The sequence below is a fragment of the Elgaria multicarinata genome, chromosome 2, assembly GCF_023053635.1.
Source record: "Elgaria multicarinata webbii isolate HBS135686 ecotype San Diego chromosome 2, rElgMul1.1.pri, whole genome shotgun sequence".
NCBI lineage: Eukaryota > Metazoa > Chordata > Lepidosauria > Squamata > Anguidae > Elgaria > Elgaria multicarinata.
In genome coordinates this window covers 14,341,596-14,629,953 of record NC_086172.1, presented here as the reverse complement: position 1 = coordinate 14,629,953, position 288,358 = coordinate 14,341,596, and the positions used below count along the sequence as shown (strand labels likewise).

General features: G+C 42.4%; 2 protein-coding genes and 1 pseudogene across 2 annotated transcripts; 1 reads left to right on the top strand and 2 right to left on the bottom strand.

Annotated features, from left to right (window-relative positions):
• Nucleotides 1–39,921: 39,921 nt before the first annotated feature.
• ACKR3 (atypical chemokine receptor 3) lies at nucleotides 39,922–51,117 on the bottom strand. The gene is made up of 2 exons (XM_063118536.1): nucleotides 50,979–51,117; nucleotides 39,922–41,741 (listed from the first exon to the last, which is right to left on the bottom strand). Exon 2 carries the CDS (start codon nucleotides 41,713–41,715, stop codon nucleotides 40,621–40,623), a length of 1,095 nt encoding a protein of 364 aa, XP_062974606.1. The 5' UTR covers nucleotides 41,716–41,741; nucleotides 50,979–51,117; the 3' UTR covers nucleotides 39,922–40,620.
• Nucleotides 51,118–89,639: 38,522 nt separating this feature from the next.
• Nucleotides 89,640–258,175, top strand: IQCA1 (IQ motif containing with AAA domain 1). Its single transcript, XM_063115867.1, has 21 exons — nucleotides 89,640–89,738; nucleotides 91,075–91,339; nucleotides 98,410–98,473; nucleotides 153,759–154,086; nucleotides 156,502–156,621; nucleotides 160,408–160,599; nucleotides 170,921–170,992; nucleotides 185,699–185,904; nucleotides 199,157–199,241; nucleotides 207,137–207,265; nucleotides 209,976–210,051; nucleotides 214,020–214,126; nucleotides 216,541–216,624; nucleotides 222,300–222,370; nucleotides 224,916–224,998; nucleotides 229,591–229,698; nucleotides 231,875–232,074; nucleotides 249,873–249,959; nucleotides 253,059–253,236; nucleotides 256,728–256,966; nucleotides 258,020–258,175. Exons 1-21 carry the CDS (start codon nucleotides 89,640–89,642, stop codon nucleotides 258,173–258,175), a joined length of 2,949 nt encoding a protein of 982 aa, XP_062971937.1.
• LOC134413639 (polypeptide N-acetylgalactosaminyltransferase 6-like) lies at nucleotides 121,485–122,927 on the bottom strand (annotated as a pseudogene).
• Nucleotides 258,176–288,358: the final 30,183 nt, after the last annotated feature.

Genomic DNA, 288,358 nt, shown 5'->3' with positions numbered 1-288,358 from the left:
CTCTGGAACCCAAAGAGAGAGAAAGAACTGAAGCTTGGGTGTCAGCAGGGACAACTGATCCAAGTGAAAACAGGTATTCCTGAGGGGTTTGCGTCTCAGTTTCTGAGGTAGAAAACTGGAGAAGGGTGGAACCTGGGAAGGAACATCATTATTATTATTATTATTATTATTATTATTATTATTTATTTATTTATATAGCACCATCAATGTACATGGTGCTGTACAGAGTAAAACAGTAAATAGCGAGACAGACCCTGCCGCATAGGCTTACATTCTAATAAAACCATGATAAAACAATAAGGAGGGGAAGAGAAAGCAAACAGGCACAGAGTAGGGTAAACAGGCACAGGGTAGGGTAAAACTAACAGTATAAAGTCAGAACAAAATCAAGTTTTAAAAGCTTTAGGAAAAAGAAAAGTTTTTAGCTGAGCTTTAAAAGCTGCGGTTGAACTTGTAGTTCTCAAATGTTCTGGAAGAGCGTTCCAGGCATAAGGGGCAGCAGAAGAAAATGGACGAAGCCGAGCAAGGGAAGTAGAGAAAGGGAAGTATAGCATAGCATAGCTTATGCTATGGTTGTTTAACCCTCTCATGACCCGCACCACTGGTTCATGCGACATGACACCCCCAAGTGAGGTTTCATATTCAAAATGGGGCTGCTCACACCCTACACATGCCACAGCCTCCCTATGAATAACCCATGGTGGGCTGTCATGTCATGCAGTCCCATTTATTCCTTTCTTTTCTGCCATCTATCCTTCATTTCCTAACCGTGAGTAGAATCCAACTCAAATCCTACTTAGAGTAGACCCATTGAAATGAATAGGATTTAAGTTAGTCATGACTAATATAGTCTCAACCATTTCAGAAGGTCTATTCTAAGTACGACTTCAGGTGGATTCTACCCTTGGTTACCCACAACCAAGAATATTGCTGTTACAAGGTTTCTTTCCTGGTGGAATCTATTTTAATTTAGCTTGACCATATTTTATTATTTATTTATTTATTTATTTATTACATTTCTATACCGCCCAATAGCCAGAGCTCTCTGGGCGGTTCATTTTAGAACCAAAAAGGAGGACAACATGGTCAGCCCCCAATGGGGTGTGTCCACCAACATGTCCAGCACCAGGGGGGGCACCCAAACATAGTCTTGGTTGCATGTCTGATTTTACAGCACACAATTAAGTCAAATCTGTTCTACATAACATCTTAATGTTAAAATCACTGAAATAAAGAACCAGTGAGACATTCAAAGTATCTGAAATAAACTTTACTCATTCCTACTTTTGTAGCTTTACTCATTCCTACTTTTGTACTTTGAAGCTTTTGCTATACTCTGTGTGATACAGTCTCCTCCTCCCTCAAATATCTTTTCTGACTGAATCCTCACTGCACTGCAAGCTGCTGCTATTTGTTGGCTGCCAGCTGGCTTTTTTATTTTCAAATTTAATTTTTTAAAAAAACTTGTGTATGATTGTCACAAGTTTCTCTACTCTAACATTAGGGTGGGTGTTGTGGGTGGCGGACACTACTTCGCCCATTCACATTTCTCACTCATATATATTAGGTTCTCACCTCCACTTCTCCCGCACAACCACTCGACTCTGGTGCACTCTTAAAACACTCTGGGGGCAAGCCAGCCTCTCAGGGCCAAACTACAGGTGCATCTCGGTTGCCTTCAGCCTCTCTCTGCCTTATGCCAGCCAGCCGTCCACTGCCTCCAGCCTCAAACAATCCACCCGCTCTCTCTCTGCCAAAGTCTCCCAACGGTCCAGCCAGGCTGTGCACTTGTACCCTGTGGCCTGGGGTAGGGTGCCAGCTCATCATTTGGTCACATCCAGTGACTCTTGGTTTTAAAAAAAACTCCGCAGCCAGCCGCATCTGCCTTCACCAACACTGGACTCTGAGACACTCTTAAAAGTCTCTGTGTGGCACGCCAGCCTATCAGGGCTCAGCTACAGCCATCTCTGAGTTGTGTCTTCAGTCTAACTGTCTCTCTAAGAAATATGCCAGCCAGCTTATGATGCAAATCTATATATTTTTCTCTGACACGCACTTCAAACGTTCTGCATTGCCTGCCAGCAGTGCAGACAGAGCCTAGCTCACAAGTGAACAAAGTGAAGTGGAAGGCAAGGGGTAGCGAAGCAAAGCAATGGCATGCGAGGTTCCAACATCTGCAGCAACAGGACATCTGCAAAGATGAGAGCCTCTCTCTCGACTGGCACCTCACTGTTGGTTGTGGGAGTTTTTCTCTAAGGATGACCCATCATCATCCATGATGTGGAACTATGAGAAAAGGGCCTCTGGCCTGTTCTGTTTTGTCTGTGGGCTGCTTTGACTGACCTCTCCTTCCTAGTTTTTGATCTGTGGATGTCTTGCCTATGCTGAGCTCCAGGTGCCCGACTGGCCACCAAATCTGCACAAGGAAAGGAGCCCTGCTCTCTCAGCAGTTCTTAGCTAACAACTGGAGATCCCCTTGATGCCAAGGGCTGAAACTTCTCAAGGTGCAAGACTCCAAAGAGGAGGTTTGACAACATGAGCTTGAAGGATATAGCTCCAGCGGTTTTTAAAAAAATTTTTTTTTAAACCACAAACTTAAAAAAATTCCTAAAAACTCAGCGGATGAACAGATATACTTTAAATTTGGCATGGTTAAGGCCCTACTTAAGAGATATCATAGTGCCAAGTTTCATCTCTTTACCTTTAAATATGATGGCTTTTTAAAAAATAATTTTAAAAACTCAAACTTTTTTAAAAAAATTCTTAAAATCTGCAGATGAACGGATCTCCTTCACCTTGGCATGTCTAAGAGCTATCATGGTGCCAAGTTTCATCTCTTTACCTTTAAAAATGATGGAGCTGTAAGCATTTTAGTTAATTCCCATTAAAGTAGAGCTGTCCTTTGGGTGGGGAGGATGGGAAAAATCTGGATTTTTCTTCAAATTTCATAATTCCCCCCACCTTTCCAGATTTGTTACCAAAAATCCTGACAAATCCAGGTTTTTCATAGAAGGTAGCCTACAGTTATAATAAACTTAACTGAAACAATATTAAAACAAATGAATTAAAACACAATTGAAAATACAGCAATAACAGAATCAAAGCAACATCCAACCCAACAGACCTGCTTACATGCCAAAGGCCTACTTGAATAAAAAGGTCTTTGCCTGCAAGGAGAAGAACAGCAGAGAGGGAGCAAATCTAGGCTCTGTTAGCAGGGGCTTCCACAGCCTGGGAGCAGCTACCAAGAAGGGCCTCCTTTGCATTGCCAGCAAATGCATTTCTGAAGGTAGTGGTCTCAAAAGGAGGGCCTCTCCTGAAGATCTTAAGGCCCAGGCAGGCTCAAATGGGGAAAGACCATATTTTAGGTAGTCTTCTGCCCTCCCTTAACTCATCTGTGATAGAAGTCATACACTAACACTAGAAAAATGAAGATTGGTAGTAAGGTGGGGGAAGGGAGGCAAAAGAAAGAGCTCCTCCAGCCTGATCTACCACTCACAACCCTGTTTGCTACTTGGCCAGGTTTAAGGTTTTGGTACTAGTGTACAAAGCCCTACACAACTTGGGACCTGAAAGAAAGCCTTCTTCCTTACCTACCTGTCTGGTCACTGAAGTCATTACAGGACATGCTCCTAGTGGTTCCACATGGACCTATGCCCAACTGGAGTCCACCAGGAGAAGAGCCTTAAGTGTGGTGGCCCCCTTTCTGTGGAACTCCCTGACCCTGGAGGTCATGTACATGCCAACATTGTGTTGCTTCTGGTCCCTCCTGAAAATAGCTTTATTCCAGGAAGCATTCCTTGACGGACAGCCACAGTTTTTATTCTCTCTCTCTCTCTGCGTGTGTGTGTGTGTGTGTGTGTGTGTTTAAAGGTATAATTTTAATAGTGTTTTAATTTTTGTATCCTTTACTGTTTTAATTCTTATATTCACTGCTCCGTAATCTGTTTTAGATATGCAGCGGTATACAAATTCCGCAAATAAATAAATAAAATCACGGAATCTGTCAACACCATGTTTCCTTTAATTGCTATAAGACTTCCTTTATGACTGTATTGGGGGCAGGGGAGGCCTAATATGTTACTTCCTGATTTACTACTTTCTGCTCAAAAGTGTAGCCATCACAGAATAAAAGGTCTTAAATGGCTTTAGTGAATGGCATTACCAATACCAGGAAATTATTTACGCAAATACAATTCTAATATTTGTTTGGAAGGATGAAAAATCCAAACAGAAAATACAATCCAACATTGGACATTTTCCAAATACCACTCAACAAAATTGCTGTTTATTCCCAGATGTAATCAGCCACCGTAAACTCCCTGTATAGTGTTTCACTTGTTGTGTTTCACATGCAAGGACCACACATATTAAAGATGAGGAGAAAACACATGTAGAGATCATGAAAGTCTTGGGGCAAGTAAATTACTGTTAACTGCAGTTCCTTTGATTCTAAGATAGCCAGATGGAGAGCCATGTGTTTCCAATTATAACATTAAACAGGAATCATAAAATCAGATTTCCATAGAATTCCTTTCTCATTGGCTCTACTCCCAACAGCTCACTAATTCAGATTTGGTACTTGTATGAATCTCTCCTTTAGAAATATTTAGAAAGCACCTACAATCCCTTCCCACCCTGGCAAACAATACAGAATGATCCTTCAAATCTGGGGGCGGGGGGACAACCAGCAAAAGTGGTTAGAAACCACGGGCGAACTGGAGAACGTCGTCATCGAAAGCACCATGAACAATCACAAGTGAGGAACGGCGAGTATATAATAAAAGCCTCACCTAGAAAAGCCCTCAGAAGAGATATATATCCACAAGAAAATAGCAACAAAAGTATGGTTTGATTCGATAGTACTGCTGCTGATGTCTTGTGGGAATGCAGAATGATGAAACTAATTGCTTTCCCATCAATAATTATTCTAGGTTTGTTAAAAGGGTTATAGCTTGTTTACTGTTGTTTTTAAAGGCCACCATTTCAAACCAGAGCTACTATTGTACCAAATTTCAGGGTCATTCCTAGGTGTAACAATCAAATTGTTACGGGCACCACTTTTATCCCGACTTTTCCCACGGTCTCGGGATGATCCCGAGACTGCGGGAGGTGTGGGCTGCCATCCCGGCTCCTTGTGAGTAACCACGAGGAGCCGGGAAGCAGGCACGGGACACGGAGCTCCTCAGGAGCAACGTGCCCATCGAGGGGGGGGGGGGGTGAGGGGAGCAGGAGGGTTTGTTTTTTAAAAAAACACACACACAACCATAACTTTTTTCACTCGAGAGCTCCTGTGCTCACATTCATTAAAAAAAACATGGCAGTTGCAACGTTCTCTTACTCCCGGGACGTCACGCCCAGCATGTAGATTGAGGGTGAGGATCTCGTGATCAGCATATCTTGAGATCCTCCCCGCCCAACCCCCTGGTCTAGCCATGCGCGTTGTTTCCGGACATGTTTCCTGATAGAGGGCTCCTACAGCTACCAATTCTCCCAGCATTTTAACAGTCTATAAATAAATTTTAACTTGATGTTTTAAATTTGTAATTTTGCATTGCTGCTGTTTTTATTTGGTTGAGCTTTTATATTGCATTTTATAGTATGGTTTTATACTGTTGTTTTATACTTTGAATGGTTTTAACTTTTGTGAACCGCCCAGAGAGCTCCGGCTATTGGGCGGTATAGAAATGTAATTAATAAAATAAATAAATAAATAAATAAAATAGACATAGTGCACCTACTCCATCTTTAACACATTAAACTGTGGTAAAACATCGGAAGGTTACAAATGCAAGATCTGGACACCTCATAAAATTCTGTGAACCGTTGCACAATAAAAGCTTCACCTCACAATAAAGGCACCAACAGACAGAAGGGTCCCAGTTCCTGTATTCCGCCACAGTCCAGCTAGAGACCAGCAAATGGTATCTGTGTAAACCCCTATGCAGGAGTTTGCCTGCCACACAAGCAAGACTTAACCAAAGAGGAAATGTGGATGTGTCCACAAGCCCCACCCCAAATCTCCCCGTGTGCCCACCTGCTTTGAATATTTAATGTAAAGGTCTGAAAAGGGTTTGTTAGCACGTTATGAAGCCCTGCCTAATTAGCTACTCAAAACCCTCAGGTTTTCCCTGTACTGAAGGGGCATGTGCAAGTAATCTAATGGGACATCCTTCAGTCTTCTCATATGTCACATAGACATTGCCTACCTTCAGCTTATTTATTATGCATTAATTCATTCACCTTGTGAGTCACCCTACAGCTGGAACTCTCAGGGTGACATACATAAATACAAAATAAAACACAATAAAAATCTGATATTGAAGTACAAGTTCAATCGCAGCTTTTAAAGCTCAGCTAAAAACTTTTCGTTTTCCTAAAGCTTTTAAAACTTGAATTGTTCTGACTTTTATACTGCCTGTTTGGTGCATTCTCTTACCCTCCTTATTGCTTTATTATGATTTTATTAGAATGTAAGCCTATGCGGCAGGGTCTTGCTATTTATTGTTTTACTCTGTACAGCACCATGTACATTAATGGTGCTATATAAATAAATTAATAATAATAATAATAATAATAATAATAATAATTAGTAGGGCTTATTTTTGAGTAGGCATGCTTCCATGGACTACTAGCCCTAAAAAAACAAAACAAATGAGAATGTGGCAAAAGTAGAGAAAACCCCTATTACAAATTCCTACAACTCTCATTAGACCTAACCGGCTTAGCCAATAGTGATGCATGCTGGGAGTTGTAGTCCAAGACCACAACTTGCCCACCCCTGAAATAAATGAATGAATGCAGCCAGACACACAAAGATAGCTGTCCACACTAAAGCTATTCATTGTCTGCAGTTCTGCATAGTCGGAAGAATTCTCTGGGGATTCCGTATCTGGCATGGAATTTGAATTACTAAGAAGCTTGCACATTTCCCCTCTTCTAAAACAGGTTTGTAATGCTTCTGATTAAAGATTTTAAAATGTCCTTATAACATTTGTAAAAAGCAAAGATTGTGTAATGACATTTGGAACTTTACAGCAAGGGCCTTTCTAGACCTACCAGTTAATGCGGAGAGGAGAAGGAGCGAGGCCGCACTGCAGCTAGCGCGGGCCGTCACCCTTTTCTACACGTAAGATGCAATGAGGAAAGGAAAGCCCCGTCGCATCCTGCATTTTAAAAAAAACTTAAAGGGCCATGTGCACAGGAGCGCACCAACGAAAAGGTAAGTCTTTGTTTTTTAAAAAAAGGGTTCCCCGCCACCCCTGCCCCCGATTTCCCCCCCACAATGTATGATGCCCCCCGCTCGCACCCCCTCGCACCCCTTGCTCGCCCGTCCGTCTGCTCACCCCCCACTCACCCCTTCGCTCACTCGCCCATTCGCTCACTCGCCCCCTCGCCATGTCCACCCCCCCCGCTCGCTCGCCCACTCACCATGTCCGATGCCCCCTCTGCCCCCCCATCCGTGATTTCCCCCCAGCCCGATGGGCACCTTTGCGCAGCTTCTCCTGGCTACTCGCAAACTAACTAGACCTTCTGCAGCCCCGGGCTCAGAAGGTCTGGAAAAAACGGGCCATAAGTGGATCCAGTTATCCTGGGTCAAGGGAGGGTTTAGCCCGACCTGACCCCAGGATCCCCTGTGCGTCGTCTGCATGCACAGCAGGGAGCCCAGGCCTCGCACCGGGCTAAACCCTCGTCTAGCAATGGCCCAAGTCTTTCAGGTAAGGATTGATGCATTGAGCAGGGGGTTGGACTTGATGGCCTTATAGGCCCCTTCCAACTCTACTATTCTATGATTCTAAGTTCAGCTCTTGAGCAACAGCCTATCTCTCTCCCAAAAAGAGGCTCCAGCTGTTCATATCCTAAACAGTTAGAACTTTCACTTCATATGTCAAAGTGACAAATAGATTGATTTTTTTTAAGGTGGCAGCCAAAATGCTTGCTCTGTGGAATGTTATGGGGTAAGGGATATTGTAAAATAAAGAACATCTGTTACATTCTATGTCACTCGGAGTTATGTGAAAAGGGAATATCCTGGCTGAGTGTTTAAAATTTGTTTTAAATGTTAAATGTTTTTTATGTTTTTATGTTTTTAAATTTTGTATATTGATTTTTAATGTTCAGTCTTTTTAATCCAATCTTTTTAATCTTTTTAAACCGCCCAGAGAGCTTCAGCTATGGGGTGGTATATAAATGTAAATAATCATTAGAATAATAATCATAATTAATAATAAAGTAACATTTATCTGGAAACCCTGCATAAGAGGGGATGTTAAAGCTTTAACATGGAGCGTGTGGTTTCTATGCATTCTGAATCAATGCAATCATAAAATATAAAATTTGATTTGATTTGAGTCAATGCAATCATCTACTAGGGTAGGATATATTTGCAAAGCCCTCATTTAAACTGGAAAAGATTCAAGGCTTCCATTGTTTCATACTGGCACACAACAGCCCCATTAAGTCAGAATGCAAGCAGCAACCACTGAAGAGAAGGCAGCAAAACCCAGTCCATTTTGTTTCCCCTCCACTTCTCCACTCATGTTCCCCACAAGACAAAGGATGATTCCTACAGTGAGAGCAATGGGAAGAACATAAGAAGAGCCCACGTTGGCCACAGCTAGACCTAAAGTCTATCCTGGGATCATCCAGGGTTCGCCCCTGCCTGAGCACTGGATCCCCTGTGTGTCACCTAGATGAACAGGTTTAACCCCTGGACGATCCAGGGATAAACCTTAGGTCTAGCTATGGCCTTAGTTGAGGACTCTGTTTCTGTCCATGGCCAGCCAGAGGCTTCCAAGAAGATGACAGCTCTCCTCACATATGCCATGAGTCCCAGTCATGAGTCTTTTTTTAAAAAAATGCCCCTAAACCTGGAGTTCCAGTTAGCTATTGTAGCTAACAGCCTCCCTTGAAAAAGCAAAGGACCAATGTCTACACACTCTGCAATTCCGTCAGGATTCTGATTGCTTATCTCTCTCCCAAAAAGGGTATTTTCCCATACCTGGGGTGCTGTGGTTACTTGCAAGTCATCACACAGAATGATGACATTCCACATGGGTGGAGTCTTGAAAGGACTTTGCAAGAGAGAAAAACTGCCCAGAGCGCTTCAGCTATTGGGCAGTATAATAATGTAATAAATAAATAAATAAATAAATAAAGTACTACCAAGATAGATAGATATATATATTTGTTCTTGTGCTATTTCAACCCCAAGTTTAGATTTCTGAGATTTTTAAACTCTCTTCCTGGGGAAGCTAGGCTGGCTCCCTCCTTGATGGGCTTTCGGAAGCAGGCTAAAACTTTTTTGTTCAAGCAGGCCTTTGGAGAATAATCCAGCCCTCCATCTATGTTAATGTTTTATAATTTTGTTGTGTATTTTTTAATTGTTTATGGTTTTGTTTCCCACCCACCCCCCATGTATATTTTAAACTTTGTAAGGCCGCCTTGAGGCACAGCATTGGGCAAAAGGCGGGATACAAATAAATATAATAATAATAATAATAATAATAATAATAATAATAATAAAAAGATTCAAGGAGTAAAGATGACCACCATGTTCTGGAGTCTTTTCGTGCAATTAATATGTGCAGCAACATTCTGAGATATAGATGATCAATTTTTGTATGTACTATCAGACTGTAGAACTCTGGCATAAGGGATGCCACTTAAAATAAGGGCATCTCAAAATACAGTAAAATATGCTTATTTGTTTTATTAAACATAATTTCCTACAACAGCATGGATTATCTTACAGGGACTCATAAAAATGACACTGTTTATATTGTTCTAGTTGAAGAATTCACTCTGATTGATTTCATTAGGAGACAAAGTTCAGATATACCAGGAAGTTTTAATTACTGCACAGGAAAAGAAATATTAGCTTAAATGTATTAGGTAAGAGGATGTGTACCAGGTTGGACAAGCTTATAATATTACGACATCAGGTAATTTAAGCTTAACTGGGTTAATTCAAATACATCCAAACATTTAGTCATATAATAGCCCCCAGACTATTCACTTATATCCCATAAATGTTCCCTCTGGTACCCAAATCAAATTCTTCCAAAGTGGAATAGACGTAAAATCAACACAGCACACACGTCTGACCTATCAAATATAAAAAGCTGGTGGGATTTAGCTAAGCACAGAACCTGTTTCAGTGAAAGAAGCATCTGGGTGGAAATATGACCACAGTAAATATGTCTAAAAACTGCAGTGAATCTTTGAACAAAACTTTCTGTGAGGTCTGCATTCATCCTGCATTAACTTTACTTTTCGCTAATTTTTGCTTCTGGATCTCAGCCACAATGAAAGTGAGAAACAGCATGAACTTCCATGGGTTCTCAGCTTAATTTTGCACCCATTAGAACATAGATCCTGTCTAACTGTTACATGCACCATGCAGTCAAGGGAGGATCCCAGAGACGTGGTTGCTGCTGGCCAATGTCCCACTATTCCTTTCCCACCATGGATTATTCTCTACTTATTTTTTTCTAAAATATTTGTACTGTCCTTTTGATCAGCAAATCCACAGCTAACAAGAAATATTGAAACTACAAGACATAATCAGTACAAAATAAGTGAACACCAGTAAAGCTGTAGAGCCAATAAAATGTCAGCAGCAGTCAATGTTGCCCTGGGGCAGTGGAGCTGAAGGGGAGCACACTCTGGTCTCTGCCGTTGGCCAAGGAACGGAGTCTGCCGCCCCAGCCTCCCAGGAAGGGCATCATGGCAAAGGGCAGACGAGCCTGGCCATCCATTGGCCAAAGAGCAGCAGCTGCGGAGAGCTTGCTAAAACCCCTCCCTGCCAGAAGGAACAGAATTCATTAAAATCCATATCTAGCAATACATCTTTTTTCTTTTCAGTTTTCCTCTAGATTAGGGGATGGGGTGGGGGGCAATCCAGATCAGGAGCCTAGTGTGGATGGCAGATAGGGGACTTCAACAATCTTGGGTGGGTGGGTGTGCACCTACTCTAGAGCGAAAAGAAATATGCAGATTTAAGGAATAGATACAGATTTAAAGGAATGTCTGTTTTGGCCCTCAGGCTGCAGAGCTGATTGTGAGCACACTGGGGCCGGGCCCCATCCATCATCCGGGAAACTAAGGGTGCTAGGGTTTGTGTTTTGTGTATATCATTACATTCTATTGCAAACCAGTTTGAGAATCACTTGATTGAAAAGGAGGACATAAATCTTATAAAAAAAATATAACTGAATAACAACTTCAGCAGAGCTTGGTGCTGAAAGACTAATAATGCCAGATAATGTACTCTCTGGAGAGTTCCACAGTCAAAAAAGAGAAAAAGAACGAAAAACCTGCCCCATGTAATCATCTAACCCTAACCCAACTACTTGCATTAGACAACAGAGGCATAAAGCGCAGGGCCTCCAAGGGAGCTCTCAACGAGCACATTATGAACTCAGCAGTTGTGAGGAATCAATCCCCACCCACCCCACTTTCTGGAAAGATCACTGATAGGGTGACCATATGAAAAGGAGAACAGGGCTCCTGTATCTTTAACAGCTGTACTGAAAAGGGAATTTCAGCAGGTGTCATTTGTATATATGGGGAACCTGGGGAAATTTCTTCATCACAACAGTTAAAGCTGCAGGTGCCCTGCCCTCTTTTAAATCTGGTCACTCTAGTATAGCTCCTGCGCTTTAACTGTTGTGATGAAGAGGGAATTTCACCAGGTTCTCCATATATACAAATGACACCTGCTGAAATTCACTTTTCTATGCAACTGTTAAAGATACAGGAGACCTGTCTTCCTTTTCATAGGGTCACCCTAATCACTGAACAAGCAATACGGCCATGCAGCATAGACAGCAAAATGTGCATCACTTCACGTCCAAGGCTGATTCTTCCACTTCGCCTCCCCTTTGCCCATGACTCAGCATATACTAAATAGGTACTGCAGAAGCCACCTGGCAGGTGCATCATCAGGTCCTCCCAGATGGTTGATTGGGAAATTTGAAATTCTCTCTCTCGGAGCTGCCCAGACCCCATGGAAATACTTTAAGTCCTTGAGAGCTTAAACTATCCAGGGAATCCCAGCTGAAAGCTGTTTTGGTAGATTAGTCTAAATTCTTATTAGCAAATCAATGCTAATAAGCTAGTTTGATATTCCATTTCATTTTAAAAGCAACTGACTCTTTTTTGGTCAGCAACTTCTCTCTGCTTGGTTCTTATAGAAATACATTGAATTGGAAACTGGGTTTGATTTGATTGCTTTGCATAGCCTGAAGTGGGCTTCACCCATGCAGAGCACTGCTTGGCCAACATGTGAGCCTGGTTGTTAAGGTGTTAAAGGAAGCTCTGAAAAGCGGCCCCATGCTTTCCCATAAGCCTGGGTTCTCACATCCATGGTATGATTTATTAAATATTAATATTCCATAGAAGTTATTAATACATGGGTGGTGGCAGCCTACCCCTGAGCAATATATAAAGAAATGGTGTCTTACAGACTGTCCTGCCTTACAGGGTTGGGGGTTCAGACATACGCATTGTTCACAGTGGTTAATTTTGCTCAATGATGAACTTGGACGGAAAGCCACGGGGGAAACTAGCAGAGAGGGAACTGCTGCTTCTGCTTATCTTCGTGTAGCTCATAATCTCCTCCAGCTTTCTCTGCCTGTCTGCAGGGCAGCCTTCAGCATTCACAGCTTGGCTGGCCACTTACACATCCCCAAGAGAGAGGTCAAAAGAGGATGCAGGTTTGCATAAAATGGGCATGTGCTGATTTATGTTTAGCTGCAAATTTTAAAATAAATACTATAATTTAAATACATCTCACCTTAGTGAGGAAGACTGTGTCCAGATGACCTGTGTGCCTGGTGTTCAGTCTGCTATTCAGGAGCTAATTCTGCATTGGCACTTCAAGGGTCTCATTCTATGTTCTTACAATTCATCTTTAAACTGGACTACAGGACGCCTTTAAATAGAGGACTGTCCTCTGTAAAGTAAGATAACTGGTCACCCTATCTCAATCTGGTTTACATGTGGCTAGACTGTAATATGTAGCCAGGTTTCTATCAAAAACAGTTTCTACGGTATAATCCTATTCATGTTTAGGAAGAAAAAAGTCCCAGGCTGGGGCATGCTGGAAGTTGTAGGGCTTTTTCCTGTCTAAACGTGTATAGGATTGTCCCCTTAAGGAGCTTAAACTGTCAGCACTAGCTTTCAAAATTAATAGTGGGTTTACCTCTGTAACATGAGTTTTAGTTATAACATTTTTTCCAGGGCAGATGGGGATAAATCTCAGCTGAGTGTAAGGAAATAAGACAAAGTTACCAAATGTCATGGTCCTTGGTTGCCCCATGAACATGTGCAAATGGGCCAACGCAGCAGGTAAAGCCAGAAACAACTAGACACAGTTTTTTACGGGAAACAAGATCCATGGCAGAGTCACAGATTACACTTCCTGTCATCAGAAAGTGGCTCCACCACCACTATTGTCACTGTGATGTCCTGCCTACCTGCAACATCTTGGCTTCACCTGAGATGCCCACAAGCTATCTGACAGGACTATCCACTCCACTAGCACTCAGGACCTCTCAATACCCCCTGTGCAGGATGACGTGTGTGAGGGTTTTGGCCAACTGCTGCTGCCTTGCCTTTATTCTTTAGGCCCCACAGTTCCACAGCCCAGCAACCGGGCCCTCAGTTTCCCATTCTGCTGCCACCATTAATTGTTCTCTCGTCAGTCACTCCTCCACAGACCACACCAGTTGTTTGAAAGTAATTAGAATTTGTTAATGTAAGTAAGTGCGTGTACATAAGCTTATTGGTTTCCTTAGTTCAAATGGGAATAGTTACAAGGTTCCTAAGCGTAATGGTTTCTGTCAGTCCTTTCTTAAAAGGTTCCACTACAAAATACTACTAACTATTCTAAAGCACAATAACACACACCAAACCTTCCTGTTCAGTATCTGCCTCTCACAACATCATACACTTTAACCCTGTTATATTCATCCAGTTCTCTCATATATTCATGCACCTTAACTCCACTTCTACCCTTCCCTTCACAGAACCAAACCGCCAGCCACAGACCCAGATGCTGTCAGCCCAGACTATATATAGTGCCATTTCTCTAGCTCCTCCCACTTTCACACAGCCAATCCAAGCACTCCCCCTCCACCATCCAATCACCACTCAGGCATTCAAACCCCCTTATGTACTCAACCTGTGCATAGAAATTGTATGTACATTTAGGCTTACTTACTTCTTGGAACTTTATGCATAATATAAACAATAACTTGACAAATATTTGCATAATAGGCAGCTGAACATCGCAGTCACCACCACCTTGACAGTTCATCCATGGCCTCCAGACAGGCCTTTGAACCATATGTTCAGCAAGTGACACTTCCCACACTACTACATCTCCACGACAGGAAAAACCTTTATGCTACCACATTTCTGCTTCTTGTGCAGATATTAAAGGCACCAGAGGATCCCTGCTAGAAATGCTAAGCAGCTGCTAAAAGGCATCACAGATGAACAGTGGCTGCTTGAGTTATCGTGTGGGGTTGGATAAACAATGGATTAAAGTTGCTGAGTTCAGAGATCTGGTGAGAAGGTGCTAAGTGAGAAGCAGCAGAGCTGGAGTGCATCTGTGGCTTCCATGAGAAGTGTAGGGGAAGATTAGTTGGTATCCAAAATATAAAATATCTTAAGTCTGCAGGAGGGTTAAGGGAGTTTGGGGGCAGTGGATTAAGGAGGCAGGCATTCCATGGAGGGTGGTGGAGTATACCTTTCAAATGTAAACTACCCTTAGCTTATGGAATAGAACGAGATGTAAACAAGAAAGAAGGAAGCAGCAGACAAACATTTACATTGTAGCTCCATACTTTGTAAACTCAAATAGCCTGCACTTTTCCTGGCAAGCAGTTCCTTTTGCATTAAATAAGCAAATGTGTAATTTTCTTTTTTTTTTTTAGATGGTCTGTCATTGATATTATGGCATTCCTACAAACATATCCCCATCAAAAGGGCAAGATCTGCCTTATTATCTCTTAATCCTGACAAGGAATTCAGCAAGGGTTCCTTCTTAATTCCTTTCTCTGAGTAGGACTCAGTGGAGAAGGGAATCCACACATGAAGGCCGGCTTCCTTGCTTGGAGTGTTTCTACTAGATCGGTGTTTCCCAGGAAGCGGCCTTATACCAGTTCAGACCATCTAACTTAGTATTGTCTAGTGCACAGATTGGCAATGAGGCTGTTCACATGACAGCCTACTGAGGCTGTGGTGAATACAAGGGGGGCGCCATTTTGAATAATATGCAATGCCCACTTGAGGGTTGTTGTATTGTGCGAACCTGGCCAGCGTGCATTATGCAAGGGTTGCTGTGGAGCCCAAGGGCATCAAGTTGCATGTCCAACCCCCACTCAGAGAGTTGGCATATCATGCAAACCTGGAAGGTTGTTTAACCCTTGCATAACCCAAGCTTGCCAAGTTTGCATGACATGACAACCCATGAGTGGGGGTTGGATATGCAACCTGGCACCCATGGGAGCTGCAGCTCATCAAGGGTTAAATAACAAGCAGGAGTGTATTCTCCAGCCCAGTCAAAAGCTGTCCAGGGTTTCAAACAAGAGACTTGCCAAGATCAACATGGAGATTGCAGCAATTGACCCTCAGGCCTTCTGCATTCACATCAGGTGTTCTGCCACTGAGCTATGGCTTCTGGAAAAGGAATGGGATCTCTGAGATTGGATGTCAGCACATATATTGATTACTTTCTTCCAATAACTTAGATCTGTTCAAGTTAACTTAGATAAGTATGATTCTTTCATTTACAAAATAACAGCTCCTTCATCTGCACATGGCGTGGTTGAAAAAATTGCTTCAAAGCAATTTCAAGAATGCAGGCAGGCATTGATGACACATAAAGTAAACAACAACAATGTAGCAAAGCAATGTGTTAAGTAAAGGAAAGCAGTCACATAAAATGAAAAAATGCATAAACTAGGTAAGGAATAAGATGCAAAGATTCCAAATTATTATTTTTATTACCCTAATGTACAATGAATAGAGGGTGTTCTCTTCCGGAACAAAGAAAAGGAAGCAGTGACTTTTAAACAATTCACAAAAGAAGAAAAAAGTATAAATCCTAATGTTCCAACCAACCAACCTATTGAAGCAAAAACTTCAGACTCTTGATGTAGTGAAGCTTAAAAGGAAACAGTACTCAGTGATCCTGAAAGTTTGCAGACTTGATGTTTCCAAATGACTGCCTTCCCACGTCCTTACAACTCTGCTGCTGAAAAAAGGTGTCTTATTCACAGCAGCCTGAAATGTGGGACTATAAGCAGAATCTGCATACCCTTGTCATTAGGCAGGCATATTCAATATTCTTAACTCTGATTAAAAGGCTGAAAAAAACAACATTTCATAGGCTTCACGTTCTGACATGAAACGTCAACAAACCTCTACAGTTTAACACATGGCGTCTGTTTGGAATACCAGGGCTCACCTTTAAATATGTGAAGTAGTAATAACGGAATTCTGAGTATGGGCAGATACATTTCTATCCCCATTTTTAACATGTCCATCTGCAGCATACTTAACTGTATATTTAGTTAGAGTTTCATCAAACAAGGGAAATCACATTTCCCTGTCATCGCTTCTCTGTCCCTGCTTCTGTCGCACAATACTTCCTCATTCTCAACTGAGGCCGTTGCTAGACCAGGCGTTAGCGTGGTGTGAGGCCCGGTTTCCCTCCTGTGCATCCAAATGATGCACAGGGGAATCCGAGGTCAGGCCACGTAAAACCTGCCTTAACCCGGCATAAGCCCCGCTTATTCGTCTAGCAGGGTCCGTGGCTTTTTCCGGCTGCTCGCTTACTCGCGAGTAGCCGGGAGAAGCCACGGACTGGACACAGCGCTCATAGGAGTGCTGTGCCCATCAAGCTGGGGGGGGATCACAGGGGGGATAGGGGCGGGGGGGAAGGCCGGACCCGGCAGGAGAGACGGGGGGAGAAGAGCGGGCATGGGCATCGGGGATGGCAAGCAGGGGGAGAAGGCACGGGGACAAGGCATCGGGAACGGGGGGAGGACGGGCAAGCGAGCGGGCAGGGGGGCAACAGGAATTGTGGGGGGATCAGGGGCAGGGGGAGCGGGGGTCCTTTATTTTTTTAAAAAAAAATCACTTACCTTCTCCGGTGGTGCTGCAGCGCACATGGCCCTTTAACTGATGAACAAAATGGCCGACGCGACAGGGCTTCCCCTTGCCCGTTCGCATGTTACATCTGGAAGAGGACGACGGCACGCGCTAGCTGTAGCGCGCCGTCACCCTGACTCCCAGACGGATTATAAGGTAGGTCTAGCAAGGCCCTCAGAAGAAAATGAAAATAAACAACAACCACGTGGACATTTTATCGTGCCACTTCTCCTGCACACTACAGGAGATTGTGGCAAGTTCCATTATTTTTTTAAAAATCAGACGCTCTTTTTGTCACGGGAAGGCCAGAAAGAGCTGGAGGGGTGTGGGAGGTGGACAGCGTCATGAATAGGACCCGCAAAAAACACTGAGTGCCCAGTAACGAGCGTGCTGTAAAACACTCGCCTGATGATCCCCTTAATCAATTTCATAGGCACCTTTCAGTACTGTAGTCCTCTAAAGGCAGCTCACATCACAAAAGCAACACATACCTATTGATCAAATAATATCAAATAGAAATGAGTTTAATACAACCATTTCAATAAATTACAATTTTAGAATATCCATCAGCAGTGAATGCCATAAACAGTTTCAATTAAAAGCCCTCTCACTGATGCCGACCAGCCTTGCTGATCTTGGTGATGCACCAGCAGGCAGGGCCTTGAAGAGGGTCTTAAAATATGGCAGGTACACGTGGCTGTAGGCAGTCCTTCAAATAACCTGAACCCAAGCTATATGGTCAAAACCAGCACTTCTGCTCCCAAACATTCTTTGTTTTCTAAATCACTCAGTTGAGCTCCAAGCATGCTTCCATTCAAGGCAGCACAACAAGCAGAATGTTATGACGTGAACATTATTATTATTTACTTATTTATTGCATTTATATACTGCCCCATAGCTGAAGCTCTCTGGGCGGATTGCAAAAATTAAAAACAGTGGACATTAAAAACAAATATACAAAATTTAAAACCATAAAAACAGACAATATCCATTTAAAACAACTATTCTGGGGTCAGTTAAGAAAAAAATCAGCATATGTTGTTAAATGCCTGGGAGAAGAGAAAAGTCTTGACCTGGTGCTGAAAAGATAACAATGACCAGGCAAGCCTCGTCAGGGAGATCATTCCATAATTGGGGGGCCACCACTGAGAAGGCCCTCTCCCTTGTTGCCATCCTCTGAGCTTCCCTTGGAGTAGGCACCTGGAGGAGGACCTTAGATGTTGAGCATAGTGTACAGGTAGATTCATGTTGGGAGAGGCGTTCCATCAGGTATTGTGGACCCAAGCCATGTAAGACTTTATAGGTTAAAACCAACACCTTGAATCGGGTTCAGAAACGCACAGGCAGCCAATGCAAGCAGGCCAGACAGTCTTATATGATCGAACCTTCTGGTTCCGGTTATTTATCTGGCCACTGCATTTTGCACAAGTGCAGCTTCCAAACCATCTTCAAAGGCAGTCCCACATAAAATGCATTGCAGTAATCAAATTTGGAGGTTACCAGAATGTAGACAACTAAAGCCAGGTTATCGCTGTCCAGATAGGGGTGTAGCTGAGCCACCAATCAAAGTTGGTAGAAAGCACTCCCTGCCACCGAGGCCACCTGAGCCTCAAGTGACAGAGATAGTTCTAGGAGAACCCCAAGCTACAAACCTGCTCCTTCAGAGGGAGTGCAACCTCATCCAAAACAGGTTGAACACCCTCCATCTGGTCAGAAGAACAACCCACTAACAGCATCTCAGTCTTGTCTGGATTGAGTTTCAGTTTATTAGCCCTCATCCAGTCCATTGTCACAGCCAGGCACAGGTTCAGCACATCCACAGCCTCACCTGATGAAGATGAAAAAGAGAATAAGAGCTGCATGTCATCAGTGTACTGATGACAACACACTCCAAAACTCCAGATGACCGTAACCAATGGCTTCATGTAAATGTTAAACAGCATGGGGGACAAGACTGACCCCTGCGGAACCCCATACTGGAGAATCCACGGGGCCGAGCAATGTCCCCCAAGCACCACCTTCTGGAACCGACCAGCCAAGTAGGAGTGGATCCACTGCAATGCAGTACCTCTCACTCCCAACTCAGCCACACGTTCCAGAAGGATACCATGGCTGATGGTATCGAAAGCTGCTGAGAGATCAAGGTGAATCAACAGAGTCACACTCCCTCTGTCTCCGTGCCAAAACCAGGCCTGAAACCCAACTGAAAACAAAAGCCCAGACTAGCCATCTCACTGGGGATTTAAATTAGTGCTATGCCAAAAACGTCTTCCACATTTTTTCCAACCCTTCTTATTCCATTTGATAGGAAAGACATTGCTTTTGGAAAGAAATTCAAAGGAGAAGAAAATTTTGGAGAAATTATCATGGGGTAGATTCAGTGTTTTTGTGTTTACCTTCCTTTTGAGGTGGCCAAGGAGTGTGTACAATCACATCTCTGGCAGCCTGTAGCCTCCTTGGCTTCCTGCACTTCAATTAAAGCCCAGGGAAAGACATCCTAAGATAATGCCCCCCACAGGGCTTTTTCAGAACAGGAAGTGTAGGCAGCCTGGGAGACTGCAGAACAATGGAAAGATTCTAATAGAAAGAAAACCCATAAATACTGTACCCTTGGTCACCTTGTAGTGGTTAGGTAAGTTCAAAAACAACACCAAAATAAATTCAACTAAATTATAAAATGCCCTGAGAATGAGCCAGGAAATAGAAGACTCCGTCATGGAAGAAGAAAATCTTCAGGAAATTGGAGGGCAGATTTTGGCATAGCAGTATTTCCACCTGTTCGGTGGAGCTGGAGACCACACTGCCACTTCACACCTGCACTGTGGCATTATTAAAAATGAGGGCTACATTGCCAACACTGCTGATGCTGTTGCCAGGGGAAAAAACTCTTTCAAGAAAAAAAGAAATAGCCTGTGGTAAAACCCCTGCCAATCATGAGTCAGCTGAGAAACGGTTGGAGAATCAATCCTCCCCCTGGAGAAATTCGGTGAGGCCATTTGTGGACAGCTCTAATTTAGAAGTCTGTTTATTGTTCACTTGTATTGTAGCCTAAAACACTTACCATGGAATCATTTACGTCTGAGGCCCACACATGGGCCACCATGAGTATCAAGAAAAAATGCAATTTTAGTTTGCACAGTTGCCATTCCATGGGTCACCCTTAAGCATAGCATCGCCACCTCACCCAGGGCTCGCACCGGGCTAAAGCCCCATCTAGGAAGGCCCATGGTCACCCTAACGTAAGCAGGAAAACAGTGAATACCCCCTTTTAATTTGTTAAACCAATGAAAACATGCCATACAAGAAGTCTTAAAATATGAATGGTTTATAAAGAAAAGTAAACCAAATACAGATCCTATCTTTCCTCTCTCATCTCACACTATTGCCCCGCTCGTGCTCTTCACTCCTCTGATGCCATGTTTCTCACCTGCCCAAGGGTCTCTACTTCCCTTGCTCGGCTTCGTCCATTTTCTTCTGCTGCCCCTTACACCTGGAATGCTCTTCCAGAACATTTGAGAACTACAAGTTCAATCGCAGTTTTTAAAGCTCAGCTAAAAACTTTTCTTTTTTCTAAAGCTTTTAAAACTTGATTTTGATCTGACTTTTATACTGTTAGTTTTACTCTACCCTGTGCCTGTTTGGTGCATTCTATTCCCCTTCTTATTGTTTTATTATGATTTTATTAGAATGTAAACCTATGCGGCAGGGTTTTGCTATTTTATTGTTTTACTCTGTACAGCATCATGTACACTGATGGTGCTATATAAATAAATAAATAAATAAATAAATAAATAAATAAATAAATAAGGAGAAGAAGAAGAGGTGAAATGTGAAACATTACTGTTGTTGTTATATTATTAGTAGTAGCGTGACCATATGAAAAGGAGGACAGGGCACCTGTATCTTTAACAGTTGCACAGAAAGGGGAATTTCAGCATGTGTCATTTGTATATATGGAGAACCTAGTGAAATTCCCTCTTCATTACAACAGTTAAAGCTGCAGGAGCTATACTAGAGTGACCAGATTTAAAAGAGGGCAGGGCACCTGCAGCTTTAACGGTTGTGATGAATAGGAAATTTCACCAGGTTCTCCATATATACAAATGACACCTGCTGAACTTCCCTTTTCAATACAGCTGTTAAAGATACAGGAGCCCTATCCTCCTTTTCATATTGTCACCCTAATTAGTAGTATTACATTTATTTGTATCCTGCCTTTTGCGAAATGCTGGGCCTCAAGGCAGCCTTACAAAATGAAAACATATACAGCTAAAGCCTATAAACAGAAATATACAAAAGTTAAAAACATAAATACATTTCAATATTAAAGCATTTAAAAGTGGAATGAGCTCCCTAAGGAGGTTCGCTTGGCACCTACATTATATGCCTTTAGACGCCAGGTGAGGACCTTTTTTATTCTCCCAGCATTTTAACAGTCTATAAATAAATTTTAACTTGGTGTTTTAAATTTGTAATTTTGCGTTGCTGCTGTTTTTATCTGGTTGAGCTTTAATATTGTATTTTATATTATGGTTTTATACTGTTATTTTATACTTTGAATGTTTTTAATTTTTGTGAACTGCCCAGAGAGCTCTGGCTATTGGGCGGTATAGAAATGTAATAAATAAATAAATAAATTTTAAAATATATAACAATTTAAAAGTCCATGGTACAGACAGAGGTCCAGATTATTTGCCAAAGGCCTGCCAGAACAAAAAAGGTTCTGTCTGCCTCCAAAAATACATCAAGAGCTAGTCTAGACTGAAATGATTAGAAAGAAAATACATGTGTACACTATGCAAAATACACTACAGTTTGTTTCTAAAACTTATTAGAAAAACAGTGTGACTAGATTGAAGCCAATGTTGTAGGCCCAGAAGTAGGGTGACCAACTGTCAGGATTTCCCCGGATTTGTCCTGGTTTTTGTTCTTTCCATGGTGTCAGGGGGGATTTTCTATAATTTTCAATAATGTCCTGGAATGACACACCTTCCTCTTTAAGGCTGGCATTAGCATGGCAGGAGGGAATGACATGCTTTCTTGAGGCACGTCATTCCCCCACCCCGAGCTCCAATTGAGGTCTTAAAGGGGAAAGTGGGTCATTCGTGGACATTATAGAAAAGGCCCCAATTGGAGTGGATGGTGGTGGTGCAGAATGAAATCCTTTCCCCTCCTCCACTCCAATCGGGTTCTTTAAGCTGGCGGGGGAATTACGTACTTTCTGCAGGACTCAGAAAGCTGCTTCCCCCACACACACACTAGGTGTCCTCTTTTTTGGTTTCCCAAATATGGTCACCCTACCAGAAGTGCTTTGAAAGGTTTCAAAATTGTACTTAAAAACCTTCACCGGCCCACTCTAATTAAATGAAGCGTTTTAAGCTTTCAACTTTATAGCAGTATGGACCAAACTCTTAGAAAAAAGGACAGGAGCACTGTGTGTGTATTGGGGGGCAGGGGGATTAAAAGGAACGTATAGCTACCTATTGCAAGGAGAGATTCTGAAGACCAGGTGATCATGGATCCAGAGGAAGGCTGAAAGAGATTGCTGCTGAGTTCTACACCTTGCTTCACCAGTGAACAAAAAAACAAACTGACCTTGGAAAAAGATAGCCCAAAATACTCTCAAAGCCAAAGGAAAACATGTTCCAGAAGAGAAAGGAGAACTCTTCTTCTCTCAGAAGGGAGGCAAGAACCAGGCTGACTGTTTCTCAGAAAGCCGGGGCTGCTTATGAAGTAAAGTTTCAATCCCATTCAATTCCATAGCTTCCTTATGGTAGGATCTGAAACCAGGCTTTTTGTTGTTTATTCGTTCAGTCGCTTCCGACTCTTCGTGACTTCATGGACCAGCCCACGCCAGAGCTTTCTGTCGGCTGTCGCCACCCCTAGCTCCCCCAAGGTCAAGTCTGTCACCTCCAGAATATCCTCCATCCATCTTGCCCTTGGTTGGCCCCTCTTCCTTTTGCCTCCACTTTCCCTAGCATCAGCCTCTTCTCCAGGGTATCCTGTCTTCTCATTATGTGGCCAAAGTACTTCAGTTTTGCCTTTAATACCATTCCCTCAGGTGAGAAGTCTGGCTTTATTTCCTGGAGTACTAATTAGTGGTTAAACCAAAAGCCAACAATCATAAGGAATAACTAAAAAAATTCCTTTGAATAAAAAGGTAAAGGAAGCATGAGCAAAAGTGTAGTACTTATTTAAATATTTTTGCCCTACTTTTTGCAGGAAAAAGTTACAATTATTCCATAAGTCACATCAGTCACCAGCATCACATCATTTTTATTGTAACTGCGCGTTTGGTTTCTATTTCCTAGATGTAGAACTTGGCATTTATCCCTATTAAATTTCATTCTGTTGTTTTCAGCCCAGCACTCCAGCCTATCAAGATCACTTTGAAGTTTGGAGAAGAGGAGGACCATGCACACCTCCTTAGCCTCTTTGGAAGAACATGTGGGGTATAAAAGTAACAAATAATAAATCAGCTGTGACTTCAGATCACCCCAGTTTCTGACTGCCAGAGCAGTAAGAATATTGCATCCAGCAACAATGGGCTTTGAGGTTCACTGAGGACGTGGTCAGGTGTCCATAGGCAATGGAAGTGTTTCTGAGGAAGTGGCCCAAACTAAGACAAATTGATGGCAGTCAAAGTTTGTGATGATCTGGGCCAAAATCTGAAGCTAACAAGATTTGAAGCAAGCCCATTGTTGCTGAAATTATTTTGCCCAAGAAAACAGAAAAAGAAATATAACAGCAGATGCATAATAACAATATTTTCCACTATTGGAAATATTTGGGGTAGTTGGGAGGGTCTTAAAAATAGTATTCATTACAATATGCTGTCCAGATGGTGGGTCATATAAATCAAAAGCTGACTTCATATATAAGATTTACACAACAGCATTGCTATTTCTAAGGCTTAGTGGTCTAGCAAAGCTGATGCACTCAGCTCCAAGATAGCCGCAGTATTTACATTTGGAATGAATGTTGTGCTTGTAACTATTCCCATGCAGTGAGCAAGAGTGAGGTTCAAGGGCGGATGGAGTGCCTGGGCTGTTTGTGGGTTAGCATGCTTCAGGCTTGCTAATTTGAAGAGCTCCTTTGTCGGTGCAAATTACAGAACAACAGGGGAAATGAGAAATGCGTTGCCTCCCTTTCCTCTTTTTATGTGTACTGCATGCATACCTGGAACACGTGCGTCACTTTTGGGGGGTGATATACAAGTTCCAGCTTCATAGTTACACTGAAAGCATGCATTGAAAAAGTGAGTGATCCTGACTAGGGGTGTGCACTCCACCCAGGAATTAGCTGGTGACTGCGAACATCCGCAGAGCATTCAATCTTCCAGAGTGGAGATCGGTCGCTTCTAAACCCATCAAATAATATCAGAGTGGAGGCGCATCCAATTGGTACTTCTAACATCTCTGAAATTATTCAACCATTTTATGTGTGTGGTGTGTGTCTAATTGAAAACATCCCTATAAGGAACATGGGGTGATGGGATGGGGTAGTTTTGATCATTGATATTATTGACATCTGTGGCTAACCAATTAGGAAGTGCCACAGCACTGTCTGTGACCATGTTCTGTTTTCCTCCAATCGCAGTGTTTGGGGAGGGAATTTTTTCATGGTCCTTGATTCCACACACTCGTTGCTGTTCTTGGTCTTGCGGCATTCGTTTTGGTCAGAGAGAGAGAGATTCTTTTATCTTTGCACACACAGGGCAAAGTGAGATTTATATGAGGAGAGGGGGGAGAGAGAGAGATCTACGAGATCTTGAGACGACTCCGTTTCTTTGCAGAGAGAGAAGGAGAGAGGGGACCTGTTTCATCTGTTCCACCCCCAGTGTGTGTGCATGTGCGTGTGCCTGCCTGTTCTGTTAAAGACTTTTCCTCCAATGTGCCTGCTCATTCCGCCTTTCAGGGCTGGGTTGCACGATAGATGATGATGATGATGATGATGTTCCCTTTAATGGTTTGACGTATTGTAGCTCTCCTTCTTCAAAGCTGAGCCTTCCCAGCAGCACCTGACTTCAAAGTTACAAGTATCTTCTTCTTGTACTTGTATGTTTGTGTGTTTTGGGGTTGTGCAGTGCACACAAGCAGTACACAATAAAGCTCACTTGGATAACATTCCATCATGAGGCATAGGAAATACTGACTGCTGCTGCTGTGCTGGTTCTGGCCATAGTGAGGGGCAGAGGGGGAGTGCAGGGCTGGTTGGTTGCGCCTTTCTGCTTGGACTCATAGAAATCAGCCACAGTGTGAAGGTGCTGAAAACAACAGAATAAAATTTAATCAGCATAAAGGCCAAGTTCTACATCTAGGAAATAGAAACCAACTGCACAGTTACAAGATGGGGGATACTTGGCTCAGGAATACTACGAACGAGAAGGATCTTGGAATTGTTGTAGATCACAAGTTGAATATGAGCCAATAGTGCGATATGGTTGCAAAAAAAGCAAATGCTATTTTGGGCTGCATTAATAGAAGTATAGCTTCCAAATCGTGTGAGGTACTGGTTCCAATCTATTGAGCCCTGGTTAGGCCTCATCTTGAGTATTGCGTCCAGTTCTGGGCTTCACACTTGAAGAAGAATGCAGACAAGCTGGAGCGTGTTCAGAGGAGGGCAATGAGGATGATCAAGGGTCTGAAATGTATTCTTATACATTTTAATCAATAAATAAAATGAACCTAAGTCTGGGCTGCACCACCTCAGACTGCTCGCATAGTTAAATCAGAGGAGGGCAACCAGGATGATCAGGGGTCTGGAAACAAAGCCCTATGAAGAGAGACTGAAAGAACTGGGCATGTTTAGCCTAGTGAAGAGAAGATTGAGGGGAGACATGATAGCACCCTTCAAGTACTTGAAAGGTTGACACACAGAGGAGGGCCAGGATTTCTTCTCGATCCTCCCAGAGTGCAGGACACGAAATATTGGGCTCAAGTTACAGGAAGCCAGATTCCAGCTGGACATCAGAAAAAACTTCCTCACTGTTAGAGTAGTATGGAAATGGAACCAGTTACCTAGGGAGGTCGTGGGCTCTCCCACACTAGAGGCATTCAAGAGGCAGCTGGACAACTAGCTGCCAGGTATGCTTTAGGGTGGATTCCTTATAGGCCCCTTCCAACTCTTCTGTTCTATGATTCTACGCTGCTGGGCTGGCATCGTCAGTGAGTAAGCTTCTACATCTGAGTCTAGCAGGCTGTTTATGTCTCAGTTAAACTATTACTCCTATTGGCTGGCTGGGTTTTCAGTGCAGAGGGGGTTGTCGTCATCCTCCTCCTCCCCCGTGTAGGGAAGGTGTTGTTGCCTTGACTCAACTCACTCCAATGTGCCCGACCAACAGTGGGGGAGGGGTGCCTCCTCGTCCTGCAAGCCTCCTGTCCTCTCTGAGGTTGGGCAAGCTGTGTGCTGCTAAGCACTTTCTTGCTGCTTTGTTTCCCTCTCCCCTGCCAGAGGGGCCTGAGAGAGGACATTTGCCTTCGAACTTTTAAAGAATCCCTATAAATCACTGCACACAGGGATCTGCTCCAAAATTGGCATGCCTAAAGCCCTCTTTAAAAGTTGTCACAGTTTTTCATGTGTTTATCTTTGAAACTGAGGGAGCTGTAAGCATTTCTGTTCATTCCCATTGACGAGAATGTACCGGTTACCCAGAAATGGAATGGTTCTTCGACGGGTTCTTCGACGAGGTACAGAGAAGGATCCGCTCTGGAAATCGAGGCAGAGAAACACCTCTATGGACCTCTGGATTGATTTTCGAGGTGGAGGAGACCCACTTTGCACAGCCTCAATCCCAACTTTCTCTCTCTCCTGCCAATGTATTTATAACATGTGAAAATACAATTTAGCATTAAACTTATTTAAGCATTATGTAAGTTATCATATCCCATGGATGGATCAAATAGGATATTTGCTCTGAATGCCAGCTCTTCAGAGAGTTTCTATAAGGATGTCTGTTGGGTGCTGTGCCTGGCCCATCCCCAGAGGTGGTTGAACACTAATAGCTCAATCCTGATGTATAAGAATATCAAACACAATTCTCTGAGTGCCAGTCCTTATGTAGTCAAAACAGCACCATCCACACCCAAGAGGGATATATCAATAGGCTTGGAGCTACCCAGCATTTTGCAGAAGTATAAAAATCATTAGGAAACAAAGCAAGTACCCAAAATGGAGTTTAGGCACTGTAAACAGCAGCTAATCATATCAAGCTGGGGGTAATATCCAGATACCCCAGGCCAGCCCAGACACATGTACACACCATTTGTATTTTATGTCTGTCTGTTTCGGATTGTTTTTACTGTCATTTGTTTGTCAGCTAGCCATTCAAAATGCTTGTCAATCAAGTCCAACTCATGCATAGCAAGACTATTGAATGAGTGGAGAATAAAACAAAAATAGAGTTTCTGCCAAACTGTGACTTGCATACCTGGATCATCGCAATCGAGATATTCTCTTCTGGAGAAGAAGATAAACAGATAAACTGTTGTCACCCTTGTTCATGGAACTTAATTGATTAAGGTCATTTCCTAGGTAGGCATGAACTGTTCTTTAACAATTTAAGAAAGGGAAAGGAACAAAGGAGGGGGGGAGAGAGAGAGAAAGAAAGAGAGAGAAAGAGAGAGAGAGAGAGAGATGTCATTATTGCACAAACATTAAATCTGCTTGGATAGCTAAGAATATAAGTTGGCAAGGCAACATATCTTGGCTTGAACAATAAACCTGTTATGTCAGTAGCTCTGCTATGTATGAAAGAAACAGGTTTCAATATATCATGCTGAATTTACTTCCTTTCAGCCTTTCATGGCCAAGTATTTGATGTTAATCCTTTCACTGCTGCAATCGATACTGTGACCTTACTTAAAGGTTTCCTGACCTTTGGTGTTAACAGTGTTGTGCTGTTAAAGTATAATTTAATTCTTTTTCTTTATTCCGAAAATAGTACAGTAGCGAGCATCAATGTGTTTTTGTGGTGTGCAAAGTAAAAGAAAACTTATCAGCCATCAAGTTCTTTTTTAAAACTACTGGATGGAAGGTTGGGTGGGGAGAATAGACATTTACACATCATCGGCAAATTCTTTGAATCATCATTGTTCTATTGATTGGCTATTTTCTACTGGTGATTATGCAACCTGCTCAGGATCCACCCTACCTGAATATGTAAAATATCTCTTAACTAGAACATGTTCACACATACATAACTCAATCAGTGCAATATTACACAATAATAATAATAATAATAATAATAATAATAATAATATATTTCTTACCCGCCTCTCCGATTGGATACTTGTTTGTGTGAAATAGCCTTCACTACAGATCAAATATTACAGATACTCAGACAGGGCATTTATATCAGCTGAAATTACTGCAACACAATACTTTTCAATGGAATCAGTTCGCATATTTGGTCACCATGTGACAACTCATAAAGAGATGAAATATGGAATGATGTCCATGCATGTGTGAACCAGTCTTAAGATACAATACATCACAGAATCACAAGTCCCATTCAAACAATTGCATGTAGACTGAATGCATGGAGGAGCAAATAGGATTGCCCCCACAGTCGCCAACCTCAGCTGAAGATCTGGATGTGTCCAGAAAACTGAGGTTGTTGATCAGTTTGTACAACAACCTTTGTACATACAATTTTCATGAGTGTAGCTCAGGAATGGGCAACTTGTGGCCTCCAGATGCTTTGGCCTACAACTCCCATCAGCCTGAGCCAGAATATTCATTGGTGATGGATGATGATCGGAGTTGTAGACCAAAACCCCTGGAGTAGCCTACACTTGGTGCAACTGAACACAGAGGTGTTGGGACCAGGCATAATGACATTCCCTTCCTCTATGCAATCACCACATGTAAAAAGGGATACAGAGTTAAAAGAAACCAATCGCTAGCACTACCCCACACACAAAGCATGTCAAGTTGGCTGGTTCACACATCCATGATGAACTTCATTCATGGTGAACATCACACTTCATTTCTCTATTCCTGATGACAGGTATATATCATCATGGCTACAGTCTATGTCTGAACAGAATCTACTAAAAAGTTTTTGCTTGTAATAATATGAAAATTCTGTCTGTGATGTCAGGTCTATGATGGCATGTCCTCCATCAATGTTACCATGTTAGTTTTAAACATGGCCATCACTTCTATTAATGTCAGTTCTCAAAATCCTCCGTCACTCACACATCATTTGTCAAATATGAACAGCAAAGTCATGCAGGGAATTGTTTTCAACCCTCTGGAACCCTGGCTTGTGGTTTACAAGTTCATAAATGTTGCCCAATTGATTCTGCTGCAAGAGAGAATGACTAAAAATGGCCTCATTGCAGCAGGCAGGAGCAGCGGCCCAATTGCAGCTTGCAACAAGAGCTGCTAAACAACCACGGACCTTTGATTAATGGTTTGTTTGGCATGATTATTTCCCAACAAACCAGAGAAATAACCCAACAAGAAACCATGGTTGGTTTTTTTTTTTCTTTGGTGGGAGAGACACAAGGCCATGTTCACACATCGCACTAAACATACCACAGACCAAAGCTCTATAAATTTTGAGCTTGTACACTGTTTTGCATTTGGTCTGATTTTGTCACCCAGGCTGGATTTAAGATTAGAAATCTAATGACTAAATATACAGCAGTTTTACTCTTAATTCACTGAAGCTATGGCCATAGCTAGACCTAAGGTTTATCCCTGGATCATCCAGGGGTCAAACCTGTTCATCTAGGTGACACACAGGGGATCCAGTGCTCAGGCAGGGGCGAACCCTGGATGATCCCAGGATAGACTTTAGGTCTAGCTGTGGCCTATGTTACCTTTGATGTTATCAGTTTTTGTAAGACTTGGAACCCCGTGACCAGTGTTTCTGCACAGAAATCAGTCATTTGTAAAACACCCAAAGTTCATATTAGGAACAGATGGATAATATGGGCAGGACAGGAAATTCAGCTTATGGAGATGAGCACCAAAACTCCACTCCCTGACCACTGAAACTGCTTTGGTTTCTGAGACTTTAACAAATGCTGACCACTAGGTTGAGGGCTAGAGTTTTTTTCTTTCTTTCTTTCTTTCTTTTCCTTCCTTCCGTCCTTTTTTTAAAAAAGCTGATTGGTCCTGTGAAGTTAGTTGCTTCATTATGTTTCATTGCCAAAAGGACCCTTTTTATGCTGGGGTCTTACTATAATGGGGAAGAAGTTGGGGTTAGCCCCTTAACTGCCTCCCACTTCCCCCGCTCTTAGCTTAGACTGCTCTGAAACGTGGTGTATGGTCCAAAATGTTAAATTGAGCCTGTTCAGAATCTAAGAAGGATGACAGCTAGCTGCGATGGCAAAAATGTGATATGCACATGTGTTTCATTAGCAATGTCTTCTGCCTAACGTATTGTTCGCAGCTGATTTATTTCTTACTTCTGAGTAAATTAAAATGGTTTTTATGCCCAGTGAACTCATCACAGGCTGGTATCTAAAGTCAGCAATATTCAATCCAGGAATTAGTTAAAAGAGTAACAAGCCTGTGAATCTCTGGCACCTTTCACAATAGGTTACCTAGGTGATTGCCAGGAGGATCTGATTAATAACCACTCTGCTACGTCTGAAAATAATTTATGGTTGATAAAAATAGTGGATCTATATTTTTAAAATAATAAAATAGGACAGTAGTGCACACTATAAAACGTCAGATGGAGTTTCAATTATCGCTTCTATATCTAGAGTACATAGAATTTTAATGTTTTACAATTCATCTGCAATATAAAATGTTTAAACAAAAAAGAATGCTCGCTTTGATTTTCAAATGCTTGCAGTTTTTACTGACATTTTTATTTGGACTAGTGTGTATATCCTGAATATTTTCCATTTTTATTTCAACTTTTGGTTATATTTAGATTCTCAAATAAAGGACTTTAATTTCTACTAGGCTCCCATCCACTTAAAATCTCTGTTTGGATAATCAGATGTGTCTGCACAGAACTTATTGCAGTTTTTGTATTTTCTTTCTTTTTTTAATAACATGTCAAAATAAAGGTGATAGTTAAAGCTGCAATCCTGCTTGCAAATAAACCATTTAATTCCATTGCAACCTAACTGTGTGCAGAATTACAGCCGAACATAATTACCATTAGTTTGATTGAGACAGATAAATCCAGTTCTTCCTAAATTTCACAGAGGAACCAAAAATTCTACTATGATCTGAGATTGCATTTATGTCCAGGAATGGATTGCATTTTTACATCTTGTTCCAAATCTAACGTTTTGATGACTTTCTACGAATTAGTACCACATGGTGGGGTAATGCCTAAAAAAAAATGGCATGCCCCCAAGAGGGGAAGTGAGCGGGCTTTCAGGATGATCCCAGCCCCTTTATCAGTGGGAGCTGGGCCCCAGAAGCCTGCTTGTTCCTGCATTTTCAAGCAGACAGCTCCTTTTTCTTTCTCAGGCTTTCTGAGAATCCATGATGACCTGAAATTTTCTTCCAGGAAGAAAAAAAGGACAAAAGAGAAAAAGACGAGGGGATTTTACTGGTTCATTTATTTTCTGCTCTCTTGATATCAAGCACCATGTTGTTTTTTGTATGCTCATCCGCATACATAGAAATAAATGTACAGTTACACATTAAATGCTAGTGTTTTACTTGTTCACTATAAGTATGCCCTTTGCACTCACACCCAAACCCACCAATCTCGTGTGAAAAATTGTGGTGTGTACATACCCAAAGCCAAATTTCCAGATTATGGTAAAGATATCAAATTATGCACAATTGCAGTCATGCCATACAGATTTCTTGTTCCTTCAATATTTGCAAATGAAACTAAATCCCTCATTCATTACTCTTTGTTAAATCTACTACTAGTGATCATTTCCTAAAAGACTGAAAAGATTTCTCGCATTTTTGCTCTCTGGACATGGAGGAAAATCCAAGATTAGCAGTCACCAGATGGCACTACTACACTGCATGTTGACTCACAGAATGTTGATTACACTGGAGTAGAAACACTGGAATCAATGGGACTGTAGTATAAGTAGCCCTTCAGCAATCTAGATAGGCTTAAAATAGCTTTATTATTAATGTCTGAATGTATGACTGAGATCTTTGCAGTTAGTAAAATAATCTACTCCCTTTGTTAATCCTTGATCACCGTTTGTGGAGCAGAATGTTTCAGACACTCCTGAGGGAATCCAATAGGAGAACATAAGGACATAAGAAGAAGCTCCAAGGCTGATCATATAGGCCACCGTCCTATTTCCCCTGTAACTCCACAAGCAGGACATGACGCAATGACCCTTCCCCCACTATATTCCAGAGCCATCCTTCCCTGACTCCGGAGGTAATGTATAGCAAACATGACTGGCACCCATGGATTGCCTAATCCCCCATAAAGCTGCCTAACTCACCTTTCAAAGCCATCTAAACTGGTGGCCATCACCACATCATCTTCTATAGTTTAACTATGTCTGTGTGAAGAAGTAGTTCCTTTTATCTCTCCTGAAACTCCTACCACACAGCTTTGCTGGTTGACCCCAGGTTCAACTTCTCCCTGTCCACTTTCTACATACCATACCTCTATCATGTCCCTCACCCATCTTACTCTCACAGTTTTTTTATAGCAGCATTATAACATTGGCAGTTTTGTTTTCAATCCCTTACCTAATGATCCCAAACATGAAATTTGCTTTTTTCCCCACAAATGCTGCAGATTGGATAAACATTTTCATCAAGCAAATCAATACAACCCTGAGATCCTTCTCCTGATCAGACACCACCAAATCAAATCCCATCAGTATATATGTAAAGTTAAGATATACCCAATCGGCATCATTTTACACTTGCTTACTTGACAGTTCATTTTCCAGTTTGATACCCCTCCCCCGAGTTTGTAGGTTCCCTTTTGGAGTTCTTTGCAATACCTTTTTTGTTTTTACCATCATGTGTAATTTGTTGATCGACAAACTTGGCCAGCTCACTTTACACCCCTAACTTCAGATCATTGATGAACAAGTCATAAAACACTGGTCCCAATACAGATACTTGGGGGACCCCACTGTTTACATACACCAATTGTGAGAACTGTCCTACTCTCTGATTCCTGTTCTTTAACCAGATACTGATCTAGAAGACCTTTCCCAAGTTTGCCGAGGAGTCTTTAGTGAGGGGCTTCATTGAAAGCTTTTTGAAAGTACAAGTGCACGGTCTCCCCTATCCACATACTTGATGGAATACTCTAAAAACTCTGTAAAGACAGAACTTACCTTTGCAGAAGCCATGTTGATTCCTCTTCAGCAAGACTTGTCCTCATTATTAAATAATGTTTTATTTAATAACGACCTCCATCAATTTACCTGGAACAAATGTTAAGTGGTCTGTAATTTCATGGATCTCCCCTAGATATGATTAGAAGGAGGGAGGGAGGGAAGGAGGGAGGGAGGGAAATGATAGGCAACCTTCCAGTCATTTGGTAGGGGACCCAGTCTTAGGGAGCACTTCAGTCAAGTAATTGCTGCATGTAGCACTTGCTGGTGTAAAAGGGGACAAACACTGTTAAATGGAAAGTGGATTTTGAGATGGAAGAAATATTAGTGCTTTACATTCTTGCTGATCTTGGACATATGGATGACAAGATGTGGCAGCTTCCCTTCTGCTTTACACATTTCAATTTACACAGCTGCAATGTCCCTTTGCTTGTATGTGCGTGGCCACCTCAACTGCAAGGAGAGGTTTGCGACAGTGATCCCCTCCACACATACACATGCACTTAAAGAGTACACTTACAAGTTAAACTACACTTATTCCAAAAGAAACACTATAGTGCCTCAATAATGCCCTTGATGTTAACCCTGTAGTAACCCAAAACATGTCTGAAGCAGGTTTCACTGAGGCCGTAGCTAGACCTAAGGTTTATCCCAGGATTGTCCTGGGGTCAAACCTGTTCATCTAAGTGCCACACAGGGCATCCAGCGTTCAGGCAGGGATGAACCCGGGATGATCCTGGGATAAACCTTAGGTCTAGCTACGGCCTTAATTGGACTAGCATGGCTAAAGCCTCGAAGGGGTGATGGGGCCCAGGCCAGTTGTCTTCTCCATCCCAGTGGGTCGGTTCCCCCACTTGAAAGCTAACGAGACTGGACCTGGCCAGTCCATGTGTAGGCAAGGATGGCTGCAAGGAATCCATTTAAGCAAGGAACCTAACCTCTTGGTTACCTTATTTATATGGTACATTTACTTTATGTGCTTGCCTGATTATAACCATTCAGTGCAGAGAAACCATTGTCTTTTGCAGTATATAAATTCTTTGGCTTAGTGGATACCACAGTGGATACCTAACTACAATGCAAAGCATAACGTGCCAAGCGTAATGTGTTTGGCCCATCCCCATGTGGACTTAAAAACACACACCACCCAGTTTGAGCTTCAGAATGCACTCCGTTAGCCCAAGGGCTGTATTAGGCCAGCTATCTACATTACTTTCCATATACAGAAGTGCACACATCAGTGGTTTTGATGGGTGTAATGTAATGGCAGCTTTCCCCAATTTGGTACCCTCCAGATGGGTTGGATTACAATTCTCGCTGGGGATTATGACAGTTGTAATCCAATGCATTTGTGGAGTACCACATTAGGGTAGGCTGTGTTATGGGATGGGTTATTATTTTTGTGAATTGTTGTGAACTGCCCAGAGAGCCTTGGCTATTGAGCAGTATAGAAATGAAAATAATAAAATAGACTAAAAAAATAAACAAACCTAAACAGGACAGATAATTCAGAGTTTACAAATTACAGGAAGTTAGACCCTGTTAGTCTGTTGCAGCAAAAATGGCAAAAATGTTGCAACCTTAAAGGGTAATTGCACATGTTAATGGAAGATCAAAGGAAGTGGGAAATGCCAGAGACCTGCAGACTTCTAGAATGCACTGAAATCATGACAGGAGAAGCAGTGTTGGCCCAAGGCATCTTGTGACCCTAAAATAGAGCCTGAATGGGGTGTGTGGGTATGGGGGGGGTGCACACACGCGTGCACACACACACACACACACACACACACACCAGCTAGGGACAACACTTTGAAAAGTCTTGTGGCAGTAGACAACTTCTGTTTTCATCTCTCCACATTAGGGCCAGCCCTGCAAAGCAAGCAAGGAATCTCCCCACTGATTTTCAGCACTGTCACTTGCACAACAGTCATTTTAAGGAAGTTACTATGAGGCACTAATTGTGTGCAGGTGTCCAGTATTCCAATTTTTCTAGGTTGGGTTCAGGAGGTCAGCATCCAAAGATGGAATTGGGTTAGGGCTCCAAGGTCAGCAGGAAGCCAGGAAGCAATTGGGGGCAGAGGCAGACAAGCAGTGGATTCTAAAGCAATCCGGTGGTCATGCTCCGGGGCGGAGTGTGAGAAAGGTCTGAGATGAGAAAGCTCGATACAGCACCATCATTTCTCTGGGAGACAAAGGCCATAGCTAGACCTAAGGTTTATCCCTGGATCGTCCAGGGGTCAAACCTGTTCACCTAGGTGACACACAGGGGATCCAGTGCTCAGGCAGGGGCGAACCCTGGATGATACCAGGATAAACCTTAGGTCTAGCTGTGGCCAAAGTGTGCCAAACGAGAAGCAGGCAGAGGCTTTATAGGGCCTGGTGAAGCTGCATTGGTTTCCTTCCCTGGGTCATCTGACTGGTCACCTAGTGAGGCCTATAATGTTGACCAGCTCAGTGGATTTGATGGGCACAAGATGTAAGATGCTGCAGTGTGGTTCCCCATAGTGCTGGATTGTGACCGTTGCTGTTTTAAAGAATTCCTGGTCTAGTCAAGATGCATGCAAAAAGTGGTCTGAGAGGTCTCTCTCACACTTCTTCCCTAGCCAGCGTTACCTCTTTTCAGAGCTGGGCTTTTAAATGTCAGCAAATGTAACTTTTCCAGACGCATAGCATTGCGGAGCTAAAAATACTGTCCAAGTGCTCCACCCTGTCAAAAAGACAAAACAAAAAACATCATTCCAAAAATTCCTAGTCAGATGAATCCAAATCTGGTCACATGATAACCCACAGCTGACGTTGCCATTAGCAAACTACAGCTACTGTACATCTATTAGAGTTCAAGTTGTTTGATGTTCATGTTTAAGAACATAACAAGAGAAATGCCATATTGCATAACCTCGGGGTACATCCAGATGGAGGGCCTTAATGGTACAAGTCCAAAGGTATTGTGCAGATACTCCATCTTTCCCTCCTTAATGATATTTTGTGGTTAAATAAGAGGATGATAGATGCAGTGGGAAAACATGGGAAGGCTAACGAGTGGAAGGTGCCATCGCCTTGTCTGTCTGTCTGTCTCTCTCTCTCACACACACACACACACACACGAATGAAGTAGGGCAATTGCATGGTAAAAAGCTCATCTGGAGGCACCCAAACATCATCTAAACCCAGTAGGCATGTGCTCCGCTCCGATTAGGAGCGGAGAAGCAGTAGTGGATTGGCCTGCTCCGCCTTACCCAGAGGCGGAGTAGAAGCGGACCGCGGACCCCTAGAAGCAAGGCGAAGAGAAGCGGCCATTTTTCGGAAATCCTAGTTCAGGCGGAGCGCTCCGATCGCCATCTTGAAACATTTCGCCCATAGGATTGCATTGCGGAAAACAATCGGGGATAACTGGGTCGATTTTTAAGCTATCGTTCTGAAAATTCTTGTGCACAGAGAGTCGTAGATGGGGGTCATTTTGAGACTACTCTCACCTTTCTGCGTAGTGCGGGTCGCGCGCTAGAATTTTTTTAAAAATCGGCGGGAAAAATACCTTTTTCAAAGGGCTGAGGGGCAGAGTCAGCTCCTGGTCATGATCACATGATCCCAAAGTTAGAGGTGGGCATAGGCAAAACAGGTAACTTGGGATTCTGGGAAACTTCTCTTTCTTCATCTGAACGGACTTTTCCCAGTGTTTTTTAACACAGTAGCCCCACCAAATGCACAAACACAACCTGAAATCATGTACTAAGCCAAGAATAAGAGATAGAAACAAAGCACTGCTACCCACCCTAACTTTGGGGAACAACTGAATACATGTGGTGCAAGGGGATTAGCTCCCCTAGGGCATCTCATTGTGGACGTGCCCCCACTCTCTCCTGTACTTGGAAGGCCATCAGAGCCTTCCAAAGAGAGTAAAACGGTGGAGCGATGCCTGTTATGAGTTGAAGTGAGCGTTTACTTCTCAAACTCAGAGCTGTTGGTGAAGCAATGGCTTTCTTGAGCTGAACTGGCAGCTGCTTCCCTCTCCCCCGGGCACGTCCCCCTATTGCTGGTAAAAGACAGATATAGCCTTTTTTAAAAGTTCTTCTTGTTGTTTATTCAGCAACACTGCTGCTTTTAATTCCACCCCTCCTTCGTTTATTTATTCCATTTTATATGCATTACTGGCTTATCCTTGGCTCACTTCCTTATGCCCCCAGAAATGCCAGCTGCATGCCTGCCTGCCTTCCCTCCCTCCTCCCCTGCCCACCTCGCAGGGATGTTGTGTGTGTGTGGCTTTGACTCAGGGGAGAAGTCCTTCCTGCGCTCACTTGGAGTTTTGGAAGTTCCAAATTTTGCAGGTTTAAGCCCCGCCAAAAAACAGGGGATGATGGGACTGCCTTGAGTCTTGGCGTGCGTATGTATCCCTGGATAAGCTTTCATGGTGGTGAGTTTGAGGTTTTTTTTAACGTGCAAAATTGGTGGAACTATGGAAAGGGGTGTGAATGGGGTGCCCGATTTTCAAAAATTCCCCAAAAATCAGGGGATGATGGGATTGCCTTGAAACTTGGCGTCCGTGTGGACACATGGATAAGCTATCATGGTGCCGAGTTTGAGGTTTCTAACATGCAAATTGACGGAGCTATGGAAAGGGGTGTGAATGGGGTGCCCGATTTTCAAAAATTCCCCAAAAATCAGGGGATGATGGGATTACCTTGAAACTTGGCGTCCATGGGGACACATGGATAAGCTATCATGCTGCCGAGTTTGAGGTTTCTAACGTGCAAATTGACGGAGCTATGGAAAGGGGTGTGAATGGGGTGCCCGATTTTCAAAAATTCCCCAAAAATCAGGGGATGATGGGATTCCCTTGAAACTTGGCGTGCATGTGTATACCCCCATGAGGTGTCATGGTGCCAAACGTGAGGTTTCTAACTTGAACAGAAAAAAAGTTGTTTACTTTTTAAGCTTTCAATGCAAGCCTATGGGGGGGAAACGGAGCTCGGATCCGGAGCTCCGAGCGGAGCGGAGCGGAAGTGGGTGGAGCGGGGGAGGGGCGAAGCGGCCTGCTCCGAAAATCGCAGATCTGCAAGTGAAGCGGAGCGGGGGGTCCGTGCACACCCCTAAAACCCAGTATTTTGTTTCCAATGCTGGATAGCCAGATACTACTGGAAACTCACAAACATGACAGGAAGGCCTTCCTCTGAGATTAGGTTCCTAGTTTCCGGTATTCAGAGGTGGCATGTGCTTTTGTATTTATTTACTTTATTTTATTACATTTATAAACTGCCCCATAGCCGAAGCTCTCTGGGCGGTTTACAAAAGTTAAAAAACAGATATACAAAAATTTAAAACCATCAAAAGCATAAAAACAATATCAATTTAAAAACTATCAATTTAAAACAACTATTCTGGGGTCAATTAAAAATTCAGCATACATTGTTAACTGCCTGAGAGAAAAGTGTTAACCTGGCACTGAAAAGATAACAATGTTGGCGCCAGGCGAGCCTCTTTGGCGAGATCATTCCATAATTGGGGGGTCACCACTGAGAAGGCCCTCTCCCTCGGAGGAAGACCTTAGATGTTGAGCGTAGTGTATGGGCAGGTTCATGTCGGAAGAGGTGTTCCATCAGGTATTGTGGTCCCAAGTGGTGTAAGTCTTTATAGGTTAAAACCAGCACCTTGAATTGGGCTCAGAAATGTATAGGCAGCCAATGCAAATGGGACAGAATGGGTCTTACATGCTCAAACCTTCTGGTTCCAGTTATCAATCTGGCTGCTGCATTTTGCACAAGCTGCAGCTTCTGAACCATCTTCAAAGGCAGCCCCATGTAGAGCGCATTGCAGTAATCTAGTTTGGAGGTTACCAGAGCATGGACAACTGAAGCTAGGTTATCCCTGTCCAGATAGGGGCATAGCTGGGCCACCAACCAAAGTTGGTAGAAGGCATTCCGTGCCACCGAGGCCACCTGAGACTCAAGGGACAGAGATGGTTTGTAGAAGTGTTTCACATCTAAACATGCATAGGATTGCCCCTTAGGGCACAATCCTATGTTGACAGCCAGCAGCATCCACTTTTGGAGACTGCCAAGTATCTGGAGTGCAGAAGCAATCTTTGCCTCCGTGCTCCAGCTGCATGGATGATTTCACCCATCGAGCCGTGGCACCTCAGAGGGGGAGGAACGAAGGCTGGCATGGCCTTAGGATTCAGCATAAGACAGCTGCCCCCGCCTCTTCCTCTCCCGACCCCTGGGAAGACCTCCTTTATTAGGGCTTGAGAGGTGGCTGGCAAGGTTCTCTTTGCACCCGCTACAAGGGAGTGGGGTCTCCTGGCTATGAGGTCTGAACCAGTGCTCTGACCTCACAGCCAGGGAAAGGAACTATCCTATGCCACCGCCCCACCCCCACTCCCACCCTGATGCTGTATAGGGGCAATACGGTTGCTCTCTTAGTATTCTTTAACAGAAAAAAAAGTATAAACCATAGAGAGACTTTTTTAAAAAAAAAGTGAACATCCCACTCCTGGTTTGTTCTCAAAGATATTTATTTTAAAAATAATAATTTACAAATAAGGAGATGGGACACTGAATGATGTAAGTGTGTCAGGGTTGTGAAACATACTTGAACAGGATATTGGCATTGACATGATACATTGAGCATTATTATAAAGAAAACCCAAAATCATTTATTACAACTATATTGCCACAAAATTTTAGCCAAGGCCAACTCAAAAGTACATACCATTTTCATTTAACAATTGTTATATGTTCTACTTTTACAATACCAAACAGAATAGAAATCTAATATTAAAACTACAGCATTCTATACATAAACAATATACTTCAAATACCTGATTAAATATATTTAATTTTCCATACAATTTAAAAGCAAGAAAATAGAGTTCTAGTTTCTTTAAATACACACTGTAAAATGTTTACAGTGAAGTCAAGCTAGCTAAGGGAAGGGGCTCTCTGCAGGAGATAACAAAATAAGCAACATCTTATTTTACAAGATCACTTGGTTTACTGCACATTCTGTCTACTAGCATAACTGAAAACAGTGTAAGCTAGCTGACAGTGGATAACACACAAGAAAACATTTAAAATGCAGCATTTTGGTAGCAGTATTTTTGCTCTGAAAATGTAGAATTTTTTTTCCATTTGTTTTGTATTAGGTCTAATGTATTGTCCAGTTAAAGACCAAGTATGGAAGAAAGTCTTTTGAGAATCTGTGATCATTTAGCATTTTGCTCCAAAGCAGAGTACTCCGTCTCTGAAACCCTGGATGTATCAATCAGTTTAGTAAGGCCAGTTTTAGCCGAGTACTTAAAGATAAATGCCTTCATGAGTTCATACTTGTAGTTTCGGTTGATGAAGCTATAGAGTATGGGGTTGATGCAGCAATGAACCAGAGAGAGACACTGAGTAATATTCAGGGCAGCATAAAGGAAGTTCTCTATTGGGCAGTTGAAAGGTATGAAATGGAAGGCCAAGAAAAAATCAAGCAAGACAGTGATGTGGTATGGCAACCAGCAGACAAGAAACACAATTACATAGGAGAAAATTATTTTCCCATTGCTCTTCCTCTCTTGGTCATTAGAGGCAGATATAGCTCTTGCTAGAAGACAATAGAAAATAGCAATGACAGGGAAAGGAATGATAAAACCTAGAACAACAGAGCTCAGTTCCATGCCAGCCAGCCATTCCTTGGTATTCTCCTCTGGATAGACCGGGCGGCAGTAGGTTTCATTGTTGGAGGAAACTGTTTTAAGGTAATAGGTATCAGGAAGAGACACAAAGAAAGCAAAAAGCCACACAAAGACGCAAATGAAACGGCGGATTCTCTTCTTTTTAACACTGCTGGAGGTTGTGAAGTAGGCAACAGAGAGATACCGATCCACACTCATGCAAGCCAAGAAGAAGATGCTCCCATACAAATTGATGGAAAACACAAGGTGAGTAATTTTGCACATGATTTCCCCCATATGCCACTGGTTATGCTGAACAAGGGAGACCACCCAGACTGGAAGAGTGATGATCACACACAGGTCAGCAATGGCTAGGTTGAAGATATAGAGATGAGTTTCATAGCCAGTTGTTTTGGCTTGAAAATTCATCCAAACAACCACAAAATTGGCCACGAGGCCTATCATAAATATGAAGATATAAAAAACTGAGAGTGTGTAGAGCAAGGCACTTCTGTTGAGTAGACTTGGACATGATAAGGAGTCCACGGTGATGCAGTCTCCATTGTTGCAAGTCAAGTTGGTTTCAGTGAGGTTCTCCACTTCTACAAGTTCAAATATAGGAGGCAAATCAATGGTACTCATAGCTGCTGATTTGGAATGAAAAGAATCTGCAAAAAAAGAAGAGCAAGGATAAACATTTTAATTAAAGGATATCTATTGTTTGCAACTACCTTTGTTCTGAATAACCTTGCAAACTTCAAGAATACTTTGTACACTACATGCTTCGGATAGGTGGCATTTTACACAATATCCTTCTAAAATAATTCAAAATTTAACAAATTGCAATTCTAAACGAAGAGAACGCCATAGTCATAAAATTAATCTAGTATATAACTGAGAGACAAAACTTGCTTTTGTTTGCTTTTTTAAAAAGTTACAAATTTGTAGAACATCTTGTTGGCTGTAGTTTCTATCTGTGAAATCCAAAACAACTCTTAGCAAATAGCTAAATAACTGACGGGTAACTCTTCTACAGATCAAATGATAATCAAGGGAAACTGCTCCTCCTTCAAGCACTTTTCAAAATTACACTCCTAGGCTAAAGGCTTAGCCTGCCACTTCCTTACACTCAGGCTCCCCGCTAGAATAAATCCTTCAAAGTGCCAGGAAATTGCTGGAAACTATTGTCACTCCCTGGGTCAAATTATTGGTGGATAATTTTAGCATTTCTGGTGAGTGTGCGTAAAATTGGGAACTCCTTGTCCAGTTAAGGTTCTGATTACTTTATCCCGAATAACCTTCCAGTAGGCAGTTCAAAGGTGGCCCCATGGTGACATAGAGTTATGTGGCCATTTTGGATGTCATTAAAAGTGGCAGAATTGGTGGCAGACATTTTGTTTTGTTGGTGCAAATGGAATGGCTTGGTCAAATGCTTTTTCAGGGAAAGGGTGAACTTTTAAACATTTTTTATTTATTTATTTAATCAATTTTTATTGTGAATTTTTAACAAAATAAAAACCATAAAAGGAAATAATAATAATAATAATAATAATAGGACATATTCAACTACATACATTGTTTTAACTGTTTTAATTGTTTTTACTACTTTTAAATTACATATCGTTTTAACTTGGTTCATGGTTTAATTTGTTTTTGATTTTATTTATTTATTTATTACATTTATATACCACCCCATAACCGAAGCTCTCTGGGCAGTGTACAAAAGTTAAAAACAGTGAACATTAAAAAGTATACAAAATTTAAAACCATCAAAAACATAAAAACAACAGTATAAAAACGTGTATATTTATTGTTTTATACTGTATATATTTATACTGTGTATATTTATTGTTTTATACTGTATGCTTTTATCTGTACGCCGCCCTGAGATCTTAATGATATATAGGGCGGGATATAAATGTTTTAAATAAATACTTCAAAAGCCTCAGTTTCTGTCACACAGTTCTGACAGTGGCCACCATTACACAGAGTGAGACAGTTGCTTGAGGCAGCAGAGGCTGGGGGCAAGGTGTTGGAGGAGAGGGTGTGCCAGGTGGGCAGTTTGGCCCCTGCTAAGCTCACCTGCTGCCCTCAGGTGTGGTGGAAGATGGTGTCCCACCCCCATTGTTGAACTAAGATTCAAGGCCTAGTCCAGTCGGCTTCTGTATGTGGAAAGCGGGCATCTCATCCTTTGCCTCAGGTAGCAAAATGTCTTGGCCTGATCTTGGCCAGATGCCCATCGGAGAAGCTCATAGGTAGGGTAAGAGAATGATTACCTATTCCTCAGTTTGTTCTTAGCAATCCCTCTGAACTGGAAAATTCCATTCCTGGAGATCATGACTAAAAACCATTCATGATGAATTTATCTTTTCCATGATGGATGCATCTAATCCTCCCTCTAATTAACTATACACAGTGAATTTATCTAACCCTTTAAAAGAACTATATGTGTGCCAGTGACAATCACAACATTCTGTAGCAATTATTTTTATAGATAAACTACACATCATGTGGAGAAATATTTCCTTCTGCTTCTCCCAAACCTACCAGCAATCAGTTTCACCAGATGATTTATACACCTTCATAATGATTGATTTTCTTACATTTTTATCCTGGCTTTCCTTCTTCATGGAATTCTATAGGGATTCCTAGGAGCTCTCCCATGGAAGCATTGACCCCTTGGGAAATTAAGTCTTACATCTGTCTTCATAAGAAAGAAAGACTTTCCCCACACACCACAGTTATTTTAACTGTCTCCCTTTGTACTCCTTCCTTACTGTGATGTAGGCACAAGAATTGCAAATAGTGTTTTAAATGTCAGTACCCCATAAACTTTCAAAATGCAGTTATACTGGCTTGCTCTGGTCTATTACTAGGATTGAAGGAGGGCTTGTACATTCAAGGAGTATCTCGTGAACCTTTATGGGAACTTGCCAGTGGAGTCCAGGTCGCCCAGTGCCAAGGCAAGGGCCAGATATATTCCACTGCAACAGGGCCAGGAAGAAATTCCGCAGGTGAAGCATTTCCCAGAAGAAAGATTCAATGACAATCATGTAACTAGAGGGGGAAAGGGAGCAACCTTACCATGACAACTGAATTTATATGAGAAAATGAGGAACAGTACTAGGAAGTACCATAGAGTGCATATATATATATATATATATATATATATATATATATATATGACTTCCAATCGAGACTTCTTTCAGCTTTTTAAGCTTTTAAAATTAAACTAACTGATTCTAGTTGCTATAAATATTATATAGGAATTGAAAGATCAGAAGCAGCAGTTATTACAGGAATCAGCCAGGAGGAGAAATATCCCAAAGCCTTCAGAAACAGCTCTTTTCTGACTTAACAATGGCTTTATCTTTGAGTAACTCCAGCAGGTTGTCTTATTCCCTTGTAATCATTTATATTGGTTCAGAGGAGTTCTGAAAATTTAAACTCACACCATTGAAACCAGAATCCAGCCCTTCTGCTTCATTCACCTCTGATCTCATTTTGTGTCCATTCATTGTGCTATCAAATGGTAGCAGCAGACCTACCTAAATCTAAAGGAATGGCTCTGATTCAGGCTAGTGACACGATGCACCCTGGACATTTTTTAGGGTTAAAACATCATAACCCCTGAGAAAAGCACTAAGGCATTATAAGGATGCTGTGACTCCAAATCAGGTCTTACTGTAATCCAGGTACCCAAATGCATCTCCTGTAGATGGCAGCATTCCCAAATCTGTACAGAAAGCGGTGTGGTTGTTGGACTGTGGGACAAGACAATGGACCAGCAGAATGTCTTTTGATCTTGTGGCACAATCTGAAGTTATTTTGAGCTGAGTTGGTTGCTGTTGTCAACCCCCTTCACTGAATCTGTGCTTTTAAGCTCCTCCGTCAGACATGTTTGCACACTCTCTCTCTCTTTTTTTCTTAGTGAGGTTTCTCATTGACAGCTTTTGCATCAAACAAGTTGCTCTTTGTATTCAGGAAAGTTTAAAATGCATTTGGGAAAGCACCAAGGTGGATGAGTGAAGAGCAGGAAAATGTCTGGAAAGAAGTATGAGGTTACACACACACACACACAAACACACACACACACACACACACACACACACGTATTTCTGGACTGTGATCCTTACAGCTCTTCAAAAGAACAGTGGTCACTTTTAAAGCAGAAAGCAGAAGCCCTTAGTAATGTTGCTGGGACAATAATGTTGCCTGAGCAAATGGAGCCTCACATGATTGATTTGGAAGATAGCACTTATTTCTCCCCTTGAGACACACACACACACACACACACCATCATCATCATACATACATACATACACACTCCATCATCATGTTTCTGGCTTTGATTTTGGTGTTTTCAATTCTAACATTTTCCTTTTTGGAGCATACAATCTTTCTGAAATCTTGGACTGTTACCGAGCATGCATTTTACAGAACTTGCTTATTAAACTAATAAACACTTCACTGTTTATTCCTGCCTTTGGGGCGGTATTAATTTGATTTAGTAAACCCTTATATTTCCAAGCCTAGAAAGTATTGATCAGGCAACCTGTATTTATGAATATTCCTGATTCCCTCCCACTCTATCACAGTGGAAGGCACAATTGCTCCACCCAATCTGTTCAGGTAAGCTTTTGGCTGCTGAGCTAAAGTTGGTTTTATTAATGCATTGTTTGTACATTTCTATGAATATATGTCATTTACAAGTTTTGTTCATTTCTTGCCATTTAAAAAATGTTAGTACATATTTTGAAATTTTTGTTATAACCTTGCAGATAAGCCAATGGGTATTAAATTTTGAAATAAATCATTTATCCCTGACTAGAATCATAGAATAGTAGAGTTGGAAGGTCCATCGAGTCCAACCCCCTGCTCAATGCAGGAATCCACCCTAAACCATCCCTGACAGATGGTTGTCCAGCTGCCTCTTGAAGGCCTCTAGGGTGGGAGAGCCCACAACCTCCCTAGGTAACAGGTTCCATTGTCGTACTGCTGTAACAGTCAGGAAGGTTTTCCTGATGTCCAGCCGGAATCTGGCTTCCTTTAACTTGAGCCCGTTATTCCGTGTCCTGCACTCTGGGAGGATCAAGAAGAGATCCTGGCCCTCCTCTGTGTGACAACCTTTTAAGCATTTGAAGAGTGCTATCATGTCTCCCCTCAATCTTCTCTTCTCCAGGCTAAACATGCCCAGTTCTTTCAGTCTCTCTTCATAGGGCTTTGTTTCCAGACCCCTGATCAGTTTAGTAAAGACTATGCACTTTACTAATTCTGGGGAGTGACAGAGGTAGCACTGGGCAGTTTCCAAAACAGCACCAAAATTGCCAGGTTCTCTCCCTCCCCTCGTCCCTCTGCTTCACAAACAACTGAAGAATCAGCAGGGGAGGAGACAGAACAGAGAACTGTGTACAGATTTGCTGCCTTTAGCTTATTTTTATGGATTATTTATGGTGTATTCAATATGGGCTTGCAAGACCACTGGATAGTATATTTGAAGGGCAAGCTATACATAATAGATAGATAGGTGGCTGTGACCTTACCAATGCTCTTCCAAAACACAAAACCAGACATGACTGCAGCAAGTCCCTGTATTCATACCCAGATCTGTCATAAGCAAGTAGAAGCTGCATTTTAACAGGGTTAGGGTTGCAATGGTGAAGAGGCTCCCCACATGTGGCTGAGCCAACACCTGTCTCCCGATAACACTTTGCCCTCAGTTGGGATCAGTGGGGAAATGGAGGGGAGCACAGCTTTGGGACTATTTCAGTGCAGGAGTGGTGACCTCATCTGTCAGAGCGCCAGGATCATTAACACATTGTCCTTGCTTTGCCAAGTGAATGGGGTGATAATGACACTTTCAGGTTTTGTTTGTGACACAACTGCATAGAGGAAGTCAGATAATGAGGAAAATAATCAAGCAGAAGCTGGATTTCTTTGATGGAGTTCCTACTTCACACCAGCAGTTTAAATGCTTAACACTTCTTTACCAAATTTTGCATTTCTAATTAAATGCTAAAGGTCACATTCTATCTGGCTGATGATCCTCTGTTAAAGTGCTGTGTGTCAAACATATGCGTGTGACAGATAAGTCCAAGGGGAATTTACCTCCAAGTAACTATGCATAGGACATCAGTCATGCCCTATAAACCTAATTATGAGTTTAAATTAATGGTTGCTTGAATTTGTTGTTGTGGGTGCCTGTGTTTTGTTTTTACCACATTGTTACCTCCTTTCAGCCTAAATAACAGAAAAGCAGGATATAAAGAGAGAGACCTTGGAGGCATGACCACAGCTTCCCCTGGGGGCATGGTTCTTATTATGATGAGCTCCAGTACAAGAGAACTGACCACTACATCACTGAATGGGATCAAGCCCCAGAAGTGTGCTCCATTAGGAGAAAATGCTTGACGATAGAGGCTGCGAAGAGGAAAGCCAGAGGTCAGGAGGAGATTCTACACTCTCTCCCCCTGGGCTCCTATTGCTATCATTTAAAGACAAAACAAAAAAAAACTACTTACACCCACACCTGTTCTATGTGATTGAAACAGATCTGCCACATCCTATCTAGATTGACCCAAACACAATCAAACGCATCTTCCTTTACTCTGGCCTTTAGCAAGAGGCAGGGCCTCCAGACACAACGTCGAGGCTCAGGACCCTGGACAGAGGCCGCAGAGACCCAACATGAACGACAATATTCCAGTTCCCGTTGATATGATGTAATTCCATGGGTTGTTGTTTTTGCCCCCTTGCCACCCTTCTTTTTGACAAGTGCTGTTTTCCAAGCTGTTAAAGAGTGTGTGTGTGTGTGTGTGTGTGTGTGTGTGTGTGTGTAATGCTGGATTCTTTGAAGGAAGAAACATTCTCTGCATTGGCTGCTTTTCGTAATACGCCATTAAGCGTTCTGCTGGACTTCGAGCACAATCTGCCCAAGTTTTGCAGGCTTTTAAAAATAACGTATTTCTTCGATTCTAAGATGCCATCGATTCTAAGACGCACACTAATTTCAGTACCACTAACAGAAAAAAAAAAAGCTTTGATTTTAAGAATAATAATCGCACCGCGATTCTAAGACGCACCCCGGTTTTAGAGATGTTTATATGGGGAAAAGTGTGTCTTAGAATCGAAGAAATGCAACAGTTTGTCTGTTGTTGGTAACAAATCAGGGGCTATCAGGGAGTCAACATCTTCTCTCCCTTAAGACCAAATTTACTTTTGGTGTAATATCCCAGTTTTGATGAAGTCTGACTATACAGTTTGTAAGACTCAATTATTGGCCATTCTCTAACACCTTTTGTTGCCACCGCCTGGGGCATCTAATGTTATTTCATGACTCTGTGGGGCACAGATTGTGCCAGTTCTATTCTTTCGACAGGAATTAGTGTTAGCACTAAATAATACTAAGCCGTATGGACAAGAAGGTCATACTAGGATATTTTAGGATGTTTTTAAACAGTGTATACCATGTTTTTAATCAGTATTTTATGCTTGCTGTTGTTCCCTGCCTCGATCCAATCGGAGAGGCGGGTAAGAAATTATTATTATTATTATTATTATTATTATTATTATTATTATTATTACATGGCTTGGGACCCCAATACCTACTGCAACACCTCTCTCGACCTGAACATACCTGGACACTATAGTCTGGGCTCCTACTCCAAGTGTCATTTCTAAGGAAGGCTGAGAATGTGGGCAACAAGGGAGGAGGCCTTCTCGTTGCTGGCCCCCCAACTGTGTAATGAGCTCCCCACTGAGCTCCCCACTGAGCTCCCCACTCAGCACCAGGTAAAGACCATCCTCTACTCCCAGGTATTTAATGGTATATAATAAAACATCTATGTCTGCTGTTTTAGAACTGGTCTTATAGGGAAAACATTGTTTACGTTTTAGTAATTTACATTGTTTTAATTTTTCTATGTTAAATATTTTAGACTGTTTTTATTATGTTCTATTTTGTATTTTTATGAATTGTTGTAAACTGTCCAGAAAGCTTCAGCTATGGGGCAGTATAGAAATGAAATTAATAATAGTAATAATAATAAGCAGAAAATACATGCAAATCACAACCACAATGACCAAGGTGGCTGGAAACCATAAATAAATACAGTAAATGAATAATCAGGTTTCTAGTCCCCATTATTGTGATGAAAAGCTTTAAAGGAAAAAGATCCTTTATTTATACCCTGATCCCCACACACACGTTGCTCAGGGTGGAGTGCCTGTGGTTCCCAGGCAGCACTGACCAGATTCAAACCTGCTTAACTTCAGCAAGGTTGCTGCATCATGTATCTTCAAGACTATAGCTGTGGGACTTCAATGCTATTGGTGTGACTTCCAGCGGTTCACTTCTTTCTCTCATCCCAGGGACCCCCAACGCCAAATAAATTTGCAGTAATTTATACAATATTTTTAAAATATAGAAAAATGCAAGCAACTTTGAAACTGGGATACAGTATTCAAATTATGTAGATTAATTTAAAGAAATTTCCTAAATTCCTTATCCTGTTCATCAAATGGGGAGGGGGATATTGGGAGTTCTTTCATCTAGATTTTTTTTTTTACCTTCCACTTTCACCAATAAAAGCAGTAAATAGAACTGAACATTTGCTTAATTTATTTATTTCATTTATATCCCACCTTTTTTCCTCCAAGGAACCCAAGGTGGCATACATAATCCTCCGCCTCCTCTCCATTTTTATCCTCACAACAACCACCCTGTGAGGTAGGCTGGGCTGAGAGTCTGTGACTGGCCCAAAGTCACCCAGTGGGTTTCCATGGCTGAGTGGGGAGTCTAGAACCCGGATCTCCTGACTCCAAGCCAGACACCTTAGCTTACAGAATTAAGTTAGCACTAACACTCCAAACATTTAGGGATAAATGTTTTTATCTGATAATTTTATTTTATTTGATAAATGTTTTTATCAAACATCTACTTCCCTTGCTCGGCTCCGTCCATTTTCTTCTGCTGCCCCTTACGCCTGGAACGCTCTTCCAGAACATTTGAGAACTACAAGTTCAATCGCAGCTTTTAAAGCTCAACTAAAAACTTTTCTTTTTCCTAAAGCTTTTAAAACTTGATGTTGTGCAGACTTTATACTGTTAGTTTTACCCTACCCTGTGCCTGCTTACCCTACCCTGTGCCTGTTTGCCTTCTCTTACCCTCCTTATTGTTTTACTATGATTTTATTAGATTGTAAGCCTATGCGGCAGAGTCTTGCTATTTACTGTTTTACTCTGTACAGCACCATGTACATTGATGGTGCTATATAAATAAATAATAATAATAATAATAAGGGAGAGTGGGAAGAGAAGTGTCAATTATGCTCAATACTAGAAAATGGATTATTTCCCATGTAAGAGTAGACCCAATGAAATGAATGAGATTTAAGTTAGTCATGTGCCATTCATTTCAGTGGGTCTACTCTACATAGGGTTAACATTGGATGCAGCCCAATGTATACTGGCCTATGTTTTTTCCAATGTTTTTCTTTGATTTGTGTTGATCAATTTAGTGTGGCTGATGGCATTGGCGTGTTTCCACAAAAGAAGCAGAGACTGAAAAGGAATCGCCTAACTCAGTCAAGCACATTAACCTTAATTTGGTTTAATGTTTTGGAATCAACAGCTCATTATACTTTAATGGCCCCACTAAAAGCAGGACATCCCTACTGAGGTGTGATGAGAACTTCAGCAGGACTATTAAGCAAATGTATTCAGTAGAGAACTCAGCCTGGTCAATGGTGATGCTAGATCAACACTCACTGAAATCAACAGTCAAGCAAGTTACTGTACCCTGGCAAGCACATACCTTCCCTCCCTCCTACAGGATAGAATAACAGCCCATGAAAGACAAGGATTTAAGTGGATTGTGGGCTTTGTGGCCCCCTGCCAGTGCTCACCCCAGAATAGCAAGGGAGTGTAGTCCAGCGTGCCAGCTAAACCAAGCACAATGCAATCTTGCTGGTTTGTTAATGAATGACTCCGGGGCTCTTGCTGCAGGCCAGACAGCGTTCTCCCAGGATAGACTTTCACCGCCCAGCTGGCTTCTATTCTGCAGCTACCTGCAAATACACCAAAGAGACTATTTAGACACTTGCATGCCAGCAATGTAGAGCCACAGGCAGAAAAGTGATATGCTCAAATCACCATGGGGATTAGCTGTTGATATGCAAGATCAGGGATAGCCATATCCAGAGATTATGGCATGAAAAAGCCAGCCTGGGATTGCTTAAGTAGCCAGAGCTGAGAGTTTCCCACCTAGATTGCTTGGTGCAAAGGGGTATCAGTTCTTCAGCCAGAGAGACTGAAGCTATTTCGCCCTTTGTGTGTTCAAGTACTCTTTTTAGACAGAAAGGCAATGAGAGTTTCAGGCTGGGGAACTGGTGTAAGATCATATTTAAATAAACATCCCAGTGTGCTGGATGGTTGCCAGAACAGTCATATCAGGATCCACCATGGAATATAGATAGATAGATAGATATCTGATCTTTCTAGTTATTAATTCATAGACTCTTCATACATAAAAACAAGTCCTTCCAGACCCAAGGAGCATTATGACCTTTCCCGTTTCACTGTTTTGTAACTCCCCTCACTTTCCTTTGGACAACAAAGGATTCAATGCCATGTGAGGTTTGCTATCCTAACCAAATCATACAGCAAAATAACTCATCTTGTCCAACGTCACATGATATAATGTAAATAAGCCAAACACAATGGAATTGAAACACTCTCATCTTTTACTCCATATCTTCAAATGTATCTTAAATATGTCGTTTGGAATTTTGTTCTGAGTTTTAAAATAAAAAATGAGTTTAAGATCCTGATGTTGCAAACTTCTTTTTATTCACATAACTTCTGTTGATATGAGAACAGGCAAACTTTCAAGTTATACAGAATAATTTAATTGATGAAAGGGAAAATAAGATACAAAGAGAGAGCAGGAAAAAGTTCGTCACTTTGAGATATTCACTTATTTACAAATGATACAATCCTGCCAAAGGTAAACATTTTTAAGTGCCCCTGATTTTAATGGCCAAGTATTATGTATGTTCTTAAATGTACACACATGCATTCAAATCAACATGGTCTAAATGCATTCAATTTTGACTGGATTGTGCTCCAAATGTTTAGCATTTGAAATGTATGCAATATCTTGATCAGCAGGATTATAGATACAGCAGCCGACCTCTCTGTTCAATTCATGGTTGAACTAAAGAATATCTTCAGAATGACTTGTCTGTTCCTTGTCTACATTTGTTAAAAGCAAAGCCATGGTAATATTACAGGGAACAAATGAGGAAATGATTACACTCAACTACAGCCCCAAATAGTGCTCTTTCCACTCCTGTGCAGGTTCTGATTGATGGCCAGCAGGGGAGGGGGAGAGAAACGCAATGCCCCCCATATAATTCCTTTCTGCACTCACAGGCTGTTGAACTGAGCACAACTTAATAGCACTAGCCGAATGCACTAATGAACCAACTAGATCAAGGCCCTTTCTACACCTAAGGGTTATCCCAGGAAAACGGAGGGACCGTCCCTGCCTGCTCCCGGAATCCCGTGTGGCATTTGGATGTGCAGGGATGATCCTGGGACACTCCCAGGATATAGGCCTGGTGTAGACATGCCCTAAGACTTTTGGTAAAGGATGTGTTATAAAAGTGTTCAAATTATCCTTCATCAGATGTAGTTTGATTTGGGTTTTTAATGTGCTGTATGTAAACACAAGCAGTTTATCTGAATATGACACAAATGTTGCTCAGCACACACACACACGGTCTTCGCTAAGAACCCTGAAGCTGCTGTTCCCTTTAGCTATTCTTGCTCAGGCTCACAAAACTGCCTTGGCAATGGCTTCCTGACTTTGACTGAGCACAGACATACCAAAAGGTGTTGTGCACAACTTAACACCATTTCACACCTAAAAAATGAAAGCAGACAGACAATATTAGAATATATTTATAGGCAGTGCTGCTGGCTATGAATAAATGGCATTAGGTGGATTAAAATAATGGTGCTGGTACTTTTTTTTATGATGTGACACAGTCTCAACGGTTTACTTGCCCTTGGTTTTAAACTATATATTGGCTTGTACCAGAAAAAGGATTCCTTGTGGAAAGTATAATTATAAAGTACTGTGCTTCTTCTCCTTGTTAAACCATGTGATACTATCTTCTAATGCCTGATCTATTTAGACAAATTTCTAAAGAAATTTCCTTCTTGTAGCTCATTTAGCAAGCAAACAGAAGCATTTGTAATATGCAAGGTAAGAGTCCCTTTCTGCTCCCATAGAAAAGCTGTTCCTGGAATCATCTGGCAATAAATCAGCCCTTCTGCTGGTGGCAAATACAGCGGAGAGAAACGCAGCCCTTTGCGGCCTTCTCCTTGCACAACTGTTGATCCCTTTTCCTGTACCAAGTCAGAGACTCGTTGGCAACAAAATGAAGGAACAAAAAGTTGCCATAGCTGGCCTTGAAACTTTGTACAATGAAACGTCTCGGGAATGTCCCCAAATACTTTCAAAGGATCATAAACCTTTTAATGAGCCACTCTGACTTTTAAAATAACCCTCATTATTCTGCTTTTAGCAACTAAACAGAAAAACTTTACAACTTCTCGTTACTCCTACAGACTACAGGGCAACTGTTTATTACCCACCTACCCACCCCTGACGTGACTGAACGCTTGTCAGCTCTGCAAGACTGGCTGAGCCCGACAAATGACAATGACACAACCAGGTCTTCTTTCTCTATGGATGCTTAGCTTAACATAACAGGGATACTGCAAGGCATACAAAAGAGCGGGTGAGCGAGCTCGTTCCCTTTCCAAAGTGTGGCTGGATGAAACTGCTGCACTGCCCTGTTTAATCTAAAATCAGTCGTATGTTGTTCCAGAGGACTTGTTCTCTACCGAGTGGTTTAGGATTGCAGTTCTGGTGCGGTTTCTTGTGATGTGACCAAACTGTTCACTACTGACAGAAATTTCCTGTGTTAACAAATAGCTCATAACTGCCTAGACTGGCATAGAGTTTTAAAGGAAACAATTGCTTTGGTCTCCACTAGCTTTTTCTGCTGGCATCCCTTGGTGTTGAGTGGATGTGCAACACCACCCCAAGAAGGTTCACTCAAAAGTCACAGCAGGATCTACTCCCTAGTGTTGTGAGTGCTGAGCACTGGAGCCATGTACCCTGATCCCAGGCATGCTTACTTGGAAGCAAAGCCTCTCGCAACAGTGCATAATCTTGCCACTCCATACACCCTCGCCTAGTAGTCTGACCGCACTCCTCCGAAAGCACATCTAGCTGCACAACAAATTCTGAACCAAATACACGCGCTGTGACTTATTTGGAGATCAGTCTGGTGTAAAGAAGAAACTTTTCAAAATGCATGTATATGCTGTAACCCACTTTGAGAGCTTTGTGGATGAATAAACACCAGCATGCCATAAAGAAAGAAATAGTAAATAAATGAATAGAGTCTGGTGAGGAAAAGGACTCTTTTAACAAGCCTGGCGTAGTTCCTTAACTGTTTGTGGCATAAGCGCTGTGAAAGGCACAACAATGTCGTCCTCTATGCCATGCTGGTTTACCGCATCAGTTGAGACACAACTTTCCGCTCGCAAGAGGCTCTCGGCTGCCTGCAGGATCAAGGGCTGCCAGACGGGGCCGAGGGTGTCCCCCTCTGCAAGAGGGACTTTCTTTTCCTCAACAAAGAAACGCCGAGGCTGCAGTCGTAAAAGGGAAAATGTCCAAAGCAGAACAAAGAAACTTCGGGAGCCCAGGGAGCCAGCCTGAACAGCCAGGCAGCCTCGCCTCGCCTCGCCTCGCCAGTGCCCCCCCTTTCTGCCGCCTTCTTGCGGGGTGCGCTTTATTTTAAGCCTCGCAACCGCGGCGTGTGCATTCAGCGCAGCGAGGCTCGACCTGTGCGGCGCCGGCGCGCGCGCTTCGCCCCGGATCCTGACCTGCTGTTTTGCTTCCCCGCGCTGCGCTGCCTTGCCCTGGAGACCCGGGACTTGCCGGGCCGTCGCCTTACCTCGAGGTCGCTCGCCGGAGCCCGTCCGCCCGCCCGCCTCCTCGCCTGCGCGCAGAGCGCCGCTCCTCTCGCCGGGCCGTTCGCCGGGGACTGGCTGCGCGCTCCGGCTGCCTGGGCGGTTATATAGCCTCGCTGCGCCGAAGCGCCTCTAGATGGCAGCTCGGCCCGTCGGCGGCTCCCGCTGCCCAGAGCCCGGCTGGGGCCGCGAGGGCCGCCCCGGAGCCCAGCGCCACTGCCTCGCCTGCCGCCGTCACGCCGGACAGTCACGTCCCTCGGAAGCCCCAGCGCTTCCCTTTCGCAGCGGACCGACGCAAGCGGCGGCCGGCAGGTGCGCCCTGCGGGGGGGGGGACGGGGAGAGAGGGACGAGGAGGGGGGGTGAGGCCACCTGCATCCTGCCCGAGGGAAGCCAGCCGGGAGACCCGCCCGGGACGTCCGCTCGCCCTCGGCTCCTGCTGCAGCCCCAGCGGGCGCGCGGGCGGGCGGGCTGGCTGGCTGGCGCTGGCCCCGGCTGCCCCGCTCCCTCGAATGCCTCCGGCCCTGCAAAGCGGCCGGCTCCCCGCCACAGAGCTGCAGCCCAAGGGAAGCGGGAGGGAGCCGGCTGGGCAGCGGGCTGGGGAGTGGGCCCGGCCAGGGCCGGTGCCAGACTATTTTGCACCCTAGGCAAGGTGAGCTACTTTCAACACCCACCACCACCACCACCAATGCCAACTTTGATTTTTAAGAACCTAAGTTTCCTGGAAAAAAAAATAAGAAGCACAAAACTTGAAACTGCTAAATTTATTTTAAAGTGCAAGAAATTTTACGTCATGCCAATTATAGCAAACAAATTGGAAAGGAACGTCTATGCATAGGCGTGCGCAGCACATTTCATTAGGTGGTTCGGCCAGGGATTTTTTTAAAAAAGGGTTTCACAGCACATATCTAAGACAAACCTGTTCTACATAACTTCTCAATGTTAAAATCACTGAAATAAAGAACGGGAGACATTCAGTGTATCTGAAATTAACACCACTGGCTATGGAAGTTAAAGAACTATGGCAATAGGGGAAAGTTACATGTATTCCATTAGTCACATTAGTCACCAGCAACACATCATACATATTTTTATTCTTTTACAGAAAACATTCAGAAATTAGGCCTACTAATTGGTTGCATGAAGGAAGGACTTCTTCACACAGCACATAGTTAAGTTATGTAACTCACTACCACAGGATGTGGTGATGACCACCAATCTGGATGGCTTTAAAAGGGGGTTGGATAAGTTCCTGGAGGGGCAAAGGCTATCAATGGCTACTAGTCCTGATGGTTGTGTGCTATCTCCAGTATTTGAGGCAATAAGCCTGCGTGCACCAGTTGCTGGGGAACATGGGTGGGAGGGTGCTGTTGCACCATGTCCTGCTTTGTTGGTCCCTGGCCGATGGCTGGTCGGCCACTGTGTGAACAGAGCGCTGGACTAGATGGACCCTTGGTCTGATCCAGCATCAGGGCACTTCTTATGTTCTTAAAATACATCCACACCAATATCAGGAAAGCTGCCACACACATGTTCAATAGTCAGGAAATCTCTGAATCAGTAAAAGACAGCATGAGTTGGTAAAGCCCATCATGTTCACCTAGAAAGACCACCACTCATAAGAAAAGAGATGATGATAAATTGTAAAGGCAACCCTGTTAATTTTTTTAAATGATTTTTTTAATAAGGATGAACAGTTATTAGCAATTGTTTCAAAATATACAACATCCCAATTATATCAAACAAATTGGAGAGGAAGGTCTATGGGTCAAAATGCATTATTTAAAAATGAATTACTGTTTTCTAGCACCAACTAGAGTTCCACTTCTTCCTTTGCACTACTCAAGCAAGCGAGCCAAACCACATACCACAGAGGATGACTAAAAACAACTATCTATATCTATGTTGGGAAAGAATTTCCTTCATGACTCAAAATTCCTGATCCCACCCAGCAAAGGTTTTGGGAAATCTCGCTCATATTGGCATAGGTTCAGATATTTTGCTGGTCAAAATTACCATCATTAGAACTCCAATGGAAATACCTTAATGGAAATGTCGTTGACTTTTAACAATTTTACTTTGGGCTTTCAGTCTAGAGAAACTGCAGGTGGGTGATATGAAATAACTAACAATTACAGGAGAAGTGAAAAACCCTTCTCCATCCCACACCCCACCATTAGGCTGACCATATGAAAAGGAGGACAGGGCTCCTGTATCTTTAACAGTTGTATTGAAAAGGGAATTTCAGCAAGTGTCATTTGTATATATGGAGAACCTGGTGAAATTTCCTCTTCATCACAACAGTTAAAGCTGCAGGTGCCCTGCCCTCTTTTAAATCTGGTCACTCTAGTATAGTTCCTGCACTTTAACTGTTGTGATGAAGAGGGAATTTCACCAGGTTCTCCATATATACAAATGACACCTGCTGAAATTCCCTTTTCTATGCAGCTGTTAAAGATACAGGAACCTTGTCCTCCTTTTCATATGGTCACCCTACCCACCATGCCTATTGGCACAAGAGCTAATAGTTAAATCCCCCAAAAAATCAGTGAATTTGTTGGAAAACCTTAGGAAAATTTAAAGCAGTTCTGTGATTTGTATCACTGCTTCAGTGTGTTGAACTATCCTTGTAATTTTATGAAAGGGGTATGAATTTATTTATTTATTTATTTTTAGTTTCTTCTATTTTATTTCTATGGGGGAAATAAATGTAACGAAGTCCAGAATTCAGATGCAAGGAATGGAAAGGGGGAAATCAAGTCAGGGATTTGGCTTTTTAAATTGTTGAGGGGGGAATTTACAGACCTGATAGTCCCCAAACTTTTTAGCACCAGGGACAGGTTTCGTGGAAGACAAGGGGGTGGGGTTTGAGTGGATGGTTTGGGGATGATTCATGCACATTACATTTATTGTGCACTTTATTTCTATTATTATTACATTGTAATATATAATGAAATAATTATACAACTCACCATAATGCAGAATCAGTGGGAGCCCTGAGCTTGTTTTCCTGCAACTAGGTGGGTTAGGCTGAGAGTCTGTGACTGGCCCAAAGTCACCCGGTGGGTTTCAATGGCCAAGTGGGGACTAGAACCTGGATCTGGCAAGTCCCAGTCCAACACTCAAACCACTATGCCACACTGGATTAGACAATGGCAGGGCCTGTCCTCATAGAAAATGAATGGAGAACCTCCAGCCCACAGGCTGGATGCAGCCCCTGGGGGTTTCCATCCCTGTGCAAGCAAGCTTCTTTTGCTGTTAACTCTGATCACTGATTGAGGATAAGAGGATATGTAAAAGCATTTAACCTTTAAATATCCTGCAAAGAATGGGATAGTTGCAAAGATTTTGAGCAGTGCCTTTTGCAGGCAAGAGAGCTGCTGCACAGAATTAAGATGTGCATTTTACAGACCAGAGACCTGCTTACTTGTGAGTAGACATGCAGAGACTTTGAATTTGGGATGCTCTTTAAAAGTGTTGCAGAGTAATTCATTCAGAAGTCTTGTCCTGCTTGCTTCTGAGTAGGGCTAGACACAGAGAGAGACGCGCGGGCAGGCAGCGCTGCTTGCACCTGCCCAGCGGCCAGGTAGAGCGTGCTCGCCCAGAGCCCCCTTCCTCCTCCCTCAGCAGCAGGAAAGGAGGCGCCGCCCCGCCCGCTACACTTGCGCACACAAGGAGGAGCGAGCAGGAGACGGAGCAGGAGAAAGAAGGCAGGGGCAGCCGCGGCTCAGTTTCCTCGCAGTCGAGCTCTGCGCAGCCACCTTTGGCCCGCGTTTTACACACACACACACACTGCAGAGGGAAATATCCCCGGGCTTGAGATTCAGCGGTTACCTCATTCCTCCTCAGTTGATGGCCCTGGAAGAGAGGCTTGCCCAAACACGTTTGAAAAGTGGGCGGGGCTTAGCAGCAGATTAGGGGGTTCAGTTGAACCTGTTGAACCTGTTGTCTGCACGCCAATGCGTCTATGGGTCTAAAATGCATTATTTAATAGGAATATCACTTCCAAATCACCCCCCAAACTCACATGCTCGTGCACACACACACACACACACACACTCAGCATCACTCACTCCAAACACACGCATGAACACATGCATTCACTCAAAGATCCCATGCATCCCATTCACCCATACATTCTCTCTCTCTCTCTCTCTCTCTCTCTCTCTTCTGGGCGCGTTCCGGAAGTCCGAAAGTGGAGCCGCCCCACCCCCAGCCCAGTGTCCCTGGCTTCGCTTTGGCTGGGCGGGCATGGGGCGCCATCTCACCCACCCAGGCCCAGCTGAATCCTCGGGCTGGCTCACAGCCAACACGCGTGAGTGCTGCACTATGCCCAGCGCCCCTCTTAGCTTGGTGCTCTAGGCAGCCGCCTGAGTGGCCTCTATGGTAGCACCGGCCCTGCCCCCTCGGCCTCCTCCCAACCCTCTTCCATCGCTCCGCAGAAAGAAACTTCAGCGAAAAGTCTAAACTCATTTGCTAGGCAGCAAGGCCCATTTGACTTCATGGACTCACTCCTGGGAAAAGAAACCTGCTAAGGACCCTGGCGTTCAATCGCAACCCTGAATATACTTACCTGGAAATACGTCCTTTTAAATTATATGTGGCCAGCTTAGGTAAGCCGGGTTAGAGGCTGACTATCCCAATACCATGTTCCCAAGATATAGAAATAATAATAGCTATCTAGCATTTCACAGTGAACAAATCATTTCACACTTCAGCAATCTTTACAATACCCTGGGTCAAGATCAGTATTATTGTTCCCACATTATTTATTATTTGCTATCATTGCTGTGTTTACATCCCACCTTTTATTTATTTATTTATATTTATTTATTTATTACATTTATATACCGCCCCACAGCTGAAGCTCTCTGGGCGGTTTACAACAGTTTAAAATGGTAAACATTAAAAAGTATACAAAATTTAAAAAACCATCAGAAACATAAAAACAACCGTATAAAAACAACACCTTGTGAGGAACCCAAGATAGCTTTTATGGTCCTCCTCTCTTTTTTATCCTCACAACAACCTTGAGATTAGGCTGAACCTGAGAGACAGCAGCAGGCTAAAGGGAGTTTGCGGTAGAAGTACCATTTTAGCAGCTCAGTATCTCAGGCCTGTACTAAACATGATGGCAAAAGATCCATGAGCAGATCCCCTGTGTTTTCTCAAAAGATCATGGCAGCCAAGACAGGAAGGGACAAAGTCATGGGACCATGGCATTAGGAGAGGGGGTATTAACCCTTTCCACCGTGCCATTTTCCTGGAGTAAATTCTCCCTCCCTTCCCTTTCCCCCCACCACAATTCCTATTTGCTGCATGGAGGGAAACTTATGAGCCCCTGTAAATTTCCCCCCAATTGGGCAAATAGCTTTGGGTGGGTGGGTAAAAAAATGCATGTGTGAAAGCATTATTCTCCCCCCCCCATTCATTACTATGGCACTGATCCATGGCTGCTTTGATCTTCTGAAACAAAATCAATACAGGAGATCCACCAACCTGTCTAGTTTAGCATTTAGCCGCTACACCACACTAGTGCTCAAGATCTGTCAAAAGCATGTGACAGGAAAAAAGCTCCTTCTAACATCAAAGAAATTTGTTAAGAACTATTTCTTTAGCCATACAAATAGATAAACTGACAAATGGGACCAGCAACAAAGAACTTTTCTACAACTTTTCTGTTACTTGGCTGTTAATCCGCTGTATCTACTTTTGTTTTCATCACAGAAGTGAGATTCAAGCACTACATAAAGAGCATTTCCTTTCCTGCTTTTCCATTTCAAAACCTCTAGATGGTGCTGTGGTATAGTGGAATAGCACAAATACATAATAAGATGTTACACTTTCTTTCACTTTCACTATTAAATGGCACATTTCCCTTGCTCTAAAAAAAATCACCAAAAGCCCTGGTTAAGCACAGAAGTGAAACTGGAAAGTCACAACTTCATCTAAAGAATCGATAAACAACTGTGAATACAGAATGACAAGAGCACAATAAATGTGTCATGTAGAAAAGCCTAAATGTTGCAGTGTGGAATTCGTGATACTCCTTTCCGTTCTCCCACCAAGTTTTCTGTCTCTCCTCCAACTGCCAATCAGCATTCCATAATCACTGAGTTTGGATTAGACTATTTTGGAAGAATGTCCCCCTTGTTTTTGTTTTGTTTTTCCTAAAGAATTTTTGCTCCCCTAAAACTCTACTTTGTGAATGGTGCCATTTTACCTAACATAAAGACTAGCACTTGAAGAATTGCAATTTAAAACCTATGCCAAATAGATGTGACAAAGGATAAAGCCGTAGCTGTGTTCAGGATGAATTAATAGCAAGTATGTAAAAGCTTCATACATATAGCAGAGCAAGACTTGTCATTGAAGAGTCAACGTGGCTTCTGTAAATACAAGTCTTTCCTCACCACTCTTTTAGAAGTATTTGAGTATGACAACAGACATAAGTGTGATCTAGCAGGTACTATATACTTAGGTACCTGCTAGATTACCTGCTTACTCTAGCAGGTAAATTAATATTAATTTTGAAACTAAACCAAACCAAACATCAGATGGCAAAACATAAATCTATGCTGATACGATTATAAAAGAGCATGAAGCAGGTCACTTCAGACAGCGGACTCCTGAGGGGGGGCACCAGTTTTCTGCCTTCGGCCTCTGTCTCTCTGTGAGCCTGTTCAGATGACACTTCAGGGACTGTGGTTAGTGAACCTGTGGTTTTCTGGGGTTAGTACTAACCACAAGCCGTGCTTTCATATGCAATACTTTAAGCCATGGTTAGAGCCGCTAACCCTGCTGTAGATGGTCCAATTGTGGTTAGTGCATGAGCAGGCTTAATGCACTACACAAGACACTTTAAAGCCTGCTGCTTAACCAAAAGCTTTAACCAGCAGGGTTTAAGGTGTCTTCTGAACAGGACCCCTACCATTAAAAACAAACCAATTAACAAAATTATCTCCAGTCCAGAATAGGGGTGACTCTCATTTTAACACTTCGATTTGGGTATGGAAATCACTCAAGATGTCACTAGAATAAATTGACATTTTGTTTCACAGTGGAGGAAACTAAATAGCAGGGGTTCCCCAAGATCTGTATTACATCTGGTACTATTCTAATTTAATGAATTTAACACCATAAGTTGTCAAAGATCACTATCTGGAGACTTTCAGCAGATCGTATAAAGGAACAACTGGGAGGGGGGGCATAAATAAGATAACATTCATAACTTCAATCAAAAATCAAAACACAGAGAGAAGTGAACGAGATTAAACAGGATATGATTCTGTATACAGAACTACCCAAACATCCAAACTTTCTCTAAAACAGATGGTCAGCATGGTTAGGAATAGAAATAGACTGTATATATTTTCTCCCAATCTAGGGAGCAGTTAATGAGAAAGTACAGTTTATATGTGACATGCTTATCCTGACTAAGAAGGAGGTAAAAAAAATCTTTTTACAAACAGGCATACCATAAAACCAGCATAGACACCTCAAATAAAACCCTTCTCTGGGGCATCATACTAATGCTGTTTTTAGTTAGTCATATTTCAGAAGCCTTTAACCTCGAACCAAAAGGTGTTCATTTACTTATGATTGGTATATCTGCCATTGAGGCAGGCTGTCAGCATAGTTTAAAATCAGAGCTGTGTAGGCTACGGGTGCTGCAAGACATTGAGTAGGGGTGCTTGCATAAGGTGAACACCCTGTGCCCTTAACGGTGGCAAATCATGGAGATACCAGGTAGCATGCCATGCAGGAGCCGCTTCTGCTTTATATAATCAATCTCCAATCATCCCAACCACAGGTTGTTGCATGACATGTGAACCCAGAGACATTGAGTTGTACTAATTGTAGGTTAAATTTGGGTTGTTTAACCCACAAACAATCCAAAGGGTTTGCATGTCACACAAAAACCTATTTTGGGGCCAATTGCAGACTGATTATGCAAAGTGGAAGTGCCTCATGCACAGAACACAACACAGCAAATTCTACATTAATTAGCCTATGATTCCCCACAATTGCATGGATTTGATTTCTGTGAGCAGAACAAATGCAGGCAGCACAGCCTACCTCAGATAGGCAACCCACCCTTTCTCTGCTTATATTGCACAGAATTGGCCCTACCATTAGATAGAGTGATGTGGTCAGTTCAGGCAACTGATTCTGAAACAGCAAACTGTTAGTTATTAATTTATTGTTACTGTATTTTTTCTGCCAAGGATGGAGAAAGGTGCTTGGAAGATTTTGCTGCTTAAGATACTAAAATAACTTCAACAGCCTTGCAATGTGGGTTTCACTTAAAATATATAGGCAGTGGTCTATTGGGATTCCATTCCTCTGACCAGGTGCCCTATCCCACAGTCTGCGGGGTTCGAATGTGTGTATCTGAAGGTGGGTGCCCAGGACATAACAGGGATTCTGTTGGTGTACCGTCCACCCCGCTGCTCAACATTCTTCCTGCCTGAGCTAGTCTCAGGATTGGTGCTGGAGGCCCCCCCCCCTTGGCTTGTTGTTCTGGGGGATTTCAATATCCATGCTGAGGCTGCCCTGTTGGGAGCGGCTCAGGACTTCATGTCCGCCATGACAACTATGGGTCTGTCCCAAGTAGTGTCTGGCCCCACCCATGTTGCTGGGCTCACTTTGGACCTTGTTTTCTGTGCTGGATGGGGTGACAGGGATCTGAGAGTGGAGGAACTTTCTATAGTTCCGTTGTCATGGACAGATCACTACCTGGTGGGGTTTAGACTTGCTGGCACTCAGAACCTCTGCAGGGGCGGAGGACCGATTAAGATGGTCCGCCCCAGGAGGCTGATGGATCCAAATGGTTTCCTGACAGCTCTTGGGGATTTTCCTGTTGCCTTGGCAGGTGATTCTGCCGAAGCCCTGGTCGATCTCTGGGATGGAGAAATGACCAGGGCGGTGGATGTGATTGCTCCTGAGCACCGTCTCTCACAAAGTGGAGCTACACCAGCCCCCTGGCTCTCCGGGGAGCTGGTGGCAATCAAACAAGTGAGACGGGGACTACAGCGACATTGGTGGAAAACTCGGAGTGAATCCGATTGAACACGGGCTAGAACCTGTTTGAAGGCATACTCTATGGCAACATGGGAAGCAAAAAACTTTCTTTCTCTGCCACTATTGCGTCTGCAAAGAGCTGTCCAGCGGAGCTGTTCGGGTGGTCAGGGGCCTTTTACACACTGGCCCCCAAGAGGAGAATTCAGACCTTTCGACAGCCTGCTGTGACCAATTTGCACTTTGCAGACAAAATGCTATAGTTGATACAGACCCAATGGATGTAACTCTGGCACCTGCTTGTCCAGTATTATTGGATACCCTTCAATTTGTACAGCCCGATGATGTGGACAGGATCCTTGGAGCAGTAAGAGCCACCACATGTGTATTAGATCCTTACCCTTCCTTGTTTACAAAAGCAGCCAGGGGGGACTGGCTGAGTGGGGAAGGGGAGTGATCAATGCCTCCCTTTGCCAAGGCAGGGTGCAAGCCTGCTTGAACGAGGCAGTGGTAAGACCCATATTGAAAAAGCCCTCCTTGGCCCCCACTGTATTGGATAATTACCGGCCAGTCCCCAATATTCCATTTTTGGGCAAGGAACTGGAGCGTGTGGTGGCCTCCCAACTCCAGGGATTCCTGAATGAGATGGATTATCTAGATCCATTTCAGTCTGGCTTCAGACCTGGTTATGGGACAGAAACAGCTTTGGTCGCCTTGGTGGATGACCTATGCCAGGAACTGGACAGGGGGAGTGTGTCCCTGTTGGTTCTGCTAGACATCTCAGCAGTGTTCGATACCATCCACCATGGTATCCTTCTTGGCCACCTTGCTGGGATGGGGATGGGGGACTCCTGTTATACTCCTGTTATACTCCTTGGCCATTGGCCTGTGGAGTCCCTCAGGGTTCCATTTTATCCCCCATGCTATTTAACATATACATGAAACCTTTGGGAGAGGTTTTCTGGAGTTTTTGAGTACGGTGCCACCAGTACACTCATGACACCCAACTCTGCTACTCCTTTCTACCCAATTCCAAGGAAGCTGTTTTGGTGCTAAACTGGTGTTTGTTGCCAGTAATGGACTGGATGAGGGCAAACAAATTGAAGTTTAATCCAGGCAAGACAGAGGTGCTCCTGGTCAGTCGAAAGGCAGATCAGGGAATAGGGTTTCAGCTTGTACTGGATGGGGTTACACTCCCCCTGAAGACACAAGTTTGCAGCTTGGGTGTACTCCTGGATTCAGCCCTGAGCCTGGACACCCAGGTATCAGCGGTAGCCAGGAGTGCATTTGCACAGTTAAAGCTAGTGTGCCAGCTGCGCCCATTCCTAGAGATGTTGGACCTGGCCACGGTGGCACTGCCTTAGTTACTTCCAGATTGGATTACTGTAACAAGTTCTACCTGGGGCTGCCTTTAAGGAGTGTTCAGAAACTTCAGCAGGTTCAAAGAGCTGTAGCCAGAGTGTTGACCGGGGCTGGTTACAAGGAGCATACAACTCCCCTGTTACTAAGGCTGCACTGGCTTTTGGTATGTTTCCGGGCACAATTCAAAGTAACGATTATGGAAGTGCAGATTATAAAGCCCTATACAGCTCACGTCCAGGTGATCTGAAAGACCATATTCTCCTTACAAGCCTGCCCGTGCTTTGAGATCTTCAGGGGAGGTCCTTCTCTTGGTCCCACTGACGTCACAAACACGCCTGGTAGGAATGAGGGAGAGGGCCTTCTCGGTGGCTGCCCCAGGACTATGGAACTCTCTTCCCAGGGAAGCTAGACTGGCTCCCTCCATGATCTGCTTTCGGAGGCAGACAAAAAAATTTTTTTTTCCAGCAGGCCTTTGGCGAATAGTCTGGACCTCCATCTATGCATAGGACTCTTAAAATTGTTGTGTATTTTAAATGATTTAATATTGAAGTGTATTTAATTATATTTTTAACTTTTGTATATTTCTATTTATAGGTTTTAACTGTATATGTTTTAATTTTGTAAAACCTCCTTGAGGCCCAGCATTGGCCAAAAGGCAGGATACTACAACTATAACAACTACAACACAATTCTGGAGTCCTCTAGCCTATCACTAGTAACCAATGCAGTTAAGTGGAACCTGCCTGCCCAGGGACAGTGGAGATGTGTGCAGTGCACTGTTTCTGTAGCATCTTCTTCTGTCTGCCTGCATTCTTGGGATGAAGTAAAATTCCCATCAGCCCCAGCAGAAATGTCACTGGCATTTTCTTCCTTGGTAGGCAGCAGGTGGGGGTGGGAGGTGAGGGGGGGAATTGGGTTGCTTCAAGCATTCTTTTGAATAAGTTTTCCATGGATCATACCTAGTGTACCCTGGGATAATGAGCTGACTCTTCAACCACAGCATATTCTGTTTTATCTAGCATGGCAATCCTTCTGTATGTCACATTAACCACAGAGTGGAAGTTGAAATTGGGCAATGCAAACCTTATTTTTTAGTTACAATAAACAGCACAAGGAGTCAGATAGCCAAACAAGTGCGTCCTCTGCCACCTCCACCGGAACCGGAAGTTGAGGCAGAGGAAAGAGTATACAACAATCATCATAGAATCAAGCAAACCTTATTTACAAAAGACAACAACAACCTCAAACCATATTGCAGGGCTGCTGTAAACTACTCTCTCTCTCTCTCTCTCTCTCAGCAGAGTCCCTGTGCCTGCAGTAAGGGGTGTTGATGACACAAAATTGGGTGGGATAGCTAATACCCTGGAAGACAGAAACAAACTTCAAAGTGATTATTATTATTATTATTTATTTATATAGCACCATCAATGTACATGGTGCTGTACAGATTATACACAGTAAATAGCAAGACCCTGCCGCATAGGCTTACAATCTAATCTTGATAGGCTGGAGTGCTGGGCTGAAAACAACAGAATGAAATTTAATAGGGATAAATGCCAAGTTCGACATTTAGGAAATAGAAACCAAATGTACAGTTACAAGATGGGGGATACTTGGCTCAGCAATACTACAAACGAGAAGGATCTTGGAATTGTTGTAGATTGCAAGCTGAATATGAGCCAACAGTGCGATATGGTTATAAGAAAGGCCAATGCTATTTTGGGCTGCATTAATAGAAGTAAAGCTTCCAAATCACGTGAGGTACTGGTTTCTCTCTATTTGGCCCTGGTTAGGCCTCATCTAGAGTATTGTGTCCAGTTCTGGGCTCCACAATTCAAGAAGGATGCAGACAAGCTGGAGCGTGTTCAGAGGAGGGCAACTAGGATGATCAGGAGTCTGGAAACAAAGCCCTATGAAGAGAGACTGAAAGAACTGGGCATGTTTAGCCTGGAGAAGAGAAGATTGAGGGGAGACATGATAGCACTGTTCAATACTTAAAAGGTTGTCACACAGAGGAGGTCCAGGATCTCTTCTCGATCCTCCCAGAGTGAAGGACACGGAATAATGGGCTCAAGTTAAAGGAAGCCAGATTCCAGCTGGACATCAGGAAAAACTTCCTGACTGTTAGAGCAGTACAACAATGGAATCAGTTACCTAGGGAGGTTGTAGGCTCTCCCACACTAGAGGCCTTCAATAGGCAGCTGGACAACCATCTGTCAGGGATGCTTTAGGGTGCATTCCTGCATCGAGCGGGGGTTGGACTCGATGGCCTTGTAGGCCCCTTCCAGCTCTGCTATTCTATGATTCTATGAACAATAATTGGCACAACATTCTTTAAGCCCAATTTGCAATGTAGGGATGAAAGCAACAAATAGTATGGCAAACTTATTGTAAGCTCTTCTCTCAGCTTCACTCCAGCATGCAATAGGGGTTCTAAAAGCTTTGGACAATACTGTAGCGTTCTCATAAACCACTCAGAAACTGACATGCCATATTCAGGGACAAGGCTCCCATCTTGACAGTGCCATGAGGCCCCTTGCTCCTGCACTTGCGTTCCTTCCGGCATCTGCAGAGGAAGAAATGCAAGTGCAAACTTTCCCGCTTCGTAAAAGTAAAAGAAAAAAAAACCTGAGGGTTTATTGTCTGTATCTGTGCAGCTGCGCAGATATAGAGAATAACAATTTTTTTAAAAAAATGGTTGGGGGGAAGGACTGAGGCAGCCAGATGTGGATGCGAGGAGCAGGACTCTGAGCGAATCACTTCTTCTCCCTCTGGCTGCCCGTCCTGTCCCCCCTCCCCGCAATCTCTTTTTATTTTTATTATTTGTACCTGTGCAGATACAGATAATTAAAGAAAATTAAAGGGGGAGAGGAACTGCCTCGTTCCTCTCCTCCCATTTTTTTTTTTTTTTTTTTTTTACATTTACAGAGGCGTGGTGCCACCCCCTTCCCTGTCCAGCCCTTGGCGGCCAATTGGGGTGCCATGGGCTGTGACAAGCCTTCACTGCCAAAAAAGTCAGATTAAGTGCCCAACTTTTTTTGGAGCGGAGTTTCCAGGGTTTGCCCCTGGATGGCTTCACAATGGTGGCTGTGTCATGTAGATGATGTGCCGCTACTGTGAAGCCACCCCGGGGCAAACCCTTCATGTAGACAAGCCCCTGGTTGACACAATCATCGCAGCTAATACAAGCAATGGGGGCTTTTTAAAACCATGGCGTATGTCAGGCGCCATTTGCTAATCACCTGACTGGGTGCAGCTTGTTATGACATCCAGACCCAGGCAGCATGGCCTGTTGGAGGGGAAAACACCCCTCAAATAACCCAGCAACAGCCCATAGATTATTTGAAGGTTGTTCCCCCCAACAACAAGCCATACCACCCAGGTTAGGATGACACGACAGTCCGCACCCAGGCAGGTGTTTAAAGCAAATGGTGCCAGGTGTGCACTGGTAGCGCCACTTGCTGGTGAAGGGAGATTTGAATCAGCAAGCATATATGATTTGAAAATGCAATGATATGGCGATGGCAGGAACACAAAAGACTGACCAGTTTTAAAATTATGGTGAAAGAAACAATATAATAATGCAACATTTACACTGAAAATGCTACTGATTATAGACCCCCTTTCTCCTGTTATGCTTTGCGTGGCATTTCAGAGCAATCTCACAAGAAAAAACAGACATTACGGCTGCCATTCAATGTACAGCAAGATCTGTGATGATATTTACTTACAATGAGATTTACCTCCAAGTAAACATGTGGACGTAAGCGAAAGCTGGCTTGAACAAGAGGTTCCTCTGCTTGCACGAGAGGTTCCCTTCCTTTCAAACATGTGGACAGTCAAACTACAAGGTTGAAATCCTATTGACACTTATCTGACAGGCCGCCCTGTTGGATTTAGAGACACTTACTAAAGATCAAACACATGATTGGGCTCATAAAACACATGAAAAATGAATATCCAGCTCCTCTTCCAAGCAAGAAAAGCCAAATGCATTGCTTCTTCCTTGTCATTTTGTTAGAATGTTTTTACTAACAATCACTAGTATTCTTTGATTCTTAAACCATTTAGATTTCTCTTGTGCTTTTGCAAAGGAGAGAGAAGGAAAAAAAGAAGAAGAAAAAAGAAAGAAATTATGGAGGAAAAACAACAGATTAGGAGTTTATTGGCAGCCTAGTGAAGATTATGGGGGTGGGGTGGGGTGGGGGAAGCTTCAGATAATAATGACTACTGTGTTGCTGTTCTGTTCTGCACGGCTCTACAATGCAAAATGGCCAAAGGAATTTAACTCTTACTCCAGGTCTAAGTCAAGTTAAGCACCCATCCACAAAAGTCAGGAAATCCTAAGTGAGTGCTCTTATTCTGTGTCATTCAGGCTAGTCTGAATTTCTTGAAGGGGCGGTGGGGAGGAAGGAGGCAGTGGAGATGAAAGAAGGGTGGGGAGTCTGCAGTTAGCAGTACATTTCCTGCCTTTTGTTGGATTGTTCCAAACCCTTATAGATTTGCTTTAAGTGGCTTTTATTCAAACATTGTTTCCATTAGATTCTCTCCAATCTCCTACATTGACACAGACCAATTTCCTTGAACAATGATGGTGGCAGGATTGCAGGACTTTTCAGCATCATTTAAACTGGCCCACAGACCTCTAGTGTTTGCTTCCTTTTCTCTTTATTAAAGTAATCACAGTAACACGGCTAAGACTGAAGAACTCTTGTCGAATAAAATGTGCTTAACATGTGACCTTAAGCCAAAGCGTGATGATGTCTTTATAGTCTTACTGCGGATAGCAGTGGGTGAAAGGGTCGACTTCATCAGCAGAGGAGTCCAAACTTCTATGGGAATGGGATTAACACCAATGTGCATATAGCACTGGTGCAGAATCAAGGCTAAGACTAGTGCGTAGCAGAGCTGAGAGTCCTGCTGTCATCTGTAGCCTAGAATTACATAGACTAGAGCGTGGGATAAAATAAGACCAACATGTCGTTACTTGCTTGGCCAGTTATCTTGAGTGCTCTGGAAAGAGATGAAGCCGTCCTCCATTACTGTGGGCCAAACTGGGCATGACACCAGTCACACAATTAGCACTTGTGTAAATGGCAGAGCAGGGGTAAGTAAATATTATTTATTATTCATTTAAAATATTTCTAGGTTGTCTTCCCAGGACAGTGAAAAGGCAAAAAAAAAAAAGGCCCAATCTGGAACAGGACATTGTTGGGAGGGGACTTTAACTCTTTATCCCTGCTGTGGCCCAATCTGGAGCAAGGCCTGCATGCCTGCAACTTCCATTAGAAAGAAAGTTTTCATTATTATCCCCCTTTAGAACGTTCCTTCTAATGCAAACAGCAAATGCCAGCCCCTGATCCAGACCAGGCCTCTTGCACCTAGTATTAACTTAAAAGAAAAAAAATCATGCAATTAGCAATAGTAAGACGAAATGTTGTGTCATGTCTAATGATTGGAGAAGACTTTCTCCAAGGTTTTAAAAGAACAGAACTCTATCCATTTTGACATACGTTCACAGTCTATAAACTAATCACTAAGTAATTGCAGGTTAATTGTGGGCTGTTTAACCCACAAGTAACCTATAGTGTTCAGGTTTGAGCATCATGTAGCAAGCCTGAATCAGCCCAATTGGGGGCTGAATGTTAAAAATAACTGGAAAATCATAGGTAACCAATTTCTTGCGAACTGGGTCACAGTGTGCATCCTGAGCATTTGGGAAGTTTTTGTTCCTCAAACATAGAGCACATCTTTCCCAAGTAAAAGCTATCAGGTTCAGCCGAAGATATTTATGCTTTTAAAAGGGTCACAAGTAGAACTCTGGAAAGGAAGCCTGACGGAGACCCTGGGGCCATAGAGTCCATTCTGAACTAGATGGACCAATTCTGAAATAAGGCAGCTCTTTATATATCTTCCTCATATCCATTTTCCATGGGACAGGGGCCAGCTCAGATGATATTTTAGTCCTATGAATTCCACTAATGTATCTTAAGGCCAGGCAAGCACCAGGAACCACGGCCATCTCAGTCCTCTGCATTTCTCTCTGGAAGGGCAAAAAGGAGAGAAATTGACAAACCATTTCCCTAAATTGCTGAAGTCTAATGCCTTTAGCATAATTAGAAATCTTTCCCATGTAACTAATTATTCCAGATGACCCCACTTGGTAATACATTTCCCCCATCTAAGCCTTTGCCCTCTAAATAAAAGTGTAACCTATGGATGTCATTGGGACTTTCATAATCTTCTGTCACTGACATAATTTACTTGAAAAGGCAGTGGACTGTGACAGCACAGGATAAAGGAGGATACTGAGTGAGCATGAAATTCTGTTATCAGCAGTTATTGCACTTAGCTAAGAAAATCTTTAGAGTAACCAGTTTATAATATAATCATTATTTCTAAAAGGTTTCACTGCCATTCAAAATTACCTTGGAAAGAGGCCCCAATTAGCAAACTGTTGTATTGTGTAGTACCAGAAACTATTATGACTAGAATGGCCCACTGGATTATCAGGTCCAAAACCCCAATTATAGATTCTGTCAAAATCATGCCTATGCAAGGTGTTTGATGGAACACCCTATGGCACAAAACAGCTCCAACAGTGCAAGGCATTGTTACCCATCGGTGGAGTTAGCGTATTGTTTAGGAAGAGATCAACACTGATAAAAGTATGGAAATGGGCAGTTCACAGTGTCTAGAGCCAACAGAAAGCTCTGGCGTGGGCTGGTCCATGAAGTCACGAAGAGTCGGAAGCGACTGAATGAATAAACAACAAGAACCAACACTGTCAGTATTGCCTAAAGCGCCTGTGTGTTTTAGTCATATGAACCCAAACTTTTTAATGTGCTCATTTAATCACAAAAAAATGAATAATTTCATACTCTTTTTCTTTAAATTTCAGGATAGAACAGTTTTGTGAAAAGGAGCACTTGGGCATCTGGGATTCAAAGAGAACTGGGGTTACAGCCCATATTATGGCTTTGCAAAACTCTGGGAAGTGGTGTGGTCACCTGGCAAAGCAGTCAGAAACCCGCAACATCAGTGCTTATAATGAGTACATTGTGATGTACTTTGGGATGCTCTAGAAAGGCTGTGGGAATTGGCTCTTACCATTGTTGAGGCAAGGCTGTCACCAAGAGTCACAGTTTTACAAATGCCTTCTCATGCACCATTCATAAACAGAGTGTTACCACCTCGCCTCCATTTTGTCCTCCCCCTATCCCACCATTCCTCCCTTGGTTCTCAGTCAAAAGGTTGGCTATCAAAGATATATATATATATATATATTACAGGAACAGTCATCACCCTCTATTGACATGAAAAAAGAGAGTCCTAGCCCATTAGAGAACTCTTGGACACAAAAGTCAAAGTCTCCTTGCAACCTAATGCAATCAAGACAACATGTTGCCACTCATTAACTGACGATACTAATAGCCCTGAATTCTGCGGCAGCTTTCCAACTATGCCCACAAGCATGTATTCAGGACAAGTGCAAACAAATTGGCCATCTCTTTTGCATTCCCAGAAAATCCCTTTTAGTTTATATACTCGGGATGGGTGGGTTGTTTGTTGTTACATTTCTAAGACTATAACTTTATAAATAAAATAAATAAAACTGGTCTTGGATCTCTGATCTTGGAGTTCTTCCCCCTCCCATCTGGGACAGCTTTCCTTCAAAAACTGACCTATTTATTTTGACGTGTACTGTCATTAAAAACAACAACACCTTTTCTAGAGGAGCACCAATTTCATCTGGTTCTCTCCATCCATTTTGCAAATACTACAAATTGTGGCTTATCTAAGGCCATCTAGTGAGATCAAGGCAGCATTGAAACCAGAAACTTATTGATCCATGCCTCTGATCCTTAGCCATTACTCTAGGTCTCAAATCATACATATTGCCTGACACTATGTCCATATTTCAGTAAAATACTAAACCATATAGTAGTAGATATTGTCCACTTTTAAATTTAACTTAATACAAATAAATTAAGAAACTGAACTATTTCTTATATATGTATAATATATATATATTATAGTCTATGTTGGCTTCAAGAATATCTGCTATACGGGGAGATAATGTGGGCAGGGGTGTCAATATTTTAATGGTGAAGCAAGCTTGCAATGAAACACAAAGAATAGCTCTTCTGTCTGGTTTCATACAGGAGAAAAGTCTTACTTTGTCTTTTATTTTTTCTTAATAGAGTAAATTATTTCATTGCTTTGTCTCCACTTCTCAGGAGTTGGTATGGTTCAGAATTAGGTTAGAGACTTGAGATAACTTTAAAACAAATCCAGGTGAGCTCAGTCAATGACCCCTTTGACTACTGTCTGAAACATGATAAAGCCAAAGATCAAGGCTGGTTAAGCTTATCACTAATAAAAATCTAATGAGAGCAAAAGAACAACATTCATGTATTACAAAGAAAAAAGAACCTTATTCTTCTGAGCAAAATTTTGCACAATTTCAAGAGTTTTAAATTGTGTGTGTGGTTTGGCTTTTTTTAAATCTTAGCAAGTGTTAAACATCAGTGATGCATCATACAGTGAAGGCAGAAGGCAGAGATCCACTTGCTTTATTCCCAAAATAGTTGTGCTGTAGACATAATTTTACACGGAACTGAGAAAGCAGGCTCTAAGCAGAACTGGTTGCAATTTAAGATTTAAATAATCAGTTGTCATTTTGAAACTGTAGTCCAAGGAAATGCAAGGCCAGTTTTTGTGAACCGCCCAGAAAGCTTCAGCTATTGGGCAGTATAAAAATGTAATTAATAAATAAATAAGCCTGAAATATTTAGAAAACAGATATTAGAGAACCTGCTAGTAGATCATCCAACAACTAATTATCCTGACCACCAGCATTGCCTGCTACCCCTGGTTATTTTAATGAGATTTTATTTATTTATTACCTTTATTTATTTATTTGTGATACGTCTATACTGCTTAATATAATAAAATCCCTAAGAAGTTTATTAGTTTTATTTTTTGATTCATTGGTCTTCTGATATTTTATCATTTTTTAAATTTTGTGAACCAATTTGGGGGGGGGGTTAAAAATGAAAAGCGATGTAAAAATCTTCTGAAATAAATAAATAAATAATAGAGTTCTGTTTTCCAAAAGCAGTGCATGATATTTGGTTCAATTATCTTAGGCAGGCAAATTAAGAAGCTGATTTACTGCTGTTTCACAAAACATTGAAGGTCACACTTCACTTTGTTAATTAAAGTACTTAGTATTCATATTCATTTCAAGTAGCACAACTTCAAAGGCCAAAATGTCACTGTAATGCTCAGCTCCCATTGAAAAGCAACAGGAGTGAAGAATTTGAATGCCAACATTCCCTCTTAAAAATAAGCACGACCACTTTGATCCAGCTTCTGCACGCTGACATCCGCATGCTAATCAATTACAGGCATAATAAAATGCTCATTGGAATACACATCTGCGTGGCAATGCTGTCCTTCGACACTGCATTGTTTTCAATGGGATATGCACCCCAATGCACATCTTCATTGACATGCTGGTGATGGACTGGAGCATTGGTCTTACGAAACTAGATGACATGGCACCTCCAAAAACCTTGAATGGTTATTTAAAGCATTTCTATCCTACCTTAGTTTGTCAAGAGACAACCCCAGGTGACATAAAAAACAACAGCATAAACATCAGTTGAGTGCCAAAGCCTTTTGAAATAGCCAGGATTTGGCCCTACCACTTCAACCTGCCAGGTATTCCATACTATTGGCACCATGCTTCTGTTGGGCATCTGTCAAACCTCCTTTGGTGGTGGTAAGCAGAACAAAACCTCTCAGCACATATGGGAGAAGGTAGACACTCAAGCCCCACTGAATTCAATGGGAATTACTTCTGAGTAGAAAGGTATGGGATTGCACTCTCATATACTTAAGTCTCTAGCTCTTAGCAGTTTAAAGATTGAAACCAGCACCTTGAATTAAGTTTGGAAACAAACAGATAATGTAGGTTGAATTAGGGGTGTGCACGGACCCCCCGCTCCGCTTCACTTGCAGATCCGCCATTTTTCGGAGCGGGTCGCTCCGCCCCGCCCCCGCTCCGCCCACTTCCGCTCCGCTCCGCCCGGAGCTCCGGATCGGATCCGGAGCTCCGTTTTTGCCCCCCCATAGGCTTGCATTGAAAGCTAAAAAAGTAAACAACTTTTTTTCCGTTGAAGTTAGAAACCTCACGTTTGGCACCATGACACCTCATGGGCGTATACACACACACGCCAAGTTTCAAGGCAATCCCATCATCCCCTGATTTTTGGCGAATTTTTGAAAATCGGGCACCCCATTCACACCCCTTGGGATAGCTCCGTCAATTTGCATGTTACAAACCTCAAACTCGGCACCAGGGCAGCTTATCCATGTGTCCACATGCACGCCAAGTTGCAAGCAAATCCCATCATCCCCTGATTTTTGGCGCGGCTCTACCCTCTAACGCACCTCCCATAACCCTAATTCACACCCCTTTAGATAGCTCCGTCAATTTGCACGTTAGAAACCTCAAACTCAGCACCATGATAGCTTATCCACGTGTCCACATGCACGCCAAGTTTCAAGGCAATCCCATCATCCCCTGATTTTTGGGGAATTTATGAAAATCGGGCACCCCATTCACACCCCTTGGGATAGCTCCGTCAATTTGCATGTTAGAAACCTCAAACTCGGCACCAGGAGAGCTTATCCATGTGTCCACATGCACGCCAAGTTGCAAGCAAATCCCATCATCCCCTGATTTTTGGCATGGCTTAACTCACCCCAAATTGTCCCATTCTACAACTACGTCAATTTGCACGTTAGAAACCTCAAACTCAGCACCATGATAGCTTATCCACGTGTCCACATGCACGCCAAGTTTCAAGGCAATCCCATCATCCCCTGATTTTTGGGGAATTTATGAAAATCGGGCACCCCATTCACACCCCTTGGGATAGCTCCGTCAATTTGCATGTTAGAAACCTCAAACTCGGCACCAGGAGAGCTTATCCATGTGTCCACATGCACGCCAAGTTGCAAGCAAATCCCATCATCCCCTGATTTTTGGCGCGGCTTAAACTTTTTAACTCACCCCAAATCAAGTCCCATTCTACAACTACGTCAATTTGCACGTTAGAAACCTATCCTTTGGTCCCATGACAGCTTACCCATGTGTCCCCATGGACACCAAGTTTCAAGGCAATCCCATCATCCCCTGATGTTAGGGGAACTTTTGAAATTTGAACACTCCAGTATGTCAGGGATTTAAAGTTGCAATTGCAGACAGCTCAATGGGGCCAGTTCCAAGGCAATCCCAACATGCCACGAGATAACCCTAAATCTTCTGGCACATTTGAAAAAGGGATTATTGAATTTGATAAAGTCTAAGTGAGCGCAGGAAGGACTTCTCCCCTTAGTCAAAGCAAGACACATACACCATCGCTGCAAGGCGGGAAGGGGAGAATTATTATTATTATTATTATTTATTTATATAGCACCATCAATGGAAAGCAGGCAGGCAGCATGCATTGTAGTGCCGCAAGGATGGCTTGAGCACTAACGCATAGCAAACCAACCCATAAGTGGGCGCAAAGTGAGGCAAAGATGGCTGGTTGTTTCTTTCTAAGCCAGCAGTTACGCCTTGAGGGGCACAGAGGAGGACGATTGGGAGCAAACCAGGCACCAGGCGGGCAGAGAGGCAGGCAGAGTAGGCGAGGAGTCAGTCCTGGCAGATGCCCCACCACAGCAGCACCCCGGGGGAGGCGGGCAGGCAGGCAGGCAGGCTGCGGGCATTTCTGGGGGCACAAGGAAGTGATGGCTGGTTTCTAAGCCAGCATTGCAGTTAGTCACGCATTGCAAACGCAAACCATCCCAGCGAGTCGGTCACCGAGGAGGACAGGCTAGCAGAGGGGCAGGCAGAGTGACATGTCATAGATCTAGTATTGGGGAGGAGTCAGTCCCGGCAGATGCCCCAACACAGTAGCACCCTGGGTGGGCATTGGAAAACGCCATCTTGTGGGTCAATACTTCCCCCACCCCATGTCCTGCAGGGTTGCCTGCCTAACCCTTGTGGGGATGGGAGATGGAGAGCTTAGAGTGGCAGTGCCAGCAGCAGCCTTCGGCTTTCCCCTGGAACCAGTCGCCTTGCCCGCCTCTTTCCCCAGCAAGATCGCCTGGTGCTGCCTATGAAGATGCATCTTCATGCTGCTGGTTCCATAATGCCCTGTCGATGAACCCCTGCTTAGGCTGAGTTTGCAGTGGCGACAGACAGCAAAGCGGGGATCCGCTCCCAACTCAAAGTGGTCCCACACGATGCTTGTCTTTCGTTTCTGTGGTGACACCACCAATTGCCCGCCTGAGCTCTCTGGTGTTGCCACAGAAACAGGGGTGTGGGATGAGACTGGGGAGAGAGCCTCGGCCTGCTGCTGCTCCTCCTCAGCCCCCACATCCTGGAGGCCCACCGCCTCCTCCTCCTCCCCCCCCTCCACTGTGCTGAGGACCTCGTCTAGGTCCATCAGCGGGCTCGTGGGCTGAAAGGAGAATGAAGGAGTTGGGGATACTCCTCCTCCTCTAATGGCACTGCTGCCACGTGCCTCTTGCAAACGGGCACTTTTCCCATTCCCACCCTCAAAAAGAGAACGCCGGGCACAAGTTGCAGAAGAGAGTGGCTCTGCCTGCTGCTTGTCCTGCTTCTGTTTTGGAGCAGTCAGCCAAGGAGTTGCCCGTTTGAGTTTCACAGGAGGAGAGGAAGCCCTGCTGGCAGACTGAGCCTTGCTGCTTTCAGCACGCCTGCTTTCTCTTTTCATGATGACTAACAAAATATTAATACTACTAATACTATGTATAAGGTACTACTAAGAATATGTATAAGAAGAATATAATATGTTTAAATGTAGGGAAATGGGACAAGAACAATAAAATATACTACTACTAATATGTATGAGAATATACTACTAAGAATATCTACAAGAATATAATAATATGTTTTAGAATATTACTAATAAATGTAGGGAAATGGGACAAGAAATGGGACAACCACTACTATAAGAAGAACAAAATATGAATACTACTACTAATATGTATGAGAATGTATACTAATAGACTACTAAGACTATGTCAAAGAATATAATAATAATATGTTTAAGAATAGGGAAATGGTGTGCGTATGCTTTCCCCAAAATGCTCAATCTGTGGCTGCCTGTTGAACTTGACAAAAGCAGCCCACTCCGTCGAAGTTACACAGAGAAGAAAAAGAGAATCCAATTTTTTTGGTATATTTGGTATATAGAAGATAGAAGGAAACACAATCAGGATTTAAGAGAGGGGAGGGGGAAAAAGAACCAACCACTACTATAAGAAGAACAAAATATGAATACTAATATAATATGTATGAGAATATATACTAATGGACTATGTGAAAGAATATAATAAAATATGTTTAAGAATATAAATGTAGGGAAATGGGACAAAAAGTGTGTGTATGCTTTCAAAAGAAAGCTTTCACAAAAGCAGAACAGTCAGGCTTTAATACAGGGAAGGGGGGGGGGCAACCAACCCAACCACACACTCCAAAATTCAAAAATAAAGTTTATATTAAATCAAAGTAAGGGGAAAACACAGGGCAAACTAAGCTACAAGTCAGAAAGAAGCAAACAAACACACACACGCGCCAAACTAAACCTATATTAAATTAATCTATCTCCAAAGCAGGAGCACTAGCTAAGTAAGTGTTCCCTCCACGAACGCCAACCCACAAAGAGACACAAAACAGAAAGTTCTCAGGGTGGGTCTGCCTTAGTCCCCCCTCCAACGCTGGGATTGGAGGAGGATGCTTTCTGAGGAGATGAATTCTCATCAGGATTGGGAGTTGAATGTGCCTGTCATCGCTTCCAAAAAAATAATAATAATAAAAAAAAAAAACCCAAACCCCGATTTTTAAAAAAATATTGCACGTGAACCACAGCACGCAGAAAGTTGAGAGTGGTCTCAAAATGACCCCCATCCACGACTCTCTGTGCACAAGAATTTTCAGAACGATAGCTTAAACCCCCCCCCAGTTATCCCCGATTCTTTCCCTCAATGCAATCCTATGGGCGAAAAGCCGAAACGGAGCCCCGCGGTTGACCCTATTTTTAAAAAACTTCTAGCCCGCGACCCGTACGATGCAGAAAGTTGAGAGTGGTCTCAAAATGACCCCCATCCACGACTCTCTGTGCACAAGAATTTTCAGAACGATAGCTTAAACCCCCCCCCAGTTATCCCCGATTCTTTCCCTCAATGCAATCCTATGGGCGAAAAGCCGAAACGCAGTTTGAGCCCCGCGGTTGACCCGATTTTTAAAAAAATATTGCACGTGAACCACAGCACGCAGAGAGGTGAGAGTGGTCTCAAAATGACCCCCATCCACGACTCTCTGTGCACAAGAATTTCCAGAACGATAGCTTCAAAAACAACGTAGTTATGCGCGATTATTTGCCGCAATGCAATCCTATGGCGAAATGTTTTCAAGATGGCGACCGGAGCGCTCCGACTGAACTCGGAGCTCCGAAAAATGGTCGCTTCTCTTCGCCTTGCTTCTAGGGGGTCCGCGGTCCGCTCCTACTCCGCCTCTGGGTAAGGCGGAGCAGGCCAATCCGCTACTGCTTCTACGCTCCTAATCGGAGCGGAGCACATCCCTAGGTTGAATTAACATTGGTATAATATGCATCGGCATGACTATTCCAGCCTGCAGCCTGGAAGAAGAGCTCTGTAGCAGTTGAACTTTATGTTTCAAGGACAAACCTATTCAGAATCATGCCTGATTACCCAAGGATGAGTATAGCCTGCAATCTAACCATTGGCTTGCGGACAACGGGTTCAAAGGGTTCAGTTGAACACCCTAATCTGTTGCCATGTTGCAGTAGCAGGGCTGGTGCTAGCTGTAGGAAAGAGCAACAAACTCAGCTGCTCCCCACCCCGCTCCTCCTCCAAAAGGCTTTTTTCACCAGTGCAGCCGCTGCCCCACCTCCAGCTCGCTTGCTCTTTCACTCACTCAGCCACTCCCTGCTCCCAGCTGCTCTGCCTGACCTCTCGCGACAGTTGCTAAACAAGGTGGGAGCAGCAGCCATGCTGGGGCCAGGAAGCATCACGTGGTGGAGCCGAGGAGGGGGCTGTTTCTGTAAGTAGTAAGATTGCCCGGAGCTGCGGATTGGGGCCCTCCCCCCTTCGTTGCTGCTGCCCTCCTCTCGGTACTGTAATGGAGAAAGGGGGGGGATCCGCACGTCGCTCCCAGAGCGCTTCTATGCGACTCCAGTGCACCCCGAAAACGATAGTCTGACTTCCCTGTAAAAGAAACGACGAAGAGCCGTCCATGCCACCGCCACCACCGACGACGAGGAGGAGAGCTCGGCAAAAGAAGGCAGGTTGACGAGCGGAAGAAGCTCTCTACCCCGCCTTCTTTTGCCGAGCTCTCCTCGCCAGCGGAGAGCTCTCCTCGGCGGTGGCAGCATGGACGGCTCTTCATCGTTTCTTTTACAGGGAAGTCAGACTATCGTTTTCAGGGTGCACTGGAGTCGCATAGAAGCGCTCTGGGAGCGACGTGCGGATCCCCTCAGAGAGAGAGAAGCTGTATGTTTACGTGCCTTCTCTCCTCATCGCTGCCCCACCGCCCACCCCAGTCTGGACTCCAGCAAGAGAAAAGAAAGGGGGAAGGGGGGAGAACTGCAATGCCCTCCAAGACCTCTTGGCTAAGGAGGGTTCATTCAGCATCACCTTTTTCAGAATGCTTGCTAAAACAATTCCTATCTGCCCTTGCTTATTTTAGGGTGTCCAACCCCCTTTTTTCAAGCCGTTCTTTGGTAAACATGGTATGTGTGCATCTTGTGTCACTTTAAAACAGAGCTGCAGCACAATCCTATGTACGTCTACTCAGAAGTAAGCCCCACTGAGATCAATCAAACTTACTCTGAGGTAAATGTGCACTGGATGCAGCCTGAAAATGAAGAGAGGATGAAGAAAGGACAGGAGAAAAAGAATTGTAGAAATAGAATAGCAAGGTAACTGTGGGATATTTAACCATATTTAAAGACAATAAGTACAGTCCTGATCAAATAATTACAACAGTGCAGTACAGATTATTTGTTAAAAAAATACAGTTTACTTCAGTTTTCATTTATTTCATTTGATGAATGAAAAAAAAGTCCTTTATTACTGTTTATTCAATCAATGTTTACCTAAAAAAATATATCCCTGGCTGAATCACCTAATGAAATGTGTTGTGCACGCCTATGAATCTAACTGAAGCTGGTAAGGCACTCCTTGCCACCACCACTACTATCAGCACTGGATCAAGGAATGCAAAATTCAGATGTTGTATGAAATGAACATTCAGAATGTTTCAAATGCCACTTTAAAAGCACCTCTAAAGAAATGTCTGTGAAAAGATGAACTCTTCTTCATTCTTTAGATAGCTCCTGTCTCCTTTGATTTGCAAGTATTTGGCGTCTAGCTTTTGTGAACCGCCCAGAGAGCTTCGGCTATGTGATAAATAAAAATAATGGCTACAAACAAGTATCTATTCAGTTTCTCATATAACATATTGTAACCTCATTGGTTTCAATAGAACTGCCTTACTGTGAGGATGGCTTAATTTGTACTCTCAATCATCCCACTAAATGTGATGTGGGGTTTTAGTATGTGCCACACATGATTCACACAAAATCCAAAAGATGGTCAGTGTTGCCCTGAGTAAGTTCAACATTAAGTCTCAATGTGGTCCTTCTTGGGGAAAAGGTATGGTATAATCCCGCCTTTGATAGATGCTCAATGGAGATCCCTCTTAAACAATTCATTTTCCTCTTTCCCCCAACCCTCCCCTCTCCCATATGATCCGTTTTGTCCAGTAGCAGTAATGCTGCAAATCATTAGAGCTAGTCATCAGCAGAGTAAGTCAGATTGGTAGAACCTTCTAGCCTAAGGATAACATTGCTGGTATGGATAATATGTAAAAAAATATGGGTAGGAGTCATGTGGATGTAAAAGATAAAAGTGAGAGGGGGGAAGGAGAGGGTAAACATGGGGGAATTAAAACAGAGCGGGGAAGGAGTTGTGGTACTTCCCATCACATTCACTGGGTACTAATAGATGCTTGCGACACTAATGAATACTTGTCCAAACTGGAGGAACTGCTGTTTAAGAACATCAGAAGTGCCCTGATGCTGGATCAGACCAAGGGTCCATCTAGTCCAGCACTCTGTTCACACAGTAACCAGCCATCGGCCAGGGATGAACAAGCAGGACATGGTGCAACAGCAGCCTCCCACCCATGTTCCCCAGCAACTGGTGCACACAGGCTTACTGCCTCAAATACTGGAGATAGCACACAACCATCAGGGCTAGTAGCCATTGATAGCCTTTGCCTCCAGGAATTTATCCAACCCCCTTTTGAAGCCATCCAGATTGGTGGTCATCACTACATCTTGTTTGTTGGGGATGGGCACACTGCTTTCCAGGAGCTGCTTTTGGAGATTTCACTACTGATTAAGAGTGATTCTCCTTCAGCCAGGAATTCCTGCTGGGGAGGCGTCATCTGACTATTCAACTTTGGCCCCAATGGTCTCTTATAGCAACTTCCAGTGAGTAGAAGAGCCTCTTGGCTCCATCCAACATCATGGAACAAGAGCTTCCACTCACGCAACAAGGGCTTTTACCTGCTCTCTTCTCCCAGCCCCTTCTATCTGGAGGGTCCCATATCCCTCCAGAGTAGATTTGAGGGGTCTACAAGAGGATGGACAACCAATTCTGCCAGCAGCTTCACCCCCCTGGCAGATAGACAGAACTGGATACAGACCCCAGTGAATATCCTGTCATTATGCAATGCTAGATTCACTGCCTAAGATAGGAAGATTTATTTTCATTTAGTGTGCTTCCAGACAATACTTTTGTTGTATCATTGCCGTGCCTCAAACATGGAATTTTACAGTGGATCCAGACAACGTTGTTTGCCTTCCATGTGAAACCGCCTGAGTTTTCCCATCACTTTTTCCAAGTAGGCGTAGCTGTACAATGCCTTCTGATTGGTAGAAACAGGTAGGGGTGTGCACGGACCCCCCGATCCGCCCCGCGGGCCGATCCGAAAATTTCAGATCAGCCCGCTCCGCTCTGCTCCGCCCATAGTCCGCTCCTCTTCGCCGCGGAGCTCTGGCTCTGAATCTGAGCTCTGCAGTGGAGGGGAGTGGCGCCAGGTAAGGCCCCCCCTCCCTCCTCTCCCTTACCTGCAGAGCCCGGGAAGGGACCAAGGGGGAAGGGGGCCTTACCTGCGTCCATCCACGGTCCCTCGGCTTCTTCAATTGAGCCCGTGACTCAACCAGGAAGTCTGGGCCGCAAGTGCGGACAGACACAGGTAAGGGAGAGGAGGGAGGGGGGGTTACCGGGCCCTGCTGCTGTCACCGCATGGGCGACAGCGACAGTGGCAGGGCCCGGTAAACCCCACTTACCTTTCTTGCGGAGCTCCGGATCAAGGCTAAGGATCTGCCTTCACCTCGATCCTCTTCGCAACGCTCCGCCAGCCCCCCAATCCTCTTCGCCTCCGTTTTAAGGGGAGGCGAAGCACCCCACTCCGCTTCTAATTCGCCGGTCCAATTAGAAGCGGAGCACATCCCTAGAAACAGGAGTTGTCTGTCTGTAGCTGAAGCACCCACAGTCCTACAATGGTTGGGGGAAGAGAGAAAGTAGCCAAGTTGTTTTTGCGTTTTCCTAGAAAACAGGCTCAATCCTCTGGATACCTACCTGAAACTAAGCCTTTAGCTTAAAATCCTGTGCACACTAACCTAGAAATTAGTTCCATTATACTCAGTGGGGCTTATTTCTCAGTAAACATGCATAGCATGAACATTGGGCAAGTATATATAGGCAGAACGTTTGATATTAGGAATTCGGAAAGAAATACAAGCAAGCTCTAACTGATGGATAGGGATGCAGAGCAAGGAATATCAAAGCAAGAATCATTTTCAAAAAGGTGAATCTCCCCTGCCCCAACATCAAGAACCATTGACAAGTAATCAACTGCTAATTAGCAGATGGGGAACAAGAAGATTTCATTCAAGATACTCATATTTACTGGTTGAAATCTTTACAGAAGATAGACTCAAGAACATTGAAGGAAGAACCTTTTCAATTGACAACCCACCCACCCCAACCCAACCCACACATTCATAAACATCAAAGATTACTAGTAGAAATTTGCATTACCCTAACTGACAGGTGGAACAAGAGGTTGTCATTCAAAATACTCATATAAATTATTATTAAAGTGAGGACATCACCAAGTAGCTCATATTTCCCCTTAGACTTATGTATCTTTTAGGCTCTTGAGAGATCTAGTGCAAGAAAGTTGGGTCATACAGGTCAAAAGAGAAATGGAAAGAAACTGAAAGAACTCCATAGTTAGGGCGAGTACATACCATATAAACGCAATCAACACCCACTATTGCAGCTGTTGTGAAACAAACATTGATTTAAAATGAAGACTCATTTCCTACAAGAGTAATCTCTTTCTTAAAGGGTTAGAGATAATTTTCATGGGCATCAATGTGTATTTGACTTGCAGTGATAGTCTTTCACTGATGAGTGTTGTTAAGCGTCAGCTAAGCATCTGGAGCAAATGACTAGTTAGGTCCATTTCAAACACTGTACATGTGGGGCCCAGCTCTATCAAAAACTGTACCAGAGGGAATTTAGAACAGCAACCAGGAGGCAGGGTTGTAACTGTTACAGAAAGTGTTGTGCAGTCTGTTTATATAGAGGAGAACATACCACTTAACATGTTTATGCTGTATCTTGGAAATGAGATGTACTATCAATAATGCATTTTGATTTACTGCAAGTTCAAGACAGGTCAATGTGCCATGAACAATAACCTCAGGATGGAGATTAATGTTCCACTGGAGCTAGTATTTACCTTATGCCATCTGCAATGTAACTTCTGCCAGTGCTACACAAAGTAATATGAGCAGACTGCAGAATGCTGATAATACTGAGACCTGTAAGAACTGTTTTGTCTAAAGACCATCAGGCTACCCTTTGTTACACTTAAAAACAACAACAAGTAGCTGTGATTCAAAATGCCTTTTCAGATTCTTTTTATTATTGCATTTATATCCTGCCTTTTTTCCTCTAAGGAACCCAAGGCGGTGTACATAATCCTCCTCCTCTCCATATTATCCTCACAATAACCTGTTAGGTAGGTTAGGCTAAGAGTCTGTGACTGGCCCAAAGTCACCCAGTGGGTTTCCATGGCCGAGTGGGGAGACTAGAACCCGGATCTTCTGACTCCCAGTTTGACACTTTAGCCACTTCGCCACACTGGCTCTTTGGATGAAAAGTTGCAGGATGGGACAGTGCTCTCTCTCTCTCCCCTAAGGTTATCAACTATGCAGGCTTGCTCTAGAGGCAGGAGTGGGCAACTTGCAACTCCCATCATCCCTCACAAATTGCTATGCTGGCTAAGGGCTGATGAGAATTGCAGGCCCAACAACATCTGAAAGGCCACAAGTTGCCCAATCCTAACTAGAGTAAATGTTCAGGAAATGTTGCTGGGACCAGTGGAGGCTGGTGGCTCTTATCTGAATGGTTTTGTGAATCCATTCTGGGTTTCATTCAGAACCATCCAGAACTCTAAAAAAAAGCTGTCCAAGGTGCTGAATCTATTTTGGGACTAGGTTTCAGCGCCTTAGATAGCTCCTTTAGAGTTCTGGATGGTTCTGACTGAAACCCAGAATGGATTCATAGACCATCAAAATCGGAGCCACCAGCTTCCACTCACTGGGACATATTTCTACCATAACAGGTCTACAAACAAGGTCTAGAAACAATTTGTGCCATACACAAATCCATAACAAAAAAGAGGTGGAAAATATACACTAGTGCTTGAAGAGAGACTGATATTATTTTTACAAAATGGCCTGAGGCATTTTAAACTTTGCAACTTTTCCTTTTTGAAATTCTGTCCGGAGAGAACAAACACTCTTTCTTCAGTTACTACCCATTGTCAGAAAAAGAGCCAGTTCCCTCCTGGGAAAAGTAGCAAAAAGGTGTGGGGACGACGGGACACCTGTAAAGCTTGGGATGTATTGAGCCATTTTATAAAACTAAAGCCATCTTTTGGGGTACTATTGGAGACCTTTCTCTTGCTTTTATCTTAATAGAGGAACAAATCATAAGTACATATACTACACAACTGGCATCACCACAAGATGTAGGCCCAGAACTGACTGGGCCTAAGGATCATGCAAAGGCTTTGCGGTAATATGGAGAAATTCCCTCATCCATTTGGTGAACTGCAGTACACAATAATGCTTGCCTTATGGATGCTGTCACCAGGCAGAAGAATGTGGGCTGGAGACCGATAATGACTTTTGAATGAGTTGACAACTGTTTTTCTTCTCATAGTGTAGGGAAAAAACTTGTTTCATTGTTTCCTCTAGTTATACAGTTTTTAATGTTTTAATGTACTACAAAACCCTGCAAAACCTGCTTACTGCAGGAAAAGTGGGATGAGTATACATACAAATGAGAACAAAAATGCTTTTAAACTGCCCTCAACTCCCTAAAAAATTGACAACTTGAATCACCTCCCTAACAAACATTTATCCAACTCCTTTTTTAAAATCTTCAGAGAGAAACCCCATAGCTTCAGAATGTAAATTGTTCTGTTTCAGAAATGTTCTTCTTACAGATTAAACAAAAAGTCCTAGGTCTTCAACTTAAATCTTTGTTTTTGTTCTTCTGCTAATGGCCACCTTTCTCTGCTTCCACTGCATTTTGAAGCATGGCCAGATGCTCAGACAAATGGAAAAGGGAAACTTTAGGTGATGTGCAGCTGGCGATGACATTGGGGGAACTAGAGGGAGTGGGAGGACTTTAGCCTGTGTTGTATGTATGTGGTTTGCGCTGAGTGCTGTGGTGTAATTATTTATTTATTTTTATTTTATTTATCATACTTATACCCCGCTCCTCAGCCAAAAAAGGCTCTCGGAGCGGCTTACACTTAGGAAAAAAGACAGTCCCTGCCCTCAGGCTTATAATCTAATAAAGACATGACACACAAGGAAAAGGAGTCAAGGAGGGAGGGAGGGAGGAGAGAGAAAGAGAGAGAGAGAGTCCAGCAGGAGCAGGCCCCGATGTTACTTCTGCCTGCTCCTGTCCCCTCGGTCCTTCTTCTTCCCCACAGGGCCAAGATGGCAGTTTGCCCTGTGGGGGGGGGAAGAGTCCAGCAGGAGCAGGCCCCGATGTTACTTCTGCCTGCTCCTGTCCCCTCGGTCCTTCTTCTTCCCCACAGGGCCAAGATGGCAGTTTGCCCTGTGGGGGTGGGGGAAGAGTCCAGCAGGAGCAGGCCCCGATGTTACTTCTGCCTGCTCCTGTCCCCTCGGTCCTTCTTCTTCCCCACAGGGCCAAGATGTTAGCTGGCTTGTTTGCTTGCTTTAGTGTGATGTATGGTGTGTGTGTGTGTGTGTGTGTGTGTGTGTGTGTGTGTGTGTGTGTGAGAGAGAGAGAGAGAGAGAGAGAGAGAGAGAGAGAGAGAGAGAGAGCACCACCTTCTGTGAAATGAATCTTTTGTTGTGCTTTGGGATTTGGCATTTGAGATTTGGCCCCCACCACTGCCTTGCACTCCATTTCTTGCACTCCATTTCTTGCACTCCATTTCTTGGCCAGGTTACTTTTCCCTGAGCCTCATCAGTTGCGTTCTGTGCGGAGTGGTAAAGTGCAGGTTGAGAAGTATGGTTTTGTGTTTTGGAAGTTAGCCCACACTTTGTACTTTGAATCTAGGGCACGTCCTCCTGAAGGAAAATTTCTGCCTAATTTCCTCTCTGTAGTGGTTGGAGGCTTTAAAATATGTACAACAATGTTACCATTTTGTAAACTGTACTGGAATTGTTGTTGTATATCTTTCAATTTGCCACAACTTATTCATTTAATTTCATTTTTATCCCACCTTTCCCCCAAGGAGCTCCCCCAGCATTTTATCCTCAACAACCCTGTGAAGAAGCCAGATTGAGGAACAGTAACTGCTCCAAGTCACCCAATGGGCAGGGCAGTGATTTTGAAACCAAGCCTCCAGCACTCTATTCACTATACCATACTGGCTCACATTGTCAGGTGCACAACTTTATAAAAAAATGAGGACTAGTACATTTAAGTAGACTTTGTGAAGGGTGCACTACTTCTAGATCCTGTTTTCCCCATTACAGCTTCTCATTGATTTTATGGCTCTGCCTGACATACAATCTTCACTCCACTGGGACAAGAGAAGTTGCTTCACCCAATGGCTTTTCTATGGTGCTGTCGTGGAGAAGTGGAAGCCAGGCTTTGTTTTCTTTTTAAAAAATCCAGAACCCATCCTGTGGATATTGACAGTGTTGGGATACACCTGGCTGGATATCCGCAAATGTTTTTGAAAACACTTGTAGTAAAGTGGTTCTATTTCACCATAATGCACCTGAAAAGTTTTACAATTGTAATCTAGAGCTACTTTAATAAATCTCCAGTACCTTTAAAGAAAACACTTCTTTTGGGAGCAAATGTAAATTAGTTCAAGAGAGTTGTTACATGCAGCAATAGGTGCCCTGAGAACAGAAACTTATGAACCTCATCTTTATCCATTTAAATGCAATCTTAACTCTAGTTGTTACCAGCAAAAGCAGAGAGCAGCACACACAAGTATAGGCAGAGATACGATCATATAACATTGTCTTACTTCTGAGCATCGCCATTCACCCATCAACTTCAAAACAAAAAGGAGACTTTGCAGGCTATAATTTTTGCTGCTTTTAGTGACAGAAAGGCACTAGAAGTAGGAAACTATTATATTTTCAAAGTTTCATACATGAGCACTTTACTTGTTATTCTTAAATGCCACCATCAATTAATGAAGGGGAAAATGAAATGTGAAGCAGATAGTCGTCATCTGTTCTGCTTACTACCTGAGTAAAATTTCAGGGCTGTCAAATTAAAAAAACTCTCTCTCTCTCTCTCTCTCTCTCTCTCTCTCTCTCTCTCTCTCTCACACACACACACACACACACACACACACACACACTGCCAATTCTACATGTAGGAAAAAGACTGGATTCTGTAGCCATTTCTTCTTTCACTCGCTAAATCCATGAAGAGGGTCAGCCTGTACTGCTCAGAGATAGCCAGTTCCTCCGTGAGCTGCAGCCACCAGGATCCTCCTCCCAGCCCCATTTGCAAAGTGTCCTTGGTAAGAATGCTCCCTTCTACGCCCCAAAAACCACACATGGGGAATATCCAAAAGCCATTTCCCATAGTGCTGCTGGCAGAATTTCAAACACAGAATGATCTTAGCCCCCCAATTGCTCCATTAAGAACAGTAATGTATGACATTAATTTCAAGAAGTAGAGGAATTTAGTCAACATCATATTACTGGAAAAGAAGAGTTGTTCTAGAACACAGGATGGGAGATGTATATCAGCTTATAATGAGATGAAAATGAGTCAGACCCTTTCAGTAGTTATAAATGATCTCCCCACCCCAAATAATAGGGAACACATGCTAATATAATGAGAAACATTATGATGTTTGAACTGTTATGTGTGTGAGGGTTCTGTGTTGTTTGAAGGCTTCTGAAGCACTGTGTACTTTTAGTTAATAGCCATGACATCACCCAAGCAGGAACTAATTAAACTAACAGAAAAATTGTGATGAAAATAAGGGGTGCTTTCTGTCGCTGTTGGTACCCAAAGCAACTAGCAACATTATCAAAGAACTTCATCATATACAACGGATGGACCCAGTTACATTTATTTATTTCAAGCATTTCCATACTGCTTTTCAGATATACAACCTCCCAAAGCGATTTACAGTGTTGTGAGGGGATAGGCAAGAATTTAATAATCGTTTGTACAACATAACAGAATAAGATTGGAGCAAACTAAACCTGAAAGGCCTAGATGAAAAACTGTTCATTTACCACTCTGGTTGCAAATACTAAAAGTGGCTAAAAGCACACACTATCTCACTTACGCTGTCCACTTTTCTAGTCAGACAGTCTCATGCCTGCCATAAAATATATATGTTTAGGGACAAACCCTATCATTAAGTATGTTTTGGTAACCCAGGTGGTCTTCCTCAACGAAGTCAGGGGGAGACAGAAACTGGGAAGAAGAAAGATGATGGGAAAGGGAGGGAGATACATTTAAAAAAGAGAGAGAGAGAGTGAAATTTTTTTAAAAAAAAGATAGCAGGGCCCTTGTCTACATGAGGGGAAAGCCCCCGGGGCAGCTCCACACTAGCGGCACATCGTTTATATGACGCTTCAGCCATCACGGAACCACCCCTGGGCTTTCCTTCAACGACCCGAAATTAAAAGGTCGGGGGCTTACCCCAACTTTTTCTTCTTCCAGCGAGGTGACGGCGCATCCCCAGTCTGTCAGCATCTTCCAAATTTGCGTTGGAGGCGTTTCCCAGCCAATAGCGACCCCTGATTGGTCGTCGGAAAGCCTCCGGCACAGCTGACGGCTCCCTCTCGCTGCCCCCGCCTTGCCTTGTATTGTGGATCTTGCCCCTCGTTCACCAGTGCCTCCCTGTAAGTGCTGGCAAGTGCCCCGGCAAGGTGAGGGCAGCAGCGCCACACTGGGGGCCACGGAGGGGAGAGGTGGGGTTACCACTTCCCCAGCTGCCCAGAGCCAAGGAGAGCAACACCTTGGCTCTGCTGCTGATCTGCCTGGTGAAGAGCCTTGCGGTGCCCAGCGGTCTGGAGCAGACGACAGTCCACCCCATCCTCTGCCACACTTATGCTCCTTGCCATGGGGACTACCTGGCAGAAGCGCAAGTGCGGGATAGTAGGGGCTCAAGGCACCCTCGTATAGACACACCCCAAGGCCAAATAGGGTCCCACATAATGACCTGGTTCACATGATCATAATGAGCTTGGGCTATTATGTGGTGTGATTTCTATAATCATCACCCGGGTGCAGTTTGTCATGTCATCTGAATCTGGGCAATATGGCTTGTTGGAGAGGGATGCCTAGAGAAGGCAGTAGTTGATACAAAAAGAATGCAGGTTTTCTTTTCATTTTGATAAGAATGAGGTCTCTTTCCTGGATACAATGGTCTATCACCACTCTAATCATTTCTATTTGAAAACATACATAAATCCTACTGATAAAAATTCTCTTTTGCGTTATTATTATTATTATTATTATTATTATTATTATTTTATTATTATTTATTTATATAGCACCATCAATGTACATGGTCCTTTCATCCTCCACATGTACGCAGTAACTTACCTGTTGGGCAACTTTTTCATTTTAAAAGGGACTCCTCAGAACATTCTAATTTTCTTTGACAAAAAAACAGATTCCGCCACCAATTATTGGACAGGGGATATCCACTTTCTGTTATTACGAAAGCTGAAAGACGGGTGGATGCTACTCCTAGATCAGATTTATTATCTGGATCTTCAAGGCCCTCGGTTAATAGAATTACCTGCTTCTTTGATCATTCGCCACTAGCCTACGCTATCCTAAGATCAATCCGGAAGGATTGGCATACATATAGCGAGCTACCTTCCAGGACCACCACACCTCAAAGAAGAAGCCTTCGGGATCAACTTATACACTCAGATATTGACCCTCCTAAGAAAATCACCTTTCAATAGGTGATTTCAGATGTGGGGGATTACTGTCTGTTCTTTAACCTTTCAAACAAGGGAATTCCAACATCCCTTAGATAACCGGATTTTTCGGCTACGTCATTTTTCAAACTGTTCTACAAAACATGTCATTTATGTTATCATTTGCCTATGTAACTTAATTTACATTGGCAAAACGATATGCAGTATTCGGACAAGGATCGTCAAACACCCCTCCAAACTGAAATATAATATTTTGGAAGCACCATTGGTTGGTTCAGCACTTCATTGACTATTCACATAAATATGATTATTTCAAATTTTTGGTGATCGACAGGATTTACACTCACCAACATAACTGGTGTGATTATAATAATCTACTTCTCAAAAAAGAGGCAGAAAGGAATTTCCGTTTAAATCCAACACAGCCTAATGGATTCAATATCAATATAGACTATTCTATTTATTTGGGTTAACCACGGCTGGTTGCCAATTAGTTATCAGCTTTTCACTGATAAAAAAGCCTTTGAATGAACTAACAGCTACCAGCTGCTCATTAAGAATCTGTTTGAGGCTTTTGCCTGGGTTTTCAAGATTGGAGTTTCTCCATTCCTCTATTGATAATAAATACTATTGTTTAAGGTTGACTTCATATATACTTCTTTACAGAGATTACACATGGAATGGAGGTTTGAATGCCCCACTTTCCCCCACAGTGTTATCCCTATAGATGTTGGTGAGTTAAAAACTTCTTACACCAAACTGAATACTTCTCGCACCAACAATATTATGATTGGAATTTCAATTTGTTCATGGGGGATAATAAAACTTTTATCTATTATTATTTCTTTTCAGTGTCTCTGAGGAAGTAACTCGCAAAAACAGGATTTATAAACCGGTAGCCTGTTTAAAAGGTCCATAAACACTGAAGAGACTTATTTGTGATTTTACATGTAGATTCCTAGTGTAACTACATTATATTGTATTGTTCATTAGGTTTTGAAATATTGAAGAGACCTATACATGTCTCAATACTATTGATTATTATTACAATTATTACAATTATTACAATTGTACAACATTTATAACTTATAAATTATCTGCTAAAGATTGTTTTTGTTAAAATAACGCTGAATTTTTGTTCTTGTTGTAAAACCTTTGGTTCGTTATAACTGTTCACCCTGTCTTTGACTTTAACATTTATACTATAGTAGTTGTGTGCCTTGTGCACTATTTTGTCTGCATTTTGTTGGAGAGGGAAACAACCCTCCAATAATCCATGGGCTGTTTTAGGGTTATGGGAGGGTTGTTTCTCCTGCTAACAAGCCATCCCACCTGGGTTCCATTGATACAACAAGTCGCCGTGATTATGGAAATTGCACCATGCGTACACTTGACATGCACAATTTAAATAAGCCACTGTGGCTTATTTTGATCATGCGAACTGGGCCAATATGTGCAAGGGGCTTCACCACAAAACTACTGTCAATGCTCAGTCCTGGAACATGAAAAATAATTAGAAAGATAACAATGATCTTTAGCAATATGTATGGAATAACTTTCTCTCACCACTTGCACACACCTTGAATTAGAGGATACAAGTGTAGATCTGTGGCATTTCCTTTAAGAACATAAGAGCCATGCTGGATCAGACCAAGGGTCCATCTCGTCCAGCACTCTGTTCACACAGTGGCCGACCAGCTGTTGACCACAGACCTACAAGCAGGACATGGATGCAACAGCACCCTCCCACCAATGTTCCCCAACAATTGGCGTATGCTTACTGCCTCAGCTAAGGTTGCACTTAGACATCAGGGCTAGTAGCTACTGATACCCTTCTCCTACAGGAATTTATCCAACTCCCTTTTAAAGCCATCCAAATTGGTGGCCATCATGACATATTGCGGTAGTGGATTCCATAGTTTAACTATGCACTGTGTGAAGAAGTACTTCCTTTTATTCATCCTGAATCTCCTACCAATCTCCTTCATTGGATGATCCCAGGTTCTAGTATTACAGGAGAGGGAGAAAAATGTCTCCCTATTCACATTCTCCACACCACGCATAATTTTGTACACCTCTACCAGGTCTCCCCCTAGCATCCTTTTCTCCAAGCTGAACAATTCCAGCTGTTGTAACCCTCCCTAATAGAGGAGATACTCCAGTCTCTTGATCATTTCAGTTGCTCTTTTCTGCACTTTCTCCAGCTCTACAGTATCTTTTTCAGTGTGGTGACCAGAACGGTACACTATATTCTAAATGTGATCACACCATAGATTTGTATAAAGGCAGTATGATATTGGCAGTTTTGTTCTTGATTCCTTTTGTAATAATACTTAACATGGAGCTTGCCTCCTTTACAGTGGCTGCACACTAGGTTGACATTGTCATTGAGCTGTCCATCACAACTCCAAGATCTCTTTCTTGGTCAGTAATTGCCAGCTGAGATCCCATCAGGTTATACGTGAAGTCGGGATTTTTTATCCCAATGTGCATCACCTTAACACTTGCTTACACTGAACTGCATCTGCCATTTGGATGCCCACTCTCCCAGCTTGGAGAGAACTTTTTGGAGTGCCTCACAATCCCTTTTTGTTTTAACCACCTGAAATAACTTGGTGTCATTGTCAAATGTGGGCACTTCACTGATCACTCCTAATTCCAGATCATTTATGAATAAGCTTAAAAGAATTGGTCCCACTATCGATCCCTGTGGGACCCCACTATTTACTTCCCTCCATCGGGAGAATTGACCATTTATTCCTACTCTCTGCTTTCTGTTCTTTAACCAGTTACTGATCCATAAGAGGATGTCTCCTCTTATTCCATGTCTACTAAGTTTATTCATGAGTCTTTGGTGAGGGTCTTTATCAAAAGCCTTTTGAAAGTCCAAGTAAACAATGTCCACCACATCACCCCTGTCTATATGTCTATTGACATTTTCAAAGAACTCTAAAAGATTAGTGAGACAGGACTTACCCATGTTGATTCCCCACACCCCAGAAGAACTTGTCCTTTTTATGCTTACTATTTTTTTTCTTTAATAACGCTTTCAACCAATGCCTGGAACAGACATTAAACTAACCAGCCTGTAATTTCCTGGGTCTCCTCTGGATCCCATTTTTAAAAAATGGTGTTACATTGGTCATTCTTTACTTAGTAGCCACAATGATAATATATGTGTTAAACTTCATATACTTTAGAACATTTTAAATAATCAGTTTGGTTCCTAAGTAAAAGAAAATGTTGTATACATGCCCAGAGCAGCTTTTTTGCTTCTTCACAGGTTCCAGATTATAATAATATCAATAACTAAGTGGTGAAAGATAATCAGGTACCAAGATGTGAAGAAAATGTAAAGTGCATCTTCTGGGGAAAGATATCTAGGGATGTCTTTCAAAACAGTGATCCCTGCACCCGCAATCAAAAGCCACAAGCATGCACAAATGCTCTTTATAGCAGGGTAATATATTTGAAGATGTGGATGTGGCAATCCTAAAATGCCTTTGCAATTTGTGGGTCTTTCAGTGAGGCAATCACATCTCATATGCATAAAAGGTTTTGCATATGTTTGCGATGATGGAGACATTTAATTCCACATTTATTTTCATTGTGACGAGGAAATAACTTTGTAGCTAAAAGGCACCTAATAATGAGAGACTGCCTCTGTTAGGCCGGGTCACAGGTTCAAATCCAGATGACATCAGAGAGGACAAATGCTGGAAGTTCACAGAAACTGATTTATGCACTAATGCAATCAGGATGGTTACCATGGAAACAGACTGGTGGGACAACTAAGGGATTCCAGCCCCACTGTTAGATTTTTAGGCTAATTCTCGCAATGGAGCATATGTTTCTAACGTTATTATTATCAACCAAAGTAACGGTAATTAAGAAGGAAGTATGTTGAAACAATATATTAGAAATTAGTATATCAAGAAAGAGTAGTCTAAATGGAGTGGAAAATAAGCTGGCAGCAACATTCAAGGCTGCTGCAAACTTCTGTTTCTTGTGGCAGCCCTGCTCCATTATTTAAGCCCTCTCCTTTTACTCTTCCATTATATTGTATAACACACAATGCAGTACCTGGACTCACATAACTACAAGCTGGAGAATGGATGACCTAACTGTGCTCCCAGCCATTCTCCCAGAGCCAGTCTCTGCAGCAGCGAGATCAAAGGGTAGCTATTAACTTCCTTCATAGGGACCTCAGATGTGATACATAATGTTCCACGGTAAAACTCAACCACATTTGGAAATATCTGTGATTTACAAGCTTTAGAGCAAAATGTGGATGTGTAATGCCCAGCCCCTACTCACCTGTTTCTTATCAAAACAAATACTGTTAAGCCTTATAGTGGTAGAATGCTAAAAAAATCCATTCGTTATGTTTCTATAATAATATAGACACATGGCTATTCTCATTGGAAATCCAAGTATTTTATCCTGACTGGAAGGGGTTGGAGTGGGAGGGGAGATAACGAGTTATCCAATTGGTACACCACCACAGATGGAAGGCTCCTTGATCCAGTAGAAGCCTCCCTGAATGGAATGGGAAGAGAGATGGTTTCTGGTAATTCTACTTTTGCCCTGGAATCCCCCTCTCCACATCCACCAAAATCTACTCCAGAGAGTCGGGAGAACCTTTAGAACACTATAGGAACTGGCACAAAGGGAGGAGAAATTGTTTGAAATTGCTTCCTTCCCTGTTCCACTGACATTGCGGGTTGAAAGAGCCATCCATCAGTGGAGGGATGCCAATTGGATTCAGCCATTTGTTTCCTTTTCCTTGACCCAATCCCTTCCAGTTAAGCAAAAGTACTTGGATCATCTTGGAAGTAAAAAAATCCACGAGTCTCTATTTTTGTTGGGCTCCTCCCTGTCCCATGGTGGGATTCCCATAAGGGATCTCTGGGACATGGCACCAAGACCAACCCAGCATGGGAGTTGCAAGCTGGCCACATCCAGGTTAGTAGAGAGTTCACATTAGCAGTCTGTGTCATGGCAGCCCCTGGCCCTGCCATCCATCACCAGTGCTCCTGGCATGTGGGGCCAGGAGTGGGGAATTGCATAGCAGGCGGGCTGGCCAATGACAGGATCCACGCCCTATCCCACCGCCATGCCTATTCCAGTGAAAGTCAATAAAGTTGTGGCCAATTTATTTTTCCAGCTAAGTCTGTGTGTCTAATTAGTTTCTTTCTCTTCACCACCTGGACCCAACAAAGTGCTGCCTGTACAATCACAGCCAAATGCCCACTAAAATCAAGTTAATCCTGGTTTCAGTCCTAGTACTTTATGGAAGTACCTATATGGCTTGGATCCAGGTTATCTGATAGACCGTATTCTCCCTTATGAGCCTGCCCATGCTTTGAGATCTTCTGGGGAAGCCCTTCTTTCAGTCCCACCATCTTCATCTTGGCAGGAACATGGGACGCAGCCTTCTCGGTGGCTGCTCCAGTGCTCTGGAACTCTCTTCCCAGGGAAGCTAAACTGGCTCCCTCCTTGATGGGCTTTCGGAAGCAGGCAAAAACTTTTTTGTTCCAACAGGCCTTTGGAGAATAATCTCGTCCTCCACCTATGTTAAAGACTTGTAAAATTGTCATGTATTTTAAACGTTTAATGTTTTAATTTTGTAAAAAAAAAAAATTAAAAAAATGTACATTTCTTTTCCTAGCTTTTAAAATGTATATGTTTTAAATTTTGTAAGGCCACCTTGAGGCCCAGTATTGGGCAAAATGCGGGATACAAATAAATATAATTGCTGTCTGCAGTTAGCTCTTGCACTTCTCTGGCATTCAAACTGCACATAAATGCAAAAAAGACATGGTGTTATAGACAGTTTGGATACTGTTCGTATAAAAGCCATGCTCTTCAGGAATGTGCATGGGCAGCTGTGTGAGTAAAAGTGTAGGATGAGGATAAGTAACTTCAAAAATGCATAACAATGTAATGTTTGAGCTTTAAGTCACTGGGAGAAAAACTTAGGTGGGGCTCCAGAACAATGCATTCTGAGGAGGATTTGAATTCTTGGCTCTTTCATTCTCAAATTGAATGAAGCTGTCACCCTTTGAGACTTCAGACACAAGAATGCAACATTCCAGCTGCAGCTGGTGCGATCATAGTACAAGGGCATAATTAATGCTTTAGTGGGGCCTACTGTCTGGAGCCAGATGCTTTTGTTTAAATATTGGTGTCATCCTTTCCTTAGCGGGTGTTTAAATCACACTGATGTGAAGATTTGAGGGAATATATACAAAAATGTGTTACCATACCTAGAGGAAGTTGTTTGCTCCCATCCTCTCACAAGCCTCTCAGATCAATCTCAAAAGTTTCAGAGATTGTAAGTACCAGCGAAAACCGATGCTTGCACAATGTAACTAGAGCAACAAGAAAATCTGTCAATTTGCTGCTGAAATTTGGTGGTGTGGCAGCAAAAGAGAGGCAGATTTTTTCCTCCTTGTGCACTTCGTTTTGAAGGGGAAAAAACCTTTTTTTCCCCAACACATCACTGAATTCTGGTAGTAAATCGGCATTTTTACTCACCGCATTACATGGTGCGAGTGTTGGGAAGGGCCGTAGCTCATAGAGCACATGCTTTGCATGCAGACGGTCCCAGGTTTGATTTGATCCCCGGCTTCTTCAGGGAGGGCGAAGAGAGAATCCTGCCTGAAACCTGGAGAGCCTTTGCTGCCAGTCAGTGTCGACAATACTGGGCTAGACGGAACAATGGTCTGACAGCTTCCTACGTTCCTATAGTAATGCAACAGTAATAACACTAGTGCCAGGATGATTTTTGGGACCACATTTGGAATTCTCTGCCATGAGAACTCTGTTGGCCTCCTCTCTTGCGGCCCTTCAGTGGTCCCAAAGTACTTTTTAATCCCACCAAACTTTGGTTGCCTCCCTATATATGTTTTTAATGTTTTTATTGTAGGCTAGCCCTAAAAGTTGGGGTAGCAATATATTAAATAAATAAATAAATAGTTAGAAAGTGGTTAATCAGACATTGAAGGGAAAAGTGGCTCCATGACCTTACTGACAGATTTTAACTGGTTGTAGTGAAGGTAGAGGACAGCTGTTGACATCATCTGTAATCTCTGCACTGGTAACTGTTGGCCACATTGTTGGCACCTGCACACTGTAGGCCTAGCCGTCAGCTTCTTAATCTCATGAAGCAACGGCTGCCCGTAAAGGCGGTACGTGGACCCTCTCCCCTCTGGTCATCATTCTGCAGTGGTGTCCACATAGTTCACCCATGCCTGGGTGAGCCATTGTTGTACCCCTGTATATGTTGCTATCTCTCAACTAGTTCCAGAGCATTTTATAATTAATGAGTCCGTTGCAGAGCAGAGCAGAGCAAGTAGAACACTGCAAACTTCAAGCAGCTGCCAAGGTTGCCATGCTGTGGTGGGTGGCAGGGTAATTATGATGAACACCGCATCATGCTAGGTAGGGCCATGCTAATAAAGCCTTTCCTGCTCAGCCACAATCTTGGTAACTGTCCTCTGTCCCAAGCAGCAATTAGCATTAGTACTAATGCTAACTGCTGCCCGTGGTGTGTGAGTGAGATTTGTGTGTGTGATTTTTACTGAGATGCACTGCAACGCCAATCACTATTGCTCTCCATTCCCCATGCCTGTTATTTAATTGTGTAAAACCCATGACGTATTGCTAATCATGTTGTCAACATAGGGTGACCATATGACAGGAAAAACCCAGATTTGTTAAGATTTTTGGTAACAAATCCAGGAAGGGGGGATTTTTCCATCCTCCCCACCCAAAGGGCAGCTCTACTTTAAGGGGAATTAACAAAAATGCTTACAGTTCTGTCATTTTTAAAGATAAATAGTGGAAACTTGGTACCGTGATAGAGGTAGAGCTTTAGCCATGCCAAACTTGAAGCAGATTTGTTCACCTGTTGATTTTTAGGATTTTTTTTAAAAAAATTGAGGTTTTAAAATTGTTTTTAAAAACAAAACGGTCATTTTTAAAGGTAAAGAAAAAACATGGCACCATGATATCTCTCAAGGAGGTCTTTAGCCATGCTAAGTTTGAAACAGATCTGTTCACCTGTTGATTTTTAGGATTTTTTTTAAAGTTTGAGGTTTTAACATTTTTAAAAACCGCTGGAGCCATATCTTTCAAACTCAGGTTGTCAAACCTCCTCTTTGGGGTCTTGCACCTCATTGTATAGCACACTCATTACTGGTCACTTACAGATGTTCATGGGTCCTTTTGACAATGCTGTCCGCCTCCCACTACTTCTGCTCTTTTTTCCATGACAAAATAAGACCTGGTAAATCTGATTTTTTTGATGGAAGCGAAACTTGCCACCATTTCCTGCTGTGTCCAGTAAAAGCAGCACGATAAAAACGCCCACTGAATGGGCCATGTGGCCATTGCTGGCTTCCTCTTTCTTCCCCATGTGAAGAAAGAGGAAGCTGCTCATCCCTATTGTGGGACAGAAAAGTGGAAGGGAAACATGATTTTCCCCCTCTGATGGCACCCTAATTAGTGTATTTATTCATTTTATTTCTATCCTTTTCTTTAAAAAAAAAATTGAGGTAGCTTACAAACAACTAAACAGCACACAATAACACACCTTGACCTATAAAACAGAAAGTATGTACGTGTCACCTATGTCCCTAAATTTTTACCACTTCCACATACGGTGCTGCCTTAATGCTGTTCACCCAGATAGGTCTTTGTGTACATGGATCAGAAAAAAATCTAAAAACATGAATTTGGGGGTTTTACGTATTTTTAAAGAATTTAATAAAAACCTAGGTTTACGCCTTCAACTCCCAGCATGCCTTGGGTGGAACTCCCAGCATGCCTTGGGTAGGAGGCCAGACTTACTGGCCTTTGGTGGCCATTGTGATTCCTAAAGTCAGTCAACCCAATTCCACATAAAAGGAAACAACCCACATAAATGGGCTGCATCCACTTGCGGTGGCTCCTCCCACCTGCCATGTGTGGTTTTAAAATCATAACTAGATACAACAGCATGTCTTTGAGAGGCTGAACTCTGGACATGCTCAAAGGCACCCCACACTGTTATCAGTTTTCTCAGTAACTGAGGAAAGCACACATGCAGCCTTCACACTTAAGAGGGAGGGAGGGAACGAGGAAAGGGAAACACTCTGCACGTGCCCAGAAACAGGCTTGACGAAGGGGGCCAGCCCCGACCCTTCAGTACAGGCTCCTGATGGAGCACTTCATGGGTGAGAAGTGTGGGCTGAGGCAGCCCCAGCAGGACTTGGCCGGAGTGGTGCACGTCTACTGACAGCCGCTTCCCTCCCCTCCTTGGCGATGCTACTCCTCGATGCTGTGTCAAGGAGCAGCATCAGCCACTTTGCCTACCTTGTCATGAAGGCAAGAGAGGGAATTAATGAATTAAATTTGTTTAGAGGTTAACTTACAGGCCTAGCACTGACCTGCTACTTTAAGATGATTACCTCCGAGCAAAGCAGGGTAAAAACTTGAAATTTGGCATGCTGATAAGTCTGGCTGTACAATGTACCAGAAAAATCTAAAAACATGAAATTTTGGATTTTACGTATTTTTAAAGAATTTAATAAAAAAAACCAGGCCTACAACTCCCAGCACGCCTTGGGTGGAATTCCCAAGAGTCTTCTCTTGCCACCAAACTATGTCTCATGGTCATGACCAGTACAAATTGCTATTATTCCTTCAGGACATTCCATAAATAAAATTTCTTCAGCAGGAGATATTGAAAATGGTTTTATCGTCTATGTGGCTCCATAGCAGGGGCATAATGCCACCAGCACCATAAGGTGGTGGATCCATTTCCCTACTATATGTTATTCAGATATCTGGGTAATGCCAGGTATATTTTGAAAATGTATTTTTTAGGTTTGCATCTTTTTTAGCTGGTAGAAAGGGTGTTGTGTGTCCTGACTGTTTTTGAAGTTTAGACGGCTGCTCCGGCCAAGGCATGATGGGAGGTGTAGGATTTCAGGTAAAACAAAAAATGTGGTTTATCATGAAGCCGTAATTTAAAATATAGTTCTTATTAATATAATTTTCCATTTATTCTAACAAAACAATTTACTAACACAACCGAACTAAAAAAACCAACCAACCTAAAGATGAATAAGTTGCATAGAAATTTATTATACATCAAACATTATTCACAGACCCAAGCAACACCAGGCATATCAGCTAGATAACAAATAATCTAAAAGCAGATTTACAACAAAAATTAAAAGGCATTAGTAGTCAAATCTTTATCAAAGTAACTATCATAGAAAAGCCTTCTGCAATAGAACCATCTTTGCTGCCTCTCGAAAAATGAGCAGCGACAGGGCCAATTATATCTATCTTGGCAGACTGTTCCAAACCATGATTGCTACAACCAAAAAGACCCTACCTAGAGTACCCATATCTAATGGAGGGAGGACCTAAAGAATGGCCTCAGGAATGGAATCTGTTTTCCAGACAGATCCATAGGGGTGGAATGGGGAGGTGATGCTTGATACGGTAGCCTCAGGCCATTTATAGGGTTTAAAGATCCAAACCAGGACCTTGAATTGAGCTCAGAAGCAAATGTCAATGAATGAAACTGGTAAAGGATAGGTTTAATGTGATCTGACCTACCATCTCCATCAGAACTGTGGCAGCTGCATTTGAACCACAGCTCCCAGGCTGTCTTTAAGAGCACTGAGGGCTACTTTGCAAACAAATCTCATTACATTAATCTACTTTTTAAGTGACTAGAGTGGGAATGACTAAGACAAGATATGGGGCCTTGCTAGACCAGGCCTTAGCGCGCCTTCCAGCCCGGTTTCCCTGCTGTGCGTCCAGATGACGCACAGGGGAATCCGGCGGCAGGCCGCAGTGAGGCCTGGTCTAGCGCGCCATAAGCTAAGTCACTTATAGCGCGCTTTTTCCCCAGCTCCAGCCTCAGGCCGGGGCTGGGGGAAGTGTGGAGACTTCCGCGGCTTTTCGCGGAAAAGCCGCGAACCTGGCACAGCGCTCATAGGAGCGCTGTGCCCATCGGCGGGGGGGGGGGGAAAGAGGGGAGGGGGAAGGATGGGAGGGTGGGTGGCACGGGGGAGGGCGGGTGCGATCGCGCCCCTCGCCGCCCGAGCAAGCAGCCGAGCGGCGTTTGCCCGGGCAATGCCGCCCCATCCCGGGCATTGCCCGGGCAAACACCGCTCGGCTGCTTGCTTGGGCGGCGGCGGCGCGATCGCACCCACCCTCCCCCCGTGCCACCCACCCTCCCATCCTTCGCCCCCCCCCCCCGTTTAAAAATAAAAAATAAAAAACACCCTTACCTTCCCGGAGCCTTCGGGCCACCCGCGGCCCCTTTAAACAAAACAAAACAAAAATGGCGGACGCCACAGGGCTTGCGTCCTCCCTGCGGCTCCGCCGTCTGGAAGCGTGGGGGAGGCGCGCTAATGTTAGCGCGCCTCGGCCCCGCCTCCCTGCTGGCGTAAGCCAGCAGGTCTAGGAAGGCCCATGGTTTCTCCAGGAAAAGGCACAGCTGATGTATAAGATGATGGTGGTAAACAGGATCCTGGCCACTACTGCCCTGCCACCTGGGCATACAGGTGTGGGCCAAGATCCAGGGGTATCTCTTAACGGCAAAGCTGCTGGAAGAATTAGGACTGCTTCTGAACATTACATTTGCAGCACAGGAGCAGTGAAAAACAGTACTGTGTGATTGCTGTTGGAAGTAGCTTCCCACACAATTTAGCTAGTTTCAACCTGTCATTACAACTCCATTTTGGTTTCGTTATTGACAGAAATACAGGTTCACACAAACAGCTTCCCATTTGTGAAGTAGTATCCTCATAGTTTTCTTTCCAAGTGATGGCAATACTTCAACACTCCCCCCCGCACACACACATTCTACAGTGAATGCCACATCCATCATTTAAATTCCCTTCTTGTGCAAATAGATTGTAAAATATAGTGTAAATTTCATGAATGAACAACATTGCCAATAAAAAGCCATCATAGCCAATAAAAAAAGTCTTGCTGTAATTTTTATTAAAAATGATGGTAAGTGAAGGGCAGTGCCTTTAATCTGTTGAACTAGCATCATAAATGGGTAATTGAACAGCAGTTGTGGAAAATTCCTCTCCAAATTGGCCTTCCACTGAGGGCTACTTCACAAACATATAAATTACCCAAGTCCTTAAGATCAGATTTTGGACTTGACAAATGTAGACACAGGAACAACCACAGAAAATGCACATACCAGCTCCACCAATCTATAATGTCCTCTAAAAATGAACATATATTTCTAACTTCAGAAAATTCTATTAGAATGCATGACATTTTAAAGGAATCTCTTTCATCGCCTGCATAACAATTGCTTGTCGTCAGATGCTGTGAAGTGGGTTGTAACCTAGGAAAGCTCATGCCAATTTATTAAAATATCTGAACAGCCAAAACAGTCTATTTATGTGCTACATTGAACCATTAAATTTGTAAACAGAAGGCTAACATGGTTATACTATACTATTACTCCATACAAGTTTGTGAATTTGATTTATAACAAAATAATAATAATAACAACTTACCTGCCTCTCCCTCTGGATCAAGGCAGGGAACAACACTGAATACAAAAACATAAAATACATAAAACTGATTAAATACATAAAACCAATACATTATTAAAATCTTTTAAGACATCTTAAAATTTTACTGGGTAGGCCTGCTGGAAGAGATCCGTGTTTATAGCTTTTTTAAAATTCAGAAATACTATTACGCTGGAAGATCTCTCCCAGAGGCCATTCCACAGTCTGGGAACGGTGGAAGAGAAGGTCCTTTGGGTAATGGTTGTCAGTCTAGTATTGGGTGACTGAAGTAAATTCTTCCCAGAGAACCTGAGTGTGCGGGGCGGATTGTATGGGAGAAGGCGATCCCGCAGGTAACCTGGACCCAAACCATGTAGGGCTTTAAAGGTAATAACCAACACTTTATACTTCACCCGGAAACTAAGTGGCAACCAGTGGAGTGATTTTAAAGTCAGTATAATAATAATAATAATAATTTTATAATATGGTCATCCCTAGGTGTACGATTTGCCATATTTTGCACTAGCTGAAGTTTCTGGACTAGGCACAAAAGTAGCCTTATGTAGAGCGCACTGCAGAAGTTGAGCCTCAAAGTTACCAGTGCGTGCAGTACCTTCTTTAGGTCTTCCAACTTTAGGAAGGGAGCAGTTGTTGTATTTCAAACAATAAATGCTACTTCTTTTTTCTTACTTTTTCATGCAAGTAGGGTGGTGCACATGAGTCTTCCAATCCAGTTATTTCCATAAGTACTTATATACTTCAAGCATCTTTTCAAAAGCAATTTAGCAGAGGCAATTCCACACCTTCCTTGGCAGCTTTGTCCAACACTCATTTGTCCACCAACACCATTTCCACATTGTGTATGTTAAATATTACTTTCTATAACTGCTGCTTTGTTCAACAGAGGGCAAAAAAGCAAACAGACACATCCTGTTACTCCTTTAAATATTTAAAATTGTGGTCCCGTTTCCTGTTCCATCACATATTGATCTATCTTCTAGACACTCTGTTATTAATCATATATTATACAATAAATTATCCACTTGTAGAAAATTATTTGCATTCCTTGAACTTTGTATTGGATTCAGATTCCTACTAATTCCTTTGTATATCTTACATTTCTATTGATGGTTAGCAAGTTGTGCTTCTCAGTCTTCTGCAGCTTTAACTCCCAGAAACAACATCACAATCCATTCTGTTTAAATAACTCTGGTGTAATCTATCTTATCCTCCTAAAGAAAGTATCTAGGAAACCTGAATATGTGCTTCCCAAATAGTGAAGTATCTGAAATGTACATAATTCTTTATGAAGTAGCTTCTTGGTTTGTGGGCGGTTCTCCATCACTTCCAATCAAGTTATCCCTTGATGGAACATTAACCATTTAACACTGAAACATTACAAGTGTAAAAAGTGATCCCACTGCTATACTGCAATCCTGGAATGAGTCATGCAACCAATAACCATGACCCAAATGTTTCCACTGAAGTCCCAAGTTGTTGTTTTGTATCATTTATGTAAATAAGTTAATGCCCCCACAAGCATGCATACACATGGTTAGAAAGAAGTGTGTTTTAAATCTCACCTTCCAAAAAACGCTGCTAAGAGAGGAATGCACAGCACCAAAGCTGTCTTGAATCTCTAGGGGAAGGTTAACTGCTTGTGCTATTTGGCATTAAAAAGCAAGGATGCTTGAGGTTAAACACACACCACACAGAATATCAGAGCACTTCAGAATTATAGCTGTGTGTAGTGTGTGTGTGAGAAAAAGAGTTAGTTTTAAGGCATGTTACTAAGTTATAGGAAAGGAAGGCTGCATGGGAGTTTTTCCCAGTGTCGTACTTCAGCACTAAAATGCTCCCTGGGCCTTGCTTTCCCAATCAATCTTGGTTTCTCTGACCATTTTCTTCTGTCAGGCGGTATGTGAAGCCCCACTGGGAGTGAAAAAGTTTTACAGAGCAATTTCACCACCAAAGAAGCTATACTTGTTATCAGTAAACTCACTTGAATTCTTCTTTTGTTGCACAGTTTCCGCGTTTAATCTCAGAATGCCTGGCTTGTGGGTTTCCTTTTGCTTAAGGAACAGCAGTGCTTTAAGTGAAAACAGAGTGTGTTTTTCATTAGTCTTATGGTTCAGGAAGGTAGTATCACTTCGACATGCAGCAGTAGTTTAAAATAAATGAAGCCAACAGTCATCACGGTATTTTTTATAAACTACAACAGCTACGGTGACCATATTTTGGAAACCAAAAAGGAGGACAACATGGCCACCCTATGAGGGGGTGCCCACCAACATGTCCAACCCCCAAGGGGGCATGCTCACCAACATGTCCAGCCCCCAAAGGGGCGTGCCCACCCAAACATGGCCTTGGTCACAGGTCTGATTTCACAGTACACAATTAAGACAAACCTGTTCTACGTAACATCTTAATTTTAAAATCACTGGAATAAAGTATAAGTGAGACATTCAATGTATCTGAAATTAACTTCACTCATTCCTACTTTTGTAGCTTTTGCTGTACGTTGAAGCTTTTGCTATACTGTGTGCTCAGCTACACCAAGCAGGGTATTCCACTATGAAAGCGGTATATAAAAGACAGGAGCCACACTATTACTTTATAGATTGATTGAACTGCACTGCAGGATCTACACTACTGCTTTATAGTGGTACTGAAGTGCACTGACAACTGTTGGGACCCATGACACATCTACACCAAGCAGGATATAACACTATGAAAGTGGTATGAAAGCAGTATATGGTATGTGTCATGGGCCCCAACAGTTGCCAGTGCACTTCAATACTGCTATAAAGCAGTAGTGTGGCTCCTGGCTTTTCTCTACCATAGTCTAACCTTTCCTAACATTTAACACTGTTTCCCCATCACCTTACTGCATACTGCTACCACTGAACAAATGAAGCAGTTGACAAGTATACAACAAACAAACAAACAAGCATTCAGAAACAGTATAAACTATTAGCCTGCAAATGTTAGCCATGGAACAAAATGGACTAAAGGCTACCACCTCTTAGCTTGTTTCAACTTCAACCAGACATAACAGTCAAAAACAACTGAGAAAAACACACCTACTTCATTGAAATTGCAATACCTAATGACAAAAATGTTGCAGAAAAGGAAGAGGAAAAGAGAGAGAAATATACACCACTGGCTATGGAAGTTAAAGAACTATGGCAACAGGAAAAACTTACAATTATTTGTTAGTCACATCAGTCACCAGCATGACATCATTGTTTTTTTTACAGAAAACCTCCAGAAGTTAGGCCTACCAAAATACATGCACGCCAACATCTAGAAAGCAGTCATACTTAAATGTTCAATAGTGAGGACATTTCTGAATCAGTAAAAGTCAGCATGACTTGGCAAAGCCCATCATGTTCATCTAGAAAAACCACCACAAGCAAGAGAGAGAGATGATGATGATGATGATAGCAAACCCTGTTAATTTTTTAAAGTTTCTTTAAGAAGGATGAACAATTGTCAGCCACTGTTACAAAATATACGTCATGCCAATTATAGCAAACAAATTGGAAAGAAAGGTCTATGAGTCTAAAATGCATTATTTAATAGGAACATCACCTCCAAATCATCCCCCAAACTCACAGAAAACTACAGCCACAACAACATCACACTGATTAGAACATTAGAACATGGACCCAAAATGTTTTGGACCTGTGGGCACATTTGGGAATGTGAGAAACTGCTCTGGGCACCACCACAAAACTAGATGTGGCTAGTCACAAAATGGCTGCCATGGAGGCCTAGCTAGTCAAAAGAGAGCTAAAGAGGGAGGCGGAAGAGCAAGGCTAGAGGCCAGAAAGGCAGATAAAGAAGACGGTCCTAACATTTTTCAAGATTTTCCTTAAAAATAATAGTTTTGAAGGGGGCTGGGAGGGCACAGCTTCACATAAAATTATTCAAATAGTCTTTTATCAAAAGGTTTACACCTTCACCTTCACACAATTGTTCTTTTCTGAGGCGTCTAAAACAACCAAAAACAACACTTTTTTCTTTTGACCAGTAAAAACCAGCATGCCTTGGGTTGCGCTGCAGTTCCACTGTCAAAACAACTCTGCCTGGCCTGCACCCCATAGGTCCAAAAGTACACTTTCCAATTCTATATCACGAAACACACACAGCTGTAGCCCTTGTGTTGGCCTTAAGAAAAATTCCAACACCCATATTCACGTTATACATTAGCGTTATGAAAATTAAATGATAGGGGTCTTTGGGTTGAATTAGAATGTTGATTTCTGAAGTAGACTATTCCAAGGAAGCACATGTGCAAATCTAGCTTGAATGAGAAGCAAACACATGTGTAAGAGTGAAAGGCTCAACATGGATGAAAGGCCAAGCCAAGACTAGTGCCACTGAACAGCAATAATGCCCATGGTTACGACGTTGCTAAGGTAATTGTGACATGTCCTCCACTTCTTCATGAGCCAGGAGGGCAGAGTTGCTCAGTGTGGGAAGAGGCTGAATGCTTTCAGACCACAGTTGGTTAGATCATCGGTTTCCGATATCTTAACAGAGAGAGAGAGAGAGTGAGACATGTAAGTGGAATTTCTTAGCAGCTTCTGCATTCTTGTCTGATCATTGTTCACCATGCTCCCTAGTGGGTTCCTTCTTCTGGTGGTATTTTCTATAAAAGATCCAGATATTCAGAGAAAAACTTACATACCTCCCCCCTATCCCGCCCATATCATTGAGAAGGGATGGGGTAGATCAGCAAATTATTCTTTGAATGTTTCTGACCACCCTCCTCCCTATGTAAAACATCTCAGGGTAGGGTACAAGTCAATCAAAGTAATTTGACATCAAGTCACTGGGCTCCTGTATTTGAGTGATTTATAGCACCCTCATGACTGGCTGCTCACGGATGTTCGTGGCTCATGTTGACGCTGCCATGAGCCACCTGTAAGTCTCCTTTTCCCAGTCTTTACATTAAAAAATAAGCCTCAAATAACCCGACTCTTCTAAAATATGTTGGGATTTGTCAGCATTTCTTGCCATGTGCAGGTGAAGCTGCGCTGCAAAAGAACCACTAGAGGGTGCTGTCCCATTCTAGGGTGACCATATGACAGGAAAAACCCAGATTTGTTTGGATTTTTGGTAACAATTCTGGTAAGGGGGGGGGTGTTATGAAATCTAAAGACAAATCTGTATTTTTCCCATCCTCCCAACCCAAAGGGCAGCTCTGCTTTAATGAGAATTAAGCCACAGCAAAATCCCACAACCCAATATAGCATCAGCCACAGTAAGCCCCAAAGTTTAGTCCTGCAGATCAGGAGGCCTCTGCAAGCCCCGTTCCTCATGTTCTCCTCACTCTCTTCCAGGCTGTCCAAGCTGCAGCGCTTATTTCACTCCCACCAATCTAAGGTGGACCCAAAAAAAGGAAGCGGCAAAGAACCGGGAGCCGCTGCAGCCACGTCCTCTGGAAATCGCAGGGGCTGGCAGTTCCCCTCTTTCCTGAGGAAGAACAAGATCAGGCCCCTGCAGAAGGATGGTGGGCTGAGCCCAAAGGCCAGATGGTTCCCCATTTGTCCGTGGAAAAAATCCATCTTGCTGGACAATGGGGGACAATGCCCTGGAGCCCCCAACATCGTGGCCCAGGGAGATGCATCTGCACAAGACAAAGGCCACAACTCACAGAGATGCCTGAGTGCAGGTGAGGAGAAGCCCGGGACTTGGGAGGGGAGGGGGAAGCTCATCAGGAAAGTGCAGCACCGCTGTGTATCCAGCCAAGATAGTCAACTTCGGCTATTCAGCGGAATAAAAATGCAATAAATAATAAGTAAAATGACATGACATGGGCTTGGGGGAAATTGCAAGGGTTGAAGAAGTAAAAAGTATTGACGGAAAACCTGAAAAGTGGGAGGGGACACACACACACACACACACACACACACCTGTTGGGTTTAAATGGAAAACTGGGGGAGCTGGAAGGGAATAGATAGGCTGCCATCATGAAACGGAAGCACTCCACATCCTGGGAAAGTGCGTGTCAAAAGCCTATGAGCTTAAAGAATGCTGATGGCAGTGGGGCTGGAACAGAGGGGTGGGAGATCATGTCTGAAGCAGTGGAGGGGTGCAGGATCGGTCCTGGTGATCAGCTTGTCCACCAGTGTCAATCTGGACAGCTGGATGATATCGTGGTGGAACAGCTGAAGCCCCGCCCCACCCCACCCCACCCCTAAGCCCCACCCCTGGCATCATCTGGGCCATTTTGCTTCTCTCCACGCAGAGAGAACTCTGTGCCCACCAACCTAGCAGATTCATATGGGAGGAGGTGGTCCTTCAGCTATCCCAATCCCACGCCATTTGGTATATTACAGTTAGCACCAGCGCCTTCAGTTGTACCTGGAAACAGAGGGGCAACCACTGCAGCTGATACAGGACTAGTGTAATATGGTCGACAAAGGACTTACCAGAAAGCAATCATATAGTGATCTCTAGTATAGCTAGAGTGACCAGATACAAAAGAGGGCAGGGCTCCTGCAGCTTTAACTGTAGTGATGAAGAGGGAATTTCACCAGGTGCTGCATACATACAAAGGACACCTGATGAAATGCCCTTTTCTATACAATTGTTAAAGAGACAGGAGCCCTTTCCTCCTTTCCATATGGTCACCCTAATTCCATGCTAGTTGCCGTTTCTGAATAGTCTTTGATCCATTGCACCTATAACTGAGAAAGGTTGGGGCATGGGAAGTTTGGGTAACATGGGATTTTGGAGAGACAGGTTGGGCGGAGGGAAACGGAGAGGATTCCTCCAGGGATCTATGAGTAAGAGAGGAAAGGAAATAGAACTGCTCCCCCCCAACTCCACTAGAGATAAAAAGAATAGGAAGGGCAAGCCAGGGAGGGCAGGAATGAAGGTGTCCACTCATATCGCTGCCCCACTCCTGAAACAACCCCCCAAGGGCCTCAAACAAAGGCACTATAGGTTAGTAAGGTAAGGTGGGCTTCCTTGAGAAGGATCTGGCTCTGCCTTTGGTGAAGGAAGGGGATATGACTATGAGCTCCATCCGACAAGCTCGTTACTGGGCACTCATGGAGTTTGCTCAGGTCCCTCACATGACGTCGCCTGCCCCTTCTGGCCTTCCTTGCGTGACAAAAAAAAACCCTCACTTACTCTGATGTTTTTTAAAACTCGGAATTGCTGCTGTCTCTCCTGCTGCGTGCAGGAGAAGCAGCGCCATTAGAGCAGCAGACTCAATGGGCCTCGTGCTCGTTCTGTACTTCCTCTTTTGAAAAGAGGAAGTAACTGAGGAACAAAAACACGGGCGGAGAAGTGACGGTAGGGAGAGCGTTAACCCTCGGTGTGATGGGGCTTTATGTCTACATGATCTGTGTGTTCCCTCTCCCCCCCACCCCAGAATCCGCATCACAGACAAAAAGTGACATCTCCTCTTCATGCAAAGCTGAGGATCTGTGCATCATCATCCTGGAGCGTATGCGCGATGGAGAGGAGGTAAAAACAAAAACAAGCAAGCAAACACTTCCGCAGAGATATTCCCCTCACATGTAAGAGACCTTTAGGGCTGCCCAGCCATTGCCTTTCAGCAGTCAGGCAGAAGCTGCATTAAAACTGTGCAATTCAGCCAGTGGTACTAAATCCACCGCTATGTTCCCCATAAAAATCCCCATGGACAAGGGCCTCCACTACTGGACGCTTACTCAGAAGTAACGCCCATTCAGCAGCTGTGTCTTCATTTAGTCTTCTCCTCCTCCTTTCTTTTAAAGTAGCTTCCGCTTCCTGGCTTCTGCCCCTTTGGGTGGTTGCTTCCTATTCACTCGTGCGACCATGAATCAGCCTAGAATGACTCAGGTTCTGTTCCCTGTAGAAAAGCGGGCTTTAATGAATAGTTTTTTATGTGCAGCCCAAAGAATTCCTCTTTAAATTAAAATCTTGAATAATCACAATTGAGCAATTATGATGAGAAGAAAAGAATATGAATGAACCACGCCCCTGATTAACAGCCTGACTCTCTTCCTACCTCCAGATCAATCGGGATGACAAAGAGGACATCCGCTTCCTTGACAGCATCTCCACTTTATGTTCTGCTATTAATCAGAACCATCAGGAGCAACTGGAGCTTCCATGCTCCAAGGGGGAATTGGCACGGGCCATAGTGGTGAGTGAGAGGCAGCACCAGAAATCTAGTGGGGAAGTGTCAGCAAGGCGGTGGGTGGAGAGCCCAGGGTTTAAATTTGTGGGAGGTTTTGTGGAGGCCTTAGAAAGAAAGACTATGCAACCATTTAGAATAGGATCACTACTTTTGCCCGTGATAGTATAGAATTGGTACTCCTGTTCTGAGGGTTATGTGGTGGGCTCCAAGGTGCCCGAGGGCTCAGACAAAACCAGTCGGAGGGTCAGGTTGGGATGGAAGTGTAGGACTGGGGCTGGAGCAGCCCTACTGGAGTCCATATGGGGAACTGGCCCTCACTTGCTCTGTTCTGCCCACTTGGTTTTCTCCTAGGTGGTTATGGAAAATCTCCCGATGCCTTCTGCACTGTTGCCAGTGCTCCCTAGTGCCATGGCCGCAATCGATCATTTGAGGTATGTCTTTTTGGGGGAGAAGGGTCAGGGAGGGGGAGATCTATAAGGGACAGATAAAGGCAGGGAACAGAACATTTTCAGAAAAGCAAACAAAATAGTAGAGGCACAAGAGGAAGCCAGAAAGCAACCAACCCATTAAAAAACCACAGTCTGTCTCAGCAGCCCTCAATGCTATCAAAACACCAGAGAGCCCTCTGAGCTCCACAGTGCAGAAAAGGGCACTCAGGAGCGATTGTATCCGTGGCCTGTAGCACTTCCCCATTCCACAGCGCGACAAGGGACTCAACAGAATCGCCAGCTCTAGTTACTGAAAAATGCCCCAATGCATTCAGGAATTGCTGGGATTCCATAAGTCTTCACTGGTGGGCCATTTTAATAGGTCCCCCAGTCCTGTGTCGGGCCAGTGACAACCTGGGACAGCTTGATGGTTGTCATGAAAGACATGATGTCCCGATTTGGTCCTATTAAGGCATAGATGTTGAAATCTCCTGGAAGCAGAATCCTAAAGATTTCCAACATCACATCTTAGACCACCTCAGCCAGGGAATCCACTGGGCAGCAGGGTGGGCAGTACACTCACGGTATGCCCACGTACAGGCGTTTGCCTCGTGTTACCTTGGGGGACCTGACCTCAGTGCCCAAGGATCTCGTCCTCCTTCCCCTTCCACCCCTGGTGGGGACTCCCTCGGTCCTCGTCTCTGCACCTCTTGGTGTTCAGAGTCTGAAGGTCTGTGCTTCTCCAGGCCCAAGTGGAGCCTCCATGTAGGAGATTTGCAAAGGGAAGTTTAGAGCTGGTAGCCAATCATCCTGAGAGGGATAAAATCAAATATCAGCTCTCTAGCACAGCTAAGCCTATTATGTTTAACACAGGCAAATTTGCCAGGGAAACTTCCCAACTTAGGCAAGCCTATAAGGCTAATGCTTTTGTCGAAGGACTTCACCTCTTGTGCATGATCTAGGTATTGTATATGTTTGATTTGTTTGGAGGTAAATTTCCTTATTGATCACAATTTGTAATTGGCATAAGAAACATGATTTGGAATGGGCAAGTGCCAGGCAAGCTATCGGTTCGGGCATCAGTTACTTTCTGATGGAGTCAATCTGGATGGCCGCCCCTCCCTCTAATACTTTCCCCTCCGCCCTGCCAGCAAATTCAGGCCTCCCCTTGCGCCGGAGCTGGAGTCCAGCCTCCTTCGCTTGGCTCTGCAAGCTGTCATCAACGTGGATGTGGCCAGCAGTGATGCCAGCGACCAGGTAAGTTCATGTTGAGCTCATCAGCACTGTGGCAAATGCTCCTACTTCAGAGCCTGTGGTACTTGATTCCTTACCTGAATCTCTGAGTCAGTTTCTGCATTTGGGGCGCAGCGGGCAAAACTCTGTGCCCAGAAAAGGCAGGAAGGGGGGAGGGGGAGAGAGTTATTGTTCATAAGCTCCATCTTATAGTCCAGAATCCACAGGACCACTTCTAGTACAAAAGTCTCTGTTCGACAGGCAGAACGACACAGCTTTGTGTCGCCTGCATGCAGGAAGGCCTTGTTAAGGAGAGACTCCAGGAAGCACAGTGTGGCTTTCTCTTTACTTTCAGGCAGCATACAGGAGATCTTTTGCAGCCCTGGAAGCAATGCTGGAGTCCTTACTAGAGGAGGACCCCACGACAGCACACCTCCTCCGAATCTTAGATGTAAGTACATTGAAGCAAGGGTGGAAAAGACATTTTTATGTGCTGGATAGGGTGACCCTATGGAAAGGAGGACAGGGCTCCTGTATCTTTAACAGTTGCATAGAAAAGGGAATTTCAGCAGGTGTCATTTGTATATCTGGAGAACCTGGTGAAATTCCCTCTTCATCACAACAGTTAAAGCTGCAGGAGCTATACTAGAGTGACCAGATTTAAAAGAGGGCAGGGCACCTGCAGCTTTAACGGTTGTGACAAAGAGGAAATTTCACCAGGTTCTCCATATATACAAATGACCCCTGCTGAAATTCCCTTTTCAATACAACTGTTAAAGATACAGGAGCCCTGTCCTCCTTTTCATAGGGTCACCCTAGCGCTGGAGGTGAAGGACAAGATGGATTAATAAGATGAATATCACTGAGGAGCAAATTATTTGGGGGTGCACAACTGCCAGTAGCATGTCATCAAGACTGGGGAAGATGTTCGCCCAGCACAACGTTTCTGAGGTGTTGCTTCCCCTTACAGCACATCCACTTCTGGTTCCAGTCGAAGGATGTGAAGGAGAGAGCCAGGGCCATCAGGAACAGCGCCTCCATCCTTCGCTTCGCTACTAGGATGGCGGGCTTTGACGTAAGTAGCCCACAGGTGCAGACAGGTGCTTTGGCTCAAAAGGGCTGCAGAGTTCTGGGCTGGAAAGCATGAAACCTAGAGAAGTGGGCCAAAATTCCCATTGCTCTTTCCCTTTGCTGTGCGGACCACATTGGGGTTCCTTATAGCAAAGTGCCATCGTTCTGAGCTTCCTCGTTCAGCTTGCTTTGTGAGGGAGTTGCTCTTCTGGCAGTATACAGATCGATGGAGATTAAAATCCCACTTTCTCTCCTTCCCCCTAGAACACCTGTGAGCTCCCACAGCTGGGCCGCTATGTAGCCGAGCTCTCCATTTGCATCAATGACTCCCAAAACATCATCGGTCGCCAGGCCAGGGAGGGCGTGTTCCGCTTGTATGAACTAGCGGTCCACCAGAAAGGTAAGTTAGCGACAGCAGCTACTTGCTGGAACATAATGCATTCTACCAAATGCCCTGGTTTCCTATACCAAGAGAAACTGAAGAGCAACTATTTATTTATTTATTTATTTATTAGATTTTTATACCGCCCAATAGCCGAAGCTCTCTGGGCGGATCACAAAAATTAAAACCATAATAAAACTACCAACAGGTTAAAAACACAAATACAAAATACAGTATCAAAAGCATACTGTCTCAGTTCTTGTCTCAGTTCTTCACACAAGAGACTACCATCTTATTCAGTTGTAATTTCCTGATACCGTTCTCCCTTCCTGAGGGCCGGACCAAGACATTTGGCTGTCTGAGGCACAACCAGGCGTGCCCTCCCCACCCTATCCCATCCCACCACACCCCACTCCGCCATCCAAAGCCGCCACCCAAAGCCAGCCAATTTATTTAGGCAGTTGAGGCAGAAAACCTTACACACACCCCACCCGCCCCCAGTAGAAAAAAAATACAGTGGTAACAACCTGAATAACTAAAGATTTGCTGCCCTCAAAGTCTGCTGCCTGAGGAAGCCACCTTTACTCTGCCTGATGGGAAGGCCCGCACTACCATAGGCCCCCGCCTTGTCCCCTGTTTCTTGGCATTCAAGAGCATGTAAGATTCCTTCTGGTGAGGCAGACTTGAACCTTCTTTACTTCAGTCTTGCCTTAGACCACTGTGACAATTAGTCAGGAGAAGCGTCAGAGAAATCCTCTTAAGATTTCTCCAGAGAGCTCCGGCTATTGGGCGGTATAGAAATGTAATTAATTAATTAATTAATTAAGAGATAAGTCTGGAGGCAGCCCTCACAAACCCAAGAGCCGCTATGTGAGAAAGATCCAAAATCATCATGAGTGGGCAACCTGGGGCCCTCCAGAGGATGCTGGATTTCAACTCCCATCATCCCTCACCATTGGCTAGGCTAGCTGGGGATGATGGAAGCTGCAGTCCCAAAACATCTGGAGGGTCCCACATTCTCCTTTCCTGCCATAGATCATCATGTTCAGACCAATAAAGCTTTATCTCTTGGTGTCTCTCTGTCAGGGATGACCATGGACAACACAGAGGAGCTCTGGAGCAGAAAATATGAGTTCGAACCAAAGCTGCTCTCTTACATTAACATCATGCGAGTTGGAGAGGTAAGAATGTCCCTCTGAGAAGGCTCCCCCGCCCCCGTGATGAGGTTATTACTTGTTATTTTTTTACCTAGTACAACCAAAGTACACGGCCCTTTACAGAGTAACCTGAGCAGAAGAGACAGGTTGGGACGTACAATTTAAATTGTGAGTGTGTAAGAAAATATTGAAAGAGAAAAGGGAAAGGAAGAAAGGTGAATATATATGCAAGTCCAATAGACATCTTTTGACTTCGTTTTGGTGGGAAAAGAAGACTGTGGCCCTGTTCAGAAGACATCTTAAATCATAGCTTTAACCACGATGAATAAGGCAAAAAGCCTTATTCACCATGGTTAAAGCTGTGGTTTAAGGTGCCTTCTGAACAGGGCCAAAGAGATGTTCATTGTCTATTTTTAGGTGTTTGGAAAGATCTTTACCGAAGAGCAGCGAAGGTCTTTTCTCAATGTGGCTCTGCTCGCCATCTACCACCCCCTGCTAAGGGTGTGTGAAGCTGGGCTCCTCCTGGTCTACTCCCTCCTGGGCAGTGGAGAACAGCTGCTGGGGAACGAGGTGAGCTGCAGGGGTTGGCTTGCTTGGGCAGGGAGGGGGCAGGCCTCAACGCAGGGCTCCCCAACCCCTTGGGGTCACTGGGCACAGCTGGGAGTTTGAAAGTGTTGTGGGTGCTCTCACAACATGGCCACCCTGGTGTTGTTTACTGATCATCAAATGGTTAAAATGGTGGGTGGGGATGGTTACAAAATACTTATTTCCCAGAAGGCAAAGTGGTGAGACTCAAAGAAAAGTGCCCCAGAACCTCAGTACAGATCAGAGGTGGGGTCTGAGGTCTAAAACACCCAAACACTTTGAAACCAAATAAAGGAGGTGTTGGAGGGAACCACCTGGCTTTGCAGTTTGCCAGCATCCCAGTTGGGTGAATTTTTTAAAAAAATCTTAAGAAATAAAACAAAAATCAGGAGGGAGCCTGGAGGGCCCAAAGAGAGATGTCCGTGAACAAATCAGTGCCCGTGGGCTCCATGTTGGAGATACCATCTTTAAAGTGCCAGCCCTTTTCTTGGATTAAAAATGGTTTCTAACATTGGGGGATTTTTCTTCCACCTCTCCAGGCATGGGAAGTGAAAAACAAGATCCGCCACCAGCTCCAGAAAATCCGGGTGTTTAAAGAGCTGCCCGTTGCCATCCAGAGCCTCTCTGCGTGCAAAGGTATCTACTTTTTTTAAACTGTTAACCTTGAAATCCACCAGTTACACACTGTTACAGAAGACACATCCTTAGAATTAAAGCATTCTGAGGCCAGGAATCAACTGAACAGAGCTCAGAGTCTTTTCCAGGTTACCCAAACCCTTCTTCATTTCAGAAGGATGAATTTAGGGTCAAGGGGAGATATTTTGTTGTCGCAAGATGTCCTTGCCAATCTACTAATAGATACAAACCTACCTTCTGCCCATCCCTGCTGTAGTGTGTGTGCACCCAAATATCCTAGTGGTCATGTCTAGATTGGTCAGAAACATGTTTATGCCTCAGATCAGTCCTTTCTTGACAACATGCGCAAGTGCACCACATCAAGAACACTGCGAACCATGGCAGATCAGCTCCCATGGTTATGAGCCATAGCAGGTGTGCCATGGACATGTGCCAGTATCCAGGGGCCTCGGACCCTGCTGTATCCATCCCAGCCCTGTCCTCCTCCTCCTCCTCCTCCTCCTCCTCCTCCTCCTCCTCCTCCTCCTCCTCCTCCTTCAAGGGCCTAGACATCCAAGCTGGACAATCCAGTTTGAATGAACTTTCTGGGTGTCTATCTGGAAAATGCATCCAGAAAAGTTTGGGTGGATACCCATCCCTGATGAGCTTCTGGCCCAGGTACTCTCCTCTAGCTGCACTTTTTGTGTTCTGTAGCTCATTACTCTCCCAAGGCTACACTAGATGAACCACTGGCCATGCCAGCTGGCAAACACCATTCTTGCCGAGAAAGTCCCTACACCCAAGCCCCAGGTTTGGAAGCAGCAGTTCCCACCTACTTTAGGAGCTTTAATGCTAGCACCAAGCCATAAACCATGTGGCCACTTTTTAATACATCCTATCTAGTGTACTGGTCAGAGAGGTGGACGGTTAAGAGGTTCAACTCCCAAAGGCCCAGGTTCAAATTCCCACTCAGTCACAAAGCTCACTGGTTAGCCTTGGACCAGTTACTCTTTCTCAGCCTAACCTAACAGGATTGTTGGGAAGATAAAATGGGTGTGGACAGAACCATGTACACCACTCTGAGCTTCTTGGAGGAAGGGAGGGATAAAAAGGATATCATCTGTTGCTGCTATCACTATTGCTCTGCTGACCTTTCCTTCCTTACCATGTCCTGAATCTCATAGAATTACATCCCCTTTCTCTTCTCTCCCACCCAGGTGATGTGCTGGTGGAGGATCTTGACGTCGCAGAGCACTAAACCGCCTTTTGCCATGCCCTCACCAGAGGAATCCTCCTCAGAGGATGAAACAGAGCCTCCAGAAACCAGGGGGACAGCACCCCATTCCCTGGCACCAGACCAGGAGGACCCTGGGCCATCAGAGGAGACGACTTCCCTGTCAGGAACATCGGCTTGGGTTAATGCTTGGCCTTGTGGTCAGCCCTACATCTAAGACTGCTCCGAGCCTTTGTGGAGGTGGGGGCTTTAGCCCAGGAAACCATCCCGTTAAAGAAGCAGATGGCCCAGCTGACAGCTGATATCAGCAGGCTCCAGGCTCAGATGCCTGTGCAACAGCCTGTAGCTGCACCTCCCAGGCGGAAGTGCCCTGTAGCAGCTCCTGGGAAGCTTGATGGCTCACCTGAGCAGTTCCCTGCTTTCCTGGCACAGCGTGTACTGTATATGGAATTGCGCCCTGAGGACTTCTGAAAGAACAAGACCAGGGTTGCGTTCCTGATCAGTCTGCTGATCGGGTCTGCTGCCAAATGGGCAACCCCGTACCTGCTACAGGCCAGTCTGCTCCTCTCTGAATTTCAAAGGCTTTCTAACCCAGATGTGCCAGGTCTACAAGGACCCACAGAAGGTCAAAACCATTACGTGTAACATCAGGTGACTTCAAGGAAGGGAAAATCAGTTACTGAACATACAAATGATTTCCGTCTGGTGTCCTGAGACTTGGAAAAGAATGAAGCGGCCTTAACAAACCAATTTCAGGAAGGCCTGTCTGATGACATCCGTGATGAACTGGCATGAGTAGGAAGACCATCAGCCCTCCAGGCCTTGATTCACTTATGCCAAAGAGTAGATGGATGGCTAGAAAGCCAGCAGCTTGTGCATCATTAGACCCACACCTGGGAATCCAGGCTTTCAGGAGAAACCCGGCTGAAATTGACTCATGAGGAGAAGGACCGTCAGAGACAAGATGGTCTCTGCTTTTGCTGTGGGACCATGGGGCACCTTGCAGTCACCTGCCCTGCCAAACCTCCATGGCCTGCAGTTCTGAGAGACGCTGCAAAAACTCAAAAAGTGGATATGGCTCCAGAGCCTTGTCCCTCTGTACAGTTTCGCAAAAACACTTCCTCGTACAAGTGACTCTTCAGTGCCCAGGGCACGCCCTGATGCATAGCATTGCTGTGATGGATTTGGGAGCCTTAAGCAATTTTATGGACATTGCCTTTCCTGCTGCTCACCAGATCCTAACTCTGCCCACAAGCCACCCAGTGGTGGTAGAGACAATTGATGGCAGGCCTGTGACTTCAGGACCTGTCATTGATAGCATCAAAATGTGTCCCTCACCCTGGAGATCCAGGAACATAAACAGGAACTTCATTTCTATCTGGCAGCGACACCACACTTTTCCCTGGTATTGGGAATGACTTGGCTGGCCCTCCATGACCCGCAGATATCCTGGTCCCAGAGTGACCTAACTTTTTCCTCCCTATATTGTCAGGAGCACTGCTTACCTGAAAGAGGGAGCTCCACATTGGAGGAGATGCCACTGCCTGACCTCAAGGATCTTCCTGCTAAATACAGTGCTCCATCGGCTCCATGAACACCGTTTAGATGCCCAGACAATTTTGCAGCCACCCAGATCCTGCTATCTATGGCAGAGCGGGTCCGGGTTCAGCAGCAGCAGCAAGACAAATATGCACAGGCCCACTCCGTGAATGTCAAGATCCAGGTACCCCAGAAAATTCCCTTTTTTCAGTCCAAAACAGACTCTTCTACAACCGGGAACATCTTTATACCCCATCAGGGTGCCTCCAGGCAGAAGTATATCAGCTTTGCCAATGCAGCTGACCAGCAAGACATTCCGGCCTTTTCAAGACCCTCCACTTAGTTACTAGGGTCTTTTGGTGGCCTAAAATACAGGAAGAGAAACTGCTCAGCAAGAGAAACTGCTCAGTTCATTTAGAACCTTCATTTCTAATAGCTCCAAAGAAAGCTGGCGTAAGGTCTGGGATGAAGATCTCCGGATAAACACTTTGTACATACCAGGTGAAGTTTTTGCAATGTAACCGCTCGTTCAGCTCAAGACGCTCAGTAAGGTCTCCGTGTGTTTTCTCTCTAGCCATCTGCGAGGCCCGCTGGTTCCTCCTGTCAAAGATTTCCTTGTAGTCGTCCATCCAGACTTCTGCAAAGTACACCTGGTTCCTGGAGATCACTTGAGTCCCTTTCAGGAAGGTGTGGAGACTTTTGGAACGGAACATGTGGCCAACGACTGAGCAAGGAATGATCTCCAGCTGACCTCCACTGCCAAACTTGAAAGGACATCTCCACATTTCCCCCTCCCCAGATCTCCATCTGGTTGTCGTATGAGCCGATGTGTTCAAAATAGGACATGGAGATGGCAAAGAGGCCACCAGCAAATGTGGGGGTCTTGATAGGATAAGTCCCCTCGACTGTGCACCTTCCCATATTGAGTTGGCTTGGAGAACTCAAAGGTGTTCAATTGTGAAGATATCTGGACTGACCACAGCTGTGGGCTCTTCAGTAATTCGCGATAAGAGAGGCTCTAACCACCCATGGAAACATTCACAGTGAGCATCCAGGAATGTGAGTACATCTCCTGTAGCAACGCTAGCACCGAGCAATCGGGCTGTTATTAAACCCTTCCTTTCCAGCTGCCAGACGACCTTCACTATCTGCAATTGCTTCACATAGTTGTCTAACTCTTCTTTCAAGTAATCATCTGTACTGGCATCGTCCAGAAGAATGATTTCTTTTAGCAATATAGCTGGGGAGGCATACAGAACACTGCACACAGTGCGAAGCAAAGTTGACCAGGCCTCGTTATGGAAAACGATGACGACGCTGGTGGTCGGGAGGGGAGGGCATCGTTTGAATTTTTGGTCGATACACTCTGGAGGCCGGCTGTCTGGTCTTAAGGCCCTTTGGAGAGAGATCCGGTCAGTGGCATAGGCATTGAAACAGTGCTTGTCGTAGCCACGTTCTTTCGCTTTCGTCTCCTCTGGTGTCCACTGGTCCTTCTTGAAAGGTTTGCCATCAGCTCCTGGGCTATTGGGGTCTTGAGGTGGACATTCCATGAAGGGCTTCAGTTCTGCTGGTGTGTAATATCCCGGCAGGCAGGACTTGCTGTTCCGGACAGGCACCTCTTGCTGAACCGGAGCCCCAATCTGCAGCTTTGGCCTGGAGTCCTGGATGTTGTTGACGGCTCCCATCATGATGTCAATCATTTGGTCTTTCCTGACCACAGCGTTCTTTAGCCAAGGCTCCTCCCTTTGGTCCCCATTGCTCACATCCCTTTGCATGATGAAGAGGAAGTCCACAAAGGCAATGCCCCCCAAAGCCAGCTTCAGTGGGCCGTAATGTCTTCAGAGCAGCCTCATCGTGAGCGTGGCTTCGGCGACTACTCCTACATCAAAGACGCAGCCTCTTCAAACCTCTGCTTATTCTGTGGAATCTCACCATCTTTCTTCAAACTGAAAACGGGCAGCTGGAAAAGTTTGGGTTGAAAGGAGCCCATTTAGAACCTTTTCTGCCTACATGGTTTACCAGAATCCATAGTCTCAGACCACAGCACCCAGCTTTTGGCTCATTTCTGGCAAACCCTGTTAGAATCATTGGACCTACAACTCCACCTCTCTTTGGCCCATCATCTCCAAACAGATGAGCAAACGGAGAGTACCAACACTACCCTTGAACAGTACCTCCGGTGCTATGTCAACTTTCACAGGACAATGGGGCAGAATTGCTGCCCTTAGCGGAGTTTGCATACAAGTCCCAGCATTCCTCTACCCACCAAACACCATTTTTGTACATTATGGGTACCACCCATGATACTTCCCTTCGGTCTCTCCACCATCGTTAGTTCTAAACACAGATCAAGTAATTCAGAAACTCTACATCAGGTCTTATGGGAGCGACTGGATTGGGCCAAAGAAGCATATAAACGCAGTTAAACAATATCAACCTGACCCAACATTGGCGGTGGGAGATCAGGTATGGCTATCATCACGGCATCTCTCCGCACACCAACCCAACCGCTGCATACTGGACTGCCTGCCTGTGCTAGGACGCTTTGCCTGTTTGCCTGGTCCTGCTTTGCTTGAACTCCCTCAAACAGAAGCCTGTCTGTTGGAACATTTGCCTTCGTTATTACTGAGCCTTGTGGTCAGCCCTATAACTAAGACTGTGACAGCCAACAGAAGACCCCTGTCATCACTTTCTTTCTCTTTTCTTCCCTTCCCTTCCCATGTTTCTCTTCTGTCTTTTTCCCTCCTTCTCTTTCCCCCTTCCTGCCTTTTTTTCCTTTCTCCTCTGCTGGGCACAGCTGGAGAAAATGGGACACAGTCATTTCCCCCCTCCAGCTGTGGATGCGCTAGTCTATCTCTATCCGACAAGGTTTTTTTAGAAACTCCATAACTCCCAGATCTTTTTCAAACCAGATGTAAATAAACCATAGGAGCACTTGTGACAATGTGCCACTAGTGCTGCACCATTTTGGGGGTATTGCCTGAAGCATCTAACCCTTCATTGACAACCCAGAACTGAGTGAGTTATTTTGTTTGGTCAGTTTGGCTTTTAAGTTGTGCCAAGAGAGTAGCCCTTTTCAGCTTTCTGGGCTCAATTTTGAGGGTATTTTCCTTCTTTATTCGTCTCTGTTTGAGTGTGTATATATAGTTTTCTCCTTATTAGTAGAGCAGCTTAGCATTAAAACCATGCACACTGTGATACAAGTGTGAAATTTAGTATGGTGGTATTTATAACCATGTAGTTTAAAATTAGATATGGGGCAGCTCAGGAAAAAATGGTAACAGCCGTCATCTTGGAAAATGGTGCCCAAAATTCAGTTTTTTCACAATAGTGCTGTTATTTTTTATCTCACAGAAAAGATTTCTCATTACAAATTTAAAAAGCATGAAATTTGCTACCAAAAAGAAAAGCTCCTCATTAAGCTTTTCTAGGAGCAACACTTGTCGAGATAGTAAGGTTTTATTCCTACCCATTTGTCCGAGAAGTCAACAACAGGGCCGGCGCTACCACAAGGCGAACTAGGCAGCCGCTTAGGGCGCAAGCCTCAGAGGGGCACAGCAGCACTGCCCAAGCACCACTCGATAGGGGCTGACGGTGCGGATCATCGCTGGGCTCCGTCGCCCCAAAGCAGGGAGAAGCCCTACCGGGAGAGAGACAAAAGGTAGTTGTTGACGTGGGCCTTGGAGAGAGAGACACCTGAGGGCTGGGGACACAAAGGGACAACACACCGAGCACGGCAGGAGCCAGGCGCGCATGTCGTGCTCTGCCTGGCTGCACCCAACAGACCCACCCGGCCCGCCCCTCTGCGCAACCCTGGGATCCCCAGCAGGGGACCCACCGAATGCCCTCAGACCTCTTCTGCCTGCCCTCTGCCTGGCTGCGAGGCACTCCCGGGTGTTGGGAGTTGGTCCTCCTCAACGCCCTCTCCAAATGCAGGGAGGACGCCAACTCCTTTGCCTTCTGGAGCGGGCGCTTCCTTTGGCCCCTCGCCGCCTCCCTGCATGGCGCTCGCCTCACCCCACCGACTCTGTTCAGCACAAAGGGTTAATGGTTCCCTCTCAGCCCCCCCTCCCCTCGTCTTGCTACACCCAGCAGCCTTGCCTGGACCCTGCCGGCCTTCCTACATAGCTGAACATGAGGATTTGTTTCAAGAACGGGCATAGCTGCAGCGGGCTCTGAGAATGCTCAATTGGGTCTTAGCAAGAGCAAGGGACACGCTTTTTTCCTAAGGAAGCCAATGCGGAAATGGGCCAGAGCTGGGGGTGCCTCTGCCTAGGGCGCAAAATAGTCTGGTACCGGCCCTGGTCAACAAGATGCACGATCTCACCCTCATTTCACTCTTGCATTTTGTGTTGCAAGCCTGAAACTTCCAGAGAACATTTTACCCCTTTTTGAACACACACATGTATTGTGGCATCAATTGGGGTGGGGTGGGGTTAGTGAAAATAATATGAAATTTAAGAGGCTGCTTTTTTATTTGAGATTGATCTCAAGTATGATATCGTTTAGTCCTCCTATTTTAAACTTTTCTTTCTTTTTTGTTTCAGTTTAGATCACAACGAAGAAGTTTACAATGGAAAAAAGTGCCAACAAGGGGGAGGGGGCTTACCTGCCTCCGCCGTCCACCTGCACAGTCGGCACCCAGAAAAGTCCGAGTCGCCTCGGAGGGGCCGAATTTTGCCTCGGCTTCAGCCCCGAGGTGGGTCAGGCCACCCCCGAAGCATCCCCGAGCCGAACCAGGGCTGCTTCGGGGGCTCCGAACCGGCCTCCGAGGCGGATAGGGAAGTGGGTGCACAGCCCTAACCCCTATAGCACTTGAGAGATAAACGTAGCCTGGAATACTTGAATAGGTAAGGGAAGATAATGTCCTCCTTTCGTATAGAAGAAATGCAGGAGGACCTTAATACCATGAGCTCGAACAGCGAAATACAATACCCAAATATCAGGAAAATGTGGCCTCTTCAATAGGGTGGTTGTTGATCTTTTACTTATGCTTTATTCTCCTTCTTGAGAAGACCATCACCTTGGATTTTGCATAGTTGATCAGCAGTAGTTCATTCTTACAATAACAGTCCAAAACTCTTAAAAGACATCTTAGACCTATACTTGTCCACGATAATAGAACTGCATCATCTATGTAGAGGAGTATAGACAGAGGTTTATTTGCTAATTTCAGGGGTGGGTGGGAACATCCCTTCGCCAAATCATTCATTAGTTACTTAATATAAAAGTTTAATAATGTGGGCACCAGTAGGCAGCCTTGTTTTACTCCACTGAAGATTGACATTCGCCCTGTTAGTGTCCCATCCTGTTATATCTAACCCATAAGCCAGTATTAATCACTGCTTTATGGCCCATTTTAGTTCTGTCTCATTATATTTTAGTTGCCAGTTTCATTATATTTTAGTTGCCAGTTTTTGTGCCACTTGCTAGAGTGTTTTCTTAGTGTAATTTCTATTCCTGCTCCAGAGTTTAATCTTGTGAATGTAATATTACATGGTAAAGTTCCTAGTTCATTGGATGAAATTAGCCTTTCAGCAACTGTTTTGACACCAGCACCTTTTTCTTTTGGAAGTAGCAGGACACTGAAGATCATCGGAACAATCTTCTTGGGAAAATGTGCATTTTGTCCAATCCATTTCATTTCAGTCAGGTTGTGGGCCTGATGTGGAAGTACCTTGTGAAAATAACCTGTTGGCAATTTTTTCCATTGTAAACTTCTTCGTTGTGATCTAACCTGAAACAAAAAACAAAAGAAAGGTTAAAAATAGGAAGACTAAATCATATTATACTTGAGATCAATCTGAAGTAAAAAAGCAGCCTCTTATGGAATTTTCTCATTATTTTTACTAACTCTCCCCCCCATTGATGCCTCAAAACATATTCTTGTTCAAAAAGGTGTAAAATATGACCTCTGGAAGTTTCAGGCTTGGAACACAAAGTGCAGGATTGAAATGAGGGTGAGATCGTGCGAATTGTTGACTTCTCAGACAAATGAGTAGGAATAAAACCTTACTATCTCGACAAGGGTTGCTCCTAGAAAAGATTAATAAGGAGCTTTTCTTTTTGGTAGCAAATTTTATGCTTTTTAATTTTGTACTGAGAAATCTTTTGCGGAATGGAGAGCGAGAAATAACGAGACGAGACATAAAGCTGAGTTTAAACAAGGGCCACATTTATTGAAAGATCTGCAAAAGAGGGTGAAGGTCTAAGCAGGAATCCTTGTTTGGACTATCCACAGGCCATTCCTGCTTCGGCCGAACCATGCACAGTCAGAGAAGTGGCGCCTAGTGCTTCGCCACCCCACTGACTCCACTGAGTACGGAGGCCTTCCGGTGTCACAGCACCCCTGCCGCAGGGCTCTTGAGTGTGTGAGGAGGGTTGGCCTCAAAGGTAATCTGATCTTATCCCAGCAGCTGGTGCTGTGACTGTTCACCAATAGCAAGCCCCACTCAAGATGCCCACACTTACCAGCCCAGAACAAATGTGACCAAATTAGATGAGCCAAATTAACCTAATTCATTCTCTCCTGCTGCCTTACAGAATGAAGTAGGCGAAAAAAATCATAATCAAGTTAGGTTATGAGCAAAAAATTCCTACTTGGCCCCCCAAAAGGGCAACCAGCAAGCCCATACTGTCTACAAGGAGGGGAGGGAGGGAGCCGCGAAGTGAAAGAGGAACCAGGAAGGAGTGAGCAAGGCCTAAAACGCCTCATAGTCTCCTCCCTCCTCAGTGGCACCATATGGAGGCCACCAGTGGTGAGCCTCCATGTCTGATCTCTCTCGCCCCCACCCACAACTGGCCACCCCCATCCAGGCAGGCCAAGCGTGGGAGGGGGCATTTCTGTGAGATAAAAAATAACAGCGTTATTGTGAGAAAACTGAATTTTGGGTGCCATTTTCCAAGATGACGGTTGTTACGATGATTTCCTGAGCTGCCCCTATATCTAATTTTAATCTACATGGTCATAAATTTCACCATACCAAACTTCACACTTGTATCACAATGTGCATGGTTTGGTCAGAAATTGATATTAAGCCGCTCTACTATATAAAAATTGCATTGCTTAATTAAATGATTGGATTCAGTGTGTATTTGGATAGGTCACAATTCAGAATTTTAATGGTGGTTTTTATATAAAAAAATATTTTGTGGGATAATAGGAATAACTCTGCATTCTTCCAGACACTAGAGTGTTACAGAGAATGTCATGTAGCTTGGTCAATTCTCATTTCCTGCTCCCTCCTCTTCCTCTTCCTTTCTCTGCAACAAGCATCATGTGGTCTCTCCAGAGAGGAAGCAAAGATCCAATATCTCATGCCTTTGCTTACTTGCACTCACACACCTAGCGTTAGAGGGTGCTTGTGATTTAACAGTCTTAGATAGCTTTCTCTGAAAATGTATGTAAAAGCATTAATAAAGTTAATTGGAACTTCTTTTAAACTGGCTCTACCCTACATTTATTGCCTCCAATACTGAATGATGTGTTGCCGTGCTTTCTCTATATAAGGCCATTCTGCTGTAAGTCATACTAGACTTTCCAACATACTTAAGACAAAGCTATTTCAATTATAATATGTCTTCTCATTAACTACAACATATTTAGATGCCTCTCATAATATGATGCCCTAAGCTATGGCTGGCTTGGCTTGTGCCACAATCCGGCACAGTTCTTATATAATGACAACCCAAAATACAAGTTGAATATCAGTTGTTGAATCATGGGTTGTTGTTGCGTGCAAACTCTCCACTATGGTTTAACTAGAGGTTCTTAACCATGAACAATCAAAAGTCCACAATCCAACAATAAACCATGAGTTTGCTTCCTGGGTTGTTTGTGGTTAACAACCCATAGTTAAAACATAGTGCCGGGTTAACACATAATGAAAATCCATATTTCAAGAACAACCCACAATTCAATGACAACCCATACTCTGGGTTGTTGTTACTATCACCCTACAGTGACCTGATTTGCACACAACTAGCAGCCACCATGGGGGAATTTCCCAGTGGGGATGCTTGTTGTGGTAGTTGCCACCATTCTTGAATATTTCAGCCTGTTATTTGCAAACTCAGCAAAGGTGGTATGTTGGGAGGGGTTGACAAGTCACTCATAACCTCTGGGCTTTTTTAGGGTTGCACATGTTAACCACCCCAATAACCCACCCCGGCTGAGTTAACATTCAAAATGGCAGCTGCCGCCATGACAAGAAGCCCCAGGAGGGATTCACCAGTGGTGACTCCTCCAGATGTTTGAGTCGGGCCATGGTTTAAAACACTCTCTAGCAGTCAGTGGTCTGAGCACAGGTCCTCAAAAGTCTGTTGCTGTGAGGAGGCGCCATCAACTTAGCCTTTTATGTGTTAATCCTTTGTTGTCCTTCTCTGAAACTTTTTCAGGGCTCTCAATGGGTGTCTCCCCACTCCCCCAAGTTTACTGATGAAGCTGAACCAGTCTGTTGCTTGCCAAGTGTTTCAGTTTCCAGAGATAGGGGAGATCATCATTATTGGGGTGGAGTGGGTGGGTCAGTTTTCTGTCCTGAACTTGCACACAATCTGATAAGTACTACAATTATTGGCCAAAATGGAGTATTTACAGAAAAGGTACCACTGCGGGAATTATCTCATAAGATATTACAGCTCCAGAATAAACATCATTTATGGTTTTTTAAACAAAAACTCTGTGTGTGATCCATCAGTTTGTGGACTAACAAATGTGGGAACTCTGCAATTTATCAGAACAGGGAACGGATTTAGTATACAAGAGGATATTTCCATCAAAGTAACTCATGGGCAGCACAAGAAGTCTCAAGGTGGGGTGATAATGTGGATCAGTGGAAGTTTGTAAGAAAATCATGAATATCAAAACAAAGAAAAAAATTTCAAAGGACAAATAGAAATTTGTTGCAGTATTGAAAGATAAGTAAGCAATTTTTAGAATCTCAGTTTATGAGCTTTGATCAAAAGAGCGGCAATAAATGTGATGAAACTGAGAAGGATTTGAAAAACAAACAATATTTAAAGACCCCATTGGACTTTGAAGAGACTAAAGAAAAAAATTGGCCTAAAGCATTAAATGTGTTAATGCCCTACAAGAACATCAAGAAGTATTGAATAAAGATTGATCAAGGGTGCAATCCTATGCATGTTTAGACAGAAATAATTCCTGCCACTTGTAGGATGTATTTCTGTCTAAACATGCATAGGATCGTGGCCCACATAAGGTCTTCTTTTAGAGGGGAGGGCAGACTTCAAAGACAGATATACTTAAAAAAACTAGAAGCCTACTTTTCAGCGCATTCTGAGGCTAGGAATATATTTTCAAAAGGAAAACTGAGCTGAGGTCACAGGTAGGGTGACCATATGAAAAGGAGGACAGGGCTCCTGTATCTTTAACAGTTGTATTCCAAAGGGAATTTCACCAGGTGTCATTGGTATGCATGTGGCACCTGGTGAAATTCTCTCTTCATCCCAGCAGTTAAAGCTGCAGGAGACCTCCCCCTTTTGTATCTAGTTAAGAGACCAGGGCTCCTGCAGCTTTAACTGTTGGGACGAAGAGGGAATTTCACCAGCTTCTGCATGCATGCAAATGACACCTGCTGAAATTCCTCTTTCAATACAACTGTTAAAGATACAGAAGCCCTGTCCTCCTTTCCATATGGTCACCCTGGTCACAGGCCTTTCACACAAAACTCTCCTCCTGTTTATCCCAAGTGTTCTTCATTTCAGCAGCCTAATTTAGGTGGAAAAGTGAGTTTGCTATTGGGAGTTGGAAGGTCCGGCCAATGTACCGCCAGTCACCCAGAGATAGATCAGGATCTACTGATCTATCTTCTGCCCACTCCTGAGAAGGCTGTAAGAAGTCAAATGAAAGCTCAGGTACTTGAAGACAAAGTGAAGCATCTCAGGTAGGGTGACCATATTTTGGAAAACAAAAAGGAGGACAACATGGTCGCCCCCAAGGGGGCGTGTCCAGCACCAAGGGGGCGTGCCCACCCGAACATAGCCTTGGTCACATGTCTGATTTTACAGCACACATTTAAGACAAATCTCTTCTTCATAACATCTTAATGTTAAAATCACTGAAATAAAGAACAAGTGAGAGATTCAATGTACCTGAAATTAACTTCACTCACTCCTACTTTTGTAGGTTTTCCTGTACTTTGAAGCTTTTGCTATACTCTTTGTGTTATTTTATTTATTTATTTATTTATTTATTTATTTATTTATTTATTTTATTCATTTATATACCGCCCCACAGCCGAAGCTCTCTGGGCGGATTACAACAATTAAAAATAGTAAACATTAAAAGTATACAAAAAATTTAAAAACATAAAAACAGTATAAAAACAACAGTATAAAAAGTGTTACATTCTCCCCTTCCCTCAAATATTTTTTCTGACTGTATCTTCACTCATTGCAAGCTGCTGTTGTTGTTAACAGGGTTTGCTACTGGCCCCAGATCTGTTTCAAATTTGGTATGGCTAAAGCTCTACCTAAAAGCTATCATCAGCTCTTTATCTTTAAAAATGACAGTTTAAAAAATAATAATTTAAAACCTCATTTTTAAAAAAAATTCTAAAAAATCAATGGATGAACGGATCTCTTTCAAATTTGGTGTGGCTAAAGCTCTACCTAAATCCTATCATGGTACAAAGTTTCATTGCTTTATCTTTAAAAATGACGATTTAAAAAATAATAATTTTAAAACCTCAATTTTTAAAAAATTCCTAAAAAATCAATGGATGAACGGATCTCTTTCAAATTTGGTGTGGCTAAAGCTCTACCTAAATCCTATCATGGTACAAAGTTTCATCACTTTATCTTTAAAAATGACGATTTTAAAAATAATAATTTTAAAACCTCAATTTTTAAAAAATTCCTAAAAAATCAATGGATGAACGGATCTGTTTCAAATTTGGTGTGGCTAAAGCTCTACCTATGTCCTTTCATGGTACAAAGTTTCATCACTTTATCTTTAAAAATGACGATTTAAAAAATAATAATTTTAAAACCTTAATTTTTAAAAAATTCCTAAAAAATCAGTGGATGAACAGATCTGTTTCAAATTTTGTATGACTAAAGCCCTTCCTAAGAGCTACCATTGTGCCAAGTTTCATGTCTTTATCTTAAAAAATGACAGAGTTATAAGCATTTTTGTTAATTCCCATCAGAGCTGCTCTTTGTAAAAAAAATCCGGATTTCCCCTCCCCCTCCCGGATTTTCCGGTTTGCACCATGAATCCAGCCAGATCCGGGCAAATCCGGGTCATATGGTCACCCTAACAACAGCTACAGTTAGCAAGAAGTGTTATGATAGCTAAATGTGTGAACACATTACTGATATATGCTCTTGTGCAATCAATTCTACTGTATGTATTAAGGAGGAAGAAAAACTTTTTCTTGTCTTGGGACTATAACAGACTTTCATCATGAGGGCAGACTTCCAAGAAGTCAGCATACAGTGACTGGGTTCAGATGACACAATAGTCAATGGTTGATTTAATAGTCCATGCCTTGGGGGAGCTAGGGGTGGCAACGGCCGACAAAAAGCTCTGGCGTGGGCTGGTCCGTGAAGTCACGAAGAGTCGGAAACGACTGAACGAATAAACAACAACAAAAAACGCTAAATAGTCCGCTGCTGACTATTGTGTTGTCTGTGGGGCAAAACCCACCCCACGGTTGGTTATTTCAGCAAAATAACCAACTCCAATAATCAACGCTGTGTAGAGTTGTTTATCTGCACAACTATTGATTATTGCGTCACGTGGCGGGCTCCGTGGATTATTTCTCCTGCCTACAGAGTCACAAGGCAAGAGCAGCAGAAACCCCAGCTGCTCTTGCCCCACGGGGTTGTATAGGCAGGGGAAATAATAATCTCAGCCTGGGAAGCGCTTGGGGAGCCGCCGATTGCGCAGTCCCTTGGTGGGGTGCTGCAATCCACGGCTCCCCACACACTTCCCAGGACAGGCCCATTAGTTTCGATGCTGACGCCGGAGACAGCGGTCAGTTCTCTTCCGCGTCAGTGTCAAAACAAATGGAGATGCGGGCGCTGTGAAGGGATATCATCCCCAGACCAGGGATGATATGTCTCCACAACAGCGTGTGCATCCCCATTTGTTTAGAGGCTGAATACGGGGAAAGCTGTCAGTGTCAGTTCTCTCGGCCCTCAGCCCCAAAACAACTGGGAAAACACGCTCTGCGGAGACATATCATCCCCGGGGATGGTATCCCTCCACCTGGCATCCTGTCCCATTTGTTTTGATGCCGAGGCTGGGGAGAGCTGTTAGCAATCGGTGGCCTTGGCATCAAAACAAATGGGCAAGGAGTTGGTGGCTGCAGCAGCCCAAACCAGTGGCCATGGAGGGACAAGTGCTGCTGGCACTGCTACAACAAGGAGAGGCAGGGGCGCTTCTCTCCTCCCTCTCCTTGTTGCTGGAGCAGCACCAGCAGCGCCAGTGGTGCATGTTCCTCCGTGGCTGCCACAGCCCGAATCAGAGGGGAGATCTGCCCCATGGTTCTGACTGCGGTGGCTGCACCACAGGTGCCACTGCAGCAACAGGGAGGCGGGGAGCTTCTGCCCCCCTGCCCCTTCCCACAGAATGGAAGTGCCCTGATACAGTAAGGAGAAAATAGCACCGCCGTTCGGTGGAGAGATCAGAGAGGGGGGAAGAGAGGAATAGCCAACCCTGCCCTTATAGACTACTCCATGTATGAGTTATTGGCATGGAAGACGGGTGAAGTGCCAGACAACTGGAGGAGGGCTAACGTTGTCCCTATCTTCAAAAAGAGCAGCAAGGAGGAACCTGGGAACTACAGACCAGTCAGTCTGACATTATTATTATTATTATTATTATTATTATTATTATTATTATTATTATTTGTATCCCGCCTTTTGCCCAATGCTGGGCATCAAGGTGGCCTTACAAAGTTTTAAAAGTACATTGGTGTGTGTGTGTGATTTTTGACATCCATCCCAGGGGAAATTTTGGCACAGATTATAAAGAAGTCAGTCTATAAGCACCTTGAAAACAATGCAGTGATTACTAGAAGCCAGCATGGATTAACCAAGAACAAACCCTGTCAGACTAATCTGATCTCATTTTTTGATCGGGTAACCTCCCTTGTGGACTGTGGGAATGCTGTGGACGTCATATATCTTGACTTCAGCAAAGCTTTTGACAAAGTGCCCCATGATATTCTGATGAACAAACTAGCTAAAAGTGGGCTAGATGGAACAACTATTAGGTGGATTCACAGTTGGCTACAGAATCAGACTCAAAGTATGCTTATCAATGGTACCTTCTCAAACTGGGGGGAGGTAACAGGCAGGTACCACAGGGCTCAGTCCTGGGCCCAGTGCTCTTCAACATTTTTATTAATGATTCGGATGATGAGGTGCAAGGAGCACTTATGAAATTGGCAGATGACACAAAATTGGGTGGGATAGCTAATACCCTGGAAGACAGAAACAAACTTCAAAGAGATATTGATAGGCTGGAGTGCTGTGCAGAAAACAACAGATTGAAATTTCATAGGGATAAATACCAAATTATACATCTAGGAAAAAGAAACTAAATGCACAGTTACAAGATGGGGGATACTTGACTCAGCAATACTACGAACGAGAAGGATCTTGGGATTGTTGTAGATCACAAGCAGAATATAAGCCAACAGTGTGATGTGGCTGCAAAAAAAGCAAATGCTATTTTGGGATGCATTAACAAAAGTTTAGCTTCCAAATTGTGCGAGGTACTCTATTCGGTGCTGGTTAGGCCTCATCTTGAGTATTGCGTCCAGTTCTGGGCACCACACTTCAACAAGGATGCAGACAAGCTGGAGCGTGTTCAGAGGAGGGCAATGAGGATGATCAGGGGTCTGGAAACAAAGCCCTATGAGGAGAGACTGAAAGAAGTGGGCATGTTTAGCATTGGGAAGAGAAGATTGAGGGGAGACATGATAGCACTCAGGAAGCCAGATTCCGGCTGGACATCAGGAAAATCTTCCTGTCTTCCATTGCAGTATGACAATGGAACCAATTACCTAGGGAGTTCGTGGGCTTTCCCACACTAGAGGCATTCAAGAGGCATTCTCCTACCCCGCAGATGTAAGCTGCGTTGGCTATTGTGTCATCTGAACATACCTAGAAAGTGATTAATTTCTAAATGAGAGGCTCAACTAACGTATCTGCCTCCAGTTCTTGATTAGGGAGGCAAATCAGCTCTGTACATGTTGAAAAGGACTCTCTTTGTTATTATTGCTTCACAGGTTCTAGACAAGAACTCTAACAGATTATGTTGTGGACCCTGGTTCAAACTCAGCCTGGTGCTTGCTTCCCTTTTGAGAGAAGATGAGTCCTCTTTTCTGTTTTGGAACATGTTTTCCCTTGGCTTTGAGACTATTTTGGGCTATCTTTTCCCAAGGCCAGCTTCTCTGACCCAGGCACCTGGCTTGCCCCATATTTGATTTTGCACAAGCTGCAGCTTCCAAACTGTCTTCAAAGGCAGCCCCATGTAGTGCGCATTGCAGTAATCTAACTTGGAGGTTACCAGAGCATAGACAACTGAAGCCAGGTTATCCCTGATCAAACAGGGATGTCACTGGGCCACCAACCAAAGTTGGTAGAAGGCACTCCGTGCTACTGAGGCCACCTGAGCCTCAAGTTACAGCATTGGAGAACCCCCAAGCCATGAACCTGGATCCACTATCCGGTCAGAAGAACCACCCACTAACAGCATCTCAGTCTTGTCTGGATTGAGCTTCAGTTTATTAGCCCTCATCCAGTCCATTGTCATGGCTAAGCACTGGTTCAGCACATCCACAGCCTCACCTGATGAAGATGAAAAGGAGAAATAGAGCTGTGTGTCATCAGCGTACTGATGACAATGCACTCCAAAACTCTGGATGACCGTACCCAACGGTTTCATGTAAATGTTAAACAGCTTGGGGGACAAGACTGACCCCTGTGGAACCCCATACCAGATAATCCACGGAGCCGAGCAATGTTCCCCAAGCACCACCTTCTGGAGCCGACCAGCCAAGTAGGAGCGGAATCACTGCAAAGCAAAAGGTGTTTTATGCCACAAAACCACCTGAGCCAGCAGTGCCAAACCTAGCAGCACTGTCAGAGTGTGAATCTGCTTTTTCAGAGACCGTGCAACCTCATCCAGGAAAGGATGGGAACCACCTCCCAGGTCAGAAGAAAGCACCACTTCCCACCTGCACCTCAGTCCTGCTTGACTGAGCTTATTTTTAGTCCCTTATCCAATACATTACTAATCATAGACATTGATTCAAGATACCACAGTTTCACTTGGATTTGATGAAAAATTGATATACACAGATATCAATTCAGCCTAACTTTCCAGACAATCTCGCTCTGTGGTATGTAGATATTGAACACTCTTTTTCATGATGTTTTACATCCAGCCATTGATTTCACATCCAGCAGTGAAGAATTTGGATGAACTCAAAAGCTTGCTCACTCCTTCGTAATTTTTTAGTTGGTCCAAGTAATGATATTACCATACTTTTCTTTTTGGATTTTTTTTAATGGTCTAACATGGCCTCTGCAATTTAAGTCTACTTCAGGTGTAATTTTAGTCATATGTACAATAGGGTAATGTAGTAAGGCAGAATTTTCCTTCCTACAGCTGCAATCCGATGCATGTTTGTTCAGAACTAAGTTCCATTGAAATAAATGAGCCTTCTTTCTAAGGAAACCTTTATTTGCTTATTTATTACTAATTTTTATTTTAAAAATGTGTACCCCCCATCTTTCCTAAAAAAAAAAAAAAGTCCAATTAACGTCTAATGAAAACATCTAATGAAAACAATGTAGTTCAATTAACAATAAAATTTCTATTAAAACTACTTAAAAACATCAAGATTCCATAAAAAGCAGCAGCAAAAATAGAAGTATCAACATAATCAACAACAGTTTAAAACAGAGGCCTTTTTAAAAATCCAAAGACCTTTTTAAAAATCAAGGTCTCCATCATATGGCGGAAGGCCGTTAGAGGGGGCAGGGAATTATCTGTCCTTGGGATTTTGCAGGAAGAGTAAGGAACTGCCTTCTGACAGCCAATCTATTAATGGCCTTTTTTGTAATTCAGGAATCTTTTGTATTTATAGAGCACAACATTATTGGCTCAGACTCCCTTTTATTAGGCTGTGCAGTTCTTTGCACGTCTCCTTCACTAGACGTAATACTCCAAAGGAGATCCCGCTAGTGGTTTGTATTAATAACTCCCAGTACAATATCTGTACTGCTATCACTATGCCTACATATGCATTGCTCCATATGCAGCTTTGCATCTATGAGGTACTGGTGGTTATAAATCATTTTGTGATTAACCGGCATCCCAGGTCACTTGTCTCCCCTATAATTTCCAGAATGATAACTTACAAAAGGAATAAGGAAATATTTATAGGCCTTTCAAAACGCACCCCTTGATGTTTGACTTGTAGTCAGTGCTCTGAAATGAAATTGTTCATTTATTAAAAACAATTAGATTTGATAGAATTCATATACTATTTCTTTGAGACTGCCATCTCAGATCAACATTTCAGTTTTCCTTTCCAGAAGCACATTCTAAATATTCATAAAGGGTTTGTCAACACAGTTTGGTGATGCAGTTAATAATAATTTATTGGTTTTGCATCTTTGTATTTGCATTAGTGTATGCTTATGACTGTGTAGGTGGTAGAAGTTTTGTTGTTGTTGTTGCTGTTTGAATTTCTACCTTGTAATGTGTGTTTTACTTTTATAAATGGTGCAGCTCTGCCATGAACTCCCTACATGGCCTCAGGCAAGCTGTTCCCTTTCAGCCCAGACCCCAACACCTACCTGTAATACAGGGGTGTTGGCTGATGATAGCCACTGCTGTTCCTGTTGATGCTATCATATTATTATTATTATTATTATTATTATTATTATTATTATTATTATTATTATTATTTAGGCTTCTCATTCAAAATGAAGGGTAAGGACTTGGGAGGCCACACTGTGCCACTCTACAAACCCATTATTGCTAAGGAGGTGACAGTCTCTGCTTCCTGAAGCCATTCAAATTACCCCTTCTTGAAGGAGCCTGTTCTTAAAAAATAATAATTTACAGTGCAGTCCTATACATTTCTACTTCCTATACATTTCCCCTATCTGGACAGGGATGGTCTAGCTTCAGTTGTCCATGCTCCGGTAACCTCCAGATTAGATTACTGCAATGCCCTCTACGTGGGGCAGCCTTTGAAGATGGTTCGGAAGCTGCAGCTTGTGCAAAATGCAGCGGCCAGATTGATAACCGGAACCAGAAGGTTCGAACATATAAAACCGATTCTGCCCCGCTTGCACTGGCTGCCCATACGTTTCCGAGCCCGATTCAAGGTGCTGGTTTTAACCTATAAAGCCTTACATGGCTTGGGATCACAATACCTGACGGAACGCCTCTCCTGACATGAACCTACCCATACACTGCGCTTAACATCTAAGGTTCTCCTCCGAGTGCCTACTCCAAGGGAAGATCGGAGGATGGCAACAAGGGAGAGGGCCTTTTCAGTGGTTGCCCCCCGACTGTGGAATGATCTTCCCGGTAAGGCTCGCCTGGCACCAACATTGTTATCTTTTCAAGACTTTTCAAGACTTATCTTTCATTGTTATCTTGTCAAGACTTTTCTCTTCTCCCACGCATTTAACAGCATTTAACAACATATGCTGAGTTTGTTTGTTTTTAATGAACCCCAGTACTTTATTTATTTATTTATTTATTACATTTTTATACCGCCCAATAGCCGAAGCTCTCTGGGCAGTTCACAAAAATTAAAACCACAATAAAACAACCAATAGTACTGTTGTTTTCAAATGGATACTGTTGTTTTTGTGCTTTTGGTGGTTTAAAATTTTGTATACTTTTTAATGTTCACTGTTTTTAACTTTTGAAACTGCCCAGAGAGCTTCAGCTATGGGGCAGTATATAAATGTAATATTTCTTTATTTATTTATAAATGTAATAGATAAATAAAGTAAGGTCCCTTGAATTCAGTGGGGCTTACTCCCAGATAAGTGGGTATAGGATTGAGCCTAATAGTCTTTAAGGTAATGAAGACCAACTTTTAAAAACAAAGAAACACACAGTTCAGAACTTGAATTGCAACTTGTGAGTAACAATTCTTGTCACTGCTGAAAGAGACTGCAGTCTTTTAGAGTTACTGTGGTGTGATCCTGAAGTAACTAATTTGAGGACTAGATTATAGCCAATGAGCAGGGAATGCTACTTGTTTTCTTAACACATCGTAATTAGAGAAAGATACTTTCTTTTTAGGGTCTTTAATATTAATATTAGAGATCACAATGCAACCCAAATTTCATTTATAAATCTTATATTGTTATGATTTTTCTCACACAGCCACCTTGGACAGTGAAACCATTGTTCTGTATAATTATTACAAGGGAGGAAATCTCTTTCCTCTCCCAATAAAATATAATGAAAACTAGACAGGTGCTAGATTCTCAGTGTTTCCCCCCCCCCCCCCGAATTATCCACAAGGGTTGGTCTGCAGTGTAGGTTTCTTATTCTGTGTTTTGTCAATGACTTATGGAAATTGTGTCCATTTTAAAGGACAGCAGGTGTTAGAACAATGAGTAGCTGCCTTCTTGGCATCTGTGCTACAAAAGCTGCTTCGGTGTTTACAAGAAACAGGATCATAACAAACATCCTGCCGCTAGAACACACACCTACCGTGACTATTCTTTTCCCCATTTTTTTCTCACACTAGAAGCTTTATTTATAGCTTGTAAATAAAAGCAAAGCTGTTTGAAAGGAGAAGGAAACTCTATTTACTTCCACAAGGAAGTAATGCAAAAGCAATCTAAAGAGGAGCCCTGCTCTTCACAAGTGAGTTTCTTTTCTCCAGTCAGCTCAAGGCAGATTGTTAATCCTCTGACAATTCATTGAAATAGTTAGGACATAATCCAGCCAAATTTAGGCACCTTTGGAATTTTAGGTTGCAATCCTATTTACACTTAGGAAGCAATCCCCATTGAACACAGCAGGACTTAATTCTGAGGAAACATGCATACGATTGCACTGTTAAGCATGTACTCAAATCTCTCCCTTTGAAATCAGTGGGATTTTAAACTGCTTAATTTGGACAGGGTTGTGCTAAATTTAACATGTAATGAGTCCCAAAACAAAAACAGCTTCCCGGTTTGCAAACAAGAGGGAACAACAACGTAAAATACAATTCCACTGTATTTTGGTTGTAACACCAAAGACCAAATTTAATACACACACATACACCCATGTACCCTTTCTCTGTGTGTATGCGTGTTGTTGCACATATCACTTCCATATGATTGGATTGTTTTCAGCGGTGTCCTTCGACTAGCAAATAGACACTGCTCGTGGGGCAAATTTTCCTTCCCCCCTGCAGCACATGCACACCTCCAAATCTTCTCTAGAAGGTTGGAGGATCCGCTGGAGCAGATCTGGGGGGGGGGGGGAGGCATGCTGGGCTATATAGGGGGGAGGAGGGGGAGGAAGCTCCCTTTGCATGAGCAGAGCCTATCATCACCATTCACCAGGGTTAGGTTAAAAAAGTAGAGAAATTATACTTTTCGATATTCACAGCATTCACCTGGAATAGTCAGTATTCACATGTGAATGGGGACAATCACATTTTGCACATTTAGTCTAATGTACATACATTGTGCCCAGATTCCAATGAACTGTGCAGCTAGTTTTGCAATTCCAAGGGGACATTCAAAAGCTGTTTCTGATATGGCATGAGGAGCAGCAATTCAGAGAAAAGAAGTTAAAAATCCCACTGGGCACACTCAAGCCCTTGGATGCAACTAAAATAGCAGTTTGGTTCTTGGCCCCTGTTATAAAACATTTACATCACTGCAGATCCATCCTTCAAGTAATTTATCTTATACATATATAAAAGGAAAGTAAACCATAAATATATTTGCTGAGATTAAGATTTAGCCTCTGAAGGAAACAATTGAAATCTATTTGACTAACATTTACATAACACTCAAGATCAACATAGGCATAACTTCTTCTCCAGGGGGCTGCCTTAACAATGGCACATGCGTGCTGCAAGCCCCCAAACCCCAGGCTTGGGCTCCTGTGGGTTGTCCCCAAGCTAAGGAGCGAGCACGGACGTAGGAGCCACCCCAGCACCCGTGCGCCGCCGAGCAACTGCACATCACTGCATGGGTGCTGCGGTAGATCGCATTATGTTCAAGACTTAAAGAGATTTTTTATAAGATGATGTATAGATGGCATATGTCGCCTACAAAGCTGGCTAAAATGTATAAGGCAGCTTCAGGCAAGTGTTGGAAATGTGAGGAGGAAGAAGAAGGAACCTTTTATCATCTCTGGTGGACCTGTAAAAAAGCTAAGGCATTCTGGACACAAATACATTCTTTAATTCAAAAACTTATTAAAGACTAATATACAAATGAAACCAGAAGTCTTTCTATTGGGTCTAATGGACAATCAACTGAAAGAGAAGGGGGGAACTTTGTTTTTACATATGGCAACGGCAGCGAGACTATTATATGCACAGAAGTGGAAAAATGAAGCAACGCCAACAATGGGTGAATGCCTATTGAAGACATTGGAGTTGGCAGAGATGGCAAAACTTACAGCAATAATGATAGCTAAAACAACAGCCACATTCATACCTGAATGGAAACCTCTGATAGAATTCTTGCAAGAAACAGAGAAAAATGATGTATTTGTCTGTGGATTCAGTGTATGAGATATAGTTAACTTAGAAGAAAGAAAAGAATTTGATTACTGTCTTAAATGTAATTAAACAAGGAGAGAATATAATTCACATTTGGGATGTGTAGAGAGCCGAAAATACACCTTAACTTGTGTGTGTGTGTGTGTGTTCTTCTTTTTCCTTTTTTCCTTGGATGTAATGTCTCTATTTATGTCATGTATGTTTGCGAAACAATAAAAGTTAATAAAAATAAAGTTACCTCACAGGCTTAGCACTGGCCTACCTTGCGAAGTTATCATGAGGGTGAGAGAGGGGAAAAAGAAACAAATTTAATTTGTTTAACACAGTGGTTCTCAACCTTCCTAATGCCGCGACCCTTTAATACAGTTCCTCATGTTGTGGTGACCCCCAACCATAAAATTATTTTCGTTCTTCTCTACACGATCCATTGTCATGGGATGGTTTGCTAATGAAAATAATACATAACAATAGCTTTAATAATACAAAAGATGATACATGACATAGTTCAGTCAATACAGTTTCCCAAGACCATCGGAAATATGTGTTTTCCGATGGTCTTAGGCGACCCCTGTGAAAGGGTCATTCGACCCCCAAAGGGGTCCCGACCCACAGGTTGAGAACCGCTGGTTTAACAGATAACACACAGGCCTAGCACCAGCCTACTACTTTAAGATGATTACCTTGCAGACATATATCTTAGCAATGCCGGGTATATCAGATAGTCAAATGGTATAGTTTGATTCTATGTATTGGTTTTGTATTTTTATGTTGTTATGATTTGTGAATGCTGCTTTGAAATCTGAATATATAAGTGGTTTATAAACATTCAAATAAACAAATTATGTCGATCACAGGAGATGATGATGGCTAGATAGGTAAATATTCTGACCTGATTTTTTTTAAATAATGTTTTTATTAAAGATTTTCAGATATTTAACATATCACAAACATTATAATATAATATAGTACAATATAATATAACTCACTCACTCCCATAAATGAATAATAATAATAATAATAATAATAATAATTTTTAAAAAATGGAGTGAAGCTTATTGCCCTTATTACATTTTTAAATTCTTGATATTATTGTAACTTTAAACTCTTGTTTGGATTACTGCAATGCGTTATACGTGGGGCTGCCTTTGAAAACGGTCCGGAAACTTCAGCTGGTACAAAACAGGGCAGCCCGTTTACTAACAGGGACTGGCCGGTGAGATCACATTACGCCAGTCCTTTTACAACTTCATTGGCTGCCAGTCCAGGTCCGGGCCCGATTCAAAGTGCTGGTATTGACATTTAAAGCCCTAAATGGTTTTGGGCCAGGTTATTTGAAGGAATGCCTCTTCCCATATGTACCCGCCCAGACCTTAAGATCATCTACAGGGGCCCTTCTCCGTGAGTCCCTGCCAAAGGAAGTGAGGCAGGTGGCTACTAGGAGGAGGGCTTTCTCTGCTGTGGCACCCCGGTTGTGGAACGAGCTCCCCAGAGAGGTCCGCCTGGCGCCTACACTGTACTGCTTTTGTCGCCAGCGGAAGACCTTTTTATTCTCTCAGTATTTTAACACTTAATTTTAACTTGAATTTTAACTTTGCTGTTTTAACTTTGTATTTTAATTTTATATCAATTTTGCTGTGTGGTTTTTATCCTGGTTGTGCTTTTTATACTGTATTTTGTATTTGTGCTTTTAACCTGTTAGTTGTTTTACTATGGTTTTAATTTTTGTGAACCGCCCAGAGAGCTTCAGCTATTGGGCGGTATAAAAATGTAATAAATAAATAAATAAATAAATAAATAAATAAACTTTACTATAAATTTATCCTATATCGGAAATTTCATACCATTTATACAGTCCATATATCCCTAGCTGTGTTTGACATATACATATCAACATCTCAGAATCAGTTATGTGTGAAATGAATTTCCACCATATAGCACTAAATACTAGTGGCTCATCTTTGCCTTGTAGTACTCGTAACTGTAGAACATATGTTCTTATACCATGCCTCTTTGTCAAGATGATCAAATTTTTCCACTGTTGTACTATTGTTTGTCTCGCAGCTGCTATTAAGAAAGTTACTAATTGTTTGTCTTCAATAGGTTCATTCTTATTATAATACAAGGATAATAAAAATAATTCTGGGGTAAAATGAATATATTCCTTTGTTTTCTGTAATAATTCCTGATGCACCATATGCCAAAACTGTTGAACCCGCGGGCATTCCCACCAGAGGTGATAGTATGTGACCTGATATAAGGCAGCTTCCTGTGTTTCTTAGGTGCCCAGCAAATAGATTTGGGGAGGGGATTTTAGAAACAGGGTGCCAGCACTGAGAGACCCCCTTTCCTTATTTCTAAAGATGGGAACACCAAGGAGACATCTCTGATGAAGGATCTTTCAACAATTGGCCAGGCTCATATGGAAGCAGGTGGTCCTTCAGGTATCCACTCCCAGGCTTTACCAGAATTTCATAGGTCAAAACTAGCACTTTAACATGGCTAACAGTGGCCAATTCATACATACATACATTTATTACATTTACATCCCTTCTTTTTTCCTCCAAGGAACCCTAGACAGTGTACATAATCCTCCTCCTTGCCACTTTATCCTCACAACAATAACCCTGTAAGGTAAGATGGGCTGAAAATCATGTGGGTTTCCATGGTCGAGTGGGGACTAGAAGCCAGATCTCCCGACTCCCAGTCCAACACTTTAGCCACTACACCACAGCGCCCACACTGGCTCTCCACTGACATCTTAATCCAGGATAGACCACAGCTGACACACCATTCATAGTTGGTTTAAAGTACTCCAAGCTGCTTGGGCATCCTTCTGAAAACTGGATGTAATAGCACCCATAAACTGCGGACCTAACCCTTTATGGGAGTGCAACCCCAACTAGAACAGGGTGAATCCAAATTCTTACACTGACTTCAGTGTTTTTTGCTTCCATGTTTGTACCATTTCTGCATTTCAGAAGGAAGTGCATAATCCAAGAAAAGCAACAGAGTGGAAATAGGCAGCCACTTATGATGCGGTCATCACAATTAAACTTTTCTCATTATAGACCCAGCACCTACCATACCCAATGCTTCTTCAGATTTCTAAGCATGTGGAAGAGGGAGGTTTTAAAGTCCTGGTTGTGCAGTAAGGATCCTTTTGACCACATATATTCATATTCAGCAGGGTAAGTCCTATGGAATTCAGTGGGACTTTCTTCTGAGTAGGCATCTATAGGATCACTCTGTTAGTCGTGTTTTAAACTATTTACAGTGAAGTGGCAATTCTATTTCCATTCATTTTTTAAAAAAAGTTTAAAGCTTGACAGATTGCAGGTTGCAGAAAATATTAAGCACTGCACATGTTCCAGCTATTGCTGTTTAGTTTCTAATTTCCTTATATTTACCTTTTGCTGTACTACAGAAATGACCTCTAACCTCCTAACTGATTAAACTTCGACACTGTTCTGGTGTTGATTTATTGTAAATATATACACTGACCCTTGCAAAATGTTAAGCCAAATAGTTTTCCAAATGTTCTGCTAATAAATTACTTGGCTAATAGCCAATGGTCTAAGTTCTGTGTTTGCTACTTGCCCCAAACATCTGGTGTATGTTAATCGCAATTTGCAAGGAGTGTAAGATTTATAACTATCTATTTGGGAATGGCATCCTATATAACATCCTATATGAACATACCAATTATTTTGAAAAAAGGAAGAAAGCCATACAATGATCCCATGGAGTCATCTCTAATACATTGTATGAAGCCATATGTAGTTTGACCTGGATTTGTTTATTTGTTTTTTAAACCCATCTTAATTCCATTCAAGCAATTGCCCCAAGAGCATAATTTGGTGACATGTAGCATGGTATTTAATGTCCAGCTGCCTTGAAGTCAGCATCAGTCCAACTACACATCATTGTTGCCTGCAGCCACTTTCCACCCAGCCCGACAACAGTAGCCTATAGATCCATTACAAAACAAAATGAATTTGTCAGGAGACAGCTTATTAGGCAAGGTTGTTGCCTCAGGGTAACAGGACTGGTGAAAACCTGAAATCAAAGCTAGTGCTCATACTAAAGAATATACGTAAATGCCAGTCCTATAATTTTAGAGATAATAGACAGTGGTTCTGAGAGTTCTTCCGCTAGCTCCTTCATTACTCTAGGATGCAGTTCATCAGGCCCTGGAGATTTGAACTCGTTCAAAGAAATTAGGTGTTCCTTGTCATTACACAATGACAAGATTACACAATGGAGCTGGCCACACGATATGTTAATTAACAGGTCTCTGGATAATAATAATAATAATAATAATAATAATAATAATAATAATAATAATAATTTATTACCTGCCTCTCCCTCTGGATTGAGGCAGGTAACAACACCAAACACAATAGGCAACCCTATATGAAGGAGGATTGTATTGATTATTCATTCTCTGGTGACCTGCAGGCTGAACTGCTGTAATGCAATGTACATGGGGCTTCCTTTGAAGATGATTCAGAAACTTCAACTGGACAGTCAGCACATGTGACACTGTGCCAGCTGCACTGATTCTTAGTGTATTTCTGAGCCCAATTTAGAGTTCTGGTTTTAACCTTTAAAGCAGGAGTGGGTAACCTGTGGCCTTCTAGATGTTTTGGCCTACAACTCTCATCAGTCGTAGCCAGCACAGCCAATAGGGAGGGATATGAAATGGGTTAGGCCCAAGTAGCAGCCTGCTGGCACCCTGAGGCAGTTAGGCTAGTCTTCTCAGTTGTGGCTCCACACCTGTAGAATCAGTTTCCATCAGGGGTTCACCTTTGCAAGTTTTTAGGATCCTCTGAAGACCCACCTGTTTTTGTGGTCTTTCCATAGTGCCTTGGGTTGCTGGTTTTATTGGTAATCTCTGTTTTTATGGATTTTTTAAAAATTGAAGATGTACTTACTAATTTTTATTGTATCCACTTTGCAGGGTTTTCATCTTGTATGCTGCCTTGGGAGGGTTTCTTGTCCTGAAAGGCACAACATTAAATTATACGAATAATTATCAGAATTATCAGAATAAATTATATGAGTTAAATATATCTGGAGTAGTTCCTTCTGCTTAATTTAGAGATAGGCTTTACATATGTTTTGGAAGGAGGTTATTCTTTTATAAAGAGGTGTAGATGGGAAGATGGTTAATAACTGGGCATCAGAGACAGGAAGACAGCTGCTCAGCACGTCGAGTTCTTGTACTTTTTGACTTGCTGTTAACCTGAGGATGAAAACATTTGGAGAAGGTATGTTTATTGATGTGGTAAGTCCAGGGTAGCTAAACTATTACAGCAAACAGGGAGGCAGTGGAAGGAGAAACAAAAGCCTTGACCTCTGTATTAGTTCATTCAGAATTACCAGCTGCTGACTCTTATACTCTTAACCTCTAGCACAGAATAGAAATGCACAGCATAAAAAAGTGTTATAGTAGAGTGGGAATGATTTTTACCACCCTTCAATGAATTAAGCATCATTATGGGTGCAATCCTATGCATGTTTAGACAGAAAAAGGTTCTACAATTCCCAGCACTCCCAGCTAGTATGGCTGGTTGGGGCATGCTGGGAGTTGTAGGATTTTTTTTCTTTTCTAATCACCCTAAATGGTCTTGCGAGTAATTTCTAAGAGGTAGTAAGGGAAGGGGGAGAGAATATGGAGAGAAGGGCTTTGGGCTACATAGGATGAGAACCGTGCCTGCCGTGAAAGTGCTCATCTTCCTATTTATCAACTTTTCAAGGCTCCTGAAATGTTCTTTGAAATAAATAGAACTTGACTTACCTCCCCATGTTCTCCTATCTGCCCCCTCCCCTGAGAACTAGCTTATGATACATATGAATTATTATTCCATCAGTGTGCCTGACATTGGTTCCTTTCATGACATTGGTTCCTTTCCCCACCCCAACCTGTTTTGCTTGACTATACAAAACCACTATCTAGGGACAGCGGATGAAGAGCGGTGTGTGTGTGTAACTCTAGAATAGTTCTGGTAGAAAGAAAACGCTTCAGATTCCTTCCCCAAAACCTTACCTTTCCCATGAAGCCCTGGGTAGTAGGATTCATTAGTCCTCAACCCCTATTAAAACTAAGCCTAAATTGATGTGAACTCAGTCTTCCCTTGCTCCCCTCCCCGCGAAATGTTATCCTGTGCCAAATTGCGAACTGCGGGAGGGGCAAGGACATCTACACCAAGTAGGATATTGCGCTATGAAAGCGGTATCTAAAAGGCAGGAGCCACACCAAGCAGGATAGAGTGGTATGAAAGTGGCATACGGTATGCATCACAGACTAGCAGAGTTGGAAGGGGCCTACAAGGTCATCCAGTCCAACCCCCTGCTCAATGCAGGAATCCATCAATGGGCCCCAACAGTTGTCAGTGCACTTCAATACCATTATAAAGCAGTCCTGTGGCTCCTGCCTTTTATATACCGCTTTCACAGTGCAGTATCCTGCTTGGTGTAGATGCGGCCCTTGTCTCGTTCGTTTTAAAACGTAAGGCATGTTGATGGCGCGGCGTAGTAGTAAGGACGTCTGGCCCCGGCTTGTGCCTGGGAGGGCAAGGGAGCCCCGGGAATAGGGCGCCGGAATGGCAAATGGAGGCCCTTCCTTGCCAGCTGCCGCTCCAGCCGCGACCCCCACCCCATCTGTCAGGGGTGCCTTAAGGTGGGTTCCTGCGTCGAGCAGAGGGTTGGACTCGATGGCCTCACAGGCCCCCTTCCAGCTCTACTGTCCTATGATCCTAGGGTTCAAACGCGAGGACAGGATTCCAGGAACCTCAACCCAATTTATTAGCGCCAAGTCGCGACAGATCGTCGGAACCAGCTACCGACCGAAGCCCTTTGCTCGTTTCGGTTGGGGCGGCAGCAGCTGATGAGAGCCGCCGCCGCCGCCGCCGCAGCCGCAGCAGCAGCAGGCCTCGGCTGCCATAGCAACCGCCCGGGGAGCGGCGAGGCAAAGGACGAGGGCGCCGCAGGTTGGGCTTTGGCCTCGGCGTCCCCGTTGCTAAGGCGCGGGGCGGCGGCTGCGGGAGGCGGCTGCGGCGGCCAGCCGATATCAGACGAGGGGAGAGGAGCCCCGCGGGAGCAGAGGCCCCTCCGCCGCGGTCGTTAAGGGCCCTCGGGCAGCTCTCGCCCCCAGAAGGTTCGGCTCTACCCCGGGGCAAAAGCACCAGCGGACCCATCCCCAACGCGACAAGTCCTCCTCCCTTCAGCAAAGAGGGCCTTGGCCTGGAAAGCTAAAGACCCGCGAGGAAGGAGTAACCGTGACCATGTCCCACAAGTAAGTAAGAAAGCAAACACCAGAGCAGTACGAGATTTGCAGCGCTGCAGCCCTGCGCGTGTCTGCCCGTGTTGTATTCAGTTGCTGAGGATTTCAGCCTAGAAGATGGTTAATAGGTGAGAAAACCACCAGGAAAGCTGGAGGTAGAATGGTTTCAGCTTTGTTTGTGGTAGAGCCAGCCCTAGTTCCCTGTAAAGAAGCCTCCCGGTTTACTCACATATTATCTTTCTGGTAGAGAAAAACATGATTAAATACAAAGATATATAAGGCCCAGTACAGCCAAAGTTAAGCACTTCTGAAGCCCGGTGATGGTAATGGGAGATATGTAATGCTTAAAACTCTTCCATTGAAATCAGGGGCACTTAAACGTGCTTAACTGTAGTTTGGTAGGGTTTATAGGTTATAAACCTAGTAGTTTGTGGTAAAGGTTCATGGTCCAAGCTACACACAATCTTTCCCTGGAAAGCAATCACTGAATTTTTTTCATCCATATAATATCTCAGTTACCACACTAATTAATAAATTTTATGGATTCCTGCATTGAGCCGGGGGTTGGACTCGATGGCCTTATAGGCCCCTTCCAACTCTACTTTTCTATGATTCTATTTATTTATTTATTTATTATTACATTTTTATACCACCCAATAGCCGAAGCTCTCTAGGCAGTTGATAGATTGATTTTATTAAGTTATGAGTATTAACTTGATACACTCATAGGCCATAGCTAGACCTAAGGTTCATCCCTGGATCGTCCCGGGGTCAAACCTGTTCATCTAGGTGACACACAGGGGATCCAGTGCTCAGGCAGGGGCGAACTCTGGATGATCCTAGGATAAACCTTAGGTCTAGCTGTGGCCATAGTTTCTGGAAGAGTTTGATGATTCACGTTCCTCAGAAGTGTGTGCCATCCTTTGCATCTCTGCCCCTATACTGGGGGAGGCATGAATATGCCTCAAAGACTAAGCCCCAAAGCCATCAAAGCATAAGGTTTTCAGGTAAACGAATAGGTCTGAGTGAAAATATTCTCTACAAGGAATCTGTTTGTAGAAAGTTATGGGAGCACTGAGAAAAAGACTATATGAAAAGATGATTATGACGCATTTTTGCTGCTGTCTTCGCCTTATTTCCATGATTTATAAAAATTCACCAAAGTTTCCCCTTCTCAAATGATTGTGCAAAGCTTTTTTACTTGCCTTGTCTATAATACAGTTAAGATGGAGTATTTGTTTGTTATACTTCTACCCCACCTGTCGACTCCTCAAGAATCTTAAAGTTGGGTTTCAATAAAATCATATAAGCAATAACAGTAATAGAACCATTTTCAACAATCCTGTCAATTAAAGTTCACATTGATAGCAGCAGTAATAGCATTAAGACAGAACCACTACCACTTAACTGTCACAGATCAAATGTTTTCTGAAGGAGAAGGTTCACTTCTAACCTCCTAACGGCCTGGAAAGATTGAGTAGACGCAGATCTGCCTAGAGAATTCTACAGGCTTGATACCATCTCCCAAACAAGGAGAAGAAGAGGATGAAACTTTTGAGAAACAAATTGCCAGTGTTTCAAGGAAGTGTGATGTAGTCATGATGAGGAACTTCAATTACCCCAATATTTGTTGGGAGACAAATACTGTCAAAAGCAGCCCTTCCAAGAATTCCTGACATGTATAGAATTCAGAAAGTGGAGGAAGGAACTAGAGGATCAGCAATCCTTGACTTGATATGGACCAATAGGGATGACTTAGTGGGTAAAGTTTCCCCACTCTGGGGGAAAGTGACCACGTCATACTTGAATTCTTGATTATAAAGGAAGCAAAAGAGGAGTGTAGCCATACATGTACTCTGGATTTTAGGAAAGCTGATTTTAATAAACTCAGAACTATGATAAGTAAGGTCCCATGGCAAGTGAGCCTAATGAGAAAAGGAGTGCAAGATGGGTGGGAGTATTTAAAAAAGGAAATTTTAAAGGCACAATTACAAACAATTCCAACAAGGAAAAAAAAATAGAAGACGACAGAAGAAACCAATGTGGCTCTATGAAAAGCTTAGAGATGACCTGAAAACAAAAAAGGATACATATAGGAAGTGGAAGGAAGGCCAGGCTAAAAAAGAAGAGTACAGACAGGTAGCACAGAAGTGCCGAAATGGCATCAGGAGGGCTACATTATATGCTTTTAGACGCCAGGTGAAGACCTTTTTATTCTCCCAACATTTTAACAATCTATAAATTTTAAATAACATGGTTTTAAATTTGTAATTTTACATTGCTGCTGTTTTTATCTGGTTGAGCTTTTACATTGTATTTTATATTATGGTTTTATACTGTTGTTTTATATTTTGAATGGTTTTAATTTTTGTGAACCGCCCAGAGAGCTCCGGCTATTGGGCGGTATAGAAATGTAATAAAGAAAGAAAGAAAGAAAGCTGAGAATGAGCTGAGATTAGCGAGGGATGCTAAAAGCAATAAAAAGGCTTTCTTCAGACATGTGAGTAGTAAAAGACAGAGGAAAGAAATGGTGGTTCAACTGCTTAATGAGGATGGCAAATTGATAACAGATGATAAAGAAAAGGCTGAAGTGCTCAATTCCTACTTTGGCCCAGTCTTCTCCCAAAAGCCGGTCTATGACCCTCCTGGAAAAAGTGAAGCAGAAGTTGAGGGGGCAGGATTGCAGTTTGAGATTGATAAACTAATGGTCAAGGAACACCTAATTTCCTTGAATGAGTTCAAATCTCCAGGGCCTGATGAACTGCATCTTAGAGTAATGAAGGAGGTAGCAGAAGAACTCTCAGAACCACTATTATCTTTGTGAAATCATGGAAGACGGGTGAAGTGCCGGATGACTGGAGGAGGGCTATCGTTGTCCCTATCTTCATAAAGGGCAAAAAGAAGGAACCTGGGAACTACAGACCAGTCAGTCTGACATCCACCTCTGGGTAAATTTTGGAGCAGATTATAAAGAAGTCAGTCTGTAAGCACCTTGAAAACAATGCAGTGATTACTAGAAGCCAACATGGATTTGTCAGGAACAAATCATGTCAGACTAATTTGATCTTATTTTTTGATTGGGTAACCTCCCATGTAGACTGTGGGAATGCTGTAGATGTAATATATCTTGACTTCAGCAAAGCTTTTGACAAAGTACCACATGATATTCTGATTAACAAACTAGCTAAAAGTGGGCTAGATGGAACAACTATTAGGTGGATTCACAGTTGGCTACAGAATCGGACTCAAAGAGTACTTATCAATGGAACCTTCTCAAACTGGGGGGGGGGGTAACGAGTGGGATACTACAGGGCTCAGTCAACATTTTTATTAATGATTTGGATGAGGAGGTGCAGGGAACGCTTATCAAATTTGCAGATGACACAAAATTGAGTGGGATAGCTAATACCCTGGAAGACAGAAACAAACTTCAGAATGATCTTGATAGGCTGGAGTGCTGGGCTGAAAACAACAGAATGAAATTTAATAGGGATAAATGCCAAGTTCTACACCTAGGAAATAGAAACCAAATGCACAGTTACAAGATGGGGGATACTTGGCTCATGTGACTATGCAGGGGAAAATAGCACCATGTAACGAAAGCGCTGAAAAGAGGCAAGCTCTGGTGCTTCAGAAATCATATAACACTTATTAAGGCTCTTTCTCTTTAAACTGGAATTGAACGGGATAGCCTGACAAACAGAGGACAGTCCTCTAGCTGTCCTTCAAAGAGGACACATGACCATCTTATGTGGCCAGATGGAAAAGAAGACAGAGCTCCTGCATATTTAATAATTGTGTAGGTACTTGCAAGGTACAGCTGGTTAAATCCCTTCTATCTAGACAACTATTACAGATGCAGGAGCCCTTTCCTCTTTTACATCTGGCCACCCTATATAGGGCTGCTGAATGTGGGCCTAATGTGATTAAACAGAATTCCAGATATATGCACTTCAGCAACCTCGTGCTTCGCTTACTCTATACACATGCCTTAACATAAAATCATACTATAATGTTTGTTGAAGGAGAGGCGGATATTTTTGCATAACATTCCTACCTAAATACAGTATATGTTAACGACAATAATTCACGTTCTGTGCCTTTAACACCTGCTTAATCTACAGAAGGCAAAGCTTTTCAGGACATGGATGTAAACTTTGTCATTACTAATGTCTGCAGATCAAGCTGCTATTAAAGGCAGAGGAGTAGGGACCAGTAAGAACTTGGCAACCCTATCCGAATCAGTAGCAAATCTGTTTTAACATTTAGCCTGAGATGCCACTCTAATTTAGTATCATCTTCGTTGAAAGAATAGGATTAAAAAAATAGAATAACTTGATATTTCATTGTAATAAGGATACAGATTGTAAAAACAAACAACACTGTCATCTTGCATGATGTAGTGCGAGTAGACTTCTAACATAACTTCTGAATGCTACTTATCTGAATTCTTTCCTAAATGACTTTAGTGGTATCATGATACCAAAAATAAAGTAATTAAGCACCACACTGCTATTAAACTGTTTAGATCTTGATCTAAATGGTGTTTACTTCTGTGTAGACATGCATAGGATTGCACTGGCAGTTGTATATTATTTAGTTCTCCTTTTAAGAACTAAAGTGTTCTCCCCCTCCCTTCCAATTAGCACTTACAATAAAATATGGGCTGAAGCTCAAGAATCCCTCAACAGTCTGTTGCAGAAAGAGATAGAAGAAAAAGCCCAAAAGCCAGTGAAAGATCGCCTGGCAGTTTTTCAAATGCTCGCTACTTTCTACATCAAATATGTGCAAATATTTCGCAACTTGGAAGCTGCCTATGACCAGATTGTTCACCCACAAAAGCGCTTAATAATTCGGCAAATACTGGATGGAGTAATGGGTCGTATCTTGGAATTGAAGAATGAAATGGTAGAGCTGGAGTACTCTGAATATCATTATTTTGATGATATTTTACAGGATCTTAAGCTGTCCCCTGTAAGTATGTTTGCTTTTTTTTGTTTAAGAATACTTCTGTTTCATAGAGTCCAAACCTGAGATAGTCTAAAGAGCTGTTTACTTTATTTAAATTACAGTTATTTCTGTTTATCTCAGTGGACTATTCAATGAGTGCTTTTATACATGTGTGATTTATTGCACGCTCGTGATTGGTCACTCACAGAAGTTAGCAGGTCCTTTACACAATGTCATCAACCTCCAGGATGTCTCCTGGGCTTTCCCCCCATTATCCCATTTTCAAAACGATTGGAGATAACACAAAACGGGATGTTATTCCAATCTATCAGCTGTGTGAAATGCCAGCACAGCACTATAACGACAACGCCATCTAGTGGCTGTAAATTGAAACACATAAAAACATAGAACGTGCCAAGGAAGGACTTTCATTGATTCAGTGTGTATCCTGTGTAAAGTAGCCTATTGTAATCCATCAAAGAAACTGAAAGCAGAAAGCCCTGGTAAGGATGCAAGTTTTTTTGCTTACTGTAGAGAAGCTGTTATACTTATTGGCACTTCTAGTCCAAAATAGAACTTATTTTCCACTCTGATATCCAATACAAAATTAATAGGGTTTTCCCCATGGAGATGCTGAGTCCATTTTCTATTCAGTGAGCCCATTGTCACAACCTATTGAGCAGTCTACTTGGCATCCCGCTCTAAGTCTTACTAAAGTGATTCAAGCACTTGGTGTGGTATGCAAAAAAAAAAAAAAACTAATACAACTTTCAGCAGGAGGTCAGCACAGATTAACTCTAAACCATGGCTGCTATATGTAGAGAGGATTGTAAGAACAGGTCACCTTCACTTACTATAAAAGCAAGCACACACTGTGTTCCAAGAATCAGGGAGGAGTTGATAATTCCCCAACAAGGATTTTGAGATTCATGGATTTAACTTCTTTCTCTCATACAGCTCCACCTGTTGCCCACTTCAGGAACTGTACACAAGCCTGTACACACACCCAGATACACTGTAAATGCAGGAGCGAAAGGTTCAGTTTCGACGCACAGAGCTATCTTTGCAGAAGGTAGCTCCAGGAACCTCCAAATGGCTCTTAGAACTCCCCTGAATTCAAAAAGTAGTCCAGTGATTAGATGAAAGAGATTTTCACAGGGGTGGTTGCACAAGAAATTACATATGTATATCAGTGATGTTTGTCTTTTGAAAAGCTCTCACTGTTAAGAAGCTGCAAAATAATGTCACAATCCTGCCTCACATGCAGAAATACAAACAACCCTAAGTTTAGCTAGCATTGACCCTTGTAGACTCTGCATTCAGGCATAAATACAACATATTGCTTTGCATCAAAGAAAAGGTTTACCTAATTTCTAGACAGCATTATGAAGTTTACAGCATCTTCATCCATGGTTATCTCTTTCTTACCTGTACTGGCAAGTTACCAAGTGAGCATTTCTGAGTGGATTTCAGGCTTAAGTTAAACTTTGGTGTCCTGCAACCCAGTATGATAGTAAAAGCTCTCTTTCCATCAGTAGATTGTACTTCAGAATTTCCCACCCCTCACTTTCCTCCTTCCCTAATCCTTTCTGCACCTAGTTAATTTTCACCAGTGAAAATATATTGAAGTGTGTATACCTGTATGCACAAATTAAATACAGGGATAAAGAGGTGGATAGGTAACACCAGCATAAGAGACTGATTGGGTTTGGATGATACAATAGTCCAAAGTTGATTAAATAGTCCACAGTTGACTATTGTGTCATCTGTCAAGTATTTTCCACACAACAGTTGGTTATTTCCCAGAAATAACCAACACAAACAATGTTCTATTATTATTTAATAATTAGATAAGCATGTGTAGCACATTTTCAAGTGTTCATGCTTCACACATACTAACAGTTTGCACAATCAAAACAACCACAGTGGCTGAAATAATCCCTAGCACTACCTGGGCATGGCTTGTTGTACATCCAAATGCAGGTAGAATAGCTGATTTGAGGGGGAAACAACCCTCAAATATCCCATGGCCTGTTGTTGGGTTATTTGAGTGTTGTTTCCCTCTCAGACAAGCCATGCTGTCTGGGTTCAGATGACACGACAAGCCACACATGGGTGGGTGATTATCATAATGGGACCTGGCACGCACCCCTTGTTTGGGTGTGTGAACTGGCTCCTAACCTTGTTGATTTTTAACCAATTTCCTAGCCAAGTGCTCATTCAGTGGAACGGTAACAAAACCAGTTTAGGAATTCTGAAAGGATTATACGTAAATTAAATAAATTCAAGCAATTGTGGAGTAATAGCTCACAAAATATTATAAGCATCAATCATTCAGCACTCTTGGAAATACATCTTGAGCACTTTTTGCATGTCTGGAGAAAACGTATTAAATGAATGGCAAACAAGCTTACAGAAGTATCTTTCTCCCTCTAATAGGAAAATATTGAAATCCCAATTCCAAGGTATTTTATTAAGGAGAAACTAAAGGCATTGAAAGAAAGAGAAAGAATCCTCGCTCAAATTATGTTTGATGCTGGAATCTATGATGGCGAACCTGTGAGTATATCTATATAATCAGTCCTGAGATAGCCCTAGATTCTGGAGCATCCAGGCAAATGCCAGGATCCATTCTCCTTTGCCAACTTTGCACAGCATCCCCATTGCTATAGAAGTGCTGGATCTTTGGATAGATTCTTTTGTGATAGCAACTGGAAGTTATCAATATTAGAATTAATCATAGTATTGATTAAGGAAATTTCAGGGCCTAGAGAGACATCATATTTGGGCGGACAGCTGTAGAGAACTGGTGGCCCTGGGGCTGTGAGGACTAATCAAGAGACCCTCTATCAGTGGTCCTAATATCCATCTCCTGAGTCGTAAGATCAATAAGCATTTCAGTGTTAGACTGTTCTAAAACGTTTGGTCACCTCTTCTGTGTTGGAGAATACTGATCTGTGGGTTTCCTTCTGGGCATCTGCTTAAATAATGGTGTTAATAAGGAAGTTCTAAACACCCTTTTAGCCTTCTATCTTTGGATAGAGAGAAAATTCTGGGATTTGTAGATAATCTTTCTAGCTGAGTTGATAGAACTGAAGTAGAATTGTGACATGATTAAGGAGGATATTGTCAATTGGCTGCATGAAGTTGATTACAATGGCAGTGTCAGGTATTGTTGAATGTAGGTAGATGTATTAGGAATAGTTTGAAAATGTCAAATGTCTCTACAAGCTTATCTCTGTCAGAAGTTCCCACGGGAGTAGCTTGCTCACTCCCTGTCTCAGCCTTGAAGCTGCTGGTTCTCTGGGAACTTGGGAGTGTTTTGGAAAGGTGGGCCGCTGTTTGGGAGTGTCACTCAGATTGTTTCATCATCTTAGTGGGTGGAGCAGTCCCGCCCTGTTGGCACATGGGTATGGTTTACAGGTCAGAGGACCTGTCTGTCAAGTGGCTTTGAACAAGCCTTTAAATGCTTGTGCAAGGCTGAAAAAGCTTTGCTAGGTTTCATCTCTCGACACACGGCCTGAAATCCCTCCTGCTTTGGATTCCATCTCTGCTTGAGACTTTGAAAGCACTCTGTACATGGACGCTTTGCTATTTGGACTTTGGATATCCAAAGAAATGCCATGAAAAGTACTGTGAAGTTTTTCATAGACTTGGACTTGCATTTGCTGTGGATCATTGTGTGTCCGGAGGGGGGGGGGCTGACTCAGGTGGCAGGGAGTCCCCCTGGAGCTAACGTTACATGCAGGGGAGTTCCTGTGCCTGAGATATTCCCTTCCCTGTGATCATGCCTACCAGGGTCAGTTCAGTGTTTGGCAGGCTGGGATTGACTGGTGTGTGATCTTTCTCTCTGCCCGACTCAGGTGGCAGAGAGTTGCCAGTGCTAAGCAGAAAGAATGGGTCTCCTGTGCCTGGGTGCTTTACCCTCCCCGTGATCTTGTTTTGGCTTTAGTCATGAGTTACCAGCTTATTCAGTGTCTGGAGAAGCTCCCTTGGGATGGTTTGCTCAGCCTTTCAAGAATTCCCCTGCCTCCCATCCTTTGTGATTGCCTGAAGCATGGAGCCTAAAGTGTTCTGACCGTCATTCAGCTTTAAATGTGTTTCTGGAGTGTGTAACCATTAAGCCTGTTGCCGTGAGATTTCCCTGAATAAAAGAAGTCTCACTGATGTGAGTGTCTTATGTCAGTTTGCCAGCACGTGTGAATGCCAGAGGGAACGGGCATGCACACGACAGGCAGTATCCTAGACAGAAGTTCTTTCCATTTAGTTTTATTATTTACTTGTTTGTTACATTTATATCCTGCCCTTTTCTTCCTCCTCTCCCTTTTATCCTCACAACTCTGAGAAGTAGGTTAGGCAGAGAGTCAGTGACTGAACCAAAGTCACTCAGTGAGCTTCTAGTTCCCACTAGAGTCCAGTTCTCCCAAGTCCCAGCCCAACACTGTAACCACTATGCAAAACTGACTCTCACTGTTACCCACGCTAGTAAATTGTAAGCCCCATGAGTCAGGGACTTGTTTTTCGTGCCACTTTATAATGCGTCATATAAATGAATGGGGCTGTACAAAAATAATATTATCATACAGTCTTTTCAGATGGTGGTTCAGGCCCTGAATTGCCTTGGAACCGAAGTGCTTTCTTTTTCCAGTTACTTATAACTAACATAGCTACATCTTTTATGCCCAGGGTGGAAATATTTGCATGTAATGATGTATTAAATATATCTACTGCTTAATCACAGAGGAATTAAATAGGCAGTGAAATATATTTAGTCACTATCAATAAGCAAAGGTAGCCATATTAGCTATAACAAAAATTTCAAAATCTCTATTAGCGTAATACCAATACTTTTATTAGGCCAACTCACAGGTCACTAAAATGTGCAAGCTTTCCTTTAATGACCAGCCACGGTTTTATTTGCACTTTGTTTCTTTTAAAAATCAATTTTAATGTGTTTTTATTCTGTTTTATCTGTTCACCGCTCCAAAATTTTGAATGGGGAGCAATATATAAATATTGAAAATAAATAAATAAATAAATAAATAAGACTGCCTAATTTGAACACCTGCAACCCCTCCTCCCCCATTTCATTGTAAAACTCTGACTATGAAGACTTCATGACTTCAGCATCAAGTCGGCCTTTTCTTCCCTTTTCCCCCTGCTTTGGAGTGTGAACTTCAGTGACTTCTAATGTTTACCTTCAATCTGAGGTCAGCATTACTGCCCTGTGAGTTCTTCTCTGGCTGGATTGTAATCTGAGCCAAATAACTCCTTCTGCCTGCCTTCCAGGGAACCTGGGAAATGGTAGTTTCAGCAGTGTCTCATATCTATTCAAAGGACTTGGTGCCATGGGAAAACCTCAGTGGCTGCTAGTCGTGATTGCAAATATTAGCTCCGGTATCAGAGGCACTGTGGTTCTGTATACTAGTCTCTGGGGAACATGAGTGGGTGGGTGCTACTGCATTCATGTTCTCTTGTGGGCTCCCCATAACTGGTTGGACACTGAGTGAACAGGATACTGGACTTGATAGCCTTTGAACTGATCCAGCAGGGCTTTTTTTATGCTTTCATGGATGCTACCATATTATTTCAGCAGGGAGAGAGGGTGGGAATCATAGTAATATGACTGCTGCATGCATTTTGATGGACTTTGGTGTTCCTTAAATGTTTCTACAAAGAAGTGGGAAAAGGCAAACAATGTGTACCTGGAATTCTCCGAATGGGTCAAAATAGTCAGGGATGGCTTCATGATCAGCCCACATGCCTTATGTTGTGCAGGCCTGGGATAGTGTAAATGCAGCGCGCTACTCCTTTACAACCAATTCCAAGGAAGCTGTTTTGGCTCAGTCTATTTCCTGAATATTATGAACAAATCTATGCAAACTTAGACAGTGACTCAGAATTAATAGAGAAATATCAGGTTACAGCAAAGGTGACTCCTTTTGCGGATGAAGTGAGGACATGGCTCGATAGACCCGTTACTTGGGAAGAGATAGAGGATGCTGTCTCCTGCCTTAAGCCAAATAAATCCCAAGGCCCAGGGAAGCTAGACTTGCTCCCTCCTTGATGTGCTTTCGGAGGCAGGCAAAAACTTTCTTGTTCCAGCAGGCCTTTGGCAGGCCTAGGACTTTTAAAATTGTCATGCATTTCAAATGTTTAAATGTTTTAATATTGGAACATATTTAATATATTTTAAACTTTTGTATATTTCTATTTACAGGTTTTAACTGTCTGTGTTTTAATTTTGTAACGACGCCTTGAGGCTCAGCATTGGACAAAAGGCAGGATACAAATACTACTACTACTAAATATTATTTTTGTCCTACTTCTCAATTTTATTTGCAGAGAAAACATGTGAAGGTCATGGTCTTAGAAGAAGCTGTCAGAGCAATTCAAATAGCAGAGCGGGCTCGGCAGGGCCGACTCAGGGCTACCTTCATGAAGCAGATCTATCTTGAGGAGAAGAGAGAGAGGCTAGCCAGACTCCTGGGTACCAAAGCCCTAGATTTGGATGCTGCCGCCGTGTGTGTTCAAAGGGTAAAGTACCTATTTCCACAAGAAATACATGACTGTGAAAATGGAATAAATTACTATGGGCAAAAGAGATATGATCATCTATATTTAAATAATAAAGGAGAAGCTCTCCCCACCCTAGCCTGCTTTGTAATTGGCTCATTCTTTCAAAACTTTCTCAGAGCACTCTTGGGGAAAGCTAAGGGTTATTATGAGAGGTCTTCAAGAAAGTTGGAAAGACTGAATCTGGGGAAGCTCCTTATTCTGCTGTCTCCAGTCTCGCCGCCCCCAAACATGTGAGGAGGAAACTGGTCTGGATGCAGCCAGCAAACTTAGGGGTGAGTTTTTTGTTCCTCCTGACTCAATGGTTAAGACAGGAAGAATTGAAAACTTTAGTTCCCAAGCTCCTTAACAGCAATAGATAACGCAAAACCTCTGTTGCTGTGAGACTTTCCAAACAGCCCTTTCCCCCACATCGCACAGATGAATTTGAAGTCGAAGTCTGGCACTAAAAAGCCTCTAGGAAGGCCTGGAGCTGAGTTTATTTATTTTTTACATTTCTATTCCACCAAACAGCTGAAGCTCTCTGAGCTTGTTACAGGTGAGACATGAAGTTTGTGGGACTCATCTTATAACAAGCTTCTGAATCCCTCAACTAAGAGGCTCAGTACCACAAATAATTTAAATGAACAGTTTCATTTCATTTCTTTAATAAAATGGCATCAACTCTGCCATAAAGGCAGAAGTATTTGTAATTTTAATGTAGGTGACAAGTGTCGATTGCCAAAGATATTCTAGTCAGTTATCAATCTTAAGTAAACGAATATGCCCACCCAGTGTCCAGGAAGCATGAGAAAGCTTGTCAGAGTTCACGGAAGGTTGTTTGAGCCATCAGGGTCATGTCTTCTAATTTTCTGTCTAGGAGTATGTTAAATGAAAGAGGAATACCCCCCCCCTTTTTAGGTGAAAAATAGGAATTGTGTTACTACCTACCAAAAGATTTATTATAGTGCTTTCCAAGACATTGGTTGGTATAGAACAAAGTTGATTTAAGCATAACGCAAGGGCGGGGAACCTCTACCCTGTGGAACATGTGCAACCCTTAAACTGTTGCAAACCCAATTGGTTCTTGGTAGAATTTTGAGAATCTTCCTAACTTTCACTTAAAAACAAACAAAATTGCCCTCATAGTTGCAGAGAATGTGTAATGGGAAAAAGGTCCAGCAGGGTTCTTAGTGTCAATCAATGGAACCATTGTCTCATATTGGATTATATGGCCAATGCATGCAAACACCATGATTCTAAGCAAATATGCATGAAAGTGAAAATGCTTTTGAGTGAAAGCTTACAAAGTTCCTTCAGATCATTAAGTTCTTCATGGTCTCTACTCATCACACATATGGGCTCGGTGCTGCGCAGAGCCTCAGTTCGGGAAATGTTTCTAGCTGAGCATCATTTTGGTGGGAGCCCTTCCCCAACCTCCTACTACGCATGTCCCTAGCTCTTCACAGAGTGCAGTGACTCTTGTTCTTGCTGTTCTATCTGCTTTCTAGTCTTTCATTGGCTTTTTCTCTCTGTATATAAAAAAAGTAGAATAGTTAGTGTTTTTTCATTGGTTCACGATCTTTGATAGCTGTAGGGCAGAGGCATATGTCCTTAAAATCACCATTCCTCAAGTGTGTGTGTTGCAACGTCATGTTACCCCCCCACCCCCATGGATGGATGTTCAGTTTGCCATTTTTGTTCAGGGGAGGCTCCTATAGTGGAGGCCTGTCCCCAATACTAAAGCTTTACTGAGCAGGTGTGACGTAATCAATTTGACCACTTAAAAGCAGTCATTGGAGGAGTTGGACGCTCAAAAAAACCCCATCTACATGCAGAATCAACCAGCCCGACCACTGCCTGCCTCGCCAAGTACATCAGCTCTAGCCATGGGCCGAATGTACCCACCTGCTCCGGATGTTTGCTGACGATCTCTGCTGCGAAAAAGCAGTACACCGAAACCAACTTTAGAAGCTCAGAAAAAGAAGCATTTAAAAAAATCTCATGAGTTAGCACCTAAACCTTCTTTACCTCTAACCCCACCATTATTGGTTTCACCAATACCGACACCTTCTGTATCGGTACTGATATTGGGACTGATGAAGACAGCCTCAACATCTGAGGGTGAAATTAAGGACCCTTCTCTGGCTTGAGAAAGGTAAGCCCTCTGTCTCAACCATGAGCACACCCTTCCCACCTAGAAAGGAATGTCAATACCGAGAAGACTCCTGAATTGATAAAACAGGACATACTGAAGGTCAGAGAGAGATGATACAAGTGAGATATTTGCGAGAGGTTTAGGTCACCGCTACATGGTGCTACAAGAATGGAACAGGGACTGCTCCCTACCACCATGTAGGACCTATTAGAACATAGGAGCCATGCTGGATCAGATCAGGGGACCATCTAGTCCAGCACTCTGTTCACACAGTGCCCAGTCAGCTGTCGACCAGGGACCCACAAGTAGGACACGGTGCAACAGCACCCTCCCAGCCATGTTTCCCAGCAACTGGTGTATACAGGCTTATTGCCTCTGATTTTGAAGTTATACATAGCCATCATGACTAGTGGCCATTGATAGCCTTCTCCTACAGGAATTTATCCAACCGCCTTTTAAAGCCATCCAAATTGGTGGCCATCACCACATCTCGTGGTAGTGAGTTCCATAGTTTAGCTATGCGCTGTGTGAAGAAGTATTTCCTTTTATCTGTCCCGAATCTCCCATGAATCAGATTCTTGGGATGACCCCGGGTTCTAGACTTATTGGAGAGGGAGAAAAATGTCTCCACACCATGCATAATTTTGTACACCTCTATCATGTCTCCCCTTAGCCTCCTTTTTTCCAAGCTAAACAATCCCAGCTGTTGTAACCTTCCCTCATAGGGGAGATGCTCCAGCCCTTTCATCATTTTAGTCGCCCTTTTCTGCACTTTTTCCAGCTCTACAATATCTTTTTTTAGGTGTGACCAGAACTGTACACAGTATTCTAAGTGTGGTTGCACCATTGATTTGTATAAAGGCAGTATGGTACTGGCAGTTTTATTTTCAATTCCTGTTCTATTAATGCCTAACATGGGATGTTGCCTTCTTTACAGCAGCTGCACACTGGGTTGATATTTTCATCGATCTGTCCACCACAACCCCAAGTTCTCTTTCTTGGTCAGTAACCGCCAGCTCAGATCCCATTCGGTTATTCTTGAAGTTGTTGGTTTTTTACCCCAACGTGCATCACCTTACACTTGCTTACACTGAATTGCATCTGCCATTTGGATGCCCACTCTCCCAGCTTGGAGAGATCCTTTTGTAGCTCCTCACAATTTTTTTTGTTTTAACCACCTGAAATAATTTGGTGTCATTAGCAAATTTGGCCTCTTCACTGCTCACTCCTAATTCCATATCATTTATGAACAAGTTGGAAAGAATTGGTCCCAATACCAATTCCTGTGGGACTCCACTATTTACTTTCCTCCATCAGGAGAATTTACCATTTATTCTTACTCTTTGCTTTCTTTTCTTTAATCAGACTGATCCATAAGAGGACCTCTCCTCTTATTCCATGTCTACTAAGTTTATTCAGGAGTCTTTGGTGAGGGACTTTATCAAAAGCCCTTTGGAAGTCCAAGTAAACAGTGCCCACCAGATCACCGCTGTCTACATATTTATTAACATTCTCATTGCGACAAGTAGCAGTTGCATTGAGATTTAGAGGTGTACTTTGACTGGGCACAATATCTAAGAGCTACTTCCCCTAAGTACCATCTACCTCCATCAACTACGATGTCTTGTCCTCTTGTAGACAGTTCTTTCTTGCTTCCTCCTCTGGTGTTACCAAGATCTACATCTCTGAGGTTTGCCAAGAATGGGGCATCCTGGTTGGATTGTTTCACCTGATCGTCCTTTATTACTGGCCCCTGTTTCAGTATAGTGGATGCAGAAGGATAGAAATCTTGGTCCCGGAGATGTGAACTCACTCTGGAGATGACAATCAATCAGACTCAGCATTGTAGCCGTCACCCCCACCTTCTATATTGTCTCAAGACGATGCCATATGTACCCTTCCTATCAACACTGTTACAAACAGTCAAACTATCTTGGAAGGCACTCTCATCTGGGATGCCATCAATGCGTCTAAAATCATTGTTTTGTGAACCGCCCAGAGAGCTTCAGCTATTGGGCGGTATAAAAATGTAATAAATAAATAAATAAATTGTTTTATTTATTTATTTATTACATTTATATCCTGCCTTTTTTTCTCCAAGGAACCCAAGGTGGCATACATAATCCTCCTCCTCTCCATTTTATCCTCACAACAACAACCCTATGAGGATTGTTGGATGGGCTGAGAGTCTGTGACTGGCCCAAAGTCACCCAGTGGGTTTCCATGGCTGAGTGGGGGCTAGAACCCAGATCTCCTGACTCCCAGTCCAACACTTTAGCCACTGCACCACAGACTACTTGTTCCAGGACCAAGAGAAGGACGCGAGATTCCTCTTTATACATCCTTGTCCTAACTCAATTATAGTAGAGTCATCTTAGGGCAGGTCACAAAACATGCATGCTTCACTGGCAGATAAGGAAGGTCATAGCCTGGGCCTACTGGGGCAATGAATTTATTCTTTGGCGGCATTGGGACTTTGGGTACCTAATTACCAGGCTACCATGTCACATTATCACTTGTGTTCTTATGGGAGAAGATGAACTCATTATGTGGCTATTTTCCCAATGACCAGTGGGAGCTGATGGGAGTATTCCAGGTGGAGGCTTTAAAGTTACCCAAACAACAAATTAATACAGCAAGGCATCAAGTGGACTGTGAGGCCAAGCCTATGGCCAGTGTGGTAGCACTTCAGAGGCATGCGTGGCTGCGCTCAGTGGGAGTAGCACCTGAAGCCCAATCCTGCATTGAGGACCTTCCCCTTGATGGGGAGGGACTTTTTAATGCGAAGACAGATGAAGCCATAGACACAATTCAGAAGGCTAAAACAATTTGCCAGGAAAACGAGGCTTGTTCAGCTGCAACCAACTTACAAGCCTTGTCGATGATTTCACCAGCAGACTCCATGCTAGTCACAACAACCATTGGATCACAGTTTTCAATTTCAGCGTCCTCAACATCATAGGAAACCATCTTCAACTGGCTGATTCGGACAGTCCTGTGGAAAGTCCAACAATGTCTTCAAACAGCAGCTTTGACTCGACCCATCTTTTTCTTTGTCCCACTGCCTGTCCCTCCATCGTTTGAACTATTCTATCTCATTTCCTGCCAAACTGGGTCACAATAACCTCAGACTTTGGGGTCCTGACCATAATCAGGATACAAGATAGAATTTGATGTCCTCCCTCTGGTCGGTAATATATGAGTCACACACACCCCTTTGGATGTGCTAGGAAATAAGATGGAGTCTCTGCTGAAGAAAGGGTCCATTCAGCATGTTCTACCATATCAACCTACAGACACCTTTTTTCCTTTTACTTTGCAGTACTGACAAGGGATGGTGGACTTCAGTCAGTCCTGGATCTCAGAGACCTAAATGAGTCCATCAAGGTCAGAAGGCTCCGAATAACCACTCTGATTATGATCTTATCACGTCTTTGCCAGGGAGTATGGTTTGGGGCAGTAGATCTCAAGGATGCCTTTTTTCGTATTGTGATGGAGAACTCACATCAAAGATATTTCCAGTTTCTCATCAGTTTGGACATGTTCCAGTTTCTGATCCTGCTATTCAGTCTAGCCACCACTCTGACGGTGTTCACGAAACACATGGCAGTGGTATGTGCATATCTTCGGATCCAGGGCATCAAGATTTATCCCTACTTGGACGATTGGGTGATCTTTGCATATGTACGGAAGCATGCCATCCATGTGATAGTGGTCATTTGGATCTTTCTCTTCATTGATTTCTCCATGAATATAAATCCACACTGACTCCAACCCAGGTGATTATTAGAACACAGTTGAATTCCATATAGGCTACTCATATGTCTCATAAGAGTGTGCTATGATTCTTGGCAACCTTGCAGGCAATGTATATTACCAGAGCAATACTATGGCATTCACAATCCAGCGTCCACTTGGACTGATGGCAGACACGGTCTCTGGAGTGGCGTGGGCGCGCCTTTGAATGCGATTGTTACAAGGTTGATTCCTTCATGCTTTTGTCAGTACTAGCAATGTTCATCGGTGTCCCTCAGTATAACCCAACGAGATTGCTTGCACACTTCTTTGGTGGATATTTATTTATTTAAGGATAGACTTACACAACCTTCTCCAGGGCACTCCTTTTGTCTAACTGACACCAACTTGAGTGCTCGCTACTGACGCCTCACTCCTAGGACGGGGAGTGCACTGTGGTCCGCTCCATATACAAGGCTTATGGACCAAAACAGAGGAACACCACAACATCATCGTCCTTGGATTGTTGGCCATGAAAGCGGCTCTGTATGCATTCAAAAGAGACCTTCAGAACTAACATTTCAGGTACTTACCGACAACAACACGGTAGTTTGGCACCTAAACAAACAAGGAGGGACGTGCTCATCTTGACTAGTCGTGTTGACGCTTGAGTTTTTAACTGGGCTATCCCCCGGGGGATTGTACTTATGGCTCTTCATGTTGTTCAAGTGGACAATATTTTGGCAGACTTACTGAGTCAGACTTACTTTTCATGCCACGAATGGCAAGTGGCTTATTTGGTTCTCCTCCTTCTATTCCATTGTTAGGGGACCACATCAGTGGACCTATTTGCAACAGTACAGAACATGGCATGCAACAGATTCTGCATAAGAGTGGGGATAGGCAGATTGTTTCTGGGGAGTGGGTCCATAGTACCATGGATAGGAAGTTCTTCTAACTCTTAGCACCATTTCCACTGTTGATGAAAGTACTAATGAAGATCAGAATAGAAGGCACAGATTGCATCCTAATTGTGGTTTGCTCCACTCTTCAATCTAGCCAGAATGGAGTTCATTTGCTTGCCACTATCCAAAGATCGGGGGTCGCAATCAGCATCCAGACCTATCCACAGTCAAATTAACAGTATGGAGAATTCGTCGGTGAGGAAACAGCTGTCTCCTGAAGTGCATCTAGTTTTGAATGCTGCTAGGAAACCAGCAACAACAACAAATATGCCAGTAAATGAAAGGTGTTTAGCACTTTTGCTAAAACCAGTGCGTTTGACCCAGTTCCGGGTTCAGTGGATGGCATTCCTAGTTTTCTCTACTCACTTTTTCAGAAAGGACTCAAATATTCTTCAGTTCAAGTCTGTCTATCTGCAGTCTTGGCAAACTGTCCTCTGATCCAAGGATTTTCAAAATTTACACATCCAGTTGTTCAGCAGTTCTTGAGAGGGGTAAGAAATCTTGCACCCCTGATATAGGTACCAGTTCCCCATTTGTCAGTTGTTATTAAAGCCTTAACTGCAAAGCTATTTGAGCCTCTTGCTACCATAGACCTTCGCTTTCTTTCATGGAAGATCACCTTTCTTGTACCTATCACATTGGCATGGAGATTACATGAGCCGTGTGCTTTACGAAGCGATTCTCCCTATGGCATAGGGCTAAAGTGGTACTCGGTTCAGATCTAACATTTCTCCCAAAGGTGTTTTTGGATTTCAGGGTAAACCAAGACATTGGCTCAGTTCAGACATATTAGTCAATGCAGTGTGAAAACTCCACTCAACAGTTGAGTGTTTAGGGGGTACTTCCCGCACCAGATGTACTAACTCCACTGTTGTGTGACTGTGGGCTACTGTGGAGTTGAGTAAAATCCATTGCGACGTTTGATTGACAGTTCCTCCATCCTCTCCTCTCCTGATCGTATCCCATCAGCCATTGCTCCAAGAAACCAATCCCAATAGCTCTCCTAGAGTGGCACTCGCTCCTTTCGCTGCTCTTGCCAGGGAACTCTGTAGCCAGTGGGAAAAGTCAATGCAATGCAGTACAATGGAAAACTCCACGGAGCCTGCCACACAACACGTGACACAACAGTTGTGCAGGAAGTCTCCTCTGCACAGCATGAATATTCTGCGTGGAGCGTTTTCCAAAAAAACTGCACTGTTGTGTGGAGTTTTCCTGCCAGACAACACATTTCTAAACAGTGGTGTAAAAACTCCACCATGGAGTTCTAAAATCATTGTTGACAAATGTGTTGTCTGAACTGAGCCATTATTTTACCAACTTTTTTCACTCTCCATCTCTGCATGCTTTAGATGTGAGTCAGGGCTTGTTATTCTATAAAACTAGAACTGAAGTGTTTTGTAAATCACAGCAACTCTTTATATGTTGTAGAGGAAAGTGTCACCAGTACCATCCCAGAGATTTACATCCTGGATTTTACATTTTATACAACTCACATACTTCGGGCTTGAGCTTTCGAACCCAATTAAAGTGCATTCGACATGGGGTGTTGTCACATCAACACCTTTTGGGTGAGGGGGTCTTGCTACCTGATCTCTGCAGAGCTGTAACATGGGCACTCCCTTTGACTTCCATCACACACCAGAGACATAATGTTCAAGCTTGAGAGGATAGCAGATTTGCTCATGCTGTTCTGTCATTGCTTCTTCAGTGAGAAATCACTGTGCACCAGCCTGCCTTTGGTAAGTCAGCTTGTCAATTGTCCATATGTGTGATGTGCAGAGACCATGAGAAAAAGGCAGGTTGCTTATCTGTAAATGTACTTCAAGTGGTCACCTGTGCATAAACCCACCCACCGTCCCCACCTTGATGTCTATAACGATAACAAGGTGTGATCTCTGTCCTCGGATCTGAGGCAACATTAGGCAGTCTCAAGGTACTGAGGAATTGGGCGGGAACCCCTAGGGACATTTGCTCCCAATGAAACGATACTCAGCTCTAGACGTTTCCCGAAATGAGGCCCCACACAGGAAGAGCCCACGTGTGTGAATGCACAGTTGACTACTCGAAGAACTACAGTTACTGGGAAGCAACCTGCCTTTCTTAAATCTATACATATCCTTCATTATTTTCCTTCTGGATTTCAAAAGCAAGTTTGAGTAAAAAGGAAGCAACTTCAATGATTTTGTTGTTTCTTTACATAACATAATATATACATCATCATCATCATTTTATTTCTTACCCGTCTCTTCATTTTGATCGAGGCGGGGAACAACAGTCAATATAATATACATAAAATACTGATTAAAAACATAGTATACATTGTTAAAACATCCTAAAAGCTGCCTAAAATTCCACTGGATTGGCCTGCTGGAAGAGATCAGTTTTTATAGCTTTCTTAAATGCTAAAAGACTGTTAAGTTGACGAATCTCCTCCGGCAGGCCATTCCATAGTCTGGGAGCAGCAGAAGAGAAGGTCCTCTGGGTAATACCTGTCAGCCTAATTTTGGCTGGCTGAAGGAAATTCTTCCCAGAGAACCTGGGTGTGCGGGGAGGATTATACGGGAGAAGCCGATCCCTCAGGTAGCCTGGACCCAAACCATGTAGGGTTGATAACCAAGACTTTATACTTCGCCTGGAAACTAATTGGCAGCCAATGAAGAGATTTTAAAACTGGTCACCCCTAGGTGTACCGGTGACCAGCCTGGCTGCCATATTTTGCACTAGTTGAAGTTTCCGGACTAGGCACACAGTTAGCCCTATGTAGAACGCATTGCAGAAGTCGACCCTCGAAGTTGCCAGTGCGTGCACTACCGTCTTTAGGTCTTTCAACTCTAGGAAGGGGTGCAGCTGGCGTATCAGCCGATGCTGATAGTAGGCACTCCTGGCCATCGCATCTGTCTGGGCTGTCATTTGAAGCGACAGATCCAGAAGCACCCCCAAGCTGCGAACACAGTCTTTCATGGGGAGTGTAGCCCCATCCAGAACTGGTTGACACACCTCCAAACCCAGGTTCCGGCCTTTGACAGCGAGCACTTCCGTCTTGTCTGGATTCAGCTTCAGTTTGTTTTTCCTCATCCAGCCCATTACCATCTCTAAGCATTCATTCAGAGGAGACACACTATCCTTAGCTGACGCTGTTGTCAAAGGCATAGAGAAATATATTTGTCCAAAATTATATGAAATAAGAGATAGATACTGAAGGATTAAAAAATGTATAGACGATTCAAATGAATTCACAGAATGATCGCATCATAATTACTCTGTACCACAAACTGAGCAGGAAAGGTTGAGACCACTGCCAAAAAAGCCAGATGCTAACCTGTTAATGATCAGTCTCTAGATTTATACAGTCTGTTTTGCCTTCTATTTGTTTTCTCCCTTTGTTGTTGTAGAGGAACTTGTAAAAAGGACAATTAAACTCATTAGGTTTGTATTTAAAATTCAGTTTTGGCGTGGACACTCACAGTGGAAGAAAACTCTACAACTTAGAGATGAAGAAATGATATTTCTAGGGATGGTGAGTCTTCAAATTCCTTTTGTTTTTAAATATTATTGAATAACATCATTTCAGATAATATGAAATGAAAGTGTTTCAAAACTCAGTATTAAAAAGGCCACCTGTTAACAAAAACAAATCTCTGAGTCAAAAGAGACCTATGAAACATGTTGATACTAGGAATATTTTTACTGTATACCTGACCCAAATGAGAAAGAAAATAAGAAAATAGAGGTACACAAAGTGGCAATTCAGGTGCTGCTGGAAATGAGGAGCTAATGATAGCCTACTGCTGTTACTAAGTGGCAGCTGAAGGGAGAGGCAGCGGGTGGTCAACTGCATATCTGTCCCATCAGTCAAAGCGGTGGTGGCTGTGTATGGTCTCGAGCTCCTCACCCATAGCAACATTGGATATGAAAATTTTAAATCGATTGTTCTTATTTTTAACATCTCGCAAGCCTAAGCTCATTCTGAGCTTTAGCCCTCCTGCAAATCTCCCTACAAGCTTTGTCTACTTGTTTGCACTTGTCCTTGGTGATTTTCCCCTCTTCCATATTCTTTGTTCAGCACAAGAGAAAGGACAAGGAAATGGTAGGTCCACAGCATGGAGAAGATGAAGAAACATTAACGGGTGATAGAGAGAAAGGGTTACTGCTCAACTCCTACTATGCCTCAGTCTACTATGCCTCAGTGTTCTTCCACAAGGAAAACTATTTGACCTTGATCAAATAGCTGAGAGCTTCGGCTATTGGCCGGTACAGAAATGTAATAAATAAATAAATAATGATTGGAAGGAGTTGCAATCTAAGTTAGATAAAAAGCTGGTAGAGGTGCACCTAGTCACTTTAAACAAATTCAAATCTTCAGGGCTAGATGAATTACATTCTAGGGTACTAAAGGAAATTGCAAATGTAATCTCAGAACTATTTTTATTTTTGAAAATTTGGAGAGAACAGTTGAAGTTCCACAAGACTAGAGGCAGGCAAATGTTGTCCCCATCTTCAGAAAGGAAGGTGGGAGGAAGAGGATGCTAGTAACTGCTGACCACTATGCTTGACATCGTTACTTAGAAAAGTTCTTGAGCAAATCATTAAGCAGTCAGACTCTGAGCATTTAGAAAAGAAGCCCATCATGGCTTTCTCAAGAACAAGTCATGCTAGACTAACCTTAATTGCTCTTTTGTAGAGTTCCTAGCCCAATAGATCAAGGGAATCCTGTGGACATAGTATATCTTGATTTCAGCAAGACTTTCAAGAAGGACTGTACCCAACACCCCCTCAACAACCCGAAAAAAATGAGGAATGAGGTGTTGCAGGATTCCGTCCTGGGCCCAGTGTTTTTCCATGCTTTTATAAACGATTTGGGTGAAGGAATAGAGGAGATGCTCATTCAGTTTGCAACTGATGCCAACTGAGAGGATATCTGTCAGGATGTCTGAGAGGATATCTTCTAAGACAGAAACAGGATTCGGGATGATCTTGACAAGATGTAGAACTGGGCCAACACTAACAAAATGAACTTCAGCAGAAATATATGTAAAATTCTGTAGTTAAATATCAGATGCAAAAGACAGAATGAATAACACTTAGCTTGACTGCAGTACATCTGAAAAGGATCTAGAAGTTTTAGAAGAACACAAGCTAAGCATGAGTCAGTGGTGCAGTGCAACAGATAAAAAGGCCAATGCAATTCTAGGCTGCATCAACAGTAGTATAATTTCCAGATCAATGTTATCATTCTATTCTGCTTTGTTCAAACCTCACTTGGAGTACTGTGCACCAGTTCTGTGCACCAGTTTAAGAAGAATATTAAGAAACTAGAACGTGCCCAAAGGTGGTGAGAGGCCTGGAGACAGAGCCCTATAACAAAAGGTTGGAGAAATTGGGAATGTTTAGTCTGGAGAAGTAAGTATGATAGCTATCTTCAAATATTTGAAAACCTGTCACATAGATGATGGAGCAATTTTTTTCTGTTGTTCCAGAGGATACGACCTAAACCAACAGGTTCAAATTACATAAAAGGTGACTGCCACAGAAATTGGTGAACTCTCCTTCTTTAGAGCATTAAAGGTTTTTAAGCAGAGGCTGGATGGCCGCTCATCATGGGTGTTGTCACAGTGGATTTCTCGCATCAGGAATGGATTGGATAACCTTGGAAAGCCATCCAATTCTATGATGCTGTGGCAAGTCACTTTCTGAATTGCCTGCTTAGTCTGCAAAATCACCATGGCTATAGGCTTTTGTCCTGAACAAGCTCCGAGAGGGCTACTTGTGCAGACCCCAGCTAGTATAGCAGGCAGTGCACATAGATCCACAGCAACTATTTGTGTATACAATTCCTTACCTAGGTAAGAACATTCACTCAGAAGTCTGATTTTGCACATGTATGTAGCCATGCTGGATCAGCTTTTTGTACTATTTTATCTTTAAAGTTATTGGTAAGCAAAGTTCCTACAATGTATTTCAGATATACAGTTCGACATAATATCTACCAACGGAAGCCAGCCATGTGCATTAAAAGATAACTGTTGCTTTTGTTGTTGATGATTTATTATTTATTTATTTATTTGCAATATTTATATACCTCTCCCCATTGAAAATTTCGGAGCGGTGTACAAGATAAAATAAAATAAAAACAGAATAAAGCACTTTAAAATAGATTTTAAAAGATGCAAAATGTACAGTAAACTGTGGCTAGTCATTAAGGAAAGGCTAGACGATGATGGAAAACTAGCCTTTCAGTAGTTACGGTATGCTGTCTCTGCAAAATAGCTGTTGCCCTTTTCTGATTTTGCAGCCACTATTTATGCTTCCTGTTACCACAAATTGTGTGGCAACAAATGCCATAGGCCATTTCTCCCCAACCTGATGCTCACCAGATGTTTTGGTCTGCAACTCCCCATCAGCTCCAACCAACATGGCCAATGGCCAGGGATGTTGGAAATTGTCCAAAACATCTGGAGAGCACCATGTTGGGGAAGGCTGCCATAATATTTCTGAAGATGGATGCTTGTTTGCTTTCTTGGTTCAGAGACCTGAGTTAGCCTTCTGGTATTTACATATAAGTTTACATATTTGGGCCACACTTTGAATTTACTTTTTGTGAGTGTTTTTTTTCTTTCATTTACTCATCTTATTTTCTCTTTGGTTGTTGTCAGCTTTAGTCCTGTCTCTATTTTGGAAGAAAATATTATTATTTTTATTATAAGGCTACATTTTTTGTGAACTGCCTAGAGAACTTTAGCTGTTGGCCAGTATAGAATTGCTGCTGCTAAGTTATCATAAAAGAACCAAGATCCATACTGGATGCTCCCAGGCCTCCAAATTTTAGTCTAAAAGCTTCTAAGTTTTCAGTTTGTACTGTTTGCTTTTTTTTTATTTATTCATTTATTTGTAAATTTGAGTTGCCTTTCAGCCCAAAAAGGGCTCCCAAGGTGACTTACAGTTAAAATTTCAGAATCTTAAAAACAGAGTGCAGCACCATGAGATTTAAAATACTTTAAAAAGCCATAAGGTACAGAAAGATGTTAACAGGCTGCCTAAAACTGAAGAGAGAAAGGGTGTGTGTGTATACGCCACTGCTTTGTAGCTGATTCCCTCAAAATCCCGCAACATCACTGCTGCAAGGCGGGAATAAATTTAGATGGCAGGAATCAACTTAACCCGAACTGAGGCCACCACTGACAGATGGAGAAACAACATGGCGACCTTGAAGCAACAACAAAAAATCACAGTAAAGCACAAAAAGGCACATTTTCAGAGGTAAAAGCCTGATGAGGCTGTGAGATGGCTGCTGCGTCATATCAACGATGCAGTCCCACTGCATAGCCACGATGGGGTAAATAGACCATATAGACACCCCAGGGCAGCCTAGGTTCCTTTGGGAGAGAGTTCCACAGGCAGAGCGCTGCTACAGAAATGACTGTATTTCATGAGTGCAACAGTACCCTTCTGCCCATGTTCCCCAGCAACTGGTGTACATAGGCATACTGCCTCTGATACTGGAGGTAGCATATAGCCATTGGGGTAGTAGCTACTGTTGTTCTTCCTTCTTCCTCTTGCTTTTTCCTGCTGCTGCTGTTTCTCTAGAGTCTGCCTAATAAATATAGAACATCTAATTAAAGGAAATGGCATCTTCAGTTACGAATTTCAAGTAGTGATTAAATTAGAGTCCTATCCCAAGTCTCTGCTGATAGTAACACAACAATGGCATTGTACTCTTTTAAAAATTATCCTCACATTGAGAGGTTACTATAACATGTTCTGTAGCAGCTTGCTAGTTTCATATCACTTAGAGTGTACTACAGTATAGCTTTTTCATGTGAAAGGACACCATTTTAACATAAATAACTATTCATCTTGTCTTCTTAAATGAGTATTTCACATAATATATGTTCATTCATATATATATATATATATATATATATATATATATTGTATTTCAGCTAGTTGGAAAAGTTTGCCTCTCCATAGAATGGCTCTCATTATAAATAATATAAATTGTAGCTAAAGAAATAATTAGATTGCTTATAGCAAAACTTCAAGCTCTTTAAATAAATAGAGCGTGAATATTCTTTAGCTTCTGCAAACGGGAAAATAAGATAGCTGAGGGGTGTTCCATTAAGCATACATCTAAAAATGCCATTTTGGCCTTATTTATATTCTGCATTTATTTCTGGAGTTCCTTGTTATGTTCATGAGCTTGTTAATCTGAACTTCATCTCATTCACGTGCTATTTATACTCTAGCTTGACCTTTGTTTCTTATTTTACAATAAAGCAGAATGCCTCCCTAAAATGCATGTGCTAAATAAACTGGTTGTTCTCTCAAAGAGCCACCTTTTATCGTAAGCAAAAGAGGGCTGTTCAGAAGACACCTTAAACTATGGCTTTAACCATGGCGAATAAGGCTTTTTACTTTATTCACCATGGTTTAAGCTGTGGTTTAAGGTGTCTTCTGAACACAGCCTGGCTTTCTGGCTTAACCACTGAAGTTAAAGCCATGGTTTAAGGTGTCTTTTGAATGGGGTCAGTCTTGTGGCACCTTAAAAGACTAACAAATTTATTTTGGCATAAGCTTTTGTGGACCCTGTCCTCTTCATTTGAGGGATGCATCTGATGAAGTGGACAGTGACCATGAAAGCTTATGCCAGAATACCTTCGTTAGTCTTTTAAGTTGCCACAAGACTCTGTTGCTTTTGCTGCAACTGTCTCTAGAAACCTTTTATCTTACAGCTCTAAACTAGGATCACTACTCATCCTAGTTAAGCATCATCCTCTCTAATAAGGAACGCCAATGGTCAAGTGCCTATCAGGATGCAAAACAGTAACACCTAAAATAAGGTAGTGGTTTTAACATATGTTTACAGAATTTTGTAAATTCTAAATTAAAATCAAACAAAAATGGTTCCATGAGTTTCCAGGACCTTTGGAATGTTGAGAAGATAGAATCTATGCCATAGAGAAAAGAAAGTACTTATATACTGGCTTAGAGAGGTAATTTCCAGGTTCCTATTGCACATCAAAGATAGGAAGTACTCTCTTTGCTGCTGTTTCTGGGTGGTCACACTGCTGCCCAGTAACAGCTGTACTAAGTTCCTGCATTTCTCTATTGTTTTTATGAAAAGTTTTTACATCTAGCCTAGAGAAGAAAAAGCAAGAACAGATTAAAGGAAGTGGAAGTTAGACTGGCTGTTGCTAGACGAGGGTTTAGCCCGGGCTGATACCTGAGCTCACCCCTGTGCATCCAGATGACACACAGGGGATCCCGGGGTCAGCCCAGGCTAAACCCTCCCTTGACCTGGGATAACCGGATCCACTTGTGGCCCGGTATTTCTGCAGCCCTGGGCTGAACCCGGGGCTGCGGAAGGTCTAGCTGGTTCCGCGGCTTTTCCCAGCTACGCAGCTTACTCGGGGGGGGGGGGAGATGGGGGGAAAGAGCGGACCCAGCAGGAGAGATGGGGGGAAGAGCGGAGCCAGGGTGGGGAGATCATGGATGGGGGGGCGGAGGGGGCATCAGACATGGCGGGCGCGCGATCGGGCAGGGGGGCATCAGACATGGTGGATGGGGGGGAAGGAGAACAGAGCCAGGGTGTGGAGATTGGGGACGGAGGGTGGGGAAGGAGAACGGGGCCAGGGCGAAGAGATTGGGGACGGGGGAAGCAGAATAGGGCCAGGGCGAGGAGATCGGGGACGGGGGAAAGGAGAACGGGGACAGGGCAAGGAGATCGGGGGGAAGGAGAATGGGGCCAAGGCGAGGAGATTGGGGACAGGGGGAGAAGAATTTTTTTAAAAAATAAAAACTCACTTACCTTTCCTGGCTCCTGCGCTGCTGCTGCCGCTTTAAAACAAAAAAAGCTTGTTGCGGCTCACGTGTGCATAAGGGCGAGATCTCGCGTTAGTCATAACGTGAGTTCTACCCTCCTCTCCCCCGGATTTTTGACTGGGTCTAGCAAGGCCCTGTATGAATCTAGAAATTAAGTCTGTGGTTGAGTAGTTTATTTATCTATTGATTACATTTCTGTACCACCCAATAGCTGAAGTTCTCTGGACGGTTCACAACAGTTGAGCCAGTTGAAATGTCCATGGGGGGTTGGGGAAGGAAAATTGAGGTGAGGAATGGGGTTTACCTGTGTGAACACCTAACAGCTTTTTATTATCCTGGAAATATTGGATTGGAAGTGGAGATAGATGCATACAGTGAGGTTAAAAACACTCCTCCCCAAGATGTATTCCTGCTATGTAGCAATAAGACACTCTGGTTCAGGGCTAGCAGCCAATTCCAATCTTAAGCCCTTTAGCATTATATAGCAATGGCACAGGGATGTAAAAGAAAACAGGTGTCCTATACAAGCTCCAAAAATCACTAAAAGGCTTCTGTTACAGGCCAGCTAGGAATATACTCCAGCATTTGTTCCCTACACTACCAAACTTGGGTGACTTGGTGCCTATTAGTTCAGATGTGAAGCTGGGACATATAAAAATAACGTAGAAATTTCTTCATAGTCAGAGGTACCCCAGGTACACAAATATATTAGATGTAACTTAAGAAGAAAAGTGTTTTTAAAATCTCAAAATGACCTGACAAAGACCTATGCTTACTGACTTTTAGTACCATATTTCTTCGATTCTAAGACACATCTTTTTTTCCCCATATAAACATCTCTAAAAACGGGGAACATCTTAGAATCGCGGGTACGTTTATTATTTCTTAGAATCAAAGCTTTTTTTCTGTTGGTGGTATTGAAATTTAGTATGTTGAAGCAATCCTGTAAGATGGTGGTGGTGGGTGGTGAATTGAGGCCACCCTAATGAGTCATGGCAGACTTTCTGATTTTTAGTTCAGTCACTTAATATGTACACCAGCTATGTTACAGTGATAATCATAAAGATGTTTTTGCCTTGATTTAATAGTAATATAATGAAATCATTTTAACTGTTAGTGGATTGGTAAAATATACTCTTTTACCATTCTTTTTAGAAAATGGATTTTTGCATCTGTAGGTGTAGATTTCCACAAATGGATCAGTTGGACTAAGTGTGCAAGAAGATACTGCCCAAGAAAATAAGGCCGTATCTTCAAATAATCAATAGGATAACACATTTGGAAGTGCATGTATTACCTTATTGGGATATTTGTATGGTAGAACATCTTGAGTACCCATAAGTGCAGCAGTCTCTCACAATTCCCTTGAAGGAGGGAATTAGATTTAGTGAAAGTAGTTTAGCATTATGCCCCAGAGAATGCCCACAACAAAACAATTTCAAGATAACATTATAACATTATAAATTGATTACAACATTTCATTAAAGATAAGGTTATACTCTCACTTAATATTAGAATATATTATAGTACTGGGCATCCTATAGGCGCAGTTGTAGCTAGCCTGCAAACTTCATAGGCCAATACAGGGGTGTCATTTCCTAGTATTTTTTTCAGATAAGCTCTTCGTTTGAAACAGTATCAGATTACCAGTGACCAGCAGGTATGAAACTAGACAAATCCCCATTTTCTTTTTTAAAAAAGGAATTTCTGTGAAAAACAAAAGAACAAAACATAGGATAACTCTCTAAACATACTTGGCACTGGAAAGGATTCTTTTGTAGACTAATGTCCATTTTTTGCCTTATCAATTCAAATAATGGTTTAAGGCAAAGCCCATCAAACATTAGATAAGCATTTTAAGTTAATGGGCCATATAGTTCTATCATTTGATAAACAAAAGGAGCTCGTATTGCAGTCTATTTTTACAGTAACATCAATTATGAACAGGCATATTATTTCTGACAAAGGACCTAGCTAAATATGTGAATTTTGTTATCCAGTTTTGAGTCATTAACTATAGAAAGCTTGTAAACATAATGATTTCTATTCACATAGGAACCCTTCATTAAGATGTATTATGCTACTGCTGATAGTACTACTGCTGATCATATGCTGCTAAGTATATGCAGTCTACATCTAATATGTGTAGATTTTTTTAAAAAATGAATAGCTGTTTTTGGGGCAAGTCTACAGATTTGAATTGTGTACAATTTTGAATTTTTACAGCCAGAAAAAGATCTTTAACTTGGCAACATGAGGCAACTCTGAACTAAAAGTTTCATATTAAATGCTTGGCATTTTGGGAAAGATATACGAGACAGGATGTAAAAGATCAAGTGTTTGCATTGGTTTAGAGTGTATAGTGCAGATATGGAAAGTTCAAGAGGATGCCAGGTTAATGAGTAGTGTCAAGCAAGTCATAAAAGGCAAGAGAGCTTCCTTCAGAAAATGGAAGTCTTGCTCAAATCAGGAAGGAATATAAACCCCTTTGTACTCTGGCAAACTCTTACAAAGCAAATGTAAATTCATAAGGTAAGAGAAAAAATAATTGTGGTGGACAGTAAAAACTTAAGAAGTGCCATGCTGGATCAGACCACTTTCAATCAGAGGGCTAATCTGCGTATTCTGGGCGTGCTGACAGATCTGAGTGAGTCACTGGCATTGCCTGCTGATTTCCAACTTGATATTGAGTGTTGTGTGTTGCATTCCTGGCTCTATGCGTTGTTCTGGAGTGGGGCTGGTCATTGTTCAGCTTCTATGGGCTTCTACCAAAGATTATCTGCTTCGCACAACCAAACTTTGTTCTCCTTCTAACTGACTTTCCCCAACTGCCGCTCACCCTGCCCACCGTTCCATTCTATCAGTCGTTCATTCACTCTTCTCTTTCAATAGTAAAGTCAGGCTTTTATATAAAAATCATGAACTTTATTCAGTAATTTTTGAATCTGTCTTGGAATGTTGTGGTTTAGTTATAACGGGGGGGGGGGGAACAGAGCATAAAAAAAATCATATCAAGTTAAAAGCCCTTGGAATTTATTTATTTTTAAAAATTCACTGGCACTTAAAATTTATTTATTTATTTATTTATTGCATTTCTATACTGCCAAATAGCCGAAGCTCTCTGGGTGGTTCACAAAAATTAAAACCATTCAAAGTATAAAACAACAATATAAAAACATGATATAAAATACAATATAAAAGCACAACCAGGATGAAATCAGCAGCAGTACAGAAATACAAAGTTAAAATACAAATTTAAAACAGCAAAGTTAAAATTAATGTATAGACTGTTAAAATACTGAGAGAATAAAAAGGTTTTTGCCTAAAAGCCATTAATGCAGTCACTAGGCAAGCCTGCCTGGGAAAAAGAAATCCTTATGCAGAGTGCTACAAGAAGGCGCGCTGTCCCACCACACCTCAGATGTGTTTAAAGATTATCAATAAACAAAAAACCTACGGTTTACAAAACAATGTTAAAGGCTCTACAGTTTTCAACCAAACTCCAAAAAGCAGGGAAATTGGGAGTTAAGGCTCACAGGCCTATAACACCTTTGGAGGGCACCAGGTTGGGGAAGGGCTGCTCTAAACAAAAAAAGATTAGTAGGTTGCCCTAAGTTGTTCGTCATCAGTTTTCCACAACCCCACAGTCACCTCTGCATATCCTATTCTCCATCCTGTCCTCACGGTTTATATCTGCTTTGGGAGAAGGAGAATTTCACTGGCACTTTCTGCCTCCTTAGGGAGGATGTGGCGTTATAGGCCTGTGAGCCTTAACTCCCAATTTCATAATTGTGTATGTGTAATTCGGAATGTTAGAGGTTTTAGTGTTTCTTCGATACCATCTACCTCTAGGTGATGTTCTTTTTTGGTACTGTGTACCTTTATTGCTTTTTTCTTTCGGTGTCTTGTACCTCTCGGTACTGGGAAGGCCACAATGTCGGTCTCCTAGGAACAGAGGGGCTAGGGCGGGAACCCTGGGAGTATACACAGGAAGGGGAGGGGTTCTCTCCAAAACTCTAGGCCATAGGAGTTTCCCAAATAAGCCTCTGCGCAGGCGCAGAGCCCAACAGTATGAATGCAGAGATGACCACTCCAGTTACAGGTAAGCAACCTGACTTTTTTATGGGAAAAGATTCCTCCCTGTCTGCATACCTTCTGGATGAACAAAGAGAATTGGCAGATATATTTTAAGCATAGGCAACAGGTCGATACATCTTGACACCAGGCCAACTGTGCATCCAAGGCAATGGTCGGGGCTGTAGCACTGCGCAGGCATGGGTGGTTACACTACACTCTGCTGGTCTCACACCAGAGGCTAGGTCTCGAATCAAAGATTTGTCATTTGATGGCAAGGGTCTTTTTGATGCCTCCGCTGATGAGGCAATGGATAATATTCAGAAGGCAAAGACAACAGCCAAAAAGATGGGGATCACTCAACCACCGCAATGCTCCAGCTTTTGATCTTGTCGCTGGTACCGATAGTCCCCTTACCAACCTGAGCAGCTTCAAGACCGTGCTCTATGTTTCCAGTATCAACAACAACCACAGCATCAGCAAAAGAAAACGTTCTCTTCCTCACAGTTTTGTCAAACCCGCAGTAGAGCCAACAACTCACAAAAATGGCAATTTTGACTTTCCGCTTCTTCGCAAACTCCCTGCAATTTGGGAATGCGCTCTCTCAATTTCTCCCGAACTGGACATCTATAACATCAGACAAATGGGTCCTTGCTATCATGAAACACTGGTACCAGATAGACTTTGGAGTCCTTCCTCCCATCGGTACCATTCGTATCACCACTCTTTCAGAGATTCTTCAACTAGAAACCACCACCCTGCTTCAAAAGGGTGTCATTCGAAGGGTTATACCATGTCAAACAGTGAATGGCTTCTTCTCCCATTATTTTATGGTACCGAAATGGAACGGAGGACTCAGACCTATCTTAGACCTGAGAGATCTCAACTCATTTATCATCACCAGGAAATTCTTGATGGCCATGCCTTCTTCAATCCTCCCTTTACTCAAAAAGGACCATTGGTTCACTTCAGTAGATCTCAAGGATGCTTATTTTCACATAGTGATCGACCCAGAGGACCAGAAATATCTATTTTTCATCATTGTTTCAGAGATGTTCCAGTTCATGGTCCTACCGTTTGGATTAGCGACAGCCGCCAGGATGTTTACCAAAATGTATGACTGCAGTAAGCAGCCGCCTCTGGGTGAGGGGAGTGGAACTTTATCCCTACCTGGACGACTGGCTCATAGTAGCAGCATCCAAGGAGCAAGCAACACGAGACACAGAATTTGTGCTACAGACACTAGATTCCCTGGGCTTGTGTGTCAACAGAGAAATCTTTGTTCCAACCTTGATGATGATGATGATGATGATGATGATGATGATGATGATGATGATAAAAATTATTTATTACCCGCCTCTCCCTCTGGATCGAAGCAGGGAACAACACTAAATAAAATATAATACATAAAATTAGAAATCCTTCTCAAAGGATTTCTTTTATATGAGTAGAATTGGATTTGAGGAAAGGCCGAGCCTTTCTACCTAGGCCAAGAGCAATGGCCCTCATGACTCTCACATCCCAGCTGCTTCAGGACAGGCTTGTGACAGCATTTCTAATTCAGTGGCTCCTCGGATTCATGGCGTCCACCGTATATGTTCTGTAGTGGGCCAGACTCGGCATGAGGGCCACTGCAGCAGTTCCTCCTCCATTGTTACCATCTAGAGATGGACGCTCATCAGGTTTGTTTTTTGATACCAGACAATGTGGCGAATACACTTCGTTCACACAATCCACCCACTGTCCCCTCTTTGGTATTGTTTAATGACTCAGAACTGAAGGGGGTTATTCTGATATTTTGTGCACTCTTGGTTCCGAGGCCAAATGTGATCTCAAGGGAGAGGCGGGAACCTGTTAGAGTATGCGTAGTAGGACGGTGGGGGAAGGGTTCCTGCCAAAACGATACTCAGCTATAGAAATTTCCTGAAGGAGGTTCCGTGCTGGCACAGAACCCATGTGTTTGAATATATAGATGACCACTATACAGTTACAAGTAAGCAACCTGCAGGCTAATGCCAGGCTAATTCTGCAAAGTGCTGCATATTACCGTATTTCTTCGATTGTAAGACGCACACTAATTTCAGTACCGCCAACAGGAAAAAAAAACATAAGACACACCTGCGATTCTAAGACGCACCCCGTTTTACAGATGTTTATATGGGGGGGGAGTGCGTCTTAGAATTGAAGAAATATGGTACTTTCACATATCCTTTCACCAAAGTTTGCTTTCATGCATGACACAAGGACAGGGAGATATAACTTCCTGCCATACCCCTTGTCATTTCCGTTACATTATATTGGTGTGCTGTGACTGGCAGCAAATTTAGTTATCCTGTGCGCCACTGTGGTGTAGGCAACATGGAAGAAGATGATGGGGGCAAATGATTGGCGAACCTTTGCTCTCCATAGAGTTTAATGGGAGTGTTTTGATTTCCATACCTCTTTGGGGGATGCAACATTAGCAGGCATAGGGGGTTGGCAGTGAGGCCTGAGTGAGGTTAGGAACATGAACACTACTCATGTTCGGTACCTGTGCTGGCAGAGTTGCACTGGCGTTGTAAATACGCTTGCATAATATTAAGCCAGCATATATCCATTATGCTGATGTAGGGTTGTTGGAGTGGCGCATCTGCGAGATCCTCCATCACAGATACTTAGATCAAATCCTAAAGCTCTCCTACCAGTATAAAATGAGCATAAGATTGTTTTGTTAATTTTCTCTTCTCTTGAAAAGTGTTAATAAAAACAGCAAGAAGGCTGAGCTTTTGCTCCCCATGATGATTTATGAGTACCTAAACTTATTCTTGGGTGACGCTATTAAAATAATGAGAAGCTTCAATAGTGATTTTTTGTTGTTATTATTATTATTTAAGTATTCTACAATGTTTATGTAAATGCCTCCACCCCCTGTCCCCAGAAGTAGATTTCCTCACAGGCTATTGCCAGCTGCAAGAAAATGCCACAAAACAATTGACTAAACCGTATACATAAAATTAAGTAAAAAATTAAGTAAAATACCCTTCTAATTAAAAAGGACCAATGGGAACAGTGAATTGGGATATTCAATTAAAAAACCTTTGGCACCCTTCTGATGTGGATAAACATTGCATTTGTTAAACAGCAGTTTTCTCACCTGCCTCCATGAAGCATCCCATGACTCCACACTTAAAGCATTTTTCTATATTATAATACTGGAAATTTACCCATTGTGTGCCTCTAGGGTCTTTGTTCATTGTGTTTTTCAAGCAGCAGGTTTTGTTTTTTCCTTGATGTTGACCAAATTAAATTAAGACTAAAAATAAATCATCCAGGCACTATTGACATGCATGCTTAGGTGTATTAGTACATGCATCACTGTGAAAACTATCAGGATAGGAAATGTAATACTGTCCCATTTTAGTAAACATTGAAAGATCCAGTTGTAGTTCCAAAGATCGTAGTGAACCAATAGTAAAATATTAGTATGAATGATTCAGGGATAGGGAAGAGATATATGTCTTCTCATAAGTACCCTTCAAGCACTCTTTCCACATGAGAAACACTGAATTCATTTATTGAATAAAATATATATACTTTACTTGAGGTAAATATACATAATCCGTACACTAATCAGAAACTCTTCCATAAGAGTCTGTGAATAAACTCCAATAACTTCAATTGCTCATGAGCTGTTAGCAAAGATTACCATAAATTATTGTCTTCCCAAATCTGCCTGAATTAACAAGAGGCTATTATCTATCACACAACATAGTGGGCCAGTTCACCCAATCGCCACAATGGGTTGTGTATCAGCAGCCATTTTGAATATTCAAGTCGCAGTGAGCTGGCGCCATATCTTATGATGACTTACCCTAACCCTTGTTTTTGGCCATAGCTTATGATGTCTGAACCTGGCATGTGATAGGTTGTTGATGTGGCTGTTTTATATTGAGTTAGCTATTAGTCCATCTACCTCAGCATTATCTATTCTGCTTGGCAGCAGTTTTCTAAACTCACAGTGGTCTTTCCTAGCCTTGAACCTGGACACTCTTCTCGATGTGGAAAGCATCTTTTCTCCTACGGCGCTATAGGTCTTGATATATATCAATTATCAAGTTGAGTAGAAGAAATAGAAAGAGCTATTTTGCAGCATCGTTGTAAAGCCATATGGTCTGTCCTCAAAAACAAGGCAAAGTAAAGGGCCACATTGGGAAAGATAAGTTAGAATGAATGTGTGTATTCAGGCAAAGCTGAAATACTTCTAATGTTAGTACTGAAATAAAACTGTTAATAAAACCAGGAACACAACACAGTCCTGATTTTTATTCTTATTCCTGCTTCTTTTTTTTAGAATCCACCTCCTCACTTCCAAAGACCTAGTGCTTCATTGCTGCGTGCCCAGAAGGTGGATAGTCTAAGGTGTGAAATTCAGGAGAAACATGAGTCAGACTTCCAGAAAGCTCTAATAAGAATCAAAGAGCGAGTGAAAGAAATCGAAGGCCCTGACATCAAAGAGAGCCTCCAGGATCAGATTCGCCAGTGGTTTATTGAATGCCGGTGAGGAGCTATATATATATATATATATATAAAAGCAGTGCTATTACCTCAGCCTGCAGGGTGTTTGGGGTAGCTCTCCACTCGGTTGATCCATTCTCAGTGTCTTCCTGGGGGATAAGGTAGATCTTTGCCCCAAATCCTCCTCTAGTGGCTCATCACCATACCTTATAGTACCATTAACTAATTCTGCATGATGTGGAGAACTTTCTTCTATCACTTCTGTTGACAATCTGCTTTACTGGGTGATCTTCAGTTCCAGTATTGTGGGAGGAAAAAACATTTCTGTATTGATGCTCTCCAACTATTTATAATATAAACCTGTTTCTTGCTTGAGAGTCTTAATTATTTTGGTTGCTTTTGAATACTTTTTTAGAACTCTTTGAAATCAGTTTTTGAGATGGGGCGCCCATCAGCATACGCTGTGTGCCAAATGTGGCTGATGCCTGGATGTATGAAATGGCATTAGACTTGATGTTCTTTGCTGATAGGGGAGACAAAAATGCCAGAAACAAATTAAATGTGTTTCAGTGCAGGGAAATGACCAAAGAATGTATAGGGATTAAAATCAATTCTGGGAACCCTTTTCCTATGAAGGACCATTGACCCATGAAAAAAGTCTTATCGGTGCTGTATTGGGGTGTGGGGGCTTCATTGGGTAGTCTATCGGAGTGAGGAGACAGAGCCAACAGTAGGCAGAGTTTGCAGGATTGCAGAGCTCTTTTCTCTGTGTGCCACCTCATCCCTTTTCTTCTGTCTTGCTCTCTCTCTCACACACACAAACACACACACATGCACACAGTGGAAAAGGGAGTGATTTCCAGAGAGCTTATCTGAAGAGTCAAAGTGGATACATCAGATCCAATGAGCTGGGTGACGCTGAGAGCCACATGAAATTAGGCCAGGGTCTGCATCAGCCCCTAGGCCACAGGGACTCCACTCCCCTTCTAGAGGATAAAGTCATTCATGTATAATACAGAATCTTTAAAATGTTTTTCTCAAGTTAAGTATTTATCTTTTTATTTTTTTATAGAAATGGTATTTTAAACCTACACGTTTTCTGCTGATTTGTGTAAAATGTATCAGAGGAATTTGTCCGAGGTGGGTGGTTTTTTCATCAATTTCGTCTCCTGGAATTCTGCTCGTTTTCCTATGAGCTGGCCTGACTCAATCTGCATCAAGTTAGGCCAGCTCATGGATTTTTCCGTGTTTTTAAAATTTACATATATAGTAATGTTTACAAATTGTGGAGTGCAGATTGTGTGATTTTTGCAAACTATGGTTGTAATTTGCATAATTTCTGCAGATCGCAAATGTAATTTGCATGAACCACACAAATTTATATTTATGTACATTATTTTTTAAAAAATGGAAAAACTTCCCAGATTTTGAGCCAAGCCATGAGGCTTGGCTTGCAAATGAGGCTGAATCAAGTGCTCGCCTGGAGTCCATCAAGCACCAAAAAAGGCTAGATTCCACAGAAAGAAACATCCATAATCTGGACTGGTTCAAAATTAGTTCAACGTGGCTGAATTAGGTCACTAGATGTGAAGCATTTTGAACACTTTAATAACACTTTTAACCAAACTTTAACAAAACATTTCCATATCATGTATACTAAGTTGTTGATGATATTGTTTTTGCATTGTTTTTGTTATAGCAGAAAGCCTAAACGTATTTTTAATTATGTATTTACTATTTCAGTATGTACTAGGTTTAAACATAAACCAAAGTATCTGTATCTTAGTTGCAGCCATTACTACCATTCAGAATCAGTCAGCCTTCGGCAATCTTGAATAGTTTAGCGCTATTAAGTTGTTTCCGTTATACCTAAAATATCCGAATGTTCTATACAATTTCAGCATTCAAATGTTTCTGAAGAGGAATTAAAACATCAATAAAGTAAACATGGACTTTCATGAAAATGACAGAGGCTATACCACATCTTGTGGCCTTTGGCTAGAACACATTAGTCTGCATTTCATGGAGAATTTATGTGTTTCAAAAGTGCCCTGGGGAGCTCTGAATTGGCATTGCTGACCTAATAACAGAAGATCTAAGCAATAGGAACTTTCATGTCTACATTATGCATTATTTTGACAAATGTAGATTAATTTTGTAGCAATAAATATTAGGTTTAACTATATGGTGGCTCAAGTGTAATGTCAACTTATTCTTTTAGCAGTTTCTGTGCAAAGCAGGAGGATTCAGATGGGGAAAGGAAGTGGAGGATGGAGATAAAAAGATTATTTTCTATAATAAAAGATAAAAGTGTAGTGCTTGTGTATTGATGTGAATTCTGAATTATCTTTTACATTCCTCAGTCATTTTTAACTTTGAAGCTAAATTTAATTCTAGTAGAAATACCTGAGAACATCAGATTCTATCAATACATATTTAAGAAAACTTAGCTATAGGTTTTTGGTGTTTTTTTTACCAAGTATTTATCACAAAAACAAATTTACTGTTTCTACTTTTAATGGTAATAAGATATATGTTGTAGTTTTGAGTTTTAATTTGCTGTCAAATCTGTGGTGGAGTTCTCAGGAAGCTTACAGAGTGTTCCTCACTGAGAAGATCAGCAACAGCAGACAAGCTTTCCTGAAAGGCAGCTTGTCTACCACTAGGGATGTCAGAGAAATCCACAACGAAACCAATAGCCAGCTAGCACCCTTGCAGGCCATATATCTCAGACTGTTGGAAATCCTTCCCATTGAGAAAGGGAAATCTCTCCAGAGGCCCCTGCAATGACACTGAGTGATCTTACACTTCCCAAAATGGCAGAGCCAAAAAGAGCACCAGGAACAAAGATTGCCCCACTCTTTTCATGAAAATCTGCATCCTTCTCATTTTAAGGGAACAGAGACCACTGAAAACACCTTTCACAATAGCCCTATTCATGTGTTCTTCCTCCTGTCATAAATGAACAGGCGAGGAGAAGAGTGCTCCAGCTCCGACCCCCTCCATTGTTGCATCCATAACCCTGTACACATGGAGGGCAACATTCTATCCCCTGGGAGGTTCTCTCTACATGATTAAGAACCCTGATTCTCCTTGCATATTCATTCAGCATGAGAGGAAGAATGCATGAAAAAAACTAAAGACTCCATGAAAAATGGAGGTGGCACTGCTAACCAATCCCAATATTGACTGAATATCCTTCAGGATCTTCTGCAATGTTGTCAGGATCCGTAACAAAGGTGCAGAGATTCCTCCTCAGGAGACAATTTTGTGTGCAAAATGTTCCCTAAAAGCTAGAAAACTTGAAAACTACTGTGTTAAATCATTATAGCAAAAGAACACATGCCTAGCTAGCTAGGGTGATTCGTGGTGAAAACAAAGTCAATACAAAGGGCTGGCTCACTAAATAAAAGAAAAATATTCAGAAGTGGAGCAAAAAAAAAAAACACTACAAAAATGTTGAAAGGAAAACACCTAAGAATTGTTTTGGAGCGCAATTCATTTCAATTTGAAATCTGATCGTTAAATTGAATTTTAGTTTTGTTTTTTAGTTTCTTGTATAGCACTTTTCATGCTGATAATTCTGAAGGTGTGAATCTTTCTATTTCCAAAAAGCAGATGAAGTGTAATTAAGCCCATGTGTAGTTAAATTGCTTTATAGGGTGTTGCTGGATTTACAGGAGGCCAGAGACTCTGGAATAGCTTCTGTGCAATAGCAGAAGTTGCCTACTTCCCTGTATACTGGAAATTTATGAGTTTCCTGACATTAATGGAGGTAGCTTGATGGCTTTGGAAGGGATCAGCTGGAAGCCCCCTGATGCATATATTTTCTATACTTGATGAAACAAAGATAAATCTCTATGTCATGAATCTGAGACAATGCAGCCAATTGAACTCTAATGTCAAGCCAATATTTTATCCATTGCGTTAGCTCTACTTCCAAAGGTTCAAAAGCTAAGAATGTAACCTCAACAGTTTTGAAGGTTCTCAATTATACCATTCCGTTTTAAGCATTTCAAAATGATCAAGTGTTGATTTAAGTGCAGGGTACTCCTGGACTCTGCCCTGAACCTGGATGCCCAGGTCTCAGCAGTGGCCAGGAGTACATTTCCACCGCTGAGGCTAGTGAACCAACTGAAGCCCTTCCTCAAGATGTCTAATCTGTCCATGGCCATGCATGGGCTAAATTTCATCCCGTTTGGGCTGCTGCTTTTGAAAACTGTTCAGAACCTTCAGTTGGTCCAGAATGCTGCAATCAGACTGTGGGCTAGGGTCTAGTTACAGGAGCATGCTACTCCCTTATTGCTATAGACTCACTGTTTGTGGGCAAAATTCAAAGTGCTCGTTATGACCTTAAAAACCTTATATGGTTTTTGACCAGGCTACCTGAAAGTCTGCTTTTTCCTATATGAGCCTGCCCAGGTTTTCAGAGCTTCGGAGGCAGCTTTTCTTTTGGTACCTCCTCCTTCAGAGGTGCACGTTTGGCACTAAGCAAGAGAGAGCTTTCTCAGTGGCTACTCCTACGTTGTGGAACTCCCTGCCAAGGGAGGCTAGGTTGGCTCCCTCCCTCCTGTCCTTCTACAAGCATGCAAAGATGTTTTAATTCAAGCAAGCCTTTGACGTGTTGGCTACTGTGATGGGTTGTTTTTCACTCTGGTTTTAATATTTGTTTTATTGTTTCAATCAAGTTTTTATTTAATTTCTATGATTGTAAGCCACCTTGAGTGCCATTTTCTTAATAGAAAGGCAAGGTACAAATCAGATAAATAAATAATTTATTTTCTTAATCTCACCAATATAACTCTTTAAATGAACCAAGAATTGTGCAGTGACCATCCAAATGAAAGGATCTTGAATTTTTGACTGCAATCCATTAGGTTGCTTAATTCCAGTTACCTCAATGGGTAAGCAGTTTTGCAGATATTTTTCTCCATAATGCAGTGTGAAAATCACTTTTTAGTTAATATTAAATCATAAGTCTTTAGCTAAGCAATACTCAGCAAGAATTTTCTATATTTGGAATAGGAACACAATTGCTGGTAACTAGTTAATCCTGCTGAAATTAATCTTAATAATTATTAGTAGTAAATGACCTTAATATTTTTTACAAACTTCAATAAAACTAGCATTAACTTTAATATTGATTGTAAATATTTTCCCTTTCAACTTTAATGGGGAAAATTTTGAAATCAAATTCTAACATTTAAAACATCAATTTTAGAACACAACCCCAATCGAAAATTACAGATTTAGGTAGTATAGCATGGGGGAGTCTAAGGTTGTCAGGTCTCCACATTAGCCCTCTTTTCTGAATATCCTTTGTTCATTCACTTTTTTATGGAGCATTCAGATGTTGTGACCCCATTGCATTGGATTGTTTTCATTTGTGGTGGGTGGGTTGTATCACAATTGCAGTACTAGCTTGTATAGTTGGGATAGCCAAAGTAGTATTGAGGTTTTTAATAGCTCCTTTAATTAAGTATTTCAAGTCTGCAAGTTATTGCTTCCTGATGAGCCTGGGAGGGGGGGATTACTAATGAGTAACCTATTAAATACCCCTTGACTAGCCTCCCATAATTGCCACAATGTTAGTTTCTGTTAGGATGGGAGAGGTTTTCATTACCGTTTTCATGTCATTGGTCAGTATTCAATCGGACACTAGTGTTAACATAAATTACATTGTAAGGGACTTCTAGTGCAACATCAATAACATTAGCAGACACAGCAAGTTTCCCTGGAAACTTTTTAATGTTTTATACCAAAGTAGTGCTGTACTGTTTTTCTTAATAATACTTAACATTGCATTTCATTTATTCAGAAGCATGAAATAGTACATATTTCAGGGAAGAATTTGGATTGGCAGGGTTCCACTCAGTCTGTAACAGTAGCACAGTGCAGCCCTTTTCACACTTACAATACCACATTCACTGAACGTATGGAAGGGAATCGGTATTATGTCTGTTGAATACACTGAAGTTAGCAGGCATGATCATTCACACCTTCAGTGAATGACCTATTGAAGGTATGAAAAGAGCTTCAGTTCGCATTTCAGAGGCAAACTGTGACCCCATCCTAATATCTTTTTGATTAGTTGTAACCATTTCAGATCCTGTTAATGTAAATTGCTTCCAATGTAAATTGGTCACTGTCTATATTAAAGTTGAATCTCATCTTCTGTTATATTCCCCAGTTCCTTCTGGAACTGTTCTCAAAGCATCTTCAGAGTATTCCTGTCCTCTATGTTTTGGTGTCATCTGCCAGCTTGACCATCTAATTATTGTGAACCATCCAGACAGCTTCAACTATTGGGCAGTGTAGAAATGTAATAAATAAACAAACAGTAGTAAACAACAGACACATTTTTTTCCTTTAACACTTAAAAATATATATAATCATCCACATATGTCAATCATTTGTAAATATCAAAAGTGGATGTATTCCAGAGGAGTCAGTATTGTGGATATTTTCAGTTTACTGTATTAGAGCATAGCAACTAGACATTTTTTCAAAAGAATCAGCAACTTTGAGGCTCGAAACTATATATGTGGGACCTGAAACAAAAAGTTGCAGTGTATCCCCAGCCCCTAAGAGGCATGCCCCAGCTGACCTAGAACAAGAGCATTGACATTCTTCGTGGGGAGGGATGAAAGAGCCCATTCCCGCCCACCCAAAGTGTATCCCTTCTTGAGTCCTTCTGCTGTGCTGGAGAGCAGTTGCCAATCAGAGCTGATAATCTTGTGCTAGATAGCGGAATAGTTTGTCCTGGAATAAGGTTGAACGGGATAAATAATAATAATAATAATAATAATAATAATAATAATAATAATAGAGTCGGTGAGCATTCAGAGGCACCGTTGTGGTGATGGGTAATGCCTAAGGCTCCCCAGCTGCGAGTTTTACAGGGTTACCTTTGAGGCCAACCTTCTTCACCCACTTGGAGCTTTTACAGCACGATGGGGCGGTGTGTGTGACACGGAAGGCCTCCCTGCCCCAAATGGGGGAAGCCTGGAGATGGCGAATGTCGAGGCACCACTCTCAGGCCATGAATCAGGCCATGATAAAACAACGACTGTTAATAAATATGGCCCTGTTTAAATCCCAATTTTGTGTCTGCCTTGTTATTTCCCACACACCACGTTCCTGCAATAAGGCCTCTTCCTGTGTTCTCATAGCACTAGAGGACTCAGGTTTGGAACTGCCAGCTCTGAGCCTAAGCCTTTTATAGTGGTGGTGCTTCTGGAAAGTGGGAACACAAAGTATTTCCCCCCTTTCCTTGTAGAATATCCCCATACTGTCCAGGGAAAGGGATTTTTTGACTTCACAGCGCACATTCCCACAATCCTAATTCTTCCCCCTTAGATCTTAATAGAAACAGGGGCTTGAACCTCTTTCCAATTCTCCCCTAACCCCTAGTTTCATTTTTTTCTCAGTGGATATCTCAATATTCCATATGTCTTGAAAGCTGAAAGTTTCTTGTGAAGTCATTTGGATGATGATGATGATGAGTTTACAAATAAATCGTTCTGCATAAACCACCACCTTATTTTGGGTCATCCTGTTTTGATTCCAAATTTATAGGCACTCAATCCCCCAACTTAGGTATTTGAGGGAATATTTCTAATAAACATGCTGATTAACTAGATAAAAATACAAAGCTGTTGGTTTCTCATAGACAAATCAGAAAAGTAGAAGCTAATGAGATTGGCATCCCAAGGCATTGTAATGTGTTCCTTGGATGGCAAAGCTAACAGTTTTCAATTAGCAACATTGATAAATGGACTCTCGACGTTAGACTACGGCTGGTTTCTAATTGAAGACATCTGGTTGATTTCTCTTCATCTTCTTTCACACTTCAGAAGTCACAGAAAGCATGCCAAGGTTCTAGCCAATTTATATTAGCTTCTACTTTATATGATGAAGCTTTTTTGATCTTCAGTGACCAGCATCTTTTAAAAATAAATTAATTAAAAATATCTCTGTAGAATCATAGAATAGTAGAGCTGGAAGGGGTCTGTAAGGCCATCGACTCCAACCCTCTGTTGAATGCAGGAATACACCCTAAAGCTTACCTAACAAATGGCTATCCAGCTGAATGCCTCTAGTGCGGGAGAGCCCACAACCTCCCTAGGTAATTGGTTCCATTGTCGTACTGCTCTAACAGTCAGGAAGTTTTTCCTGATGTCCAGCCGGAATTTGGCTTCCTGTAACTTGAGTCCAATAGTCCCATGTCCTGCACTCTGGGATGATTGAGAAGAGATCCTGGCCCTCCTTTGTGTGACAACCTTCCAAGTATTTGAAGAGTGCTATCATGTCTCCCCTCAATCTTGTCTTCTCCAGGCTAAACATGCCCAGTTCTATCAGTCTGGTGTGTTGCCCAAAACTGGATACAATACTCAAGATGAGGCCTAACCAATGCCGAATAGAGGGAAACCAGCACTATTTGGAAGCTATACTTATGTTAATGCATCCCAAAATAGCATTTTTTTTTTTTTTGCAGCCACAAACCGTTGGCTCATATTCAGCTTGTGATCTACAACAATTCCAAGATCCTTCTCGTTAGGAATATTGCTGAGCCAAGTATTCCCCATCTTGTAACTGTGCATTTGGTTTCTTTTTCCTAGGTGTAGAACTTGGCCTTTATTCCTATTAAATTTCATTCTGTTGTATTCAGCCCAGCACTCCAGCCTATCAAGATCACTTAAAAGTTTGTTTCTGTCTTCCAGGGTATTTGCTATCCCACCCAATTTTGTGTCATCTGCAAATTTGATAAGTGTTCCCTTAAAAGTTAGTGTTTTGTAATGAACCATGCTGTGATAGTACCTGTATCTATTGTTGTTTTTTCCTGGAGAGCACATCCCAAGAGTGAACTACAAGCTGAACAGGTTCCCATACATACACATGGACAAATGGACACCTCTCTTTTACAGAGAACCAGACCTGTATTTGAAGGACTGCTAGAGGATCATTCTCTATTCGAAGGCATCCTCTATCTGAAGGCCTATCCAGTCTAATTCCAATTTAAAAATAAAGAATTGCAAAAAGTATTGTTTTATCAACAGTTTGCATCTGGACAGCAGACTGAACAGGTAGGCTGAACAGGTCATCTGATTACAGCCTTCCACACTATAGTTATATAATAATTATATCTACATTTATATCTACACATATCAATTAGCATATGTACATTTTATGCAAATTGGAGTCCCCGTTTTGGTGATGCATTTCCTCTTTTTTGACAGTTCATAAGTGACCACTCCAAACATGCCCTTCACCCCTGTAATGGCCCTTGATCCAAGAAGTTTATAGAGGTTAAGGGAGCCAGGAGAGGAATTGAGTTTCAACTGTGAGTGGAAAGACATTGTCCAAATAATAGGTCTACCTGCTGAGAAACAACATGGGGGTAGACCTGATATACAGATTTCTCAGAGACCAGGTCTATCTATCTTTATAGACCTAGTACCATAGCTTGTTACTGCGCAGTCATCAGATCTACTAGAAATTGTAGGCCTGTTTTCTGATGCTATCAGTTCTTTTTGAAAATGTGGAAAAATACAAAAAATGAACAGTCCTAGGAAAATAAGCAATACTAATAGACTATTACTGCAGTTCAAAATACAAGCCATGCAAAAATGTATTATGTTGGCTGATGTATTGTGTTAGCTGACCAACAGATAATAATGTGAAAAGTAAACTGAATAGTCCAGGCTCCTCTAGAACCCTAAACCCTGGTCAAGTATACATATTTTCCTACCCCTTTCAAAACTCCACACAGACTACACTGTACAGAGTGTTCACCGATGTTTCCAAGATGAAGGCAGTCTTCCTAGGACAAGACATGTTGTCATTGTTAAGGCCAGTAATGCCATAACATATATAATTTTATATAACATAATCCTATATAACATTCTTAAGGCTGCTATACTGGGTTTGTGCATCTGAGTTTGTTTGCCCTTTTTGTTCTTAGCTTTTATATATAACTCTCTCACTCCAAATAAAGTTTTGTTGGAGTTCATGGTACCTTTTGTGTGAAGGTTGACTTCAACACACTTTGGCATTAGTACTGTCAAATTTCCAAGATTTTCTGCTATTCTGTCTAGGTTTTCAAATGTCATGGGCAATAAATGTATAGATTACTTATTTATTTACTTAGTTACTTCATTTCTATTCAGCCAATAGTTGAAGCACTCTGGCTGGTTCACAGTAGTTAAAACCATAAAATACAACATTACAAAACACAATATAAAACTTTTAAAAATTTAAAACTACAATATACTAGGACTTTTGCTCAACATTCATGTGGATTTCCATTGTGGGGTGAGTGCAATGGAGAAAAGTCTATACCAATCTAATTATAGAAGCATTATTACTCTTCAGGCTTTAATAGTTTTATAACAATGTTCTAATTGAAGACCAAAGAGTATGATTATGGACTTCCTTGCATTTCAGTGCCGTATTTATTTCTGAACAAGAAAAGCTCTTTGATGCTGAACTCCTGATGCCATAGCTTAAGTTCCTAAGAAGATGATTATGCATAATGATAACATTTTTATTCCTTTGCCAAGTAAACTGTTTGTGACATTATATTGATAAAAACTGACATGGTTATTTCTTTAACACAGATGTTTAAAATGTTTTAACATGGTTAAAATTCATTTATTTGAAAATTCAGTACAATCACAAAGATTAATTCAGCAAGTCTTATCTGAAGTAAATGGTCTTTGGTAGCAGAAAATTTAAAAGGGAGACCTGCAAGTACCCTACACGCAGAGGGCAAAGCGTCTCGCTTCTCCCCAGAGTCCCATTCTGCCTATTAGTCCTTGTCCAGGAGGGAGGATGTCTCCTTTGCACCTTGTGGCATGTGAACATCTGTGTGGGCCCAAGACTGAAGATCATGTTTAATTTTTGTGAACTGCCCAGAGAGTTTCAGCTATGGGTTGGGCTAGAAATACATTGAATGAAGGAATTTCTTGGTTTGCAAAATGATATTCAAGATCCAGGGAGCTTCTTTTCTGCACTAAAGTTGATTATGATTTCTACCTAACTCTTTTGAACATTTTTCCCAGGTCAAGATGCAGTAGTGAACAGCATGTCAGGCTTTCCCACTGCAGACATTCAGCTGCTGTACATATGTTTAGAAACTGACTAATTACATAATGTTGAGACACAGTGCAATAGAGCGTGACACAAATGTGAAGAGCCTGAAACCAGTGCCTCGTGCTGGACCATCTTTCCCCTCAGAGGATGACAGATTAATAATGGGAACAGCTGAAACTGCTGAAGAATTGACTTGAGGGCAATCAAAGGCTGCAATGAGTCATTAGTTATGCTTGTTTTTAACAACACATTTCTCTCTAATGTGGCCTAAATATGAAGCAAGCCAAATAATCTGTACTTCAGTTCTAGTGCCAAGAGCAATTCTTCAAATGAGTGTGTAAAAGACAGTAAAATGCAAAAGAATAGTCTAGCACAACTTTTAATATTCAAATTAAATGCAAAATTGGATCTGTGCCGTATATCCATTCTTTTTTGTTAACCGTAATTCTGCGTGCAAACATCATTTCCCCCTATAATGTTAAGAAACATGATCAGGAAGGAGGTAAATGTAATCAGCATTTAAGAAAAAGAAAGAAAGATTATGACATTTCCTCCCCCATCCTAGAATTAATTTACTGCAGCAAAGGTTTAAAAGGTGGGCGGGGGGGGTGGGGAGGGAGAGAGAGAGAAAGATGTCCATCATTGGATGGGATATTCACATTAAGCAATGTCTGCCTATTGTGCAATTCGCAATGGCCAGGTTTAGATGATCAGTGGGGGAAACAACCCAGCGTGGGTTGTTTCCACCGCCCCATTACATGCCACTCGTATGAACAGCATTTACCTCATTACCACTCTGTGTCATGGGTTGCTGTGTCATCCGAACCCAATGCACAGTGGGGTGGTTCTAACCCACTCCACAATCTCTGCAACAAGCCATGAGTTTGAAGTCACCCCTGCCGTACACTGGCTTCAGATTGCACAGCAACCTGTGATGCGGTGCAGGTAAATACCAGTTGTGCGAGGGTGAGGCAAACAACCCATACTGTATTTTCGCCCCACTGGTCATCCAAACCCATCCCATATGTATGGACAGAGAGGAATTTGCAAAGCCACTGGGATTACATCAATGAGTTAGACCAAACAAGAAAAGTCTCCCAACAAGAGTTTACTGAGAAGCAATCAGGGAATCCCTGAATTAAGTGGAGCAAAGTTTGAATGTAATTTCAAAAAGTTATTTTAAAAATGTCCAGTATCTCATTATTATAATTCTCCTCTATAATTTAGGAAATTGGATGAAATAAATTGAGTTTAGAGTAAGATTTATAAGCTGTTTATATGGTAGTTGTAACATGTAAGATTGGGGGCTATTTTCACAAACCTATAAGGTAGATTTCTACTATGTACATTACATTTGTTTGGAATAGATTTTATGGTAACATGGTCCCCCTAGGGCAACTTAGAATCTGTAAATAAGATTTGAATCCAGGCCTTGTAGGTCTGTAGCTGACCTACAAGATTCACATGTCATGCTGACCCATGGTGGGTGGAAAGCTATGCTGGTTAGGTGGTTATGCAAACAACCTACTGTGCTCCCATCAGACCATCAGGCGAATAAGTTATATGGAGCAGTTTATTTCACACACACTTGCCCACCTCCTCCTGTAGTCCTCCCACCCAGCTGAGCAGGTATCCCAGCTTCCTTTGCAGCAGGAATAGGGATGTCTTGAGAGGAGCAGAGGGACAGCATTTTTGGCTGCTCATGCCAAGCAGCTCTGTAGGCAATCTCTGTAACCCATGCAGAGTGACAACATGCTAACCCACAATAGGTAAAATAACCCTTACTGCAGACTGGCTGTGTTCACACAACATGCTAAACACCATGGTTGCTTATGATTTTTGGTTTATTTATTGTTTTAACAAGCCACTTTGAGAACCTTAATAGCTCATGGTGATTAACAAGCCACACTGCATGGTTCACCAGCAACTCTGCAGAAAACACAATAAGCCACCCTGCAGAAAATGTGCTGTGTTCAGACAGCATCTTCAACAACAACCCACACTGGTTGGGTTAGTGATCCAGTCACTTCCTCCATTATACCACACTGCATCTTCAGTTATCTAGTTCAACTCTCCACATCAAACTCATTGTAAATATGGGGGGGATTCTTCTGATTAGCCATATTTAATTATTTAAATGTTTTAAATTAATAAATGAAAGTTATATATGTTTTCAAAATGGAACTTTGTTTTCATATAGGCATGTTACAGGAAAGTTTCCTGACTATCCTGATGAAGAACAAGGTGGTTCAGCAGCTCTTTTTTCTGAGAAAACTCCAGAGGAGGTAGGAGTTCGTTTCAGTATGAAAGTTTGAGATTTAAAGAAGCTTTTATTTAAAAAATAATAATCAAGTGAACCACGTGTGATTTAAGCATAATCAGGGCAAATCCAGTCATTTTAACTACTAGTCATTTGCTTTTAGAAATGAATTCAGTGCTGTTCAGTATTAATGGCTAATAAACTGAAGTCCAAAATCTATATTAATACTATAATACTGAATTCTACTTCCGTTTCTATAGCCTGATTGGAATCCACCCGGAGTAGAGCCTTCAGTATGGTGGCTTCCTATCTGCCGAAGTCCCTGCCTCTGAATTTCAGGCAGGCACCATTATTGTTAAGTTCCTGGCACCTGCTGAAGGCATTTTTATTTCAACAAATCCTGTAATAGCCAGCCAAGGTTTTTATCGGTACTGGTTTTAAAAGAATTGTTAATACTGTGTTTTAATTCCTTTTATCTTTTATTGTTCACTGCTCCAGAATCTGTATAGATGTGGGGTGGTATGTAAATGTTGTAAATAAATAAATAAAAGTTAACTTCATTGTGTTGGAACTACAGGAGAGCCTCTTCATGAAGGAGCAATGGCATAGGAAAAGTGACTCCAAATATAGAGGAATTCCTCTATTTGCACAAGGGGCAGTATCCAACTACGTCGTTCCGTTGGCACAAATGACGTTGCGCTGATGGAAATTATGCTCCAAATTATGTACAAGAAAAGAATCCAATTAAAGTTTTGTTTGCACAAGCAATTGTGCTTGACAAAATGTTAAGCGACTGATTGCGCATAACTCTTGTGCAACTCATTATGCAACTGATGGTGCATTCCGCTTGTGCAACCAGTTGCACAACTGCTTGCACAACCAGCATATGGCACCACAAGCAGCCTTCCACCAACTCTTGCACAAGAGTTCATTGAACAGGACTAACACCTTTTCTCCTTCAATTCAAGGTTCTTGGGGCCTAAGTAGGGAGGCTGGTGGCTCAGATTTCTGTGGGTCTACGAATCCATTCTGGGTTTCAGTCAGAACCACCTAGAACTCTAAAGGAACTATCCATAGTGTTGAATCTAGGGTTCAGCACCTTGGACAGCTCCTTTAGCGTTCCGGCTGGTTCTGACTGAAACCCAGCATGGATTCATAGCCCCACCGAAATCTGAGCCACCAACCTTCACTGGATCTAAGCTACAGTCTCGTGTTGTGTGTGCGTGTGTTTTAAGTTGATAGTGACTAATTAGACTTGAATACTACCGAAATATATGTTGTACATCACAAGATGCAAACCAAATTTTATAAAGTACACATAACCAGCATATTACCGATATCTAATTCTAAAATGTAAATGATAACTTGATGCCAATATAATCAGTTATACTGGCATTAATTAATTAATTAATTAACTGAAAAGAGGAGAAATATAATCTTTGGCATAAGGCTAAGCAGTGCACATAAAGATTGATTTTTGTAACTGATTTCAGTTAGAGCAGGAGTGGGCAACTTGTGGTCCTCCAGGCGTCTTGGCCTACAACTCCCATCAGCCCTCAACATTGGCTATCCTGCTCATCCTTGAGTTAGAGACTAAAGACCTGAACTTGAACCTAAACGTTGTGCCAATAGTTCAAAAATATTTGGAATGCATAGCCCTCCCTTTCACTGTTCCCTCAAATTCTTTTACTTTTCTGGTTGCTTAGCTTTCTGCCCCATTGTACCCTGGAGCATCCTAAAATCCCTTGCCGAAATGACATTCCCAACCCCCATCTCCTTGCCCTCCTTCGTTAGCTCTGTGCCTTCTCTACACATTTCCCACTAACTTCTGCTTCTCAGTTGACTGCCTGCTATGTCTCCTCTGTGTCTGCTGACTGTAATAGTACTTAGCATTTATAGGCTGCTTTTCCACTTCAGTGATGGGGAAAACATCCAATGATGGGGAAAACATCCAAAATTTGATGCTGGAGGAGGCCACTGACCTGTCCAGTATCACTGAGACTTTCTGGGAGAAGGGGAAGGTGCAAATTTATCCCAATTATGCCCACCAGATACTATAGTGCAACAGCAACCTAGGTATAATGGGTGGAGAGGGGAGGTGGCTTTTGTCTTTTGCAATTCCCAACCCTTGCCAGAACCTCTACCCAACAGTCGTCTTATTTGAGTATTTGTACCAGAAGTTGCACCAGCAAAACAGCTTAGGGATGTTATTGTTAAATTATACACCCATTGCCTAACAGTCTCCCTCTCTGGGTTAGAAAAAGTAGTTTTGGCAGCAGTGTTGGAAAACCCTCAGGCTTGATTCCTGGGGGGTCAATGTCTATGTGATGAGACCACCTTGTTTTGTGTAGCTCAGGATTTAATGGTCATTATGACAGCTATGGGTCGATCTGAAATTATGTCTGGCCTAAATCGTGATTGACTTGGTGTTCCATTCAGGGCAGGAGGAGGGTGGTCTGTGGTTGGGCAAACCAGAGATCAGACAGACCACTACCCTGGTTATTTTTCACAGGGGTGAGGGAACGCAATAAATGATATTTCCAAGGAGTTATGAATGTTTTCCTGATACATGTTGAGGAATATACTACTGGGTTGGTGCTCCTATCAGTATTCTGGTGATTTCTGGAATGATTTACATAATTGTTTGCATATGGATTTTCCTATCTCTTCCAGCCAATTCTGAGAATGATAAAACAAGCAGGACAACAATTAGAGTGCTAATAGTAGAAGACTTGGGCCAAATCTGATTAATTGGCCTTTCTTAGAGCCTATTCTGTGGCGATAGCAGCAAAGACATCTTGCTGCTTTTTCATCATTGCCTCTTCTCAGCGTTGATGGGTTGAGTGTTTCCAAGTGGTTAAAGGCTTGTTGCAATATGGCCAGCAGTGGAATCCTCAGAAGCCCATTATTATTAGTTTGCAGGATACTGTAGAGATAAAATCACTCCAATTTGGATGCTATAGTTATTTCAGAATTGATCCTGGTCTAGTCACTTTTCTTTGGATATCTTTCAACTTGGGCAAGAAATTAGACAAGTTACTTTAGAGAGTTTATACTTATGGTTCAAAAGCTCTGCTAATGTACTTTAGCTTGGGTCTTGTGCTGCAGCATGAAAAGTAGCATTTTATTCCCTTGTGATCTTTCACCTCCCTCTGAAACGGAGACATATGCTTGAAGGGCCTTGTAATCCAGAACCTGGTGATTAGCAGACACATGTAATTTGCTGGATTTGTTTCGCTCAGTCAACAAAACCTCTTTACTCTTGACTTCCAATAAACAACTGTTTCTCTATATAGATTTGTTCCTGTTTGTAGGATGTTAAAATACGTCTTAAAATCAGTGTACTTTGAAAGTACCTTAAATTCAGAGGGAATATTTCTACTTCAATGCATTTTAACATTAAAATGCTGACAGATTTTATTATATTCAATGTTATATCAATGTTATAAATAAATTCAGTCTTGAAATTTGGAGTTCTGTTGATTTTAGATAAATTAACACCAGATTAATCACCTTAACATGCTACATTCCCCAGGAAAATCCAAAGAACAGGGCATGTGGCCAAAATAATTTTAGAAGCCTGGAGAATAACAACTTACATTGATTAAAGGAAAATACATTGGAAAAAGGAGGATAAAGGTGACTTTATTAGAAAACATCAAAGCATTGCTTAAGGCATCAGACATCAAAGGGACACCAGTCTTCTCTTTATGGAGGAATTTAAATGTAAACTTTGGAAAATCTTTCTGTTTGTTTATTTGTTTTGTAGTGTTTCCCAACAAGTGTTCATGCAAAATAGGATACTATTTTTGCTACATAATTTCATTTACAGAATCATTAAAAAAGCAGCTGCAGGACCGCTTTTCTCTGACAGGTATATGAATGAATTAAGAGTTTCACTGCATAGTGAGCACTGAAAAGAGAGGAATTCCAAAAGTAAATCCGCAAAGCTGTGCTTAGAAGACAAATAATGTTGCATACTAATTTTACCATTTCCTGCTTTGATTTTGAGATATGATTTTTCAATCATAGCTATACATACAAACAAAACGAATTTTGAGCCCCAGAGTGAACATATTGTTTGGCTATAGTGCAACAAAAAATAATGTTGCCTTGGAGACTTTCACAGTAGGAAACATGGATACCGTTTTCCAGTTTAACAATCCAGTTTAACATAAGTAACTCAACAGAGCTTTTTGCTGATACCGTTCTATGTGTGAAAACATATTCTGATATTTTTCAGTAATTTTGTTTCGATAAAAACTCAGCTCTGGGATATAAACTAAGATTATTGTTATTAATTTCCTTCCTTTTTTCAGTTTTCATTTAATTATGATTAATTAACCTTTTTGCTATAAACTCGTGCAAAAATGCTTCTTTTAGATTTTTTGCTGCAACTGCCTATATTGCAAATTTTTCAAGATTATTTTACAAACATAAAGAGCTAGATAATTACTTTTTAAAAGTTAAAATATTCATTCTAATATCCATGTCCCCATTTAGCCATCACGTTCAGGCTAGCTTAATTTAACCTCATGGAATTGCTCTGAGGATAAAGTGGAGATAGACAGTGTATGCCATCCTGAACTGCTTGGAGGAATTCCAGAATAAAAATGAAATAAATTCTAATCAATTAACTGCCTCTCAAGCTACAAAAGTAACACATTGCAGTTCTTCTATGCCAGGGATGGGCAGAAAGTAGATCTCCAGATGTTTTGGGCTTCAACACCCAGCATTCTTGTCCATTGACCATGGTAGTGAGGGCTTCTGGGTGTTAAAGTCCAAAACATCTGGAAGTCTACCTCCTGCCCCCTCACTTGCTCTACACTAACCTCTCTAGCAGTGCACGCCTAGGCACTCTGTGCTCAATGAAGCTTACTCCCTTGTAGGTGTGTTTAGGATTGCAGCCTAAATTAGCACTTTTAGCCATAAAATGAAAAGAGAAGTGGGTTGTTCGTTTATTTTTAATGTAATAAACATTACGTAACAGAAGGAACCAGTAACTGATAATGAATCTGAATGCTAAATTCTGGAAATCGTGTGAGGATCCTTTGCAGGAGTAGTTATATAAGATGTTATGATTATGAGTCAAATAACAGTGTTTCATTGCAGAAATAAAAATAATTAGTAAATATTTACTCTAGCCAAAAATTTCTTTACATTATCTTGAATAAATCTTCCCTTCTAATAAGCTATGAACCATGTGCCATAATCAAGAAAGATCTGAACTGAATTCTGTCTGCCCTGAGCAATAGTTTTTTTCTCCCTATAGTGAAGCTGTATATTGAGTTAAGCGCTTGGTGGTGGCTTTAAGTTTTTTTGTTTTTATGTTTTTTTGATACATATGGGCCTTGCCTTAGCACTGTAAGGAAAAATAACAATAAATGAATAAATATGGGGGGAAATGTAAAAAGACTATTTTGGGGGAAGCAGGGAAAGTGGAAGGCAAAAGGAAGAGGGGCCGACCAAGGGCAAGATGGATGGATGATATTCTGGAGGTGACAGACTTGACCTTGGGGGAGCTAGGGGTGGCGACGGCCGACAGAAAGCTCTGGCGTGGGCTGGTCCATGAAGTCACGAAGAGTCGGAAACGACTGAACGAATAAACAACAACAAAAAGACATAATAATGACCTATTTAGAAATGTTCAACAGTTTTTAGTGCAATTGGGCTGCAACCCTATACACCTGATATGGGCAACCTATGGCCCTCAGCCTCATTTTGGTCACTGGGAAGAGTGGCTGGTCCCTTCTCCAGCAGCCCAGCAGGCAGGGAGCAGGAGGAGAGAGACCGGTCCCTCTCCCTTGCAGAGATTGTCCCTGAAGCAATGTGAAAAACTTTGTAAGACCGCCTTGAGGCCCAGTATTGAGCCAAAGGCGGGATAATAATAATAATAATAATAATAATAATAATAATAATAATAATAATAATGTGCCCCTCAACAGAAAAACAGTTCTGTACCCCACCTGTACGCATTAATGTTGGGTTAATGGGGCATACTTGTGAGTAGGCATACATAGGATTGCACTGTCGGACACACATGTTTTAATAATTTCAGTAACAAATAAGTATCCATAACTGGGTATAAGAGTACAGTCTTAGCTTCATTTGCGGTCACCTTGTTTGTAGAGGTCATTGGTTTAGTCCAGGGTGGCAACATGTGATATTCGGCAGCAGAGGAAACAGTAAGAGGGAATGGCACTTTTAGCACTGCAGAGCACGAAAGGGTCAAATTTAGATTTATTTATTTATTTATTTATTTATCACATTTTTATACCGCCCAATAGCCAAAGCTCTCTGGGCGGTTCACAAAAATTAAAACCATGAAAAGCATAATAAACAACCAACAATCTAAAAAACACAAATATAGAAGTGCAACCAGGATAAAACCACATACGCAAATTGATAGAGATTAAAATACGGAATTAAAACAGCAAAGTCCAAACTCAAGTTAAATTTGATTGTTTATAAGTTGACTTTGACCATTTTAGCACTCTGTAACCACTGTGGGGTGCTAAAAGTCTTAGCACTACGGAGCAGTAATTTTTTCCCTGGCAATATTTTTTCCCCAGGGTGCCCCACTGACTGCGTAGTGCCCTGGACCTCCCACAATAGCCCACACCTGGTTTAGTTCCATTATTGTAGGTGTGGACAACTTGTGGCTTTCCAGATGTTTTGGCCTGCAACTCCTCTCAGCTCTACCCAGCATATCCAATAAGGATAAAATCATGGAAGTTGTAGGCCCAAACATTTGGAGGGCCACAAGTTACCTACACCTTTGTGTTTGTGTTGCATTTACTCCCCATATCCTTCGGATGGAGTTAAAATGGGGTGGAAATATCTGCAGGGAACGTTGAATAGTAGAAACAGTAAAGGATGGGGGTAGGGGTAATGTTCAGATCTAGAAATGCTGCCTGAATAAAGATATGACTCATTGCTCAGTACTTGGCAACAAACTAAATAGGAAAATGGGTCATAGCTGTAAGCATTGTGAACAATTTTGCCCATAAGAGAAATATGAAAAACCATTATTTTTATGTATTGTAGGCAGTATCCAATGGTACCATTCCTCAAACTCAAATAGTGCTAGTGGACCTCCACCAAAATTTCCATTGTGCAAACCAGTTGCAAGTGGTTGTACAACCAGTTGTGCAAGCAAGCAAGCATAATGCACAACCAATTGCACAAACAGTTGTGCAAGTGTAGTGCACAACCAATTGTAAAAACATGCTTCAGCAAATGTAATTTTAGGGTTAGTACAACGTTATTTGCACCTGCGGAATGACACAGTTGGATACTACCCACATATTTTGTACCATTTTTTAATATTTTTGCATAATGCTTCCACTAACTCTGTCATTACCTCATGTATCTGTTACAGTCATTTTAATCTTCTTGGACTGAAGTCAAGGCAACAGAATAAAAAGTTATAGCCAGAAACTGTTAAGCCAACTGGGTACAAAAAATCAAGTATTAGTTCTGTTCCTTAAAATTCATTTTGACAATAAGCTGTGAAGAACATTTCACTCAAGATTAATGAGACTATTGGATACCAAAACCCACTGAGAAACAGATTTTCATTCCCAGGCAGTAGAATGATAATTATTCCAAAGTTTGAGTACATTTTGTCTTGTTAATCCAATAGCCTAGCAATGGTGGCTGCTAAAGTACAACACAAATTTATAATTAACAATGTAGTTTGCTGTCACATAATATTTATTTTATATTTTTTAATCTTTTATATTTCTTAAAAATCACATTTTACATAAACTTTCCAGCATAAACTACGTGGTTGTGATTTGTAAGGTAGTTATAAATTATATAGTAAATTGTATTTACAATAAACAATTCACTGTTTTATAGAATGTTTTTAAAGGATTTTATACATCTAGGCAACTTTGGTTCTTTATTTTCTACCAGGTTGCTGCGGAACTAGCTGCTAAAGAAGAAGAAGAACAGAAAAAGAAAGGGAAGAAAAAGGGGGGGAAGGAAAAAAAAGAAAAGGGGAAAAAGAAAAAGAAAGGAAAAGGAAAAGAAGATGAGAAGAAAGCAAAGAAGAAAGATGAGGCAAGGAATTCTGGAGCAAAACTTTTAACAACTTCTATTGATTCAGATATATATTGGCTAGAATTTGGGTGAAAAACGTGTGTGCTTCTTTATTAGAACTGTACACGGTGAGACCCATAATGAAATGTTGCATTGTATCCTTACCTCCTAATAGAAGTCCTTCAGCACTCATCATGCAGGGTCAGTTTGATCAAATTTGATAAATACATCATTTGAACTATGAATGGATTACTTTACCCCTTATGTCCCTGTCCAGTCACTTCAGTCCTTAGTAGAGGCACTTTTACTGATGTCACATGACCATGGAGGCTCACCATGTGTCCATCCAAAATGGACCTTTTAATGTTACAGAATCTGGCCTGTGGAATTCCCTCCTTGTTAATATTAGGCAAAAAAACAACAACAACACCCCTACAGTTTTGAATGTTAGGTGATTTTAAAACCTCTTTTTACACAGACCTTCTCTGAGGAGCAACCCAGACTTTTATCTTGTTTCTGATCACATCATTTATTTGTATTTTATATTTGGTTATATGCTGACCCCTGCTTTGATATATCTAAATTTGTGTAATAAACTTTGTACAGTCCCAGATACAAGTGGTATGTAGGGGGAAGGACCCAAGGACGTTGTGGCCCTGTCAGTGGACATGGAGAAAGGACTCTTCCTAAGCAAGTTAGCTTATTGCTCTAACTCTGGAACAACCCTATATTACATGACATTTTCTGATAATGTCTATCAAACAGACTAAAGTATTATTATTATTATTATTATTATTATTATTATTTATTTATTTATTTATTTATTTATATAGCTCCATCAATGTACATGGTGCTGTACAGAGTAAAACAGTAAATAGCAAGACTCTGCCGCATAGGCTTAAAACAAGAGAAATATTTATTTGTCTGATTCTATTATTAAACTCTGATTCTGAAGGCATATGTTAATGACTATTAAGGATAGTAGCTGATCTGAGTAATTTCAGTATTTTTAGTCAAATATTTTTAACAAATGTGTTTAAGCATTTTATTGAGACTTGTCGTTTGAGAATATTTAGATTCATGTTAAAAAATTAGGAGTAAGGCTAAAAGGGTTCTTCCTTCTCTTACAATATGATTATCACTGGGTACTCTAGCATGATAGAACAAACTCCTTTCCTGTTACTGACAGAAGGAAGTCATAGAAAAGCATCCCATACTGCTCCGTAGCCTTTTTGAACTTGCTACCATATCTGATGATCTTCTGTCTTGCAATACATAATCTGAAGACTCCCACTGGCCTGTCCCCAAGCTAAGTGCAGTGCAAGGGCACACCTTTGGGTGGAGGGGGGCATGCATTTGGGGGGAGAGGGGCTTAACACTCCCCACCTGTGCCCTCCCCCCCAATTGCCACTCCTCAATTGGTGCAATTAGGCTTGGGGAAAGCTTTCCATTGACTTTTACTTAGTAAGACTTTTTGGGTATCACTTATGCAAATGTTCAGAGTGTCACCAGTTCTCATAGACCTAGTATGGTTCGGGCAGTAGTCGTTCATATGCATTTCATATCTAGGAGAAGACCACTACGCAATCTCTTCAGGGACATTTTAGCTTATATTGTGAGAGAGGCTTCCCATGATATAATCAGGACACAGGTGGTTTAAGGCTTTACATGTGTTAACCAGCAACATGAAATTTACCGGGAAACCAACAGACCGACAGATGCTTTATCTTGAGCTGGATATACACTTTCCTCCCAACAAGTGTCAGGTGACAAGCTGCTCCATTCTGCACCAGCTGAAGTTTTCCAAATGCTCTCCAGAGCCATGCATAGAACACATTGCATTAGTTGGGCCTTGAAGATATCAGCTGTCATGAGTGGAATTCAGGGTGTGCCCAAGTGGGCCTGGCCTATTATAAAGGGTAGGCCCTGCTAACCTAGTTATTATCATCTTGGGGCCGTAATGTTTCACCTCTTACTTTTGTTAGAATCAAAAGATTATACACATAGAGACACACACACCTGTAAATAGATTGCAGCATGCTCCAGAACAACTCAGACTTTTTTATTGTTTCTTTTGTTTGGCTTGCCTCTTGCCTTGGGCGCTTAAGGATGAATTACAAACCATAATAATGCTGAATGATGAACCACAATTTGATGTAATGTGTTGGGTTAAATTTCTGAATTGGCAGTCCATTCATTCACTTTGGGGTGGGGTGGGGGAGCTGGCTACCTTATTCTTGAATTCCAACCCTGAAACTTGCTTGATCTCATTTCTCCAGCTAAAGTCACAGCAACTGTATAAGATACAAGATTGAGAAAAGGCCCTGTTGCTTACCCTTGCCACCTGAGATTTTAGGATCAGCGTCAGGTCTTGAAGCAATGTCAGACTGTTTGCCTGATTTGGAAGGGAGAACCCTCTATTACAGTATCCCCTAATTCCTCTTACCAGATCACAGGGGCCTGCTGACATCAGCACCTCTAGCATGCTAGCCCCATCCAACCAACCACAACCAGTACAGAACAGATCCTCTTGCTCCCAGATTAGTTGAAACAGAGAAAAAATACTAATGATGGATGAATTCAAACAACAGAGATTCTTTCAGTAAACTATTGGACAACAAGGGTGAGAGATCAGAACTCCCTCAGAGTCCCCAGAATCAAATAACTGATGTTTTTGTAATATATTAATTGACTGTATATTTTGTATATTAAGGAAGAAGAGGAAGGTTGGAAAATGGCCTCAAGTAACTTTCTCCCAGTAATGGAAGAAGGAAACAACAAATACAAAGGCAAGTAGAGAAAGCATAACTGGAGCAGAACTTTATCTACATGTTGAATATTCAGGTAGCCTATGACCCTGGAATACACTTTATTGTAGTTCATGTCACCATGTGAATATTTGAGATTATATGCTTGCCTCTCACTCTTCATTAGCCTAACCCAACACTTCTAAATGGAAAATATATACTGAATAATAAAACATTAACAGATGTTAAGTGGAACAAATTTCTGTGCATCTCTTACCAAGGATTTGTTTACCATAATATAGAAACAATATATTATACAATGTAATATTATAGAATGTAATATATTGCATTATATTAGAATGTAAGCCTATGCGGCAGGGTTTTGCTATTTTATTGTTTTACTCTGTACAGCACCATGTACACTGATGGTGCTATATAAATAAATAATAATAACAACAACAACAACAACAACAACAAGACCCTAGAAATACAAAAGGTAAAAATAGTAACTTAACATGCTTCCAGGCCTAAAATGCATGCTTCATTCGATATTTTTTAACAGCATATTAAAAATGCATGCTTAAAATGTGTGATGGGATTTCGGCGCTATTTAACAGGATATGGTGTGGTGGACGTCTTCATCAAAAGATTCCATTTATCATGTGGACTTGATGGCTAGAGGGGGAGTTCGTTCTTGAATGTAAGTGAAAGCAGATGTGTGTTTATTTCCAGAAGCTGCCAATGTAGGTTGGGCTTTTCTTAATTCCTTGAAGGGGTAAACTTGTAAGGGCTCTCAGTCCATAGAAACCACGGATATCCTAGAGGAGAGCTGTGTAACATGTGGCCAACCAAGCTAAACACAACCCCAGGCACTCAATAAGCCTCCTGTACTGGCTGCCGGCTGGGACTGCAAAATGCAGAAAGTTGCCAAGGTCTTTGCAGTCTTTACTACGTGGCTGGTGGGCTGAATTTGGGTTAATCTTCTAGGACACAACTTTACCAGCTTGTGCTAGAATATTATTCCGGGGAGCAGAAGAAAGCAGTTGGTGCATTTGCCCCCATCCTGCTTACCTCTGTTTGGATGATTACAGGTTTCCAGTGGTGAAAACCAACCTATTGGTCCAATTAAAACGAAATGTTTGTGATATGGAAAATATCAGTCACTTATTAATGAAGAGATTGCCAGTTTTGCTTTTATTATCAGTACTTCGAAATAAGTTCTGAAAATATAAGCAAAATATGGCTAGTGCTTGGTCACATGACTCCCGCAAGTACACAGTAAATTAGAGATTTAGCAACTCACTACCTGCAGGCATTACGGGTGCCATCTGACCATTCACCCAGCCCCTATATGCACTTCTGGACAGCTTGGAGAGAGGGAGGGAACAATGAAGACATGACTCAGTAAGAGCCAAGCTATACGCTATGATGGCGATGTGTGAATACGACCTTTGTACCTGCCAGCCTATGAACCTGGACCACACTTTACCAGCCTGCGATCTGCAAAATATTTTGCAAATAGCATTTGGGGGGCGGGGTCTGGATTGAGGTCATGGGAGAAAGGGTTGATTCTTTCCCTTCATGCAGTTTTCCTGATGAAGTTTTCTCTTCCCCTCCTTATTGTTTTATTATGATTTTATTAGAATGTAAGCCTATGCGGCAGGGTCTTGCTATTTTATTGTTTTACTCTGTACAGCACCATGTACATTGATGGTGCTATATAAATAAATAAAATAATAATAATAATAATAATAATAATAATAATAATAATAATAATAATAATTGAAAATCCTCACACACACACCCCCGGCTGATATTTGCCCCATTAGTAAAAACATGTGGTCAAAAAGGCTACGCCCAGGACAATTTCCTAGCAGGACCAAAAATTTCCTAGTGGGGTTTTTTTTATTATCACCTGTTGTCTGAAACTTAAGCAATAAAAGTAATTATTTTGCAATTTTTATTAATCAGCATTAAGTGTAAGCATATTTCAAATAAATTTAAATACGCCCTAATATTTATTAAGGTAATCACACCTTTATAAATATTGGTATCCTTAACCTTCTGAGCTTCTCTTTAAAGTAAAGAAGAATCATGTGGTTTTTTATAGTTCACTGAGAGTTTTTTAATACTTCCAAGTTACTAGTTTTCTAAAATTAGAAGTTGTAAAACTAAGCGTAAGACCAAATTTAAAATTGTGCTTTATTCAGAAAGGGACAATTGCCATGCAAGTAAAGTCTCTGGATGATTTTCCGAAGAGAAATTGTATAACTAATCTGTTTCATAAGTATAAATAAAAATCAATTTCTTTAAAACACCAACAATAGTGTTGTTCATAAATAGCTAGATCCTAATGCCCATGTGAAAATATAATATTTGAAACCTGCTGACCCATCTAGAAAAGTATTTAAAATCACAGTAATCTATATAATTGGCTTATTCCCCACAGGTGAAAATTCTAAACTCTGATAACCCTAAATAGATTGTTTTCTCTTCTGAAATATTTCAGGGCATCCATCATGTTATTTGAACGGTTAAGAGTGTTTTTTTTTTTAAATGCCCTTCAATACTCCTCATCTTTAGTTGCAAATGAGAACTATTCAGCAGAAATGCAGAGGATCAAAATGAATTCTTACAAATCAAAGATTATTTCTGTCTAAAGGCTAAAAGATCTCAGTATGCATATTAGTACAAAGTACTAACCTTCTTTACATAGGAAACTGCCTTATACATACTCATACCATTCGTCTGCCCAGTCCAACACTTTCAGACAGTTCTTCCAGCCCCACCTAGAGATGCCAGGTATTTCACTTTTGGGAGGGGAGATTTTTGCTCATTCACAATAGTGCTAATGTGCAATAATGCTAGTGCACACTTGCGCAAAAGCACTAAGCTACATACAAATTAGCACTAAACAGAGATGTCTAAAATGCCTGACTGAGTCTGGGAGTGTGTTGGACTCTCCCCTCATGAACCCAGCATGGTGAGCTGCCTCCCCCACCCACCAAGCTGCACTGGCAGCCAAGACTTACCGGACCCATCTACCCAGGCCCAGCAGTCACCCATCCTCCATGCAAACCACCATTTAAATGCAAGATGGGGGCTCTAGATTTTTATATATATAATGTGCACAATGGCAGCTGTAAAGGGCCATTTCCACAAATTAGGGACCTCTATTTTGTGGAAATGGCCCTTTACAGCCACTGTTGTGTGCAACATTAGTTATATGAAAATCTAGAGCTCCTATTGTGTAGAAATGGCAGCTCGCATGGAGGAGTGAGGGGCTGCAGGGTGAGTCTGTCCATCCCTAGTGCTAATTCATATTAACTCGTGTGTATTAGGGCATGTGCGCATTAGCACTTATGCAAATTATCTCAAGTAAAACATAATTAGGTCGCTGTAATTCCTATATTATAATTAGGGAAATAATAATATACAATGTAACTTTTGTTGGAATGGTCTATTGACTGCAATAAATTGTTGAATTAATAAAATATTTTTTTAAAAAAACCCAAAATATCATTATGATAAAGTAATGCATTTCACTTAGGAAATTTGTAATTGTAAAACATCCCAAGTCTCCTTGAACTAAGATTTAAGGATGCCCTGTCCAGTAGCATTCTACCTCTGTTTTCATCAAGAAGGTACAGATATATCATTCTTGAGTTCTCTCATGGAGGCCTTAAATTAGTTATTTGTTTCAGCTGAAATGTTGTACACCTACCCATCATTTATTTTTTTATTTACCAAAGAATAACAATGTTCATTTTTCAACCTACGGTTTCAACTGTAAGTTAAAACTTTACTCATAACAGTCAATATTAATTTTTCATTTCAGAAAATCATGATCATGTATTAAATGTGATTAAAACTGCTAAGGCCTGTTACTGTAATTCAGATACCAAATACTAACAATATAAACAGTAAAACTTCTTTCTTTTTATAAAACAACAGTAAAAGGGCATTTTCTTTTCTAAGTGTTTTCCTTCTTTTCTCATCTGGCATAATAGATGTTTGGCAGAACAGAGATGAGGGATGGAACTTCTCACAGGAGTATGACCCAGAACTGATCAAAGAGGAGAAAAGGAAAGAAGTGGAAGAAGAGATCAGAGTTCAGGTGAACTTACACTAGCAGGGCATTTATAACAAATAGTGGCTGTTGCCAGAAAGGACAAGTAAAAGCTTGTCAGGTGTATTTCTAGTCTGCCATTACTCATTAACTCTACATTATAGAGTAACTGAAGTATAGTTACTTGAGAAACCTGTGCATATGTTACTTGCCAAAAGTGGGAAGAAGACTTCATTTCTGGCTCCTTTAAGGCCCTGAACACTCTTTCTATTATGGGGAGGGGAAATCTTTAGCATTTATGTTAAACTTCACAACCATCATCTCAGGCTAGTCTGCACATACGTAGAACTGTGAATTTCCAACCTTTCATGAAGACATTTGTGAATCTGAGAAGCTACAGAAAGGTTCCCATGGAGGATGTGGCTAGTCACATAGGCCTTAGCTAGACCTACCTTTCATTCCACGATGTGATTATTGCGAGATCCCTCCTCCATTTACACGTGAGGAGAGGTTTCGTGCCTGCCAATTTAATTTTTTTTTTAAAGCAACAGGAGCACATGAGCGCCGAAAGGTTCGTTTTTTAAAAATAATAATTTCCCTGCTCCCCCCACCCTACCCCCGCACGGAGCCGGGTCAACACACGGCAATGGGCCACATGGGCCACATGGGCCACGGTCTTGGGCTCAGCCCGAGACCGCAGAAAAACCAGGCCCAAAGTGTAGGGCTCTATCCCAGGGCAAGGGTGGGATCATCCCTCCCTGATCCTGGGATCCCCTATGCGTTATGTGGACACACAGGGACGACCCCAGGGTTCGCCCTGGGATAAGGCCATAATGTTGCCATGGGGTCTGGCTAGTCAAAAGACAAGTATTTCACTAAAAATGAGTACAAGCAGAGGAAGGGTTTGAACTCCAAAGCCAATCCACATATTTGATGTCACAGAAGCAGAACAAAATACCCATTTAAGGTTGCAATCCTCTGCATGCTTTTATGGAACTAAGTGGGAATTACTTTTGATAGGCCTACATAGGATTGCTCTGCTCATCCTATTCACACGCACACACCTTTCCCCAGCCGCAAAGAATAGTTTGCTGCAGATACAACAGGCAAAAAGAACGCAAGGAAGTCTTTTGACTGCTTCATTTGGACTTTTTGGTTGTTCATGTTATTCTGTTATATCAGCTCCTGAAGAAGGATCGGCAGATCTGAAACGTCAAGCTTTTACTCAAAAAGTCTTGTAACAACAATACATTTTTAAACATTTGAGACATCTGTACAAAGAGATTAAAACTTTTCTGCTTTTTAACACTAGAAACTCTCTCTTCCCTTTTTTGGTTAGGAAGGAGGGAGAAACAGTAGGTTAAGAGGTTAGAGGAGAAATAGCGAGGGGAGAGGGAAACAGCAAGGCAAAGGGGTTAGAGGGAGAGAAGAACGAAGGCTAGAGAATAAGAGGGAGGGGGAAGTAGTGAGAGGAAGCGAGGCTGGGAGTGGGTGAGAAACCGTAAAGGAGAAGCAGGCAAGGAAGAAACAGTGGGGCTAGAAAATGGGAGTGGGAAAAGCAACAGTGAAACCATGAGATAAAGGCGTGAGTGGGAGAGAGAGCCAAGCCAGGGCCTTTCTCAGGATTTCTCTCTTTTCCCAGGCATTTAGCAATATGTGATGAGCTTCGCCGATCCTGGATATCTGTTTTTAGGTTCAGCTAACAGCTTATAGTTGTCTAATGTTTTTAGATGTATGTTTTTGTATATACTGTATGGTTTTAAGGTTTAAAATTCTGTATATCATTTTTAATTTTTTTAATCTTATGTAAACTGCCAGAGAGCTTCAGCTATGGGGCGGTATAGAAATGTAATAAATAATAATAATAAATAATAGGAGCTAAGAAGAGAGAGAAAGAAGCAGGCTAGGGGCAGGGAAGGGAGAGAAATAATGAGGAAAGGGCCTGGGGGGTGGGAAGGGCTGGAGTCTGGAAGTGGAGAGAGAGAGAGAGATCAGTGAGGGAAGGGCTGTGTGGGCGGAAGAAGGTAAGGCTGCCTGACAAACAGCTGATTAGTGACAGGTTCAGGAAAAGGAAGGAGAACCTAATGTATATGTTTTCATAGAATCATAGAATAGCAGAGTATAAAGCCATCGAGTCCAACCCCCTGCTCAATGCAGTAATCCACCCTAAAGCATCCCTGACAGATGGTTGTCCAGCTGCCTCTTGAAGGCCTCTAGTGTGGGAGAGCCGACAACTTCCCTAGGTAACAGGGAAGCCCTAACCCTAACCCTATAATATTTTGGCAGTAATAATCCTACTTTTCCAGTAAATGGCAAAAACAAAAATTTCCCTAACCAAACTGGATAATTGCACATGCGTATTAGCCTTTATTCCCAGCACAAGGTTTGTGTTTTCTGGTTACAGAAAGTTTTTTTTTAAAAGCAGAGCTTTCCAGACCCCCTGTATGTTTCTGCCTGAACAGGTTGATGAACTAATGCGTCAGGAACTGAAGAATCTGAAGTTAGCTGTCGACCGAGAAACAGAGAAAAAAGGCAAAAAAGGCAAGGTAAGAAGAATTTTGTAACTTAAATTAGGAGGAGAGTTACTAATTAACTACAAGCTAGTAGAGACACTATTACTGCCATCTTGCCAATACAAATAACAGCATACACAAGATTTTGTTTTTCTTATCATGGAGCCAGAGGTGTGATCTTCAATGTGTCCTTGCCTCAAGGAAAGGCTGTAGTAGAGTTGGGAAAAACCTCTATCTGAAACCCTGGAGAGCCACTGCCACATGTGTAGACAGTCCTGAGCTAGATGAACCAATGGTCTGACTTTGCCCAAGGCAGCTTCCTATGTTCTCCCATATTACGCTTCACCAGTGGATCTTGTTGGATGCAGAGCAGTATGTAAATAACTGATCTACTTCCCTGCACAAGACCATAGAAATCATTTCAATTAGTCCTGTAACTTATCCAAACTGGCTGGGCTTATAGAGCCTCATTTTGAGCTAAAACCAACACAATAACTGAGATTATTGTTGGTCTTACACATCATGCCAGTACATTCCATAGTTAAACTATGGAATTCGCTACTACAAGATGTAGTAATGGCCACCAGTTTGGATGGCTTTAAAAGGGGTTTGGATGAATTCCTGGAGGACAAGCTATCAGTGGCTGCTAGTCCTGAGGGCTTTATGATACATCCCGTATCAGAGGCAGTAAGCCAATATATACCAGTTGCTGGGAGGCATGGGTGGGAGGGTGCTGTTGCACTGTGTCCTGCTTGTGGCTTCCTGGTAGACAGCTGGTTGGCCACTAGGTGAAGAGAGTGCTGGACTAGATGGGCCCGTGGTCTGATCCATCATGGCTCTTCTTACGTTCTTACATTTATCAGCTTCCAGTCTATTTATTTATTTATTTAGTTACAAAATTTATTTACCACTCCCCATCCAAAACATTTTGAAGCAGTGAACAACAAACAGAATAAAAGAATAAAAACACCAAATTAAAAATTACTATTTGTTAAAGAAAGAAAAGTTCTGATAAAACCCATGTTCTGGTCAAAACGCAGCCAGTCGTTCAAGGAAAGTTTCCTTAAGCTATGGCGTTTTCAGGAGCGCAGAAGCCATACAACATTGCTGCCTGCCTCATCTCCAAAGGCCGGGAATTCCATAAGAAGTGGGCCACTGCACTGAAGGCTCTTTTGGTGAACTCCAGTCAGGCCATAGGTCCATGTGGAAACAATAGGAAAATGCCCTCAGATGACCTCAGTGATCGAGGTTGGTAAGGGAGAAGGCGCTCTCAACTATCCTGGTCCCAAGTTGTTTAGGGCTTTGTATCCTAGTAGTAGAACCGGTAGTGAATAGGCAGCCAGTGCAGCAAAGGAGTTGCATGCTGGAAAGGGGCAGCTCCCGACAACAGCTGTGCTTCTGCATTCTGCACTGGCTCCAGCTTCCGGAGCAGCTTTAAGGGCGGCCCCACATAGAGCATTGCAGTAATCCAGTCTTGAGGTGGGAAGGAGAAAGAGCTAGGGGAAAGAGATGAGAAAGAGCTAGGGGGTTGCTGGGCAGGGGGCTGGATAGGTGGGTGGGTGGGGATTTGGGGGCTCCTTGATAGGGCTTATTTTGACTTATACTCAAATTTGGATTGGATTGGACAAGAAATAATACAATAATATTTGGGGGGGGCAAGTAGCTTGGCTTATTTGATAGTTGCATAATTTTTGGACTTTGTGGACTTTGAATCTGATACTTCATCAAATTAAAAACAACTAGGTCAATCAAGCAAATATAGATTCCCAAAATAATGTCATTTCGTTCTCCAGAAAAAGATACAAAGAAATATACAAGATAACGTGCAAGATAACGTGCTGCTAATTAACTGTTTTTTATAGAATTGCCAAATTTTTATGATTTTCATTATTTGTCATTGTGTCGTTTATATTCATGAGCTTAAAGAATTTTTAGGGAGAAAAGCATGCTTCTAGCAAAACACATGGTGCAAAAGCATGTAGGAAAGCCACAAACCAAAATATTTTCTTAGTCCCTACTCAGCACTTGCCAGTTTTCTGTAAATCATGATGTTAATTAAAAAGGCTTTCTCCCACATTGTACTGTGTAAAAAAAACCTTTTGAATTACTCTAGTGAAGAAATCGCCTTAAGGAAGCTAACAGTTGGCCCATATGCTGAACATATGTTCATTGTCTATGCAAGTAGAAATAATCTAATCTCCACAATGTGATCATTTTTAAAATGGGAAAAGATAATGGGCCATTTCTAGAGAACCTCAAGAAATATTCGGGGGGGGCAGGAGGAAATAGGAGGTGTACACCTTTGATCAGTATCAGTACACCTATGATCAGTATTCTTTGCTCTGTTAAGCTAAGATGTATCATGTTATATACACCATCAGTATTATGCTTTGGTTTCTTATAGCAGATGTATCTGCTAAAATAATTAAGGGGCTGGAGCATCCCCTCCGAGGGAAGGTTAAATCAACTGGGATTGTTTAGCTTGGAAAAAAGGAGACTAAGAGGAGACATGATAGAGGTGTACAAAATTATGCATGGTATAGAGAATGTGAATAGGGAGACATTTTTCTCCCTCTTTCAAAATACTAGAACCTGAGGTCATCCCATTAAGCTGATTGGAGGGAGATCCAGGACAAATATAAGGAAGTACTTCTTCACACAGTGCGTAATTATGGAACTCACTACCACAAGATGTAGTGATGGCCATCAATCTGGATGGCTTTAAAAGGGGGTTGGATGAATTCCTGGAGGCAAAGGCCATCCATGGCTACTAGTCCTGATGGTTCTGTGCTGTCTTCAGTATTCGAGGCAATAACCCTGTGTGCACCAGTTGCTGGGGAACATGGGGGCAAGGGTGCTGTTGCACCATGTCTTGCCTTGTTGGTCTCTGGCCGATGGCTGGTTGGCCACTGTGTGAACAGAGTGCTGGACTAGATGGTCCCTTGGTCTGATCCAGCATCAGGGCACTCCTTATGTTATTATGAGAGGATAATTAAAAGTCTGTCTTTAAAATCATAACAAAATCTGATGTGCTTTTCACTGACAGTAAACAGCTGGAACTGTTTTCATGATGATACATTTAAGAGAAGCCCTTACATGTTGCCTGACTTGCCTAAACAATTGTAAATGTTATATATTTTAAACTCTACTTTTTTCCTAAACCTGTATGTCAAAGTAATTTAATCTATTTCATATGACACAGTTGTCTTAGGGATAAATCCTATGCATGGCCGCTTGGGGAATGCTGGATGTTGAAGGACTTTTATCTGTCTAAACATGCATAGGATAGCACCTTTAATCTGTAGTATTACTCTTATTTTTATTTATTAGGCAGACCAACATTGCATAAGAGCATTTGCTACACTAAATGATTAAGCAATTTGGCCAGACAGATGTAATACCTACTATTTTTCTATTCCTCTTCAAATCCACATGGGCACCTGACATGTATATTAGAAAAATATGTGTGTGTCATTCAAGATCTTAAATTGCATTTTGAAATTGTGAGCAGGGTATAAGGTAGATATGTGCCCTTATATATTGGGTATTGCTACAATATAATGAATAGGTTTAATAGCTGAAGGGAGCGATCCTATGGCTCCTAGACAGACTCTGGTGTCACAGAGCCATTCAGATTCCTGGATCTGAGGTCCGAGACAATGCTCCGACCACGGATCCAGGGATCTATGCTCCCCTTCCCCTCCCGCTTGCAGCTGGTGCAGAAAGAGAGTAACGGGGGGGCATGTCGGTGGGCAAGGAGGGGAGGGGACTAGTCAAGCCTGAGCCAACTTCCTTCCCTCTCACCCCAACACTCTCAGAGAAAAACCCACCTGTCAGACTTTGCTGGCTGGCTTAAGCTGAAATGCGATGGTTGAAATAAATTCCTTGCAGGTAATAAACCCATCAAGTCCAGGGAAGGAGAGAGGGAGAGGCAAGGTGAGGTGAGGCTGTATGCAGGGCTGGGAAATTTATTGGCTCAATGAAGTTAATTCAGTGAGACAGTCTTTTTCCAGTCCAGAGTCCAAATCCAGGGAATTCAAGGCATATAAATGAGGGCAAGGCTCAGGGTCTAGGACCAGGCTGATGAGATCCATTGTATCTTCAGCAATTGGCCTATGCATTCTGGCTGCTTTTAAGTTCACCGTCCTGGAGCAGCTGCTGACAATTAGTGCTCTGTCTTCTGGGAGGGTTTCCGTCTTAAACATTTGCCTTCATTGTTCTTTTACATGAATCCTCCTTCACTCTGCTGGGGCCAATGGAACTTCATCCTCTGAATCCAACAGAGGGGCTTCCAGCAAGGCACTGATCCTTATCAGGCAGTCAGGACTCTCAGTTGCAGCCTGCCGTTCTCCTTCATCCTCGGAAGAGTCTGAGGGAGGCTGGACACCATCTAGCCCAACTGCAGAGCAGGAGTGTGGAGGCGAAGATTGCCTCCACCACTCCTCCCGTTCTGCATAGGGTGCCCTAAGCCTCTTGAGTTTGGATGCTTATGGGCATCCTCATAGGATTGCAGCCTTAATCCAGCAAAGAGTTTACTACAGTTTTGAGGGATTTTTCTCTCTTTTACCATTCCGTATAAGATTTCAAATTATTCTTTTTACACTCTTCTAAGTTTAAAAAAAAATCATTGTTGATGAGCATGGCCTATGTATCCCATTTAAACAAGACCTGAGGAGTAAGTATCCCCCATGGCAGAGGTTTCTGTATAACAGGAGAAGTGAGAATAAAAACAGCAAATGCAACACTAGCATTTCAATAGCATTAGGTAAAAAATAATAAAGCAAGACACACTGCCATCCTTACCACCTTGAAATATGCAGCTCTGGCAATCTGAAATGGCAGCCTCTTCTAATGCACAGCCCCTAAACTGGCAGGACAGGAGGGGACAGAGAAATGGGATAGAGTTGCCCCCCACACTGAGAAATATATGGAGGAGACATATGCAATACATATGGGCAAAAGGTGAGATACAAATAAATATAATAAATAATACTGCACACTGTTCAGATCATGTTTTACCTAATTAATGGATGATCCTGAAGCTATGTCCTGCATAACATTAGTGTCCTGTGAGGCGCTGAAATGTGCCTTGAAAAATTACACAACCTTGTTAGAGGACGTGGGGTGAGGATGGGGGGGGGAAGATCCAAGCAACATTGATGCTTCCTCACCATGTCAGATTATAAACAATGAAATAATTACAAGGGAATAAGCATGCAACAGGATTCCTTGACTCAGCTCATGTTACAGCTGGGTTATTTTTCCAGGATCATTATCATTGCCCGGACAGCAAAATCCCATCCCTGAACCCTTAGTGACTGTGCAAAAAAGAGAATGGAGATGCCAGAGTGAAATTCTGTCTGAGGATGCCTGCCTCTTGTTTGGGGGCTAATCAAGACAATGTTGTTTATTCCTAGTAAGTTCCTGCATTGGGCAGGGGGTTGGACTAGATGGCCTTTTAGGCCCCTTCCAACTCTACTATTCTATGATTCTAGTTATAATCCAGAAAAAAATGACCCTAGAATCAGAAGTTGGAAACCGCTACACTAATGTGAACAAAGTACAAACATGTTTGTATTAACTATATAGAGAAGTCAACGAGTGTTAAATCATTATAGAGGCCAACAAATTTATTGAATTCGTATGTAAACTTCTGCCAGATGTAGAAGCATTGCCTTTGCTAACTATCTCCATTTATGATCCTCAAGAAAAAGAAAAAAGGAAAAAAGGGTGGAAGGAAGAAAAAATCTAAGAAGGAGAAAGATCTGACTCCTGACAGGTAAAAATGCACCTGCTCCTCTGAGATTCACATTGACACATCTCTCTCTTTTTTGGCTTTGTTCAAACACAAAAGAGAGTCAAAGTTGGTACGCGTAAGCCTGGACCTGATAGCTCCAGTTCTTTGGCAATTATGGGGAATCTATCTTTGGGTTCTTTTTAATGGTATAATGTATATAGAAATTTAGATAAGGAAATGTCAACCACTGATTTGCAGAAAGTTCATTTTAGGTTATATGTACTATGGACCTTAGTTCTCTATATTTTCATCATATCTAATGTTCTTTGAAGAATTGTCATTAAATTTTATTCCTTGTAGCAGGTGTAGAAACACCTGGTAGTTTCAGATAAGATCTTTCCATCTGTTTTTAACATCCCTGAAATAGGATACTGGCCAGTCCTTCTGTAATAATTGGACATAGCAGCATTTCTTCCCTACATAAAACAAATAATAAAATATCCAGACTAGTATAAACCCTTGATGTTGTCACATACATTGCTCTATACAGGGGTGACTGTGGGAAGTTTAGAGTAGATGACGTTGCCAGCTGCTCTTGAAGCTCTTTAAAGCCATGTTGGTGTGAAATAAATTTCTTAAATTAGTAAATGAGAAATAGGTAGATGTAGCTTCACTACCATTGCCAATTACCGGACTCTTCTCATTCTATCTTCAAATCTGAATGTCCTTCAGTGGTCTAATTTTAGTATCTGTGAGTCAGGGAAAGTGGAGGACATTCAACATTATCTGTTGCGATGCCCTCTACGTACATCCCCTAGACGAAAAATTCTCAATTACATTCTTTGTTATCTTTCTGACCGATCTTCCTTTGAGCAAATCTGTATATTGCTGGCTGGCAATAATGTATTTATTACTGATCTGGTTGCAAAATTTGCCTTAGCTGCAAGTAAGTTGAGAGCGAGGCACCGAGACTCCCGACAAGTTTCGTAATGGAGGGCTGGAGATTTCGTTCCGGTATATGTACTGATCTAGTTCCCCACTCACGAGTTCTTAATGTATGTTAATGTGATTTTTATCTTTATATTCCATTTGTGTTCATTATTTTCATTTTACTTTATATTACCCATTTTTTACTTACTTATTTATTTTAGCTTATCTCTTTACTTGTTTTTATTACGTCGAATTGTGATGGCTTATCGCTTTTAGCAATAAAGATATCATTCAGGCCTAAAATCCGCCGGGGCCTGCGAGCTCTCCAGATGCCCTGTGCTTGGCTCTCTCAGGCCCCAGTGAACAACCCTAATGGACTTTCGCCCCAAGGTTCCTTTGGAGACAATGGGGATGCACATCCAGTTGGGCACAGGGGGAAATGCACAGTTTCCCCAGCATTGGGCAAATTGCGTTCACCCCCCCGCCCCCCGGCCCCGGCCCCCCGCCAATGGGAGTCTAAAAGCCTGCCAACAGAGTAGAAGGGTTTTGCATTAAGAGGCTCTTTCAAGCACTGATGGGTGTGGGGGTAGGAGGAGAAGGGTTATTCCCTTTTACTCTAATGGTGGCCTTCTCCTCCTCCCCAGGCACCCATCGGGGCCTGAAGGAGCCTCTTAATGCCAGTGTTAGAGGCCCTTTCAGGCACTGATCGGGGCGGTAAAGCACCTCATGGTAAAGTAAACACCAGGAGCAAACGGCTGGACATAACGAATTCAACTTCCTACAAAAGTGTTCATTAGACATCCTACTTGCCTCTCTAGACGTGCTGAATTGTGTGGGCCGTCCCATGCCCCAAACACCACAAACTAGCATTTTCAGCATTACATTTTAAATACACAAGAGTGCACCTAGAATCCCCTTACATAAACGATTCAGTGCTGTTATAATACTGTATACCAGTAACTAGCTCCAGGATAAGATGTGTGTATTGCGGAGTTGCTCCCAGAGTTTCATCATCCCAAACCCTTTCCAAAAACAAAATCCACAGTTTCTGAAATCTATTTGTTTGTCATGTTGCAAGAAGATATTTTCAGGAATGGGGTTGACTTGCAGGATCTCTCCATTGATATTGAACTGTGATGGTATGTTTCAAGTGGCCCTCCGGTAATGTGACAGCACCTGTGCGGAAAAGGTTTCCAAATTATTAGGAAATATTTTATTCTTAAATAATCAATGCATAATCAGATAATAGTACCTGATTCTAAATGATATTAGGTGTTTGTTTGTTTGTTACATGCAATGCAATTATATGCATGCTTACTTAGAAGTAAATCCCAATGTGTTCAATGAGGCTTACTCCCAGATAAGCATGTATAACATGGCAGCTTGAATGGTTCATTTTTCAGCACTAATAGCAATGCTAAATAAATCCAGTTTTTAGAGTTCTGATGTTTACCAATGATAGCTTGGAAATACTGTTATAGTTACAATAATTATATAATGAGCATTCTTTCATTAAAAATCATTATTGCACTTTCAAAGTGTTCATTTTAGCCATGTGCAGACAATACAAATGTTACGTTTGAAGGTTTCTTCTAAAGAAAATGTGTGCCTTTGGCTACATATCTGGTTACGTATTTAATTACATATGTCTGTGCAGGACCATTGATTCTCTGTACCAGGAGCTGGTAGAAGAAGGGATATTAATAAGACCCAAGAAAGTGAAACTCAGCGATTATGTGGGTAAAGTATAAACTTTATATGTCAATATAGAAGTACTTAACTTGACTTACTTTGACTTGCATTGACTTACAATACAGAAGTACTTACGTTAACTTGCTTTGGAATTACATTTAATATTTATAACTTACAAGATTATGTAACCTGCCTTAAACATCTGGGATAGAGTAGGCTGTGACTAAACAAACAATATTACCATTCATTCCAATTTTGCTGACTCCAGATATAGGAATTAGTCTAAGTAGAACTGCTGACCCAAAATGCAGGTTACAATAAATCCACACTTCCTAGTTCTTCAGCATTTAGGCTGTGATTTACAATAATATTTTGTCATTCTTGTCATTCCTGCATCTGGCAGGCAACAATCACAAAATTAAGGGTTGCTTCCAATAACTTTTCCCTACCCATATTTTTTAAAAAATGTTTCTTGGGAAGCAGTTAGTAAATGGCTGAAACACATCTTTCAAACCTGCAGAGGTCAGTTATGTGTAGGAGACATATAAACAGAGAAAGTCTCAGAACCTTACAAGATCCTTTGTCATGGTTACACCTGACCTTTTGGTCATTATGAAGGTACTACTAACGCAGGCAGCCTCCTGGCTGCTTCCCTCACTTATTTTTAAAACCCAGGTAGAGAAACATCAAAACACGCCCTAAATATTGAAGAACATAAGCATTTATCCAAAAGCTTAACACAAACAAAGTTAAGCATCTGAGATCATATAAGTGGGCTCCACTCTGAGTGGCACTTATACTTCTCTGCTTCTCTATACTCTACAACAGCCTTCCTCAACCTGGGGCACTCCAGATGTGTTGGACTGCATCTCCCAGAATGGCCCAGTAGCTGGGGCATTCTGGGAGTTGTAGTCCAACACATCTGGAGCGCCCCAGGTTGAGGAAGGCTGCTCTACAAGTTCTTGCCTCCTTCTAAAACAAATGCTGCTTCATTATTAATATTATTATTATTATTATTATTCATTACATTTATACACCGCCCCATAGCCGAAGCTCTCTGGGCGTTTACAGAGTGGAGAAAGAGAAGGAAAGGTGAATCTGAGCTGGGGAGAATGACTATTGGCCAGGAGGGGGGGAAGCTGGAGGAACTCGAGCTGGCACCCCAATATCAACCCAAGAACAGGAAAACTAAGGGAAGACTAGAGAATGATTTCTGAGGGAAGGCTTCTAGGCTCCTCCCCAGCCACTCGTCATTATCATCTTTTAATTTGTGTCTCACTTTTCCACACTGACCCGAGTTCGCCATTATGTTTTCCATTCACCCAGTCTAGAGAGATCCTTTTGCAGCTCCTCATAATCCGCTTAGGTTTCCACCATCCTGAACGAAGGGTGTCATCTGCAATCTTGGTTTCTTCACTGTTCAGCAAAGGATGGGTCAATGGGCTCATCCCCACCTTTGCCCTTTCATTGTTGCCTTGAAAAGAGTCTCCTTCTTTCCTCCATTGAGCCTGTACTGTAATTTAGTGCAAATGTTCAGTATCCAATAATTCAACACATATTTCTGTGGAACGCTAAATCAAAGACAATCACAATGGCTTCCATCCTTTCAAAGAGCAAGGGAGGCTAAAGAGCTCATCTTTCAGCTGCTCAGACATTTTCTTGGAAGCTGTTGCCCTTGTGCTTTGTGGCTCCTGAAACAGAAGTTGCTCATTTGTGAGTAGAGGAATTGGGAGGACAATTTCACCAAATTCCCCAACAGTTTCTTACAGGTAGGGCTGACCAGCAGCAGGGATTGCCGCACAGTTTCTTTCTTTTTTTTCCAGTTAAAGTTTTTTTTATTTTCAAAACAAAACCCACTTCAACACAATACAAGAAAAAGAAAAGAGAAAGAAAAAAAACATATACAAAGTTTAAAAACACACTTAAAATGTAAAATTGTCTTCCGATTTTCTCCACAGCCCAAATATATAACCCTATTTTTTCTTAATCTACCATTACAAAAATCCCGGTCCCCTTCTTTCTATCTTAAATTTTTGCACCCACTAGAACGCAGGTATGAGGGGGCAGCGTTGTGTCTAACTCCAGGGAAAGTGGAACTAGTGCTATGCCTAAATCTGTCCTCCAATTTCCTGAAAGTTTTCTTCACCCCTGAAAGAGGCTTCCATCGTTCTGCCTCATTCTCAGGCTGTTTATCATTTACATTTGTGATGTTTTTGAACTTACCTAGCCACTGAAAACCAAGCCCAGGGTGCTGTGTGCGTGTGTTTTCTTTCTTTTACACACCTCTCCATTGCTCTGTAGCCTCCAAGGCTACCTGCGCTTCCTGATCCCAAAAAGCCCCGTGGGAGGAATTACTACATGGGCTTTTATTGAAGTGCAGGACGCTCAGGAGGTTATAGGTTGCTGGAGAGTTATTGTACAACGAAAGACAGGGCATTCACATTGCTTTGAGATCTTCTGGAGAAGCCCTTCTTTCAGTCCCGCCTTCTTCTCGGTGGCTGCTCCGGTGCTCTTATTTATTTATTTATTTATTTATTACATTTCTATACCGCCCAATAGCCGGAGCTCTCTGGGCGGTTCACAAAAATTAAAACCATTCAAAGTATAAAACAACAGTATAAAACCATAATATAAAATACAATATAAAAGCTCAACCAGATAAAAACAGCAGCAATGCAAAATTACAAATTTAAAACACCATGTTAAAATGTATTTATAGATTGTTAAAATGCTGGGAGAATAAAAAGGTCTTCACCTGGCATCTAAAAGCATATAATGTAGGTGCCAAGCGAACCTCCTTAGGGAGCTCATTCCACAGCCAGGGTGCCACAGCAGAGAAGGCCCTTCTCCTCCTGGTAGCCACCGGCCTCACTTCCTTTGACAGGGGCTCACGGAGAAGGACCCCTGAGGATGACCTTAGGGTCTGGGCAGGTACATATGGGAGGAGGCGTTCCTTCAGATAACCTGGCCCCAAGCCGTTTAGGGCTTTAAATGTTAATACCAGCACTTTGAATCGGGCCCGGGCCTGGACTGGCAGCCAATGAAGCTGGAAAAGGACTGGCGTAATGTGGTCTCGTCGGCCAGTCCCTGTTAGTAAGCGTGCTGCCCTGTTTTGTACTAGTTGAAGTCTCCGGACCGTTTTCAAAGGCAGCCCCACGTATAACGCATTGCAGTAACCCAAACGAGAGGTTATCAGAGCATGGATAACTGTAGCTAAGCTATCTCTGTCCAGATAAGGGCGCAGCTGGTATATCAGCCTAAGCTGGTAAAAGGAACTCTGGAACTCTCTTCCCGGGGAAGCTAGGCTGGCTCCCTCCTTGATGGGCTTTCGGAAGCAGGCTAAAACTTTTTTGTTCCAGCAGGCCTTTGGAGAATAATCTGGCCCTCCATCTATGTTAATGTCTTATAATTTTGTTGTGTATTTTAAACGTTTATGGTTTTGTTCCCCCCCCCATGTATGTTTTAAACTTTGTAAGGCCGCCTTGAGGCGGGATAATAATAATAATAATAATAATAATAATAATAATAATAATAATAATAATAATTCACAGACCCTCCTCGCCCACCTCTTAAGTAAGGTAAGTACAAGACACGCAAACCCAACCCATGAGAATTTCTCTGAAATTTTCTTCATTATTGAACTTCATTTTGAAAACAATTTCTTTTCTATCAGATCAAATTAGAATGAGGTAGAAATTTTCAGCACAACACTATTTTTTTTACTGCCAGGCTTTTATGGAACTTTCTGCTTCAGGTGCCAAAATAACTTAACCATTTGTTAGTAGTATGTATCTTGATGGGGTGTGGGCATTTGCTGCATTGCTTCAGGCAGCAAAATGTTTCTGGCTGGCCTTACATTTTCCTATTTTAAGTGGCAGCACCTGCTATTCTAACTCTAGGATTTGGGTGTCAGATTAACAAGTGTGGATTGCAAGGAGTCTGCAGTGCTCCTGTTCAGAGATCCAGCCAGCCACTTCTTCCCTTTTCCAGGAGAATGCATTGTCAACCTGCCCTGTGTGATTTTCTGTTTCCCCTTCACCAATAGTCAGCATTCTGTGCCCTAAAGATAGTTGCACTTCTGAACAACTTGGGGTTTCTGGAATCCTGCTGACTCTTTTGCTTTTCTGCAGGGATGGTGCTATTTTAGCTACATAAGGATCCACACTTAGTGAATAATTTCACTATTAGTATAATATAGGATTCCAGACATTGCCAAATTTCTCCATTGATTAAGTTCATTTAACACTCAAAAATCTGCCAAATCCTTAGTATTAAAGGACAAATAAATTTGTCATAATATTTAGCATCTATAATAAGGGTATTTTCAAAGCAAATTCCATCTGGAAGATCTGATTGGCTTGCATAAAAGACACCCAATGATTTTGTAATCTACAATGGTTCAACAATGAGTGGCTCTCATTGTTGGCTGGGCAATCTAGCATGGAAGTGATTTTTTAATTTAATTTTGCATTCACATTGGGGATGCATTTCAAAAAAAGAAAACATTCGTTACTGGGAGAGGGGGAGCCTATTAGGCCTTAGCATAATGTTATATTTCATCCCTTCGTAATTTCTAATTTCTGAAGCTATGCCTGTAATAACACAGTATCACATATTAAGCCTTTGTCTCTTCCCTGTAGGTGAGTGCTGCTATCTGGGGACTACGCTTCGACAGGTAGACATAGAACCAATGCCCTCTCTGTCAGATGTCAAACAACTCATAGCTCTGTATGGAATATTGCCATTGGGTAAGATCACAGCAGAAATTTCCAGAGGGCAGAATACCACTCTTTGCTTCTTGTCAGTATCATATATTTTTACTAGCTGTGATAGTGCTTGATTATTTTGGTTGAAAGCATTCTGCCGAATTTTTTTTCAATTGTAGATTCTGGGCTGAGACAGTATGATTTTAATAGCACATTTAAAAGGTATCAAAAGATAGGACAGGGCAGGAACTAAGCCAGGAAAACTCATTTTCCTTAATATTTCTTTAAGAAATATTTACCAAATTAAATTTGTTGTGCACTTTTATTTATGATTGCTGTTGTGTTTCACATACATTTCTTTGCCTTTTTTGTTTGCATGTTAACAGTTTGGGACTTGCAGCACATAAAATGAAGTCACTTGGAGAAAGTAAGAGTGAATACAAGCTCCATTGATTAAATTTAATCAAGTTAGGCGAAGGGCTAAGGCTGCGATGTACCTTTTACAAGCCAGCTAATGTGTCATGCTATTAAACAATGAAAGCATTTATGAAATTAGTCAGAGCTCATTTAATATATCAGAATACTTTTAATTGTCCTTGTCATTTTAAATATCAGAAATTATTAATAACAACCTACTATTAATAACAACCTTAAGAAATATTATTTACCAATGCAGACATTTTGTAATTAAATTATAGCATAACACTTTTATTTGTGTTTGATGTGTCTGGAACGTTGTGAGGGACAACTGTTGGCTTTGTTGCTGTCTTGTTCAGAATTATCCTCACTATCTTGTTCAGAGTTAGCCATCATACAAATTGATTACCCACAGTGTTAATATCCATGTTGAAGAATTCTTTACGTTTCTACGCAGAAATAAACCCCACTGAATTTAATTATTCCCACGTGTGTAAGATTGCAACTTAAGAACCAATTCAAAGTTTCACTTGACACTACATTATAGCATCATCAAATGTAGCATTTTAATAAATCACTTTTGAAGATATATGGAAAGGAAAATTTAGATTAGAATTATATCACCATGCACCTTTTCTGGGGATAATTCTATGAACAGGCATCTAGGATTGCAGTTTGACTTTGTTAAAATCAATGGAAGTTTTTCATTTCACTTAATGAGATGTGGACTAGACTCAAATGTCTTGATCAGAAATGTTATGTGTTTTTTCCAACCGTATATGTGATACGGACCCTAAAGATTCTTTTAAAGAGATATTCTATGAGCATCTTGTTTTAGTCTGGAATTGGCTCACAGAATAGATGAAAGGGTCACAAAACACCAATTTCCCAGAAGGCAAACTGATAAGGCTTAAAGTAAACTTGCACAAAAAACTACGTTTTGTGTTGTGGGTCTGAGCTCCAAAACACAAAACCACTCATTTGAACCCACAGTTTTCTCCTCAACACTCATTTCATAGAAGGTGAACTGTTGAGACTCAGAGACAAGTAATTTGGCCAAGAAACTGGGTACAAGGCAGAGGTAGGTCTATTTCAAATACTAAATCATATATTTAACCCAACAATGCACAGTTTGACAGAAAACACACACACACCAAGCAGCACACACACTAAACATACAACATGCCAAAACAAGCAAATAAGCTGATACAAAAGGCAATACAGAGAGAGAGAGACAGAGAGAGAGAGAGAGAACACTGATAACACCCCCTTCACTCCTCACTACCCCAGGGACAATCCCTGTGATTCCCAATACAGTTTTTTCTGGGTGACTAGTCATGCTTCAAAATGAATTACTTGGGCCCAGAGGCATTCTTGGGGGAAAAAAGATTGTATTGGATGCTGACACTTTGCTTTGCAGCACTTAAAAGCCTCCCAATTAAAAAACTGTAATTAAAAAAATCTAGAATCCTAAAATAAAAATCAGAACGGTCAAGGAATCTGGTGGGCAAGAGAGAGGTAACCATATATCAGTGCCCACGGGCACTACTCTGGACAACACAGATATAAAGTTAGGAACACCTTTGAGTTATCTCTTAGCTACCTTTCACAGGAGAACAACATGGTTCCTGTTTTGGAAGTGAGAGCTTTGTTTTGATTAATTGCACCATCAAGGCTTTCTCAGTGCCACTTACAGGTCTCTTCCAGCCAAAGCACTTGAGAATTTCAGATTGGATTATTGAAAAGAAGCATATACTTACAGGAGATTAAAATTAAAATTCTTCACATTTTACTTTCTTAGGTTCTCAGTCAGTACATGAGAAAGCGCCTCTGGTGAAAGCTTTGCTCTTGGCTGGACCTGTGGGAGTAGGGAAAAAGATGCTGACCTATGCTCTTTGCACAGAAACAGGCGCCAACCTCTTTAATTTATCTGCAGCGAATATTGCAGGTAAATACCCTGGCAAGACTGGTCTGCAACTGATGCTTCACATGGTTTTTAAGGTAGGATACATGGATACTCGCCTTCTATTTTGTTTTTTCCTGTAAATTTACACAAATCTATATTTTAGTTATATACTAAGGGCGCAATCCTATTGATGCAGCCTAGCCACCAGGAAGCCCTCAAACTTGGAGGCTTCCGAGTGTCTTACGCCCTGCCAGGCAGGGTGGGAAGAGTTGCAGAGGCCATCTTCAACTCCCCGTCCTCTGATCTCCACTATGTTCGCTAGGCAGGCTTTTAAGCCCATTTAGTTAGGCAGCTTCATAGAGGGAGAGAAGGAGGCTGACAAAGGCTCAGGTTAGCTCATATCCTGGCCTCTCCAGTCTCCTCCCCGCACTTCCTCTGGAAAGAACCACGCCAGCTGTCTCTGAGGTCGGAAACCTCAGAGAGGCAGAAACTTTCCCCTCTCCGAGGTATAGTTTCCGACCTCGGAGAGGCAGCCACTGTGATTCTTTCCACAACAGCTGTGAGTGCAGGGGTGGCCTGAGGTCAGATGTCAGACTTCCCCACCCCTTCTGAGGTTGGAGCACTGTCTCTGACCTCAGATGGGTATTATGAGCAGTCCTATGGTCCCTGGGACACTCTCCCAGGGACTATAGGATTGTTCCCCAAGTATGCTATCTCCTATTTTGATTTGTTGTTGTAATAATGTGTATTTCACTTTGATTTGTTGTTGTAATAATGGATAATAAAGGGGGAATATTTTAAAAACAACAATACTCACGCAGTGTTGTGCCACTCATACAGGTGGTCTCTTTCGTTCATCTTACTGAAATTGAAATCTTTTTACGTATCTAAACTACACACACACACACACACACACCATTTAATCTTTATTATGAGGTAAATATACCCACATTTATCAGTCTTTTCTCCTTGTCTGATAGACCTTTTAGGCTGCAGTTACAGTGACTCCAACTGAATGTAATGACGCTTACTTCTTCTGTAGGATTGCGCCCATTGTTCTTGTTTGTTGTAACAAATAGTTCTTCATCGTGGTCTCTGTGCATCACACATCGTGGGCTTCTGCGCCTGTGCTGGAGCCGGTTTCGGGAACTTCGATAGCTGAGGAAGTATTTTTGGCGGGAAGCCCGCCCCCCATCCTACTGCGCATGCTCAGGGGGTCCCACCTTGGTCCTCAGTTCTCTTTCGACTGCTGCCAGCACGCCAGGAGCTTCTCTAAAAGAGAAAGAAACAAATTACAAAGCTGAGGATTTTTTCTTCTAATCTCTCCTGCTACCTCTCTTCAACCTTTGTTTTTTCTGAACTCTTTCTCCAAAAAAACCAAAAAAGAAACTAAAAAAAAATTCCCTTCTTCAACTTGTTTTCTTCTTCTTACTAATGTCTGTGGCACACAGAGCCCTCTTCAGGAAGTGCTCTCGATGCAATAGCAAACTCCCGTTATCTGACAGACATTCACTCTGCCTCCTCTCCCTCAGACATTCACTTTACTTCTGCCACAGTATGAAGAACTTGATCAGGAGGGCTTTAAACTGAATCTTACGGGGGCGGGAGACGTAAACTTCGAGGCAACAATGGATGAAGGCCAATGCACCACAGTACAGAGAACAGCTCCAATAGTGCCCAAAAATAGTGTCCGCAACAATGTAGGAACAAAGCCAGACTAAAACGCATTGTCTTTGATGTCTATATACTAATGCCCAGAGTATGGGAAACAAACAGAATGAACTTGAACTCTTACTACATGAAGGCAAATAGGACCTGCTGAGCATAACTGAAACTCGGTAGGATGACTCCCATGACTGGAATATAACAATTGAAGGATATAACTTGTTCAAAAAGAACAGAAGAAATAGAAAGGGAGGCGGAGTTGCACTATATGTTAAAAATACCTATCCCTGCACAGAAATACAGGCGGATGAGACTGGGAGCCTCAAATGAGAGCATCTGGATAAAAAATAAATGGGGCAAGGAATAAAAAAGAATATAGTAATCGAAGTCTGCTACCAACCACCCAATCAAGGAGAAGATGAGGATGAAACTTTTTTTTTGGGGGGGGGGGGGAAATGCCAGCGTTTCAAGGAAGTGTGATATAGTAGTGATGGGGGACTTCAATTACCCTGATATCAGTTGGGAGACAAATACTGCCAAAAGCGGCCCTTCCAAGAAATTCCTGACATGTGTGGGTGATCTTTCTTCTACAGAAAGTGGAGGAAGGAACTAGAGGATCGGCAATCCTTGACTTGATATTGACCAATGGGGATGACTTAGTGGATAAAGTGGCAGTTACGGAAACTCTGGGGTGGAGCATGTTCAGAGGAGGGCAACCAGGATCAAGGGGGTCAAGAACTTAGCCCCCCCTCCCCTGGCAACAAAAGCAATAGTGCCTCAATGGAGCCTCTCCATGGTTCTCAAAGCCCTAACAGGAAAGCCATTTGAACCACTTGCATTCACAAGCCTCTGCTTCCTTTCTCTAAAAGTCACCTTTCTTGTCACTATTACATCAGCACGATGGTCATTGAGCTCTTCACTGTCAGATCGATCCTCCATACCTAACTTTCCATACCGGTAAGGTGGTCCTCCACTCAGATCTGGCGTTCCTCCCCAAGGTGGTCACCACCTTCCATCTCGATCAGGACATCGTCCTTCCCACCTTTTTAAAGGATCCATGCACTCCCTTGACGTATGTCGAGCTTTAGCTTTCTACAAGGCCCGTACCTTGTAGCTTTCTCCAGGGGCGTTTCGATTCCGGACCTCTGTAAGGCAGCTACCTGGTCCAAGCCATCTACCTTCATTAAACACTACAGACTGGACATCAGAGCCAGAGCCAACTACAACTTCAGCAGAGCCGTCCTGTCTTCCATCCTATAACCTTATGGGGATACCAGCAAGACTACCCATCTCCAGTAAGTGAGCTTGTTAATCGCCCATAATGTGTGATGCACAGAGACCACGATGAAGAAATGCAGGTTGCTTACCTGTAACTGTAGTTCTTCAAGTGGTCGTCTGTGCATTCACACAACCCACCCACCATCTCCTCTTGGTCTCGCTACATGCCTACCAAGAGGATTCTTGCGCATTAAAAAAAAAACTCAGTTCCAAACCATCTGCAGTCTGAAGGAACTGAGAACCAAGGCGGGACCCCCTGAGCATGCGCAGTAGGATGGTGGGTGGGGTTCCCACCAAAAATACTTACTCAGCTATCGAAGTTCCCAATACCGGCTCCTGCGCAGGCGCAGAAGCCCATAATGTACAGATGACCACTTGAAGAACTACAGTTACAGGTAAGCAACCTGCATTTTAAACAATTGAATACCGCACATATTCAATAATTAATATTGATAGAATCCTACTAATTGGTCAATAATAATTGTGGTGCATATTTATAAGAGAAGCCCAACATCTGATCACAAGAACTAGGGTCCTATAAGTTTCATAGATGTGGTCAGTAAATTATATGGAAAGAATCTTTTGGATAACTTAGAATATTTGATGGGCCTAGAAGACCTACTGTCAGAAGAACCAGCAGGGTGTTATCATAGTAGATCACCAATTTATCCCTGCTTCCTTTTGAATCACCCAGTAAGGAAATATAGATTTCTGTAACATTTCTATACTCTCCCACACTAGAGGCCTTCAATAGGTAGCTGGACAACCATCTGTCAGGGATGCTTTAGGGTGGATTCCTGCATTGAGCAGGGGGTTGGACTCGATGGCCTTATAAGCCCCTTCCAACTCTGCTATTCTATGATTCTATGATATATTCCCACCATATCATCCTCTCTTTGTTGCCTTTTGACTCCTTATTTTGTCCCAACCTTTGACATAAGTTATCTCTTTTGAATATGGAGTGTAGACTGTTAAGGGGAAATCAGCATTTGTATGATCATTCTAGTATATGTGTCACAGTTAATATAGGGGCCAGGTTTTTTGGAAGCCATTACAGTGAATAAGGGGAGGGGGGGCCTGTTAGTACCACTTTCATTTAATCTGTACCTCAGTTATATGGTTTTCTCTCTTTCTGGTATAGAGTTTTTTCCTCTTCAATTAAAGGATAGGAGTATTCTATTCTATGTTGATGATGCTATCCTTCTATTGTGCTAGGAACTTTTACAAGTTAATTATTCTAAAACTAAAATACTGATGTTTGGTAAGAGAAGGAAGAAACAATGGTAAAAAATGAATAATCAGTTTCTGGAGCAAGATTCATATAAATTATTTATTTATTTATTTATATTTCTATACTGTCCCATAGCCAAAAATCTCTAGGCGAGATGTTTAAAAACTGGATCCTGAAACTCATTTGAAAGCCCCCCCCCCCCCCGATATTGCACTGTTAAATGTGTTGAGTTCTAGCTCCAGGAAAGGGGAAGTCTTTTATTTTGACAAATGATAACACAGGACATGGTGTTTTTTAATTAATCTAATATTTTTTGTATACAGATCAGTTGCCAACTGCTTGTCAAACGTTCTCTTATTTTCTTATTATTATGCTTAGTCTGGTTTTCTTGTATATTGACAGTCTGTATTCTTGTTCAGTTTTGAGTTCAATGTATGTTGTTGTTGTTAGATTTATTTATATCCAGCCTTTTCCCCAGTACTGGGACTCAAGGCAGTTTACAAGATTAAAACATGTACAATTAAAACATGTAAATATAAATTTACAAAAGTAAAAGTAGAATTAAACCTGCAGTAAAATTAAAAACATATTTTTTAAATTAAAAACAGGAAACAGATTATATTTTTTTAAAAAATCCAATACATTAACACAAGTCCAGAGTAGTTCCCAAAGCCTGCTGGAACAAAAAAGTTTTTGCCTGCCTCTGAAAGTGTAGCACAGAGGGAGCCAGCCTAGCCTCCTTGGGAAGGGAGTTCCAGAGCCTTGGAGCAGCCACCGAGAAGGCCCTCTCCTGCATATCCATCAGGCGTGCCTGGGATGTTGACGGAACTGAGAGAAACGCCTCCCTAGAAGATCTCAGAGCACAGGCAGGCTCATATCGGAGGACACGATCTTTCAGATAACCTGGACCTGAGCCGTAAAGGGCTTTATACAGTGAAGCCAGAGGAGCTTTTGTTCCAAAGATGGGCGTAAGGCTACCCCCAACCCATTGCCAGAACACCCCCATTAAGCAGGCCACTACTACCAGAAGTAGTGCTGGCAGTAAATCTACACCTGTGGAGCTTTCAGCAAGCCTCCAGGGTAGACATGTGCACTTAAGCCTACCTACTTCCAGCTAGTTGATTACTCTCTTAATCATGATCCATTTGTTTCATTGGATTTCATCACAACTAAATTTAGCTGCAATAATAATAATAATAATAATAATAATAATATAATAATAATAATAATAATAATAATAATAATAATAATAATTTCTTACCTGCCTCTCCATCCTGATTGAGGTGGGGAACAACTATAAATATAAAATACATAAAATATTGATTAAAAACATAGTATACATTGTTAAAACTTCCTAAAAAACACACTAAAAACATCCTAAAATTCCACTGGATTAAGGCAGTTCAAACCATTCAGTATAGGAAATATACAGTTTGATGCGGGCAAACTTTTAACAGAAGCATTTGAAAGTGTTTTCCACTCAGAAATGATAGCTGATTAGCGTATCCGAAATCTGACAAAATGAAAGCACGAGAACATCCTTAAATTTGTATTTCAAAATGTCAGTTGTGTGCTGATTTCCAGTTATCTGTAATTTCATGTTTAATAATAATAATAATAATAATAATAATAATAATAATAATAATATATTTATTTCTCTCCCTTTGGATCGAGGCGGGGAACAACATTAGAACAGGAATCAATACATCTTAAAAAATCATGATTTTACATTGATCTGGATAGGCCTGCCGGAAAAGGCTAGTCTTTAAAGCTGCCTTAAAATCACAGAGAGAGTTACTTTTACGAATCTCCTCTGGCAGGCCATTCCACAATCTGGGGGCGACAGAAGAAAAGGTCCTCTGGGAAACTGATGTCAGCCTAGTCTTGGCTGACTGAAGTAAGCTGATAGTACATTGATGGTGCTATATAAATAAATTAATAATAATAATAATAATAATAATAATAATAATAATAATAGTAGACGCTCCTGGCTGTCGCATCTATCTGGGCTGTCATTTGGAGTGATGGGTCCAGGAGCACCCCTAAATAGAAATGTTTAATTTCTATTTTTCAATTTTGTAGCATCCCAGTGGGTAGTCGTTATTTTTAAAGGTCTAATGCAGGCCCAGGAACACAGTATTGCATTTAATATAACTAACAATAGACTAATACAACTAAGTTAAATAATAAAACCTCTTCTAGGCAAACCAGTTCCAACGAACCTTTTCATCCCATTCACTGTCTTCATATTCCACTGTCAACCATTGTCACATCCATTGATAAAGATGTGAACAAAGCAAGATATTTTGTTTGCATCCACAGCACACTGTTGAACAACCTGTTACATTGTTACAACTAATCATTTTTGATTCAAGAGCTGGAGAGCTAGAGTCATGTCACACCAGTGCGTCTTACCTTTCTGCTACCAACCTCAATCTTCAGCATTGACCGAGTGTTGCGTTGACTTCCACTGTAGGATTTGGACGTATGTGAAAGGTGGTGAGATTTCATGGCTGCTGTTATTGGAGGCAAAGATTCAGGTGTGATGAAGGATTTTGAACAAACAACCTCAATCATCTGTGCCGCAAACAATTAAATGCATTCTCTCCATTAAGAGTGCATTTGTTTTGTCTATCTTGTCTGTAGCTAGGAGAACAGACATGCTCTCTGATGAATCAATGAAATCAGTACCTATGATAGTGTAGCATTGTGTTCAATTTTTTTCACCTCATTCTACAGTGAGCAAAACCTAATTGAATGGAGACTATCAATCAAGTCTCTTGATCTAAAGTTATGACATAAATGTATTCCTAGACTGATTATAAAAAAGCTATTATAGCTTGTGGCTGCACAGCCCACCTAATGCTTTGTTCAATTGAATCAACTTTTTTGGACGCATCCTTCCCTACGAAGTGCTTCATACACAAAAGCTTCAGATTGTTTGGGAGATTCTCAGTGCGATAATTTAGAACAGGGCAACACATCTTTAAAACTTGACAACTGAGACTTGGGCCACGGCTAGTCCTAAGGTTTATCCTGGGATCATCCAGGGTCCGCCCCTGCCTGAGCACTGGATCCCCTGTGTGTCACCTAGGCCACAGCTAGACCTAAGGTTTGTCCTGGGATCATCCAGGGTTTGCCCCTGCCTGAGCACTGGATCCCCTGTGTGTCACCTAGGCCACAGCTAGACCTAAGGTTTGTCCTGGGATCATCCAGGGTTCGCCCCTGCCTGAGCACTGGATCCCCTGTGTGTCACCTAGGCCACAGCTAGACCTAAGGTTTGTCCTGGGATCATCCAGGGTTCGCCCCTGCCTGAGCACCGGATCCCCTGTGTGTCACCTAGATGAACAGGTTTGACCCCTGGACGATCCAGGGATAAACCTTAGGTCTAGCTATGGCCTTGATGTAGCTTCTGATTAGTTTTGCTGTAGTTTCAATTATATACACCTTCTGTAGGTTGATAATCACGTTTGGCCTTTGCATAATATCCTTTCAGGATATGATCAGATGTTTCTTTCAAAGTCACCACACCAAGCTTATCACTTTCAACAGATATGATGATCCTGTCCCCATAGCGTTCTATAAGCTTTCCTTTGATGTGTTTTATTCGCATGCTTGTGAATCACCATCTTCAAGGAATGATCCCATCAGAAATATAAGTTCTGCTACCCTCAGCTGTTCTTCATTATTTGCATCGCAATTATGTCTTTTATATTGGTAAACAACTTCCGCCGTGCCACCTGCACTTTTGAGCCAGCAGATGCAAATACGTCCCTGCCATATCCTTAGCAGAGTTGCAAACAGGAATACTTGAGGCCAGCAGATGCGCCCCACGTTGCCCTGGGGCCAATCTATCTGAACAGCTGATTTAAGGCGAAGGGGGAGCAGTTCAGAGCCATTTGCAACAAATAGCATTGTGGCCAATCTGAAGAAACCCTGCAGATTCTCTCAGGAAAAGAAGCATTTCACAGGTGTGTGTGGGTGGGTGTTTTAATCACGGAATTTCCCTGGTTTTAAAAAGGAAATTTATTTATTACATTGTTCTGGAAAAAAACAAAAACATAGACTAAAAAAACCCTTAAGAAGTCATTAACTGAGTATACAAACGAATAGATCTGTCCTTATATCTTCAGAAAGGCTTACTTCTGAGTATGCCTGCACAGGATTGCAACATACCTTCCCCCCCTCTTTATTTATTTATTTATTTATTTATTACATTTTATACCACCCAATAGCCGAAGCTCTCTGGGCAGTTCACAAAAATTAGAAACATGAGCATAAAAACAACCAACAATCTAAAAACACAAATACAAAATACAATATAAAAAGTACAACCAGGATAAAACCACACAGCAAAAATTGATATAGGTTAAAATATGGAATTAAAACAGCAAAGTTTAAATTTAAGTTAAATTAGGTGTTAAAATACTGAGAAAATAAAAAGGTCTTCAGCTGGTGACGGAAGGAATGCAGTGCAGGTGCCAGGCGAACTTTTGCCTCCCTATCTCCTCTTCAGTGATCTATCAATCGAAAAAAGCTGTCCTAAAGATCTGGTTTTCAACCAGCCATATCAGTTAATATATTAGTCAATATTGCTAGTATTAATAAAATCAAACCTTGTAACGTGTAAATCTGTTAGACTTTAAGGTGGCACAGATTTTATTATTTTTTCTGCAGCAGCTGACTGTCCAGAAAGTCTAAATATAAATGTCATTCTGAGAATATTGAACAACACGTGAGCTAATTCACTACACAAAGCAACATCATTTTGTCATTTTGTTTCTTTCCGTCATGGTGATATCACATGATATGCAAGCTTTTCTATGTAACCTTGATATGAACTCAATTTTAAAATATAACACTGGGATTTTCAGGAATCGCTCACACATAATAGAAGCCTCATACTGAAGTCTTCATTGCCACTTTGCTTTAATTCAGAAATAGACATATATCCCAACCTGAGTACAACTGAAGAATACAGTTTTGCTAATAAGCATTAAAAGGCTGGTGTTAAGGAACGGTCCCCGCAAACAAAATCTAAACAGTTCGGAAAACAGGCCTCAACTATCAAGAAATGCCATCACTGTCTTAACTTAAAGCAGTATTAGAAAGGTTAAGGAGCCATCTGCTGGTGACTTCAACAAAATGAAGAGCATAGCACTGCTAATAAAATTTCAATTATAAATTAATTGCATAGTCCATTTAATTATCCATAGATTCAAACTACCCATGGATAATTCAAATGAAGTACTTCCATTGGAACATACAGTCTGCTACATATCTGCCAACAATTTCAATTAGATGCCAATGGATTATGGGTGTCGCAGCTGGTTAAAAAAAATTAGCAAAACAGCGGTGTATTGATCGGATCAAGGCAACATACTGCTCAGAATAACATTGTTTTGTATATAAGCAAATATGTTCATTCACAGTTCATTTTTGTGAACTGAGAAGCAGATGGCCTTTATATACATGTTTTTTCAAAGAGTTAATATAAAATGGGATTGCTTCCTATTTTGTATTCGCGTACATGTGCTTCCCCAATAGCTAATTTAATGTAAGAGTACAACAGATAACGTTATCTGTTGTACTCTTACATTAATTGTTAACTGTTTATTTAACAATAGAAAAGCATATATACTTCAACAACTCCTCAGAAGAAATTTCATTTAGTAAAGAAGAAAAATTGCTGTGGGAAGAGAAGGAAATAAAGGACTCTGAAAGAAATCTATTTTTAAAATGTATTCTTTTTAATCATATAAATTGGAAGGTTACTTAGTGCATGTATTATACCCAGCTAGAAATGTGGATTTGCCTTAGTTTCTTCTCCGTTCAGTAACAATTTCATTGATGTCTGTAGGGGATGTCTGTGTTATCTTTCAGGCAGTTAAATGTTTCCCAGAAAAAAAATGATATTCTAAAAGTCATTCTCATGTCACATTTACATACTTTCCCCAACATGGGCAGTAATAACCATGTAGGAAAATACCCACAACAAAGGCTTTAGTCTGCTTGTTTCCTGCTGTCTTTGGGTGGTTGATATTCTTCAGTTTAAAATTGCAGTGTTTTCAGAACAGGGTTTATTTCTTTAAGCGTTCTTGGGCAAGCCAGATATGCCTTTTAATCTCATAGGATCGATAATTATTTTGCATGGAAGCAATAAGCATTGCCCTGTTCTGCAACTGCTGATAGAAACCAAACCAGAGAGAAAATTGGAATTTGACATGTTTATCCTTACAATGAGAGTTTTTTTCTGAGCTAATAAATATAGCTATAAGGCTAATCAACATTTTCAGAGAATTTTGTTTATTTCAGGGTAGTTTCAGGCAGCCCATTTCCCCCATCATGTGAAGGTTTTGTTTACATGCATCATGTCAGGGGGATCAATAGGGAACCAGTTTATCTAAAGTTCCTTTTCTGCTGAATGTTCTGTAGATGCTACTGATCCGTGATAATAATAAGAGGTCACTACACAGTGGGAAAATTAATCATCTGAGTCCATCCATAGTTACCACATGTACAAAAAAAAATTTTTTTTAAAAAAATGAAAATCCCTGAAGTGCAAACTAGAACCACAGTGAATTTGAAGCAGCAGCTGGAAAACCTATTTCTTATGGCTTGGAATATTGTGGGTCTATTCCAGATCCATTACATTTAAAGAAACTGACATCAGCATCAGTGGGATGTACACTGCACCCTGAGGGCTTGTTCACACATGACACACATTTGCGGTGAAGGTCAAGTATCATTATTTCTGAACCTTCTTCACAAATATCATGTATGAACAAATGTTCAGCGTGCAGTGCATTTCCCCTCGTAGTTGATGACAAATACATTAATTTTAATGGATTTGGGATATACCCACAATATAGAATGCCTCAAGCGGTACATTTTTAATGATGATGATGATGATGATGATGATGATGATGATGTTGATGTTGTATAGCACTTTAGAATGTTCAGAGCATTGCACAATGGAGCTTTTCAGAGTTCTCCAGAGGCTATGCCATGCTAGCCGCAAGGACACTGGAGAACTGTCGGAGGCCCACTGTAATATACTTACTAGGCACTTCCAGAATAAATTTGTTGCATCCACCAGTACTGAGACTTCAGTGTTATAGCAGGTGAATCGGGCGAGATATCTACAGCACAGCCCAATCCAGTTTTCTTGGATGAGTTTCAGTCGGTACAGCTTGAGGATGTTGACAAGGTGTTTGGACAGGTTTGTGCAACCACTTTCATATTAGAGCTTTGCCCTTCTTGCCTAATAAAAGCTAACAAGGAGGCTGGCCCTGTGTACTGATTAGGGTGGCCATGTTTTGGAAACTAAAACAGAGAACACCCCAACATGGGGGGGGGGGCAAGGGGGCATGCCCACCTCAACATGGCCTTGGTCACATCTCTGATTCTACAGCTCACAATTAAGACAAACCTGTTCTACATAATATGTTAATGTTAAAATCACTGAAATAAAGAACAAGTGAGAGATTCAATGTATCTGAAATTAGCTTTACTCCTAGTTTTGTAGGTTTGTTGTACTTTGAACATTTGCTATGTTATGCATGGCACAGGGCTCCATCACACCTATTTTTCCCTCTGGTTTGCCTCCTCATTTTTTACCTCCATTTCATAAGCGGGTCACGGTAATGGTCCCTTTCACGTGGGTTTGTAGTTTTGTGCTGCACCATGAAACCTCCCTTTCGCTTGTTTGCTCTTCCACTCCACCCCGCCCCTTCTTCTGCCTCCAGTTCATTGGTTGTGGTACTCTGATGGATGTGGGATCTTTTCCCGCCCTCTCTGGCTTTGTTGTCCAGCGATTTAACTCTTCATCAGCTAGGCTTTGTTTCTGCGGGCAATGAGGGTGGGGTTGGAGCAGTAAAAAGTCCATTCAGCCGACTAAGCACAAGTCCCTTTGTTCAACAAGGTGTGCTGGAGGAGGAGAACTACCCCACACTCCCCTTTCGTCAGCGAGACTCCACTCAAAGCACAGGCCCCCAACAAAGGAAAAAGCGAGAGGACAGCAATACATGGAAGCTTAAGGGCACATTAAATCCACTTGGGGAAAATAATCCCCTTATAACACCGAAATAATATGCAAAATGGGGGGAAAGAGGCAAGATGGGTGCAGGACAGGGATGACGTCATGTGAGTCCTGCAGTACAATACCAGATACTAGATGTGGCGAGAGTGTGTTAAACCGCTGGTTTGATGGTGTTCACAGTCTCTTCTTCCTTCAAATATATTTTCTTACTGCCAATCCTTCACTGAATGACGATAGTCTCACCTTTCCTAACACTTAACACTCTTTTCCCCATCACCTTTCTTATAGCCATTTTAAGTCAGGATCCCTACTGACAGGTTCAGCACCCTGCTACCACTGAACAAATGAAGCAGTTGACAAGTGCAGAAAAATCTAGTACAATAACCTAGCAACCTAGCATTCAGAAAGAGTATAAACTACTATTACCCTGCAAAAATTAGCCATGGAACAAAAATGGAGTAATGGCTTGTTGCAATCACTTCTCACTAGCACCTCTTAGCTTGTTTCAACTTCTGGTTTATCAGTGAGATCTAAAAAAATGTCATTACACCTCTGGTTCATGAGCCATGTAAACAAGACCATGGTCAGTAGCAATATAAAGAAAGGCCGGAACAGATGCCCATTATCACAATGCTGAACAAGGATCTTTCCCTCCTTTTATCCAAATATCTCTTGAATTTACATTGCCTCAGTGTGCAGGCAACAGAAATCCCAATCAGAGAGTGTAATGTGCTGCCCAAAGAAAACTCAGAAATAAGCCCCACTGATTTCAATAAAGCTTACTCCCAGATAAATGAATATTGGATTGCAGCCATAAGCTCTTAAGATTAGCTGGAAACACCTCCTGACTATTTCTATTTGTATACCAAAGGTACCTAGAGAGTTATTCTTGGTGGCTGCTGTACAATTCAGAAAGTTGATAGAGTCAGAGCCTGAGCATCTTTCCGGAAGTTGAAAGACATTTTTGAAATATCTGATAGACTTTCAGCCTGCAGAATAACTGTTAGCTGGGATTTTAATTGTTCAAGACACATTGGGGCATCTAATGGATTTGTGGGTTGTTGTTTTTTCTAAGATTAAAAGATGTAGTCTTACCTTATAAAATAGATGTAAAATAGATTACTCAGTCCTTAGACCCGTGTTCAAGCATATTTAGGGTGCGTCCTGCCGCCGCCGGCTCCTCCTGCAAAACACTTTTCTCCCTCGGTGTGTTTGTATTTGCGTTTGCGTGCGCGCGGCGGACGAGTTCAGCTCCTGCCTCTCGCTCTCCCCCGCGGTGTCATCTCCCCGGGACTCTCTTCAGTGTGTGCTCGCACACGCAAATGCAAATACAAACACACCGAGGGAGAAAAGTGTTTTGCAGGAGGAGCCGCCAGCGCCGGGATGCTCCAGAAGAGCCGCCGGGTGGGAGGGGGAATTATTCGAATGGAAGAACACGCGAGGGGGAAGCGGCCAGAGCAGCGTCTTTGAATGGGGTAGAGATTCTTCCGCAGGCGGCGCTGCCTAGCTCACAGTACACACAGTAAAGAAAGAGGCGCTTCTTTTAGGTACGTCTTTAAAAAAGGCGCACGGAAGCGCCTTCTCAACGATGTGTAGATCTGGCCTTGGTTGCGCTACTTCAAGCATATTTAGGTTGCAATCTGCTTACAGGGCCATTTGTATTTTTATTGGTGTTCATGATAAATCTTTACTGTGATAAAAATTAGAGCAAGTTGAATAGTGCAATGCTATACATGTCTTCTCAGAAGTAAGTCCCATTGACTGCAATAATCCTTGCTCCGAGGTAAGTGAGCATAGATTAGTAGCCTAAACTGAGCCTGCAATCATAAAGTGTTAACATAAACATAATTACAAAATAGGATCGCTGATAGCGGAAGGAAGAAGTTGTTAGGAGGGGGATGTTTTTGCAATGGTGGAGGTGCTGGTCCCCCTTCCAATCTCTCTCTCTCTCTCTCTCTTTCTCTCTCTCTGTTGCTTTGAGAGCTATAAAAATGACAGCTCTCAAAAGCAAGACACAGAGAGAGAGAGAGATCTGTGCAGGAAGCTGGGCATGCACCCTGTTTTTTCTATGGAAGTGAGGGTGCCAGGCTTGGGGAAGACCCACTTCCAACCAGAATCACCCTTCGTGCTGGGGTGTGGGGGGCACCCACAAGATCCCCCCACTGAGACATTCCTTTCCTCCCCTACTCCACACCTCCCTAACTCCAAGTAAGCCTACCCACCACCACCTGTCAGGAGAAAATGTTTCCACCTGCGCCTTGACTTTTAAACATTAAGCTTCAGAAAAAATCCTTTTCTCTGGATCTGAGAGATAAGGGCTTACTTGTAGGTAGGGAGGTGTGGGGTGGGGAAGGAAAGGGGTGCCCCTATGGGGGGGCTTCAGATGTATCCCCCTATCCCAGCATCCTCCCCACTGATTCCCACTTTTTTCCCCTTATAACCCCATTTATGCTAATGGACGTATTTATCAAAACAAAAAAGATGGAAAATCAAGGGTGGGGGACAAAAACAAGCCCTTTGACAAGCACTGTGGGGCAACACAGTGCAAGAAGGTCATTTTCGCCGCCGCCCCCCCCCCGCCCACACCAATTTTCCTGAGGGGAGACGTCATCGAGCGCCACGGAATCTATATGGATGATCTTCATAGAGATTTCTTGGCGCTCAATGAAGCTTCCCAGTCAGGAAAATCGGGGGAGTGAAAATGACCACTTTGTCAAGCACTTTGGGGGCAACAGTGTTTGGCAAGGGGGTCATTTTCAGGAGGGCTACCCCCGATTTCCCACTTTTTTTGTTCTTATCAGGGGGTGCTGCTGGGGGGGGGACAACTGAAGGGTTCCCACCACAGGGGCAACCCTTTTCTCCCCTGCCCCACACCTCCCTACCTCCAAGTAAGCCTCTTCCCCCAGATCAGGGGGAAAGGATTTCTCCCAAAGCTTGATGTTGATCCTGGGCAGCTCCTTAAAGGCCTGATTTGAGCAGAGGTGGGGAAAGCATGTCATTCCTGGACATTATAGAAAATTATAGAAACACACACACACACACCAGATACCCAGGATAGAAGAAAAACCTGCACAAATGTGGGGGAAATCCTGACAGTTGGTCACCCTAGAAGTGATTAATGCCTCGTTGTGAGAGGGTACAGTCCCCATTCTCCTGAAAGAGGTGGTAGTGAGACCACTTTTAAAGAAATCTTCCCTGGATCCAGAAATTTTAATAACTGTAGGCTGGTGGCAAATGTCCCATTCCTGGGCAAGGTCCTTGAGTGGATGGTTGTGAGCCACCTCCAAACACTCTTGGGTGAGATCCATTATCTAGATCCATTTTAATTGTTTTTCGGGCCCAGTTTTGGCACAGAAACAGCCTTATTCGCCCTGTGTGATGACCTGAAAGACAGGGGGAATGTGACTCTGTTGATTCACCTTGATCTCTCTTTTGATACCATCGAACATGGTATACTTCTGGGACTACTGTCTGAGTTGGGAGTGGGTCATACTGCATTGCCATGATTTCACTCCTTTTTGGCAGGTCAGTTATAGAAGGTGGTGCTTTGGATACATTGCTTGGCCCCATTGATTCTCCAGCATGGGATTCCACAGGGGTCAGTTTTGTCCGCCAAGCTGTTCAACATCTATATGAATCCATTGAGTGTAGTCATGTGGTGTTTTGGAGTGAGTTGTCATCAGTACGCTAATGACACACAACTCTACTTCTACTTCTCATCTTCTTCAGGTGAGGCTGTGGCTGTGCTGAACCAGTGCCTGGCTGCGACAATGGACTGGATGAGGGCTAATAAACTGAAACTCAAACTAGACAAGACTGAGTGGGTGGTTCTTCTGATCGGATGGATGCTCAACCAGTTCTGGATGGGGTTGCACTCCCCCTGAAGGAGCAGGTTCATAGCTTGGGGTTCTTCTAGAACCATCTTTGTCACTTGAGGCTCAGGGAGAGTGAAATCCCATCCAGAATAGCTTGAGCATCTTCAGGTGGCCTTGGTGGCACAGAGTGCCTTATGCCAGCTTCAGTTGGTAGGCCAGCTACATCCCTATCAGGACAGGGATAACCTGGCTTCAGTTGTCTACGTTCTAGTATCTTCCAAGTTAGATTACTGCAATGCATTCTATGTGGGGCTGCCTTTGGAAATGGTTCAGAAGCTGCAGCTTGTGCAAAATGTGGTGGCCAGATGGATTACAGGGAACAGGAGATTCAAACATATAAGTCCAAATATGGCCCACTTACATTTGCTGCCTGTATATTTCTGAGTCCGATTCAAGGTGCTGGTTCTAACGTATAAGCCTTATATGGCTCAGGACCGCAATACCTGACAGAATGCCACTGCTAACACAAAGCTATCCATACACTATGCACAACATCTAAGGGCCTCCTCCAGCTGCCTACTCTGAAGGAGGCTTGGAGGATGGCCCTCTCACCTGTGGCCCTCCAGTTATGGAGTGATCTCCCTGAGGAGGCCCACCTGGCACCAACAGTTTTATCTTTTCAGCACCAGGTCAGGACTGTTCTCTTTTCCCAGGCACTTAGCAGCATGTGGTGAGTTTCAATCATTCCCAGATCTGTTTTTTAAGTTTTTCTGATTGCTCAAACTTGTTTTTAGATGTATGTTGTCTTTGTGTATACTGTCTGTTGTGTGTTTTTATGGTTTTAAAGTTTGTATGTCATTTCTAATGTTTTAATCTTTTGTAAATCGCCAACTGAGCTTCTGCTATGGGCAGCACAGAAATGTAATAAATAACAATACTTTAAAAAGTACTGTAAGGAAGGTTAATACTATCACTCCTTATATTACTGATACGGAGTTGAGGCTGAGCAGAAGTGATTTGCCCAATGCAATCATTTCATAGCAGAGACAAGATTTAAACCAGGACCTTTCTGATGTACCCATCAATTATCTATCTATTTAAAAATACTTCACTTCTAGTTTGCAGCAGGTATCACTCTAGAGCTCTGTATGGTTGCACAAAAGCCCTTTGTAATATTTGTAGACTGTTGGTAAAAGGTTAGATTATTTTTGGAATACAGCAATGTTTAAGCTACCTAACCCCATAATGAAAGATTCCTTCAATTAGTTATCTAGTTTCTGACTGTTGTGTAATATCTTCCGAATTATTCCCACATACTTCTGAATATATATGCTACACACCTAACTGCTTTACTAAAATACATCCTGCTTCAGCTTCTGTTTTAAATTTTAGATAAGCATGTCACTACATTTAATTAATCAGAATTTGAAGTGATATTTCTAAAAGGTACAAACAACAACAACGTGTTTAAACCAGTGCTTGAGACTTGCCATACTAAAACTGTTAGCGTTCCAGGTGCCACTAAAGCCCTTGTTGTTCTTGCTTGAGACTTAACATTTTTCCAAGCAGACTAAAGCAACCACAGATCTCTTATTTGTTTCCACCCACATGAGGGCTGTGCAAGAAGCCGGGCTCTCTTCCTTGAAATGAACGGGGAAACTAGTTCATCCAGGTGGCAGAGGCACACTGAAGCTCCCCTGGATCAGAATGAAGGATTCCATTCTTTAATCTACCTCTAATTGCTTTACAGACGTAAATCCCATTGAGTTCAATGGGGCCTTTCCCCAAGTACGTTTGTATGTTGCAGCCTGACTGGTATTTAATGTAATGAATTGCAAACACTTTCCATTTTTCACTTCTCAGGTAGCCAAACAACTACAACCTTCAGTCATATGGATTGGAGACACAGAGAAAACATTCTACAAAAAAGTCCCTAAAGCTGAAAAAGAGGTATATCCAATTTTCTAGTCTTGTTCTTTCCTTCTTCTTTTTTTAATGACTTGAAAGACACATTACCAATTCTACATTGAAAGCAGGTCTATACAGGTGTTTGCCTTGCACATGCATAGACTTAATGTGGACACACAAGCCTCACCAAATATCCCAGCCCCCAAACAACGATACACACATCTAGCTGCCATTGAGGGCACAGGGGTCTGAACGGAGCTGAAATCAAATTTTCAATTCTGTAGTTGTATGTAGAAACCTGACTGAAACATTTTTAAATCATGTCGCCTGTAAAATACTTAAAGGCTGCAGAAAAGACCTGATCAAGCACACGTTTTTGAATGTGTGTCAAGTTTTAGATCTTGAAACTCATATCTTCTGAATATGTTTTAATTAGCTCATTCTGTTCATCATCAGTTGTTATGATTAAATGCCAACAGCAAATTTGCCAAGTAACAGTCTACTAGTTAAATATGAAAAGAAATCCTAATTACACAGATGTTTTAACTTGACTTTTGTTCTAAGTTTAAGAAATTATTTTTGAAACTATCTCATTTTGGTTGGTCTCAGGTTCAGTATCTGCGGCAGGGTCTTGCTATTTACTGTTTTACTCTGTACAGCACCATGTACATTGATGGTGCTATATAAATAAATAAATAATAATAATAAAATAATAAAGAAGCATTTGAGGCAACCTTTTCAAAAACTGCATAGAAACATTAAACCTAGCTTTGATGTGACTGATGCCCTCTGCTGGCTGAAGTTGACATAAACAGTTTGCCGCACTGATTTCAGTAAATCGATAAAGTGATGGAGTGTTACTAGGCTAACTTGCTTTCACAAACCTTACATACATTTATTGCAACAGCAGTGGATCGAACAGCTTTTGCATCTCTTTTCCTAAACTGAAAGAGATTCTTGAGCTCAAATACTGCCAGCATCTACACTTAAATAAATTATGACCATGACTGTATTTTGACATTTGTAAACATTTGCAGATTCATATAATGCAATCCAGCAAAAATTAGCACTTTTACAGTTCATCGATTTCAAGGGGAGCCTACAACTCCCAGCATGCACTGCCTGGGAGGGTTGAACCTACCGGAGCCCAGGGACAGTGGGCACTCATGTCCTCCCCTTGGCTGCCGCCACGATCACCTACTCATAAGCGTGGTCACTCACTCGCAAGCGCGATCACCTGCTCGCCAATCAGCTGCCCGCTGCTGGGAGTTGTAGGCTGCTGCTTCTTTATGGAGGCCCACAGCTGTGCATTAAAATGTCAGTTCTGTCATAAAATGGCGGATCCATCATGATTCAGATTTTCGAATCCAAAGCCTGCGGATTGCACAGCCCTAGTAATTACCAATGCTTCTCGGTCTCTCTAAGTTTAATACATGCATCAAAGTACAAGCATTACATTTTTATAGATCCTTAAGCAAGAGGTAATGTGTGAATGTGCACCCTGTGTTCCAGTAACAGGCTGAGAAGCTACCTTAACTAGGATGACCATATCAAAAGGAGGATAGGGCTCCTGTATCTTTAAGATTGGTATTGAAAAGGGAATTTCAGCACGTGTCATTCATCACCAACAGTTAAAGCTGCAGGAGCCCTCATAGTGTGATCAGATACAAAAGAGGGCAGGGCTCCTGCACCTTTTCATATGGTCACTCTAATTGGTCTCTTACTCATATTAACTTTTCCAAACTTGCACATCATATGGTCATGAAGTAACTTTAAAGATGTTCTTTGGAAAGAACCACTTCTTTTGCATGGACAGGACCACAGAACCTTAATAATGTAAAACATGAATAATAATGGGAAAACTTAATGCTGAGATTAGAATCCTGTGTTCTTTCCTTAAAATGTTGCCATGCCAGGCAAATCCTGAATCTAAATCAAGCTTTCCACAATGCTACCTCAGATACAGCGGAGATCAAGGGTATCTAGGGGCAGATCCACACATAGCCTTCGGGACGCCCTGAAGGCGCTTTGGGGCGTCCCGAAATCGATGATATGTACCCTACCTTAAGCGTCCCAAGAAGAGGCGGAGGCGGAGGAGGAGGAGGCTCCTCGCGGGGACGGGATGAAGACTTGCCGCGCCCGGCGCCTTCGCCAGGCAATCAGCTGCCCCCCCCCACCGCAGTTTGCCTGGGTGAGATGTTCACTGCCGTCCACCTACCCGCTGGCCTCCTTTTGCCGGCGAAAGAACCACCCAGGCGGAAGCCGACAGAGGCTTCTTCCGCCAAGCTCTCCGACTGCAGCCTTGCAGTTGAAATCGTCACCCACTCTGTCCCAGCTTGTAGCTACTTCCCCTTTCTTTTGGAATTACTCTTCTATAACAAGACTCAAAATCTCAGACAAAGGCTCACAATTGATTAAAAGATTTTATGTATACATTCAGCAAGGTTGGCCTCTGCCTAAAGGAACATAGAATAGTAGAGTTGGAAGAGGCCTGTAAGGCCATTGAGTCCATCACCCTGTTCAATGCAGGAATCGACCCTAAATCATACCTGACAGATGGCTGTCCAGTTGCATGTGGAATGCTTCTAGTGTGGGAGAGCCCATGACCTCCCTAGGTAATCTTCTCCAGGCTAAACATGCCCAGTTATTTCAGCCTCTCCTCATAGGGCTTTGTTTCCAGACCCCTGATCATCCTCTTTGCCCTCCTCTGAACCCCCTCCAGCTTGTCTGCATCCTTCTTGAAGTGTGGTGCCCAGAACTGGACACAATATTCAAGATGAGGCCTAACCAACACCGAATAGAGGAGAACCAGTACTTTGCGCGATTTGGAAGCTATGCTAGGCAGTAAAGGAAAGTAGTGGATTACCATGACAGATTTTATAAGCATGTATGTGTGTGCACACTGAAAATTCTAGGTTTAAAAAAGTAGCAGATCCCACCAATAAAGCTTTTGCTTTACCCCTAAGCAAAACACGTCCTGCCACATTGACTCAAGACTTTTTCTGCAAAAAAAAATCTGATGTCTAGTACCCAGTTACACCTTTGTAAGCATAAAGTCAAGTGTGTTTGTTCTGGAAGAATAGAGCAAAATGTATGTGTAATTCCAAGTAATCATATATCCCTGTGTTTTTAATCTGGAAGATGGAACCTAAACGTTTGAAAAAGCAACTTCCCAAAATTTTGAAAACTCTGAAAATCGAAGACCGAGTACTGATAGTAGGAACCACTAAACGACCCTTTGATGCAGACCTCAAACCATTCTGCAGAGTTTACAAGAAAATCATTCTAGTTCCAAGACCAGACTACGCTTCAAGATATGGCAAGTACATCAAAGTAGATGGAAGTAGCGTTCTTTTATGCAAACATAGCCTATTTAATAGAGTCATAGAATAGTAGAGTTGGAAGGGGCCATCGAGTCCAACCCCCCACTCAATGCAGGAATACTCCCTAAAGCATACCTGACAGATGGTTGTCCAGCTGCCTCTAGTGTGGGAGAGCCCACAACCTCCCTAGGTAACTGGTTCCATTGTCTACTGCTCTTAACAGTCAGGAAGCTTTTCCTGATGGCCAGCCGGAATCTGACTTCCTGTAACTTCAGCCCATTATTCCGAGTCCTGCGTTCTGGGAGGATCGAGAAGAGATCCTGGCCCTCCTCTGTGTGACAACCTTTTAAGTATTTGAAGAGTGCTATCATGTCTCCCCTCAATCTTCTCTTCTCCAGGCTAAACATGCCCCGTTCTTTCAGTCTCTCTTCATAGGGCTTTGTTTCCAGACCCCTAATCATCCTGGTTGCCCTCCTCTGAACATGCTCCAGCTTGTCTGCATCTTTTTTGAATTGTTGTGCCCAGAACTGGATGCAGTACTCTAGATGAGGCCTAACCAGGGCTGAATAGAGAGGAACCAGGACCTCCCGTGATTTGAAAGCTATACTTCTATTAATGCACCCCAAAATAGCATTTGCCTTTCTTGCAGCCACATCGCACTGTTAACTCATATTCAGCTTGTGATCTACAACACAAACAAGCTTGATACTCAGCGTAAATGAGTTCTATAGTACTGTGACAGAAATTGTTACAGTTTACTTTTGCTGTAATAGATCAGTTTTTGCTACATTGCACTATTCTACTGCGCCTTCACTTAGTAAATCCTGGCATCTATTAATAAAACACTTGACAATTTGCAGCACATACCTCAAATGATTGCACAAGGTCTGCATTTGGACATAAAGCTAATCCACAGTTTAGCACTAGGGGAATAACCCTGGGCTTGTGTGCTTCCCCCTGACCTTTAATCTTCCTGCTGTAGTAACAAGCAGGATGTCGCTTCCATTTTCACCACAGTTACTTGTTTCATCTAAAACGAGTGCTGTGGTTAGTGATAGCTATAGTTTAGGGCAGGGTACAGCAATACTCCCCCCCACAGGCCTAATCCAGCTCACAGAAGTTGCCAATCTGGCCCACAGGGGCTTGGTCTCCCTCTGTGGGCCCCTCCCACTCTCCAAGCCCCTCCCCCTGGACTGAAGTTTACTTGGGGAAGTGGCTTTGTGAGGAGAGGAATCCCTTATTTCTGATCTGTCATTGTAAATAAGAATGGGGGAACAGTCAACTCATCTGCCCTGTGTCCTCTCCCCAGTGGTAGAAGGCTCAGAGCAGTTGAAGTCGTTTCTCTGCATGCAGGCCTATTCTCATCAGAGAAGACCGATGTACAGAGACACCCAGTTCTCAGCAGATGTGCCAGGAGGATCATCTTCCTGACCCACCTGCCTGGAACCAAATAACATCAGAAGTTGTGGCTACATCCCCTGGCTTCATTTGGCCCAAAGGGCCGGGGTGGTCATCCGGACCCCCACCCTATTCTGCTTTCCTGCTCCTGGTTTAAGGAAACAAGCCAGGATCATGAACTATGGTTTGAAGTTGGCTTTGTTCTCTAAATCATAGTTACAACTAGGGCTGTGCATCGCTTCGGATCCGAATCCCAAATCTAAGGCAAATTGGGGTGATTTGGAGGGCTTTGAAACAGATCCAAATCTAATTGAAACAGGTCCGAATCAGTCCGAACTGAATCAGCATGATCCGAATCGATTCAGATTGATTCAGACCTTTTTTCAAGCACAAATACACATGAAAGTTGGCACCACGATAGGGCTTCAGTAGGGCTTCAGCCCTGCCAAGATTGAAGCACATTGGTTCATCCCCTGATTTTTAGGATTTCTTTTAATTTTGAGTTTTTAAAAGTATTTTTTTAAAAAAATACGCTGTCATTTTTAAAGATAAAGAGATGAAACTTAGCAGCATGATAGCTTCTTATGTGGGGCTTTAGGCATGCCAAGGCTGAAGCATATCAGTTCATCCCCTACTTTCCCTGTTTCTCTCTGAATGGGAAGATCCTGAGGAAGTGTCAGCTTCAGAACAAACAAAAGAAAAGGAGGGGAGATTTGCACTTAAAGGAATAGTGTGAGCTTGAATGAACACACACCTTCTCGAATTGCTCTTTGCTTTGAGTGGCTGCTTTAATTGTTTCCTTGAAAAATCACATTTTTAGCAGTGGGTTACAGAAATTTCACTAAACAGGTATGTCTGAAATTTGGCACACATGAGTTCCTCCAGGTCATCTGTAAGGTCACCAAAATACATGTTTATCTCATGACAAATGAGGAGGTTATAGCACTTTGCTTTGACTGTTTTGCCTGAAAAATCACATTTTTAGCAATGGATTACAGGAAAACCACTGCACAGATGTATCTGAAATTTGGCACACATGAGCACCTCCCAGGCATCTGTAAGGTCACCGACTTCCATGTTTCTATGTTGAAAAATAAAAAAGTTATAGGCATTTGTTTTTTTTCCAATGCAAGATTATGGGAAAATGAAAAATCTAAATAATTTGGACATCCGAATCTTGATTCAGATCCAAGATGAAGTGGACTGGGTCCAAATTGATCCGAAGTAAATCAGGCTAGATTTGGAAGGTCTGAATCAGGATCCGAAGCAAATCAGGGAGTCCGTGCACAGCCCTAGTTAAGACTAACCAATGTTGCCTGGTTTCAGAAATAATGAGTAACTACAGTTGAAAACACAAGCAAATCCTTCCAATCTCTTGTTATGGCATCAATAGGTGAGCCCTGAGGCTTGTGCACATAACATTAAACAATAGTTTATGTAATGCAAAGCAAACCAAGAACTACATTTGTACAGCATTTATACACTGAGAAGACTAATCATTGTCATCTCTGTGATGCATAGTGCACTACTTGGTTCTTCTTACTGAAATATGGAAAATTCAACAGCTAAATTATCTCCAGGTTTTCTTGCTCTACAGTGTATCTGCATTTTATACCTGAGCAGTCTGGACCTTTTCCTGTTACCTAGGGACTCTGGATCAGAAATGGGATCTGGTAGTAGAAGCCTCTTCCATTCAGTATGAATTGTGAATTCTGGGCATATGAATTACTTCTGACATTTAAGAAAACTCAGTTTTTAGGAACTGTGTAACTACAATTTCTAGGGTAGTGCCATGGACAAATGCAGTTACCGCAGAGCTAAACATCTTCACTTTCAAAGCAAACCTATTTTAATATACCTTTGGGTACCAAACATTTGTTTTAGGTACCTTGGGGATGCCAAACATTTTAGTCATTTCATAAAATTAGTAGAGTACTATAAAATCAGATCTTTTAAAACCGGTCATTCTGACTTTTCTACTATTACTACTATTTATTTTTGTACAGTTAACACAAGCAGATTTTTTTAAATCTTCGGTTCATTAATAACCTTGTGATATGTTCTTATTTTTGTTGTTGACATTCGGCAGTTTTATGGAAACACTTCATTCAGCAGAATGGAGGGTTATTCACCAAACAACTGAACATTAGTTGCCTGGCACAAGTTTCTGACGGTTACACTCAGGGACATATCATCAATGCAGTTCAAGCAGTCCTAACTGAACGACGCTTAATGCAACTGAACAAGAAGCCACTGACTGCTGTTGAATTCCTGACTTGCCTAGCTAGGCAGGATCCAGTATACAAGGAGGAGGAAGAAACGTTTAAGGTTAAGTTGTTCTGTTAAGAATCTTGTCTTTTTGACATCATTAAATCATAGCATGATGCTTGTCCCTTTTACACTGCACATTCAAATTAGGGTTTGACCCATGGGCTATTAATAAACTTGGAAATACATGTTAACGAAACGTAATACAGAGCTATGTGTTCACCTCAACCTCCTCCCACTGCTGAATTTGCTTCACCTCCATGCATTTTTCTTAATGTCTGCATACAATGTGTGAATGTTGAATGCCATGCAGGTATGTCTGTGATACCAAAAAGGGTATTTCAAATATTGCATACCTATAGTAAGAGTTCCAGGCAAAAATGGATATCCATTTCCCCCATAACTTCCTTGAGATGTGTATGCCGTCCCTTCAATGAGCTTTGGCTGTCAAGAAAGTTATCTGACTCAGCAATTTCCAAAGTTCCATCCATAATTGAAGGGATAGTGACACCATTCCAGTGCCGAGTCAAAAGTACCCCCGGATATTATCCAATGTTTTAATACCAAATCTCATGATCATGGTATCTTACAAGAAGCTTTATATTCATTCAAATTTTTAGTGAACTTACTTGTGATAATTGCCCTTGTGTTATTTTCTAATAGGCCTTCATGCTGGACTAAAATCCTTGATTTAAGTTTGTAAAGCAAAATGTCAGGAAATCCTGCAATAAATGATTAAAAAAACCACTCTACCGAAATCAAATAGCCAAACTTACTTGTGCATCTTGCAGCACTGCCAAATTTTAAAGAATGGTATTTCCAACTAGAGTTATACATCTTGGGGGAAAGGGTTGATCACAGAGATTGTAATGGTATCATAACTATAGCAACTTAAGTACCACAGCTATGTATTCATGTCAATGAGCCACTTCAAGCAGATGATTGCTACTGTTCTTGCCCTAATAGCATTCTCAGGAGAACTAAAGATTGTGAGGCTGCTTCTCCACAAGCTACCCACAATTAGGGTTCTTGTAAGGAAAGGACTAATGCAGACAGAAATGTTACTTGCATACTTTCAGGCTTCTTAAAATATGTTTCTGTCTGATTTTGTAGCTTTGGTATGCAAAGACTCCCCTGGGGAAAGCACGCGTCAAATCCCTGACAGAGAATGAAGATACTGGAAAGGGAAAAGGGAAAGACAAGGGAAAGGATAAAGAGAAAAAGAAGGAAGGCAAGAAAGACAAAAAGAAGAAGAAGAAGAAGAAGTAGTAGTAATGATTCTATTGGCGGGGCGGACCTTTCAATACTCAGCACAATTATAGAACTATAATCTGTTGCTGTGGAGAACAGCTATTGGGGGGGAATTCTTTTCTTGAAATCCCAGGTCTCTGCATGATTCCAGTGCAGCCTGTATGTAAAAGTGTTCTGTGAAAATTGGCATCAGTGTGACATTTAATTCCTTCAAGGTAAAGTAGTGACCACTGAATTTTGTCTAATTACTTCGGCTATTCCTTATAAAGTTATTGGGTCTCAGACAGGGAATATCAGTTTGTAGGAAGATATTATTAAATTTATGATAATCTGCCTTAAAAATGAAATTGCATATTTAGACACTTTTTTATCATTTATACTCCTGTTGCTTCCCCATGAGAGGGTGCAGCGGACATACACAGGAGAACCTCCATAGAGTTCAACAGAGTCCTGTTTCTTTTCTCCACACAAAACCTCTCTGGATGAGCACGCAAGCAGCTCTTCAGGGCATTTCAGGAAGTGTGAGGCCTTATAGACCCATCCCAGCTTCAGGAAGTGGCACCATGGAGAGGAGGAAGATGGATGGCGTTTTGGGAAGCATCCATAGACCCCCTGTCCCCAGATTGCCTACACCTGTTCCTGGGGAAGCGGGAAACAGGGCGTCTCCGAACACTACAGGGATCCTTCCTTGTGTGGGAGTGGCACCCTTGTGTGGAAGGAGTGGTATATGTTTATCCCTTACATGGCTAACTTTTTCAGTACCTGTACATCTAATGAATTATAATTTCCAATAAAATGTTTAATGGTCAAAATGTTGCTTTCTGTTTTAATCTGACTGAGTTATTTCAAAACACTTACGCTTAGAAGTAAGAAAGTAGTTGTTTTTAAAATGAGAGCTGCCTGGTTCCAGACAGCCCAGAGTCCTATGAGACTAATTTCCAAATATGTTTGAACTGGCTGCAGTTACTGACATGCCAAAGCTATTGGCCCTGGGTGAGGATACAAATTCCAGTGTTATCAAAAGATGCATCAAGCCAGATCCAAATGGACCACAATGTATAATGTATGAAAAGAAAAGAAAAACCTTCTAATCACCTTTTAACCATCAATGGTCTGATCTCCCTAATTGGCTGGCAATTGCCTTTATTCATTTTAATATTTATGAGATGTCTTTCCACCTCAGTACTAAGCTATACTGAGGAACTCACTGGATCTTTCATAGAATCATAGAATAGCAGAGTTGGAAGGGGCCTACAAGGTCACCTCTCCTCTCCTCTCCTCCCTCTGGCTGCCCATTCCTCCCCCCCCCCAATTCTTTTTTTTTTATTATTATCTGTATAATACCTTTTTTCTCACTCGCCATGGACCATACTTATCATAATTCTGAGTTTATTAAAATCGGCTTTCCTAAAATCGGGAGTACATGTATGGCTACACCCAGTTTTTCCTTCCTTTATAATCAATTCAAGTATGACGTGGTCACTTTCCCCCAGAGTTCCCCCAGACTTTATCTAAACTTTGTCGCTTTATCTATTAGGTCATCCCCTATTGGTCAGAATCAAGTCAAGGATTGCCGATCCTCTTAATTCCTTCCTCCACTTTTTGTAAGAGAAAGTTATCACCCACACATGTCAGGAATTGCTTGGAAGGGCCACTTTTGGCACAATTTGTCTCCCAAGAGATATCAGGGTAATTGAAGTCCCCTATCACTACTACATCAGACTTCCTTGAAACACTGGCAATTTGTTTCTTGAAACTTTCATCCTCGTCTTTTCCTTGATTGGGTGGTCGGTAGTAGACTCCAACTACCATGTTCCTTTTATTCCTTGCCCCATTTATTTTAATCCAGATGCTCTCGATGGGGCTCCCAGGCTAATCCACCTGTATTCCTGTGCAGGGATAGGTATTTTTAACATATAGTGCGACTCCGCCTCCCTTTCTATTTCTTCTTTTTTTTTTTAACAAGTTATATCTTTTAATTGCTATATTCCAATCGTGGGAGTCATCCCACCATGTTTCAGTTATACCTATCAAGTCGTATTTGATAAGTTTCAGTTATACCTATCAAGTCAAATTTGCCTTCATGTATTAAGAGTTCAAGTTCGTTCTGTTTGTTTCCCATACTCTGGGCATTAGTATATAGACATCGAAGACCATGTGCTTTATAATCTCACTTCTTTCCTATACTATTATGAGGACTATTTGGGGGGGACTATTCAAACTATTCTCTCTGTTATGGTTCATAAGCCTTCATTCATTGTTGCCTCCAAGTTTACATCTCCCTTCCCCCGTAGGATTCAGTTTAAAGCCCTCCTGATGAAGTTCTTCATGCTGTGGCCAAACACCTTCTTCCCAGCCCTTGTGAGGTGTAACCCGTCTCTTGCCAGCGGTCCATCTTCCGTGGTCCCAGAATCTGAATCTCTCACTTAGACATCACCTGTGTCATTCACCTGGGCCTCATCTATACGGCCTCTTTACAGCAGTGTGACTGCGCACATTCCCGCAAGCGTAACCGTGACATAGCCACCCATTTCCCACGGCAGTGGCTTTTCCCTGCAATAATTCATATCTTTACCATCGCGTTTTAACACGACTTTTAGGTTACGGTTCGACTTTGCATCTCATTATGCTTATGTGTCCTTGGGGGCATTAAGTCGTATTTTGATGTGTGGCCGTTGCTTTGCTGTGATTGGCTGCTGGAGGCTCCAGGAAACGCGCGACACCCTGCTCACCACAGCCAACGAGAGCACCAGCCGAGCGAGCAAGAGGAATGGAGGGCTGCAGCTGGTGCCCTGTGAACCGGTAGTGGGGCACTGAGTTGGGAAATGCCCCGGCGGAGCTGCCCCCATCAGGCTCCAGCTGCGGGGCGGAGCAGGGGAGGCGCCAGAGGGGAAGCAGTCACATTTTAACCTTCTACTCACTGCTGTGTACAATTAGACCTGGCCAAAAGTAGAAAAACAGGGTTCTTTTTTTCCTTTTCTTTTTTGAAAAACACCACCGGCAATTGGGTTGCTAGAAACAGCACCAACCCCCAGAGATCTGCTGCACCTCTACAGAAAGCAAAGGGTGTTGCATTGACCCTCCCCACACACAACCCCACCCCATGGAGCAGGCTCTTCTTTTATGGAGCCTCGCTTCCCCTCCAGCTCTTCTGCCGCCGCTGCCAGTTGCAGGACGTGGAGCTCCGGTGCCTTTGCCCCTTTTTTGCTGTTTGTTTCCACTCCCTCTCCTTTCTCCGATATAAATCACTGTTGCTGCTGCAATGTGACACTCATTTACTAACTCAAATCAGGTAAAAATTGGCTAAAAATTTAATCAGAAGCAATTCTGCTGTCGTATAGATTAGGGCCTGGAGTATTTATTTATTTTTCCCTTTCTATTCCCCTTCCAAGAACTGGGAGGATAGATGAGAAAACTATCTGGGTCCCAAAGTTCTTGAGTTTTCTTCTCAAAGCTTCAAAGTCTGACATGATTTCTTCGTAGCTCTGCTTGGCAGTGTCATTTGTTCCCACATGGATCAGAAGGAAAGGGTGCGCGTCCGTGGGCTTCACACGCTTTGGCAACCCTTCAGTCGCATCTCTAACCTGTTCTCCAGGGAGACAGCATGCCTGGGGAGTCCAGGGCTCTTTGCTGTTGATAGTAGTGGTAGCAGGAAAGTCTGGTAGACTGGGAAAGGGCCCTAAAAGAACATCTCTCCCTCCTCTATGACTAAAGTATCTACTTTTGTATGGCCACCACCTTTCAGGGCAGCGGAGTCAAGTACCATCTTACTGCTCCTTGCATTGCTTTTATTGTAATTGGAATTATTTTTAATGTTGTGGTTTTAATATTGTATTAAAAATAAGATTTTAATATTTACATGCAAACCACTTAGGGTTTTTTAAAAATATTTAATGCTATATAAATACCACAAATAAATAAATACATCACCCTCCCAGAGTGCAGGACACAGAATAACGGGCTCAAGTTAAAGGAAGCCAGATTCCAGCTGGACATCAGGAAAAACTTCCTGACTGTTAGAGCAGTACAACAATGGAACCAGTTACCTAGGGAGGTTGTGGGCTCTCCCACACTAGAGGCCTTCAAGAGGCAGCTGGACAACCATCTGTCAGGGATGCTTCAGGGTGGATTCCTGCATTGAGCGGTGGGTTGGACTCGATGGCCTTGTAGGCCCCTTCCAACTCTGCTATTCTATGATTCTATGATGGCAAGGCTATCTCCAGATCTGAGGGCACCTTGACAGTTGGTGGTGGGCAGCCTCTCACAAAGGCCCCATCCTCTTTCTTTCCACCATTGCCCCCTCCACCAGTGACAGTGGCAGCAAAGCTCTCAAGAGTTTATAGGCAGCTTTCTTCCTTTTTTAAATAAATAGGGCCGGATCTACACTATTGCTTTAAAGCGCTTTATAATAGTTTTATAGCGCTTTAAAGCAGTAGTGTAGATCCGGCCCTGGTCTTCCTATGAGTTCTGTAGGCCAAAGCAGCAGAACCAGAAGCAGAGCTGTTGTTTGGCTGGTTTCCAGCTGCCATATTATTTTGCCCACAACCTCCACGAAACTGGAGTGTTGTGGGAAAAGAAATACGGTGTGCCTACCGTTTCTGCTGCCACGGACAGTAGTAGTGGTAAAAGGGGGAGGGAAAGTAAGCCACTTGGAGGCTGCTGAGAGAACTGCTAGCACCCGCAAAACATTTTCAAAGGGGGATGCAGGACAGATGTCATCAATGGGGTGTGTGGGCCCAGTTCCTGCTTAAGGGTTCTTGGTGCTGCCAGCAACCCTGTTTAATACCCTAAACACTATGGTCCAGTGGCTAAAGTGTTGGACTGGGAGTTGGGCGATCTGGGTTCCAGTCCCCACTTGGCTCACTGGGTGACTTTGGGCCAGTCACAGACTCTCAGCCCAATCTACCTCACAGGGTCGTTGTTGTGAGGATAAAATGGAGAGGAGTAAGAGGATTATGATCGCCGCCTTGGGTTCCTTAAGGAGTAAAACAAAAACAAAAAAAAGGCGGAATATAAATGTAATAAATAAAAATAAACAGCATCTGGTATTCAAGACCAATATCATTTGAAAAATGGTGTACACATTTTGCAAAATAAAGTTGTCCAGAATCAAGATCATTTCTGAACAGAGACCTAACACCGAAACCATGGAGGGGCTAAGGTGATTCAGGTTTGGGGAGTTAGATTTTTCATCAAGCTGAACAATCTCGGTTCAGAAGTGAGCCTGATTCATGAAAATGTTTTTTTTAAAAAAAATCACCAGTCTTTTTTCATGATTCTGCGATTGTCTAAATGGTCTCATCACTTCTGCAAAAAGGCCCAAGCAATGCCAAGGGGACCCGCATGAATAGACACGCCTGAAAATAGGGTAGAAAACTTCTAATCTCCTTCACTACAAAGATGGACTGATTTTTCCATTAAGATTTTCTAATGGAACAATCCTGTTATGCTGACACATCATTTCATGAAACGGTTTTTAAAAGCGCAGTAATTCCTCTGCTGCTTAAATATGAACCAACTTGAGTATATGATTCTCTATAAAATGTCTGTGGCTTAAAAGTTTCACCCGCTTGCAAATGTGTTACAAGATGCATGCCCATCTGTACAAGTGCAATGAAATTCATTGAAAAGTGTTTCAAAGGGGACGTGCTTTTTCCTTTTCTTTAACTGATTGCTGCTAAAGAAATCCCAGTGTGATTATTCAAATGCATTTGGCTGAAAGAAGCATTTCATCCAATGCCAGATACAGTGGGGTAGTCCAAGGTGACTAGAAAAGGAAGACGTCGTGTTCTCATTTGTAAATGAGACGGATCTACCAAATTTTAGTTAAATTATTTATAACCTCTATTACTATTAAACTACTGGGCATTCTTTGAAAGAACAATTTTAAGGCAAGTAATTATGATGGTGATAATGTGAATGTCAGACTTTCATTGCAATTATTCTGAGCTTTATCATAAAGATAATTTACCAATAAATTAAGTGAGTGATTTTTTTTTCAAATCCAGAGGAACATACATGGGTTTAGCCATCTTTAATCCTTTCAATGGGCATATGGTGTTTTCAGATGAGACTATTATGGTGTCATCACCCTGCCTCATTCACAGAATTCTACAAGGGCTGCAGATAACAATGTCTTCAAGTTGTAAACTCCTTGAGTTTCCCCACTGCTGCTTCTATCTTTTCTCTTGCCACAGCAAATCCATTAAGAAAGGAAAGATGGACTGCGCCTTTTCATTGATAGTGCTAGAAGACCTCCAACTGGGAGCACTTATCACTAGAGTATTGCCTGATTTGGGCCAGGGATTTGGCAAAATGCAATTAATGTCCCTTGATGACTTGGAATCTTTCTCCAACCTCCAGAAAATGACACTGTCCAGCTGCTGCTGCTGCTGCTGCTGGTGGCATCTGTGTATGTACGTTTGAAGGCAATGGTTTGGAGGAAAGTTTAAATTTGGGAGATCTGATGCAGGTTTATCAGCTTTGCTATCTGTTTATAGGGTTCTACTTGTTCTACTATGCTCTACTTGTATAGTTGTGAATAAAGCAAATACTACAAAGCCACTACCCCATTCAGAAGGGTAACAGATCTATTCCCTGAATCCATGCCCTATCTACCCACAGTGCTTCCATCTGGTCATCCAGCCCACCAACGCATCTAAGCACCAGTCCAGAGCCTGTACAGCCACACCTGATCCAGATGTTATAGAGAAACAGGACTGGGTGCTAACTTCTGGTGACATCTTGCTCCAAATCCCCAAATGACTGCTACCACAGCTTGATGTTAAGCATCATTGACGACAAAATAGTGCCCTGCAGCATGACATAGTACAAGTGCAAGGGGGCTGAAGCACACTCCCCCAACACCACTCTCCACAGCTAGGAGTAGAGCCAGTGAAGTACAATGACCCCAATAGCCATCACAGAGCTGGGCCAGGAGCAAACCGTGGTATCAAAAGCCCCAGAGTGATTGGTATGAGGAGCAAAGTTGTACTCCTGTCCCTCTGTCAGTAGGTCTAGGCAAGGATAGATCCAGATAGTCAGTTTCTTCTAGTATTATCACCACAAGCCTCTCAATCACCTTCTCTCAAAATGGGGTATTCATGACCAGGCGATAGCTAGCACAAATCTTTGGGACCAGGGTGGGCCTCTTCAGGAGCAGTCACACTATCACAAGAAAGCAGACACCACTCCTTCATGCAACAATGCATTGACCACACCCTGCACCCACCCAGTCATTCCCCGCCGGCTAGCCTTAATTAGCTAGAAGGAACAAGAGGCAACAGGACGTGGTCAGCTACAGAACTGCAAGTATCTTGTCTAAATAATCAGGCTGCATTAACTGAAATGGATCCCACAAAATGAGGCTCAGTGAGGAACAGGACACCTCACTCGAATCCATCATCATGGTAGCATCTAGGCTGCTTCAGAACCAGATGAACTGATCCTCCAAGTGTGTTGGGAAAGCATCGTAACAGGCCTCTTGAGGGCTTTAGAGAGGGTCTCTCTGGGGTCAGCAACCCCTGAACTACCCCCAGAAGGTGGCATTATAGGGAACCTTATTAAGGAAGAGTCTGATAAACACAACAAGTCAAGCTTTACTTGAATATAGCTTCATCATTACATAAGATGGGCAGAGTTTACGGCTGATAAGTGGTTAGGGTTACATCCATAAATGACCGCTTGCTCATTTTCACTTGAAAACTGTGGAAATATTGTGCACAATGAATGCTGACATTGGCCATAGCTAGACCTAAGGTTTATCCCTGGATCGTCCAGGGGTCAAACCTGTTCATCCAGGTGATACACAGGGGATCCAGTGCTCAGGCAGGGGTGAACCCTGGATGATCCCAGGATAAACCTTAGGTCTAGCTGTGGCCATTGTGAAGCCTTGACTTTAACAGTTGCCAGACCCCCAACCCACCACCCTCCCCATTCTTCCCAGGAAAAAATGGTGTAAAATCAAGTTCAGATTCATTAATATTCACTAGTTCTTTAGTAACAAGTTGCCCAATAGCCTCGGGCAAAACTCTTAAGAGCCCAGGTGTCTCTTTCACAGGTACCATGTTAAGAAAAAGCAGCACTAACTTTCCAAACACTTTGGGCCAAAAACAGACATGACATCAAATATGTGATGCATTTAAAGTACTTGTTTTTCTCTTTATAGTAGAAGCTTCAGGCAAGGGGGAAGCAAGGTCAGGACTGTTGTGCAGGGAGGCGGGGGTGTAACCTCCGGTCTACGATCATCCCCACCTCTTGAAGCTACATTTTGGCATGGGAGAGAACAGCAGCTGGGGCGGGACGGGGGGGGGGGAGTGGGCCTCCCTGCATGCCACGGTCCCAATCCTGCTCTGGCTGTGTCACATGACTGCTGTCGACAAAGGAAAAAGAGCATGTTTAATCCATTCATGTATTTAATGTCACATCTGCTTGGACCTTTATTTAAGTTCAAATTATATAGTAAATACCACCACCATCTGTCTCCATTGTCCCTAACCAACCAAGAGCCAAGTTCTAGTATTCTAATGGGGAATCTTGAGAAACAAGGAAAATCAGGGAAGCAACCAAAATATGTGTGATAATAATTAATCACAAATGTAAAATTGGGTTATGATGCAGTCTATTGCACATGATTCTTTTGTAAGCATACACCTGCAGTTACAGACTCTGCCTTCCCTAACAATATTCCGTGCCTTTGTTTCTCAGCCAGTAATAAAGCACGATTTCTATAGAATACTTTGGACTTTGGGAATAGTTGAAGCTTGTAACCTAAAGGTTCAAGCAAGCTGAGAACAAGCGATTTTTAGGCTGCCTTTGAAAGAAACAAAATAGGCTTTTGTAGCCCCATCCAGTTTTTGGACTGGAACTCCCATAATCCCAGTCAGCCCACTGGGAATTATGGGAGTTGCAGTCCGACACACCTGAAGGGTACCCAGTTGGAGAAGGCTTAAGTATATCGTAGCTATTTATTGTATTTTAGTCAGAGCATTTCTATCCAGCCCTTCCGCAATGCTCTCAGGGTAAAACTTTCATGTACCCAGAAAGAATGGAGAAAGGGCAATGCTATTTCCCCTTTGAATTCTCCTACTAAACATAGCACCACAAATCCTTGTTGCCCATAAACATAACTCATACTAGATCATATTTACAGAGCAGCAATACAATGACCCTAAGCTGATAATACTCATGTGATGCAGGGAAACGCTGCATTAAAATGGAAGATAGCTGAACACCTCTGAAAATGTAATGAAGTCATGTTCCTACTGCATGCCTCTAATACCGAAGCCCTAAGCTATGCCAAACTCTAGATTATGCCCTTTGGACCCAAATCTTTTGTTAAAACGTGATCCTTATAGCCAACCTTGTCTTTGATTCCTGCTGGTCTCATATCAAACATTCTTCCTTGGTACTATTTGGAGAGAGCTTTAGAGAAAGGGCATTTGTGAAAAAGCAGTTGGAGCATATTCCATTTTTTGGCAGGGATTTTACAGACAGCGCTGAAGTATATTAATACACTAACATGACTTCAACTGTGTGAGTTCCTACCACATTGTCCTAAGATCCTGATCCAGAAATCATAGAATAGTAGAGTTGGAAGGGGCCTACAAGGCCATCGAGTCCAACCCCCTGCTCAATGCAGGAATCTACCTCAAAGCATCCCTGACAGATGGTTGTCCAGTTGCCTCTTGAAGGCCTCTAGTATGGGAGAGCCCATCCCACCCCCCTAGGTCATTGGTTCCATTGTCATACTGCTCTAACATAATAAAGTAAAATAGAAGGCTGTGGTTGAAAATAACAATAGTACAATATGAGTGATAACACTCAACCACAAAGGTACTAAGAAAGTTTTATAGACGAATAATTCAAAAGATATCACAAATGTGGTTGAGTGTTATCACTCATATTTATTTATTTATTTATTACATTTCTATACCGCCCAATAGCCGAAGCTATCTGGGCGGTTCACTAAAGTTAAAACCATAATAAAACAACCAACATGTTAAAAGCACAATTACAAAATACAGTATAAAAAGCACCACCAGGATAAAACCACGCAACAAAATGGATATAAGATTAAAATACAGAGTTAGAACAGTAAAATTTAAATTTAAGTTAAAATTAAGTGTAAAAATACAGAGAGAATAAAAAGGTCTTCAGCTGGCGACGAAAGCAGTACAATGTAGGCAACAGGCAGACCTCTCTGGGGAGCTCATTCCACATATTGTACTATTGTACTGCTCTAACAGTCAGGAAGTTTTTCCTGATGTCCAGCCGGAATCTGGTTTCCTGTAACTTGAGCCCAATATTCCCATGTCCTGCACTCTGGGAGGATCAAGAAGAGATCCTGGCCCTCCTCTGTGTGACAACCTTTCAAGTATTTAAAGATTGCTATCATGTCTCCCCTCAGCCTTTTCTTCTCAAGACTAAACATGCCCAGTTCCTTCAGTCTCTCTTCATAGGGCTTTGTTTCCAGATCCCTGATCATCCTCGTTGCCCTCCTCTGAACATGCTCCAGGTTGTCTGCATCTTTTTGGAATTGTGATGCCTAGAACTGGAGATAAAACTCAAGGTGAGGCCTAACTAGTGCCGAATAGAGGGGAACCAGTACCCTGCGTGATCTGGAAGCTATTAATGCATCCCAAAATAGCATTTGCTTTTTTTACAGCCACATCACATTGTTAACTCATTTTCAGCTTGTGATCTACAACACTTCCAAGATCCTTCTCGTTTGTAGTATTGCTGAGCCAAGTATCCCCCATCTTGTAACTGCATTTGGTTTCTTTTTCCTAGACGTAGAACTTTGCATTTACTCCTATTAAATTTAATTCTGTTGTTTTCAGCCCAGCGCTCCAGCCTATCAAGATCACTTGGATGACAATTTTGTGCCATCTGCAAATTTGATAAGCATTCCCTGTATCTTCTCATTCAAGTCATTAATAAAAATGGTGAAGAGCACTGGGCCCAGGACTGAGCCCTTCTGTACCCCACTCGTTATCTACCCCCACTTTTAGAAGGTATCATTGATAAGCACTCTTTGAGTCCGATTCTGTAGCCAACTGTAGATCCACCTAAAAGTTGTTCCATCTAGCCCACTTTTGACTAGTTTGCTGATCAGAATGTCATGTGGTACTTTGTCAAAAGCTTTGCTGAAGTCCACAGCATTCCCACAGTCCACAATGGAGGTTACCCAATCAAAGAATAGCCCTCCTCTAGTCATCCAGAACTTTATCCATATTCCATGATTTTGCAAAGATGATAGACAGTGGTTCTGAGAGTTCTTCTGCTAGCTCCTTTCTTACTCTAGGATGCAGTTTTTAGGGCCCTGGAGATTTGAACTCATTCAAAGAAATTAGGTGTTCCTTGACCATTTGTTTATCAATCTCAAACTGAATCCTTCCCCTTCAGCTTGTACTTCACTTTTGTCTGGGAGATCATAGACCCACTTTTGGGAGAAGACTGAGCCAAAATAGGAATTTAGCACTTCGGCCTTTTCTTTGTCATCTGTTATCAATTTGACATCCTCATTAAGCAGTTGAATCCCCATTTCTTTCCTCTGTCTTCTACTATGCACATATCTGAAGTAAGACATTTGTTTTTAGCTTCTCTTCCTAGCCCAAGCTCATTCTCAGCTTTAGTGTACGTGATGTCGTTCCTGCACTTCTGTGCTACCTGTTTGTACTCTTCTTTTGTAGCCTGGGCTTCCTTCCACTTCTTATATGTATCCTTTTTTGTTTTCAGGTCATCTCTAAGCTTTTTGTGGAGCCACACTGGTTTCTTCCGTTGTCTTCTATCTTTTTTCCTTGTAGGAATTGTTTGTAATTGTGCCTTTAAAATTTCCTTTTTAAAAAAAACTCTCACCCATCTTGGACTCCTTTTCTCATTAGGGTCACTTGCCATGGGACCTTATTTATCATAGTTCTTAGTTCATTAAAATCAGCTTTCTTAAAATACAGAGTATGTATATGGCTACACTCAGCTTTTGCTTCCTTTGAAATCAAGAACTCAAGTATGACGTGGTCACTTTCCCCCAGAGTTCCCATAATTTCCTTGTGTGATGGGAGCCTTTCTGCATGTGGAGCAACAGTTCCACATGTACAGACATCTATTGGATGCTGCTATGTACAGCATCTAGGAGATGTCTGTGCATGTGGAAGGGCACCAATCCAAAGACATGCCTTGCAAATTCAAAGACATGAACTGGTAGGGTGACTATATGAGAAGCAGTTAAGGGCTCCTGTATCTTCAACAGTTGCATAGAAAAGGGAATTTCAGCAGGTGTTATTAGTATGCATGCAGCACCTGGTGAAATTCTCTCTTCATCACAACAGTTAAAGCTGCAAGAAAGAAGATTTCTTTCTAGCATCATTGCATCCTCGTGGTGTTGCTCTAAAGAACTTTTTCAGGTGGTTTGTGGCCTTGTGCAGGCTGAACAAAAGAAAGATCTAATTGAACTCTTGAGTTCTTGTTGTGACCAATTTATCCACTTTGAGGATAAAGGCACTCAGATTCATCATGACTTGGATTCCATAGGCAATGCAAACCAGATGGTTGAGGTGTCCAGTATACTGTCTTGTCAAGTTTCATGGGATGAGTTTCAGTTGTTGAGGTCCAATGATGTGGACAGAGTGTTGTGCTCTTAACCTCTACCAATCTTGGCTGATTACAGCCAGTAGTTTTTCCATGAGGACCTGGATCCAGGAACTGATTAGTGCTTCCTTAAGAATTGTACAACTATCAATCTCTTTAAAAGATATGGTGGTGTGGGTTCTCTTGAAGAAGTTGGGGTTAACATTTTAAAGTAGTAGCCAATCTTTGAGCAAGATGATTGAGTGGGTGGTTGCTGGCCAACTTCAGGTACTTCTAGATGATATTGATTATCTGAACCCATCTCAGACAACTTTTTAGGCCTGTTTTCAGAATGGTAGGGATGGGTGAACCCCTCCTGATGTCCTGTCCAGGGGAATCCACCACGGGGAAATCTTGGAACTTACCCGGTTTCCCCAGAGCCCTGGTGCATCCGCACAATTTTATGAGGAATCTTCTTTGCATATTTTATGGTATTTGCAGCTGTAAAGCACTTACTTCTACATAAATTGTAGCTGTAAAGGGCTTTATAGCTGCAATTTATGTAGAAGTAAGTGCTTTATGGCTGCAATTTGTGTAAAAGTAAGTGCTTTATGGTTGTAAATGCCATAAAATAATGCAAATTATGGCTCTAATTTTCCGATAGGAGAATGTGCAGGTAAGGGGGGCCAGTCTGGTGCAGGCTCTGCAGGTCGTATTCTTGAGAATTCAATCTCATTGCAGTCCACAGTGGATTTCTGCAGCATCTGTCATGGTATCAGCCTTAGTCAACCTGTGGGGCGACCTTTGCTGGTAGAAAGACGAATGGAATCTGTCCCTGTTGGTTCTCCAAGACCTCTCAGTGACTTTCAATACCATCATCATGGTATCCTTTAGGGCAGGTTCAAAACAGAAATGCATTAAATTAGGTGAGTAATATTTAGAGTCATTTAGAGAATTTACAAGACCTTTCTTTATTTCGATGAACGAATTCTAGGCTGGTTCGCTGGTTCTAAAAATAGTGCCAGAGGGCATGTAAAACTAACAAGGAACTATGAAATGCAGCTTTGTCTGGTTGCCTAGGCAACACAAAAAATGGTCACACATTCTCATTTTGTGATCTTAACTCACTGTTTGCATAACAGTAAAACAACACCTTGTTTTGCAGGCTCTTGCATGCAAGTAACTGCAGCAATTCTGATCACTATGTTTACTTGGGAAGAAGTCCCATTGGACTCAGTAGGATTTACATCTAAGTAAACAGTGTTTGTGTTGCAGATCTGGATCATTAGCACAATGTAAATTGTGAGTAGGAGACACAGCTCATGAAGGAGCTGCAGTTCAATGACAGAGCTTATCCTTCACATGTAGAAGGTTCAAGGCTCAATCTCCGACATCTCCAGGTAGGGCTGGGGAAAAACCCGGCCTGAAACTGTGAAGACCTGCTGCCAGTCAGTGTTGACAATACTGGGGTAGATGGGCCATTTCTCTGACTTGGTATAAGGGATTTAAAAAAAAGAAGAAGTGAACTGGAAAGAGTTCTGGAATCCTTATTTGGTCTAATAAAAGTATTGCTCAAGTATGGAGTTTGGAATTTGCTCATGTCTCACAGCTACCTTTGCTTTTAGTAAAAATTAGAAAGAGGCTCGTGGACTAAAAGAGTAACACATTTATTATGTTATAAGCTTTCAGACACAGTTCACTACGTTAGATGCTTTTAGTGTTCAAACTGATCACACACAAGGTTACATGCTATGTTGGACATTTATATATTACAGTGGGGGACAGTGTAATGAATGAAATTAATAATATGAAACCTGCAGTTTCACTGAGCATGTGCAAGTGCTTCTAATCTGTTCAATTTTGGATTTACTTGTAAGTGAACCCTTCGGGAAGAGTTTTGTGGCTGTCGGTAACGAAGCCTTCCCCTTAGAAGAGAAATCGAAAATCTCAGTACACATAGGAAAGGTTTTTAGAAAACGGATTTTTATTTTTATTTTATTTTTTTGAAATGGTGGTTAATGTGGTGAGCGGAAGCAGCTCACCGGCACTCTTCTAGACTGCAATCCAAATCTTTGTAAACCGCCTGGAGTGCCTTGGCTGTTGGGTGGTATAAATGAAAAAAAAGGAAATAAATGTATTTCTCTTGCAGTTGCCTCTGAACATGAAGGCTCTCCCCAGTGATCTCGCAGACATGAGTTCTGCATGCGTTACTTCTCTGTGTGTGGTGGTGCTGGGGGTGGGGGAAAGGGGAGGTCTTATTCTTCCACTTGCCATCAAAGGTGTACTGCCTCTGAACATGGTCTCTCTCTCTCTCTCTCTGATAAAGATCTTCCTCATTAGAATTATTTCACATTATGTTCCATAAAATGTAGCCAGAGATGAGCAATCCCAGTGACTCCAGTCATGGGTCTGTCTTCATGGCGGTTTGGCTGGAGCAGGGTGGTAGCAAGTTAAGGAGATGGAGGGAGGCTATTAGGCTTGCCTGGCCCTCCCCCTCCCATGGCTTCCAGCGACCAAAGGCAGGTGACCTTCCACCTGGGAACGCCCCTCCCCCAGAGCAGCACTGGAGCAAGGACAGTTGGGAAACTGCTGCACTGACCTTGCTCAGGAAGGGGAAGTCAGGGGAAGTCCCAGAATGTTCTGCTCCGCATCTTTGGCTCTTTGCCCCAGGGTGGCTCCGAATGGACAACCACATCGTGTAAGTGATGCAGTGCAGAGTCAGAGCCACCCCGGGTCAAAGACAATGTACAGACAGCCCCTAGAAATGTCATTAATCAGCCAAATGAAAAATAAGTCACCTTCAGGCAAATTTAATGCCAATGGCTGCAGTGATTCAGAATCCCCACATTCCAGCTCATGAGTAGCCACCATTTCCCACCACCCATGAGTAGCCTTAGATGCACTTGTTCTAGTGGGGACAAAGGTGAGCTTTAATGCGTACCTAGTTGTTTGGGATCTGGGGCTGCCAGATACTCCAGGCCAAGAACAACGGCACCTGCAGAGCTTCAAGGCCCCTTTTGAGTTCAGTATGTAGATGTATTCAATCTTAGGATTTTTGTGGGTGTTGTTTTTTCCTTTAAGGTAAACTCTCGCACACGGGGCTGAGGGGGCCCACACCAATGAGCAGCCCAAGGAGAGCTTGTCCTCCTTCCCAACTGTGGTGCTTTGTGATCTGTTCAAGATCTCAGTTTTAGCTCCGAGCCTCAAAGCCTGTTTCATAGCATGCCTCAGCAATTCCATTCACACCCCTGAGTGCAGCTCATTGTTTAAATGCCCATTAAGAAAACAGACTAAGGCCTTTTCTCTCAAGCAAATACAAAACTCTACAATACAAAGTGAAGCTGACTGTTCTATTAACGTCCATCCTGCATCAGGAAGTTTCTAAAGGGTGGAAATTTTATAATTGACTTTTCTGCTAGTAGCAAATGTCACTTTTTACTTAATCCTTCATAAGTCAGTAAGGTGTTTCAAAAGCCTCCAAGGCTACCACCACAACAGGACTTACAAATTAGCACATTTTTCCGCTTTTCATTAGACACAATACAGAAATCTTCTCATATTAGAGTTTCTCGCCTCATTATTGAAAGTACTAGTACTTTGGAACTTCTGGTAGCAAATTATAATGTGCTCAGCTAGGGTCTATTGTAAAATCAGCACTTCAAAAACTATCGCATACTTGTTCCTCTTTAAGCACTGGAAATATTGCAGTCTATTTTAAAAAAGCCTTATGGAGCCTGTCTAGCCTTGCAAATCATCACTGTGCTATGCTGAGCTCCCTTTTATTTTCTGAGGGCGCCAAGCCATTATTGTTCTTTCAAAAATAAAAAGGGATCATTTCTTGCTGTGATTAAAAATTACTTAAGGTAACAGGCTCTATTAAAACCCTAAATCATTTAGGGGCCTCCAATCTGGTATTTGCTTTGCAAGTGTCTGGTACTACAATACCTACTGGATTGACCTCCCCTCCTAGTGAGCAGGTGACATTACATAAACCTCCCAGGATTGAAAAATGTGGGCTTCAACAACAGTCTGCTCGCTGCCCAGAGGGAACAACGAAGACAGCTCTAGACAGATGGCATCACGTAGCAGCCACATGCTGTCCGATAGAACTATCGCAGCACACAAATCAAAGGGGTAAAATACGTACAGCTCCAGCTAATTCCTCCACTACTCTTCCCTCTAAACACAAGATGTTGCCAGAGTTCATAAGGGAAGAGCCATATCCTGCAAAGGTCTTTTCTTGTGATACACTGCAAACAGGGCCCTCTTCTTCCTACCGAACAAACAAGCACTGGTGATTCTTTTTATTCATTTTTCAGATGAAAGAAAGCAACATGCTCTCTCAACGGCCTGCCGAAGTCATGATGATGACCCTCTTGCTAGACTCCATTTTCTCTAGTCAATTCCTTGACTTGTAAAGGGAGGAAGATGACTTCAGGGCCCACAAGCACAGCAGAGGCTGCCTTTTTACCTGTGGGCAGCAAGCTGTACTGTTTGTACTGCTGTCCTCCTGAGGTCACCGCTTGAGTATCAAAATCATCACAGGGCTATGATATAGGGAGAAGAGATCTGACTAGGGTGACCCTATGGAAAGGAGGACCGGGGGCTCCTGTATCTTTAACAGTTGTAGAGGAAAGTGAATTTCAGCAGGTAACATTTGTATGCATGCAGCACCTGGTGAAATACCCTCTTCATCACAACAGTTAAAGCTGCAGGAGCCCTGCCCTCTTTTGAATCTGGTCACTCTAGGGAACACTTCATATGGAAGAATATCAATGGTCTTTGGCTGAGTTTAAATGGCTTTTTTTAAAAAAATCCAGGTCAGAGTACAGAGAAACCCCAGATTTTACAAAAAGCCACAGGAAATCGAAAGGGTATTGTAAAGGCCAACATTGGCAAAGTTGTGGTCACTTATTTGATAAGTTTCTTTAAGCTTTCCCCAAGGTAGCCTTTGCTAGGACTAAAAAAAAATCAAGATGGAACTTTCTTAACAAGTTAAGCAGGCTTTGGACAGGTTTTTTTAAACCCTTCTTTAAAAACACACAAAATGTAGCTATTTTGTTTCATTCAGTGCCGAACTGTAAAACTTCATTTTAGCTATTCCAGCTTATGCTAACCAAGCTAAGGGAAACTGTTCTGGAGCACAGGGAGTTCATCAGCGTACTGGTGGAACCGCACCCCACAACTCCGGAGAACCTCTCTCAACGGTTTCATGTATATGTTAAATAGCATGGGGGACAAAACAGAGCCCTGAGGGACTCCATAATGGCCAAGGAGTCGATCAGGAATCCCCCAGTACCACCTTCTGGGTCCACCTATCCAGGAAGGAATGGAGCCACTGTAAAACAGTGCCTCCAAGACCCATCCCAGCAAGGCGGCCCAGAAGGATACCATGGTCAATGGTATCGAACGCCGCTGAGAGGTCCAGCAGAACCAGCAGGGACACACTCCCCCTGTCCAGTTCCCGGCAAAGATCATCCACCAAGGCGACCAAAGCTGTTTCTGTTCCATAACCAAGCCTGAAGCCAGCTTGAAATGGATCAAGATAATCCGTCTCATCCAGGAATCCCTGGAGTTGGGAGGCCACCACACGCTCCAATACCCTGCCCAAAAATGGGATGTTGGAGACTGGCCAGTAGTTATCCAATGCCGTGGGAGTCAAGGAGGGCTTTTTCAATGTGGGTCTTACCACTGCCTCCTTCAAGCAGCCTGGCACCCTACCTTGGCAAAGGGAGGCATTGACCACTCCACTTACCCACTCAGCCAGTCCCCCTCTGGCAGCTTTTATAAGCCAGGAAGGGCAAGGATCTAGTATACACATGGTGGCTTTCACCAATCCAAGAACCTTGTCCACATCATCGGACTATACACTGAAAGGAATCCAATAATACTGGACAAGTAGGTGCCAAAGTTACATCCACTGGGACTGTATCAACAATAGCATCCAACTCAGAATGGATCCAAGCAATTTTGTCTGCAAAGTGCTGGGCAAATTGGTCACAGCGGTCTGTTGAAAGGTCTGAAATCTCCTCTTGGGGGCCAGAGTGTAGAAGGCCCCTGACCACCCGAACAGCTCCGCTGGACGGCTCTTTGCAGATGCAATAGTGGCAGAGAGAAAAAGTTTTTTCGCTGCCCGAATTGCCACAGAGTAGGCCTTCAAATAGGCTCTAGCCTGTGTTCGATCAGATTCACTCTGAGTTTTCCGCCAACATCATTCAAGCCTCTGTCTCACTCGTTTCATTGCTGCCAGTTCACTGGAAACCCAGGGGGCTGGTGTGGCTCCAGAACATTAGAGAGGACTCTCAGGAGCAATCGTGTCCACTGCCCTGGCCATTTCTCCATTTCAGAGATCAACCAGGGCTTTGACAGTATCACCTGCCAAGGCAACAGGAAAATCCCCAAGAGGCATCAAGAAACCATTTGGATCCATCAGCCTCCTGGGTCGGACCATCTTAATCGGTCCTCCACCCCTACAGAGGTTCTGAGTGCCAGCAAGTCACTCAGGTAGTGATCTGTCCATGACAACGGAGCTATAGAAAGTTCCTCCACTCTCAGATCCCTGTCACCCCATCCAGCACAGAAAACAAGGTCCAAAGTGTGCCCAGCAACATGGATGGGGCCAGATACTGTTTGGGACAGACCCATAGTTGTCATGGCGGACATGAAGTCCTGAGCCGCTCCCGACAGGGCAGCCTCAGCATGGATGTTGAAATCCCCCAGAACAACAAGCTGGGTGGACTCCAACACCAACCCCAAGCTAGCTCAGGAAGGGAGACTGTTGAACAGCGGGGTGGTCGGTACACCAACAGAATCCCTATTCTATCCCTTTAGATACACACATTCGAACCCTGAAGACTGTGGGACAGGGCACCTGGTCAGGGGGATGGAATCCCAATAGACCCCTGCCACCCCACCTCCCCACCCTCCAGGCCTTGCCTGCTGCTGGACAGAGAACCCTGGTGGGCAAAGCTGAGAGAGATTAACTCCAACCAGGTCTCTGTGATACCAGCATGCTCATCCAGGATCAAGTCCTGGATAGCGTTTGTTTTCCCATTAACCGACCTGGCGTTCACCAGCAGCAATGTCAACCCAGGAGGTCTGTTGCCAGGGACATCCAGGTTATTTGAATTGGGGGAAAGTTTGGGGACAACCAATACCCTGTCATTGCACCCTCTCTTATTACAGTGCAACTGCCTCCCCCCACCCCCGTATCTCCCTCTGCCCTGTATAACTGTGATGGCAGCTCCTGGGGCCTTTCCACACGTCGTACCGAGGCCGCTTCTAAGTGACCCCAGTGCGACCCCAAACCGATCATCTAGCTTTCCTTTGGAAGAGACGAAGAAGAGGCGTCCTTGCCGCCACCGCCGCCGCCACCCGCCGACCTCCTCGCCGGCCAGCGAGAAGAGCTCGGCAGAAGAAGGCGGGGTGGAGAGTGGAGGGAAGAGAGCGGACGGGCGAGGAAAGGGGGTGGCGGCGGCGGCGGCCCCTGCGCGGTCCCGGGGGCGTGGGAGGCGCCCTCCCCTTTCCTCACCCGTCCGCTCTCTTCCCTCCCATGACCCAGCCCCGCTGCTGGGAGCTCTCGCAGGGCCTGCTGGCTAAAGGGAAACGGAGCCTGGAGCAGCCCGCCCGCAGTCTGCGCCGCTGAAGCACGCCTCCTCCTCCGCCTCTTCTGGGGACGATTAAGGTACGTACTACACGAGCGTTTTTGGGGCGCCCTCAAGGGGCTTCAGGGCGCCTTTGGAACAGTGTGTGGACTCCCCCCTGGACTCCCATCGCCTCCTCCACTCCCAGGAAAGTGAGCAAAAAAGCAAACCGGCCTTGGAAAAAGATAGCCCAAAGTACTCTCAAAGCCAAAGGAAAACATGTTCCAAAAGAGAAAAGAGAACTCTTCTCTCCAGAACCAGGCTGAGTCTGCTTCTCAGAAAGGCAGGCCTGTTTATAAACTAACGTTTCAATCCCATTCAATTCCATAGCTTTGTCGTGGTAAAGTCTGAAACCGCGCTGCTTAGTGGTTAAACCAAAACCCAACGGTACCAGTTCTCAAGATACAGCTCCCTGACTGGCCCAGGTCTGCTGGAGGGTGTCTTCACGATGTTGGGTTGTCACCATGTCCTCAAAAACCCTGCAGCTTCCCTCCCCCAGGGTGGCATTGAGTAATCCCAATGCCGAGGAGGGAGCACAGGGTTTCTGCGCAGCCTTCCAGTGACCGGAGCCCTCTCCACTCTCCTCCTGGTAGAAGGTGACCAATCGCTGTGACTCCGAAGCAAGGAAAGGGGCTGTCTTGACATAGTCTTGCACATCCTCACCTCACTCTAGAGAAAAAAGTCAGGGTAAGTCCCAGACTTTTCCCCTCTGCAGCTTCGGTGGAGAGTCCTGGGGTGGGCGGGCGATTGCAGCGGCGTTGTATAATTGACGCTGCGCCGCCACCCCCACCCCCCACCCCAGGCCTTTCCAAGTACTTAGACAGCCCTCTGCTCAGTGCTTGCTCTTGCTGCTTGTGATCTCCCCACCCCTCTCCACCCACCCCTGTGCCACTCAGGGCTGATGGAAACAGATACTGAAACTTCATAGCCCAGGAATTTGAGGTTAGTTGTAATTCTGTAAATTCCATATGGGTCTTAGGGCCAAATTACATGTGATGAGAGATCCATGAACAGATACCCAAATATCTTGTTCTTTACTTCAAAGTGTTGTCCCTCAATCAGGGATTTAAAGGCCTGCTACCCCGGCACGTTACTAGCCAATAAACACACGAGGCTGGAGGATACACTTAATCCATTTACTTCTGATACTGTATATATAGGCCCTGACTACAAGAGGGTGTTAGACTCTTTCTAACCTTTCTATTGGTCAATTCTGGATTAGCAAGTTACATTCAATTTTAAAGTTAAGGTGCACAATCTCAATGAGTCATAGGTTACATTCGATGCTCTATTGGTTGAAAGTTTTCCCCTTTGTCTGCTAGGACATGATGTCCACCATTAAGGAATGCAAATCTGGCATATAGCCACCTGTAGCCACCCTTTGGCAGAGAAGCCATCTTTAACCCTTGGCACATTACATTCATCAGAGAGAATTCATCTATCTACATTCATCTATCAAAAGGGGCTGAGAGGAGGGCCTGCTCCGGGGAAGGAGGTATTGAACTTTTTTCCTCCATGCAGCCATTCCCCCCCAGTCTATTCACACACAGACACACTCTGGCTGACATTATATCAATATAGGGTGACCATGTGCCCAGTTTTGCCTGGACATATCTGGAAAACAGGGGGCAAAACTGAAGTCTGGGGGAGGGGGAATCCTGTATTTTAAAAATAAAAATCTGGAAAAATCCCCATGTAGCAGAGGCTGGAAAGGCCCACTCCGGCACTTCCAGAAATGGGCCTGCCCAGCCCAGCCCAGCCTCCTCTGCTGGGTTGTCACCAAAGCGACAACACAGAAGACACCCAGATGTACCATGGGAGGGGCAGGAAAGCTGTTTCTGGAAGCACCGAAACGGGCCTTTCCAGTCTCTTCCGTGGTCCATCTGGGCTTCTGCTGGGTCGTCACCATTGCGACAACACAGCAGGAGCCCAGATCACTGTGCGGCAGAGGCTGGAAAGGCCTGTTCTGGCACTTCCAGAAATGTGGCCGCCAAGCTCTCACAGCCTCATTGTGGCCAGCTGCCACCTTCCCCCTTGCCGCACTGCCACTGTGGCAAAAGAAGCCCTGGACCACATTTGATTGCATTGGGGTGAGTGGGTGCTTCTTGGGTGGGAGGGAGGAGGAAGTGGAGTCTGGAGGCTGTGAATAATAATAATAATAATAATAATAATAATAATAATAATAATAATAATAAATTATTTATTTGTTACCCTCCTCTCCCTCTGGATTGAGGCGGGGTACAACACAAATGCAAACACCATAAAATACATATAACTAATTAAAACATATAAGACTAATACATTGTTAAAAGCAGCACAGTATTAAAAGGCATCTTAAAATCCAACTGGGTAGGCCTGCCGGAAGAGATCAGTCTTTATGGCTTTCTTAAATTCCGGAAGACTGTTAAGTCGACGAATCTTTCCCGGCAAGCCATTCCACAATCTGGGAGTGGCAGAAGAAAAGGTCCTCTGGGTAATAGTTGTCAGCCTTGTTTTTGTTGGCTGGAGTAAATTCTTCCCAGAATTCTTCCCAGGGAAAAGGAGTCTGTTGTAGAGGGGGGAGAAGAAGAGGAGCATTTGTGTGTGTGTGTGTGTGTGTGTTGTGGGGTGGGGGTTACAAAACTGTTACAAAAATACAGAGGGGTGTGAGTGAACTCAAAGTATGCATGTTAAGGGAAAAATGATTTTACATTTAGGCAACTGCTGATTCCTTTTAGCTAAAAGCTTCATCCCCTGTACCTGCTTCCCTCGGATTATCCCCGTAGCGCTAAGCTTTCATGGTTGTTGTTGGTTTTGCTCCCGGGCGGCAGCGATCCTTTGCATACCAGGAAGCGAGTTTAAGGGGGGAAATGTAAAAAGAAAAATCATAAAAAATCAACGGATGACCCAATCCAATTCAAATTTGGTTTGCTTAAAGCTCTCCCTAATATCTATTACTTTGCCAATTTTGGTGTCTTTATCTTTAAAGCTTACACAGATGTAAGCATTTCTTTAACATCCTGCTCCTGCACTCCAGCAGCGGCTCGGAAGATACGCTCAAAATGTAGGGGCTAAATACGGCGAATCTTTTTGCTTTATTGCACAATTAAGGCAGGATGCATGGGAGTGCTTCACAATCAAAGCAGATTATAAGGTGGAAAACTTCAGAGTCCTTTGCAGGCAATTCCCAGTGATTGCACAGTATAACGCCGGTGTGATAAAGCTCTAAGTCTCCTTTTCCTTTGTTTTCCATTTTATTGAGAATATCAATATCATGCAGTATTGCAATATGGATTATTTTTAAGTGTACACTTCTGTACTGTACTGTATAATATATAGAGACCTTATATAAATACTGTATGTGGCTGGGCACATAGAGTAGTTTTCAACACCAAAGGTCCTTTTATGCATGGTTTTAAAGTCTGCTTTGGGAAAAAGTCTATCCAAGGCAATTGGGGGTTTGGGGAACCAAGGGTGGTTTTTTTTTTTTTTTATTATTATTATTATTATTATTATTATTATTATTATTATTTATTTATATAGCACCGTCAATGTACATGGTGCTGTACAGATAACACAGTAAATAGCAAGACCCTGCCGCATAGGCTTACAATTATTTATTTATTTATTTATTTGTTAAATTTATATACTGCCCCATAGCCGAAGCTCTCTGGGTGGTTTACAAAAGTTAAAAACAGTGAACATTTTTTTAAAAGTATACAAAATTTAAAACCATCAAAAATATAAAAACAACTGTATCAAACAACAGTATCCATTTAAAAAACAACAGTTCTGGGGCCCACTAAAAACAAACAAACTTAGTATATGTTGTTAAACGCACTCGCGTGCAGCACTAGAGGGCTCTTTTGTAAATATCTTATTTCTACAACTCCATAATGTTATATACAAATGCAAAAACAACACCCACCCTTTGCAAAAATAAAGGGGGGAATGACAACAAATTGTATGTAAAGGTGGCTTTGTGTTAGCAGAAGGGGCTTCCTTTCATGTAATGTGGGGCACCTAATTTTTTGCCAACTCCTAACCGTGTAGCTACCTGCAGCATGCCAAAAGCCACTTCTTTGATTAGAGGAGTCCCTGGAATAATATAGGATACTAGCTGTACCCAGCGTAACATACGCCGTTGTAGCATATCTTAAAGTTTATTAATTAAATATCATCACGGGGGCGCAGGCTGCTTGGAGGCCACCAATACAGCGCCATCTGGCAGACCTGGGGGGGCAGGGAGGTCGGGGAGGGGGAGCAAGTGTCCCCTCTCCCCAGGGTTCCTGTCAGCCTTGGGCCTCCCACCCAGCTCGCATGAGATTAGGCCAGGGCCTGGGCTCGCAGCAGGCGAGTGGCCTCCCACCCGGCCACCAAGGGCCCTGGCCGTACCTTGCTCATGCTTCAGACCGTGGTGCTGCCCCCTTCATGGGGGGGAGCGAAGAGGCAGAATACCCTTGCCCTACCCAAAGTCCTTAAATTAAATTACCTTGGAAAGCCCGGAGGAGTTGGGCGAGGGGCTTAGCAACCTGTATCAGCTGACATTACACGTTGTTACTGTTGCTTAGCAACCTGTATCAGCTGAAGCCTTTGCAGAAACATACCTAAGCGTTTTATAGATAGATAGATAGTGTGGGGGACTGCAATAAATAGGAGAGATAAGCTCAAATCAGATACCCCACGTTGCATAAGAAAAGCATTTTCTGTTAATACAGTGGTTCCCAAAGTGGGCGGTACTGCCCCCTTGGGGGCGGTGGGATTGCATAGGGGGGCGTTAAGAGGCAATGGGGTGGCAGGGGGGCTCTTGAGGTGGTCTTTTCCAAGAAGCGCCTCTCCAGTAGGTCTTAAGACCCAGGGACATTTTTATGGGAGAAGGTAGTTTGGTCCCAAGCCATATAGGGGAAGAATCCACACATGTATTAATACCATTTAAGAAGAGTCCTTTTAACGGTGAATTGAAATGTTTCAAAAGCACCAAAAAGCTAATGAAGAGATATACCCTGCTTGGTGTGCCCCGCCATGCCGGCTGCAAAACAGAGGCGTTTGCTCTCTTTTCCCTCCCTCCCTTGGCAAGTCTGCAGTGGGTGCTTCCCATTTAAAGGGTCTGTGCGCAGGGGGCACTGGGCATGAGTTTGTGGAACCAAGGGGGCGGTTACCTGAAAAAGTTTGGGAACCACTGTGGTAATACAAAGTCACTATTGGATACAACATAATAATGATAATTAACAAATCAAAAGTACAGGGTTTAATTGTTCTCTGTTTTTAGGTGCCCAAATTCAGGCATGATAAAAGTTATATGTTTGTCTGCATATAAATTTCCCACTTTTGCAAATCAGATACTTGTAATATGTTTGGTTTGAATATATACAATTGCAAGTGTAAAAAATTCATTAAATATCAAGATAGAAACAATCATACAACTTATTCAAATTATTTTAACCCACTTTTAATTTAGGAGCTCCAATTATTTCATGTATTGAGAGGTTACAATTGGTTATGAACACATTTAATCAAAAGTATAAACAGTTTTGCTCCATAAGTAGTAGATTTCTACAACAGACATTCTAATAGAAAATACATCACCATATGTATATTTGCTTCAGTTATTTGTGCCTACTTGCTCCGTAGTGCAAAGGTCTCTAGCTGGTGCTAGAATATAGTATTTTTTTATTTTTTTAAAAAAAGCGTTTTTACCCATAGACTTTCCTCTCCAATTTGCTTTGATATAATTGGCATGACGTATATTTTTAATAATTGCTGATAATTGTTCACCCTCCTTAAAAAAGAAAACAAATAACATGGTTGCCGTTATTGTTGTTATCTCTTGTCTTGCTCATGATTTTTTTTCTAGGTGAACTTGATGGGTTTTGCCAAGTCATGTTGTCTTTTACTGATTCAGAAATTTCCTGACTATTGAACATGTTTTAAGTATGACTGCTTTCTGGATGTTGGTGTGGATGTGGATGTTGGTGTGGATGTATGTTGGTGTGGATGTATGTTTGTCAGGAAACCGACACCTGAACCCCGCCCGCCAGTCCAGATATGAGATCAGTCTCCTCATGGACCCAAGACTCACCTTCAAAGCCATAGCTTCATTGAACCCTGCCACTTTGCTGCCTGAACCTCAAGGAAGTGAAGAAGCTCCAGAGCATGATTGCCTTGAAGCCCTGCAATTTGACACCAAACCACGACCAGACCTGTATGATGAAGCCCTGACAGATGTGGACTTAGAGTTGTTTACAGATGGATCCAGCTATGTGCAAAATGGAAAAAGATACACAGGAATGGCAGTAACTGATGGACATGAAAATGGAGTCCAACTACAACTGAAGCTCCCTAACAGCTTTTCTGCACAAGCAGCCGAACTTGTAGCATGCACAGAGGCTCTGAAATTGGCCTCAGGCAAAAGACTAAATTTGTTTACCGATTCAAAATATGCATATTCTGTAATTCATGCGCATGGACAGATTTGGAAAGAAAGAGGATTTGTGACTGCCAGTGGGCAACCAGTGGCCCATGGGAAATTAATAATTGATTTGCTGGAAGCCTTGATGTTGCCAAAAGAAGTTGCAGTTGTCCATGTCAGAGCGCATGGAGGAGAATCAGACCTTCGCCTTCGGCAAGGGAACGCCTACGTAGACAAATTGGCTAAACAGGCTGCCATGAGTGGAGCCAGCCGAATCTACCTAGTGCAACCCATCTCTCAGCATCTAAACCCACATTATGAAAAAGAAGATTTGAAGTTGGCTCAAGAACTTAAAGCCTCAAAGAACTCAGAAGGATGGTTTATCACCCCTGATGGTCGATTTGTTGTGCCAAGAACCATCATGACTACTCTTCTCAAAGATCTACACTCCCAAGATGGACACTCATCAGCCTCTTCAATGGTTGAAGGACTTTTAAGAACTATGATCAGTCAAGGAATATGGATGGATGCTCAACGAATTGCCTCTACTTGCCTCATCTGCCAGAAAGTGAATGCATCAAGAAAAGCACCAGCAGCCATGGGAGGGAGACCATGGGCTTGTTATCCTTTTCAAAGAATCCAGATTGACTTTGCTGAAATGCCCCTATACAAAGGCTTTAAATACTTGCTTGTTCTTGTCGATCAATTGACTGGTTGGGTGGAGGCTTTTCCCTGCCGTAACTGTCAAGCTAAAACTGTAGTGCAAAAGCTCTTACAGGAAGTGGTGCCTCGTTTCTCTCTGCCCGAGACTATAGAATCTGATCAAGGAGGCCACTTTACTTCTCAGGTAGTGCAGAACTTGGCAAAAGCCCTACAAATAGATTGGCACCTTCATACCCCATGGAGGCCCCAATCTAGTGGACAGGTAGAGAGAATGAACAGAACTCTGAAAGAAACCCTAGCGAAAATTCAATTAGAAACTTCCTTGAAATGGGTGGATGCACTTCCAATTGCATTGTCAAAAGTCAGAAAGACCCCCAGAAAGGGTCTTAAATTGTCTCCTTTTGAACTAATGTTTGGTTTTCCTCCTCGGGTTTTGGTGGGGGAGCGGGAAGAGATTAACTGGGAACTGGGGAATGACTTTCTTAGGGAATACGTAACTGCCCTCAAGTCTGCTCTTTTACAGCTACACCGCTACGCTGTACCTTTCCAGAGATTGCCACTTGAAGGACCTATCCATCCGTTCCAGCCTGGTGATAAAGTCCTGCTGAAAAGGTGGAATCCTGAAAAATTGGGAGAAAAGTGGGAAGGACCTTACTGTGTTGTACTTGTAAGTCATTCAGCTGTGAAGCTGTTGGGGACACATAAATGGACACATTGTTCTAGAATAAAACACTTTCATCAACCTCTGCCTCCCCTGAGCAGCCGGAGCTCAGAGGACACAGGCAACGATCATCTGCCTTCTGGTGCACCGGAAGCCACCAGCAACACAGGCGAAGAGACCAGCGAGGAGCAGCCAGAGTACTCAGCTCAACACTTAGGGGGCACAAGAGTTAGACTTTACAAGCGGAGCCCATGAGTTTACATTCATGTGAAGATTGTGTAGCTTTAATTCTGATAATTCTTGTCTTGCTCACAGGTTTCTTACTTTGGTGGTTCCAGGTTCTATCCTGAGCGTCATGGCAAAAGTCTTTTGCTTATATCTGTGCCTTACACTACTTATAAGTTACCTAACTTTATACTGCAATTGTGAAACGTTCCTGGCAAACCCTCATAATCACCCTCATCTTCCTGCCCTACAAAAACTTGTGACCACCACACAAGCTAAGAACTGTTGGGTTTGTGAGCAACTAGGGAGGAAAGATGCAGGTAATAAATTACTTCCAGTCCCTATACCCTTGACCTATTGGACCTCAAAGATAAAAACTGGGTGGTTAGCGGACTGGATCTTAAATTACACACATTCTGCCAAAGGCTTATGGGTGCGAAATTCACGCTCCAGAGGACTCATAGCCTACCAAGTAACACCAAATGAGATAAAACATTCAATATGTATAGAATCAGAGAACTCAACTGGTCAAGATGTAGGATGGTTAAAGAGTCAAAATTGTGCACATATATTATGGTTCGATTCTATTCAAGGACTTTTAGAACCCTATGTGAATGATGAAATGAAAGTTAACAAAGAAGAGTCTACTTGCAGTGGTGTTTACAATTTCACTGACATGCCCAATTATAGTCTTACCAATCCTACACTCCATAGCTTGAATTTCACAGATGTCGTTTGGAAAAATGAATCAAAAGCCCTATTAAATAACTCTGTATTCTTTTTCAGTGAAAACGGAGCAGTTGTCAAAGCTTTACTCAATAGCTCCAGTCCAAAAGCAGATGGGGCTTCACCTGATGTTGTTCCAGTCAGCCTTTTAGAGGTCCTGGCTACCTCCATCTTTTGTGGATTTAAACATACCACAGGATGGGAAGAACGAATTAAACAATGGCACAAGAGTACTAACCACTATGACAGATGCACATACCACTACATTGATGGTGTAACTATGGTAATAAAGTTTAGAAAAGACAGCAAAATAACTACTGCAAAAGGTAATATCCTTTCTCTCACTCTTGTTGAGCAAGGGATGTACTTCTTGTGTGGAGAAAATCTATATAAAACCCTCCCTCCTAAATGGAGAGGAAGATGCACTGTGTCATTTGCTGTGCCACATTTACAAATTGTTAAGAACCTTACTTCTGATCAGATGACTAATTTTGGTAGTTTTGCACACAGAATTGTACAAAGATCTGATAACCCTTTAGCTAGAAGAAACACTGGATTTCATGCTACCATACGATGGCTATTTCCTTGGTTAGGAGTATCTGAGATAGAGAAAACTGTCAAAAACATCTCACTGGAATTAGAAAAAGCTTTTAATAGTACACTGGATGCAATAGAAAGCTTACAAACTGAAGTTACTTCTCTCAGCAACGTTGTTGTGCAAAATAGAATGGCTTTGGATTTGTTATTAGCTCAGCAAAATGGTGTATGCGCTGTGCTTAACCAATCATGTTGTTTTTATGTAAATGAACAAAGTAAAATTGAGACTGATGTGAAGAAGATCAAAGAAGCAGTACAAGTTTTCCATAGAACAGGACAACCACCCACTTATGATCTATTTGGATGGCTTACTGGTTGGTTACCCAACCTGGGGTGGTTGAAAGAAGGGTTTCTTACATTTTGTCTCATTTTAATGATTTTGCTAATCCTTGCTTTTTGTCTCCCCTGTATTCTGTCTCTTTTGAGAAACCTTGCAAAATCTGTAATCCACCAGCAAATGTATTTGCATTATGAAGCTTTAGCCATGGATGACCTAGAAGTTAGCAAGCTTGGCTTTTAAATTGCTTTAAAGGAGGGAAATGTTAGCACAACCACCTCCATTTTCTGAAGGAAGCTATATAGTATCCATTATACACCAAGCGAGGAGTCACGTACTAAGAATGTCTTCAAGGATGTTTCTCATGTAACTATCCTATCTATCTTAAAACAATAGCTTCATGTCCCCGGGCGGAATGTACTGTTACAAGGAGATAAGGGGGCTCAGTTACAGA

Excerpts from the sequence above, each read along its gene's own strand:
- ACKR3 (XM_063118536.1), bottom strand. The coding sequence starts at position 41,715 with ATGAGTACCATTGATTTGCCTCCTATATTTGAACTTGTAGAAGTGGAG.
- IQCA1 (XM_063115867.1), top strand. The coding sequence starts at position 89,640 with ATGAAGAGGGTCAGCCTGTACTGCTCAGAGATAGCCAGTTCCTCCGTG. Across the intron at positions 98,474-153,758 it reads TCTCAAAAGTTTCAGAGATT|CACTTACAATAAAATATGGG; the intron begins GTAAGTACCAGC and ends CCTTCCAATTAG. Across the intron at positions 222,371-224,915 it reads AAAGATCTGACTCCTGACAG|GACCATTGATTCTCTGTACC; the intron begins GTAAAAATGCAC and ends ATGTCTGTGCAG.